Genomic DNA, 260,520 nt, shown 5'->3' with positions numbered 1-260,520 from the left:
GAAGCCTCCCCTGGTAGGCCCGGTCAACCCTGGGAAAGCCTGTGTTGGCGGGGGAGCTCTGAGAGGCCTCTAGCAGTGGCCCCAAAGCCCTCAGAATCCTCCGGCAGTGGCAATGGCAGTGGGGGAGCTCCAAGAGGCCTCCGACAGTGGTGCCGAAGCCCTCGGAGTCCTCCAGCACAAGCGATGGCGGTGGCTGGGGACCCCTGAAAGGCTTCAAAAAGGTAAGGTTTGTAGTTTTTAAATTTTTATTTTAATTTTGTGGGGGGAGGGTGTTTCTTGGGCAGGTTATGGATTAATGGGTTTTCAATGCATTCCTATGAGAAATGGATTTTCGACCTATGAACTTTTCGACCTATGGTGTCATGAGTGCAGCTGAAGATCCAGAACCTGAAGGGTTAACTGTAGCTGAGGAGAATGCTGAGCGATTACAAACACAAACAGCTGAGTCACCTCCAGATTCTCCTCCCCCAGTAGACAGGCTAAGGGCCAGGCTTCGGGGAAGACTTATCATGAAAAGGTCAGAGGATAGCTTGAAGGCTGCCCGCAGAAACATCTGATCAACTAGCCCTGAGTTTTGACGGGATGAAAAGGCTTCCAGCAGTTCAAAGGCTGTTTTACTATATAAGCAGCTCTCAGATGGCTGAAAGTCTGTGGAAGCAACAAGTCACACCTCTGGCTTGCATCCACGCTCCTGACTACCTTGAACCTTGTTCTCTGGGCCCTTAGCTTTGGACTCTGACCCTGGACTACGTTGTGCATTTTGGCTTTGTACTCTGACCCTGGACTATGTTGTGTGAGTTGGCTTTGGTATTTGGATATTGGCTCTGCATTCTCTGAATTTCTGATATAGGACTGGCTTATCGGACTCTGCTGTTGTAACCCCTGGGAACGTGACATATGGACACCGTTCCAATACGGATTAATGCCATAGGTCGAGGAATGATTGCACAGTATCTGGTTTCACCTTTTCTATTATTTTCCTCTATTATTTCTTTGCATTGTTCATTTAAGAAGGCCCTCTTGTCTCTCCTTGCTATTGTTTGGAAGTCAGCATTTAATTTTCTGTAACTTTCCCTATCTCCCCTGCATTTTGTTTCCCTTCTTTTCTCTGCTATTCTCTCCTTTAAGGTAGTGATGGGTAAATGAAGGCTCCTATAAAACATGTAGCCTACAAGCTCCCCAGAGTCCTCCAATGCAAAAGGCTACCCAAAATATTGTTGAAAATATTGTGTCAAATTCCACATGCACCCTGCCCCCCAGCCCCCTGCTTCAATACTCTCCAATCCTATCCTCCAGGGACCAAGCTGATCTGGCTTTATTCTGCCACATTTTGCCTGGTGCCATAGTTTGACCATTTCTGTCTCTTTCTGATCCTGAGGGTAAAAATTTGGCCTACAGCCTTCCATATTTCCCCCCAGAGGCCTTCGGGTAGTGTGGGCAGCATATAAGTTAAATAAATAAATAAATAAATAAATAAATAAATAAATAAATAAATAAATAAATAAATAAATAAATAAATAAATAAATAAAGTGAAGGTGGAAATGGGACCACTGATTGCTTCATGGTGGTACATGTGCTATTGTAATGAAGTCAGTTCAGAGGGAAGTCAATAGTTACTGTCCTTCCTTTGAGACTTAAGAGGGAGAAAAGGACATCACCAGATTCTGAGACAATCAAGGCTCCTCTAAAGAGGACTGTGGGAAAACTTTGTGGCATGGACCCTTCCCTCCCTCCTGCCCCACCTTCTTTAGAAGCTAATCTGCTATGTTTTGGACATACAGTACAATTTATTTCAGTCAGGAGGCAGGTCGAGAGCAACAGCTCACAATGAGACTCCACCGGAAACCTTCCTGGGGGAAATTAAGTAAATATGTTGCATCTCAGGTGCATGTTATTAGGTATGTTGGGGAATATCCTGGAAGCTTCAAATAACTGTGTTCTTCTGCTTATCTCATTAAAAAAATAAACCTGGGCACCAGAGTTTTTGTGTAAGGAGAACATACAACAGAATAGCTGACCAGATTTAAAACTATAAACATTATTCAATAACACATACTCGAAATGGTATTTAAGCCTATTAATCTGTCATAAAGGCATACAGAGCCACATTCATAAACTTAAATCAGAAGGCTAGCCTTTTCTATCTCTCGGACAAAAGTAATATTCCACAGCTGCAGAGGAAATATTCCCTCCTGTATAAACCATTTTATGTCTCATTATCTGGATTTTTTAAAACTCTGATTCCTTCTTCAGATTAGAAGAGTGGTCAATATAGTAAACGGTGGGGACCATTTTTCTTGCATAAGGTGGCTTGTTTTGCTGGTTGACTTAGGTAATTCACGCTTTATCCCCAGCGTCACTCAGGTCTGTGCTTCTGACCGCTGCCTGTCGCTTCTACGCATCCTGATAATCCCAAAAGCCAGACCCAGGAGGATGGCTGTTTTCAAGCCAGTTGAAATCAGGAAGGGCACAGATACCTGGTAACTGCATCAGAGGAAGACAATACTGTATTATTCTTTTGATACTGCAAACCAAACATCTTTCTACACGTTTTCTTGAGTAGCACAGCATGCCCAAAGAGAAACCAGTATGATCAAGAACACCAGAGAAATTAACCCAGGGCTTGTTCTTGGTGTCTTCCTCCATCTTGTTGGGAAGAAACTATAAAAAAAAGAAGAAGCTGCCTGCTACCATACACAGCAAATGACTTCTGGAGGAATGCTCTCTGGTTTGCTTAGCTACACCATTGCAAGCAGAAGTGAGTAATTTGTGACAAAATAAGTTTCCATGGATCCCTGGTTTGTTGCATCTGTTTCACAAAACTATTATCTTGGGAGGAGAAGAATTCACTCATAATCAAATGCTCTGCCTGAAAGTAATATTTAAGATATTAAGCAACAGATTTAAGCAACACTGAGAAAAGCAACACCCTTGCTGATCCTTCTTTAAACAGGAATGATAGATAGTGAGGACAGCTCCTGAAAATTTAGTTGACAAAGGAGGGTTGATCCTCTGTGTGCCATAAAGGCTCATGGGGCAGAAAAAAAGCAGATTGCCCGCAGAAGGATTCAGGTACAAAGATGGCCCTTGTAAACAGAGAGGTGGAGATAAGGACAACAGGAATTGCTAGGATTTCCTAAGAATGATGACTTTCTGAGAGAGTGGGTGTAGCGGCACCGTGGCATGAATATTCAGCAGCATATTTGCATGAACCAATAGGGAGCTGTTGGGAGGCAGAGCCAGCTAGACAGAAGGGGGGCTGTAGAAAAATGTGTGTGAGAGAGATGGAGATGGAGAGCAGATAGGGAGAGAGATTTGAAGAAAAAAGGAAGATAGTTTGGGTTTTGAGGCAGAGAGAGAGAGAGTTTAGGGAGTGAATAGTCAAGAGTGCTATTTGTATTAGTTAGAAGAGGTTAAAGGAAAATACTGAATGTTTTGTGTAACTTTAAAAATGTGCTGAAGAACTATTCCTGAAACAACCTGTAACCAATAAACCTGTTCTTATTTCAAAGTTAAGTATTGAATGGACCTCAGTTTTTAATAGGAAACATAATTGGTAAAGAGATCAACTGGTGGCAGTGTGGTAAAGGATGTGTTAGGATATGTAGCGTGAGCTCTTTGTTTGGTGAAACAAGCAAGGACCACGTGGGAAAGGTTACAGAGGGAATGGCTAGTGAGACTCCCAAGACAATTGCCTGTATTTCCAAATTGACTGTGATACCACTGCTGACAGAGCACTTGACGTGAAACCGCAAGTGTTAAACCTGTTCCAGTCTTTGATGTTCATCAGGGTCCAGTGCCATAGCCCTATTTGGGAAATCCCTGGATGTCCCTCATTGCAATATGAAAGCCATACCACTTTTACCAGTGAGATGGTTCACCAAGGAATCATTCTGAAAGCAATGGGGTGGCAAGAAAGTGGGTGCTACCTTCTTGCATTTATGTTGTGTACTCAGAGGTGGTGTATCCTGGCAGCAAGAGGTGGGACGCTCCTGTGCCATGTCTGCCAGCATCTTTACCTTCTGAACTGTCTTACTGGTTTCAGTTGCAGGTAGCAGAAAGATTTGCAAAGACCTCCTCCTGTCCCCTTATCAGTCAGAAATGATCAAATGCAAAGATTTCCCCCAGATTTGGATATCTGGCTCAAGGAGAATAGGGGAGCTTGGAGTCATTTTAAGTTTTTAAATTTAATTTTTGTGGTGATTCCTTTTATTAAACCTTGTTTTGTCTTACTCTGGATGTAAACCTTCCAAAGTAGTGGTTACCACTAACTGGCATGATATAAAAGTTCAATCAATCAATCAATCAATCAATCAATCAATCAATCAATCAATCAATCAATCAATCAATCAATCAATCAATCAATCAATCAATCAATCAACATAAAAGGGTCTGCTAGAGGGAATACTCACAGTACTTCTTCAGTAGTCTCCTCTGAAGGGTGAATCCCTGACAGTTCAGTAGTTGGTAAAAAGGTTGGTAATATTTCTGTTAGATTTGAGACAATATCTAAAGAAAACATGGGAGAGCTTCAGCAACAGGTGTGGATGCAATGTCCTCCAAGACAATCTCACTTCACCCATTTCTCAGACAAACACTGAGAGGCTGAACCACAAGGTATTCTCAAGTCTCAAGATCAGAGCCCTCTGCACACAGCAAGGTCCGACCATCCTGGGGAAACTCATTGCCGTGTTTCATTCCAAAGACCAAACGACTTACAAAATTCAGAAGAGGCAGCCAACAAAAAGGGAGAATTTCAGCACTCATTCTCCAAAGGTGATGGTTTGGAGACTTACAGGTCAGAAGCTGCAGTAGACCCAACAACCCGCAAGTCAACATACAGAAAAACAGCTGTGGCCTGATTGCAGGCACAGTGTCTCTCAATACCTGCCGAGGCTTCGGAATAACCTTTAAAGAGGTGAGGAATGAGAGGCCACTCTGCAGAATGAAGGGGAAGCTATACAGAGCCTTTGCAGCTGACTCTTGCCCAAGTGGTGGCAATGTAGTGTGGAATGAAATAACTGGGTCTAACTGGACCCTTTTCCAATACGAGTGAGTCCCCTGCCCTGAGCCTGTGCGGTCCCCTAGACAGCGCAATCCCATCCAGTTTGGCACTGACCTCACTCGGGCCTCAAGCACCCATTCCTTTGGCAGCCCTTGATCCATGTGAGGCCCCAGATCATCCTCCCCCTCCCATATGCTGTAATCTTATGATCCGCAGCGCTGGGAGGTTGGATGAGCTGTAACATTACTGTTCTCTTACCGGGATTTACTGATCCAACTTCCTTCCTTACTACCCACCACAGCACAGGGACTAACACGACTAAGTCCCTTGCCTGCCCACACTATCAATAACCAAACACAGGCCATTCTGAATATCCCAAAGGTACTCCGTTATTACTGTAAAGCTCGGGCCTATCCAAATGAATATCATGGTGCCCAATAACCAGTCCTAGACCCCCACAAACTGCCTGGCAAACTTCCCTATTCACGCTTCTGCGGGCCTTATTAATAAACTGTGGTAGGCAGCTAGCTTGCCATTTCTCTCTAGGCGTTATTGTGGACCAAAGAATGCTCATTGTGGGGTGCTCCATTTTCAACAAGCGCAAATCATGAGTGATATTTATAGCTAACGACTATCTGCTACACTTAGCTAAGTCGTTACCGCCCAGATGCACAACCAACACATCAGGAGGCCAACTGCATGGGGACCATGCAGCACTGCTTATAGGAACACATCTGTGGCAACCGCCCATGTCACTCATGCTATTCATATTCATGAGCTGATTTGCATGAACCTATGAGAGGGATGGAGAGGTGAAGTCAGCAGCTCCATGAGGCTGGGTGGGAGAAGGAGGAGTCAGATAAGAGAGGGCTGGTTAAGGAAATCAATAGAGAGGGTGGTAATGAAATTGCAAGTGAAAAGAACTACATACTGAGAGGATTGTTGATGAATTGCTTATGTATACTGAATAGCTGAAAACTTCTGTTATTACTCATTCTGCTTCACTTCAATAAATAAGTTCTGTTTCTGTTCACCTGACAAGTGTTCTGACATATGTCATTTATATTCTGGATTGAAGTAATCCATTGATGGCAGCAAGAAGAAAACACGACGTGCGCCTTTGTGAGGGAATAATAAACAGGGGGCACGTGGGTAATGCGACAGCATCCCACAGCACACCCCTCTCGCCAAACCACTCCAACTGAGCTGAGGCTCCAAGGCCTACATTGTTCCCCCAAAATGATTTCTCCACATGGTGCGCTGCCCAGAAGACATAGCTATGACCGACAATCAGGATGTGCAGTCTCTGCCTCAGGATCTCAAGACCTGCAACAAAAGAAACAAGGCCAGCAACCAACCTATACCGAAGGGAGAGTGCGGACATAACGCTGGAAGCAGCCTGAATTCCATCAACCTTACCTTCTTATGTCTTCTGGGCAGTAACCAAGTGCAGCAGCTGTTGAAGCTGCTCCTATCCTAAACGAATGTGTCTCAAAGCGTAGCCCCACAACGCCAGACTGCTGAAGCGCCTTGTCAGTCAATTTCAAAAATTGGTATCTACTCAATGGTGACCTATCATGATATGCAAAGAAATATCCAGAGTACTCGCCCCTGAAACCCAAGTAAGCTACAGCAGCATGGACAGGGCATATATTATTTATAGAGCACCTGTATAGCACTATGTACTCCCTTTCCCCTTTGATCAGCTTTTGACCTGCGTATGTGAATGATGAGAGTATTATTCTCCAGCGTATGTGAATGATGAGAGTATTATTCTCCAGCGTATGTGAATGATGAGAGTATTATTCTCCAGAAGAATATCCTTTGCCCTCCCAACCCTGGAATAAAGATGCGAGACAAGGATTATGGATTAAAACACGGGCCACACTTTATGAATCCTAATCAGTGTTGCCATCCTTTGGCAAAGGGGGGACTGCTGTAGTGCGGAATCAGGTTATATCGTAGAGGTCTAAAAGGAACTCCTAAGCAACAATGGGCGAGTCCCTGGCCCCAAGTTTTCATGGTCTTAAACGACAGCAAAAATTCGGCCGACCACAATTTGACCACCCGCGGACCTCAAGCCAGCTTGACTGTTGGGCCGGTTGTGGCCCAGCACATCTTTTTCCCCAAGTGCTGTATCACACAATCAGCAGCGCTGAGGGTTCAGATGGGCTATAGCTTACCTGAATTTAAACTGGGACTCACTAGAAAACCTATTATATCTGAACTATCCACCAGTGCTACCAAATTCCCACCTTATAACATGCCAGCAGCCCATTCCAGTGTGGGATAGGCAAAAAATTCCTACATCCAAATGCCAATCAGGATACAGGTCAAAAATTCCTATCCAGCCCTAGAGGCGACCAGATAAACTCACACTAGAATATAGGGCGGGCAGGTGGGTGCCAGGAAAGGAAGAGGGTGGGGAGAGGGGGGTCATCCTTAAATAACCTAACATCCCCCCCCTCTCACCAATGACGATTACCATGTCATCTGGGGAGGGAGGCAAAGGTGAGCCATGCTGATGAAGCTTCCTGCTCAGCAGTGGCTCATTCAGTCTTTGCAATGCCATCTGTGATGTATCTGCCTTACTCCCAGCTACTTCCTCACTTATTCTAAGAGCACCATACGTAAAACGTTATCAAAGTCACAGCCTTCAGCAAGGCCACTTCATGGGTATCTGTGCATATGCCGTCCCATTGCTGGTTGAGCTTTTCCAATATTGCTGGTGTAATGAGAGTTAGACCATTACACCGCCTCTCCTTAGACCATCCTTCTAACATCTCCCTAATACGAAAATGTGTGGCAAAGTCTTGGTATCTTGGTAAGTAGCAGTTACTGGTTATAAGTCTTTGCTTGATTGGCGTAGAGCATGATGCCAGGGGCTACTTCCGATGGTGGGAGAGGTCATTGCACCTCACTAAGTAGCTACCACACACATTAAGCTGGGCAGCCCCCAGCCAGTTAGGTGCTACCTCGCCACGGTCTGTTAACCTCATGGGGTGTGTGGGGTTTAGGGTGAAAGCTGACAAGCAGATTGATAACCCTGCACCATGCAACAATCATAAGAAAACTTCTGCCCTAAAATTGGGCACCTGGAATGTTCGGACAATGACCCCTGGCTTTTCTGACAACCTGCAGGAAATAGACGATGTGCACAAGACAGCTGTCATCGACATCGAACTGAGTAGACTGCGGATGGACATTGTTGCCCTGCAAGAGACGAGATTGCCAAACACGGGATCTGTCACAGAAAATAACTTCTCATTCTTCTGGCAGGGAAAACCATTGAATGAGACCAGGGAACATGGTATTGGCTTTGCTGTCAGAAATACTCTGCTGAGATCCATTGTTCCACCTACTGTGAGGAGTGAAAGAATCCTGTCTCTGCAGCTCCATTCATCAGCAGGACGTCACCCTCATTAGTGTATATGCACCAACACTGTTGTCCACAACAGAAGTCAAAAACAAATTATATGACGATCTGGCAGCTACTATCAAAAAAATTCCCAAGAGAGAGCTACTGTTCATTCTCAGAGACTTTAACGCTAGAGTTGGTGCTGATCACAATTCTTGGCCCACTCGTCAAGACCGTTTTGGCATTGGGAAGATGGACAAAAATGGCCAATGCTTGCTGGAGTTTTGCTGTTATTATGGTCTTTGTGTCACCAACACGTTCTTTAATACGAAGCTTCAACACAGAGTTTCCTGGAGACATCCAAGATCGAAGCATTGGCATCAGCTCAATTTGATCCTCACTAGACTTTCTAGCCTTCCTAGTATTATGATCACACGCAGTTACCAGAGTGCTGATTGTGATACTGATCACTCCCTGGTGTGTAGTAGAGTAAAACTGCGAACAAAGAGATTGTATCACACGAAAAAGGAAGGAAGACCATGTATTGACATCAGCAAGTCTCGCAATCAAAGAAAAGTGGAGGAATTTGCCCAAGTGCTTGAGGAAACCCTTCCAGGTCCGGCTGATGTAAATGCACCTGAATGATGGGAACATTTCAAGAACACTTTATATAAGACTGCCTTGTTCACATTTGGCAAGAAGACCAAAAAGATGGCAGACTTGTTCGAAGCCCATTCGGAGGAGTTGATGCCAGCCATCGAGGATAAGAGGAGAGCTCTAGCAGCAAACAAAGCCTGTCCTAATTAGTACAACCTGCAGGCTTTTCGAGTTGCTTGTAGTCATGTCCAACAGACTGCCAGGTGATGTTCTAACAATTATTGGCTTCAGCTTTGCTCTCAGATACAGATAGCAGAGGACACAGGTAACATCAAGGGAATGAATGGCGGTATCAAGCAATATTGCCAGTATTGTTGAACTACAAGTATTTTAACGACGTAGATGCTGTGTTCTCTAAGTTTATATGGCAAGCTAAAAAACCAAGAATAAAATTCAAAGCACTACAGGACTTTAAAAAAAGAGAAGGAATGGGTCTACCAAACTGTTTATTATACTACAATCGCAAAAACCATCGATATACGGATTCGTCATTAAACGAATCGCTTGTTATGCGGGCCACCACTGTATATGGTATGGCAAGGTCAAAGTTCAAACTCACTTTTCTGATCACATTGTAAAGAGAACTCTATACCAGGTTTGGCAAATATTCTAGGGGCAAATATTTTAAAAATCCCGATATAGGTAGCACCTCTGAAAGCTTTCACACAACCTTCTTTGATTTCAAAAGAAATGAGATATATGTATAAAGAGCTTTTAACAAAAGATCAACAATTTAAAAATATAGGAGTTGAAGGAAACAGGTCTACCAATGGATGGGTGGTTGGTGTTGAAATTAGAATCAAGGTTTAAGAAAGATAAAATAATGGATTTTTAAAAGGGGAAGGTACAGGTGGATGATGTATGGATCTATACCAGTCATAAAATTATACAAAAAATGTATACTTTTTTGTTAGAGTATAATTTAGAAGATGAAAGGGTGAAAGCAGCGATGATTAAATGGGCACAAAATTTTGGTTATAGTATAGATATAGATGATTGGACACGAATGTGGAATGACAACTATAAATGGATTAAGCGAGTAAATTTGAGAGAAAATGACTTAAAGATGTTTTATAGATGGCATCTCACACCTGTAAAACTGGCAAAAATGGCATCAGGAGCTAACAACTGTTGGAAGTGTGTTCAGCAACTGGGGACTTTTTTCATATGTGGTGGACATGCGATAAAGTAAAAAGATATTGGAGATAGATAAAAGATATTACACAAGAAATTATACAACGGAAAATAGCCTTTAAACCAGAAATGTTTTTACTGAACATAATGCCAGAAATTGTTGGGGGGGAAATTAAATACATGCTGATACACATATTTACAGCTGCAAAGCTAATTTGGGCTCAAAAATGGAAAAATCAGGAGAACCTAAAGGTTGAGGAGCTGATTAAAAAATTACTGGATATTGTAGAAATGGATAGCCTTTCAGAAGTGTTACGTGAGAACCTGAGAGCATATGTTAAAGAAAGCTGGAAAATGTTCTACGATTGGGCCCAGAAACAAGTACTGTTATAAGCAAAGAATATAGCATTTGTTATGGATTTTAGTACTGTATTGTGACACAGTCATAGAGTCAAGATTATACTGTATTGTTGTAACCACTAGGTTATATATGTTTCTTTTTTCTTGTTTTTTCTTTCTTTCTTTTTCTTATTTTATGGGAAGAAAAATTGGGTCTTTCAACCCCATGAATGATATAATGAAATCTGGAATATAGAGATTAATGATAAATTGGCATTTGAAATTAAGTTTAGAAAAGGAGTGACAGAGATTGATAGTTGTAATGAGACATGGAATGATTTCATAAATGCATTACAGTATTGAATAAAGGAAAAGGGCAGGGATGAAGGGTTAATTAAAAGATAACTGGAATGTTGTTGTAAAAAGAAAAGTATTATATTAATGGTTGCTGGAGTGAGGAGTCCACTATTTTGTTTTGTTGCTTTGTCTTGTATATAAAATTTCCTTTTTTAAAAAAAGTAAGTACACATTTTCCTAATATCTATGTTACAACCATACAATGTAATAACATAAAAAAACACTTTTCAGTGATTCTAATTGGCTTGCTTAAAATAACCTGGTTTCTGAAAAGTGGGAAATCAGGTAACTTCTAAATAATGACTTCTAAAACGGCTTCTTAAAATTTAAGCATAAAAACAACCCACTTAGAAGTGCAAACTGTACTCTCAGCATTCTCATACCTTAGAGACATTTAGAAATTCAGCTTATAGCTGGAAGTCAGGTACATCTGAGTCAACACACACAAGATCCCTCCCCCACCCCTTAGCTTTCTTCTCATTTTGATTGTATTTGGCTTTGAGATTCTTGTAGAGTTAGGCAAACAGACTCACCTGGCAGAGCAGTAATTTTTATCTGGAACCCAAGATCATACCCGGATATTTGTATGCCACACCAGTAAATCCCAGCATCTTCCTGTGAGACATTCTCCAGTCTGACAATGAATTCCAAACGACGGTGATTGTCCTGGATCGAGGTTCTTCCCGCCTTGGCCTCAGCCTCAGTTCCATCAGTTTGAACAACAAAGGTACAAGAACCCCAGATGGGTCCTTTACACCAATATTTCTTATATGTTTGAAATCCTTCTTCATATTGACACCCTAAAGACAGCGGCCAGCCAGGAAATGCACTCACTTCCGGAGGTCCCTTTAGAGCAGATGCAAACTCTGGAAAAGAGAATGAGCCCAAACAGAGGCAGTAAGCTTAAGCTTGTGACCCCTCTTTGTATCGCAGGAAACCATCAAATGGCAGGTGGCTTCAGGAGCAGGCATGAGGAGCGGGAGTTTTCTGTGTGGTTGTTTACATGAAAACCAGCCACTGGTAAGATTATGTAGAAATGAAACAAAGCCTATGGGAACAGGAGAAGCCATATTTTCCCCTACAAATATAGGGCCAATATCCAAAACATGAGGCTGTGTCTCACACAGGAGTCTCTGGTCTCAATGAGCTTCCCGTCAGGCCAGGGGAGGCAGAGTTCGTTTGTCAGTCGTTCGTCGCTGGGGTTCCCTGATTATAAATTGTTGGAAAATTCAGCCAGCATATTGCCGTTTCAAGAGGTTCTGTTGGTTGCTCCTTTGGGTGAATATTGATCACTTAGAGGAACCAGTTGTCCCCCTCTCTATCTCAGTATGTATTTTCTGCCTTTTTTACTTTGGTTCGGGTCTGTCAGGATTTAGTGCCTGTTTAGAAATGGTCAGTTTCAGTGTTAGAAATGAGTCCCTGAGTATGTTAGTGTTTGGCCACGTTAGAGGCAGGTTAGTAACGGCAATATTTCAATGTTCTGAGAATATATCTATTCAGCCAGCTTAGGAAACCAAACAAATGAGGCCGGCAAGTGTAGACACCATAATATCAAACCAGGGAAAATATTTTCATTTTGTATTCTGACAGATATTTTGTAAGTACAATCGAAACATTTTTATTCTTACTAACCAAGGGTCTCTGACCGTTTATATCAAGACCGTATGCCAGTTAAACTCAAGTCAGTCAAATCTGACTAAAATCAGACTGGCAGCTAACTATACCATAAGGGGTGCTGTGTTTGAGGGAGACTTGTAAACTAAAAGGCCAATCTGCTTGGTGGGCCTCTGTCTGGACTGTTGCTTAGCTGTGTTAAGTTTATTTTTGTCTTTCCACTGTAAACTAGCATTTCCACATACTCTGCCCACTGCCTGACAGCCCCACTTATTCTTCAGAAAAGCAGTGAGTCATGTAGAGCTCTGGCTGTGTTATGTGGTGTGGGTAACAATATAGGTAGTGGATCGGTAAGAACAAGGTACTGGAGGAGAGAAGGACTTACTTTACACCCTTCCAGAAGCAGAGAAGAAGCTTTCCCACTGTCAATGTCACACCCTGATTCATCTGTTTGTCTAGTCCACTTTTGCATAATGAAAGGGAGGGCAATATTTTTTAGATCTAGGTAGGATTGCTAGTTCCAGTGTGTGAGAGATCAAACCAAAGTGTCTGGGTGGCTGTCCCTTTGCTGAAGTCATTTAACAATCTTCACGTATAGGAACCTCCCTTGCCACTTCCCATTGGAGAGCAAAGGAGAGGAAGCTTTGCATTTTAAAAAAAATGTTGGGACCACAAAGCATGGTGATCACCTGTGTCAGTTTGCAGCATTTAAAAAGAAATACAAAATTTCCCTTCTCTTCCTTTCCAAAGGTGTGCAGCTTTGTCTAATCTGTTTAACAGTCTTGAAAAAATGGCAAGATTTCCCTTGCTCTAGATCAGTGGTTCTTAACCTTTGTTACTCGGATGTTTTTGAACTGCAACTCCCCAAAACCCCAGCCAGCACAGCTGGTGGTGAAGGCTTCTGAGAGTTGCAGTCCAAAACTCCTGAGTAACCCAAGGTTAAGAACCAGTGCTCTAGATTATGAAGCAGCTTAGGCAAAGCACCAAGGAACACACCAGCCCAGACCCTACTGCAGGGCAAATGCCCATCAGATCACATGCTTATTAGCAGGTACAGAATGTGCTCCCTACTGGCATCCAGCGTTAAATAAGAAGCATGCATTATTTTTCCAACAATCAGGCTGCCTGTTTTTTTAGGAAAAAGATCAAATGAAACAGAGAGAAAAATAAAGAATTAAAATGATATTTAAGCCAAGCATTATTGTAAGCTCCAAAATTCTATTGCCTATAAAATGGACCATTCAGATAATAATTGCTTATGCCTGCTTATGAGGGGGAATAAACCCTTACAAACAAGAATATTAACATGAAATCCTTCGTTCGTTCGTTTAGTCGTTCAGTCGTGTCCGACTCTTCGTGACCCCATGTACCAGAGCACACCAGGCCCTCCTGTCTTCCACTGCCTCCCGGAGTTGTGTCAAATTCATATTGGCTGCTTCGATGACATTGTCCAACCATCTCATCCTCTGTTGTCCTCTTCTCCTCTTGCTATCACACTTTCCTAACATCAAGGTCTTTTCCAAGGAGTCTTCCCTTCTCATGAGATGGCCAAAGTATTGGCGCCTCAGCTTCAGGATCTGTCCTTCCAGTGAGCACTCAGGGTTGATTTCCTTTAGAATGGATAGGTTTGTTCTCCTTGCAGTCCAGGGGACTCTCAAGAGTCTCCTCCAGCACCACAATTCAAAGGCATCAATTCTTCAGCAGTCAGCTTTCCTTATGGTCCAGCTCTCACTTCCATACGTCACTACAGGAAAAACCATAGCTTTGACTATGCGGACTTTTGTTGGCAAGGTGATGTCTCTGCTTTTTAAGATGCTGTCAAAGTTTGTCATCACTTTCCTCCCAAGAAACAGGCGTCTTTTAATTTCATGGCTGCTGTCTCCATCTGCAGTGATCATGGAACCCAAGAAAGTAACATCTGTCACTGCCTCCATATCTTCCCCTTCTGTTTCCCAGGAGGTGATGGAACCAGTGGCCATGATCTTAGTTTTTTTGATGTTGAGCTTCAGACCGTTTTTGCACACTCTTCTTTCACCCTCATTACAAGGTTCCTTAATTCCTCTTCACTTTCTGCCACCAGAGTGGTATCATCTGCATATCGGAGGTTGTTAATATTTCTTCCGACAGTCTTAATTCCAGCTTGGGATTCATCCAGTCCTGCCTTTCACATGATGTATTCTGCATATAAGTTAAATAAGCAGGGAGACAATATACAGCCTTGTCATACTCCTTTCCCAATTTTGAACCAATCAGTTGTTCCATATCCAGTTCTAACTGTTGCTTCCTGTCCCACGTATAGGTTTCTCAGGAGATAGATAAGGTGGTCAGGTACTCCCATTTCTTTAAGGACTTGCCATAGTTTGCTGTGGTCGACACAGTCAAAGGCTGTCTTTCTCTTATTTTGATTGAAGGTGTTTTGTTTTGTCTGGTCTGGCCAATCCATTTTCTGAATCTGCTTGGACCCTCTGAAACTGATGCTGGCAACATTTCATGGAGTCCTCCTTTGTATTTATTTATTTATTTATTTATTTATTTATTTATTTATTTATTTATTTATTTATTTATTTATTTATTTATTTATTTATTTTCTATCCCGCCTATCTGATTGTATTAGACCTCTCTAGGCAGCTTACAATTAAAAACAACAATGTAATTTTAAGGCATTACAGCTAAAACATAGATGAAGATAGAGAACAAATAAAAGAAAAAGATCATCAAGGGTTTTCTGTTGGGAAGGCCTGCCTATACATCAGTGTTTTTAGTTGTTTCTTAAAAATGCCCAGCGAGGGAGCCGCGCGAATCTCAGGGGGTAAGTTGTTCCAAAGGCGAGGAGCCACCGCCGAGAAGGCCCGATTTCTGGTCTTTTCCTTTCGGGCCTCTCTCGGCGTTAGGCTCCTCAGCCTCACCTCCTGGCTCGCGTGGGTGACACGGGTAGATCTTGGTGGGAGAAGGCGTTCCGCCAAGTATCGAGGTCCTAAACCGTTTAGGGCTTTATAGGTAAGCATTGTACATCAATAATGATGATTTTGCTACTACAGTTGTATTGTGTCCATCCCACAGTAAATGGGAAGCCCTGATCTGAGTGTTGGCTTGAGAGATTCAGATCCTACTGTTGGTAGAAACTGAGCTGTGAAATTCTGGAATGGCCTTGGAGCTCTCCCTCTGCCTCCCTTATATCAAAATTTCTTGAAGGGCAGTAAAGTACTGTATCAGTAGTTCTGCATTCATTGGAAGAGAGGAAGGGTATAAATGTAAATACGAATACCAACAAAGAGACACACATGCATACACACATACCTTGAATTAGCACCCATGCCAGAAGTGACAAAGTCCTCAACAGCCTCATGCTTCTGCTCGTCTATACTCTTGAGCCTCAAGAGAGCTAAAGTGCGCCTGATCTGCCCCAGGAGGTTGAGGAGATGTGGTAGATTTTACAGTTCAAAGGTTCAAAGACAAACACTCCCGAGGCATTTGTTGTGGATCTGAAAGCAGCACAGCTTGACTTCCTCTATAACTGGGCAAAAAAGGGAAAGCTTCTCTGTTGCAATTACTTGTTCTCAGATTGGTGTGGTTTGTGTATTTCCACATTTATATTAAGGACAAGAAAAAGAAATGAGGATGTGCTTTGCTGAATCAGACTGAGAGTATGATAGAATCATGAAGTTGGAAGGGGTGTATATGGCCTTCAAGTCTAACCCCTTGCTTAATGCAGGAATACAAATCAAAGGATATCTGTGAGGTGACAGACTAAATTTCTCTTCAATGCTTCCACTCACCACCTCCAGAGGTAATTGGTTCCATTGCCATACTGCTCTAAAAGGAAGTTTTTTTCTGATCTTCAACTGAAATTTGCCCTCATGTAAGTTGAGCCCATTATTGTGTGTCCTGCACTCTTGCTTGATCGAGAAGAGATCCTGCCCCTCTATATGACAGCCTTTCAAGTATTTCTAAAATGTTATCATATCACCCCTCAGTCTTCTTTTCTCACGGCTAAACATGCCCAGTTCTTTCAGTCTTTCCTCATAGGGCTTGGTATCCAGTCCCCTTCTGAACTTGTCAGCATCCTTCTTGAAGTCTGATGTTCAGAACTGGACACAATACTCAAGGTGAGGCCAAACTAGTGCCGAATAGAGGGGGATTAGTACCTTACGGGATTTAGGCTGCATTAACACCTATTAATGCAGCCTAAAATAGCATTTGCCTTTTTTTATAGCTACATCACGGTGTTGGCTCATGTTCAGTTTGTGATCTATGATTCCAAGATACTTCTCTCTTGTAGTATTGCTGAGCCAGGTACCTCCCATCTTGTAACTGTTTATTTGGTTTCATTTTCCTAGGTGCAATACTTTGCACTCATCCCTTTTTAATGTCATTCTGTTGTTTTCAGCCAAGTGCTGAAGCCTATCTAGACTACTTTGAAGTTTGTTTCTGTCTTCCAAGGTATTAGCTATCCCAATTTTGTGTCATCTGTACATTGATTAGCATTCCCTGTATACCCTAATCCAGGTCATTAATATACATGTTGAAGATCACTGGGCCCTACGCTGAGCTCTGTTACCTCCTTTGAGAAGGAGTCATTAATCATCATCCTGTATGATTCTGTACCCAACCGTGTATCTACTTGACTGTTGTTCCTTCCAACCCACACCTACTTAGCTTTCTAATTTGCTAATCAGGATATTATGGGCCACTTTGTCAAAATTTTTGCTGAAGTCAAGATATACTATGTCTACAGCATTCCTTCTGTATATCAGGGAGGTTACCTGAACAAAAAATGAGATCAAATTAGTTTGGCAGGATTTGTTCTTGACAATTCTGTGTTGGTTTCTAGTTATTATTACATTGTTTCCTAGGTGCTCTCTTAGTGACTGCTTTATAATCTGTTCCAGAATTTTGCCTGGGATTGATGTCAAGCTGACTGGTTTGTAGTTCTCAAATTCCTTCTCCCCCCCCCCCCTTTTGGCACTAACTTCAATCTTAATGACGTGCTTTGAGCAGTTAGTTCGGAAATATATTATCTCCTGCCTTCCTGATTCCTTTGATGGGCTTCAGTTTGCTTATAAAGAAAATAGATCAACTGAGGATGCGATTAATACAGTGCTTTATATGGTTTTATCCCACTTGGAAACACAAGGGAATTATGTAAGAATGCTGTTTGCGGACTTTAGCTCTGCTTTTAATACCATTATACTCCACAGATTAATAGTCAAACTTAAAGATCTAGATTTTCCAGATTCTATCTGTCTGTGGATTTTGGATTTTTTAACAAATCGTCCACAAAGGGTTAAACTGAATGACTACATCTCTACTGACAAGATACTCAGCACTGGCACTCCACAAGGTTGTGTCCTCAGTCCACTACTGTTCTCCATTTATTCATCGGATTGCACCAATAACCATCCCAGTAATAGGATTATCAAATTTGCAGACGACACTACACTAGTAGGACTTATTTCTGGGGATGATGAGTCTGCGTATCGGGATGAGGTATTACAGCTATCCCGCTGGTGCAAAAAAAAAAAAAAACAATCTTCTATTTAATATCCAAAAAACCAAGGACTTCATAGTGGATTATAGGAAAAAAAGAGCAGACATTCAGCCACTGTATATAGATGGAGTTTGTGTGGAACAGGTGGTTGAATGTAAGTTTCTTGGGACCATCATAACAAATGACCTGAGTTGGAGTGCAAACACCGCTGTGTTAATCAGGAAGGCGCAACAACGGTTGTATTTCCTAAGGACTCTTAGAAAGCAGCAATTGACTGAGAGTTTGTTAACCACCTTCTATCGGAGTTCGATTGAGAGCATATTATCCTACTGTCTCTGTGTATGGTTCACGAGCTGCACAGTGGCAGAGAAAAAGGCAATTCAAAGGGTGATTAAGACGGCCCAAAACATCATTGGCTGTTCCCTCTTTGGAAGAATTGTATAAGAACAGATGTAAGAGGAAGATATCTAACATACTGAAAGACTCCTCTCATCCGGGACATCAGCTCTTTAAACTATTACCACCAAGAAGGAGATTCAGGGTATTGAAAGCAAGGACAAGCAGATTCAAGAACAGCTTTTACCCAAGTGCAGTATTGAGTTTAAATGCGGGGTCATACGTTTTTGGTGGAATTTTAATTGCTGGGAGAAACGGGGTATATATATCTGTATGGTGAGTGTTGTGTATATTTTAACTTTTTTTGTAGTGGTGTTGTCCAGTTTTACCTTGGGGAAGAGCACCTCATTTCGTTGCACCCACTTGTGAGTGCAATGACAAATAAATTTCTTATGTCTTATGTCTTTTTGAAGATAGGGACAACATTACCCCTCTTCCAATCTTTTAATTTTTTATCTGTTATCATTTTCCATCTCCATTGAGTAGCTCAGCCACTATTTCTTTGTTTCTAGCTAAGCACATACCTGAAAAAGTTTTTTTTTTTTTTTTGGGTTTTTAGTGCTTCTAGCTAACCTCAGCTCATTCTCAGCTTTTGCCCTCTTAATGCCATCCCTGCCATTCCCTGCTAGTTGTCTGCATTCTTCCTTTGTGGCCTGGCCTTCTTTCACTTCCTATATGTGTCCTTTCTTGTTTTCAAGTCCGCTCTGGGCTTTTTATGAAGCCACATTGGCCTTTTTTGCTGCTTTCCACATTTTTTTCTTGTTGGAATTCTTTGTAGTTGTGCCTTTAGAATTTCCTTTTTTAAAGGAGTCCATCCTTCTTGAACTCCTTTTCTTGCTATTATCTCCTGCCATGGGTCCTTACTTATCCTTGTTCTGAGATTATTAAAACTGGCTTTTGAAAAAGTCCAGCATATGTGTGTGGCTACACAACGCTTTGGTTTCCTTTGAATAGGAAGGACATGGTCACTTTTGCCCAAAGTTCCCCTTTGTGTCACTCACTCCACCAGGTCATTTCTATTGATTAGAATCAAGTCAAGGATAGTTAGTCCTCTAGTTTCTTTTTCCACTTCTTGTAGCAGAAAATTATCAGCAACACAAGCCAGGAACATGTTGGAGGGGCAACATTTTGCAGAATTTGCCTCCCAACCTATATCTGGATAATTGAAATCTCCCATCACTATTACATCATGTTTCTTTGAAATCCTTGCAATTTGTTCTTTAAAGCTTCACCTGGAGTATTTCCCTGTCCCTTTCTATTCCTCTTCTGAGTACTGGTAGGATGGTGAGAAAACTATCTGGGCCCCAAAGCCCTTACGTTTCCTTCCCAAAGCTTCAAAATCTGATGTGATCTCTTCGAAGTTACTTTTAACTGTGTCGTTTGTTCCCACAATGATAAGAAGAAAAGGATATCTCTCTGTAGGTTTTATGACTGATGGCAATCCTGTTGTCACATCCCTAATCTGTGCTCCAGGGAGACAGCATACCTGGCGGGTCCATGGATCTTGCTGACATACTTCAGTCCCAATCCCATGCAGTAGGGAGCCTTCTATTGCAACTACTGTACTCCTTATCTCTTTTTTTTTAAGACTGTGGATTCAGTGCCTCTTCTTGACTAAGTTGCAGTTCCTCTTACGTATTCTTGTGAGGTCTCCTCTTTGACTTTTTCTACTTGCTGTTTGCCAGACTGCTCATCAAGAAACTGAAAGCAGTTTCGCAGTTCCACTGGTGAAGACAGACTTCTCCTTTAGCTCCTAACTGTGACTCTTTTCCATAGTGCTTCCTCCACTATGTTTGCTCTCTCTTCCAAAACTTTTGTGTGTGTGTGTGTGTGTGTGTGTGTGTGTGTGTGAGAGAGAGAGAGAGAGAGAGAGAGAGAGAGAGACTGAGGCTTAGCTGGCAGGGCTTTTCTTTTTGGACTTTTTTGGCTTCTCTGCCACAGTGGGTGGGTGGGAGATTTTCCTAATTACATTATACTGAGGGGGGATTGTTTAGGCAGGCAGGTCACATTTTAGTAAAAGAGTTACACCGCCATGATTCTAAAAATAAAATTTATACACTCTCTCTGTTAGTTTCCTTCCTCAATCTCCATTGCTTTATTTGTTTAATTGGTTTGTTAGGCAGGCAGTAGAAAATGAAGGGATTTTCTTCAGGAGCAATCCAAGGGGAAGAAGGCTGTGAAGCTAAGCCAGCTAGGTAGCTGCACCATCATCACGACCACCACGTGCACAACCACGTCTACGATAACCAGTGCCACTGTCCCTCCTCCGGTGGCCTTGCAGGCAGGTGTGGAACCAGAGCTTCCAGAGGTGCCAAAAGAACTTCTTTTCCTAGAGGAATCTGAGGAGTTACTGGTTTCCCAAGACCCCAGTCTGATTTGGAACCAGTAACGGTAGGGCAGGTTTCACAGCCCCCCCCCCGATCCCTAGAGTCATCTGTTTCCTCCTCCCAGACCAGCAGCACCCCTGGGACTCAGATTTCTTCCCAGGCCAGCAGTCAGGGGCAGGCAGTGGAGCCTCGTTTGGGCAAACAAGGCAAAGGGGCCATGGGGGATCATTTCAGCTATGATCCGCGGCTGGCACGCTGCAATACCTGCCTTGGGGTGGTCTGGAGGGGTCCAGACCCTAGGCATCTGTCCTCCACTGCCCTCTGCCAACATCTGGAGAGGCACCACCCAAGTCTCCTGTCCAGGGAAGGCATTTCATCTGCGCCATCTGGGAGAGGGAAAAGAGCAGCTCCAGGGGAGGCAGAAAGGAGGCAGGAAGAGGCGCCTCCTTTCAAAAGGGCAGCCACAGGAGTTTCTGGGGGCAGGAGCATGAGGCAGGCCACACTCCACCAAGTGGCACCTGTTGGATCTGCCATGACCCTCAGCCGGTGGTCGAAGGACAAGGCCCAGCAGGCGGCCACTTGTCTTGTCGCCGAGACGATCGCCCTGCTTGGACTTCCACTGTCTATCGTGGAATCCCAAGCCTTCCACCGGTTGCTGCATTTTTTTGCCCCTGGTACGACCTGCCCTCACAGAGAACTCTCGGTTCTAGAGTGCTGCCCTCGCTCTATGACTCTGTGAGGGAGGTGGTCCATGACCATTTTTCACGGCTGCAGGGGCGCAAGGTGCACTTCACAGCAGACCTGTGGAGCAGAGGTCAGCATGGCTACCTCTCACAGCCCACTGGTGGCAGCCAAAGGACTTGAGTAGTGGCAGGGCATGGCGACAGGGTCACAGGGGGAGGCCCTTGCCCTGCCCCCAGGCTACAGGTCCGTTCTGCTGCAGGCGTGGCATATGGAAGCTCAGGCGATGGGGAGGAACATTGCTGATGAGTTCCTGTCCATGCTGCAGGAGTGGGCACTGGAGGGGGAGGTGACCTGTGGTCACATGGTCACAGATGCTGGGTGGAACATGTTGACTGCATTGAACGTTGGAGGTTTTGAGAGCATCATATGCATGGTGCACAAATTACAACTTGTGGTGCGCGATGCCCTCGGCCTGGGCAGCCACATCAAGCCCAAGTGGGATGTAGGCACCCAGGAGACATGGGCACTCCTGGAACAATGCTGCTGCTGCTGACTGCAAAATATTGGAAAACAAATCATATATTTCAAATAAGTGAACGGTTTAATAAATTTTGACATTTAGTAATCAATGATAAGTGGATGTGCAACATTAAAATAAAAAAGAGATTGTTAAAGGAGGATAATTTTATTCTTACCTGGCAAGATTTTTTTGGATGTTGTGTTACTGAAAGGAGAAGGCCAATTACCCAAACAAAAGATCATGACATTTTTGGAAGGGACATCGGCATGATAAACACTGGATTGTGAAGGGAACGTGTCTAGAAGATTGTAACAGAGACATGTAATGTGTCTGTATTGGTCCCAGTGGTGGCTGGACTTACTATAGTTATGTTTGTTCAGTAATTATGTAATTCATGTGTATTTTTCTTTTTTTTCCTCTTTATTGTTTTGGTATGTACTTTATTTTACTGTATAGTATTAATAAAATTAAAAAATAAAAAAGAAATTGTCATCATAGTTCATGCTAATAACAGAAATGATTGTGTTGCGAAAGTCCATAGTACGCTTCCCCAGTGGGATCACACCACATCCCTCCCCAATTCCTTCTTTCCTCCATTTTATAGAGACACATAACATTTAGTTTTCAGCAGTTTGAACTTTTTGAACTGGCATAGCACTAGTCTAAAAAGTCTTAAGAACATACAGCTGTTAAAAGCACAAGGAGAAAAAATGAGATAGGAAAGTAAGTGTGGTTAGAGGACTAATTGTCCCAATGAAAGATCTGGTCCAGAAATGGCCGAGGAAAGCAACCAAGCAAGGCAGCTCTGCCACAGCCATAACCTGCCACAAAACTAAGCTGAAGAGGCCAATGAAGAAAGGAAAACAATGTCTGGAAGAAAAACAGACATTCAGAGGGAGATTGCAAAGCTGTAATAGCATGCTGCATCCCACTTAAGACATCAGGGTCAACATCACCATTCCAAGGATATGCCTACAGTGGCGCTTTTTTAGATCAACATAGATTATCACATATACCAGATAAAGGAAAAGAACCATGCAAGGGGAGTTGCTACAGAATGAATACATACCCCTCTAACTTTTCAAAAAGAAATGAATGACACCAGAAAAAGTGTGGGATTCTGTGCAATTAGCTGAAAGTCCAGTGGTTGTAGAAAAATGCATTGATTTCAGCCTTGCAAACTCTGGATTGAACAATGAGGTATAATGCCATCTGGACTCACCCTGAGTCTAAACTACATTTCACAGGCTTTGCCATAATTTTTGGGCTAGTTTTGTATTTTTGCTCTTCCTCCATTCTCTGCTTTCTGTTCTATTTAGACTGATGCAGAGTTCCAGAGAGCTCAAAAGCTCGCACAACCTTTGTGACATTTGGGTCTGTCTTAATACAGGCATTGCCAAACTGCTGCTGCTTCTATCAGTATTGTTCTTCTTCCTCCTCTTTTTCTTCTTTTTCTTCAACCAGGATTCAAGGAAAGAGGAACTTGTGGTTGTTGTGGGTTTTTCGGGCTTCTTGGCCGTGTTCTGAAGTGGTTTTTCCTAACGTTTCGCCAGTCTCTGGGCCGGCATCTTCAGAGGACAGCAAACTGTGCTCTGGTGTAGTTTGGCTAGGGTGTGGAGTATTTATGGCTGTGAGATGAGATGATTAGTGTGTATTGTTGTGGGTGTATTGTTTTCTGTGGATGGGTGATTAGTGTGTTTTGTTGTGGGTGTATTGTTGTGATAAGGAGATTGTCTGTCACTGTGGTTGATGGTGGTGATCCCCTTGACCTTGTGGTTGGGTAGAGTTCATGACCTTTTGCATGCTGTATTTTTGAGAGCTGGGAGCCAAGTTTTGTTGAGTTTCAAACTTTCCTCTTTTTTGTTGAAGTTTTTCTGGTGCTTGTGGATTTCAATGGCTTCCCTGTGCAGTCTGACGTAATGATTGCTGATGTTGTCCAGTATTTCAGTATTTTGAAATAGAATTTCCTGTCGTTTGTTCTAGGGCATGTTCAGCTACTGCAGATTTTTCTGGTTGTTTTAGTCTGCAGTGTCTCTCATGTTCTTTGATTCTAGTGTGGATGCTTCGTTTTGTGGTTCCAATGTATACCTGGCCACAACTGCAAGGTATCCGGTATACTCCTGCAGTGGTGAGGGGGTCCCTTCTGTACTCTGCTGACCGTAACATTTGTTGTATTTTTGTGGTGGGCTTGAATACTGTTTTTAGGTTGTGTTTTTCCAGAGGTTTCCCCATGCGGTCTGTGACACCTTTGATGTATGGCAGAAATACTTTTTTTGTGGGTGGTTGTTTTTCTTCTTCAGTTCCGTGTTGTTTTCTTGGTTTGATGGCTGTTGTGATTTCATTTTTGGAGTAGCCATTTGCCTGTAGGGCCCAATTCATGTGGTCGAGTTCAGTGTTGAGAAACTGAGCTTCACAGTTCCGATTTGCACGGTCTACCAGTGTTTTGATTGTGCCTCTCTTTTGCCGTCGGTGGTGGTTGGAGTTTTTGTGTAGGTACCTGTCTGTGTGGGTGGGTTTTCTGTAGACCTTGTGTCCCAGTCGGAGGTCAGTTTTGCGTAGGGCCATGACATCTAGGAACGGGAGTTGGCCCTCTGTTTCTTTTTCCATGGTGAATTGTATATTTGGGTGGATGCTGTTGAGATGGTTGAGAAATTCTTCCAATTTTTCTTCACTGTGACTCCAGATTGCAAAGGTGTCATCCACATATCGGAACCAGACTGTGGATGTGAGGGGTGCCGAAGCCAGGGCAAGTTTTTCCTTGTCTTCCTTCTTAGATCTTACACCTTCTTGATTTAGATTCATTTTCCAGAGAGAAAAGGTGATTGTTCAAGCTGTCTTAATGGTATCTCTGAAGTTACTCATCAGAAGACTGTTGAGTCCTTATATACATCCAGCTGATAGCAAAGACCAGAAGCAGCAGCAGGGGTGTTTTCAAGCCAATCAGTATCAGGAAGGACACATAAATCAGATATCTGTATAAATATTTTTTTAAAAAATACAGTAAGAGATGACAATGCTGTTTCTCACAATTTTCTAATAAGGAAGATTTGTTGATCTTTACAACACTCTCAAATTAAAACCATCTGTGAATTGCAACTCACTCCAATACTTGGCCCGCAGAGGAATAGCAATCGGTCTGGGACCTTTATTTCTCACACATGGATTAATGATCTAAAAGGACTGATTATCATTCACCATTAGATGGTATTCTCGCAAATGGACAAACAGGTGATCTGTTACTAACTGCTAATTGGCCCCACCTTCATTTCTAGCATCCTCATTATGGCCAGATCCTTAATGTGATCTTTATATGAATAGCTCTGGACCATTGCCTCCTGCCTCCAGAAGATGGATCTATTCCCATCACTCAACATTCCAGAAGATGTTTGCTACCACTTGTTACATGGAGACTGGAAATTGGACATCTAAGATACTTCCCTCCTAGCAGGTGAATTCATACATTATTTCTTTCGGATGACAATTGAAGTTACTAATAGGTGCACTGAATTCTGAAGTCTCAAACTAAGAGGGACTACATGGCCATTTGTCCCACTGTTTGGTTCACTGCTGGGATGGTCTGGTTCTCCTTTTTTTCCTGGTGATCAGATGATGTAAGTGCCAGTGTGAACTCCCAAAGTTTTCATGTTGGCAACAGAAATATGATGCCATGAATCTAAACTTCAAGTTATGACCTGATTCTATAGCAGTGATGGGGAACCTGTAGTCTGTGGATTGAATTTGGCTCAACGGTGTCACACATCTGGTCCACAGAAATTCCCCTCCCAGGCACTTCCATTCTCCAAGCATGATAGAAAAACAGTCTTTCTCTAGAGGTTGAAGATTAAAACCCATTCTTATCTTTGATTATGGATTGGAGTTTATGGATTCCGATGCTGAAGAGAGGATTCCTTTCTGTCGTGCTGGGAGAAGAACCCTTTATACTGTCTCTGATCGCCAGTGATCAGAGGTAACAGCAGGGAGTTCTTTCTCATTGCTACAGAAAGACTGTTTCACAGTTAGTGCTGGGAGAATATAATGCAGCAAACATAAGAAAATCCTCTATCAAGAGATGGAAGCAAAGAGTGCATTACTGAAATCCAGCATTCGACACTACATTAGCATGCTTGGATCAAACTGCATCATTAGATTACTATTACGTTTAACGTTGGGGAAAAATTAAGGGACACATGGATGCTTGTAATATTTGTACCTTCTTGCCAGTATTGGTCAGTAAAGTCTGTTTGGTGTTGGTTTTCTTAACTTTTCCAACTTCCAGCTGCCTTATTTACTGGCCACTGGCTGCGGATCCCCCAATATGATACTTTGGGGGGGGGAGAAGGGAGGGAGGAAGCCCAGCCCGAGTAATACTTCTGCAGATTATGTGGTGCCCCTGGCTGGGTTTGGCAGCACCCCGGGACACCCTGGTGCACAGTTTGGGAACCACTGATGTAGCTGGTCCCTCTTATAAAAACTGAACTTTCCTCACACTGACTGCTTCAAACAGAACTATTAACCTTTGCCCAATTCTGGTTCACTGAAATCAGAAAGAGGTGTTTATCTTTTCTTAATGAAATTATGATGATCAGTGTAGTTTTCGAGATAGACCAACAGCTTAGAATGGGATGAGTAGTTTGTATGGAAGAAGCACCAATATGAAAAGAGCCATGAAGCCACTCACTTCTGCTGCCATCTACTGGGCTGACTTTATATGAGACTAGAGATGGGGATGAATATACATGCCCCACTTGACGATGACCCCGCTTGACGATGAAATAGCTTAACGATGAGTTTTTGCGATCGCTAATGATGCTTTCAATGGGTTTTTTTTGCTTCACGATGATTTGGACCTTGCTTCGTGAACCGATTGTTCACTAGATGACGATTAAAAACAGCTGATCGGCAGTTCACAAAATGGCTCCCTGCTGTTTTCTGGACCTATTTTCACTACACAGGCATCGCAAAATGGCCGCCCTATGGAGGATTTTCACTGGACGAGCAGGTATTTCCCCCATTGGAATGCATTGACCGATTTTCAATGCATTCCAATGGGTTTTTTGTCCGCTTGATGACGATTCCGCTGCTCAGCGATTTTGCTTGAACGCATTATCGTCGTCAAGCGGGGCTTTTTCCATGAAAATAGCTGATTTGTTAAATATTTATCCCTTCATATCTGTGGGTTCCAGAGACCCCCACGAATATGAACGGATGAATATTTTTATATATGAATATTTAACAAATCAGCTATTTTCATGGAAAAAGCAGATCCGTTTTTATATTCGTCCCAGCAGAGGTGGGGTTGGAGGGGGCTTTTAAAAAAATAACATCCCACTTCATTATTCGTCGCTTCATGGGGGCAACTTTGTGCTTCGCGAGTCTTCAACTTTTAATGACTCACAGAGCGGGACCACTCACCAAAATGGTGAGTCGTCACCATCTCTATATGAGGCCACAACCCATTTGCAGAAGCTGGAGCAGGATAAATAGCAGAGCTGCCCCAAACAGGATAAAGTGCCATGCTCTCATTATTCTTCCCTTTTGTAGACTGCGCAAGAAACTTCCTCTGCTCAATGGCTGTAGTCTTGAATAAGGTCAAGATCCGTAAAGGATTCTACTAGCCCAACTAGACCTTGGAAGAAAGTGGGACCGAGGATGGGAACCATGTCTATTTTATACCTCTTGTTGATATGGAAACAATGTTGATATAGCTCATTTTCCTGAACAAACTCTACTGTTTCCTTATATCTATGAAACGTGTAGTGGGAGGGACAATGTAGCTAGTTGGACATCTCAGTGGCTGTGGGAGGTTTTCCTGGGTGGAAGCTGGAGTGACAAGTTAAGTTAAAAGGAGACTCACCCATGGACCAGAATCAGCTCTGTTTTTGCTGTATATTACGGATTTATGTTGTCCCAACCCTGGTGATTTCAGTATCTGGGAAGCCCCCCAGCACTGGTCAGTTGGAAAAGGAAGCCCCTGAGCAGTTTTTAAAAGTGTACAGTACATTGACAGGATTTTTAAACTGTACCAAGGCACGTGTCATGTGCAGAGACCAAAGTCACTGTGAATATACTTTGAGGTTTTTTGTAACATATATGAGAGCCTTAGTGACCAATTAGATGGTTGGGCTCAAACTTCTGCCTGGAGCAGGGGGAGCTGTAGTCTCCATCCATCTGTAGGATCTCAGGTTAAGGGAGTTTGTTGCAGTAGACCAAACATAGAGATAAATCAAAAGGCAGAGAGTGGCCCAAAACAGAGGACATTGTAAATGATGCTAAGAAGGAAGTTACACACCTGATAGAGCTTGAATCCCAGTTGGAAGAGACATCATGATCAGGGGCATTTGGTCCTCCAGTAGACACTGACACAGGAAGAAAAAACAAAGTTGTGAACTTAGAGTAATCCACAGTAAGGCTTGGAGTAACATAAAACTGATTTCAGCCTAGAACCACAGGCAGATTTTTCCTGCACCTCCCATTTATGGTGAAGTCGGCAAGGATTCCCTCAGAATTCAGTTTTTCCAGTGAAGTCTGTCCTCCACCCTTAGGCATCAATGGCCAGTTCTCCCCCCAAAAGATCATGCAGGATGGAGCAGTTGGCATATCTCTAAAGCAATCCAAAGGAGGCCATGGGAGCAGAGAATCCATGGAGAGAGAAACACCACCATATGGCATGTGATCCCTGGAGAAAAGATTGCACCTCACCACTCTATAAGGGGTCCAAATTGCAATCTTTCCCCCCCATATTGTGATATTTTAGCAAAGAATTCCCCAGCTGGGAAAGTTGTAGAGTAAATGTGCTGTGCTTTGAAGAGCTCCAGGTCACCCTTATCAAAGGGAGGGAGGGAGGGACAAACTTGTATAAGATCTAGGTAGCTAATTTCATTATTTTCTGTGGGTCTTACTCTTAACTGCCTAAGGATGCGGTCACACTGGCAAAATGTTTCTGAGTTACTCCAAATGCTGACCTTTTTTTGGTTCAGATGACGCACAACTGTTACCGATTCTTTTGTGTCCCCCCCCACCCCCGGTGCTATATCTGCATCAAATCCAACCCACTGGAAGACTACTACTATATTTGTTCCATATTTCATCGCACAGTACAACCAACATCCCATTGAGTGTGTACTATTAAATTGATTAATTTCCTTTACATCTGGCATGCAGTCGCACCTCCCCCACCTGCTGTTGTTCAACTTCCTTGATTTTTTTTTTAAAAATTCAAACGGGGATGTTGGCATGTTGGTAGGCTTCTGTTATATATGGCATGAAGTACTTGAGGAGGATTCTCTTAACCTGACACCCACAGCATGTTTCTGCCAGGTGGTGCTAAGAAGACAGTGCACTTTCGATGTATTCTAACAGCATGGGTGATTTACTGACACACTGATGTAATCCCCCTTTTTTTAAAGGGACACACAGTCCCTTTAAACACAGAGAAAAGTAAGGGGATATGCCCCACTTGAGGGACGTACCACATCTAATTTACCCTTTAAAAGGTGGAACAGTTAAAAATGTATGAACCACTATCACAGGATATATGCCACATGACCACAATGGACAACTATACAGGAAGCAGAAGATGCCACAAAAAAAGGGGAACATTTCTCTAGTGTGACTGTGGCCTAAGTCTCTGAATGAGTTTTGTTTTGATTTTTTCTCTCTGGAACTGCTTCACATCATTTTGATTCTTTTTAGAAACTTTAAAGCTACTTTTTGAAATACCTTCAAAAAAATTTTTACAGCTGTATAATCAATCAGAAAGATCAAGGGATTGATGGTGTTACATACAGCACTAATGTTACCTGTCTGTCATGGGTTTGGAGGGAAAGTTCCATCCTATGGGGAGTGGAAGGCGGGACATCAGGAGGAGGGGCTGTACTGTATATATATGTGGAGCTTGTGTGAAGAGAAGTAGAAGCTGGGAGGAGAGCTGAGAGAAGAAGCTTGAGTGGGAGTCTGTGTGTCAGACAGGGTACTACTGTGTGTCAGTCAGTACCAACCTGATAGGTTCAGGTGTCTGTATGGTTAGCCAGAACTGATAGGTTCAGGGTCTGTGCTTCAAGTTAAGTGTTCTGTGTGAACCAAACTGTGTGTATGTATGATTGAGACTAAGCCACGTTACTGTATCTTATTCACTTGATCATTTTGTTTTCCCTGTGTGTTGTTTAAATAAACCTTATTCTTTTATTTGTTGAAAATCCATTCCTGGTCTGTGTGACGCCTTACAGGGAATGGTTGGTGGCAGCTTAGTGAAACTGTGGCATATCCCAGTAGGTCTGGGTTTGTCACATTGATTGGTGTCCAGCGTGTGGGATACGACTGGTCCAGTTGTCCAGTGGTCCAGCAAAGCCTTGGCAAGTGTGCCCAGAGCAAGGGGGGTCTAGTCAGGGACAATCTGAGGGCGCGTAGGTAATCTTCTAGGCGTACCTCACGGGGAGGTGCGCTAGTGGAAGAACGTGCCAACTGGGGAGACTAGATTAGGGAGCTCTGAGGCAACCTGTTTTGGCGGGAAAAAAGCTGAGGCAAAACTGTGTAAAGTAGCAGTGATCTAGCTTGTCTGCTGAGAGGCCTAGCAGAGGGGGGTGGACTCTGGCTGGCAACAGTTGCAAGTTAGTGCTGAAGAACAGCAGCAATCTACAGAAGGCTGGTTCTGAGGCAAAGGAAAAAAGTGGTCGCTTTATTCTGAGGCTTGACTTTTGAGAGCAGCCTGTTCTGGGGGGGGGATTATGCCCTTGACTCGAAGCCAAATGGCAGAAATGGGTGAAGTGAAAGACCCCCAGGTAGACCAAGGTTCTGAGGATGAATTTGGCTCAGTGCAGGGTGACAGCACGGGAGAACAGAACCCAGAACTCAGAAAATTGCTCATAGCCCAACAGCATGAACTGAGGATGAGGCAATTTGAAGTGGAGGAAAGATTAGAGAGAGAAAAAATGCAGGAAAGGGAAAGGCAAAGACAATTTGAAATAGAGAAAATGGAGAAAGAAGAAAGATTAGAGAGAGAGAGAATGGAAATGGCGAGGGAGAGAGAGAAAATTGCTCTGGAAAAAGAAAGGATGGCGTTTGAGTTGAGAAAATTGGAACTGATGAATCAGAACAATAATAACAATAGGGATTCTGAGGGAGGCCAATTGTCTAAAACTGACCTGAAGAAATTCCCTGTGTACCACAAGGGAGATTGCCCTGAGGTGTTCTTTTCCCTAGTGGAAAGAGCGTTTGTGGACTTCTCAGTAAGGGAAACTGAGAAGATGACCATTATGCGATCTTTAATCAGTGGCAGCCTGGCAGAAGTCTATGCAGAGATGCCAGAGGAGCTGCTAAAAGACTTCTCTGAGTTTAAAAAACTGGTGTTTGCCAGACATGGGATAAATGGGGAACAGCTGAGGCAGAGATTCAGGTCCCTCACAAAGAAACCAGAGCAGACTTTTACCCAAGTGGGGGCCCAATTGGTGAGGCTGCTAGAGAAATGGCTATCTCAGGAGGGAACAGAGACCTTCCAGCAGCTCAAAGACTTGATAGCGCTGGAACAGTTCTATTCAGTCCTGCATGGGGAACTGAAGTTCCAGGTGAGGGAAAGGAAGCCGAAATCTGTGGCCGAAGCGGCAGAGATCACAGATTTTATTTCCCAAATAAGAAAGCCCTTAGGTGCTGAGGGGAAATTGATAGGTAAACCCAAAGAAACCTACAGCAAGTACTCTCAGGGACCAGGAAGAAACCAGCAAGGGGGAAGGGCCCATGGTGAAGGGAAGCCCTCAGACATGAAACCAAGACCTCAGATTTTGGAGGGAAAACCAAAACAAGATGAGAAAGACTCAAAATACACCAGAAAATGTTATTTCTGTCAAGGAAAGGGCCATCTAATCTCAGAGTGTGAGAAATTAAAGCAGCTAAAAGGAATTGTGCCTCATGATTTGAGTGGAACCAAGCCAAAAGCTGTGTTCTGTGTCCAGAAAGAGCAAAGCTCCTTGTCACTGAGGGAGCCTGTTGCCATGGCTACTCAATCTGGAACAGTTACATCTGCTGATCAGGCTGAGGAAAATGGTCCTCTTGTGGAGGTCAGGCGCTGCTTACTTGTGAGAACAGATTCTCAGTTGTTTGAAACAGCAGGGGTGGACGTAGGAATACTTGACCATCAGTATAGGGGGCTGAGGGATACTTGTTCCCAGGTGACCCTGTGCCATCCAGATATTATTCCTAGGGAGTATGTAATCCCAAATGAGAGCATAAAGGTGGCAGGGATTGAGGGGCAGGTGATCTCACTGCCAGTAGCGGAGGTACCTGTGAACTTTCAAGGCTGGAGGGGAGTTTGGCGGCTAGCGATTTCATCGACTCTGCCAGCAGCCGTGCTCGTGGGAAATGACCTGGCTGAACATGTGAAACGGGTGCTAGTGATTACACGTTCACAAGCCACCACGGGGACAGTTCAGGGGGGTACTGATGAGCCCGAGACGGAAGCAGAGGGGAGTGCCGAAGCTGTGGTGGAAACCTTAACCACAGACAGCAGATTTAGCCAAGAGCAAAAGGCAGACGCCACTCTCCAAAAGTGTTTTGAACAGGTGACAGACGCCCAGCTAACACCTGAAACCCCAGTGAGATTTCGAGAGAAAAAGGGAATTTTATATAGAGAGACCCTGAGGAATATCTCAAAAGGGGGAGATGGGATCAGAAGTCAGCTAGTGGTACCTGAAAAGTATCGCCCCATGATCTTACAAAGGGGGCACTCTGACATGTTTGCTGCGCACTTGGGGGTGAACAAGACACAGCAGAGAATCACACAGAATTTTTACTGGCCTGACATAGGGAAGCAGATCAGGGAGTTCTGTAAAAAATGTGATGTGTGTCAGCGGCAGGGGAATAATCGTGACAGGACCAAAGCAAAGTTGTGCCCTTTGCCTGTGATTGACACTCCGTTCAAATGCATAGGGGTGGATATTGTGGGACCTTTGCCCAAGGCCACAAAGAGGGGGAACAGGTTCATTCTCACCATTGTGGACCATGCCACGAGGTACCCTGAAGCCATACCCTTGACTAACATTGAAACTAACACAGTGGCAGATGCCTTGGTGGGGTATATGTCCAGGATGGGATTTGCCTCAGAAATAATCACAGATTTGGGCGCATCGTTCACATCGAAGCTCATGAAACGCTTATGGCAAATCTGTGGAATTAAGCACAAGGAAACCACTGCCTATCACCCTGAAAGTAATGGGTTAACTGAGAAGTTCAATGGGACTCTAATGCGCATGATTAGGGCTTACTTGGCAGAGAATCCAAACAATTGGGACCAGAAGCTGCAATCCCTTTTGTTTGCTTATCGATCAGTGCCACAAGCCAGTACCGGGTTCAGTCCGTTTGAACTTTTATTTGGGAGAAGGGTGAAAGGGCCCCTTGATTTGATCAAACAAAATTGGGAGCAGATCACCCAGGATGACCCACAAGACGTTGTGACATACATAGACACCTTGATGAATGACCTAAAGAGAAACCTAGAGCTAGCAGCAGAAAACCTGCAAGCTCAGAAGGTCAGACAGAAAACATGGTATGACCACAAAGCCAGAGAGAGGCACTTTGACCCAGGGGAGGAAGTGCTTTGGCTTAGGCCCTGCAGAGAGAACAAACTGCAGCTCAAATGGGCAGGACCATATAGGGTCATTTCCAAGATGTCAGATCTGAACTACCTTATAGAGCAGGAGGAAAACCAAGCAAGGAGGGTGGTACATGTGAATGCCCTAAAACCCTACTATAGAGGGGAACAGAGGGTTTTATTCGCAATAAAAGCAGCTGAGAGTGAGGAAGCTGAATTACCCTTCTGGGAGGGTAGAGGGGAAGTAAAATACAACCCAGAGGAGGTAAAGATCAGTCCTGCACTCACCCAAGACCAGCAGCAAGAGCTAAAAATGCTGCTCATCAAATATAAAAAGGTGTTTTCCAATAAGCCAGGGATAGTGAAGGGAGTGATGCATCGGATCCACACAGGGGATGCACCCCCGCAAGCAGTATCCCCATACCGAGTGACGGGACCCTATAGGGACAAGGTGCGGAAGGAGCTGGACGAGATGCTTAGGGAGAACATAATCGTCCCCTCTTCTAGTCCTTGGTCCTCTCCGATAGTCCTAGTGGACAAGCCTGATGGGAGCATTAGGTTTTGTGTCGATTACAGGAAATTAAACCGCGTAACCACTCCTGATGCCTACCCAATGCCCAGGCTAGACAACCTGATTGAAACCATAGGGGGTTGTCGGTTCATTTCCTCATTGGACCTGGTAAAGGGATATTGGCAATTAAGAATTGATCCCAGGGATCAAGAAAAGACCGCCTTTTGCAGCCCTTTTGGTCTCTATGAGTTTAGAGTCCTGAGCTTTGGTCTCAGAAATGCACCAGCCACATTCCAAAGGCTGATGGACCAGACCTTAGCAGGGCTCAGTGACTTTACTGTGGCCTACATTGACGACATAGGGATCTTCAGCAATACCTGGGAAGATCACCTGAAACACCTGGAGTTAGTGCTGCAGAGGTTAAGTGCAGCAGGGCTAACAGTAAAGGCGAGCAAGTGTCAGCTGGGTAGCCCAGAAATAAAATATTTGGGTCACATGGTAGGGGGAGGAGTGATCAAACCCCTAGAGGCCAAGATAGAAGCAGTTCGTGATTGGCCTAGACCCAACACCAAGAAAAAGGTCAAATCATTTCTTGGGTTGGTGGGCTACTACAGAAAGTTCATCCCGAGGTTTAGCGAGATTGCGGCTCCGCTGACCGATCTGACGCGGAAGAAGACTGATGACCGCATCCCGTGGACCAGCGACTGTGAGGAGGCGTTCCAGAGGTTGAAGGAGGCCCTCATCAACTATCCAGTGCTGCGTGCTCCAGACTTCGACCGGGAGTTCATCATCTACACCGATGCGTCTAACAGCGGGGTAGGAGCGGTTCTTTGCCAGGAGGATGAGAATGGTGACCAGCATCCAGTGTCCTACCTGAGTAGGAAACTCCAGAAAGGTGAGAGACATCTGGCAACAGTGGAGAAGGAGTGCCTGGCCATAGTCTACGCGATCCAGAAGGCCAAGCCTTACATCTGGGGAAGACATTTTATTCTGTGCACTGACCATTCACCACTGCAATGGTTAAAGACAATGAAAACCCACAATAGCAAACTTATGAGGTGGGCTTTAAATCTGCAAGACTATGACTTTGAAGTGAAGGTGGTCAGAGGGTCAGTGAACTGTGTTGCTGACGCCTTGTCAAGAAGACCTGAAGAATGAAGACGGCGAAAGAAACATGGACTATGTATATATTTTGATGACTAAAGGTTAAATGTACCTGTTTTTTGAACTTGGTTTGTATGAATAAAGGTAAATTGATGTATTGTAAATGGTAAATGTTTAACTTAGAGTGTAAGTATAAGTAAGTATGGTATTGTATGTATAACTGTTTTTGTATGTTTTGGATCCAGGTTGTTTTTTGGAGAAAAGCACGTTAGCTTTCCCCCTACAAAACAACTTATAAAGAGGGGAGGTGTTACATACAGCACTGATGTTACCTGTCTGTCATGGGTTTGGAGGGAAAGTTCCATCCTATGGGGAGTGGAAGGCGGGACATCAGGAGGAGGGGCTGTACTGTATATATATGTGGAGCTTGTGTGAAGAGAAGTAGAAGCTGGGAGGAGAGCTGAGAGAAGAAGCTTGAGTGGGAGTCTGTGTGTCAGACAGGGTACTACTGTGTGTCAGTCAGTACCAACCTGATAGGTTCAGGTGTCTGTATGGTTAGCCAGAACTGATAGGTTCAGGGTCTGTGCTTCAAGTTAAGTGTTCTGTGTGAACCAAACTGTGTGTATGTATGATTGAGACTAAGCCACGTTACTGTATCTTATTCACTTGATCATTTTGTTTTCCCTGTGTGTTGTTTAAATAAACCTTATTCTTTTATTTGTTGAAAATCCATTCCTGGTCTGTGTGACGCCTTACAGGGAATGGTTGGTGGCAGCTTAGTGAAACTGTGGCATATCCCAGTAGGTCTGGGTTTGTCACAGATGGTACTAAGGAAAGCACATTGCACTCATACGTTTTGGGGACCTAGTGGATTTTTATTTTTTTGACATTCTTACCTTGCAGGGTTGGTTTGCATTCACAAGCAACAGCCTGAAAGTTTTGTCTCTCCCTGGAGCACTAAAGGAGCAAGCAAGCTCGGCTGTTTTGGGAGAGGGGGCACACAGGAAGTTTTTCCCAGTCCACCTGGACTGTCTTGGCAAGTACCTACACCAGGACTAACAAGGGTAGTGTGACTTAGTGGTTAGTGGATCCTCTCTTTGGTGGCCTGTATCTTGACAGGCCACAAGGGGCTGTACGGCATCCCTGTACTCAAAGAGAGAGATCACTTGATGAGGGCAGTGCTTTATCAGAATCCATGCCATGCATTGTTATTATGGCCTGTAGGGCAGTTTCAATGAACAAAATAGCCCTTAAATTTAGAGACACACTTCCTTAAAAAAAATCTGTTTAGCTCTTTATTTTATTTATTTAAAATATTTCTATCCCACCTTTCTCCGCAAAAGGACCCAAGGCACCTTACATCATTAAAACAGTATTTAAAAGCTAAAAACAGTGAGTATGTTCAATTTATATATATATTCATATATATTCACATATATTCATATATATATATTGAACAAGTATTATATTGAAATGATACCTAAGATCAGTAGCAAAACACATCTAGAACAACAGAGCACAACAAGCTAGTGGAAGAACATCTGATAGTATCTTGACCCCATCAGGAAGATAAACACCACATCCCTCTTGGAGGATATGCACCATTTGGAAGCCCCTTTGAGCACCTTCTTACACACAAAGCAGACATACATTAATGAGCTAAAACAGGAAGACTGGGAGGCAAAGTGATTGATGTAGGCACTTGGGACTTTGCTGGTAGGCCACCTTCTTAGATTTATGCTCCGACAAACAGATGTTCCCCACAGCATCCACCACTCTCAACCCCTAATGTTTTGATTGTTCTACACCGCAACCATTAGGCCAAGGGAGGAATTTGCCCCCTCTTTTTCTCCCCAGCACAGATCTGGGCTGTTAGTCTCATGTTAGCTGAAGAACAATCAACACATGTGTCTTTTGACCTACCTTTCACAGTAATTGGAGTCAACAGATCCGGACCTCCATTCACACGCACCCCACAGCGGTATGTGCCGGCATCGCTGACGGTCAGGCGATCCATGGTCACAGTGAACTGGTATAAGGTATGATTGTCTCTAATGGAAACTCTGTCTACTTTCACTGGGTATTCTAACCCTAATGTCCTCACAAGGAAGAGGCAGTCGCCTTTGCTAGTTATTCTGCACCAATATTTTGCATTTGCTTCATATTTTTGATCATATCTGCACTGCACATGTGCTGATGTTCCCGGAGCAGCATGCACTACACCAGGGCCAGTCAGATCAGAAAAACATCCTGTAAAAAGAAAAAAGAAAGGAAAGAAGCCGAGATACAATCTTTCTACTAATTTCTGCACACAGGAATGTAATTTTCTCTTGCTATGTTTTGTTATTTTTGCATTCTGAAACATGGAACGGAATCAGGTGGTATCTTCTTTGTGTCTTGAAGAATACTATCAGAAGAAGCCTGGTGGCCATCCCCTTCATCTGTTGTTTGTGTGAATGATACCTTAATTTGGAGGGTGACTGGGAGCACAGTGTGACACTATGTCAGGCATGCAACTTCTTAGACTTTTTTATACAAGAGAATAAATGTATTTTTATGGATTTCATCACAAGGTAGTTTTGACATGGTGTGTGTTGTGTGCTGAAATGCTGAGTTTAAGTCTGAGAGAACTCACATCTCACTTCAGCTGCAAATTCATTAGATGGCCTTAGGGCCAATGGGGTAGTGTGGAGGGGACACAACACCCAATCTTTAAAAAGGGAAGGAGGGGGGGACCCAAGAATCCTCAGGCTGGTTAGCCTAATGTCTGTTCCAGGGAAGATGGTGGAAAGCCTCATCCAAGGTAAAATCTTACAACACATAGAAGAACAAGCCTTGCTGAGGGGAAATCAGCAAGGCTTCTGTTAGGGTAGGTCTTTCATCACAAACCTTTTAGAATGCTTTGAAAAGGTCAACAGACATGTGGATGAGGGTGAACCAGTGGATATTGTCTATCTGGATTTTCAGAAGGTGTTTGACATGGTCCCTTACCAAATGCTACTGAGAAAACTCCACAGTCAGGGGATAAGAGGGCAGGTCCCCTTATGGACTGAGAATTGGTTGAGAACCAGGAAAACAGAGAGTGGGTGTCAGTGGGCAATTTTCACAATGAAGAGAAGTGAAAAGTGGTGTGCCCCAGGGATCTGTCCTGGGACCAGTTCTTTTCAACCTGTTCATAAATGACCTGGAGACAGGGATAAACAGTGAGGTGCCCAAGTCTGCAGACAACACATAACTTTTCTGGGTGGTGAAGACCAGAAGGGATTGTGAAGAGCTCCAGAAGGATCTCTCCGAACTGGGAGAATGGGTGGTAAAATGGCAAATGTGTTTCAATGTAAGAAAATGTAAAGTAATGCACATTGGGGCAAAAAATCATTACTTTAGTTATCAGCTGATGGGTTCTGAGCTGTCCGTGATGGATCAGGAAAGAGATCTTATTGTGCTGGTGGACAGCTTGATGAAAGTGTCAACTCAGTGTGTGGCGGCAATTAAGAAGGCCAATTCCATTCTGGGTATCATTAAAAGGGGGATCGAAAACAAAACAGCCAACATTCTAATGCCTTTGTAAAAAACGCTGGTAAGGCCACACCTGGAGTATTGCATACAGTTCTGGGCGCCACACCTCAGAAAAGACATAGTGGAACTGGAAAAGGTGCAGAAGAGAGTGAATCAAATGATGATTGGACTGGGGCACCTCCCTTATGAGCAAAGGCTACAGCGTTTGGGGATCATCAGTCTTAAGAAAAGACGTCCGAGGGGGGACATGATTGAGACGTATACAGTAAAATTATGCAGGGGATGGATAGAGTGGATAGAGGGAAGCTCTTTTCCCTCTCACGCAATACCAGAACCAAGAGACATCCACTAAGATTAAGTGTTCGGAGAGTGAGAACAGATAAAAGAAAATCTTTCTTGACCCAGCATGTTGTTAGTCTGTGGAACTCCTTACCACAGGAGGTGGTGATGGCATCTGGCCTAGATGCATTTAAAAAGGGATTGGACAGATTCCAGGACTACATGTCCATTGCAGGTTACAAGCTATGATGGGGGATGTATCATCTCCAGGCTTCAAAGGAAGGGACCTCCAAATGTCAGATGCAGGGGAGGGGGATCAGGAGAGAGGTCTCTAGTTGTCTCGTGTGCTCCCAGAGGCCTCTGGTGGTGCCACTGTGAGATACAGTTTTAATGCTCACTTATAAGGCCCTAAACGGTTTAGGACCTCGATATTTGGCGGAACGCCTGCTCCCACCAAGATCTACCCGGATCACCCGTGCGAGCCAGGAGGTGAGGCTGAGGAGCCTGACGCCGAGAGAGGCCCGGAAGGAAAAGACACGAAACCGGGCCTTCTCGGCGGTGGCTCCTCGCCTCTGGAATAATCTCCCTCCTGAGATCCGCGCAGCCCCCACTTTGGGCACCTTTAAAAGTCAACTCAAAACATGGCTATATATTCAGGCCTTCCCTCCAGCTAACACTTGATTTTCTCTTGTTCTCCTTTATTTATTTTAGTTCTATTTTTGTATTATGTATGTTATAATTATGATTTACGTAACTCTTTGTATTATTTTACTGCTTGTATTCACTGGAAGCCGCCTAGAGTGGCCTTTTAGGTCAGACGGACGAGGTATAAATCAATAAATAAAATAAATAATAAAATAATAATAATACAGGAAGGTGGACTAGATGGGCCCTTGGCCTGATCCAGACGGGATTTTCTTATGTTCTTATGTTCTTAACATTTTTTGTGTTCGCCTGCCTGCCACCCTGCCCCGCCTGTCTCTCTCATCCCTCCTTCACCCCATCCACTCCAAGAGCCCCCTTGTCCTCCTCTTCCCTCCCCTCCAGGGCAGGCTCGGGGGGCCCTCACCAAGCCAGCTCCTGTGTCAGCTCCATTCCCCTTTTCTGGAGCACAGTGCAGGGCCCCTGGCCTGCAATCAGCTGCGGGCTCAGCAACAGCCTCAGCAACTCCAGGCGGACCCCTTTAGACTCTTGCCACCACAGATAAGAGCCAGAGGAATGAGCCTGCCTGGCAAGCTTGTTTAGATCCCCTCATCTACTCAGGGCAGACAGGCTGCTTTTAGTGCCCTATTTGGGGTGGATTGTAAGTCACACAGTCCCTCCGGGCCAATGGGGTCCACATCTCATAAGCACTCCTGTTAAACAAACAACATTAAATTGAGAGAGATTTCAATGTAGATTTCAATACTGTTATTGAAAAATATGCACAAATTAAGACCCCGTAATTTGAAATATATTTGAGTATACTAACATTAAATGCCTTTTACTTTAAATTCAGTGTTTAAAATACAATACATGTGGCTGGGGGGGGCAGGGGTTTCAATACTGGACTGGTGGAAGGTACTCAGGGAGTGCTAACAGGTCCATGGGTTAGGGCGCGTGATACTTGCCTAGCCCCTCGTGCTGGCAATCCATGCTACGCTACTGCTTAGGCAAGCCTCTACTATTCAGCAGCCTGTGGCACTCAGCCCCTTATGTGCAATAGGCTGAGAACAACAACCAGGGCCCGCTTTACAGGATTGTTGTAAGAGAGACTTATATAATGGTCAGAATCCTGTCAGTATCCTTGTCAGGTTTGTGTAACATACAGCGGCTAACTGCTAATAATTCAGGACATGGCAAGGTATCTTAGTCACATGCTTGGAGATGTGCTCAGTTGCGAATCTGAGATACACCCTGACACCTTGTCAGTTAGTTACGATTAGCCATAGCAAGTTATGCAAACCTTACACAAATACTAGTAGGTTTCTGGCCAGTGCGAAGCAATTTGAATGTGTGAAGGAGGCTATGAAGTATTATCTTCCAGAATCTTAAACACTGTGATTGGGTTCAAAATGGTCAGCTATCATGGTTTAATCAAGACAGTTCAAGCTTGTATCATTCTATCCTTACCCTGTCCCACGCCTTTCCAGATAGTGCTGTCATTAAAGTCTATGAGTTCTAAGTAGAGCATGATCACATAATATTTCATATTCTTTATGAAATCCTTTGGGACTATTGATAAGGTTTTCAAATCTTGTGAAGAGAACCCTATGTATCAGTTAATCTTAAACTTATCTGAGTTAAATTACTTAATTTCATGAATAGTTTTTATTAACATTCCACTGCTGTAGATATTCTGAACAAGCCCTGAAAGACAGAGAATCAACCTCAAATTTTAGCAGTAAATGCCTGAGCAGCTTGTTGGGCAATGGCCAGCATTCTATTGAATATGCACAGGAGGAGCTGCAGAAGATGTTGGTTATATATTGGTCCCACAGTGAATTTCCTTTCCCAATTGTGCATCCATCATGTTCCTGACACATGCCAGGCACCTCGTCAATTAGCTGTAATAAGCCATGCCAAGGTCAGTGATTTCTGTTGCACACACACCACACAAATATCCAATAGTTTTTTAGCCATTGTTTTGGACATCTTCTATAATCAAACCATGGCCAAAGTTAACGTTTACCAGTAAATGATGAAACTAAAATTAATTTGCTCAGAGGCACCTGGTTGGTCTTGAAATTTACTAGAAAAGTAGTGAATAGCATGCTATCATTTTTCTTTACATTTTCTTTAAATTGTTAGACTTTCTGTTAACATCAGCATTTCCCAAGATCTCAACATTTATTCTGTGTGGAGTATAATGTTTTCTCATTTGTGCCAAACTAAACCTATTTAGCAACTCAAATTCACAGACGAGCAAACTTTTCCATCAGGTTCTTTTAAAATGTCAAAACAAGCAAGTGTCTCACCTGGAAGGAGGAGTAGCAAGGCAACCAAGGAGAGCAGTTGCATGGTCTGGACAGCTGCTTCCTTTCCACCCCTTTGCCTCTAAAAGGACGGGGAGACTTTAGGGAGAGTTTACAACCATGAGCTGCAGCATCTGCAAATCTTGCCCTGGTGGTAACGAGCAAACAATCTGTTCTGCTTCTTGTTTCTTGATGTTGCACCATCACTTCCTCTTGCTTCCTTTCCCATCTTTCACACATTTAGAATCAACAAATCGTAAACAGTGAGAGAACTGAATACAATTTATGATGGTGGTCTTGTGAGATCCAAAGCTAATCTGAACATCGGGAGGTGGGACACACATGCAAAGTGCAACCTCAGCTGGATGATTTTGCTTGTCCCCTTGGACAGTGACTTCCAACTTTGGGTCCCCAGATACTGTTAGATTTCAGCCTCCAGGCAATCCAAGAGTGCAAGGCCACTGGCAGGAATTATTGGGAACTGGGCTTCAGTAAAGGAAGACCAAATATGAGATTCACTGATTCCTTAAAGGAAGACACAGGCTTGAATCTGCAAGAGCTGAGCAGGGCTGTTGAGGACAGGACATTTTGGAGATCGCTCAATTCAAAGGGTCACCATAAATTGGAGGCAACTTGATGGCACATAACAACAACAAGAGCAAAGACGGGCAACTTCCCTGTTCAGACACAAAGGTATGGAAGAGACACAGACACAGAACACTTTTCTTCAGGTACAAAGGGGCAGGGAAGCAAAGGTATTGTGGTACTTTTAACATTACAGAACTTACTTAAGTGTGAGCTTTCCTGGATAAAATCTACTCCTTCAGAAGGAGCACAAATCTGGAACAAACTTGTGTACAATATATGAAGAAGTGGATTACATCCATGAAATTTGCTGCTGAAATAAATTTTTTTAGTCTTTAATGTTGTACTTTTCAAAGTACCACAATACTTATTCGGGAATATTATTCCTATGTTGTAGGAATATTTCCAGGCTGGCACATAATCTCAGCTGAATTCATGGATCTTCTTGACTCTTCAATGTTATCTTCAGAAGATAATACTATTCTTCCACCAGATAGCTCTGTGTACTTCTGGATGGCTGTAGAATGTAAACATGACCAAACAAGAAAATAAAGTATCATTTTTTATTTTATTTTGGTGGGTATAAAACATTACTGTGTGAAGCAAATATAAGCAACCTCCACCCTGTGGGCCTGAGGAGGCCTGTGTGGTTTCCCCATCTCACCTCCAAGTTTCCTCTCCAGAGGTCAGAGACCACAGGCTGTCTGAAAGTCTGGAACTGAACTGGACTGAACTGGGGTTTGCAACCTGAAAAGCAGTTGCATGGAACAGAGTTGTGCTTTGTAGCCTGGAAGTTGTTGTATGGGAGAGTGTAAAGGACCTGCACAATTATGAAAATGTTCCAATCTTATTTACCAGAATATATAGCATTGAGAGCTTTTAAAGGCTTAAAAGAGAACTATTAAGAGTGTGGTGTTTTTACTCCCTGCTATATTCATATGTATTATATGTATTAACTGAGTTTTGCTGAGCCTGTACATTCAATTTCAAGGCATGGTGAGCTACAAAACTCAAGACTCCTTCATCAAGCATATTGCCTCCTCTAGACTGATATCAGGGAGTCTGCTGACTACTAGTTGTGACTTTGCATCATATCCTACACTGCCAGGGGCGTTGCTTTACTCCATTTACTCACCCCACCAACCCACGACAAGTTCCTCTTTTTGTGCATTTTCACATCAAGAAATAGCATTCTAGACAAATTGAATTTTTGATGTAGCAATAGCTTAGTCAGACTATATCGACTTTTCTTCATCAGTTTCTATTCCTAAACTTAATGTGCATGTCTTCTTCCCTGCTTCCTGTTTTTTTGCAGGGGTAGAGTGGGAATCGGATTGCATAGGGCTCCTGGTTTTCCACACACAACATACCTCTTCTGGTCAGCATGAGTAAGGGAGAACTGATCTGGAGCAGAAGGTAACCAAAAGCCAACAACAGAATATGGCAAGATGAAGCAGAGCTGGATAAAGTTACTTTTCAGGATCCCAATCCCCAGAATTGCTTAGCCAGTAGCTACGTAGACTAGCTGGGGAATACTGGCAATCCAAAAAACACAAATTTTCTCATCTATGAAATGAAGCAATGCAAAGATATCAAGAGAGGGTGTCATGGACAGCAGAAGAAGGTGGAGGACAAGCAGAGAGGTTAACCACAATCAGGCAGGACCTCGGAGAGCTCCAGGGAGACTGGAAGTTGACTGCTCCGGATAAATGCGTCCTCCCCCCTTTTTCCCCCTTGCCTACCCCTCTTGCCTGGAACCTCAACAGGACCTGTTGCCAAGCCCAGCTTTTAATAGGGAAAGAAGCAACCAAATCAGTACTCCATATCCACTCTGGAAAAATTGAAAGTGGTGGTGGTGGTGGGGAGAACGTAGGACCCTTCAGGGATTACTGCACTCTTAACTCACTCCCATGATTCCACTTCACTTCCACTCCCCCCAAAGGCAAGAAAGCTATATTTGAATGGGCTGCCTTATTCCTGCAGCCCCCGCTTGCTGTGATCCAACAAGAGGTATCTTCTTATGGAGCAGAGATGGTTCCCTGTCTGTGTCTTGCACACCCACTCCCTGGGGGGGAAGCTATCATGCAGTTTGATTGTACAGTGCGCACGTGTTATGCTTTGCATGGCGTAACAATGTCATCTGTTAGGTAATGTTGGATTATTGTAACACCACCTTATCCCAATTCTATTAAATAGCCACATTGTCTGTGTGTGCCCCTTTTCACGTTTAGCATACCTCTCAATGTATTTGGAAAGTAAACTGAGGTCCTCTAACATCACCAAAACAATGATATTTTGTACTTGATTTTTACACACATTTACATCAGGAAATGCCTGGGTTTCAGATGTCATAGGTTATAAAAACACATTGATCACATACATTAGTGAACACTGTAAAAACATGGTTTTGACAGTACTATAACAATTCTCTGAAAGAACATTCAGATTAATTAAGTTTTAATATCTGTTGCCTATTCCTCCAGATAGACTAATCTCAATGCATCTGTAAGGATCAATATTTATAAAGATGACCCATGCATTATATTTTTAAAAAAAGCTCAACCTACACACTGGGATGAGAACTGCTAGGCTGAGAGTGGAGAAGTCACACTTTTGCTCAAAAATAATTCCCTACACTTCTCTTAAAAGAGAAGTATGCCACAAGTCCAGCCATAAATTTTGTTTCTGGTGGATCATTTACTTTTCTCTTGTGTGGGATATTAATAATCATCTGTTTCTCTAAGGTGAGCAAGAGCTGCTTTCCCCTGGGGGTGAAATGGAGGTCTTGAGAAGGTGGAGGATAAATGCCACAGACCCATGGAAGAGTGAAGATTTTACAATTGACCACAGATGATATAAGCTCTTGAGAAACGCTCAGACAAACCAGATTTCTAGCATATCAGAGCCAGTACAATTAAGCTATCTTGTAGTTTGATTTGGACTGATTTAAAATGGGCTTTGGGCACACTAGTTTGCCTCAGACAGAGAAAGATACAGCCTTTGGCACTTTGGCAGCCCTCCTTGGGCCTCTTCTTGTTTCCTTTTGGCTGAATAAATAAGCTCTTGAAAGCAAGGCACTAACAGATGGCTGAAAGCAAAGCATCTGTGTGTGAGCCCAAGGAGGAGGCAATAAAAAGAATATTGCCTTTGCATCTTTTTCTTGAACAGGAGACTTTTCATTTGCCTCAGTGTGTTGAGGCTGTGACTAGATGGTCCCAAACAGTCTAGATTATGCTAAACAAGGTCACTGTGAGTGCAATAAGTGATTTGGAGCACTCCTTGCAGTCATGTGCAAGAATCAGCCACACCGTATCTCAACCACTTTGTTTAGCAAGATCTAAACCACTCTGATCTCCTTTAAAAGAAAAACAGAAAAAACCCAAGAAAACAAACAAACAAAAAAAAACCACCATCCTGTGTCCTCCCCCATGCTTTGCTTAAGCCACTGAACAATCTTGAACATTGGGAAGCTTATGTCACGCCTGTCAGTGAAGAGGAAGGGAGAGGAAATTTCAAAAAGAAATGGAACACTTCCTCTCTCTTTCCCTCCACAAGAAAGTGGAAAGGAAGCTTTTCATTTCTCAGGATCTCAAGGCTTAAGGAAAGGAGTAACTTAAGTCATCTGCTTTGGTTCAATCCCAGCAATCATATATGCTGGAACCGAACCAGAACAGAGTGATCATATTTGCACCTAAACAACCCAGTAGCCCCTGACAGGTGCAAGTAGCCATTTACCAGTGTGGGCTGGCTCACGATGGCATGTACTTTGTGTGGTTGCCAAGAAAAGGAACAAATGAGCCTGTCTCCAGCACTGGCCAAATTGCAAGACAATTGTCCATCTGATTGCGCCCTGATTTAGGTGGCAAACATAGATGCCAACTGAAAAGGTATTAGAAACCACACATCCTGAATATGATTGGTTTCTTTTCTACCTCTGTGTCTGAAAATCCTTGAGAATCACACAATATCATCTAAAGAATCAGCTGGAAATAAGTATCAATATTGCTGTTCTTGCACATAGCTCAATGCCACCTAAAGGATGTCTGTTTCAACCACCCAAATGGGGGTTTTAGTCCCTTTTTTGGAGAAGATTTGGTTGTGAGAGGGGAGAACACTTGCCTCAGCATCACATTAATCACTGAAATGGCTGCTCATCTGGTGGAAATAAAAGGCATCAAACTATTTGGGTCAGTGATCAGAAGAGCCTTGCTTTAAGGCAATGCAATTAGACTTCATGCAGAAATTTGGAAGGATGTTGAGGAAACCTCTCTGAACACTTGCCCGCATAGATGTGCATTCTTTGTGACAATGCTGGATAGGAGCTCTCAAGTGCAATGAGAGGTGGGAGACGATGAATAGATGAGCACAACAGGGAGCGGTCATGAGGTTGTGGAGGAGAATCTGCATTTTAACAATCTTCATTCATGCAAATATGCCTCATGCTTGCTTAGAAACACTGATGTGGACCAAATACAAAATCACACAGAAACAAAGGCAGGAAATATTGTTAAGGATCTTCTTTTCTTTTCTTTAAAAACTTGTCTGCTATTATTAGATGTGACCAGGCCAAAGTGGACTGCAAGTAAGCCTCAGTGCTCTTAATGAGTTCAGCATGTACTATAATCTCTGCGGTTGGAATTAATTTGATTTAGAAGTGCTTCATTCTGGTTCAGTAATCCCCTGTAATATTGCTCAATCAATGTATTTATGTGCGGGAGCTTTCTATTTTTGAATGTTAAAGGTCATAAAGTTATGTTACTGTATCTTATTTATTCAGTATTTGTATCCCATCTTTTCTGCCATTGGCTCAAAGCAGTGTAGGTGACGTTTCTCCTTACCACTTTATCCCTTTACAACAATCCTGCAAGGTAGACCAAGCTAAAAAGGAATGACTGGTCTGAAGTCACATTTTGAGTTTTATGGCTGAGTCTGCGTAAGAGCAGGACTTTCCTGAGTGTTTTTTGCCCACTGCCTTACCATGCTCACACATTTTCATGGAGATGATGGGTGGGATCTATACAGCTAACCATCGCTATTTCCTTCAGTCCTGTCAGACGTCCTCTGCTGTTTGTTTTGAGGATTCATAATCTCATGATATGCAGAGGCCAACCTTTCCCTCATCTGAAGCCCTCCATGTAGGCTGGGCTAATTCTAATGGCCGTTGGGTATAGGGATGATACAGGAACCTCCGTGGAGCACATTTGGAGGACACCAGTTTAGGGATGTTTGGGTCAGCAATATGGGCCCTATCTCATAGGCATGGCTTTTAGGAGACCCTGTGAATGAGCCCCAGCACCTTTCCCTCCCTCTCTTTCCCTCCCTCTCTTTCCTCCTCTTTTAAACCAAGCCCAGCCTTGACTCCAACTGGTTGCTTGGGAGCACAATTGGCCCCAAAGTCATCCACCCATCGGTCCACCTGAAAGGAATGAGATGGATTTCCTTTCAGTTCTATGCCTGCCATGTAGACTTGCCGGGTTCCTTTCTATCTTTTCCCCATCCAGGGATGGCCTTGCCATTAGTCAGAGTGAAGCAGCCACCTTAGGCAGCAAAACTGAAGAGTCATAAAAGGGCAGAAAATTTTATAATTATTATCTTGCTGTTGAGATGTTATGGTCAGAGGAGGGGGTGAACATTTGAGTGATTTTTGGCCTCATGGGCCAGAATAACATGTCTGGTTTGTGTGTGTGAGAGAAATACTATATACCATCACCTGCACTAATTTTTGGTTGCATCTCAGGCAACAAAATGTGAAGCCCAGCCCTATCTCCATTCATTTTGCTTTCGTTGGCCATAAGCTTGAAAAGCCAGGTTCTCTTCCAATCTGAAAATATGTAAGACTTTTTATTTTAACTTGATCTGGAAAGAGTGGTCATTATACTTCAAAATTTATTAATCCAAATCTTAAGGTTCTTAGGCAAGTCCCTTTGAAGAGGCAAATAATGGGAGCATATTTCATGGGACCAGTTCCTGTGTTAATAAAAAGAACAGGGAGCCCTTATAGATTCATGAATTTCTCCCCCGCAAAACCTAGCAGAATAACAGCACATATTGCTGTTAGGGGAATGCATTCATCCTTCGCACTCACCATTCCCGTATTTAATTATTATTCTCCAGGCTGGCCAAAGCTGCCAACGCAGTTCCTTTCTTTCAAGTTCTTCAGAAGTACTTAAGACTTGAAATACATGCTTGATGTATTATGCCAAAGCACAATAATTGCTTTCCTAAAAAGGCCATACAGGAATCGGAAAAGGCAGCTGGAAAAAGAGAACCAGCTCTCCCCACCTCTCCAAGCTTCCAGCTGATTGAATACATCCTTCAACTGGCTCACAGAAATGGTCCCCCAGCAATCTATGGATGTACTTGTAGCATTCAGCCCTGCCCTCACCTGTCCGTCACAGGTGGGCAGTGGAACATCAGCCAATGAGGGGACGGAAGGTGGTGCAGAAGGGGGAGGAGCTGGAATATATAAAGGGGTGTATGATGAGGAAGATGGGAGATGAGAGAGAGATTTTGTGAGAGTGAGTGATGAGTGTGTCTATGGGCCTGTGAGCCAAATAGTCAGTGAGGGAAGAGTCTGTGTGTGTCAGTGAGTGAGAGACCTTGATTAACATCCTGTGATTTACTTACTTTATTTTGTTAAACCAATAAACAAGTTTTTGTTTTGACACAACACTTGTCTTTTTAAAAAAATATTGAATAAAATTTGGTGGCAGCAACTGAAGAAGAAGAGTGAGCACTCCTGGAGGCCTGAGTTAGTAGAGGCTTCAGCGTGCCCGCTACAGTACTGTACTGTAAACCTGATCACTGGAAGATCAGGACTGTGAAGGCAAGGCACGGATAATACAGCCAGTATTTAAGTGGGTGATGCTATGGGTTGACATGGTTCCTATAATGTTTCAATCTGATGGGGTACATGAGTCTAACCAATGTCCTCCCCTTTTTTTATATACTGTATGTTTTTTTTGATTACAAGTCTTTAAACTGGCTTACAACAAGGTTATCATGTACAATGATGAAATTGATAATAATATATCATCATCAATCATCATAGAAACAAGGAAAATGATAACATATTTCTTCCAGCCTCAATTGTCAAAGGAGAGCTGAGGGAAATGTCACCTCAGAAAGAGATCTTGAGGTCAGCTCGCACTGTTTCTTCTTCCTACAAGGTTAGCAAATCTTCCAGTGCTACATGTCTGAGAGGTCTGATATGGCAAAAGAGGCAGATTGGGGCGAGCTGGTAATTAGAACAAAGACACCGCCCCTTCCTTTCAAGGGCGCACGGCTTGCTGATATAGAATCAGCTGCCAGATTCTGCCGATCTGCAGGCTAGTAGCCATGGTGGCTGGCGGATTCAGAGGGAAATGTAGTCTAGAAATTAATTGCTCCCCAGCTCTGCTGAAAAATGTGACTCCTCTATATGGACCAGGCTGTGACTCAACTGGGTTCATGGATGTTGAGCATTTATGGCATCTGGCCAACTCACTTGTGAAACTGGCTTAGGGCTGGTTTGCATAAGCAAATAAGACATAACCATTCATTTCTCATCATTTGGCCCTTATATATGTAAATGGTCTCCACCGGAAAAGCATTCTGCTTATGATGATTTGGAATCAAATGCCTAGGTCCAGTTCCTAGTCCCAGCTAGAGTAGACCCATGGATACAGTGGGACATATCTTACCATTCAGCTACTTATCAATTACCTACTTCAGCTGGTACTCAAAACTGGGTTTAGACCAAAGAATCAGATTTTTTTTAAAAAAATCACCTACTGAAGCCTTCACAACATGATGCCTTCCCAGTATTTTTGTCTACAGCTCCCTACCACGTCACCTCTGATCAAGGATGGTGGGGGTTTTAGTTTAGCCCCTTTGGAGGACGCTGGGGTAGGCAAGGACAAGTTTATTAAACCTCCTTTTGATTTGCAAGCCATTGATACAGCAGGGGCTTGAAACCCCCCCAATGGAGTGGTTCCAAGGCAGTTTCTGGAAGTCTTATCTATGAATTTGATCTATACTGGTTCATTTTTTCCAGCAAATAATTCCTGGATGCTTTAGCCATCATGCAATAAATCTTCCTTCCCCAGAAGGATTCAGTCAACATACCTGTGAAGCAGGCTAGGGCTAGTTCAGTGGTTCATGGCAGCTCTGTCTTCGTGATAGACCAGTCTAATTGTGGAAGGTCTTGGGAGCTGGTGGTGGCAGCAATATATTGATCAGCACAGGATGAGCTGCTGGTACAAGTTGGTGAGAGAAGAGAGAATCTTCATAGTAGAACTTGCCCCAAACAGTTTGCTGTCCAATTTGAAGGACAATATGGTGTCTCTGCCATGTCATACCTAAAGGCTGGCTGACTGGCACATGGATCTTTCTTTAATAATAATGATAGAACAGCATCCTCCACAATATCTTAAGGCAGCAAGCTAGGTCAGGTGATAGGTCACACAACTCTGAAACATCCAGCTGCTTCACACCATCTCTTATCTTGTTTTGCTCAATATCAGGGCCTGTCCTGCTTTAAAGAACAGCACAAGTTAAAATTACAAATCACCTTTACTGGCAAAAGGTATTCTAGGTTTGTTCATTCCTGAATTTAAACAAGTGGGTAGATGCGAGTTGATGAAGCTTAGTCACTAAGGGAAGGATATTCCTGGCTCAGATCTCAACTTTGCTATGAACTCCTTGGCCACTTGTATTATCTCTTAGCCTTAGCTCCTCATCTGCTATGGCAGGATCTTGTCACTGATGTGCACTGCAGGATTGTTGTAAGGATTGCTGAGATGATGAATGTCTTGAACATGCCAACAAGAGCAATGTAAAAGTTAAGCATTAATCAGACAGACTTGTTGAAGAAATGCATGGAGGAATAGGTGATCCAGAGACATGAGCTTTGGTGAAGCAAATGCTCCCTAAATAAAGGTAACTCTGATTACATGCAGGCTTAATCACCAGTATTTTACTAAGGTAGAAGACAAGCTCCCATGATTACTTTAATCCCTGCACAGATTGCCTCTTGCCATTTTTACAGAGGTTGACAATCATTTGGAATAATTTAATGGCAACCATTTCAGCTGACCAGTGGCATCATGATATTCATCACTATGTCCAAGGTAGTAATCCTTCCTAATCCAATTAAGATTATTAAACAGTTCCATTCATCAGCTTCTCCACTGGCTCCAGGCACCCAGGCCGTCTGTAACTAAAACAGAAATGTGGTATTCATTATCACAGGGCAATGCTGATATTCCTGGCATTGTTTCAAAGACACTGTGAGTTCCTGCTCATTATATTTCCACAAACATCTGCCAGCAAGAGAAGTGGCATCATTGATACTTACTGTGAGTGTCTGGTATGTCAACCTAATGACCATCAGGGAGGAGGAAGCTGACCTCTTGAAGGAGTTCCCCCAAAAGCTTCTAAAAAAATCTTCTAAACCCTCTGGAGGGTTTAATTTAAGGATGTAGGGGGACTCGCTCATGCTGGCCCATCCTGAGCATGCAACAGAACTTCCTTGGTTGTAAGCAACCTTATGATTCAGTGTATTTTGGAACTGTGGCAAGGAGGAATGGAAGGGCTGTCCTGCAAGATCCTGCAGCATTCCTTTTATTTTCTTGTCATTGGAGTCCCCACACCAGCCTCCTGTTGACATAAAGAAACTTCTCTGCTTCCAAGTGCTTGCAGGCTGTACTTTCCCATTTCGTGAGATTTCTTCTAAACCAGACATGGATGCAGGTGCCAAATGAGATTACAGTACCTCAGAGAAGCATCCAGCGCTGAGGTGTTTCTATCCCACTGCACGTCTCATCCTCAGATTATTATCATCCCTCCAAGGAAAATCGTGACCTGGTTTTAGCAATCGTATAATAAGAATGAAGAAGTGAGATGTCCTCTTGCCTTCTCTTCCTCTCAGGGTGTTTTCAGTGTGATAGATATTCTGTAGCTGTGAAAAATTTCCTGCTCTCTTAAGTGCTAGGACTGAAGTTTGGGGAAGGCAGATGTTGGCTGAGACCTTGTTGCTTAGCGTGGTAAGTCATGACTAGAGTAGGCCCATTTGAATCAATGGAACTTACAGAAGAATTGACTCACCAAATGTCAATTCACTCAATGGGCCTACTCTAGCTGTGCTTTGCTACACTAAGCAACAGGATTTAAGCCTTTGTGTGGCTCTGACAGAGCTGGGGAACATTTTCATCTTCCCGATGTTTTTGGTGTACAACTTCCACTGACCCTCCCCACAACCAGCATGACTAATAGTAAGTTGTTGCCCAAACCATTCTGAGGGCCAAAGGTTCTCCAGCCCTCGGCTGTGACATGCCAGCGATATCAGGTCGCCACATTATGTGAGCAAAGGAAATAGAACCATTAGTATGGGGTGGAAGGAAAGCTTTCTGGAAGATGGGAGTTAAAACATTAGATGTTCCTCACAATGGAGATGTTCCTTAGCCAGAGATGCTCTTATCTTTTCTGCCCTGAGAGGTGAATCAGTTAACTCCATGAGAATCATCCCCTCCCTGCTTCAAAAGGCTGGTTCCTCACATTCCTGCTTTCTTTCTGTGTAAACAGTACTTACTAACTAACGATGGAAGGTGTGATCTGATGTGTCAAAAAGTCTGAGAGCTGCTGCCTGCAGTATTATGTTTGGTGATGGTCCATTTAAATATGCAAATACTTACCTGATGCTAGATACACCAAGCTTTTGAATTCCAAGTTGTTTTTTTGTTGTTGTTGTTGTTTCAACTTATACACCACCCCATAATACTAAACCACTCTCTGGGCCAGTTTATAATATAATTATGCAAACAACACTTTGCTCCTGCAGTGAGCTGGGCACTCCTTTTACTGACCTTGGAAAGATGGAAGGCTGAGTCACCATGGCCAGCTCCCCACCTCTGCTGATTAGCTATCCTTGGCTGCTGCCACAGCTGTGTCCTTACTCACAAGTAAGCTGGGTAGACTTTGATTTGCATGGATCTGTAGCACAAGGAAGAGCATAATTGATCGTTGATTAGGCTGCTAGGGGCCGTTCGCTATGGAGACGGGATATGATTGAGCCAAATGGCACCTTTCTCCTTCCCTGCCCCTCAACAGACCCTTTGTGGCTTGATCCAGCCTGTACTCAAAACAGCCAGTCTGGACAGGCCCTTGCTTGATGGTTTTGCTGGTGTGGCTGCTGCTGAAGGCACAGGAGTAGATCAGGTTACTTTCTTCAGCACTCTCACTCCTTTGGCAGCTTTAACAAATCACCCTGAGTAGTATTTCACTCAGTTGGGTGCTCTAGAAGCTTTTTTAAAAAAAGTAAATAAAAAAAGGTGTGATATTCCTTTCGTAAGCCAACCAAAGTCAAGTGTTGGTGTTGTTATCTGATAAGGTATATGAGGAGTGTCTTTGGCGACTGGCAGATGGTTCACAAATTCCATTCTCTTTCTGTGACCAAGACGCCAGACACAGATTAAATGGTGTGCCTAAGACAAAAGGGAGAAAAGCCACACATAAGTTAAGGATGCAACATATTTCTTTATATCGAGCCACACTTCCTGTCAGGCTGGGGGACAACAGCTGCGGCCTGCTTGCTTTAGCCTATATCACCTAGGAATAGACTGTTTTAGAGTGAATGGGCATAGAGACTCCCATCTGTTCTACAAATTAATCTGTACTCTTCTAAGATTCTGTATTTATATGACCGTGGTTTAGCTAATAATATTTAGCATCACTACTTTGTCATATGGCTCCCTCCAGTGGCCATTTAGGAAACAGTAGGTGGTTAGGTTATTACGATTTTTAAAAAATCCAAATAGACAAAGTCCTATAATTCTGTCTAGCTTGCTGGATAGCTCAGTGCTTACTGGATTGTGGAGCCAGCGATTGGGAATTTGATTCCCCACAGAAGAGCCAGCCTGTGTGGCCTTGGGTGAGCCGCACAATTTCAGGGCGCCCCCAGAAGAAGGGAATGGTCAACCACCTCTAAGTATTCTCTACCTGGAAAAGCCTGCAAAGGGTCACCATAAGTCAGAATCAACTTGACGGCCCACCGTACATACATATGTATTAGTCTGTCTGCCTTTAGCACATGGGCGAGGGGGAAGAGGGCAGAGGGGATTTCTCCCTTCATATCGGCTCCCCTTATCTCTTCCAGTCCACTTTGCCAAGTTCAGCTTTGCCTATGGACAGGAGAAAATAACAAAAAAAAAGGGGGGGGGAGCACAAAACACATGAACAAAATAAAGCTTCTGGCAAGATTCTGACCACAGAAAGGAATTGAAAAAAATGCCACAACTCTAAATTCTGCTGCGCTGGGATGGAAATAAATAAAACTTGGCTTGTGGGAGGAACATCTTACCATAGTTCCCCTCCTTCTTTTTCACTGATTGTATGAAGCCTTTTGTTGTCTGGATAGACAATATGAAATATGGGGGGGGGCAATCAAGTACATATGCAAAGCAAATGGCCCCGTCTTGGGAGACCCTTTCCAAGGTGGATCTTTCTTGGAACTCTGTGGAAAATAGCAATGGCGATCTCCACCCTGAGCCCAACTCGCTAGAAAGGTTCCTTTCACCTCAGTTTATCTGATACATCCCTTGTAAAAACCCCATTCTGAGAGTGCTGGTCGGTGAAAACAGAATCTATATTTAGTATAAAATGCAGCTGCCTCCTCTTCTTAGAACAGATGCTGGGGCTGTGCACTGAATTTGAACAAATCCCAAAATTCTGAACCAAATCAGTCTGACTTGTATGAGGTTCCAATCAAATGGAATGGCTCCTAAGTGGAGCGAGTTGAGTTTACAAATCAGATTGGATCCAGGCACAGACTGGATGGCAGCACAAATAGCTTCAACCTAGCTTTTTCTTTTTAAGCACACTTTAGAGTTGGGTGTTATACAAAGCCCTGAAGTTAGCTGTCTGAAATCTGGCAGATTTACTTACATCTTTAGAGCTGATCAAGTCACACTATTTCAGGTGCATCAGTAAGCAGATCAATATTTGAATGTATGTGTTTACATTTCTATCAGTCACACAAAATGGACAGAGAGCTGACCAACTGCAAACCTAAACTGCATTGCTTTTTTATTCGGAGAAAAATCATAGAGTCAGGAAAGAGAGTTCTGGTTATTGATTCCGGCTGTCTAGCATTTAATTAGCTAACTGGATTACTCAATAAACAGCAGGGCTCCTTTGGCTGGAGACAAGGAGTGACAGTAGGTGGTGAAGAATCTACAGAGGCACCCAGGAAGTGTGCTTTAAAGCCCTCTTTAACAGTAGTTACAGATCTTTTCTCCCTGAACTTCCAGTTTTCTAAAGGTAGTAAGATCAGTGCTGTTATTCAGTCAGAACCTCATGAAGCTGAATTCCACAGGGCTCCATTAATTTCAAGGCAGTTCTACAGATGTAATCCATTGCAAACAGACCACTTATTTTATGGTCAGCTCCTGATTGCTTATTGTTCTGTCTTTTCCAATGATCATGATCATTATTGGCAAGTTTTATTTTGCTATTCCACTTCCATCAGTTGCTAATCTTGCTGGGCCTTGTTCACTCTTGGGAGCCAGATTTTCTATATCCCTTTGAGCCAGAAGACATGTTCCTGTTCAGCATTTCTTTATTTACAGTGGGGTCTCTACTTAAGAACTTAATCCGTATTGGAAGGTGGTTCTCAAGTGGAAAAGTTCTTATGTAGAATCTGCATTTCCCATAGGAATGCATTGAAAACCATTTAATCCGTATCTGCTCTTTTCCGTCCATAGAAACTAATGGGAAGCTGGTATTCCGCCTTCTACCACTAGAGGGGGATATTTTTTCTTTTTTTTCCCCTTAGGTCAGGGAACAGTGTTAAAAGCACTTCTGACGAAGCTAATTTTGAAGCAATGGACTGAAAACCAATTAATCTGTTCTGGCTGTTTTTTTGTTATGTAGAGGTGCGTTCATACATTGAAGCATTAGTTCCCATAGGAACTAATGGAAAGCTGGTTAATACGCACTCTACCACTAGGGGGAGAACTTTTTTTTAACCTAAGATGACCTAAGGTTAAAAAAAGAGCAGGAAAGTTTTTTTTCTTGTTCTTATCTTGGATTTTTGTTCTCAAGTAGAAGCAAAATTTAGCAAATGGAGCTGTTCTTAAGTGGAATTGTTCTTAAGTAGGGACGTTCTTAAGTAGAGACCCCACTGTATTTGAAAAATATGACCCAGAGTAGAGGTGCCTTACTAAGTAGAATATTTCATGCTAAGATTTGTCTTGATGCTTTCAGATATAATTCATTCGTGCAGGTTTCGGTTTAGATTAGGTGCCTATACTCTTCATTTTTCCAGTGCATTTGAGGAGCTCTTCCCCCAACCAGACATCCTTCAGACATGTTGCACTACAACTTCCATCATTCCATCTAGGATTGGTGACTATGGATGATGGAGGAAGTAGTCAAATGTATCCGGAGGAAGATGCAACACAACCCTTCAAAAGTTCGGATTCTGCACTTGGGTTTCCAACAGTATCCCAGCTATAAACATGTAAGGAGACTGGGGGAATCTTGGAGCCCTCCCGATGGTGACTTCCATCAGTCCTTGTCAACATGGACCCTGCTTTAGGGGGCAGAAGCCTCACCAAGTGGGTTTCTCCCGTCCCTTTGCAGCACAACTACATGCAGGTCGACTTGGGAGTGAGTCCTACTTTTTGTTTTAATTGGGAGACAGTGAAGCCACAGCACCTGGCATTGCAATGTCAATGAAAACTGCATTCAGTTTTCACAATTGTGAGAATCAAGTGCATTCTTGCTTTTCCTTTAACAGATTTTTTTTGAGGGGGAGGGGTGTCTGTGACTATTCTGCAGTTCTGTTTTAAAACGCAACAATATGCCTCCTCCTGGGTGGTTTTGGTAACTCCACAAAAGAGGAGGCAGGCTAAAATTGGTAGATACCCTCTTCAAGGAGCTGTCTCTAATTCTATTACTTCAACGTACAGCTGGCTCAGCGCTAGGTTTACCTGGGCATCGATTGGGGGGGGGGGGAATAAACATAGGATTTAGTTCTTTTGGCTTTGGACAAGCTGCAATGCTCCCCGAGCACCACCAGGGGGAGAGAGGATTAAACTACGCCTGCATATTTTCTACCTAGAAAACCGTTATGTACACTTCTTCTGGGAGTGTGGCCATAGGCCAGAATGGACTTGGTGCCAAGTAATTGTTATATTTAGTACTCTTTGATTACTTTTTTTAAAAATAGTGAGAACAGGGAATTCAAATGGGAGCAAAAGATTCTCTGCAAAGTGGCTTTAAAGACAATATCACCCATTCCACAATCCAGATTGGTCAATTGATTGATTTGCTAGCTTAGCATGCCATTGGGTGCAAAAGATGCAGCTGGAAGAGGAAAAAAACACCTCTGCAGTTGAAAACTCACAAACCCCGATGCTTTACTGTTGGAACCACCCTGTTCCTTCTGATTCCAACTGCACATTTTTCCCCAGTTGTACATTTTCTACCCAACTGCCGGGTAGCCGCCGCCACCCCTTGGCAACAATCTGTCACACTGACTGAACTGCTCAACATGAAGTTCCTGAGGCCTCAGGGCTCTTTCATGGCATTTATTTACAGCTGGTAAATATAAAGCAAAATAAACAGTTGCAGAGTGGAACACGCGGCCAAGTTCCCTGGAGTAAAGATTAGGTGGAGAATCTACTCTGTTTCAGATATTACAGAGGCGCTTGATCTCCACATGTGACTAAGCAAATGTCAGGCTAAGGCTCCGTTTGGCAGGGAGAATAGACAGGCAGCGTACATGTCTATGAATATGTTGAGATAGGACAACAGCCTACTTGACTTTCGGACTGCAAACTGGACATGCTGTGGAGTCAGAAAGCTAGTGTCTCCGGGAGAAAGGTTCTGCCCCAGCTCTTTGTGTGCTGTGCTTGTTTTCCATTTATTAAGTGTTTTTAATAGAGACTAATATCCAAACATGGCTTACTCTGCTACCTCATTCTGCTACATGTGCATCCCAAGCCAGAGTGTGATGTCTATCTGCTTGTGTATCTCTACGAGTCATACTGTATAATAATGCTCCAAGCCCTTAACCCATCCTCTGCTTAGTTCATGTTTGTATACACTGCTTTTGTGCATCATCACTTTCATGTGAATTGCTTATCTCTTCCTCTCTCTCTCTCTCTCTCCCTCTCTCCCTCCCTCCCTGTTGTTCTGTGCCATCAAATTGAACCTACTTATAGCGGACCTGATGGGGCTTTCAAGGTACATGAAATATTTATGGAGTGTGTTTACCAATTCCACACACTTCAGTGAGATTCCATGGCTAACCAGGGATGTGAACCCAGGCCTCCTGAATCCTGCTCTGTCACTCAATGCACAACACAGAATCTCTCTCTTTCTCCCCAGTCTACCTCAAAATTTAATAGCATGAACCATCTATGGACCTAACTGAAGCCCACTGGCAAATTAAAAAAGCTTCTCAATTGAAAGGTTTGCTGATCTAACACATGTGCTTCAGGTGGGTAAGCTATGATATAATCATAACATGGGTGGCAAATAAATCAGAACAGAGAGCATCAGTGTTGTGGTGGGGGTGATGCAGAACAAGTACACAGGAGACTTCTGTTGAAATACCACTCATCTGTAGAAACTCATATGGGGTGGCAGCAGTAATGACAAGCTGCACACAGAAGACTTCTGTGCGGACCAGAATTTCTGAGAGTTGTCCAAGAACATCAGAGGACCCACGTTTGGCAACCACTGCTTTAAATATTGCATACATCTGGAAAACCCTTTTAGGGTTAACATAACTCAAAAGCAGCTTGATGGTACAGAAAAATAACAGAACTCAGAATAGATTTAGGGAAATAGCTGTGTCATTCCCAATAATAAACCCATTTATTTTTTCAGCATTGTTTTTATGTCACACAGGCTGAAATCCTATTGCCTAGCGTACTATGTTGTACTAGAGTTGGTCCACTGAATTACTGGGGATTTAAGGAGTCAAGTCCTCTTTAAGTTCCACTGATTCAAATGGCCCTAGTCTACTTGTGATTTACTATGCTAAGCAGCAGGATTTCAGCCGTAGTTTAGCTATGCACAGACATACAAAACACACCAGAGCAAATCACAAACAAGAAGGGGGAGGGGGAGAGGAAAGCTGATGGTATTATCAATAATAATAAAAAGAAGGAGGAGGATCAAAACATGTACTCTAAATTAATTTTCTTTTTCTGAACCTATTGAAGTATGTTTCAATCTTAGTCTAAAACTCCAAATCCCAAAACTGCTCAGTTTTATTATTAATATTATTTAATACACTGACTGGTGAGGTATCACTGTATTAAAGCACATTAATAAAATTCTCTTGCATTCCAGTTTCCTCCATGCACATAATTGTTTATGCGGATAAGCAATCAAAAATATTAATTCTCTCACCTGAACTTGCATAACCCAAAAAGTCCCCATTGTCTCATTGTGTACATTATCAGCAACCTTGCATTCAAATCTAATACATGGAGATGTGGAAGGAGGAAGCCTCTTTCACCAAACTAACTTCCTTGTTTGCATCACTAATCAGTTAGATGGGTTTAATCTTCCCACAGCTAGGAAAAAAAACCCTTTTTCTTCCTCCCTCTTCCTTCACATGTTTTATTGGCCTTTGTTTCATTAGGCCATGGTCACACCAGCAAAGTGTTCCCCTGTTTTCTCATGCCTTTTACTTCCTGAACAGTTGCACATTGCTGCCATGTGACATATATCCCAGGGTGTGTGTTCTGACATGTTTTTGAATTACCATAACATTTCCCTAAATTTGATGCAATATGACCGGTTACACTTTGATACTGGAATAATTTCCTCTGGGTTGTTTATGTCTCTTTCATTGCATTGATGTTTCAGCAACATTTCCTTAATGGGTACGAGTTTCTCTGCTGCAAGAGGCACAAACGCAGCAGAGAAACTTGTAATCACGCTTTGTTCTCATTGCAGCTCTACCACAAGGTCCCCGAGAGGAAAACTGAAAGGGTTCAGTGGAAGGAGCACCGGCTGGTGGAAGGATCTGCAAGTGAAGTGTAGAGGCTGATGACATAAGTTTTCCAGTGCATTGACGCTCCTCTGGCTAATTTTTTAAAAAAAAAATTAAAGAAACATACAGGCAAACAACATCACTGGTGGAGGCAACACACAGCAGCTTGCCAGAAATCATCTTGGTATAGCCATGCACACAGAATGCCACTGTAAAACTGTTCTGCAATAAATCCCACAACAAAAAAAGCAGAAGCCTCCTGGTGGGTGGGATTTCAGGCAGAGATAGCATGGAGGCACACCAAACGATTTAGTAATGACTGGGTGTTGTCTGACCACCAAATGTGTGTGTGTGTGTGTTTAGTCGTTTAGTCGTGTCCGACTCTTCGTGACCCCATGGACCAGAGCACGCCAGGCCCTCCTATCTTCCACTGCCTCCCGGAGTTATGTCAAATTCATGTTGGTTGCTTCGCAGACACTGTTCAGCCATCTCATCCTCAGTCGTCCCCTGCTCTCTCTTGCCGTCACACCTTCCTAACATCAAGGTTTTTTCCAAGGACTCTTTTCTTCTCATGAGATGGCCAAAGTACTGGAGCCTCAGCTTCAGGATCTGTCCTTCCAGTGAGCACTCAGGGTTGATTTCCTTTAGAATTGATAGGTTTGTTCTCCTTGCAGTCCAGGGGATTCTCAAGAGCCTCCTCCAGCACCACAATTCAAAGGCATCAATTCTTCGGCGATCTGCTTTCTTTATGGTCCAGCTCTCACTTCCATACATCACAACAGGAAAAACCATAGCTTTGACTATTCGGACTTTTGTTGGCAAGGTGATGTCTCTGCTTTTTTAAGATGCTGTCAACATTTGTCATCGCTTTCCTCCCAAGAAGCAGGCGCCTTTTAATTTTCTGGCTGCTGTCTCCATCTGCAGTGATCATGGAGCCCAGGAAAATAAAATCTGACACTGCCTCGATATCTTCCCCTTCTATTTGCCAGGAGGTGATGGGACCAGTGGCCATGATCTTAGTTTTTTTTATGTTGAGTTTCAGACCATTTTTTGCACTCTCCGCTTTCACTCTCATTATGAGGTTCTTTAATTCCTCCTCACTTTCTGTCATCAGAGTGGTATCATCTGCATATCTGAGGTTGTTGATATTTCTTCCGGCAATCTTAATTCCGGCTTGGGTTTCTTCCAGTCCAGCCTTCCGCATGATGTATTCTGCATATAAGTTAAATAAGCTGGGGGACAATATACAGCCTTGTCGTACTCCTTTCCCAATTTTGAACCAATCAGTTGTTCCATGACCAGTTCTAACTGTTGCTTCCTGTCCCACATATAGGTTTCTCAGGAGACAGATAAGGTGGTCAGGCACTCCCATTTCTTTAAGAACTTGCCACAGTTTGCTGTGGTCCACACAGTCAAAGGCTTTTGCATAGTCAATGAAGCACAAGTAGATATTTTTCTGGGACTCTGGCTTTCTCCATAATCCAGCGCAAGTTAGCAATTTGGTCTCTAGTTCCTCTGCTTCTTCGGAATCCAGCTTGTAATTCTGGGAGTTCTCGGTCCACATACTGCTGAAGCCTACCTTGGAGGATTTTGAGCATAACCTTGCTAGCGTGTGAAATGAGTGCAATTGTACGGCAGTTGGGGCATTCTTTGGCACTGCCTTTCTTTGGGATTGGGATGTAGACTGATCTTTTCCAATCCTCTGGCCACTGTTGAGTTTTCCAAACTTGCTGGCATATTGAATGTAGCACCTTAACAGCATCATCTTTCAAGATTTTAAATAGTTCAACTGGAATGCCATCACCTCCACTGGCCTTGTTGTTAGCCATGCTTTCTAAGGCCCACTTGACTTCACTCTCCAGGATGTCTGGCTCAAGGTCAGCAACTGCATTGTCTGGGTTGTCTGGGATATCCAAATCTTTCTGATATAATTCCTCTGTGTATTCTTGCCACCTCTTCTTGACGTCTTCTGCTTATTTGGTGGTGAGACAACACCCAGCCATTACTATATATATAGTAATGAGTTCTTCATACTGTATATATATATGAAATCAATGAGGAAGAACTGGGAAACATTTTGCTGGTATGACTACGGCTTTAGTCAAACTTTTTCCAAGATGTCCCCAGGGAAGGAAACAGATTAAGCCTTCCATTTCTTGCTACTTTTAACCTATTTTTCTTCTCATAACTTCTGATCCTCTATGAGCCCACTAAATAGTGAGTAAATACATTTTTCCTTTTTATACCTAAAGATGGTCTCCAGCATATTGTTTCTATAAAGTAACAGCTTTGGGAGATGGTGGAACTGTAAAGGGAGACTTCTAGCTAATTCTGACCTTAATGAACTGGGTTTCTGTTATGTATTTTTAAGGGAATTTAAACAGGTCCCCACAAACTCTGGACACAAAATGCTCTTCTGAAGCCCGTTGCTTTCTTTGTATCACACAAAACTATGTCCATACGGAGGGCCAAACATTATGCTACAGATAGCTCATTATTAGAAGGAAGAATTCCTTAAATGTTGAGAACATCAGGTTCACTTAGCAGAAATCTCTAACATATCTGTCAGTTTTCAAATGAGCCTATTTCATTTTGTGATTATTATTATTTTTTAGAATGTTAACAGAATTCCATTTGAAGTCTTATTTGAAATGCTAACAGATTTAATCTGTTTAATTATAAGCTGGTTCTAACATATAGTTTGACCCAGTAGCATTAGATGGCTAGGCCCTAGCTGCCCATTGTACAAGATTCCAAGTTGCTAATTCTGGTTTCAAATGGATGGTTATTACCTTTCAGACACATTCATTGTCTCCATCCTCCTTTCCTTATAGAAGGAGTCTTTTATGACAGACTCTAATGTAGCAGTTAAATCATAAGAAATTATTCCCTCTGTGCTACCATCCCTTAACTATTTTGCATTACGTTTACTGCTGAGAGACCATTCAGATGGATTAAGCAGTTATGCCATCATGGGGAGCAAGACATAATTAACTTAGACAGGAAGGGTTGGTGAATTAGCCATTCAGAGGGGTTACGCATGCTTCTTGGAAATAGGAGAGCGTGGAGATGGGTTCTTATAAAAGGGTCCTTCATAAATAAAACATAAACTAAGTCTCTAATTTACAACAGCATGCTTTAAAGCAGAAATCATCAACCCCCGGTCCACAGCCCAGTGCTGGTCCCTGGCCTGAGCCAGACCGGAGTGCGAAGACCTCGCGCCCTGCCACATGCACTCCCTCCCACAGCTGCTTTGCACAAGTGCACATATGCCAGCGCCGGTGTGAGCGCTCCCCCACCCCTTCCCCCATGCACCAGAGTGCCTGTGCGAAGGGGTGGGGAGAGGTCCCGAAAAGGTTGGGGACTGCTGCTTTAAAGTACAGTCATGTTGTTGTCTACTCAGTAAGCCCTATGAAATTCAATCTTAGTCCCAGGTAAGAAGACATAGAATTGTAACTGGTATTTTAAGGCGTGGTATGATTCATATTTTCAATGAGCAGTGCTAAGTTTGAGATTTGCAGGCAAAGTACATGCTAAGACTGCACTGTGAGCCACGTTTGTCAGTGAGGCATCAAAGGTGGTTCTCATATGGACTACATACTTGTATAGTATGTGGGAGAGGGAGAGGACGTGTGCACATGTACATTTCCACCACTTGTCATGCAAATGGGAGCACATGTCCCCCCAAAAAACTGGTTGGAGTTTTGTGCACCTGACTGTCATGTCACGATATAGGGGCTGAGAAATTTAATGATCATCATCATCATCATCTATGAACTGCAGACCTGGAAGGGACCCTATGGATCATCAAGTCCAGACCTGGTCAAGGAGGCACAGTGGGGAACTTAACTCCCAATCTCTGACTCCACATTTAGATAACTAAGCTACTGATCTATCCAGCAGTCCCTACTTATTGTATGAGAGAAAGGTAGAACATGGAAAAACAATCTTCTCATAATAAAACAGTTCTATTTGTGATGCAACATTGCTCAGTTACATTATGTTACTCTCAGGAGGCATACTCCTATAGGAAGAATAGTTTTTCCTTGTACACAGACCTAATCTGCCCATGAGATCCAAGAACAGAAATAAAATTCCAGATTAAGTAATAGTTTTCCAAAATCATTAAATGTCACAAATGTGGGAAGCTCTACAGTTATATATAGATAACATATGGATCATTCTGATTTTGCAGGGCAGTGAATCTTTACAGGGCCTTTCCAAGATGCTGGCCCTATTTGGGCAATAGCCTTTAGCAGCTTGGAGAGCTACTATAAAATCCAGGCTAAAACCTGGAGTGCATTCACTGCCCTCATGAAATCAGAGCCACCTGCCTTCTTGCTGTATAGCTGTACATATATGCTTTAACTAATTGAGCTGGAAAATTTAGCTCTATTCGGTCACATATCTTCCTGTTATAATAGTTGTGGTGAAAACCAGACCTCAGCTGTGTGGGTTATAAATGTCATCAACCAGAGTGAGTGAAGTCATGTGAATTCTGATGTCTTGGCTCCTTTTTGCATGACAAGATAAAATTGGTGTGTCTGACATAATGAAAAAAATGAGTGACTGAAGAGCTAATTTTCCAGAGCCTTGGTTTCCCTCTCGTGGATCATTACAGTTTCACGCTGAGTCTTGCTCATGAAAACGAAAGAGGCACTGAAGAGAGTTGAAGGTTTCTCTTCTCAAGATAACTGACTTTAAAGGGAGGCAACAGAAAACCACATCCATGCTTTGTACAGTCTTCTGATCAGACAAAACAGGATACATTATGTCTAAATGTATCTATAGAAGCAGCTGAAATAGTTCTACCCTGTTTCCCCGAAAATAAGACAGGGTCTTATATTAATTTTTGCTCCAAAAATGCACTAAGGCTTATTTTCAGGGGATGTTTTATTTTTTTCATGTACAACCATCTACATTTATTCAAATACAGTCATGTCACCTTCTTCTGGTTGCTGCACAAGGGTGGAGGGCGGGGTTTCACATATTGAGTTTATATCTTTAGGAGCAGGATAAATTTGTCCCAGTTGCCTTTCAAGACACAGTAGCAAGATTATGCATTAAAAAAACAAACAAAAAAATCTCATCATTCTACCCCCAACATGCCCACTGATTAAGTGTTCCAGAGCTGGAAAACTGACATAGTAAGTTACCATACGGATGACCCCCCTGGAGGCACTGCACCCTGGCATCGTTCACTAAAAATATCCTTTTGGTGCACAGTACGAGTATGAAGGTCAAACAAGGCTAAGCAACATGAGGAAAAGGAATGCTTCTGCCGGGACCTAATCATGCAAAGCCGTGTGTGTGTGTGTGTGTGTGTGTGTGTGTGTGTGTGTGTGTGTGTTTGTGTGTGTGTGTGTGTGTGTGTGTCCGTGTGCGTCCATGTTCTGAGTTTGTTGTTACAGTCTGTCAAGTAACTTCTGATTTATGGTGACACTATGAATTGATGAACTTTAAAAGTTCCTGATATTTAATTGTCCTTCTCAGGTCTTACAAATGGAAAAGCATGGCTTCTTTTATAGAGCAGGGGTCCTCAACCCACAGGAAGAATCTGGCCACCGGAAAAGATGAGTGGTAAGCAGGAAGTTTAGAGGATACTGTGAGCTGGAAGCGGTGGGGAGAGCAGTGCTTCCCTTTGCTAACTGGTCCTCAGCGCCGGCAGCTTCTGACCAATTAAGAGAGCTGCCAAGGTAATCCAGTTCCTCCACCCTCTGGGTCATCCCTGCCTGCTGGTGCAACCTGAACAGAAGAGATGGGGGAGACCCGGTTCCTGGAGGGGGAGGTGGTGGGCGGGAGTTGCCCCAGCTGGGAGAGAGGGAAGCCCACATCCCCATGGCTGGAGAAGGCGAAGGGGCACCCAGGGAGCTCACCTGGTCCAGTCCAGTCCTCAGATGCTCTTGCCTGGGCCAAAGGGAGGCAACAGCAGTGGCCAGCTGCAGAGTTTGTGCCTGTGGGAGAGTTAATAGCTGGGTGGGCGGCTGAGCAGGCAGGCTGCTGGTCCACCCCCTGGCGAAGCTCCCCAAGGGCTGACTCACTGCCTTCTGCCCAGCTGAGGTGCCCACTCCTTGCAGAGGAGAAGACGAACCACTCATGGCAGCCCACAGGCCCTTGGGAGAATGGTCTTCAACTAAACTGGTCCCTTGTGTCAAAAAGGTTTGGGACCACTATTTTAGAGGCAATCTCTCTCATGCTTAGTCTTCCCTCTCCTCCTGCATTCAACATTCCGTAGCATTAATATCTTTAATTTTGAATTTGAGAATTACATGATATGATCCTAGATGCTTTAGAGCAGCACTGATAAACATTGTGCACATCATCTTTAGCTCAGGAGACCTTATGGAATCTCAGCAGAAAGTGACATGTCAAAGCGAAGGCTGCTCTTGACACCTGTGTATACACTTCCAGCCTTTGCTAGGTTTTATCCCGTTATTCCAGTTTTCAGCAGATTGTTGCTTTGCTTCTGTCTTCCTGAGCTCCCAGGGCAAGTCAATACTATTGGCTCCTTCTTTCACGACAGCTCATCCATTCTTATCATCCTAGTCAGCTCTGTGAGCAGAAGAGGGTCCCGTTTTCTTCAATCTTTCAAGTAATGTAACAAAATCAACAGTGGTTTACTTTCCAAAATCCCATGTTTGTTCTGTCAAGACCTTTTCCCTTAGAAAAACATCTTCTACCTTTAGTAGACTTGATGAAATCAGTGAGATTTAAATTTATTGTGGCTAACGATTCCCGTTCATTTCTCTTTTTAAAATTGTTAATAACAAACATAAAACCTTACCTGTTCGTTTCTATGGGCCACTAAGGTTGGACTTAGCCCACTCTACAGGTGGATATGCTGGGCAAGATGGGAATTAGACACATTGTTCTTTGAAGGATCGATGTTTTAGAAATCAGATCCCAACATTTCACAGTGAAAGAGATACATATAGAAAAATAAATGAGGTATATTGATACATATTGATACAGCTTCTTTAAATAAATGATGACACCATTTGCATGCACAGGTATAAAGAACAAAGTGCATAGTCCAATAACTAGAATAAAAGGCTGTCCTACATTCTGAGGTCACAGGAGTATCCTGTAACTTTTATTTTGTTTTATTGAGAGTGTAATGCTGAAAATCCTTAAGCCTTCCAATGTGTACACTTTTGGGTACTTGTAATATCTACACTCCTCTGTAGATACCCTATGTGGGTAGGCTCCAGACTAGAAAACTGAGGAAGCTCCCATTTTATTGGGAGGGAGGCAGGATTCACAGTCCTGGTTTCACAACCAACAACCCCCTCCCCATTCCCCAGTCCTGCCTCCAGGGAGTCGTGTTTCCTGCACTGGCTTCCCTGCCAGCTTAGTCTCTTCATGGCTCACAGTTTACTTCTTTGAGACTGGTTGGAGTAGGAAGCGTGGAGCCAACAAAAGTCCTACTTCATGCCCCCGTAGCCTCTTTCAAGGAGGGCTTACACTGCCTTTGCCCAAGTGCTAGATTGGCTAACTGGCACAGCAGTTGTCGCCTCCAGCCCCTCTTCTGTTTGGGCATTGGAGCTGCGGTGGGCGGGGGTGGAGGAGGAGGATTTGCCTGTTAGAGGTTGGGGTCCTTGTCTGGGATCTCCTGTTCTAAGGGATGGCATGTGGTCTTGCTGTTTCCCTAGCTCTCTCAGGACTCTCATCCAGGAATCCTTTCCCAGGGCACACTTGAAAAGCTCCTCTGTGGTTCAGGTGGGCACAAGACCATCCTCTATGTTTACCCGGTAATCTTCCTCTCCTGATCTCTCCCTCTCAGCCTCTTCTGACTCCTTTATCTCCCCTGCCTGACCTCCTCTACCCCCATCCTTATAACTGCACTAGGCTGCTCATCTGGCCTAGCCCCCCACACACACACACCTTGTCTCAGGTGTGGGTCCTTAACTCCCAGCAGTGGCTTCTCTCAACAGATGAGGTCTGGCATTCTCTGGGTCTGGCAGGCCTTCTGGGGAGTGCCAGGATTGCCACTCAAGGCATTAGCTGAAGTGACCTTCCTCCACGCATCATCCGGGGGAGGCTAACAAGCTTGTTGCAAATGGGTCTGTTGTTGTGGCTTCATATTGCCTGAGACCTGATCATACGCAACTAAAATGTGCAGGATTAGTCTAAAGTCTGTGGCAGGAGGAAAAAAAATCAGAGAATCATGCACCACCTTAAAGACTGCTTTGTTAGTCTTCAAAGAGATGCATGAGATTATTTGCTATTTTCAGTGCAATAAAGACATAATTACTGGAAATCTCTAACTAGTATTCATTCAATCCCCTGAATATTTTTTTGGGAGGGGGGACTGGGGGGCAGTTAGTAGGAGGGGCAGGTCTGTGCGAAACGGAAGAAGAAGGCTGTGTTTCCCATATCAACAAAAGGCTGGGGAAAGACTCCTGTCTAAAATACTGGAGAGCAGGATTAGTTGGGGATGTCACTGAAGCCCCATTCTGTTGCTTACTGAGAAATTGTTACAGGATTAATGGTTGTGCTGTGTGCTTGCTTTCAGTTGCTTGCTTGCAATATGATCTGCTTGCAGATTATTAAGTTAATATTATAAAGGCTGCATAATTCTCTAGGGTTCTATTTAACTAAAAGAAAATAAATCCTGCAAGGAAGCCTTCACTTGAGCTTCTTCTCAAAACAACACCCCATCCCCAGGTGGTCATAGGGGGAGATGACTCTGTTATCTCTTTTGTTATACATTGATGGGAGCACTCTCCCCCCCCCCCCCCCGTTTAGCAATGTAATCCAGGAGTAATCCGGTGATAACCAAAATCAGGATAAATGTACTCAGGGTATTACAGTGTCCATCAGCAACCTAAACACAACAGGTCTGTGATGTTCAGGGATCCTCTCTGATTGTGTCAAACATGCAACCATTCTGCCTCTTTTATAGAAACAGAAGGATCCATTCTGTGTAAAGAAACAGGCTGCACATTTTCGAGCCAACATTTCAGTTGTGGAAAATAAAGGAGTTCATCATGTCCTCAATTGCCAGGAGGGAATTCACCACCTGCAGGAGGGTGTTGGTCTCCCTATCCAGTCACAAGGAGTGAGAAAGAGTTGAGAGGAAGTGACATCCTTGCAGACACAGACATTGGTGCTGCCCTTGCCATGCTTCTGTTGGCGTTCCCATAGCAAAAGTGTCGGAAAGTGGGCCTACTAGCAGCAGATCCCTAAAGGCTTTGGATAACCCTGGAATGGCATACATGCTTTTCCTCTGGCTGCCCTTCCGTGTCCTCTGCCCTGAGGGTACAAACCAGGCAGCTCTTGGGACTTAGTAACATGTCACAGATCCTTCCCCTCTCCTTGGATAGCTATGCCCATCTGCTTGTCAGATGCTGGACTGCTCTGTTCATCTATCTGTTTACTTGCTAGAGTTAAACAACAAGTCCCTCTGGTATGTTCCAGGTATGAGCAAAATGCAGCCCTCCAGATGTTGGTGAACTGCAGTTCCCTTTGCCATCAGCTATGCTGGCTAGAGCTAATAAGAGTTGCAACCCAACAACATCTAGAGGGCTACAAGTTGCCTAACCCTATTCAGGGTGTCCATTCTCTTAATATCCTCAGTGGTTACTCCGTTAGATTTCATGCCACACATCTCTTTCTATCAAACAACCTCTTTTGAATCTGGCATCTTCCACATGTATCTGAACCACAGCCCTCTCCCCCATAAGCACCATCTCTCACACCCAGTGGTCTCTGAAGTTGGGGACTGTAGCCTGAAACATCAGGCAAAAGGGGGGGGAGCTGCTGTCTGGAGTGCCAAAGGGGGCATTCCAGCCTTAGAACTCAGAATGCTTGTTGAAAACCTCCCATCTCTCTGTGTCCTTTCTAGGAGTTTAGGCAGATCATTCAAGTAAGACAGTAATTTCATTTTCTTTGAAAGACAAGCTGCAAAACAAAATCAAAACAGAGCAAACGCTCCAGGAACCCTCTCAAAATGAATAATGATGGCTTGGGGCTTTTCTCCTGTGCACGGAAATAGGCGATATATCTTCCTTTCCAACCTCGCCTGACCCTGCCAGCATGACATAAGGAAATCAGCTCCCCTGAGCAATTGGCCTTCCCCTAGGGAAGGAGGGGGCGATGTTTCATGATTTTATTAGATTAGCGTCCTGTGAGAAGGAGGTGCTAGAGTTGGACATTCTTACCCGCATCCTTACTGCCTTTCTTTCCTCCGAAATCCGCAGCGATAAATTGGAAAGTCGTTAGCCCTGCCGGAAAAGAAACCAGGGGCAGTGTGATGTAAGAGGAACGGAAGAGTGTTTCTGCAAGTTTGGAAAATTAAAGGGGACCACGCCGTAAAGGCGCCCCATTGCTCGCAAGGCGTCCCTTGCTTGGCTTGAAACGCGGTCAGAGGGGCGGGGCGATCGGGCTGCCCTCTCAGGTGCGGCGAGCGCTGTCCGTGGTGCTGATCTCAGGCGCCGCGTTTATCCGGGCGGGAGAGCGGACGGAGGAGGTGCTGAAGAGTTCTCTGCTTGCTTCGGTTGAGGGCGAATGAGGTTCCGAGCGCGGACCATTGGAATTGTCCTTGGTGCTGAAAACCTGCCAAAGCCTTGCAGGTTTGATCTGGCTCTGTAGCAGAGGCTGGTCGTCCGCCGCCTTCCCCTTTCCAGCCCCAGAGATCCGAACGTCGGTCGGGAACAAGGAAGTGCAGCTGCCACCAGCAGCCCTCCTCCTCTAGCCCCAGCGGAGAGGCGTTTCCTTCCTACCTTGGTCTTCTTCAGGAGAGGAGGAAAAATGTAGCCCGAAGTGCTGCGCTCCTGCTTGCTGCATTGAGGGCTGGCCCGGACCGCAGCTTGGAAGCCTTGACGCAAACCGGGAGCAAGGAGATATGGAGACGTACTGGGGGTACCAGAGCGGAGCGGGCAGCCCTTATGTCTCCTCGAGGATGGGGGCTAATGGCCCTGGCACCCAAGACAGCACTGATTACAACGAGGATCTTCTGCACAAGGTAGGGACATGACGTGCGTGTATGTATGTAAGAGAGCGAGCGAGCAAGAGAGAGAATGCGGGTAGGAGGGACAGAGAGCGCGCGGAGATGAACTAAGAGTGTACATTAGAAAAAAACAGGTACGGAAACCACATAATCAAATGGGGAGAGTTGGAGACTTAAATTATTATTTTTTAAAAAGTGCCCCAATTTGTGTACTGTATTTAAGTCTGTACCTCCAGGCAACACTTCATACATCTGACAGTGTGCTATAGTTTACAAAAGCTTGGGCTATAACAATTGTGTTTAAAGGAACACACTTTTTTTTCCAGTGTCCTATCAACCCTTTGCAGTTCGTACATGATGCTTTTTGAGTTGAATGCAGGAAGCAAAGAACTTTTAGATCTCCTGAACATAACATTTTGTTTAAAGGAAGGAAAGACAAGATCAGAGTTGCAAGTAAAAACTGTGCTTTATTGCGAATTGGAATTGTTTGTTTATTTATTTATTCTTATATCCTGCCTCTCTTCCAATAAAGGAACAGAAGGCAGTGTACAACAATTTAAAATTACATGTATCAAATCACAATAAATTAAGACATTGTCATTAAAATAAGGTTACACCAAAACAATGCTAAAACATCACTGGTTTAAAAATGAAAACAGATTTTTAAAAACCTGCTTTTTAAAAAAAAATAGTGCTCATAAAAGTATGTTGCAACCACTTCTTTAAAAAAATTAAACCCTGCAAGGGCATTTAGGTATACAAGATACAGTACATATCTTTTAACTTGAATGAAAGAAGAAACCAGATAAAATAAGAGCTAGCTGGGGAAATGGAAGGTATGGAAGTTTAATCATCATTATGAGAGACTCTGCTCCTAAACTTGAAGCTTTAACTGAGCCGAGTGAGCTCCTCTCTCAGAACATGTAAATACCTGCAATATCTGGGAAGTCCAAAAGATGGCGAGAATGAGTCCTGAGCGTGATGGGACACTAATGCCAGGCTGTGTCTTATTTATAGAATCCCACAAAGAACAGCACGGCACAGAAATTTCAGTTTGCCAGCAAATTATGGGGAATGGATCTGTTTGTGTCTCCTGTATTGTTCATGCAGTACAGCTGTTGAACAACAACTGCTAGACCCTTGTTTATTTCTAAGCACTAATGAGGATAATTTGGAGAGAGGATAACAGGCAGACACTCCATTACATTTTGATTAATGTTTTGTATTTTAAAATTTGGCTCTAGAAATTAAGGTGCTGGGCTATTTCTGTGTGAAAACAGAATTATATGTGCCTATGTTGGCTCCTTTTCCCCTTTCCTGAGGTGTTCTGTGCCTGTTCTGTGCAGCTTCCTCCTTGGTTGAAAACTTAATTAAGAAGGACAAAATGGACAGGGCAAAATCTTCCCTTTGGGGAGTTTATCAAGAGAATAAGCTGTCATAGGGAAAGGACGAGGTTCACAAAAGCAATAGTATATGGCTTATTTGGTCTGGACTTCTCTAGAAACAGAAGTCTTAGAATTAAATTGCTTTACCTCCCTTGCCCAGTTATCTTCCCTTCACCTGGTACATTAGCAATACAAGACTTGATATAAATGGGTTATTGAGTCTGTAGCTTGTTAGAAGCTTGTCAGAACAATTACAGAAGATTCAAACTTCTGAGGCTTCATTCATTCCACCCCCCACCCCACCCCACCCCAGGCTTTTACTAAGTGGGAGCATTAAGTGTCTAGCTGTCAACTGATAACAATTTTCGCATATTTCTTAGAGGCAATGTGGATGTGACATTAGAGATACATGATCCAATTTCTTGTCTGCTTTGTTTTAATGGAAAAAGCAAATGCCAGAGGTATGGATAATTATTTAGATTGGGGTAGTGAACAGGAGCTGAGTTTTTAACTCTTTACTCTTGCAGTGATTTACCAGTTTGCTTTATCCAGGTGTGCTACTGCTGTATGCTCTGATGGTTGGTGGGTAACAAGTATCCTTGTAATACCTGTACACCCCCCCATGATGCACTCTTAGTTCTAGGGTTTCCATCCAGATCAGGAAAATGGCATGAGGGGGAAGGAATGAAAAGTCTTGTTGTAGCCCAAACACAGACTACATTCTCCTCCCAATGTGTGAGTTATTGGGGGAGGAAAGAACTATGTATACTCAAACCTGTGAGCAAGGTATGGTTCTACAAATGTCCCATGTGATTTGTCCCACACCGAGATGATGCATTTGCATGTAGAGTAACTCACAGTGGCTGAAATCCTGTTGCTTACTTTGGTAAAGTGCAGCTAGGCCCATTTGAATCAATAGAACCTATGAAAGACTTGACTCACCAAATCCCCACTGATTTAGTGGGCCTACTCTAGTGCGATTTATTGTGCTAAGCAAGAGGATTTCTGCCACTGAATTGCAAGTAGAGGTCTGCCAGAAACTCCACTCTTCAAATAAAGAAATAAAGACTATGGCAGAATGCCCACATCACTCCTGTTCATCATATGGAGCTCATGTGCAGGAGCCCATGATAGGACAGGAGAGACGGAGTTAGGGTGACAGTAAGACAGTTAGAGAGAAAGGGAGAGAGTGAGGAGACTGAATTTAGAGAGTTGAGATAGAGATTGGAAAGTTGGAGGGTTAAAGAGAATAGCAAAGAGTTAGAAGGAATAGTGAATAGATATATAGTCAAAGAGTATTGTTGAAGTGGATATTGTGAATAAGTATATGCAAGCAAACGTGTTATCAAACCCAGGTTCTTTAATGAGAGATCTTAAACAGTAATAAAAGGACATCTATGATTTGCATCTGTGATTTACCAACTAAAAGTTCAATAAACCTGCTGTATTGGCAGCATGCGTCTGAGATACATATATTTGGTATAGTGTGGACTAGATCCACTGGTGGCAGCATAAAAAGAGGAAACGCATCCAGAGGGTGGACCTGAGGGTTTGGGAAGAATAACAAGAGACACTGAGTGGACCACACACACACACACACACACACACACACACACACACACACACACACACACACACACACACACACACACACACACACACACACACACACACACACACACACACAGCCAAAGAGCCCGAAAAACCCACAACAACCTAGGCAAGAATTCTTCTCTATGATGTCATGTTCTGTGTGGAGGATGTTACTGTTATTATTGGTGCTAGTAATTAGTTCTAGCATTAGGATTATTATAGTTACAATTAGGATCATTAAGTTATGTAAGTCTCTGCTTCTGCTCTACAGTTGTACTCCAGAGGAGGCTAAGACTGGCTTCTGTTTTCGTTATCTTTTTTGCTTTAGGAAATGGATAAATCCCACAGTTTGCAGATACAGCAAGAAGATGAGAGCTATTTGAATTATTTTTAGCAAACTATTTCTATTATCTGTATATTTCTGAGAGTACAGTATAGCCCATGAAATGTTGTTTTATGATCATCAAATCAACATGGAATAGAATCAACAAGTGGAAGCCAAGAGGGTGATCTAACTTAGAGGTAACTATAGGACAGGTTGAGAACACCCCCCTTAAGCCCAGAATCCCACAATTTCCCAAGTAGATTTTTTTTCTTGGGATGGAGATGTTGTTATTTAGTCATTTAGTCATGTCTGACTCTTCATGACCCCATGGACCAGAGCATGCCAGGCCCTCCTGTCTTCCACTGCCTCCCGGAGTTGGGTCGAATTCATGTTGGTCGCTTCGATGACACTGTCCAACCATCTCATCCTCTGTCATCCCCTTCTCCTGTTGCCTTCACACTTTCCCAACATCAGGGTCTTTTCCAGGGAGTCTTCTCTTCTCATGAGATGGCCAAAGTATTGGAGCCTCAGCTTCAGGATCTGTCCTTCCAATGAGCACTCAGGTTTGATTTACTTTAGAATTGATAGTTTTGTTCTCCTTGCAGTCCAGGGGACTCTCAAGAGCTTCCTCCAGCACCACAATTCAAGAGCATCAATTCTTCGGTGGACAGCTTGCTTTATGGTTCAGCTCTCGCTTCCATACATCACTACTGGAAAAACCATAGCTTTGACTATGCTGACTTTTGTCGGCAAGGGGATGTCTCTGCTTTTTAAGATGCTGTCGAGGTTTGTCATCACTTTCCTTCCAGGAAGCAGGCGTGTTTTAATTTCGTGGCTGCTGTCACCATCTGCAATGATTATGGAGCCCAAGAAAGTAAAATCTGTCACTGCCTACTTATCTTCCCCTTCTATTTGCCAGGAGGTGATGGGACCAGTAGCCATGATCTTAGCTTTTTTGATGTTGAGCTTCAGACCATTTTTTGCACTCTCCTCTTTCGCACTCATTAAGAGGTTCTTTAATTCCTCCTCACTTTCTGCCATCAGAGTGGTATCATCTGCACATCTGAGGTTGTTGATATTTCTTCTGGCAGTCTTAATTCCAGTTTGGGATTCCTCCAGCATGGCCTTTCGCATGATGTTTTTATTCTGGATATAACTTAAATAAGCAGGGGGACAATATACAGCCTTGTCATACTGCTTTTCCAATTCTCAGGAAATAGATAAGGTGGTCAGGCACTTCCATTTCTTTAAGGACTTGCCATAGTTTGTTGTGGTCCACACAGTCAAAGGCTTTTGAATAGTCAATGAAGCAGAAGTAGATGTTTTTCTGAAACGCTCTGGCTTTCTCCATAATCCAGTACATGTTAGCAATTTGGTCTCTAGTTCCTCTGCCCCTTTGAAATCCAGCCTGTACTTCTGGGAGTTCTCAGTCCACATACTGTTGAAGCCTACCTTGGAAGATTTTGAGCATAACCTTGCTAGCGTGTGAAATGAGTGCAATTGTAAGGTAGTTGGAGCATTCTTTGGCACTGCCCTTCTTTGGGATTGGTATGTAGACTGATCTTTTCCAGTCCTCTGGCCACTGTTGAGTTTTCCAAACTTGCTGGCATATTGAGTGTAGCACCTTAACAGCCTCATCTTTTAAGATTTTAAGTAGTTCCACTGGAATACCATCACCTCCACTGGCCTTGTTGTCTGCCATGCTTTCTAAGGCCCACTTGACTTCACTCTCCAGGATGTCTGGCTCAAGGTCAGCAACCACACTACCTGTGTTGTCCGGGATATCCAAATCTTTCTGGTATAATTCTTCTCCAGCTCCAGGTGGATCGTGTTTAGTCAGAACTCTCCACTATGACCTGTCCGTCTTGAGTGTCCCTGCATGGCACAGCCTATAGCTTCTCTGAGTTACTCAGCCCCTTTGCCATGACAAGGCAGCAATCCATGAGGGGGTGGAATGGAGATACTGTTCCCATATCTGCCTGTACTGGAGGAGAAGGAAGAAAACATTTCAGAACAAAAATGGACAATAAAAAAAGAATGCCATGGACTGCAGGCAAAGGAAATGAGACAACCTCCTTAATCCTTGGTAGATGTCCTAATCCTGTTTCTTAAATGGATTCTGGATATGATTTCAATTGCTTTCATCTAAATCCAAATGGTATTCCCAGTTAGATTAGATCCACTGAGTCAATGGGACATATGTAGCTGTTGACCTACCATTTGACAATAAATTTAAATGGGTGTATTCTACTTGGGACTGTGTGTTATCTGTGCCATCAGGCTGGAACTGATTTCTAGGGAGCCTAGTTGGGTTTTCAAGGTTAGATATTTAAGGTTTTACCTTCCTCCAGTGAGTTTCTATGGCCAAGCAGGAATACTGTACAAACCCAAGTCTCCTGAGTCCAAATCTGTCATTCTCTCCACTACACCGCAGTGGGCACCACATGCGATTAGCAGTTGGACTTATTCTTTAGGAATACATTCACAGTGTTTGAGCAGCCGCGCATCATCCTGTTGCTAGCTCCAGTTGAGAAAGGTAAGCATGGATTCAAACAGTGGGAGGAGAATTCTGAGATTGGGAGAGCTTTTTAAACTTAACACCCATCCTCACCCCAGAGGGGTCTCTTTGAACAGTTTTTTTACACTTAAAACGGACAAGATGCTCCGTTTTAGTTGCTGTTGAATATGCCTTTGGCAGAGTGCTGATTAGACATGGGGGCTTCACATTAATCTATGAACATGAAGCCCATCAGCATAGTTGGCTAGCCCAATTATCATTCACCCCTGGAACTCGTTGGACCACTTACCGCATGGTATGAGATGCATGTGGCCAGCATCATCACCTGCACCCCTGTCATGGCAGTAGCCTGGCTGCTGCAGCCCCACCCCCTTCTCGCCTGGCCACTCCAGCAAAGGGAGGGAGGATGAGCCTCCCTGCTCAGAATGGGGCATTGGGGATGACACTGGCCACATGGAGCTCGTGCCACACAGTAAGTGGTCTGGCAGGTTCTAAGGATGGGTGGTAATCGGGCCGGCCACCTGTGCTGGCGGGCTTTGTCTTCGTTGACAAATACGAAGCCCCCATGTCTAGTGCTGGTGGTTAAACGTAGCTTCTGCTCTTGGCCATCTGTTGTGTGCTGCAAGTCATGTTGCTGTTGGCAGTGGCAAAACGCAGAATGATGGGCAGGCATGTGATATCCACATGATGCAGATGCAAAAAAATAGAAGTAGTGCAGAAAAATAGTGGCTGCTGAACACCAGGGGGGAAATGAAATGGGGAAACACAATGCAGGCACATCCACTACAGTCAACTATTCGACTACACTAGCGCTAATCACTTTCTACAAATGCAGATGCATCTGTTTTTCACTCCAGTGAATCCTGTAGTTTTTAGCCATTTAGTCACCACTTTACTGTACTTCTTATGAAGACTCCTCTCAGTCTGAAAGTGATTTAAAAAAAAACAGGTGGGGGCCCAAAGGCAGAAGACCAACAGGCAAGGTACCAACCTAGTCTCCCTTGGAGGAGAGTTCTGCAAGCTGAGACTGGCTTTCAAGAAAGTCTTATTTTATGTTCTTTCCAACTGCACTTCAGAGGCTGGCAGGATTGAAAGAAGGCTTTGCCAAAAAAGATCTCAAACCCTGGGCCGGTTTGGATGGGAGAATATAGTCTAATTCCTCTGGATGGCAGCTTCCTTAGTCATGGCAATGCCAAAATCAGAAACTGAGCAGGAAGCTCCTGGATGTAGACTGTTGCTACGATAGCTGGGTTTGTGCCTTCACAGTTAATGTCATGCCTGGGGACAAGCTCTGATACAAGGATAACTTCAGTCCACTTGTGGGATGCCTGCTTGTGGCTGACACCTCTGAGACCTTTCAGTCTGACATTGCCTTAGTCCTGGAGTTTGTGTGACACACTGTAGTGCCTGTAGTGCCTTGTTACCACTGAGAGCAGTGCTATGGTTTGACTACAGCCAGGATGTTTCCAGCAATGATGCAAAACTGGCAGACATCTTCAGGGAAAGTGCCAAAATGGCACCTGAGCTCCCAGGCCTCTGGAAGTAGAGTGTAGCTGTTGTGTATCTTGTGCCAAAGAAGCCCTGGCATAGTAACAGCTTCTGTGTGCTCTGGGAATTGACCAAGTGGAAGCTGCTATCATCTTAGGTTCTGCTACATTTTTTTTTGGCATGCATCTTGTTTGATTCCAATTTCCTGCTAGAGTTTCTGTCACTTTCCTTGCCTGGCTGGTTGCAATCTATCTTCCCTCAGATTCAAGTAAGACCTACAGTGAGTTTGGGTGCCTTAAGTGGAGATGTTTATATGGAGAATCTGAGTCACTGCTATTCTAAGTCAAGAGGGAACACAAAACTGGTCTTTGACAGCTATCAGTATTACTGTATTCAGTGGCTGAAATCCCATTACTCAGCATAGTTGTGCTAGAGTAAGCCCATTAAATCAGAGAGGATTTGGTGAGTCAACTCCTCTGTTAAGTGCCCGTGATTTAAATGGGCCTACTCTGGTGTCAACCTAGTTTAATGAAGTCAGTGGCAATTACAGTAGGCCCATCTAAATCAATGGAACTTTTGGAGGAGATGATTCACCAAATCCCCACTGATTCAGTGGGTCTATCCTAGTGTTATTCACTATGCTAAGCAACAGGCCTTTAGCCAGAGCTTGAAAAAGTCATTTTGAACTACATTTCCATAATCCCCAGCCAACATCACCATTAGCCATGCTGATTCTGGGACTGCTGAAGTTGTAATCCCAAATATATGGCTTCCTAACTCTATTTTTAAAATGTATACTTTACATTTTAATTATAGTCTCTCAGACCCACTTGCACGTTGCTTTTGTTCAAGGCCAAATTAAAAGTAAAACAACATGTGGGGAAAAACTGACTTTATATCTGCACTATTCCATACACTTTTGCCTTGAGATTGAAATGAGGTGATGGCACCTGATCTAGGTAACATTGCCAGATGGCCTTTGCATTTCCCACCTAGTGACAATCTTTAGTATGTGGAAGCTCAGTGCACAGGAACTAAATATGAAACCAACCAAGAGGAATGCCACACGGTTTTAGCCAGTCTGGGATCATGTTTTAAGTGATGATTAGTCTTGAGATGAAGACTTTTTTTTGTGAACAACTGATATTAAAGTTCCTCCTGCTATCAGTGCAAAAGAGTAGGAGTCAAACAGAGAACGTGCAGAAGTTTATTTTGTAATAGCTTATGCACACAAAGACTCTTAAGTGTGTAGAGCCTATGTTTGCATTAGCCTAGGCATGCAGAGCCTGTGTGTGGATTAGGAGTTACAAAATAAACTTTCAGGCAAATTAAAACAGCTGATAAAGTTAGTCTATCCCGGAACTCAACAATTCATAGGGTCACCATAAAGTGGCAGCAGCTTGATGGCACATAATGACAGCAACAGTAATATAATTTCTGAAGTCCTCAGGTAGAATGTAAAGTTCAGGTTCTTGTCATTTTACCATGGAAAATTAGGAAGAAATATACCGAGGGTGGTGCTGGCCTGACTATTAAGAAAAAGATATATGTGTTGGATTTGCCAAAGGACCTTCAGTGGCTTTAGGTACTGTGCATCTTGATTTAAGAGGACTGCCGAGGCACACTATTTCTTGCTCTGCCTCAGTGGCATAGAAATATGTTGGGAAAAATAATAATCTTGCACATAACTGAACAATGGATTTCAGTGAGGGGTGGGTGCTTTCACAAACTAGGGTAACTGTATTGTGCCACTAGACAATTAGCAAAGTTATTTTCCCCACTTCTGGCTTTCCCCTTTCTCTTCATGCTTGTTTGCTTCTGTTGTTGTTCCCTCTCTTCCTCTTGACCTCCAAGCAAGGCAGACATTTAATTCTCTGCTCCTGACCCCTGACCATGCAGCTGCATGGTGGACTAAGTCTCCTATATGGCTGAGACTGCAATTTCTTTTTTTAAACCTCTCTTTTATACTTCTGACTATAACTGAAGATTGAAACTGTAAGTAAATATACTTTTTCTACTTAAGGTTGTTTTTTAGAGTGATTTTAATACAAAGTGCTAGTTACTGTGAAAGGGGTGGATGCTGAGAACATGGTCTACTTCTCTCTCTCTCTCTCTCTCTCTCTCTCTCTCAAACACACACGCACAGAGAGTGTTTTTCTGCTGCCATTGCTTTTGTTTTTACCTTATAATTTATTAGCTAAAAAGAGGAGAGAATTGCCACATTCCTACAACCCAATGATTTGATCAGATTGTCACAGAGGGATTGGGGATGTAGGTGATGAAACTGAAATGTACAAAATGAGAAATTCCATAGAGTATGTTTATGTGCGTGGGATCAATTCAATAGAATGCCAGACTGAAGCCAGTCCAGGCCTGAGAAACTTTGAAGCAGATGTTGGCTTTTGAAAGGTAGGACAATTTCATGTTCAATAGATGATGGTGGGACATAAAAGACAGGAGTGGCTTTTAGTTGATATAAAATTACTGTAAGACTGACTGAACCATCTGCGCTAGTGCTAAAAATAAAATTATAAATAATATAGAGAAGTTCAATCAGAGGTTATTGTTAGCCTTGCATAACAATTTCTCTTTATGAGAGCTGGCTTCTTAGGTTGTGCATAAGGTGGGTAAAATTCTTCAACTCTCTGTTCTTGTTTTGGGAGGTAGGGAATACCCAGAGATCTACTTTATTCATCCTGCAGGGTGACTGTGACACAACTCTGCATGGCATTTTTGCGTGTGCAGTGACCTGGATTTTGCTGTCTTAGGTAGCTGGGATGCCAAGCTAGGCATTCATTGTAGGAAAAACTGAGGAAAGGCACTGGGAAAAGCTAGAAAGATAGTGAAAGCTATGATACATAGACCCCACTCCGTAAGCCACCAGAAGGCAACATTTACCCAATTTCATTTCCTTTGCATTTATTTACAAATGTACATGTTGAGCATTAGGTGAAGGCATGCAGCAGAACATACCCACTGCTCCAACATCAGTTCTACAGAGACATCAGACCTTGGAAAAGTTACTTTTGTTACTGCAACACTTAGTAGCCTCCTGCCAACACCACCAGTGGCTGGGGAGACTCTTGGACATGTAATATACTAAGTTCTCCAAATCCAGGTGCTTTCAGTCTGCAGACCTCAAAGCTCAGCTCAGTCCTCTTTCTGTCTCTCTCTCAGCCTCTCTGCCCCCTAAATTGTCCAGCTCTTCTGCCTCTCTTTTTCTTTCACACTCATGCACACAGAGTTGTGCAGCTAGTTGATACTATATTGATTTCAATTTACACACTTCTTAAGTTTCAAGGCCACAGTCTTCCCCCAAAAGCAAACAATATAAATTAATACAAACATTATATTGTACAAACATGGTATTCTTCCTCTGATAGCTGCAGGAGAAATGTAGGGAACAGCAACAGCCACCCTTTGTGGCCTTCATAGATCTCACAAAGGCCTTTGATTTGGTTAGCAGGGACGGCCTTTTTAAAATCTTTCCCAAGATTGGATGTCCACCTCGACTCCTTAATATCATTAAATCATGAGGAAATGAAGGACACTGTAGTTTTCGATGGCTCAACATCAGATCCCTTTGATATCCGAAGTGGAGTGAAACAGGGCTGTGTCCTCACGCCGACCCTGTTTGGGATCTTTTTTGCTGTCGTGCTGAAGCACATATTTGAAACTGCAACAGAAGTCATCTATCTCCAGACTAGATCAGATGGAAAGCTCTTTAATTTCTCTAGATTGAGAGCGAAGACCGAAGTCTAGCTGAAATGCATGCGGGAATTCCTCTTCACCGATGGTGCAGCTGTTGTTGCCCACTCTGCTGAAGACCTCGAACAACTCATGAATCACTGCCAAGACTTTGGATTAACAATCATCCTAAATGTGTCCAGTGCACCGTGCTTAGGTCCAGCATTAATGGATGAGTTTCAATTGTTGAGACCTGATGATGTGGACAGGGTGCTTGGATCTGTCCGTTCTACCACCACTCCGTTCGACCCTTGCCCATCCTGGCTAATTGGAAGATCAGCCAGGGGGGTTCGCACCTGGGTCCAGGAGGCCGTGAACGCCTCCCTGAGAGAGGGAGTGGTCCCTACCGCTTTGAAAGAGGTGGTAATTCGACCACTCCTTAAAAAGCCTAACCTGGACCCAAGGCTGGTGGTTAACTACCGACCAGTGGCGAACCTCCCTTATTTGGGCAAGGTGTTGGAGCAGGTTCTGGCCGGGCAACTCCAGGCGCTGCTGGATGAAACGGATTTTCTGGATCCATTTCAATCGGGTTTCAGGCCGGGTTTTGGTACAGAGACTGCCTTGGTCGCCCTGTACGATGACTTTTGCCGGGAGAAAGACAGGGGGAGTGTGACCCTGTTGATACTCCTGGACCTCCCAGCGGCTTTCGACACCATCGACCATGGTGTCCTTCTGGATAGGCTGGCTGGGTTGGGAGTTGGGGGCACTGTTTTACGGTGGTTCCGCTCCTTCCTAGCTGACCGTGTCCAGAGGGTGGTGCTGGGGGACAGTTGCTCTGCCCCATGGCAGTTATGTCATGGCATTCCTCAGGGCTCAATACTGTCCCCCATGCTGTTTAACATCTACATGAAACCGCTGGGAGAGGTCATCAGGAGGTTTGGGCTGAGGAGTCAGCAATATGCTGACGACACTCAGCTCTACCTCTCGTTTTCCACCAATCCAGGTGAGGCGGTTTCTGTGCTGAACTCGTGTCTGGACCTGATAATGGACTGGATGAGGGTTAATAAATTGAAACTCAATCCAGACAAGACGGAAGTGCTGTTAGTGGGTGCTTCACCGGACAGGCTGGAGGGCCATTTCCCCACCCTGAATGGGGTTACACTCCACCTAAGGGACAGGGTCCGCAGCTTGGGGGTGCTCCTGGACCCCAGTCTAACACTGGAAGCCCAGGTGGACTTGGTGGCCAGGGGCGCCCTCCTTCAGCTGCGGAAATTATACCAGCTACGGCCCTACCTGGACGAGCGGAGTCTCATGACAGTCACACATGCACTGGTAACATTCCGCATGGATTACTGCAATGCGCTTTACGTGGGGCTGCCTTTGAAGACGGTCCGGCAACTGTAACTGGTCCAGAATTTATTTATTTATTTATTTATTTTATTTATATCCCGCCTATCTAATCAACCAAGATTACTCTAGGCGGCTTACAACAATAAACAACAACAATACGGTTAAAATAAATCATACAAAGGAAAAGTTACGACAAGATGAGAGAAAACTAAGGAAGAAAAAGGAAGGGTGATCAGGAATTAATAAACGGGAAAGCCTGCCGGTACATCAAAGTTTTTAGTTGTTTTTTAAAAGTACCCAGTGAGGGAGCCGCGCGAATGTCAGGGGGAAGGTTATTCCAGAGGCGAGGAGCCACTGCCGAGAAGGCCCGATTTCTTGTTTTTTCTTTCCGGGCCTCCCTCGGCGTTAGGCTCCTCAGCCTCACCTCCTGACTCGCGCGAGTGACACGGGTAGAAGTTGGTGGAAATAGGCGTTCCGCCAAGTATCGAGGCCCCAAGCCGTTTAGGGTTTTATAAGTAAGCGTCAACACTTTGAAGTCGATGCGGAAACGGATGGGCAGCCAATGCAATGCGGCCAGGGTGGGCGAAATATGTTGGTACCTTTTCACACCACTGAGTAGTCTGGCCGCCGCATTCTGCACCACCTGTAATTTCCGCAGCAGCCTCAAAGGCAGCCCCACGTAGAGCGCATTACAGTGGTCTAATCTTGAGATTACGAGCGCATGCACCAACGTAGTGAGCGCCCCCACCTCGAGATAGGGCCGCAGCTGGGCTATCCGCCTAAGATGGTAAAAGGCGGTTCGGACAACCGACGCCACCTGGGATTCCATGGTGAGCGCCGGGTCCAGATGGATCCCCAAGCTGCGGACCCCATCCTTGGCGGGGAGGGTCGCCCCCCCAAAAGTGAGGAAGTTTCCCAAACACCCGACTGTGGGAGCGCCCACCCTCAGTACCTCCGTCTTGTCCGGGTTCAGCCTCAACCCGTTCTCCTGCATCCATTGCAGTACGGTCCCCAGGCAGCGCTGAAGGGACAGAACGGCATCTCCTGTGGTAGGTGGAAAGGAGATGTACAGCTGAGTATCATCAGCATACTGATGACACCGAGCTCCACATCCCCTGATGACCCCACCCAGCGGCCTCATATAGATGTTAAATAGCATTGGGGAGATAATCGACCCCTGTGGAACCCCACAATTGAGACTCCACGGGGCCGAGACATTCTCCCCAAGCTGTACTCTCTGGGGGCGGTCCCCCAAGAAGGAACGGAGCCAGGCCAATGCCAGGCCACCAATTCCCAACTCGGAGAGCCTCCCCAGGAGGATACCGTGGTCAATGGTATCAAAGGCCGCTGAGATATCGAGGAGGACCAGCAGGGACACGTTGCCCCTGTCGGCCTCCCTCAAAAGGTCATCGCACAGGGCGACCAATGCCGTTTCTGTACCATGGCGCGGCCTGAAGCCCGACTGAAATGGATCCAGGGCATCTGTTTCATCCAGGTGCGCCTGAAGCTGGTCGGCCACCACCCTCTCAACCACCTCAATCGAGCTGCATGGCTGGTGAGTGGTGCAGCCGCCAGGGAACATATCAAGCCGATTCTGTATAAGTTACATTGGCTACCAGTTGCTGCCCGGGCCCAATTCAAAGTGCTTGTTTTGACATATAAAGCCCTAAACGGCTTGGGCCCTGGATACCTGAAGGACCACCTCCTTCCATATGAACCTACCCGGCAGTTAAGATCTAGCCAGGGGGCCCTTTTGAAAGAGCCGTCCCTTAAGGAGGTAAGAGGGATGGTTTGTAGACAAAGGGCCTTTTCGGCAGCTGCCCCCAGACTATGGAATGCCCTCCCGACTGAGATTCGTCTGGCACCGACGCTGATGACATTTCGGCGCCAGGTCAAAACCTTCCTGTTCCAGAAGGCTTTTAATTGAAATAATATTAGCTGTGGGTCTGATGGCAATTTTAATTGTATTTTAATTGTATTTTAATTATTTAATCTTTTGTGTGTTTAGTCGTTTAGTCGTGTCCGACTCTTCGTGACCCCATGGACCAGAGCACGCCAGGCCCTCCTGTCTTCTACTGCCTCTCCTTCATGGATTGCTGCCTTGTCGTGGCGAAGGGGCTTGAGTAACTCAGAGAAGCTATGGGCTATGCCGTGCAGGGACACCCAAGACGGACAGGACATAGTGGAGAGTTCCGACTAAACGCAATCCACCTGGAGTAGGAAATGGCAAGCCACTCCAGTATCTTTGCCAAGAACGCCCCATGATCAGAAACAAAAGGATTTAATCTTTTACTGTGTTGAATTTTAATTATTGTAAGCCGCCCAGAGACCTCTGGGTAGTGTGGGTGGCATATAAATTGAATGAATGAATGAATGAATGAATGAATGAATGAATGAATGAATGAATGAATGAATGAATAAATAAATAAATAAATAAATAAATAAATAAATAAATAAATAAATAAATAAATAAACAAACACAAGTCATGGGCCAGAACGTGCACTCACCTCCCTCTATTACCATCTCCACGGAAGAATTGCAGGTTGTTCATGATTTTGTGTACCTTGGCTCAATGATCTCTGACACTCTGTCCCTAGATGTTGAGCTGGATAAACGCATTGGCAAAGCAGCTACCATGTTCTCCAGACTCACAAAGAGAGTATGGCTTAATAAGAAGCTGACGGCATATACCAAGATCCAGGTCTATAGAGCCTGTGCCCTGAGTACACTCCTGTACTGCAGTGAGTCCTGGACCCTCTGTGCACGGCAGGAGAGGAAGCTGAACATGTTCCATATATTATGTCTCCAACGCATTTTTGGTATCACCTGGCAGGACAAAGTTCCAAACAGAGCAGTCCTAGAATGAGCTGGAATTTTTAGCATGTATACCTTACTGCAACAGCAACGTCTATCTTGGCTTGGGCATGTTGTGAGAATGGCTGATGGTCGGATTCCAAAAGATCTCCTGTATGGAGAATTAGTGCAGGGAAAGTGCCCCAGAAGGAGAGCACAGTTGTGATACAAGGATATCTGCAAGCAGGATCTGAAGGCCTTAGGAATGGACCTCAACAGATGAGAAACCTTGACATCTGAGCATTCAGCCTGGAGGCAGGCGGTGCATCATGGCCTCTCCCAATTCGAAGAGACCCTTGTCCAGCAGGCTGAGGCAGAGGCAGTCCCGGAAGCAGCAAAATCAGGGAGCTGGACAGGGGACAGATTGTATTTGTCTTCAGCATAGAAGGGATTGTCACTCTCGAATTGGCCTCCTCAGCCACACTAGACGCTGTTCCAAGTCCTCCATACAGAGCATGTTCCCATAATCTCTCGAGACAGAAGGATGCCTAATCTAAATCTATGCAACCATATTCAGTATTTTTAAAATTGTATAAAGTAACTGCAGGCTGAAGAGACAGTTCTGACTTTTGGCAACCCTCACTCGGATTTCCCTGGTACAGAGTGCTCATAAGTGGTTTCCAATCCCTTCTTTGGGTGGCGCTCTAGCAATGAGCGCCTTTCCCAAGGCTACAGCTCTCCTCCCAGGATACAAACTCAACCCATGAATCGACAGGCAGGTGTTCCAACTCAGTGAGCTCTACAGCTAGGAAACAATTGTATACCGTATAATCAAACATCATTTCAAGACTTGTAGACTCAGGATGAACCGGTGTGTGTCCACATGTGTACTTCTTTAAATGGTAGTGTACATTCATTTCAAGGCATGGTGAGACAACCTGCTGCATGGATTATTCATCCTAATGAGATCTTGAAATTCTTCCTGGAATGGCTGTACTGTATAAAGCATGTGAATACAGTGGGGACTTGACTTAAGAACGACTTGAGTTAAGAACATTTTGACTTAAGAACCGCTCTCATAGGAAAATATTGACTTGACTTAAGTACTTAGATTTGAGTTAAGAACTGAAAAAAACCCACGTGGGAGGCAGGGAAAGTGCAAAATTTGAACTTTCGGTTAACTGTTGGCCAGTGAAAAGGGTGCCTGTCTGCTTCCTCACTCCTCCCAGCGTTTAGAGAGTGGATTGGGAGACAGTCTTCAGACTGCCTGGTACTGTCCTGCCTGGACTGTATTTTCCCTGCCTTCCCTGAACCTTTCTTGACCTAAGAAAAAAAGAAACAAAATATCCCCCTCTAGTGGTCGAAGGCAAAATAGCAGCTTCCCATTAGTTTCTATGGACGGAAAAGAGCAGATATGGATCAAATGGTTTTCAATGCATTCCTATGGGAAATGCAGATTTGACTTGAGAACTTTTTGACTTGAGAACCGCCTTCCAATACAGATTAAGTTCTCAAGTCAAGACCCCACTGTATGTAGAACATTTGTGCAAGGCATTTGGGTTGATGTCTTATCGTCTTTTTTCAGTTCACTGTTTTGGGATATAGCCGCCTAGAGTGGTCAAAATGACTAGATAGGCAGGGTATAAATAAATAAATAAATAAATAAATAAATAAATAAATAAATAAATAAATGAATGAATGAATGAATAAATAAATAAATAAATAAATAAATATACTTCTATTATGTATAACCTATAGATTAATAGCTAATGTTAGCTAAATATTTGGAGGATAGAAAAAAAAGGCAAAAGGAAGCCACTTGTTAGGGCTAATATAGATCTCCAAAGGAAGAGGCTGAGTGAACTCCATTGTGAAGAAGCCCTAATACAGTGCTAGAAAGGGTTAGCAGAATTAATAATGTATTGCAGCTCAGTGCCAGAAGCACTGAATTTGTGTGCATGAGGCTTCTTCACATGGGAGAGGGGAGGAGTGGGATCACCTTCCATGAGCCAGGTCCCAAGTCTAGCTACAGAGGACATCAGAACCAGTCCTGCTTTGAAGTAAACAACCCTCAGATAGGAGAGCCGGGTTTCCTTGCCTGGCTGAGAGCAGAGGAATTCTGTGCATGTGCACTTATCTCCATTCTTCTAAGAGTCAATGCTATTGATTAATATTTATTGATGAATAAATATTGATTGATTAATATTTAGTTAACAGAATATTGATTAATATTTATTGATTAACAATACTGATTAGTATTTAGGTAACAGAAATTAAAAGTTGTTTTAATAACAATGCAGTTGGCTCATTTAAGGGAACTATGGATATTTAGTGTGATATAGTGGATTTTAAAAATTGACTAAGAGACCTGGGTTCAAATCCCTGCTCTGCCATGGAAGCTCACTGGGGGTGTGGAAATGGTAAAACCACTCCTTAAATTTCTCACCTTAGAAGCCCTGTTAGATTCACTTTAAGTCAATTTTGATTTGATGACATATAACAGAACTTTGGTGCTAGAGGAGACTCTTGAGAGTTCCCTGGACTGCTAAGAGAATAAACCTATATATTTTGAAGGAAATCAACCCTGAGTGCTCACTGGAAGGACAGATCCTGAAGCTGAGGCTCCAATACTTTGGCCATCTCATGAGAAGAGAAGACTCCCTAGAAAAGACCCTGATATTGGGAAAGTGTGAAGGCAAGAGGAGAAGGGGACGACAGAGGATGAGTGCTGTCCTCTGAAGATGCCGGCCATAGAAACTGGCGAAACGTTAGAAAGAACAACCTTCAGAACACGGCCAAAGAGCCTGAAAAACCCACAACAACCAGAGGATGAGATAGTTGAACAGTGTCATCGAATCTACCAACATGAAATTGACCAAACTCCGGGAGGCAGTAGAAGACAGGAGGGCCTGGCGTGCTCTCATCCATGGGGTCATGAAGAGTCGGGCATGACTTAACGACTAAACAACAACAACAGAAGACTACAGGTAAATGATGGGCAGCTAGTACTTCTGAATGTCCATAAACGCTATGAATTATTTACCACCTCTTAGGGATATGGTAGCTGGAAATCAGCAGGCTGATTTAAGGCTGCAAATTCACTTCCACTCAAAATGCCTTCAGGTTGTGGAAACAATCAGGTGAACAGCAATTCCTTTCTGCAGCTTGATCCCTTTCTCAGCAGAAACTGCCTGTCTGACATGCCAACAATGTATACGGTTAGTTTCTGACAGATAGAATGAGGCAACCATTGCTAGCCACTTCCTCATCTAGATCCCCTTTTCTTTTTTGGAGGCTTTAGCACCAAGGACTTCTCCCCTGTCAAGATTTTGACCACGTCAGAGAGGTCCACTCAGCCACACTACTCAGACTTTCCTGGTATGACTAATTTCCAAGAGGGTCAGATGTACTGCTGGCTTGGGAAATCTTCCTGTCTGGTTCTCTGGGAACGTGACTGCCTCTTCAGTGCTCCAGGGAGCTACCAAAAATCACAAGGCTATATTCAGCAATATTACAAGTGAGAAGAATCTTGGAATTGTTGTAGATCACAAGCTGAATATGAGCCAACAGTGTGATGTGGCTACAAAAAAAGCAAATGCTATTTTAGACTGCTTAATAGAAGCATAGTTTCCAAATCCCATGAGGTGCTAGTCCCCCTCTATTTGGCACTGGTTAGGCCTCACACCTTGAGTACTGTGTCCAGTTCTGGACACCACACTTGAAGTAGGATGCTGACAAATTGGAACAAGTTCAGAAGAGGGCAACAAGGATGATCAGGGGGCTGGAAACCAAGCCTTATGAGGAAAGGCTGAAAGAATTGGGCGTGTTTATCCTTGAGAAAAGAAGAGTGAGGAGAGATATTATAATACTTTTAAAATACTTGAAAGGCTGGCATACAGAAGAGGGGCAGGATCTGTTCTCAATCATCTTAGAGTGCAGGAAACGTAACAATGGGCTCAAATTATGGGAAGCCAGATTTCTACTGAATATCGGGGAAAACCTCCTAACTGTTAGAGCAGTACGACATTTACCCCGGGAACCATTTACCCCGGGAGTTGGTGAGTGCTCCAACACTCAAGGCATTCAAGAGAAATTTAGACAAACACCTGGCAGATATCCTTTGACTTGCATTCCTGCACCAAGGAAGTTGGACTTGATTGCCTTATAGGCCCCTTCTAATGCCATTACAGTATTCTATGATGGCTGCTTGCTTAACCCCACACACCAACCTTGTAAGTTAGAAACACCAAAATCCCCACAAGATACGGAGCCAAGGCTCTTCCTTTAGTACCAACAACCCCTTTCTTCTCAGAACGACCAGGTAGTTTTAAAAATCATTATTACAGATGCTGCAAAAAGATATAAAGCTTCAAAAGTAAATTCAACCCTTCGGACAGAATCAAAAAGATGTGAAGCTAATCCATAGCAAAGAATTTTAAGACTGAAGAGACAAAGCAAGGCTAGGATAGTTCCCACAAAACAAAGACTACCTCACTTGTACCAGTAAAACTGAAACATAGTTCCAGGGCATATGCAGAAGGCAGCAGAATAACTGACTAGCATAGCATTGTCCTAAAAGAGACTAGCCTGAACTGTTCCATTTTCTAAGCTTCGTTCATACTCATCATCCTCCCTTCTTGATCTTTCAATGCCGTTCCACTGACCAAATCCCAAGTCACACTGAATCTTCAAGAAGGGAGCAATTTTTCTGCAAAGTAACTTTGTTCATCCACTCTTTTCCCACCCAACTGCTCCTAATTACAAGGAGCACGTCCAGATGAAACAAGTTTCTTGCAATTAGGAAGAGTTGGCTCAACCTTGGTTCATATGAATAACAAAGAGCTGTGAACCCTCTTCTTAATTTAACAGCAGGAGCTCCCCCTCCCTCCTGTTTTTTTTCTAGCCCAAAACATCAGACATAAATTTTAACATGGCAACTAGAATTGACTATCCCTCTTTTTGCCACTTTCTTCATATCTTCCCACTGCATTTCCCTCACTGTCTAACATAACTATTGCTTTATTTTGCTATGATCTGGTTATGTTTCTTTTTATGCACCATTTTCTGAAGACCTCTTTAGTGACAGGAAAATCATCAACATCCCCAAGGGGAAAGTTTAGCCCACACCAATACTGCTTAATATCCTCTCAAGGTAGGTTCTCCAGTATGCATCTGGCTGAAGGTCCCTGGTTCAGGTATTCTGGGAGCTGTCATCGAGAAGGAAAAAAAAAGAAGGAAAAAGGCAACTTTTCCAAGCTCTATTAATCCTCAACTAGACATCCTAGAGAGTCAAGGCCTAGGGAAGTGAGACACAGTGAAACTTCTTGTTTGGTCAGAACACCCACGATTACATTGCCCGTGGAAGAATCCGCACAACTAGTCTTGGTCTATTTCATTCCATGATAATTATGCTACTATTAAAATAGCACTACAGTGTGCCTTTTCCTCTTTTCATTACAAGTCACTTGTTGATGAGCACTTTGTGATCTACGCAGCTCTTGGCTGGTCTTTGGGTTTCTTTCACACTCACCTGTAGGTGTGATGAGCACAACCTCACTCATCCCTATTCTCTCCTGGCCTGCTCATCCTTCTTCCCCCCCCCCCAGCCCAACACAGCATGGAAACATGGATCTTTTTGCTGCTGTAATTCATTTCCTTCCTCTTCTTAGTGGACGCGTGTTCTTCTTACACGTGTGAAATGCAACTTGAGACCACCACTGCTTCTTAGAGCCCTGTATGAATGTTCTACCATATAATTCTTACATCCTTGAAATACCACAGCAAAACATACTACAGTATTAGTCTTTAAGGTGCCACAACATCTTTTATTGCTTGTGTTTTGTTTTGTGTTTCGTGTTGATATATCTTCTCATCTAGGATCGCATGTATTTTCATACCACCTACTGTACGCCCTTGGCCATAATTCTGGCAATTGAGGGGAAATTCCTAGCAGAACCAACACCTCAAAGTGCATGCATTCCATGGGGGGCTATTCCTGTTTAAACTAGAGCTGGTGGGTGTTGGTCATCTTCCATGTTCTATGGTCTCTCCAAAGAAGGACACCCCCTCCCATCTCACGTCTTTCAGTCTCCCCATGTCTTGGGGAGGGGGAGACTGGCAAAGCAATAAAGCAAATTCTAAGCACCCACCCCATCCCCTCCCCCTCATGTGACAGCAGTGTCATTCTGCTCTTAAAAGAATGCTAGACAGGTTACACAGGGACCTACAGTGTTGGGAGTTACCTTGTTCTGTCCTTATGTGATCAGGAAAGGAACTCACAGGTCAACCCCTAACAAAGAAGGAAATTTATTCTCAAAGGCTTTCACGGCCGGGATCCGATGGTTGTTGTAGTTTTTTTGGGCTGTTTGGCCATGTTCCTAAGGTTCTTAAGCTGTGGGATCAGCTTTTTATCCTATTCATAATCACCCAATCTCCTGAATAGGACAAAAAGCTGATCCCACAGCTATAAATACTCAACTATCCCACGAACGGCACCAGAGTATAGACAGAGTTCTGACTCCTGTCCTCTGAAGATGCCAGCCACAGAGACTGGCGAAACGTTAGGAAGAAAAACCTTATGAACATGGCCAAAAAGCCCGAAAAACCTACAACAACCAAAGAACAAAATCTTCAGTCTTGTTCCCTTTTTAAAGTGGCCAATCACACAGTGGCCTACAAGGTCCATAATAAGACAGTGCTCGCCTTCAGGGGTATACTTTAAAACAGAGAGAAAAGCAAACAGGAGGAAGAATAAAATCAGCCTAGGAACTGGTTCTTAAATACCAGGTTCTTACAACAACTAGTTGGAGTGGAAAATAATGGAAGGCACAGGGTGGAAAAGCCACACTTCCCAGCATCTCAGCAGAGCTAATGGAGGGGCTCTGATTCTCATGGGATGGCTGTAGCTGGGAGGGAGCTGATGGAGAGGAAGAGCCTGGCAGAGAGGATGGAATGTGGACCCCCCTCCCCTGGTGGAAATGACTGGGCAGAGATGGTCCTGGCCCTTTAAGAAGAGCAGCCTTTGGCCGCTTCCAGTTTTAAATGTATCACATGTTTTAATGAAGACTCTTGAGGGCCTTGCAGAAGATGCAAAGCCCCATTCAAAGGCTAAGAAGAACCCTAAGAAAATCACAAATGTTCCCAATTACATTCAAGGACAAGCAACAGATATTTTTAGCCAGAGTCATGTGGGGCAAGACTGCCTGGATCACAACTCAGAAATGTTGCTTGGGGGGGGGGGTTACAGTTCTAAGGTAGCTAAGCTGGGGGATTCTGGGAGATGTAGTCCAACAATGCAACACTTCTAATGTGGACACTCTCACGCTGACAGCAGAACAGCTCAATCCCCCAGACACTGGATAGCACTCAACAACAGAAAGATGCTCTTATCAAAAATGTCTCCAGGCCCAGCTCTTCCTGTCCTTTTTTTGTTTCAAAATGTAGCTCTCAGCTTCATCTCACTATCAGAAGCCACTTGCCTCCATGGATTTAAAAGGCTGCATAGCAAGAGAACTTCCCTCAGCTGTGGCTCTGATAAGACAAGGGCTGCAGCTACAAAGGACAGCGTATGGCTTATATAGGCAGTTTTTGGTACTTCAGGGACTCTTAACACAAAAGCAGTGGGTTCAAAGGAATGCCTGCAACCAGTTATCCAGTCACATGGTCACTGCGTGATAGGAATTAATAGCACACAACTGATGTTCCTGCTTTAGCCCAAACTGTGTCAGGACTGTGAAAAGCATTGTAATCAGCCAGGCTGCCACTTACAGCAGCCTCCTCTGTAGGTGGTCTTCAGAGAGGTTAGACTACATTCCCCATCATCTGCAGCCAACATATCAAATGGGTGTGCTCCCTGGGGATGATGGGCATGGCAGTGCCAACCTTCTGGATTATGCTGGTTTGGGGAGGATTGGCTTAGGAGCAGGAAGTCAGGGTTTCTTGGAGGGGTGATTTTTCATGACTCTTCCCTCTGGAGCTCCTCTTGTAGTGGTGAGGAGCGTTGCCCTGTCCTCCCCCCGCCCCAAGGCCAGTGGCCAAAGCAAGAGGAGCCATACATTGGCCCATGGGAGGAGGATGGCACAGGGAGAAAGCGTCCCATAGAGGAGGCCCCATCTTTTTCTTCTTCAGTTCACAGTTCTCGGTCACTGCTAGGATTGGACTGAACGCCTACTCCACATTGGCATAGGTAGGTTCCTCTTCCTTGGCAGAAAACTTTAAGGTAGCATAAGAAATATTTTCTGTATTGGTAAATACCTAGAAAGTCAACAGAGAGCACACAAGTTACTAGTCAACAGTGAGAAAGAGGGATGTGGAATCTCTGAATTGCATCTGTATTTTCTTCCTGTCCTTCTTTGTCTTGGGTTGTGAGATGTTGTTTTTTTGTTTTGTTTACAAAGCAAAGCAGTTTGCAAACGAAGCTCCTGCTATGACAATCCTACATAAGCACTTAAAGAACTCCATCTTCTAGAAACAGGTTATCTATAATGTATAATTTGGCCTTTAGCATAATCTATATCTCACCTCTATATATCACATGCAGGAAGAAGATACCTCCAGCCCCACAAGGGAGTGATCTAGGCAATTGCACAGCAAGAAAGCCATGCTTATTCGGACCAATCCTAATTGTTCCAAATAAACAGTAGGTTCCAACCCTAGACCAATCTGGGATAGGACAGGGTGGAATACTCTAACAAGGATGTTGTACACTTAACATCTTTTAGAGTGACCCCAACTGTTCTGCAGGGGGCTACAGAATGGGGATGAACTCCCACGTAGCTGGCCTCTGAGCCAGCAACAATTTAAAAGAAATGAAAAACTTTGTCTCCCTTCCCTGCTGCAAGCAAGCAGCAAGGAAAATTTCCAGTCCTCAAGATTGTTAAGGCAAAGCATGAGGAAGGAGACAGGAGGGTTCCCCCCCCCTTTCCTTTTAAATGGAAAAGAGAGTGGATCACATTAAACAGGGTTGTTTGAGATGCAGCGTGGCTGATCATTGCATATGGATGCAAGGACTGCCCCAAATATCATACACCAAAGCGATATGGTTTAGCATGATCTAGATTTCCAGACCAGGACAATTGGATTGTCTAGTAACACCCTGAGTCAGTAGCAGCCTCTACCTCCAAGGATAATTCACAAAGTTACACAAACTATGTCTGATCGTACATATCTATTTGCTCCTCAGGTACGTAGCCCTGGAATGTAATGAGATTTTTCTATTATTGGGGAACTGAGCTGAAATGTATGGTCAGTATCCTATTGCAGGTCCCAACTAGAGTAGACTTAGTGGAATTTATGCAAGTGTTGACCTGCTTGTCAGCCATTGATTCAGTGGGTCTGTTCTCTAGCTGAGACTAACAATACTGCCCAATATTCCCCAGGCTTCTTTGTGAGGAATGCTTCTCTTTCAGAGGCTTCTTTTCCTTTGCAATGGGCTGAATAAACATACTGTTTTTATATCTTGTGTTTGATATGCTTAGCAGCTCAAGGCAAGAATTAGAAATAATGAAAAGAAAGGTTAAATTCTATGAATGGAGAGAACCTGTGGCAGAGAGTCGACGGATGTTGGTGCCATTCTCACAGATGCATATTCTGTTTCTGTTGTGTTGCCTGGGATTGGGTTCAAGGGGAGAGGAGCTTCCTCACGACGGTGTCCATCTGTTGGTTGCACAGATGCACTAGGAGCCTGAAATTAAGCCAAAAAGCATTAACAATTACATTCATACCAAGCAGCAATATAAACACAACAAATGCTATGAACACTGGGGGTGCATATAGCCTGAGTATGAGACAGACATGCTGTATACTCAATATAAACATGTTTATAAATACAACACAGGGATGTTGTGTTTTTAAAAATCTTTATAATGTGCTTTTAAATTGTTTTAAGTGGATTTTAATCAGTGATTTAATATGTAATACATTTACTCATTTTAATCTTATCATTTATTGTGTTTTGACTGCCTTGCTACTTGTCTTTTACATATTTCATAAACCACATTGTGTCCATTTATTGGAGAAAAGGAAGAGCATAAGTAAAATAGATGAATACATAATTTTTTTTAATTCAAGGCCACAGATAGAACAAGTGCAACAGTACATCAAATAAAAGTGTATAGAATCCCTTCTTTTTCATACTTTTTAAAAAGACTTGTGTGTACTGCTATAGCCAAAAATGTACTGTAGTGCCAAAATACATTTAAAGAATGAGAAGCAGCCCTAAAGTAATCTCTCTCAATCTGTTTAGTGTCGTGATTAAAGTAAACAGTGGTTCTGAAATAGGATCAAAATTTTACATAGACTAATTACTCCAATTAAGGAAACATTTCTTCCTAGCTCAGTGCCAATTCACTTCTTGTAACCAAAACAATACAGTGTCTGAAATCCTTTTTCTGGAGCTAAGCTCTGTAAGGCAATTATTTCTGCCATAATAAATTGGCAAAAGATTTTTTAAAAAATTTGAGCTGAAGTCACATGGACTTTAGCTTGAATTGAAGACTTCTGAGTCCGTGTGTGTGTCTGTGTGTTCTGAGAAGGCCAAGGACTGAGGGTGGGCGAGGGAGGGATGGTTGAGCAAGCAGGGGCGAGCAAGCGAGCAAACAAGTGTCTGGGTAAACAGGGGTGGGTGAGCGATCAGGTGGGTGGCAGGGTCATTGGGTGGATGGGGGTGAGTGAGGAGCCTGGCAGTTGACCCAGGCAGTGGATGAGCAAACAGAGAGGCTTTAGTAATGGGTGGGCCACATATGGTCCTCCCAATGGAGGACTGCAACACTTAATGTCCCTTACCATTGGCCATGCTACTTGGGGCTGAAGGGACCTGCAGGCGAGCAACATACAAAGACCCATGGGTGATTCAACACCCCCTTAAATCTTGCTGCCATAACATCCTCCTCCTTTTGTAAAATATGCTGATACTCATGCTGCTGTGAGCTAGGTCCACATGGATGGAAGAAGTGACCTTTTTGAGCCACAACTCTCAGAATCCACCCAGTCATTGTGGTCAGTGGTGAGGAGCTTCAGTGAGTCCCCAGGGTGAGAAGCCCAGGGTCCAAACTTTATGAAGAAATGTTGAAAAAGCTGGGTATGTTTAGCAGGGGGAGGAAACAGTCAAGAACTAACATAACTATGTTTGAAAAGATAAATAGCAGTCACACCAACAACAGAGCAATTTGCAGATCCTAGCAAACTGCAAGGAAGGGCATTTCTGCTTACTTTTAGGAGGAACTTCCTGATGTTATGACATGTCTTAACCATGGAGCAGACGCTTTAAAGACCAGAACTGGGAAATGCCTTGACTCAACTTGCTTTTCAAATTGGTTTGTCAAAAATCTTATTCCTTAGTAACTAACCCCTGCCTTTCAGTCAAAGTCAGTGAGGTAAGTGAGGTACTTCTTGGGGGTCAGAAGGGAAGAAAGCAGTTATTTAGTTGCTTACCGAAGACCATGGAACGTCTTTACATGCCTTGGCAGCTGAAAAGATAAGTTTTAAAATATGAATGCAACAATGGAGCCTCTTTTCCCCCCCCTGAATATGAAAAAAGAAAGAATCTGATCTGGGAAAGAGCAAATTAAATATTGAGAAATCATTAATGCCTCCAGAATTTCCCAGAGCTTGGAAATATTGGCCAGAATCCAATGGTGTAAGTGTTTCCTGCTGCTCCAGCAGGCTCCCCCCTGTATGTCCATTTTGGCACTGGTTGTGGAACTGGTGACACCATTGAAAACAACCTGGGGGCAGGGGCTACTTAAACAATCACCCTTCTGCTCCACATTTAGAGAATAAGATACTGGCTGTAATATTGGAAAGAAACAGGTCATTCCTTATTGGCTGTTCTTTTGACTAGCTTTGTTTGGCAACAAAGTGCAAAATTGCGAACTCCTGCAAAATCCCTTTCAAAAGTAATGTTTCTGCAAAGTCGGATGTATGTTACTCATTATGTAACAAATGTAACATTGACGATATTGACATTATAATACTTAAAAGTAACATTGTAAAGCCTTGTTACCACAGAAGGAACAAAGAGCGATGACACTTGCAGTGCCTTACGGCAGAACCTTCATTATGCAGGAAGGCAGGCATGAAAGCACAGAGGCAAGTAGTTTCTTGCAAAGAGCTTGGGGTAATTCTGAGAAACAGATGATGGTTTTCATCTCAGTTGCTGCCGGACTGACCCATGTGGCTAGATGCTTGCAAAGCAGCTGATAGTTTTGTTCTATCATCTTTTTCCTGTGCTTCGTTGTCTCCCGAGAATTCTACAACCTCCCCCCTTAACCAACATGACTTCAAAATTAGATTCATTCTTCAGGATGTTATGCTTCTATTTTGTGCACTTTTAGGCAGTACCAGCAGTTTTCTTTGTCACTTTTAAGATCAGATGAAGCAAAAGAAATCCCCAGCTCCATCCCACCCCACCAGACAGTAAAGGAGCTACTGCCTTCTATGTATACGGTCGAGTCACCTCTAAGAATAAGCTGCATCTACACACGTGCATATCCACGTAATACCAGTACTTCCTGGACTGCCCAATGCATTTATTTACCTGTAAAAATGTATTCTGATTATAATGCCTTCAATAACTATGAGACTCCCCTAAGTAAAAATAATTACCTCTCCACTTTTTATGCCTCGGACATGTCTGCTTGGTAGATAAGCCCATCTGACTGCTTATAGCAAAAGCAATTGAAAACACAAAGCCAACCAGCCCTGAAAAATATCAGAGGTGGTGAAGAATACAATCCCTGACCTGCCTTTACAAATGAAAAGGGAGGCAATTGTGACAGAAAGGTGCTTGCGGTCTTTGCTCCCATCCAGGAGATCAGGAGAGGAATCCTTTTATGAGGATTGTCTTGGTTATCATTTTTAGAAGGTGTGGATTCACCAAGGTCCCACAAGGAACATTGGGCTCCCCTGCATAATCCCAGTGGCCTACAGGCAAAACCATCTTTTTAGGATGTGCCTTGATATGAGCTGATTTTTTTTAAACACCAGCAGACAAAATCACTGCTTCAGGTATTGTACCTAATAGGATAATTTGTTTATAATTATTTTTTTCTACAGACTGTCCTCCCATCCCTTATTTCAGGAGGAATTGTTGGTATTTACTAAGATAAAGCTAAGACCCTCTAAGCATTTGCCTAATGTTTAAGTCTTCTTGGACTCCATGATGCTTACATCTGAGTGGACTCACGTTACTATTGCACTTTAAGGTTCTGCCCAGGTTTTTAAAAGAAACCAATTTTAGGAACTGGGGATTTCATAAGGCCACAGCACGAGTTCCGGGGATACAGTGGATAGCAGAAATGATGACAGCAGTGGGACAAGAGGTAAGAGCAACTTACAAAGGCTGAGGGAATGAACAGAAATACAGGAAATGCAGCGTGTCCAAGTGTCCACTCACCCTTTTGCTTCTTTAGCCTACACATCAGCAGGACAGCTCCTATTAAAATGACCACCAGCACCAGAAAAACAATGGGTAACAGGATCATGTATAGAAAATCATGGCTGGGGGAAAAAAAGAGGAAATATACATGAGACACCAATTGTCTGAGATAGCTGCTAATAGTCTGACATACACTTTTGGGGATGTTATGTGAATTATGGATTTGGATTGATTCCAGCTGGGAGCAGTTTGGAAGCTCACCATGCTCTTCCTGTTTGTGTGGGGGGGGCTGTGGTAAAGAGGGGTATTCATTTCATTACCTACTTTTGCAGGTGCACTGAGAGTCACTAGTCCTTTTTTACTTCCAGACTGGATGTCCCTCTCCCAACCCTGCCAAATTACTTTCTCAAATAAGGAAGAAAGTTATGGAGTCAACATGCAAATGATGTTGACCTATGGAATGTTCCACATTTGATTCGGTGGCCATTGCCTTCTGGTGCTGACTAGCACTTAGTCAAAGGAAGCAAAACTGAGAAATTAGAAACCGCAAAGGGAAATTAAGGCCTTTGTGCCTTCAGGTTCTCTGCACTGGCACTTCTGTCTGTTGGCCTCTTATCTGTGACTGATTGTTCTCTCTGTGGCTGTTCTTACCTTGGTGTTGCTGTGGTAGGGAAATCTGTGACTGTAAGAACATTTGTAGTAATTACAGCTGTTGTCATTGCTGGCGTTGGCGCTGAAACAGAAACCCCAAATAAAAGGCTTGTGAGGACTTCAAAGTCTTTCTTCCCTATTTTTGATTTTCACAACAACACAAGTGTAAAGGTCTAATGAGTCTTTCTTTCACATCAAATTTGTTTGAAAGGTCAGGACATGTTCTTAGCTTGCAATGATGGTAAAATAGTGCTCACACAAATAATTGCCCAATACAATCTAATGTCAGGATTTCTGTAATTACTGTAAAGATGGCAAAGTGGTAGGCTCTGCCTTGTGTCACTACTGAGGCTGATGCATGTTTCAGTAATTTTTGTACGGGAATCCCAGGTTTAATGGTCTTCTGTATATGGACATATGACAGATAATAACCCACCTAAGGGCTTACTCACTGTATTCTGAGTGTTGCACAGCAGTCTGAAAAACTGTTGCAGATTTTTGAATGTTTAATTAAAACCCTCTAGCGGCACAGCATAAATGCAGAAATTTATACAGCAGACTAGCTTCAAGTTCCCTAGAGTAGACCCCCTCTTTCTTTTTAAGTGGCACTTGACAGTCTCAGTAGTTCACTCTGAGACATTAGTGGGAGAAAGAAAAAAAAGTTTCATTGCTTACCATTAAACAGATCAAATAGCAAATTGACAAACATGACTGCTTTCAACAACAGACTTCAGCAAACTCAAGAGAGGGAAAGAAACACTGAGCAGAGGGGCAGGACTCTCTTTGAATTCAGGGTCAGGAGGGAACAATTGATTAGTGCTGGAAAGGTCTCTCCCACACGAACTTACTAAAGGCAATGTGCAAGGTTGCAAAAACTCCAACTAAAACAACTTGAAAAGAATAAAACAAATAACAATCCCTATAAGCTTTTCTTTTCATTTTTTTTAAAATAGAGAAGTAACATATGGTATACCAGGCCTAATATGTGGCTAGTTTTCCATTTCTTAAGTTCACTTTCATTTCCATGTACCTATTTCATACAAAACATACAATGCAAATACAAAAGGCCATTTGGTAGGACTCACCGGGGGAAATTATAATCAGGCAACAGCAGATAATATAAGAAATATTTCTATGTATTTCTACTCAAGAAATCAAAATATGTTTCTTAAGAAATTTACAATTTCCTCTGACTTAGCCAATAACAATTTTAATCATTTGAATCTCAGTCTTTAATTAATTAAACACATTTTTGAATATAACATTAGCTGATTATTTTTACATAAAGTTTTTTTGTATATGTAGACATGTTTCTGGTAGACCCATTACACTCTTATTAGGGGAATATATTGATTTTTAAAAACTGAGATGTGTTTCTATGTCTAAGTACACAACACTGTTCATTGTCATATACTGTAAACCTTGTCCATGTAATATTTTTAATACCTGGGACCTCTTGGAACTGAGTGCATCTTTCAAACAATAGGATGAATCAGCTGAAATAATCTAAAAAATTAAAATTACCCAGACAGAGAGAGAGAGAGAGAGAGAGAGAGAGACAGAGAGAGACTCACTATAATAGGCTGTGGATACAAAGGATGGCCAAATGGCCATTTCCATCATGCAAATACATTTCCCAGGATATTTGGCTAGCCACTGTTTGAGATAACAGGGGACGAGAACCCTGTGACAAAGATCACAAAAAGTGTACCCCTGTTTGTGTTGGGAAGGAGGGTGAAAGCTAGCTCTCTCTTCCCTCATGCCATTATACCAGCCTTCAGCCACAAGATGTCCAGCCTGCACAGGGGCCCACCTAGCTACACTTTTTTAATATACTGCATATCTTTGGAAAATGGAGAATAATAACTGTGGCGGACTGGGCATGGAATAAGTGGGTGGGGGTTGATGGCAGTGAGGGCAATCGTCTCCTGCATGGGGGGGTCAGGGGGGGTGGACTTTTATTCTAAGCCCCTGGCCATGCTGCCTGAGCTGCAGTTCAGAAAAGGAGCTCTTCTGAGCTCTGACTTAAACATGGAATTTTGCAGTAGTAGTAGGAGGAGAGGGCAGGATTCAGACCTCCTTGCCTTCCTTTTGTCATCCTGCTAGCTTTACCGGCTGGCTCCTCTTTCTTTTCTCTTGCTGGAATAAATCCATTACGAAGGGAAGATGGAATAGTTGTTCAAGGTTTCGGGACGGATAGCACTAAGAGCCATCCATTTGGAAGCCCTTTTGTTTCTAATGCCAGAGTCTCTTATGAAATGTGTCTGTGAGAAAAGAAAAAGAAAAACACAGTTTCCCCTCTGGGGCAGTTGCTGTTTTGCTGTTCACTGTTTGCATAATGTAAGGCAGGGGGATCAACAACCACACACTTCTCCTTCCCTTTCGTTTATTTCCTTCTGCTCTGCCCAAACCACACAGTACTTTCAATATGTCACTGGGGAGGGTTGGGGAACCGACACAATTTTGCTTCAATAACATTTGTTGCAGCACTGAAGTTTTTTGATCTGCTTGCTTGCTGAGAGTGCAACTGCACTGCCTAGTGTGGACCCAGGCTAGATGGTGCCATATAAAAGTGCAATCAATCAATCAATCAATCAATCAATCAATCAATCAATCAATCAATCAATCAATCAATCAATCAATCAATCAATCAATCAATCAATCAGCCAGGATTTGCTCAACTTATGAAACAGGTGAAATCAAAGTATATTTTACTCTCTGCATGACATACAAGGCTGATTCAACTCTTTCCAGCCTTTTCGCTGCCGAAATGGCTTTATTTTTCTCTGCCTCTAGAGGGCTTCAACTTTTCATATAGGGAGGAATTGATTGTATTTTTTCCCACTCCAGATGTTCCTTGTGAAGATGGGGGCATATCTATAGATGGTGCTTTCACTTATGTAAGCAGATGGTGTGGAAAAATAGGAAAAATAGGAAAAATATAGGAAGTATAGGAAAAATAGTCAGAGCTTTGAAATGCACATTCATGCACACACACATACAACATGTTGGGATTCCACTCCCATTCCAACCACTTTGTACCTTTCTTTGACAGAAGTTCAGATGGAAAGATCAAGGCACTCAGCCTGCAAATAGGGAGAAGGAAGGGAGAATCCCAATGGGGGGGGGTGTACGCGCACACGGTCATTTCAAAGCTCCAACCGCTTTCTCTTGTGGCACAGTTTCTAACATTCTTTGAAATATGTGTCTGCTTACATGAGCACCGAGACACATCATGTTGGAATTTCCACCCTCCCTCCATAATTCACACATTAGAACAGGTCAATAATAGGATCATCACTACCCCCTGTCACTTTCATGGCTTTCTCACCCAAAACCATAAAAGAGGGGACCAAAAAGAAGGAACAAAGGGGGGCTGTCGGCTGGAAAGCTACTCTCATCACAACAATTATGAGCAGTAAACTCTTGAATCAATACGGAGCCCATTTGAGCACTGATCATGATTTCAGGAGTAATATAGGCTACGAATCAAATTGCAGAAAAGCTGAAATGTTCCAATTCAGCTCTCCAGCATAGTCATAGCCTAGTATGTCCATCATATTTTGGTTTCTGCATTAAAATATATAGAAAACATACTGAGAAGCACTGTACCAAAACTGTTTCTGGGAGGGGGAGAGGCTCGCCACCACAACTGGGCTGTGCATTGAGTGCATCCATTGTAGATCATAGGATCATAGCTGTACTCTACCCAGAGAACCCAGGTAGCTTGGGCTGGTTTATTGGGTGGTGTCAATTTTGGGGTGGGGGGGAGAGCACAAATAGAAATCAACATCTGAACAAAGCTTTAGTCTTCAGAGATAAGCCAAACCTTTTTTTTCATTTAAGCCAGAAACATATGTTAGAGACAGTCCATGTCTGAAAGAGGGAAATTCTGGATACAGTGGAACCTCTACTTAAGAACTTAATCCGTTTTGGAATGGTGTTCTTAAGTTGAAACGTTCTTAAGTTGAAGCAAAATTTCCCATAGGAATGGACTGAAAACCAATTAATCCGTTCTGGCTGTTTTTTTGTTATGTAGAGGTGTGTTCGTACATTGAAGCATTGGTTCCCATAGGAACTAATGCAAAGCTGGTTAATACGTACTCTACCACTAGGGGGAGATTTATTTTTTTTTAACCTAAGATGACCTAAGGTTAAAAAAAGAGCAGGAAAGGTTTTTTTTCCTGTTCTTATCTTGGATTTCTGTTCTCAAGTAGAAGCAAAATTTAGCAAATGGAGCTGTTCTTAAGTTAGATTGTTCTTAAGTAGAGACGTTCTTAAGTGGAGACCCCACTGTACAAGGCTGTTGACATGTATTCAGAATTTAATCAAGGATTCTTTTGAAATCTGATCTCACATACCTGAAAGGATTGCTTCAGTCATCTCTGTGCACCACTGGGATACAACTACATTTCTAATGCCTTCTCGTGGCCACAGATAGCTTTTCAGGATACTAGTTTTTGCTTTTGTTTTAATTTCTTTTGACTTTTGTGTCTGCGTGTTGTTTTATTTATTTGTTTGTTTATCATTTGTGCATTCCACTGATTGTGATGCTGAGATAAACATAAAATGAATGAGGAAATAAGGAACAGTTTTTAAATGAAACCCTTAGACTTCACACAATAAATGAGCAGTATATGTTGATGCGAAAATAAGCACACAGTGCGGGCTTTATACACAAAAGCAGAGGCGTGCTGTTCCTGCCATCATTTTACAGAGCAAAGGGAATAACTTCAAAACAGCCAGGATTCCCTAGACTTCTCTGTCTTGCCCATTGTGCTTATTTTGGGGGAAATCATGTTTTCCTCCTTCAGCCTAGTAAATCCATAGGGATGTTGGCAAGTCTTTGGGTTCAAGGTCTGAGTCTGAGCCTTGGTATGAACTCCCCAGTCCGAGTCCTGATTAAAAGCAAGCTCCTTTCCCCCAAAAAAAGGGAGAGAGTGGGAGGGTTCCAAGTCACAAATCAAGTCCTGATCTTTTGCACACAGGATTGTAGCGGCACCATGGGCACTTTGTACACATGCCATTTGGGCTGTGGTTTATATTGAGTTTTGGCAATGCTCACGCACATGGCATTTAGGAATAAAGAAATGAGGAAACTAAATGTAATCACATCAGTACTGGTGAACACTGAGGTTTCTGAAAGCCTCATTAAGGTAGATCCAAACCTTTACACGCTTTGCATAAACATGAAGGTTAGAAATAGGGTTTAAATTTTAAATTAAAAGGTTGGAAGTATTCTGGAGAATCTACTGTTTGCAGTGCTTTTATAGATCTATGGAAGTTCATAGATATCTCACTTTTTATTCGATTGAATGTTGTTGTCATGTTAGATTCCATTTCTGCAACTCTTCCTCTTCTTTCAAGGCCAAAATTAGGAAAAGGCATTACAAATTGCCTCAGTACCTTTTCAAGCAGGAAGTGTGTACAAGATGGGTGGCTGCTGTTACTATTTGCTCTGAACATAGAATCATAGAATAATGAAGTTGAAAGGGGCCCACAAGGCCATTGAGTCCAACCCCTTGCTCAGTGCAGGAATACAGATCAAAGGATATCTGCCAGGTGGTTGTCTAAGTTTCTCTTGAATGCCTCCAGTGCTGGAGCATTCACCACCTCTTGAAGTAATTGGTTCCATTGTTTTGCTGCCCTAACAGGAAGTTTTCTTGATATTCAACCCAAATTTGGCATCCTGTAACTTTAGACCATGGTTGCATGCCCCGAACTCTGGGATGATCGAGAAGAGACCCTGCCCCTCCTCTGTATGACAGCCTTTCAAATATTTGAAAAGTGTTATCATATCTCTCCAATTTGTCAGCATCCTTCCTGAAGTGTGGTGTCCAGAACTGGACACAGTACTCAAGATGAGCCCCAGCCAGTGCTGAATAGAGAGGAACTAGTACCTCACGAGATTTGGAAACTATAGTACTGTTAATGCAGCCTAAAATAGCATTTGCCTTTTTTGTAGCCACATCACACTGTTGGCTCATATTCAGTTTGCGATCTATGACAATTCCAAGATTCTTTTCACTTGTAGTATCGCTGAGTCAGGTATCGCACAGCTTGTAACTATGTGTTTCATTTCTTTTTTCCTAGGTGCACTACTTTGCACGTATCGCTGTTGAATTTCATTCTATTGTTTTCTTTTTTTTTTTTAATTTTATTTTCAAAACTATTGGGTAATGGGAAAGGAATACAAAAGGCAAAGGGCAGTGGGGGGGATGGAAAAAGGGTTTTGAGAATAAGAAAACATCAAATGCATAATCATTCAATCTTACATATCAAGTATATAAACATCTATTCATGTTCCAATGAAGGTTCATCTTTCTTCTTCTTTTTCTTCCTCTTCTTTTGACTATTTTGTCTATGTATTAACCTCTTTAGCTTTCAACTTATACGTGTAATACAGCTTAAATCTATGTTATTCCCACAGCATCAGAACACCAAGGCCAATTGTGAAATATATCCCCTCTTTCACCCTCCTTTTTTCTTGAGAATACACTCACCAGACCCAAAATAATATAAATTCTGCTCTCCCCTCCCCTTTCCTCCCTGTGCTTGTTTTTTTTTCTTCCATATTTTAAAAGGGGAAACAATATCATTCAAAGTTTGCTTTTCAACCTCAATTTCCTTATCTGCTATCGCTACATCTCTTACTGGGTGGTCCTCCATCCCTTGTATATTATCTGATATCTTCATCAATACAGCCGGTTCTGAGATCTCTTTTTGGTGTAATTTAACCTCTGCTACCTTCCCTCCCCTAGAGCCTCCAATCACGTCTTCCATCTGGTCAATATAATAATTTACCTGCATGAATTTTTGCAACAGTGACATCTGAAAAGAGGTTTTCCAGTCTAGCCACCAATCTGTAATTTTCTCAGGGGGAGGTTCCATTTTCTGTTTCCACTATTTTCACTTAAAATTCCCTCTCCCCTTTACCCCAATACACATTCAATATTTCTAATATTTCACCTTGCAACTATACCATATTAGCAATAAGATAGCAGGTACATTCAAGTAAGAGATGGAATCTAAAACATAAATCTCTCAAGTGTCTTTGTAGTCCAGTCCTTTTACATGTCGCTAATATCTTCAGACCGGTTGCTTCTTCTTTTCCCTTCTTTTCTCTTCTCCAAGTTTGTTTCAACCTTCACCCGGCAAGACTCTATTATTAGAATGTCATTTGTCAAGATCCCAGTTCAGTTCAAACCACATAGCCCCGAGTTCACAGCTCACAGTCCGTTTCTTCCTTTTACTTCCAGAGACTTCCTTCTCCTCCCCCGAACAGGGAGGTCCAGCAATCAAAGTCCCGGCAAATATATTATCTACGGAAAGCAGAGTCCCACACAGTCTAAAAATATATATCCAAAGAGGAAAAGGGGGTCCAAAGTGAACAGCTTGCAACAGAATTTATTTTTTCAAAGCCTGTCAGTTGATTCTTCAAGAGTTATTTTTCCTCCTTTAATGGAGACACGAGCTATTTCTGCCTGGCTGTTCCTTTAGAAATAACTCGACCTTCAGCTTCGGTAAAGCTGGTATGCTAGGAATGCCGCTCCTTATCTCATTTGGTCATAAATTTGCACACAATCACTTGTTCTTCATTTAATGAGGTTTTTCATAGAACAAGGGCTTCCACTTACTTTGATGTATACTTTCGCCGTGCTTCTGTTTTCTTATTCTCGGCAAACGGAGCTGTCTTTGGCTAGTTGCCAAAAATGGCGCCCGTCTTCGTCTGTGCTAATGTGAATTTCCAGAAGAAAGACAAATCGAGTTGCTGCCCAATCTTCTAACTTCTGTGGCTCACCAGCTGCTGCAGAAGGGTCTCTCCTGACTCTTCCTCGGTTCCCCCGTTTCTGGAAGGGTCCCAGACCGAAGTGGTTCTAGCTTTCCTCGGGAGCTATTCCCGAGAGCTGCTAGCTTCACCAAGACGAAGCTCCTCCTCCCCGAATTTCATTCTATTGTTTTCAACCCAGTTGCTCAAGCCTATCCAGATCATTTTGAATGTTGTTTCTGTCTTTCAGGTTATTAGCCATTCCATCCAATTTTGTGTCATCCACAAATTTGATTAGCATTCCCTGAACCCCCTGATACAGGTCATTAATAAAAATATTGAAGAGCACTGGGCCCAGGACTGAGCCTTAGGGTACCCCACTTGTTACTTCCTCCCAGTTTGAGAAGGACCCATTAACTATCACCCTCTGAGTACAATTCTGTAGCCAATTGTGTATCCACCTGACACTTGACCTCCACCCCACACCTAGTTAGCTTGCTAATCAGGATATCATGGGCCATTTTGTCAAAAGTTTCGCTGAAGTCAAGATATACTACATCTACAGCATTCCCTCTGTCTATGGGGGAGGTTACCTGATTTAAAAAAATAGATCAGAATAGTCTGGCAGGATTTGTTCTTGACAAGTCCCTCTTGGCTTCCAGTTATTACTGCATTGTTTTCTAGGTGCTTTCATAGTGATCACTTCATAATCTGTTCCAAAATTTTCCCTGGGATTGATTGGTCTGTAGTTCCCAGGTTCCTCCCTTTAGTCCTTTTTGAAAATAGGGACAATATAAGCCCTCCTCCAATCATCTGGCACCTTACCCATTTCCCATAATTTTAAGAAAACAACGGACAAGTGGTTCTGACAGTTCTTCAGCCAGTTCCTTCAATATTCTTAGATGCAGTTCATCTGGCCCTGGAGATCTGAACTCATTCAAGGTAGAAAGGTATTCCTTGACTATTTTTTATCGATCTCCAGTTTCATTCCTGTCCCCTCCACTTGCACTTCTGGATTACAGCTTCCAAAATTTCCCAGTCAGTTTAACCACTGGGCATGTTCACAGTGAAACTCAGAGGTCTGTGGTCCAAAAATGGAATTTTTCCAAGCTCTGTGCCTGCCATATTTGCGACATGGGTCACTTCTGTGGTTCATGTGGATGATGAACAAGACATCCACCATGTGGGATACAAATCATAGATTGGCTCAGGGTCAGCCTTACCATGAAACAATTGTTTTGGCAGATGATACCAGAGGGGAAGACATTTCCCTGTCTGCAAGGATGACTTCTGCATGACTCCCCATGACTCCACTACTTCCCCCTGACTAGGAAAAGGTTTCACTTTGACCATTTATATGAATGTGGAAATAAATAAATGGGTGTGTCCTTTGTCATGTGTTCACCAGAAGCCATTTTGCACACTGGGTTCGGGGACTTGTTATTTTGCAGACAGGAAGGATGTTCCCTTCGGCTCCAACAGTATGACTGCCAACAGAGAGACAATTCTGGAAGCACATATTTTCCCAATGTTTATATTACGCCTACATCACATGATAGCATAAAATTACATTTTTCATTTATTCTAATTTGCTTGCTTAAAGGATACAATAATCTGGATTCTGAAAAGCCAGAAATCAGGATACTTCCAATAACTGGTTTTTTTAAAATTAAATTTTGGTATAAAAACCACATACTTAGAAGTACATGTTCTCACCATTCTCACATCTTAGAGCACCTTAGAAATTCAGCTTGTAGGTGGACATCAGGTCCTTCTGAGTAAATGCACACTGGATCCCTCCTTCCCTCTCTCACTCCCCCCCCCCAAATACTTTCCTTTAATTTTGCTTTGAAATTCCCACAGGTTTGGAAGCAGACTCACCTGGTAGAGCAGTAATTTGTATCTGGAACCCAGGATCATACCCCACTTGTTTTATGCCACACCAGTAAATCCCAGCATTTTCCTGTGAGACGTTCTCCAGTCTGATTGTGAATTCCAAACGACTGTGATTGTCCTGGATCAAGGTTCTGCCCACCTTGGCCTCAGCCTCAGTTCCATCAGTTTCAACAACAGTGGTGCAAGAACTCCAGATGGATCCTTTACACCAATATTTCTTATGTGTTCGAAATCCTTCTTCATATTGACACCCAAAAGACAGCGGCCAGCCAAGAAATGCACTCACTTCTGGAGGTCCCTTTAGAGCAGATGCAAACTCTGGAAAAGAGAATGAGCCCAAACAGAGACAGTAAGCTTAAGCTTGTGGCCCCTCTTTCTATCGCAGGAAACCATCGAATGGCAGGTGGCTTCAGGAGCAGGGATGCAGAGCAGGAGGTTTCTGTGTGGTTGTTTACATGAAAACCAGCCACCGGTAAGATTATGTAGAGATGAAACAAAGCCTATGGGAACAGAAGAAGCCATCTTTTCCCCTACAAGTATAGGGCCAGCATCCAAAACTTGGGCCTGCCTCTCAGATTTTGACTACACCATCAAATATGTTGGAATTTGTTTCTCTTACAAAATGGGTGAACTTGAAATGGCCTTTGCTACCTGCATTATGCAAAGGCTGCATCGAATCTATCCAGGGCATTTTCCTCAGAAAGCAGTTGTCACGTTCCTGACTGTCCCTTGATTGTTTCACCAAACACAAGCTACATGTTGTTCAGCTTCCACCAGTTGATTACATCATCATTATGTATTATTAATAACAGCGGTCCAGGCAATGTGTCATTTAAAATAGAACCAAATAGTTGTTTAATAAGACAGATGATGAAGGTACAATCAAACATCCCACTTCATCCACCCTCAACCGCCAAGCCTCTCTCTTTCCACTCCAAACTCCCCATTCTAAAACCTCCCTTCTCGACTCCCTAAAACACTAATCTGCTCACCCCCCTCCTGCAGAAAATCTTATATCTGGTGACTCCTCCTCTCCAGCACTCTCATTGGTCCATGCAGATTGTTGTTGTTGTTTAGTCCTTAAGACATGTCCGACTCTTTGTGACCCCATGGACCAGAGCATGCCGGCCCGCCTGTCTTCCACTGGCTCCAGGAGTTGAGTCAAATTCATGTTAGTAGCTTTGATGACACTGTCCGATCATCTCGTCCTCTGTCATTCCCCTTCTCCTCTTGTCCTCACACTTTCCCAACATCAGGGTGTTTCCCAGGGAGTCTTCTCTTCTCATGAGATGGCCAAAGTATCGGAGCCTCAGCTTCAGGATCTGTCCTTCCAGTGAGCACTCAGGGTTGAGTTCCTTCAAAATAGACAGGTTTGTTCTCTTTGCAGTCCAGGGGACTATCAAAAGTCTCCTCCAGCACCACAATTTAAAAGCATAAATTCTTTGGTGGTCAGCCTTCTTTATGGTCCAGCTCTCACTTCCATACGTCACTACTGGAAAAACCACAGCTTTGACTATGCAGACCTTTGTCAGCAAGGTGATGTCTCTGCTTTTTAAGATGCTGTCTAGGTTTGTCATCGCTTTCCTCCCAAGAAGCAGGTGTCTTTTAATTTCATGGCTGCTGGTCACCATCTGCAGTGATCATAGACCCCAAGAAAGTAAAATCTGTCACTGCCTCCATATCATCCCCTTCTATTTGCCAGGAGGTGATGCGACTAGTGGCCATGATCTTAGTTTTTTTGATGTTAAGCTTCAGACCATTTTTTGCACTCTCCTCTTTCACCCTCATTAAGACATTCTTTAATTCCTCCTCACTTTCTGCCATCAGAGTGGTATCATCTGCATATCAGAAGTTGTTGATATTTCTTCTGGCAATCTTAATTCCAGTTTGGGATGCCTCCAGTCTGGCCTTTTGCATGATGTTTATATTCTGCATATAAGTTAAATAAGCAGGGGGACAATATACAGCCTTGTCGTACTCCTTTCCCAATTTTGAACCAATCAGTTGTTCTATATCCAGTTCTAACTGTTGCTTCCTGTCCCACGTATAGATTTCTCAGGAAACAGATAAGGTGGTCAGGCACTCCCATTTCTTTAAGGACTTGCCATAGTTAGCTGTGGTCCACACAGTCAAAAGCTTTTCCATAGTCAATGAAGCAGAAGTAAATGTCTTTCTGGAACTCTCTGGCTTTCTCCATAATCCAGTGCCTGTTAGCAATTTGGTCTCTAGTTCCTCTGCCCCTTCAGAATCCAGCTTGCACTTCTGGGAGTTCTCGGTCCACATACTGCTGAAGCATGCCTTGGAGGATTTTGAGCATCACCTTGCTAGCGTGTGAAAGGAGTGCAATTGTACAGTGTGAGTGCAATTGTACAGTATGAGTGCAATTGTACAGTATGAGTGCAATTGTACAGTATCCATGCAAATAGCATATGAATATTCATGACTTGAGTGGACGCCACAGCTGTTTTTTTCTCTCCTGGCCTTGAGACAACTTCTTTTTTGTTCCCTGAAAGATCTGAAAGGGTTTTTCTTCTGTGAGGATCTTTGCATGTGTGTTTATATTGGAGGTGTCCAAGAGGGACAGGATTGTAATCATAGGGGACTTCAATAATCCTCACATCAATTGGGTCAATGTGTGCTCAAGTCAAGAAAGAGAGCCTGAGTTTCTTGACATGCTAACTTACTATGCCTTGGAGCAACTTGTCATGGAGCCCTCCAGAGGACAGGTGACTCTCGATTTAATATTGTGTGGTACTCAGGACCTGGTTAGGGATGTGAGTGTCACTAAGCCACTAGGGAATAGAGACCATGCTGCTATCTCTTTTGCCATGCATGCTGGGGGTAGAGAGTCAAGCAAATCTGACACAAAAACCTTTGATTTCTGAAGGGTGGACTTTCCTCAGATGAAGAAACTAGTTAGAAGGAAGTTGAAAGGGAAGGTAAAAAGAATCCAATCTCTCCAGAGTGCATGGTGCCTGTTTAAAACAACAGTAGTAGAGGCCCAGCAGAAGTGTATACCGCAAAGAAAGAAGCTCTCATCAAAGTCCAAGAGGGGGCCAGCATGGTTAACGAGCGGAATTAGAGAGGCTTCGAAGGGCAAGGAAGGGTCCTTCCATAAATGGAGATCCTTCCCAAATGAGGAAAATAAAAAGGAACACGAACTCTGGCAAAAGAAATGTAAGAAGGTGATACGAAAGCCAGAGAAAGACTTTGAGGGACATGTGGCCAGCAATATAAAGGGGAATAATAAAAGCTTCTTTAAATATGTTAGAAGCTGGAGACCTTCCAGAGAAGTGGTTGGACCTCTGGATGATGAGGGAGGTAAAGGGGAGGTAAAGGGGGACTTGGAGATTGCAGAGAAATTCAATGAGTTCTTTGCATCTGTCTTCATGACAAAAGACCTTGGGCAGATTCTGCTTTCTGAACATCCCCTCCTGACTAATTAATTAAATCAGATACAGGTTAAAAGAGAGGATGTTTTAAACCTAATTGATAAATTGAAGATCAATAACTCACCAGGTTGAGATGGCATCTACCCAGGGGTTATTAAGGAACTGAGGAATGAAGTTGCTGATATATACAACTTATCCCTTAAAACAGCCACAGTGCCAGAGAACTGGAGGATAGCACATGTCACATCAATCTTTAAAAAAAGGGAAGGAGGAGGACCCAGGAAACTACAGGTCGGTTAGCCTAACATCTGTTCTGGGGAAGATGGTGGAGAGCCTCATTCAAGATAAAACCTTAAAACACATAGAAGAACAAGCCTTGCTGAGGGGAAATTGGCATGGCTTCTGTAAGGATAAGTCTTGCCTCACAAACCTTTTAGAATTCTTCGAAAAGGTCAACAAGCATGTGGATGAGGGCGAACCAGTGGATATTGCATATCTGGATTTTCAGAAGGCGTTTGACATGATCCCTCACCAAACACAACTGAGAAAACTCCACAGGGCAGGTCCTCTTATGGAGTGAGAATTGGTTGAGAACCAGGAAACAGAGAGTAGGTGTCAATGGGCAGTTTTCACAATGGAGAGAGGTGAAAAGTGGTGTGCCCCAGAGATCTGTTGTGGGACCGGTGCTTTTCAACCTGTTCATATATGACCTGGAGATAGGAATAAGCAGTGAGGTGGCCAGGTTTGCAGATGACACAAAACTTTTCCGGGTGGTGAAGACCAGAAGGGATTGTGAAGAGCTCCAGAAGGATCTCTCCAAACTGGGAGAATGGGCAGCAAAATGGCAAATGTGTTTCAATACTGTATAAGAAAATGTAAAGTAATGCACCATGGGGGCAAAAAATCAAAACTTTATTTATTAGCTGATTGGTTCTGAGCTGTCCGTGATGGATCAGGAAAAAGATCTTGGTGTGCTGGTGGACAGCTGAATGAAAATATCAACCCACTGTGCGGTGGTAGCGAAGAAGACCAATTCCATGCTAGGTATCATTAAAAAGGGGATTGCAAATAAAAAAAAGGCCAACATTATAATCCCATTGTACAAAATGCTGGTAAGGCCGCACCTGGAGTATTGCTTACAGTTCTGGTTGCCGCATCTCAAAAAAGACATTGTGGAACTGGAAAAGGTGCAGAAGAGAGTGACTCGGATGATGACTAAGTTGGGGCATCTTCCTTATGAGGAAAGGCTACAACATTTGGGGCTCTTTAGTCTAGAGAAAAGGCACCTGAGGGGGGACATGATTGAGGCGTATAAAATTCTGCAAGGGATGGATAAAGTGGATAGAATGAAGCTTTTTCCCCTCTTACGCAATACCAGAACCAGGGGACATCCACTCAGATTGAGTGTTGGGAGAGTGAGAAGAGACAAAAGAAAATGTTTCTTTACCCAGCATGTTGTTAGTCTGTGGAACTCCTTGCCACAGGATGTGGTGATGGCATCTGGCCTAGATGCCTTTAAAAGGTGATTGGACAGATTCCTGGAGGAAAAGTCAATCACAGGTTACAAGCCATGATGGGGGATATATACATAATATCCAGGCTTAAAAGGAAGGGACCTCAAAATGCCAGATCCAGGGGAGGCGTATCCGGAGACAGGTATCTAGTTGTCTTGTGTGCTGCCAGAGGCATTTGGTGGGGCCAGTGTGAGATACAGGAAGCTGGACTAGATGGGCCCTTGGCCTGATCCAGCAGGGCTCTTCTTATGTTCTTATGATCTTATTAAGCAAACAGGTGAAGATTGGCAGGAGGAAGAGGGAAAAGGAGAGAAAGAGATGTATAATACTACATTGGAAATAATGTTTTCAGAGCCTTCTCTCTTTTATCAGAGAAAATGTGCATCCTGAAAAAAGAAATCCAAGGTGAGAGATGTAGGAGGGAATCACAGTCGTGTATCTCTGCATGTCAAAGCCTTGACTGTTTTCTGTCAGACGGAGAGAATGGGGGCAATCCTACAGTATGTTATGTGTGTGCAAGCTCATGCATTTCATTACGATTGTGAGGGGGGTTCCCTTTTGTAGTTTTGATTGCCATAAAAGGATTGGTAGGATAGAAGGGGGCCCCTGAAATTTATTTATGTTATTTATTTATTTAAAATATTTTTACCATGCCTTTCTCCTTAAAGGGAGCCAAGGTATGGACTTGTATCATGAGCAGTGCAAATGGGGAACTTCCAAAACATTCTGCAGCCCCTGTGAGACCACTGACTACAATTAAGGGCTCAATCACACATGATAAAAGAACCCCAGTTCTTTCCATTCTTTTGTTATATTGATTCACACTTTTTAGTGGTCATATGGTATATATATCAGAAGAAGTATTTACCTTTTGAAAAACATGACCTGGCATCAGCACCCTTCGCATCCACAGTCTGATTCTGATATGTGAATGACACCTTTGCAATTTGGAACCATGGTGAAGAAAAACTGGAAGAATTTCTAAACCATCTCAGCAGCATCCATCCAGATATACAATTCACCATGGAAAAAGAAATTGAGGGCCAACTCCCTTTCTTAGATGTCATGGTCATACGCAAAACTGACCTCCTATTCAGACACAAAGTCTACAGAAAACCCACCCATACAGAACGGTACCTGCAGAAAAACTCCAACCACTACCCACAGCAAAAAAGAGGCATAATCAAAACACTGGTAGACCGTGCAAATCGGAACTGTGAAGCTCAATTTCTCAGCAGCGAACTCAACCATCTGAATTGGGCCCTACAGGCAAATGGCTCCTCCAAGAATGAAATCACAAGAGCCATCAAACCAAGAAAACAACACCAAACTTAAGAAGAAAAACAGCCAGCCACAAATAAAGTATTTCTGCCATACATCAAAGGGGTCACGGACCGCATGGGGAAACTTTTGAAAAAACACAACCTACAAACAGTATTCAGGCCCACCACAAAAATACAACAAATGATACGTTCAGCAAAAGGGACCCCCTCACCACTGTAGGAGTATACCGGATACCTTGCAGTTGTGTACAGGTATATATTGGAACCACAAAATGCAGCGTCCACACCAGAATCAAAGAACATGAGAAACACTGCAGACTAAAACAACTGGAAAAATCAGCAGTAGCTGAACATGCCCTAAAACAAGCTGGACATAAAATTCTATTTCAAAACACAGATGTATAGTGGTGCCCCACATAGCGACGTTAATCCGTTCTAAAAAAAAAACATCGCTATCCGGAATCATCGCTATCCGAAACGAAAAACCCCATAGGAACGCATTAAACCCCGTTTAATGCATTCCTATGGGGGGAAAACTCACCGCTTTGTGGAAATCCTCCATCTGGCCTACATTTTCACCACCCGGTAAGCGAGGAAACTGCGCGAAAATGGGTGGCCATTTTGTTTACCTGGTGGCCATTTTGGAACCACCGATCAGCTGTTTTTAAAACATCGCAGTACGAAGATCAGTAAGCGAAACGCTTACCGATCATCGCAATGCGATTTTTGGCCATCTAAATCATCGCAATGCAATCACTTTTGCGATCACAAAATCTGCATCGCTATGCGGATTCATCGTTAAACGGGGCGCTCGCTATGCGGGGCACCACTGTACTGGACAACACCAGCCTGCAAAAGGTCAACAAACTCTACCCAGCCACAAGGACTGGCGATCACTGTACACAAAAGACCAGCTAATGACACCCATCAATCACAGTAACAGATCATCTCTTCCCCCTTATCACAACAATACACCCACAACAAAAAACACACTGATCACCATAATCACCCAATCTCCTGAATAGGAGAAAAAGCTAATCCCACAGCTATAAATACTCAAGTATCCCACAAACTGCACCAGAGCACAGACAGAGTTCTGACTCCTATCCTCTGAAGATGCCAGCCACAGAGACTGGCAAAACGTTAGAAAGAAAAACTTTCAGAACACGGCCAAACAGTCCGAAAAACCTACAACAACCAAGTGTTTACCTTGTTTTGAACTGCATTACTACATTTCTTTTCCTATTTGAACCATTTTTGCAGGCTACACTGCTCTTCAATTTTTTGTCAATTCTTTACTGTTTCTTGGAGCCCCCAGGGGGGCCCTTGTCCTTTAAAAAAAAAAAATTACAAAATTGATATATCAATAGAGCGATACAAGTCTTCTCTCCTCCCTTTTTTTCCTTCTCTCCTTTACTCACTCAACCTCTTTTCCTTATTTCCCTGCATATCTCTCCCTCTCAGTTCTTGGCTTTCATTTTTCATACCCTTTTAAACAATATCAGGAAGAGGTAGTGGGTTTTAGAAGACTTGCAAAGCACTGTGAAGAGCAGCTAAAAAAATTAAGAGAGGCAATATTAATGCAACACTCCTTTCTTTACAGTTCATAGAAGGAAATGTTCCTTTCTCTTCTCATGCCCTCTTTCACCCACAAGGGAGGGAGGGAAGGCTGTCTCCTTCTAAGCAATGTATTCATGTTATTTTTGTGACAGTGGTGGTGGTGGCTGCTACTGAAAATCAATCTAAAAGAAAACAAGTCACTAAATGTCCTGAAATGTGGCTATAGAAGTGGACTGTGTTGTGAGTAGTCAAGGGAGTGTAGCCCTTCACAAAGAGTGATTCTAAGTCTCCAGTTAATAACAAATGTCCACATCCAATTTCTGGCTATTACCTCCTTGTTGGGTACAGTTTTGCTTAAAGCAAAGTTAGGTTTGTGAGATCTACTGGTTTTTTAAGAATTTGAATCCTGCCATTCTTGTAGCCTGATGCAAGAGATATACAGACTTAGAATTTTAAAAATCTGAGTGCTGGATGTTGTTAATACGCTAGAACTGAACAGAGCTCATAGTCTTCCTTCCACCCCTTTCCAGTCCATGGCTACCTGAAGGCTTGCACACTGGGCTTGGTGAATTGCTATCTTGCATGCTGGAGGGATGTTCCCTTCAGCTCCAACCATCTGACTGCCAACAGAGAGACACTCACTTAGATAATCACCTGGCAAATATGCTTTGATTGTATTCCTGTATTGAGCAGGGGGTTGGACTTGATGGCCTTGTAGGAAGCACAGATTTTCCTAATGTTTATATTACACCCATATCACATGATAGTATAAAATTACATTTTTCATTTATTCTAATCTGCTTGCTTAAAGGATACAATAACCTGGGTTCTAAAAAGCCGGAAATCAGGATACTTCCAATAACTGTTGTTTTTTAAAGTTCACTATACAAACCACCTACTTAGAAGTACATGTTCTCACCATTCTCACAGAGCACCTTAGAAATTCAGCTTGTAGGTGGATGTCAGGCCCTTCTGAATAAATGCACACTGGATCCCTCCTTCCCTCTCTCACCCCCCCCCCCCAAATGCTTTCCTTTAATTTTGCTTTGAAATTCCTGCAGTTTTGGAAGCAGACTCACCTGGCAGAGCAGTAATTTGTATCTGGAACCCAGGATCATACCCCACTTGTTTTATGCCACACCAGTAAATCCCAGCATCTTCCTGTGAGACATCCTCCAGTCTGACTGTGAATTCCAAACGACGGTGATTGTCCTGGATCGAGGTTCTGCCCGCCTTGGCCTCAGCCTCAGTTCCATCAGTTTCAACAACAACAGCACAATAATTCCGTCTGGGTCCTTTACACCAATATTTCTTATGTGTTCGAAATCCTTCTTCATATTGACACCCTAAAGACAGCGGCCAGCCGAGAAATGCACTCAGTTCCGGAGGTCCCTTTAGAGCAGATGCAAACCCTGGAAAAGAGAATAAGCCCAAACAGAGGCAGTAAGCTTAAGCTTGTGGCCCCTCTTTGTATCACAGGAAACCATCGAATGGCAGGTGGTTCAGGAGCAGGGATGCAGTGGGTGAGGTTTCTGTGTGGTTGTTTACATGAAAACCAGCCAGTGGTAAGATTATGTAGAGATGAAGCTGAGCCTATGGGAACAGGAGAAGCCATCTTTTCCCCTACCAGTATAGGGCCAGCATCCAAAACATGGGCCTGCCTCTCAGACTTCACCTACACCATCCAATAGAAGGAAATGTCCCTTTCTCTGCTCACACCCTCTTTCACCCACAAGGGAGGGAGGGGAGGCTGTCTTATTCTGAGTAGTTTATTCATGTTGTTTTTGTGATGGTGGTGGCGATTTATTGATATCCCTTTTAAAAAATTAAATAGGGTACAAGCACAGTGACCATGAAGGGGCCACAGTGCCCTAAAGTCCAACCCCTTCACAAAGGGAATACATTGAGAGCAACATTCCCACACATTGAAATGATAATGAATGAAGCCATACATGATCGCTACATTTTAAAACAGCCTTCCTGGTGAGAAACAAACCGAATGCTGGGACAAATCAATTGGTGTTACCCATGTATCATGTGAATAGAAAATTTTAAATGATCCAAGTAATGGCAAAAATGGTATAATTCGGGTTCTTTTGACAAGTGTGATTGAACACAAGTGGGAAGTTATTACCATATGTGGTGGTTATGTGGAACAGCGAAAAAATACTGGAAAAGAGTACATGCTATGTTACAACAAATAATGCTCTGTAATGTGCCATTAACTCCAGAATTGTTTCTATTGAGTATGATACCTGATAACATAGATAAGTCAAAGCAACATATAGTTATGTACATTGTTACGGCAGCTAGAATTCTATATGCAAAAAATTGGAAAAGTCCAATGATACCAAAACAAGAAGACCTTATTGAAAAAATATGGGAAATAGCAGAAATGGACATTTTATCAGAAGTCATGAAGGACTACCCCCCACAAAAGGCAACAGAAAGATGGGACCGATTCAACAAATGGACCAAATTAACAGGCAATGTGTAAATAGCATATATTGAAACGAGAACTTAATCTAAAAGGCAGAAAAGAGAAAACAGAACAATTTAAAACTATGATGTGGCAATAAGTTCAGAATGGCTGTTAGCATGTTATGGTCTCTCCTCTTCCCCATAAATTCCTAAGTCCCCTTTTCCTTTTTGTCACCCCTTATGTTAAAAAATAAAAATAAAAATAAAAAAAATAAAACAGACAAGTGTGACTGAGAAATGTAATACAGGCTTTGAATTTAATTGAATCCACACTGTATGGTTCTGATTTGGCTCTCCCATATCGCCATCCCCTTGCACTGAAGTCTTTGGTCTAAGTGAGATTATGGTCAGGCCAAGGGAGGTACAGTTCATCTGTTATTCATCACTGGGGTCCCTGATTACAAACTAATGGACAGCTCCAACCACTCTTAAAAGGAGGACTGAGTCATGCAGAGTGCTGGCCATGTCTTTAGGCAGTGGGCAGGTGAGAGCAGGGTAGTGAAGGAGAGGATGGCCTGCTTTGTATCCTTTTGGATGCAGTGGAAAAAGCTTTCCCCTTGTCGTGTTACAGGATGATTCATCTGTGGCTCTCTAGACCATTTTTACAGATGGAAAGTGAGGGGCCAAAAGCCCCAGCAAAAACACCAAAGATGAACCCCACCGAGAAAGGAAGCTAGGGCGACACTCCCTTGACTACTCATGATGACACAGTCCACCTCTACAGCCACATTTCAGGACATCCGGTGGCTCGTTTTCTTTCAGATGGCTTTAAGGAGGCGCTATAGCTGGAAAGGACTGGAAAGGGAAAGGAAGCACACCTCTGGAGGGAAAAGGTCAGGCGTTAACAGTAAAAAGAGATGCAGCGCTGGGCGGGGGGGGAAAACCCTATCAGCAGTTTTTAAAGGGTTAATCTGAAAGTATTGGGGGGGGAGTTTTATTCCTGCCCTTCCTGTTGCTGCCTTCATGTAAAGAAGGACATTCTGAAGAAAAGACCATTCCCTTGGTCTGGAGCCTCTCCATGGGATCTGGACCCCTGATTTTTCAGATGTGATAAATGGATTCTTGTCTGTTTTCAGGTGGAGACAATGATAGTCTGTGGGCAAATGGGAAGGGACTAGAAATCTCTTCCTAATCTCAATTTCAAATTCACCTTATTAATTGATCATGTGAATAAAGCTAAATAAGAAACATATTCTCAGCAAAATAAAGGCAAAGAGGGGGAAAGATGTTGGTTCCCCCCTCCTCCATTTGACACAGAATGTGTGAGTTCTGTGCCATCAAATCAGAACCAACTTGCAGCACTCCTAATAAGGCTTTCTAGGTTAAGTGAGGTATTTCAGGAGAGATTTTACCAATTCCACCCTCCCCCGTGAGTTTCCATGGCTGAGCAGAGATTCAAACCCAGGTTTCCTGAGTCCTAATCCAACAAAGAATGAAATCTCTGCTGCATCAACATGGCAGAGAAGCAACCACCCAGCCATCAAAATCTTCACAAAGAGTGATTCAAAGACCCCAGCTAATAACAAATGTCCACACCCAGTCTTATGGTAATTTATGGCTATTACCTCCTTGTTGCATTCAGTTTTTCTTAAAGTAAAGTTAGGTTTGTGAGATCTACTGGTTTTTTAAGAATTTGAATTCTGCCATTCTTGTAGCCTGATTCAAAAGATATGCACACTTAGAATTTTAAAAATCCAAGTTCAGGAAGTTGTTTGTACACTAGAACTCAAGAGAGCTCATAGCCTGCCTTCCACCCCTTTCTGGTCCATAGCTAGAGAGGGTATAACCATTTTTGTTGCTGCTATTGTTAATCAAGAGGGAGTCACTCAGCATCTTTCACCAAGCCAGCCCAAATCACCCAGTCATCTACCCGTTCATCCAGATCCAGTTTTGGCCCTCCCGCTTGCTGCTCTGCCTTAATACCGAAGATGGTAAATTTCTGCAAAAATTAAAAGACAGAAGTAACGAACATGTGCAGGCTATACATTTTGGAATTGTGGCCTTGCAAACTGATGTACATGTAAAATTAGTTCCTGGTGCCTTGTTATAACACATCATTGTAGTCCCTAACAATGATGTTTATACTTCAAAGACAAACAATCCTTGCCTCTAATTGCTAGGAATTCTCTCTTTTTTGGAGGGCCCACAGATACCCCAATAATTCCGGCTGGCCATGTTCCCTCAGAGTAGACAGACAAACATGAACCTCTCACCTGTAAGAAGGAGAAGCGCCCCCAGAGTTAACAATCTTTGCAGCATTCCAGCCATCCCCTGAGACTTGCATTATCCTGTTTCTTCAGCACCTGTTATTTTCAACACCACCAGAGAAATCCACTTCCCTTTCAACTGCAATGTGCTTCCATCATTTGCACACCACACAGTTTATGGTAATTAAACTGAACGACTTCTGCTTTCCCTGTCCAGTTAGAAGTACTATGACAGGCTGAGCTTCTCCTTCAGAACATCAGGGGAATGAAAGCAGAAGTGTCATCATTTTTGAAATTCTGTAGTCTCCTCACAGCTTCCCCCCTCCCCCAAGCTTAGTGGCATGAGATGAAAGGCAGAAAATATTGTGACAATAGTATGAAAGAGCCAGAAAGAACTGTGAAAGTTGTACTTCCTGGGAGGAAACTAAGCACTGGATATGTGCAATATCACACACCCTGGCCTGAGGAAACAGAAGCACAGATGGAGGATAAAACTTTCTTAAATAAAAATAAAACATTCTTTTGTTTCATTGTAAGCTGTAAGCTGCAAAAAATCTGAGAATACTATTGTACAAGACCTAGAAACAGCAAAGAACTACTACACAAGAAGTAATAATACTTATTTAGTATTATTTAGTGCGCTTTTTTTTCATTTAAAAACTTACATGTGCCTGTATGTGTGAGCTGCCCCACCAAGTGCAGGACTGAACAATTCTTCGTTCATTCCCATATCAATAGACTTGAGACAGTCTTGCAGGTCAATGACAGGATTTATAAAACTCTAGGTACCGTACTGCAGCCACCAGACACATGGAACATATGGGATTTCATAGAATCATAGAATCTAAAGTTGGAAGAGGCCTATAAGATCATCAAGTCCAACCCCTTGCTCAATGCAGGAAATACAAATCAAAGGATATCTGCCAGGTGGTTGCCTATATTTCTCTTGAACACCTTCAGCATTGGAGCACTCGCTACCTCTCAAGGTAACTGGTTCCACTGTTGCACTGCTCTAGTTAGGAGGTTCTTCTTGATATTCAACCAAAATCTGGCTTCCTTTAACTTGAGCCCATTGTTATGTATCCTGCACTCTAGGATAATTGTGAACAGATTGTGAACCTCCTCTGTATGACAGCCTTTAAATTATTTGTAAGGTGTTATCACATCACTTCTCTGTCTTCTTTTCTCAAGGCTAAACAGGCCCAATTCTTTCAGTCTTTCCTCATAAGGCTTGGTTTCCAGCCCCCTGATCATCCTTGTTGCCCTCCTCTGAACCTCTTCCAATTTGTCAGCATCCTTCTTGAATTGTGGTGTCCAGAAATGGGCACAATACTCAGGGTGAGGCCTAACTAGTGCCATATAGAGGGGAACTCATAGAACCTTGTGGGATTTGGAAGATATACTTCTGTTAATGCAGCCTAAAGTAGCATTTGACTTTTTTGTTGCCACATTACGCTGTTGACTCATATTCAGCTTGTGATCTATGACAATTCCAAGATTCTTCTCACTTGTTTTACTGCTGAGCCAGGTGTCCCCTATCTTGTAACTGTGCATTTGGTTTCTTTGCCCTTCTCCCTGCTGAATTTCCTTCTGTTGTTTTCAGCCCAGTGCTCCAGCCTATCCAGATCATTTTGAATTTGGTTTCTCTCTTCCAGGTTATTAGCTATTCCACCCAATTTTGTGTCATCCATTCAGAGCTTAGTTCAACTCAGGAAGGTCCACAAAGACAATTTCACTTTCTTTGGATATTGCAAGGGCAAGTAAGAAAGGTAGAGGAACGTCTTCTTGATTGATACTGAAAGTCCCCAGAAAAAGAACTGGGAAACCAAAGGAACATGAAACTAGAATCAAGAAAGGGACTTAGTAGAATAGATGCTGACTAAAGTGAGGAGTCAGCATAAGTAACTAGAGAATCGCAATACTTGTGGGGTGGCTTTATTATTATTTTAAAGTGTAATGCAATAAAGATAACTGGCAACATTGAACAGTGGTATTTCAGTCACTGGAAGAAGCTTACTAAGAAGCAGAAGGCAGGGGATCACAACAGATCTCCAAGTGAGGCGAGGCAGAGAAAAGTCCTGTATTACAACTAATCAGGCAGGCCCCGATCTAGGAGATACAGTGATGAGCCAGCCCCTGACAAAACAGGGCAAAGCCTGGCACAAAGGAAGTGTAGCATAACAAGCTGCTCAATAGTCATCCCAAGTAAGAAAATCCTGAGATGGAACAGGAGACTTTATTGGAAAACAAGAGAGGTTGGCATGAAGCAGAACTTGGTTGTTGCTTTTCACCAGGAACCCTTGTGATGAGCTTCGTAGTGTCCTTTTCTTCAAGGTGTGCCTACATAGTGGAGGGAATGTGAATTAACTCACATTCTTTCACTGTGAAGTTGCACTGAGACATTCAGTTCTCTACAATACAGTGTAAGTGGCCACACAAGCAGAGGAGAAAAACAGCCTTCTATTTGCAGTTGCATTTGAAGCACCTGTGGGTGGCATAGTTCGAAGGAACTCCTTTAAGAAGGCTTTCTTTCCTCTCAGTCCATTTCCTCATCTTATCTTACTGGGGAGAGAGTTCCCAAAGGTGTTAAAAAATAAATCCAATTCTTAAAAAAATTTAATATGCTTCTGTAGCCACAATTTAAAACATAAGGAAATTGCAATAATATTGTGCCCACATTGCCAGTAGGAAAAAGGATGCTAAGCTTCACATAGCAAAAGGTAGCCTGAATGCTGACAAAACCAATGGCAGCAGTGAAGATGGTCTAAAATGATGCTCTCTTTTGCTCACTACCATTCACCGAGTGACACCATACAAGGAAAAATCCCAGAAGCTGATTCCATCTTTCATCAGTTAACCACTTCTCACCCAAACACAGAGCAATTGTCAGGGCTGTTTTTCAACAACAACAAAAAGGTGCATGGTAGTGAGCAGAAAAGGCCAGCCAGTGGACCATCTTGACTCTTATTAAGCCTAATGGGCAGCAAGACCACTTTTCCCATGAATCCTTGTGACTTCATGGAGCCTTGACACTCCCAGTTGCCACCAGGGCAGTTTCCTTTTTCTCCGAGGCCAATACTGGAAACCCAAGTGTAGGTAATGAAAGGCGCTCTGTAAATCTCAATTTTTGGCTTCATGTCCCAGAGTTCTGCCTGGAGCTACTCTGGATGAAATCTGGATACTGGAGTCCCCAAAATTTATGGAAGTCCCTTTCCTATTAGTAAATTACACTGGTTAGGAAAGAAAAAAAAGATGACATTAGGCTGTGATTCCTAGCAAGAAGTAATGATAGCTTTTCACTTTGACCTGCAGCTATGCAAAATGGCTGGCTGGGTGGTGGTAAGGATCTGGTGATCTCCGTCTGAGCACCACTCCTGGCACTTCTGTGGTTGGTAGGTCCAGGGGAGGTCTTGTGATTTATTGGACATTTCAGTTTCCACTCTTCTTCTCTGGCACCAACTGTGCCTTTCTTCTTCAGTGTAATGCTGTGATTACACTGGCACTGATTCAAAGCCTCTCTTCCATTTCAATTTGCAGTTAGTGATCACACAGGGGGTGCAGATTGATTTGGAGCCTGTGTCCACACATGGGTATGGTGATATCCACGTTTCTGCCCGCAGCCTGCCTTCCTTCCTTTCTGTCTTCCTTCTGTTCTCGCCTCTGACAATCCTTTTATGGTTTACTGTCTGGTTGCTTGGACTTTAAAGGGTTGCATAGCATTAATGAAAAGGCAGCGGTTTTCCAAAGTTCTTTATGGCATGCACAGAGACACACATGCTGCAGAAACATATGTAGCTCTCCGTATTTCACAGGGGTTATTTCTATTTCATAGCAAACCTGTGCTGAGGTGATCTAACTAGTATATAAACAGTGTATCAGTGCACTTACTGAGCACTATACTCAAAAAGGTTAAAAATTCAGCGTCACTTAGGATAGTGTTCCCCAACCTTTTCCGGTCTGCAGACCGGTTGGGGAATGCGGGGCACCCCCTATGCTCACGCGCATGGGGGAACAAGTGGGCGTGTTCTCTTGCACAGGCGGGCAGGCCCTGCATGAGTGCTGTGCTGCCATTTGCACATGTGCACAGGCCCACACGTGTGAGTGCCGCCATTTGTGCATGTGCATGCACATGCACAAATGCCAATGTGTGCTCGTGCGGGCAAGCCAGAGTGTGCACGCAGGCACAAACTGGAGGCGCAGTGGTGAGTGTGCACAGGCTGGCGGGGGGAGGTCTCTCTTGGTGGCCCAGTTTGGCCCAGGTCAGGGACCAGGACCGGGACCGGGCCAGGGACCAGGGGTTGGGGATCGCTGGCTTAAGAGACAGATTGTACGGGAGGGTGCTCCTGGAGTCCCCAAACATCACACCCCAACTGTCTTATGTCATGACAACACCACTCATAGACATGCTCTCGCCTGCCCTTTTAGAGAAGGAAACAACTGATCAAATCAGGAAAAGTAAATTCGAATCATTCCAGCTTCAAAAAAGTATAAGCCCCCCAGCAATGGAGAAAAGAATTCCACATAAGGAGCAAAAAGGGTCAGACTGATTTGAATCAGCCTTTGTATCTTATGATCAGTTAAAAAACAAAAATGAATTCAGCTTTTTTATATAAATGCAGCAAATCCTGCAGTACTTGACCTTGTAGGGCCATCAGACAGCTGTTTATTACAGTACTTTGGATTTCCCTTCCTCACCTAAAACTGCAATGCTTTTTTAAAAAATAACTAACCCTATGAATGTCAAAGTAAAAATGGAGGGTCTGGTGAGGAGGTTATACCATCCTATGGATGACTTTGTGGCAAGTTGCCCTGTGGGTATTCCCAAATCACAAAAATATCCCTGATTGGGTCAATTTTCACACATCTGTCTGAAGACAGTGCAAATTCCCTAGAACCTATGAAGGATGATGGCTGGTGCCACTTGTGGTTAATGGGGTGGAGGGCAAAGTAACCTATAGTGGATAAAGTCAGGGACAAAAATAGTTGTTCACAGAGATACACACAGAGATACACACAGAGAGAACATTCTCTCACATACACACACATGCAGGCAAGGATTCACATATACACACAGAGAGAGTCTCTCTTCTTCTGGTAAGAAAACAGACAGCAGGAGGATGGCTGGAGGTAGCCTGAGCTTGAAGCAGGGCAGTGGGTCACTATTCCTGCCTAACAACATGCTGGCTACTTAGTCCAGCTCACAGACTGTTAGCTTGAGTTGTTCCCCCTAAACCACTTGCTGACCAGATGGATGAACACCTACCTGCGAATATTTAAATGAATGAATGAATGGAGGATTCAAGAGCAAGCACCCCTCCCCTCAAGGACAGGTGCACAGAGCTACCTGCATGAGCATTCTGACATATGGGAAGCCCCTGTTCACATCTGAATGACCAATCAAAAAACAAAGCAAGTTAATTTGCAAAATAAGGCAGTGAGAAAGCTTGTGCTGGGGGAATTAGATGTCTTTTACCTCTTAAGGGATTTCTGCATTTAACAACAAGCTAAACATAGGATATACCTGGCCAACAGCTGCCAAAATCCTATTGAATAGCTCAGTGGTTTCGGTATTTGGCTGCAGGGCCAGGAGGCTGGGAGTTTGATTTCCCCCACTGTGCCTCCTGTGAGTAGAGCCAGCCTTGTGTGGCAAGTTGCACAGTCCCAGGGCACCCCCAGAAGAAGGGAATGATAAACCACTTCTCAGTATTCTCCGCCTGGAAAACCTTAAAAGGGTTGCCATAAGTCAGAACTGACTTGATGGCACATGATGATGATGATGGTTATTATTTATTATTATTATTATTATTATTATTATTATTATTATTATTATTATTATTATTATTATTATTATTATTATTATTATTATTATTATTATTATTATTATTATTATTATTATTATTATTATTATTATTATTATTATTATCATTATCATTATCATTATTATTATTATCATTATTATTATTATCATTATTATCATTATTATATACGTATGTGCAGGAGGAACTGCAGAAGTTGGTGCAGTTCCTTGCAGCTCATTGACAAAATGTCAGATGTGCGCCAGAACCAGATGCGTGAGCAGGCAGGGGAACAACATGGAACCAACGCCTTGCCAAATATTCATAGCAACTTCTGTGATTGCTTTTTTTGCAAATAAATATCCAGCATTCTGGCCAATGCTCCGAAACAGAAGATTTTAAAATCAGAGATACTAGGGATTGAACTTTCAACTTTCCATGTGTAAAACAGAGGGACCCATGTGCACCTTGTATTAGAAAACTAATAGAATCCTCAGACAGGAGCTCTCCTTTTCAGACGCTCTCCATGTATAGAAGAGCAATGGCAACAAAACCAGAGGGGTATGGGACTGCGTGCTCCTCTCTGCTGTGGTAAGTAAATGTAAGCTAGGAACACCTGAAGAGAAAGGGCTTTAGGCAGTGAAGTCCGAGCATAGCTGGTATCTTGGAAAATATGTAAACCATCTGATGTGCATTTTTGATAAACATCTGGGACATTTGACATTTTGACATTTCTCCACCATTCCTCACACCCAGAACTTGAAAAAGCTGCTCTCTTGTTTTTCAGCATAACTTCCCAAATTGATGGACCCTATGACTGGGTATTCTGGAATTTGGAGTTTAAAAAAATAATTTTTCAAAGCTCAGCCTAGTCCATATCCAACCATTTAAAGGCATGCTTTCATTTACTATCTCTCTTTGCACACTGGGATTGAAAGACGGAACACTTGGCACTTTAATTCAGGTAGATTTTAATCCAATTGGGTCATTGTTCTCTGAGACTAATCTTGTCTTTCTGTCTGATTTCTGCAGACTATCTTGGTTGGAGACAGTGGAGTTGGGAAGACGTCGCTGCTGGTTCAGTTTGACCAGGGCAAATTCATACCAGGCTCTTTTTCTGCAACTGTGGGCATCGGATTTACCGTAAGGGCTGCTTGGCTCCTGTAGCTGCATTTGGGAACAGACATGAGCAATAACCCCAGCAGAGGGTAACAGTGAATAAAAGCAAGCTGAGGATTCTAGGAAACCTGGCCTAAATATGGTGTAATATAATTACTGCTGTCTTTCCTGTTTCTCTGCACTATCGTTCCCCAATAGGGCACTCTTCAGAATTTTTTGATTTTGGACTACAGCTCCCATTGGCAATTCAGTCACTGTAGAAGCTGTAGTCCAAAGTATCTGGGAAGATCAGGTTGGGGAAGTCTATTTTATACCAACTGGTTTGCTCGGTGCGGTAGCTTAAATTAAGAAAAAGACAGAAACTGCTCCATAGGTCAGATATAGAGCTGCCCTTATTTCCATGCACCACCCATATCCCTCTCCTGAGCTTTATGCTGTTCCTGCTGTTTTCCTTCCCCGTTTTCATTTTCTTCCTTTTACATTTGGTGCCACTGCTTCCACTAATGACTCAAAATGGTCCTATTTATTTTCTGATGTATCAAGTCTCAAAGTGGTGAATGACCTCCAGGAAGAGCTCATAATATGATCCAAAATATTATTGTTCTGTTCTTTCCCTTCTTAATGTTAGACCCCATCTCTGATGAGAAAGAACAAGAAAAAAACTGAACACCCAGACTGAAATAGCAATGATGCAAGTAGGAGAGCACCATTCATGTACGACAAATTATCAATCATTTAGTTTGCTGCTTTATTTTCTAGCAGGGAATGCATGAAGATGCCCCAAGCACCAAACTATCTCTGGCCACCACTAAGTGCAGAGAAAGCACTTAGTAGGGTTTTACTGCTCTCACCTGGCTAGTACAAGTTGCTAAATGGAGTTTGTCCATATATTTATGGACAAAATTGCACGTTCCCTGGCCTATGTCCTCTTTTGGGGCTGGGGCAGTCCTCCATTTGAAGGGCTATCCAGACACATTTTGATTTTAAGATGAAGAACCAGGAGGAAGAGCAAGATCATGGACTTGCATGTCGACAACCCACTCAGCTGGCACACCAGGTACCTGGTCATTACAGACACACACACACACACACAATCAAAACAAGATGCAGAATAATGCTGTTAAAATTATATAAATCAGTTTTTTCAATTATACATAAAATTGGAATGTGCAGTTTTATGAAAATCCGGGCCCTTTTTTTAATCCTCTTTCGGTTCTGCAGATTGCCCTTTTTGGTGATGTTTTAAGTAGCCACCCTATAACTCACTCAGGACTGAGGGTGAAGTTCTTAGGTAAAAACCTTCATCCTGAAAGGGGCTTTTCAGAAGAAGGAGCAAAACTTCTATGAACTTCCTCCCCCTTTTTTTCCCCTTTTCTTCGTAATATTACCACCTGTTGATAGTCCTGGCAGTGGCATCAACCCCATTTCCTCGTGTTGCTGGGGCGCCACCCTTTTCTCTGTACAGGTCTTTCCACCAAACAAAACGCCAAAGTGAGGGCAAATTGCTGCCACTTGGGTGTAGTGACAGCCATTTGCACTAGTGAAATTTCACTGGCTAGGTTGCACCGTGTCGCCCTTCTGATTGGCTAGAGTCTGTGGTCTGTCACGTGACAGCCGCCCACTCCTGCTGGCTTCCTAGGTAAACTGCTTTGGCTTTTGGGGAGGCCTTCTCGATTGCTGCTCACACCACTGTTCCTCCTGCCTTGTGATCCTAGCTTGCCTGCCTTGCCTTGCCCTGCCTGTGCCTTTTGCTTCCTGCCTTCCTGCCTGTCCTGCCTGGATGAATTCCACTCTCGCCCTGGGCACCATCTGCCACTTCTGGGTTAGGCTGGCCCCAGCACTGAGGCACCCTGCACTGCACAGCCCACACCCAACCAGGTTTGTAGCTTTTCCCTTCCTGAGCCTGACTGACCCCCCACACACACACACACCTGGGATGCTTTCAGAAGCCTTGCTTCCTCAACCCAGCGCTTTGCAAAGGATGGCTTTAAGCCAGGGGTATAGGGATGAATTCAGCAATATGTTAAGGCCTGGCTACCAACATCCTAAACTGTGGGATTATTTCCTATAATGGCACCCATTCTCTTTGTTGTTTGTTTGTTCTTTAATGCATTTCTTAGTTACTTTCTATCCCACCTCGGTTCCTGTTAGCTCAAAGCAGGGTAAATGGCTTCCCTCAGCCCAAGCTGATCAACAGCCCTGTGAGGTAGGGCTAGGCGGAGAAAGTGTGACTTGCCCAAACAGTCCTAGTGAGTTTCATGGCTTGATGAGGACTTGAACTGGCATCTCCCAAAACTCAGGGCACATTCTAGCCAATAACACTACACTTGCTACATTCTTGCTGTGAAGAGGCATTTGCAAAGCATATAAACAAAACTTCTGAGAAAGGGAAATGTTCTGGTCCTGTCACTCTCTGGTTCTGTCCTGTCAGAGCAACAAAAATGTCAAGGGCAGAATTACAGGAAGCACACTCTCTTTTTACATTTCCAGTAGAGACTCTTAAATACCTGTATCACACTCATTGATGAGTGTTGTGCCTGTATCTTGGTTTGCAAGTGATTTCCTGTATTGGAATCATCCTAAACCCAGACACAATTTCTTCTGTTTACTACATTTCCTCATAAGCTCAATGGTCACAGGAATCACTCCAGAAGTCAGACAGTTTGGCCTTTAAATTGTCTCTCTTGGAGGCAGAATGTGTGAAGAATTGAGTATGGCTTAATTAAAAATAAAAATAACTTCCTCTTCCTAATTACACAGTGGATAAAAAGTTCAGGCAGGAACCTACAGAGCAGATTGACTTATCCCTTAAATGCAACCCCCTGTTTGTTACTTTACCTCAACTGGCACTTGATGTCTCAATTCATTCACTCAGAGACTCTGGTAATGAGCAAGAATACAATGATTCTGCATATGTGCAATTCTTCACAGATAAAAACAAACATTGTATTAAAATGTTAACTTGCTGAATAACTGAGCTTAACTGGCTAACTAGCTTCATTACTGGCTAACTGACTAGTTACATAGCTCAGTGGTCCCCAATCTTGGGCCTCCAGATGTTCTTTGACTTCAACTCCCAGAAACCCTGGCCAGCAGAGGTGGTGGTGAAGGCTTCTGGGAGTTGAAGTCCAAGAACATCTGGAGGCCCAAGGTTGGGGACCACTGACATAGCTGACAGAGCACATCATTCTATCTACTTCCGACAGACTTCACTGGTGACACTGTCAGAACCTTGACTGGGAAAAGGTGGGAAAAAGAATCTGAGGTAGAGAGGCAACTATTGGCTGTTACTGAGTTGACTGACAGCAACCCCAGTCCAGAAAAGTCTCTCCTAGCCAAAACCTCTCAAAGGCATCGTATGCAGGTTGCAACACAGTCTCAGGATTTTATCAGATGCTTCTCTTCTTGGTGAAAATGAGGGGCAAAAATATCCTTTATCTGATTCCAGCTGAAAGACTCTTCCAGTCATAGAATATCTTGTCATTAGAATGTTTGCTGGGGGTGGATGGTTTTGCCAAAACATTTCTCCTCTGTGACATAACATTCATTTGAAAAGATTATGATGGAATGCAAATAACTGGTGGTACTGATTAATTTAATCTATTTGTTTTAAATTTATGAGGAGTCTTTCATGCAGAAGTGCTGAGATACACGATAGGTTACAAACAAGTCAGACCGGCATCAAAATGTCAGAGTATAATTTCCCTCTTTGTTCTTATTCCCTTATATTTTTCCAGTCCTCTGTAAGACATCCTGTGACCATGTACAGTATCACATTCCTTTCTCACTGGCGTGTTCAGGGGTTGCTACTACACTTCTTCCCCTTAAAGTTTTTTTTTGTCTTTCTGTAAATCTTGTGTTTCCCAGAGCTTGCAATTGTCTCCTTATTGTGTACAGATGGGCGATGTTTTGGTATAGAAGGATCCACACTCTGAGAGAGAGGGCGCAGCTACACTAGCTGCAGAGACAGAGCTAGTGTGCGATGTTTGGAAATAGATAGTACATCAACAATAGTTTATATACAGTCCAAAACAAAACAAAACAATCCCACTTCCCTTGCCCTCTGCCAAGCAGGAGAAGTGATTAATTTGCCAATATCCAGAAGTGGCTTGTATATTAAGCCACTTCAGGATATTGGCAAATTGGAAAAGGAAGGTATTCGCGAAAGCTTTCACGGCCGGGATCTAATGGTTGTTGTGGGTTTTTCAGGCTCTTTGGCCGTGTTCTGAAGGTTGTTCTTCCTAACGTTTCGCCAGTCTCTGTGGCCGGCATCTTCAGAGGACAGCACTGTTCTCTGAAGATGCCAGCCAGTGCTGTCCTCTGAAGGTGCCCATGGTCACAGAGACTGGCGAAACGTTAGGAAGAACAACCTTCAGAACACTGCCAAAGAGCCTGAAAAACCCACAACAACCATGAAAAAGGAAGGCTTGCCTTGGATCAGTTCCACCAATCAAATGCCCTGGAACTGATCCAAACCAGAGTGATCCTACTTACATCAGAAAAGTTGAAATCTTCTGACAGGGGCCAGAACAGTGCAGGTAGGAATGCTCTGGGAGCAGGCTGTGGTGCCCTAGCAAAGGCATTGCCTGATCAACACCTTCGAAGTCCACTAGCCTGTCCCTGCAGTGCTCCAGATGGCAGGCTAAACAGTTGATGTAGTCAGCCTCTCAGTTGGCTGAGTTGGGTTAAAAGTGATTAGTTAAAAACCAGTTTAAGAATAAAGTGCAAGCCTGCCCCCTTATGGCAACTTTAGGCCAAATATGTTGTCTTTCTGGGATAGAAGAATTGGTAGATCTAACTAAAAAATATATTCCACACATTTGAAGGTGTGAAGGAAAGAAAGATCGAAATAGATTTGTGTTCGTTCTTTGTTACAAACAGGGCCTTGGAGAAGACTGCTGATGAGGAGATCTTAAAGCTCATTTCAAGTGCCAGTCTGGATGTGACATTTCCCCTCCTACTGCATTTTAGATACATGTGGTTCAGAATTGTAGGGTGCAGGGCAATGAGGTTTTCTGGGTCAGCTGCATACAGTGAAAATTGTATGTGTATGTCTGTGAAAATCACATACCTGTTTGTCTGACTGCCTGTGTAGAAAGGTCTGACACTCTGCAAGAATGAGCTGCATATGAACTTGGTATAGCAATGGTGTGGAATTTAGTTACATTTTGAGGAACCCATGCTTTGCAAAATCAAAGAAGTGAGTCAGTGACCAATAGAATGAAACAACGAGTGCTTTTACTAATGAAAGCGGAACAATTTCCTGTATGGTGGAGCACATGATACAGATCAGTACCTGCTGTTTAACACATTTCCAGTTCTTCTTTTTTTAAAATGTTGTTCATCATGCAAATTCTGATCTGGCATAACAGAGAAACCCAAAGAAACGTAAACAAGCACGTGGCTGAACTGTGCTGTGGATTTGTTGCCCATCTGTTTTAGGATTTTACTTTTGCAAGTTAGTAATTCAGTTGAGAAAGTTCAAGCAAAATAGTTCTTGTCCATTAGGTGAGAAAAAACCCTAGAAAATGGCTATGTGGTCCCCAAATCAATACAAATGCAAGAGTAGGTGATACTTTATTAGACTATTTTTTAAAAAATCAGGTAAACAGCCAGCTTTTGATGATAATTCATTTTCCTCAGGCTGCATACCAGCCTTTTGGTGGATTTTGTGGATAGTTCAGAAAAATTATATATTAGAGTTCCAAAGTTTCATGGCAATTGTTTGTGCCAAGTCTGCTTCTTAAGATGAGTTCAGAGGCAGTCTGCAAATGACTTACGGTGTGTGTGTGTGGGGGGGTTCAAACTGCTGGATCCTGGGGACGGGCAGTTCTTTGGAACTTACCTCCCAACTCTTAAAACAAAGAACCATCAAATAATTTGCATTTTCCTTGCCCCTACTCAGTTAAGTGAGTTGGCCTCTTGGTTGTCCCTATTCATACAAGGAGAAAAGGGGAATTTCCCAAAGCCTACCCTCTATGAACTTAATATCTGTGAAATGTTTCACAGGGCTGGGAAGCAGATTGCTATCTCAGCCTAAATAAACAGTTCTCTAAAGGTGTGTGGGTGGGATATTGTCTGGGCTCTCTTCTGAGACATTTCCAAGGAATGTCTCTTTGCATACATGCCTGTTGCCAACTCCTCACTGATCATCTGTCTGGAACAAATAATCTTTCTTGAACAGTAAGAAAAGTGATGTCATGGGATAAAAAGACTCATGGGGAAAATCCAGCCTTTTAAATAAATAAAGAACCAAATCCATTCCAGAGTTATTTAATGAATGTGTTTCTATAAAGCAGATATTTTAAAGATAAATGCTGTTACCTTATCAAAATGTTCAGAGTTGGCAGGTTTTTAGCAGAGACAGGAGCCTTTTTGAAGGAAATATTCCAATACTCCAAACTATGGAGGAGTATGGGAACTCTGATGAAAAATCAAATCTTCACATTTGTAAGATATACAGTATATCAATATGACCACTCTAGGCAGCTATAATTTTCTGGTTGTGACACTGGTCTACACTCTTCGGTTTCTTGGCCTCTGTACAACACCTATATCTATTGAACTGCATATACATTGAACTGTATATATATAGAGGCTGGATATAAATAGAATAAATAAATTAAATAAATACTGTAAATACAATTTGCAGCTATGTCCTCTGCCATGAATTCCAGCAAAATCTTTAAGCAAGCTTCTCAGTCACAGCCTCAAGCTTGCTTGCTTTCAGTCTAGAGAAAACAATAGTGGCTTGGTGCACAATTTATTGAGGTGATGTGTATGGGGATCCAGGAATACACTATATCAATCTGAAGTGCTATCCTATTTTGGTAGAAAATTTTATTTCTTAGGGTTGTAGGTGAGGGGGGGAGTCAGCTGGGGTGTTGCCCTAGGGCACCGAAATCTAGAGATGAATCTGCTGGTGAGCGTTAGGAAAATAAGTGACAAAACCTCTTGGCCCTCTGCGCTCTCCTTTTTCTGAAAGCATACATTTTTTTCCTTTTTGGCAAGGGCACTGTTACATACAGCACTGATGGTACCTGTCTGTCATGGGTTTGGAGGGAAAGTTCCATCCTATGGGGAGTGGAAGGCGGGACATCAGGGGGAGGAGCTGTACTGTATATATATTTGGAGCTGATGTGAAGAGTGAGGAGTTGGAGTCTGTGTGTCAGACTGGGTACAACTGTGTGGCAGTTAGTACCTACCTGATAGGTTCAGGTTTCTATCTGGGTAGCCAGAACTGATAGGTTCAGGGTCTGTGCTTTACTTTAAAGTGTTCTGTGTGAACCAAACTGTTGTATGTATGATTGAGACTAAGCCACGTTACAGTATCTTATTTACCTGATCTTTTTATTTACCCTGTTTGTTATTTAAATAAACCTTGTTCTTTTGTTTAGTAAAATCCATTCCTGGTCTGTGTGACTTCTTATAGGGAATGGTTGGTGGCAGCTTAGTTAAAGTGTGGCATACTCCAGTAGGTCTGGGGTTGTCACATTGATTGGTGTCCAGCGTGTGGGATACGACTGGTCCAGTTGTCCAGTGGTCCAGCAAAGCCTTGGCAAGTGTGCCCAGAGCAAGGGGGGTCTAGTCAGGGACAATCTGAGGGCGCGTAGGTAATCTTCTAGGCTTACCTCACGGGGAGGTACGCTAGTGGAAGAACGTGCACACTCAGATTGGGGACTAGATTAGGGAGCTCTGAGGCAACCCGTTTTGGCGGGAAAGGGCTGAGGCAAAGCTGTGTGAAGTAACAGTGATCTAGCCTGTCTGCTGAGAGGCCTAGCAGAGGGGGTGAATTCTGCCTGGCAACAGTTGCAAGTTAGTGCTGAAGGAACAGCAGCAATCTATAGAAGGCTGTTTCTGAGGCAAAAGGAAAAAAGTCATCGTTTTATTTTGAGGCTTGACTTTTGAAGGCAGCCTGTTCTGGGGGGATTATGCCCTTGACTCAAAGCCAAATGGCAGAAATGGGTGAAGGGAGAGATCCACAGGTAGACCAAGGTTCTGAGGAAGAATTTGGCTCAGTGCAGGATGAGAGCACGGGAGAACAGAACCCAGAACTCAGAAGAATGCGCCTAGCCCAACAGCATGAGCTGCGGGTGAGGGAAATGGAGGAAAGGGAAAGAGAGAAACAACGGCAATTTGAATTAGAGAGAGAGAGAATGGAAAAAGAAGAAAGATTAGAGAGAGAGAAAATTGCTCTGGAAAAAGAAAGGATGGCGTTTGAGTTAAGAAAATTGGAAATGATGAACCAGAACAATAATAACAATAGGGATTCTGAGGTGGGCCAATTGTCTAAAACTGATCTGAAGAAATTCCCTGTGTACAACAAGGGAGATTGCCCTGAGGTGTTCTTTTCCCTCGTGGAAAGAGCGTTTGTGGACTTCTCAGTAAGGGAAACTGAGAAGATGACCATTATGCGGTCTTTAATCAGTGGCAGCCTGGCAGAAGTCTATGCAGAGATGCCAGTGGAACTGCTGAAAGACTTCGCTGAGTTTAAAAAACTGGTGTTTGCCTGACATGGGATAAATGCGGAACAGCTGAGGCAAAGATTCAGGTCACTCACAAAGAAACCAGAGCAGACTTTTACCCAAGTGGGGGCCCAACTGGTGAGGTTGCTAGAGAAATGGCTGTCTCAGGAGGGGACAGAGACCTTCCAGCAGCTCAAAGACCTGATAGCGCTGGAACAGTTTTATTCAGTCCTGCATGGGGAACTGAAGTTCCAGGTGAGGGAGAGGAAACCTAAATCTGTGTCAGAAGCGGCGGAGATCGCAGATTTTATTTCCCAAATAAGGAAGCCCTTAGGTGCTGAGGGGAAAACTGTGGGTAAGCCCAAAGAAACCTACAGCAGGTACTCTCAGGGACCAGGGAAAAACCAGCAAGGGGGAGGGGCCCATGTTGAAGGGAAGCCCTCAGACATGAAACCACCAAGACCTCAGATTTTGGAGGGAAAACCAAAAACAGATGAGAAAGACTCCAAGTACAGCAGAAAATGTTATTTCTGTCAAGGAAAGGGCCATCTAATCTCAGAGTGTGAGAAATTAAAGCAGCTAAAGGGAAATTTGCCTCATGATTTGAGTGGAACCAAGCCAAAAGCTGTGTTCTGTGTCCAGAAAGAGCAAAGCTCTTTGCCATTGAGGGAGCCTGTTACCATGGCTACTCAATCTGGAACAGTTACATCTGCTGATCAGGCTGGGGAAAATGGTCCTCTTGTGGAGGTCAAGTGCTGCTTACTAGTGAGGACAGATTCGCAATTGTTTGAGACCGCAGGGGTGGACGTAGGAATACTTGACCATCAGTATAGGGGGCTAAGGGATACTTGTTCCCAGGTGACCCTGTGCCATCCAGACATTATTCCTAGGAAGTATATAATCCCAAATGAGAGCTTGAAGGTGGCAGGGATTGAGGGGCAGGTGATCTCACTGCCAGTAGCTGAGGTACCTGTGAGCTTTCAAGGCTGGAGGGGAGTTTGGCGGCTAGCGATTTCATCGACTCTGCCAGCAGCCGTGCTCGTGGGAAATGACCTGGCTGAACATGTGAAACGGGTGCTAGTGATTACACGTTCACAAGCTACCACGGGGACAGTTCAAGGGGGTACTGGAGAGCCCGAGGCTGAAGCAGATGAGGGTAGTTCCGAAGCTGTGGTAGAAACCTTAACCACAGACAGCAAATTTGGCCAAGAGCAAAAGGCAGACGCCACTCTCCGAAAGTGTTTTGAACAGGTGACAGACACCCAGCTAACACCTGAAACCACAGCGAGATTTCGTGAGAAAAAGGGAATTTTATATAGAGAGACCCTGATGAATATCTCAAAAGGGGGAGATAGGATCAGAAGTCAGCTAGTGGTACCTGAAAAGTATCGCCCCATGATCTTACAAAGGGGGCACTCTGACATGTTTGCTGCACACTTAGGGGTGAACAAAACACAGCAGAGAATCACACAGAATTTTTACTGGCCTGAAATAGGGAAGCAGATCAAGGAGTTCTGTAAACAATGTGATGTGTGTCAGAGGCAGGGGAATAACCGTGACAGGACCAAAGCGAAGTTGTGCCCTTTGCCTGTGATTGACACCCCGTTCAAATGTATAGGAGTGGATATTGTGGGACCTTTGCCCAAGGCCACAAAGAGGGGGAACCGGTTCATTCTCACCATTGTGGACCATGCCACGAGGTACCCCGAAGCCATTCCCTTGACTAACATCGAAACTAACACAGTGGCAGATGCCTTGGTGGGGTATATGTCCAGGATGTGATTTGCCTCAGAAATAATCACAGATTTGGGCACATCGTTTACATCAAAGCTCATGAAACGGTTATGGCAAATCTGTGGAATTAAACACAAGGAAACCACTGCCTATCACCCCGAAAGTAATGGGTTAACGGAGAAGTTCAATGGGACTCTGATGCGCATGATTAGGGCTTACTTGGCAGAGAATCCAAACAATTGGGACCAGAAGCTGCAATCCCTTTTGTTTGCTTATCGATCAGTGCCCCAAGCCAGTACCGGGTTCAGTCCGTTTGAACTTTTGTTTGGGAGAAGGGTGAAAGGTCCACTTGATTTAATCAAACAAAATTGGGAGCAGATCACCCAGGATGACCCACAAGATGTTGTGACGTACATAGACTCTTTAATGAATGACCTGAAGAGAAACCTAGAGCTAGCAGCAGAAAACCTGCAAGCTCAGAAGGTCAGACAGAAAACCTGGTATGACCAGAAAGCCAGGGAGAGGCACTTTAACCCAGGGGAGGAAGTGCTTTGGCCTAGGCCCTGCAAAGAGAACAAACTGCAGCTGGGTAGCCCAGAAATAAAATACTTGGGTCACATAGTAGGGGGAGGAGTGATCAAACCCCTAGAGGCCAAGATAGAAGCCGTTCGTGATTGGCCCAGACCCAACACCAAGAAAAAAGTCAAATCATTTCTTGGGTTGGTGGGCTACTACAGAAAGTTCATCCCGAGGTTTAGCGAGATGGCGACTCCGCTGACCGATCTGACGCGGAAGAAGACTGATGACCGCATCCCGTGGACCAGCGACTGTGAGGAGGCATTCCAGAGGTTGAAGGAGGCGCTCATCCATTATCCAGTGCTGCGTGCTCCCGACTTCGACCGGGAGTTCATCATCTACACCGATGCGTCTAACAGCGGGGTAGGAGCAGTTCTTTGCCAGGAGGATGAAAATGGTGACCAGCATCCAGTGTCCTACCTGAGTAGGAAACTCCAGAAAGGTGAGAGACATTTGGCAACCGTGGAAAAGGAGTGCCTGGCCATAGTATACGCGATCCAGAAGGCCAAACCTTACATCTGGGGAAGACATTTTGTTCTGTGCACTGACCACTCACCACTGCAGTGGTTAAAGACAATGAAAACCCACAATAGTAAACTTATGAGGTGGGCTTTAAACCTGCAAGATTATGACTTTGAAGTGAAGGTGGTCAGAGGGTCAATGAACTGTGTTGCTGACGCCTTGTCAAGAAGACCCGACGAGTGAAGACGGCGAAAGAAACCATGGACTATGTATATTTTGGTGACCAAAAGTTAAATGTACTTGTTTATTAAACATGCTTGGTTTGTATTAATAAAGGTAACTTAATGTATTGTAAATGTTAATGTTTAAATGCCTAATTGATATGTTTAACCTAGAGGGTAAGTATGGGATTGTGTATGATAATGTTTAACTGTTATATGTTTTGATCCTGGTTGTTTTTTGGAGAAAAGCACTTTAGCTTTTCCCCTGCAAAACAACTTATAAAGAGGGGAGGTGTTACATACAGCACTGATGGTACCTGTCTGTCATGGGTTTGGAGGGAAAGTTCCATCCTATGGGGAGTGGAAGGCGGGACATCAGGGGGAGGAGCTGTACTGTATATATATTTGGAGCTGATGTGAAGAGTGAGGAGTTGGAGTCTGTGTGTCAGACTGGGTACAACTGTGTGTCAGTTAGTACCTACCTGATAGGTTCAGGTTTCTATCTGGGTAGCCAGAACTGATAGGTTCAGGGTCTGTGCTTTACTTTAAAGTGTTCTGTGTGAACCAAACTGTTGTATGTATGATTGAGACTAAGCCACGTTACAGTATCTTATTTACCTGATCTTTTTATTTACCCTGTTTGTTATTTAAATAAACCTTGTTCTTTTGTTTAGTAAAATCCATTCCTGGTCTGTGTGACTTCTTATAGGGAATGGTTGGTGGCAGCTTAGTTAAAGTGTGGCATACTCCAGTAGGTCTGGGGTTGTCACAGGCACCACATTCTCCTCCTCCTTCTTGAAGTGGGGCTGCGCCCATGGCTTCGGGTAGAGTGGGTGGGAGATGTTGCCACTTGCCCCAGGTGCTAAAATTTCTAGTTACAGCTCTGTATTTTCTCCAGTCTTGTCTCTGGTGGTGATGATTTAGTGCTATTGATGTGCATAATGCTTGAGAAAGTGTATATAGGGGCATGCTTTCTCATTTACAATTAAGAAAGATTTTTCTTCTAATAGTATAAGTCAAATACAAAATGCTACATGGCAGCCACATTCTTGGGGAGCCTCGGGTTTCTTATCCTTGCTCAAACACAATGACTCTGTCAAGGGAAATTCCAGTATCACTGCAACCACTACAAAGAAGTTTTCTGCCCCACCTTAAAGACTGACAAGGTTATTGTGTCTGGGCTTGGGCCATAAGGCCTTGAAACATAATGCAAGAGGTCTGTGACATTTTGATGAAAAGCTCAAATATACGCAAAATAAGCAAGGTGATCATTCACAGCCCTGTAAATGGCCACACTCTGCTTATTCTGTCTTTGAGCTTTGCATACAAATCCTGCAGGTTGCTAGTAGAGAAAATAGGAATAATAATTACATGCCACCGTGACACTGCAGTTTCCTAGGTACAGAGTATGTAGAAATAGTTTACTGTTCCTTTATTTTGGTGGTGCTCTGTGTAGCTTACCCAAGGCTACACAGACTGCATTTTCTCTTGGGAGGCACAGTAGGAAGGCAGATGACCCCTGGCCCCTTAGCCAAGTATTCTGTCTCACTTGATGCTGTCTAGGTTCTGCTGCAAAATGGAGAATATCATCCAGTCTTTATCACTGAGGAGTGGGAGAATAAAGTGTATGATCTTACAGTTGTGTCCCCACTAATTACATGGGAGAAAGAGGAGGATAAATAGCTTAATTTTTGATAAGATGGAATTTTGTAGAATTTGACAGAAGAGAGCACAGCTAGGACACATTTATTTCATTTATTGTATATGTAAATGTGATGTTTTAAGCTGCATTTCTTATGTTTATACAAGGGGGAAATGAAGAAGGGTCTGCCTCCTCCTTTGGGACCCTCAGCCTTCCATCCAGACCCATTCCCAACCTGGCGGTAACTGTTCCTCTCTCCTCCTTATACCTGCTGTCCCCACCTCTATCTCCACCCTCTTCTTCCGCTCTATTCCCGCCGTTTCCCCCCTCAGTTCCTTCAACAGTTAACTTTTGTATTTCTCCTTTTATTTCCCATGTATCTGTCCCTCGCTGCTCTGTTCTCTTGGGAGATGAGGTGGGTAGGGTCTGTATCTCTTTCTCGGCTGTAAGGTGGAGTGACGGCACTCCGGCGAGAGGACTACCACTCTCGCCTCCTGTCTCACACCCCACATACATAAACCAGAAGCTCTTCAAAGACATACAGCACTGCATTATGTTTTCTTGTTTTCTTTGTATGCATAATTTTCCAAGAAGGAGGCACCCCTGGGGCTTCAACCTGCCTTTAATTGATGGCGAGAAATTGTTATACCCTTTCTCGCCTGCTGACATAGGAAGAATTTTATCAGTGTTAAGAGGCCCTTGAGACAAAACACAGCACCGGTTTAAGTGCAAATTTTGGGGGGAAAACAATGAAAAAAAATGATCCAGGAAAAGATTTACAGGCATGGTAAAACTATTTTGATTCTTCTCTACCTTATGGAATCCTTCATAAGTACACTTGTAAAACTTTAAATCCCTTTAGAAATTTTAAATGCACCAAATCCACCAAAGGATAATCTACTGTACCTTCAGTTTTCTTGATCTTATGCATTTACATTTCTTGAATATTTTCCACAGCATTGTTACAGAGACTGGAAATACAGGTTCCTCTTGCAGGTGGCATGGAAAGTCAGGACAAAACAGAGCTCTTTGGAGACCTGGGAACGTGCCTTAGAATTTTTTTTTTAAGAAACTTTAACAAAGCATAGCTGTATGTGAAGTTTGCCTGTATCTGTTTGCATGCACCATTACTTATCAGATCAAGAACATGACATTTCTACATACTTAGGAAATAAATCATAATGATGACTACACTTATTGTACTTTATTGCTCCCAGATGAATGTAGTTCTGTAGCTTTATTTCTAATAGAGCTTATGGCAATTGACATATCGCTAGGTTTCACCCAGCCTTGTATTTTCAGGAATGGAAAGCAGCCACTAATTCTGCATCCCAAAATTAAGGATTAGGGGCAAACTGACAACTGCAAACCAAACAATCATTCAATCTGTAAACTCAGTCTTGAGACTGAGGCTGCGACTACACAGACAAACACCACGATATTTGCTCCACTAATGAAACAGATTAATTTGAATTATTTTTTAAAGATCATGCAACACAGTGGCCAATTTAAATCAGTCTCACTCTTTTTGTTCCAAACATGTTTTTTTTCCTTTGTCACTGGGGCGTCTACTTTTTTCAAGCAAGAATGATTCAAAATGACTTTTTCCCATTTGATAAATTGAGACATTGTTGTAGCAATTGTTGAAGTTCAGACCCGCCGCTGTGTTCCTTCCCCCATCATCCTCCAAAATTATTGTTTTTTACAGATATGAGTTTAGTGCTAGATCATCTTTTCACCTGTATTGATATAGTTTAGCACTAGAATACCTCAGGGCAAGAATTAAAATAAAACCAAAAATAACCCAGACAAAATAAAATATAGTCCTTTGTATGTGGTATTTCCGTACACACTAAAAAGAATTCTGGAACACTGCCACTTTTTCAGGAACATTGTACACTTTAAAAACCAAGCAGCTTGACAGTGAACTCCATAAAAGATCAGCAGAGGTGGGACAAGAGGAAGGAAAGAAAGAAGGGGACTGTGGTCTGAATTGCAAATCACATTGCATCAAGTGTGAACATTGAATTTCCAAATCAATCCACAGCCCATGTTTGATCACAGACTGCAAATTCAGCTATAATACAAGCTGCATATCAAATCACAGCAAAACCAAATTGGAGAGATTCAGCTTGCCAGTGTAGTTGTAGCCTGAGTCTGAGGTACAGATCTCATAACCGCAGCATTTGGAATTACTTTCTTGGACTTTTATGCTTTTTTCTTTGCCCTCTGCATGCATCCTTTTGGGGACATTTTGGTTGGTCCTGTTAAAGTTACTGCCCGTCTGTAGATTTAGCTACTACTTCTGGACTAGCACTTTCATTTATCAGATAATCTTACTCTGAGTTCCTTTGTATCTCTCCCAATGTACATAATGAGGAAAAAGGCTTGTTCAAAGCAGGACTAATGCCAGGTGTTAGAGATATCCTGTATTTACAGCCAAAAATATAATACTGTATTGTTGCAGAGAAGTGACTGAGGCAGTCTTTTTTTGTTTACAAAAGAATCCTGTGGTTACGCCCTAAAGACCAATCACCAAATAAATCAAACTAATTTGCAGAAGAAAATCTCCTGCTCAGATGTTTCCATTAATTGAGAGTTTTCCTATTATCATAGATTGCCTTTAATGTTGCTCCATTGTGATTTTGAAGTAGAGTAGGCAATTTCAGTGGGGCCACTGGCCATTTTTCAGAGATGTTAACCTGTGGCTGTCAATCATGGAGTTGGGGCTAAGGGAGCAGGGCATGGCCGGAGAAGCTGATTTGCCTGGTCCTTTAAAAAAAATAAAATAATGTGGTGATTATGTATTGTAAAGGTTGCTACAATGAATGTTTGTTAACTAAAAAAACTGATTTAACTAAAACATTTTTAATTGAAAGTCTCCCTTGAGCTTTCTAGAAGATTCCCTCTAAAATATGCTTAACAATTATTTGAGGGCTTGATGGCCTCCAAAGGTGTTGGGGCTACCCCAAAAAAACAAAACAAAAATCACCCCAATGACCTCTAGAGAGCAAAAAGGGACTTGACAAACAAAAGGTTAAAAGAAAACTATAAAATTTGGAGGGGTGTGCGGACTGAGGCGAGGTGCTGAGGGGCATAAAAATTCCATGAGCCCCAAACTGCCCACCTCTTATTTAAATGATCATCTACTTGGCAGTGGTTATATATTGGCTGAAATCCGGTTGTTCTGTTATGCATGAAGCCTGACATTCAGTCATTCATAACCAGCAACTGACAAGTCACCACCGCAATTCTTGGGGTTGCATGCCCACCTGCTAGCTTGGTGCACACTCAAGAATCTCAGTGGGGACTCATAAGTGCCAGCTATTTACAATTGAACATTACACCTTTTGGGTACAGCAGAATCTGACAGATCACAAATTATTAACCAAATTGGACTGATTTATATGAGGTCTAGAATGAAAGAGAATGGCTAGATTCATATCTGAGTGAAGCAAAGTAAATTTACAAATCAGTTTGTGTCTATCTAGAGCATAAATTGAATTGGGAGGGGTACAAATAGCTTCAGACTTCTTCTTTAAAGCAAATTTTAAAGGTGTCTGCTACACAAATCTCTGAAAGCTGCCTGAATTTTGATAGGTGTGTTCGCCTCTTTAGGATCTGCTGTGTCTCTGAATTATGTGCACCTTGATGGGAAAACTATTCTGTTATACCCTTGTTGATTTTTCAGTGCAGTCAGTGCATTTACAAGTTGACTCAGAACTGGGGAACAAATCACTCCAGGAAATCAGAATATATCCTGAAGCCCCAGATTGGCCTGTAAATCAAATTGGGGAACTTGTGTACAGCTCTGTTAAACAGTGCACCATATTTAAAATTATATAGATAGCTCATCTCCTTTCACTGTTCCCTAGATAAAAAAAATACATCTACTTATCATTATCATTAATATCAATCAGTATAATCTCTGCTGGTCATTTTACTCAAGGGATTCAGTATTTTAACAGAAATGACCAACTGTACTGAGAATATCTAATTCTAGAGGTATATTTTGAGTGAGACAGGAGAAAATTTGTAAATACGAACATAAATACCAATAGTAGGGTTTCATGTTAGACAAAAAAGCCTACAGTACATGTTATTTGCTGAAATCCTACTGATCCATTGGCTCTACATCAGGTGAGAGTAACAACTATATTTAGGCCAAAATTGATGGCATTCTGCTAGCCAGTTACTCATTCTCCATTAGTACAGATGAAGGGAGGGGGTTGATAAAATCACAAACAATGGCAATAATAGTTTTTGGGGTTTTTTTAAAATGATAAACACACAAGATCTCAAGAGAGCTGTGAACATTTTTTATTAACTTTAGGCATTATCTTGAATTATGATTCTTTTGGTTCTGTACCTATTTTCATGTTTATTTTATTACATTACAACCATTTTAGCACTTTCTTTTCTTCCGAGGAATGCAAAGTGTGTTAGAAATACAATCAAGAGTTCTAATTAAGAGAGCAGATACTATGGAACAATTTCAAGAATAAGGACGTTTGTGCCTGATCATCTGGGTGGGAGTCAGGGAAGGAAAGCAGAAACTAGTTTTGATTGTACGTCAAATATTAATTTCAATCAACTGTAGAGTCTGCGCTATTACCAAGGAAAAAATGCCCTACTATTAGCCGGAAGAGTTATACTGATTTTTATAATAACCATGAACAGATTTTTTACAAAGAAAAGAACTGGCAGAATGTAGATTAGATAAGGAGGCTGTTTAGGTATGGTTATCCTTTACTGCTGTGAAAATAAATTGAAACAATGACATGCCGTTCCAAAAACAATCAACCCACATATATGCACATAGTTCTATTTACTTGATGGATCTTCTCAGATTAAAGAAGACTTGCATGAAACATGCAAATTTCTTTGGCCTCAAAATTAACTTTTTCTTGGATATTGTTTTGGTTTCATTCTGCATGTAATGGGAGGGTTTTTTTTTAAAAAAAAAGAATACTGCTGTTTTAACTTGTACCATGTGCATATGTTACGCTACAAATTTCAGCCAATACTGTATATAGGTTGCAAGAACAAACGGTAGGAAAAGGTATGTCTCTGAGAGCAGTTTGGAAAGGGAAGACTTGTATATAAAAGTTCTGGTTAGATTCACATAAAATAATCAGATCTAGTGGGGTCATGATAGCCCAGTGCATTCCTTCTCCTTGTCATACTCATGACAGTGATATTTTCATGCACTTCACACCTCTGCTAGGTGTCAAATTGATTAAAAGAACAGCTGCTAATGTGAGAATCTGTGTACAGTATAAGAATTCCACTACTGTCACGGGTACTGTTGGGGAGTGGGGTAGATGGGAAATACCAGCAATGTCCTAGATGGCAGAACAGTATGTTGCACCCTATGTCCTGGTCCTCAAGCTAGCTTGCTACTTACTGGTGTAGCAAAGGTTGAGGTCCCATCAGCAATGTCACTGTAAGATTCAGCAACAAGAGGCTGAACATCATTTTTTAAGAAATTTCCTTCTGGTACAACATGTATAGGTCTAGATTTTACTACAAACCTCTGTCCAGTTTTTAAAGTAGCTTGTCTCTTTGGCAGTAGATGGTTGCTGTAGAAGAACTGGAAAGGAAGCCTCCAGCTGCATGGGATATACCTCTGACTGGGAGACAGGGGTATAGGTTTGCCAAAATCCCAGGTTGCACTCTAGCCATGGCTGGTCCTATTGTCAAGCAGTGTGAGGCAACAGAAAGTAATGGGAGGGTCTTGGACAGGAGATGTACACAGCATGCAACCTACTTTTGCGTCTTGTTAGTTAACTTTTTGAATGGCTCAGTAGTTTCTATATTGGTTGAAAGCTCAATTCCCCACTGTGTCTCCTAGGGGAAGAGCCAGCCCGTGTGGCCTTGGGCGAGCTGCACAGTCCCAAGAGGCCCCCAGAAGAAGGGAATAGTAAACAAAGACTTGGAGTTTGAAGCAGATGAACGTGGAACTGTGTCCATGTTTAGGGAACATCATTAAGTGCAATCAAGTCCTGACTTTGCTGACCACTAGGAAGTGCCAGGGTCAAGCTTTCTCTTATAGGGCTCAATTGTAACATTGTAAATTACTTTCTTACTCAAAAGTTGGTCCCACTGATAAATGATGGACTATATCAGGTTTCTTGATATAGACAGAATATTAGATTTAGAACATCTTTGTAGTTTCAGAAGAGATAGCCATGTTAGTCTGTGCTAGCATATCAGGCAAAAACAAAATAAAAATAAAAAATAAAGAAGACGAAAACACTGTGGCACCTTAAAGACTAACTGCTATATTTTAATGTGAGTTTTCGTGGCCAAGTCCACTTCCTCAGATATAAGAGTGGCACTACATGGCAAATATTTTCAACATGGCCCCAAATCAGAGATTGTATTTTGTCACAAGTTGTTGACCTGGCAATTACCTTTAAAACCCCTCTTGATATTCAGTTCTCCACAAGGAGCTCTGTGACTAAATGATTGGTGGCCAAATTAATCCCAGGGGATCAATAAGGAACAGGAACAATATGGTAATGGGCATCACCAGTGAACCACTGGATAGCTCAGCAGTATCTGGCTGCACAGCCAAAAGTTGAGAATTCACTTCCCCACAGCATCTGTTGCAGCCAACTGCCTAGCATGTGTAAGGAGATGTGGATTGAGGCAATACACAATTACTATTGACTCCACTGACTCAAAGTTCCTCTTCCCGATTAGGACAAAGAAAGAAAGAAAGAAAGAAAGAAAGAAAGAAAGAAAGAAAGAAAGAAAGAAAGAAAGAAAGAAAGAAAGAAAGAAAGAAAGAAAGAAATTGACCAAGGCAGTTTCAATGTTTGCTTTTAGCCCTCGACAAGGGCGGGGGAGGGGAGAGGAGTTTTAGCGGGGGAACAGAGAGAAAAGGACGATTCATAGGTTCCCAAAGTGGTCTATATGGACCTCCAGGGTTCGATTTCGACTTGCAGGGGGTCCACCTCAGAGAGAGAAAAAATTGGAGGTGCAAGTTTAGACTTGCATCAAAGCGTTGCAGGGGACAGGGGGTCTACGGAAAACAAGTCGTCAAGTGGTCCACGAGGCAATAAAGTTTGGGAACCTATGCCTGGAGTGTCTTAAGTTGGACGTTACGTGTTCAGCGTATCGTGTGTGCTTCGATCCCTCCGCGTTCTCTCTCTTTCCTGTGTTTACATTGCAAAAGGCAGGACGTTCTTGACGGTCTCATCTGCAGAAGGGGACGCCTTGGCCTAAGGATCCCAGTGGTGGAGGCGGACCATCGACGCCGAGGCTTCCTTGCCTTGGCCGTTGGCTGCTTTTCTCCCTTCTTCCCAAAGAGCCCGATCTTGTGGGTGCCTATTTCTCTCTCTCTCTTTTTCCCGCCTGGGGATTCTCCGCCCGAAAGGGGCGCCTTGGAGAAAGGCTGCGCGCCGGGGAACGGCCGGTGGGCTGCCTTCTCCTCCTCCTCCTCCTCCGGCCACCCTCGAGGCCCGTCGGGGAGGAGCCACCGCTTCCCGGGCTTCTTCCCGAGCGCAAAGCAACGGCCGCCGCCGAAGCCACCCCCGGCGCTCGCTCGGGAAGGGGAGGTCCTGCGGGCGGGAGGGAGGAGTGGCGGAGGCAGCGGCAGCGTGGCCGGACTCCTCCAGCCTCTTCTCCCAGGCAGTTCCTGCTCCCGGCCCGGGAGGCACCATGGCCAGCAACGGGGGACGTGGAGGAGGAGGAGGAGGAGGAGGCGCCCCCTCTCTGGCGCGGAACGGGACCCCTTCGCCTCGGCGGGTGAAAAGGGGCTCGTCTGTCAGCAGCAGCTGCGGCGACTACGACCTCTCCGGCAAGGTGTGAGCCTCCTCTTTCCCCCCCCTCCCACCGGTGGGCACTAGGGGGCGCGAGTGGGTGGGGCAGGCGGAGGGGCAGCTGCGGGGGTGGGGTTGTGCCTCCCTGTCCACGGGAGGAAACCACGAAGGGTGAGGAGGGGACCCGACTCCCCTTGTGCTGCCCTAGAGGCAGAGTTTTCCCCCAGAACGGGTTACCCCTCGCCCACCGCCCCTTCCTGTTATTCGGAGGCTGGATTTTCGAGCTCCCCTGTGCGGAATTTGATTATGATCCCTAATTTCTGGGTGCCGGAGAGTGGCAAGGCGAAGTCTGGGGAACTCTCAAAGGAAAGATGCTGGTGGGGCTCAAGCCTGCCTAGAAAAACCTTCCTCCCCAATTGGTGGAAGTCATTTATGTTGTTTTGGTGAGGAAAGAAGAGCACTCTGCACAAGCTCAGAGGCATTCTCCTTCAGGTATTCCAGGGCTGAGGTCTTGGCACTGCCATCACCCTCTGCCCCCTCACCTGTTTTACCTTGAACAGGTGCACACCTCAGAAATTCAACAGGTGCTTGCTCCGCAGCCCAGAGGTGCAAAAGCAGAGGCCAACTCTCCAGCTGAATTTCTCTCTGTTGCTCAGTTGTTATAGTTGTACCCAAAATGTTAGCAAAACATGCACTTGTCACTGAGAAACAAGTGTCCCCCCCCAACCTTGGTGAAATCTTCTTTTCAAGTCCTGCTGGGCTCAAATGCAAACACAACGCCCTGCTTCTGAAGGCACTCTGGCAGACTCTTAGTTTGGGATGGAATAAAACCACAGTTTCCCACCTTCTTGAGCAAGATTGCAGGCTCTAAAGGGATCCCACAGAAACTGTTACAGTAGTTATACACCATTCTTTCTTAGGATGGTGGTGACAGCTGCTGCTGATACTATTCAAACCACCTTTGGCAGAATCAGTTGAAAGTAGCCTTTGTGGGAAGATGATCATGAGTGAGGTGGGGGAAGGGTGAGATGAAGCAGGAGAATTGATTTCCTCCAATTCACATTTGAGTCTTGTGCGCTGGTCTCCCACAAGAATCCCACTCTGAAGTGATGGGGACAAGGGAGTGCCGTCAAGTCAGTTGTAACTTATGGTGACCCTTTCCAGGGTTTCCTAAGTAGAGGGTACTCAGAAGAGGTTTGCTGTCCCCTTCTTTTGGGGCCAACCTGGGACTGTGCCACTTGCCCAAGGCCACACAGACTAGTTCTCCCAACCTTTGACAAGGGAGAGCAGGGAGCAATAATCCCTGCCTGTGGGAGAGCAGTGCAGCTGCTGTGCATATTGTAGCCATTACAACAGGAAGAGAACCAAAAAGACATCTCCAGTAACTATCTCCAGTAACAGACTTTATCCCTGCTCTTTAATTTGGGTTGAGGATTTTTTACCCAAGGAGGAGTTGACAGGTACTGATGCAAACTTTGGGGAAAGTACTATTTTTGAAATACAACGTGGAAACTCCTCCAGTGGTAGAATTCTGGTAATAAGGGATTCTGGGAATTGTGGTCCAAAAAGTAACTTTTCAAAGAACGGTAGTCCTCTGCTGGATCGAAGTTAGCCAGGTGCCTTATTATGCTTAATGTAAAACATTGTCTCTGGGAAGCCAGATAGGGGTCTTCTGCTCCAGGATTTGTATGAGCTTCTTGCAGGTCTGTAGATGGGGAAGCTGAGCCATTTTGCACATGGGAGCCATTCATAGGATCTGTTCCTGCAACCAACACAGCTGGGTTTTCTGTCCAGCTCATGACCAGTGTACCAGATTCATGAGAAATGTTCGTTCTTTTGACTAAAGTTCGCAGTGTATCCCAGCCCGAATGGACTCTGGCCATGCTAGCTGGGGTACTGTGAGAGTTGTAGTTCAAACTGCACCACCATTTCCCATCTCTAATGCATTGTGCATATTGTTTGCCATGAGTGGGAAGCTGCCATCTCTTGCTTGCGGCTGTAAATCCCTTTGGAGTTGAGTTAGCCATGGCATGCCAAATTGCCCATTACATGGAGAACGACAAGGGTGGCTTCAGCCAACAAAACGGTCTTCTTAATGGGTTCACCTTATCTTTGACTTTCCGCTTTCAGAAGAAGATCCAGCACTGAACCAGCAAAGGAGTTTTTAGTGCAGTTTTTGGGACACAAAGTTAGGTGTCGTAGTCCAAAATGGCACAGGTAGAAAACTCAATAGCAACACTGGTGCTTGCTCAGAACCTGCTTCTTGTCTTCCTTTGTGGTTTGTTGATGGTGTTCATCACAAAACTGGTTCTTGGAATTCCTCTGCCAGGCTGGTCTAGGATGCATTTTGTGGATGTATGAAAACACTCAGACAGGCATGAGCAACACATACCTTAACTTCTGTCAGGGGATGGGAGAGCAAAAACATGGAAGTGCAAAGGATTAAGCATCACTCACCTTCTCTGCTCAAAATATGTTGTTGATTATGATGATGATGATTAAGCAAATTATAACTGTAGATCTGGCAGGATCATCATGTCCAGCCCCTGTCAAGCAGGCACAGTAGGGAATCAAACTCAAACTCTGGCTCTTCAGCCAAGCTGCATGAAGCAGATACATGACTATGAAGTTAATGTTTGGAGTCATTGCTTCTCCCTGAAGTGACCAGGGACCAATATCTGCTGTAACACCTCTCATTTTCTTCTCTGGGGAAAAGCAAGAGGCTGTACTTCAGCAGAGAGTTGCAGCAAAGGCAAGCCTGGTGTTCACCTTTTGAAACTGGGTTGCCCTGGTTTTCATTGGTAAGGATCAGATGTGGGAGAAAAGTCCTTTTAGCCATTTGCCTTCCTTTGGCTTTTCTACTGGCTGGTTGGTAGCCAGAAGCAAAGCTTAGAGCTACAGTGGGGTCTTGACTTAAGAACGGCTCGAGTTAAGAACATTTTGACTTAAGAACCGCTCTCATAGGAAAATATTGACTTCATTTAAGTACTTAGATTTGAGTTAAGAACTGAAAAAAATCCACGTGGGAGGCAGGGAAAGTGCAAAAAGTGAACTTTCAGTTAACTGTTGGCCAGTGAAAAGGGTGCCTGTCTGCTTCCTCACTCCTCCCAGCGTTTAGAGAGTGGATTGGGAGACAGTCTTCGGACTGCCTGGTACTGTACTGCCTGGACTGTATTTTCCCTGCCTTCCCTGAACCTTTCTTGACCTGAGAAAAAAAGAAACAAAAATATCCCCCTCTAGTGGTCGAAGGCGGAATAGCAGCTTCCCATTAGTTTCTATGGACGGAAAAGAGCAGATACGGATCAAATGGTTTTCAATGCATTCCTATGGGAAATGCAGATTTGACCTGAGAACTTTTTGACTTGAGAACCGCCTTCCAATACGGATTAAGTTCTCAAGTCAAGCCCCCACTGTATTTAGTCATCTAAACAGCATCCCTCCTTTCATTTCAGGGTTTTTTTTGGGGGGGGGTGAGATGCTTTTTAGTCCCTTCCACATCCAGCCAGCCATCCTTTTCCTAATTGTTATTTTGCTACCCCCTTGCTTGCCTTGCCCCCTTGTGCCCAGTATTTTTCCTCCTGTCCACAAGGGAGAAAGCAAAGTGATGAGCAAAGGCTCCTGCTCCTTTCCCTGGTGTCTGCCACTGCTCATATTCATGGAGAGAGGCGGGTGGTAACCAGTTAGCAAAACCAAAGAGAAGCAGTAGTAGATCCAGGGGAATCTGAGAGGGGGCAGCAGCCGGCAGCAGATGCCTGACCGTGCCAGTCCCAGCACCGACCCTTCATTCAGTCACTGCTGACTCGTTACAGAGAGAGCAAGCCAGGCCCTCCTACCACCCCTTGCCTGTACTGTATCTTCTGTGGCTTGCCTTTTTCTGACAGGGTAGCCTGCCCAGTATGGAAACATGATAGGGAGATCCTGAACTGGCAGGTAGTTCAGACTCTTCCACATTCTTAAAATTACACCGGTCAGAGTGTAAGTGTGATGTGGTGAAAAAGTGTGCTTCTGCCACTAGACGTTTGGGAAGCTGTGGCTAAAATTCTATTTGTTTCTTATGTCAGCATAAGTGAAGAGATGAATTGCCCTTAGTTAATGAGTCACTGCTTGTGTTCTGTGGTGAGAGCCAGTTGCATGACTCGGTGCACAATGAAGAATACAAGTAGAAACTCATTAATTAGCAGCAGCTTGCTACTGCGATTTATTTGTTTTTGCTTACGCCGATATAAATAGCCAGTAGAATAGTAGGCACTGAAGAGGCACTTCAGAAGACTGAAGTAAAATAATCTTCTGAGAAAAGACACCATTACCCCCAGATGAGTCCCCTTGTTCTTTCTTCCTTTCATCTAGATCTGTGTTTGTTTGAGTTGGTTTTATTTGCTTTTAGGGTTTGTGTGTGTGTGTGTGTGTGTGTGTGTGTGTGTGTGTGTGTGTGTGTGAGAGAGAGAGAGAGAGAGAGAGAGAGAGAGAGAGAGAGAGAGAGAGAGAGAGAAGACTTGACAGTTAAGAGCCCAGTGTTTGTTTTTCCTGTAAGGGTGGCTGATATATCTGATAGGTTTGCCGGTCAGTGACAAACAGGAGATAACTCTTATCTCAGAGCAAAGCTTTATAGGTGGATGAGTACTTGCCAGTCAACTTCTCTCATGATGATACATTCCAGAAGGGTCTCACTCTTTGTCTCTGACAACAGAAACTACAAGGAATTTGATGGAGAAACAGGCTTCTTCTCATACAAACTTCATGGATTTGACCAAGGAACACTGGGTTCTAAGCCCTTATGGTTTGTGCCACAATATTATGATGTGTCTTTAAAATGCTGCAAGAAGACTGGTGTGTTTTTTTTTTCTTACAGTAACACAGATAATACTATAGGCATTCCCTTTTCTGGTGTAATAACTGGTCCAACAAACCCAGGACTTCTGGACTAAGCTAAAGTCTGTTTGCTTAGGAGGAGTGGATGCTGGGTTGCCTGTTTGCTCTGCTATCTTGCTGCCTGGGTGAGGCACCTACGAAGGAAAGAGAGAATCCCAAATCAGACAAAGTTTGCTCATAGCACGTCCCCACCTGAGTCGCATGGTATAATGGGACTTCTCCTAAGCTTTTCTTTGAAAGAGACTTAAGCCCCTGTGAAGCCTGTGTGCAATTCTGGTTGCTGACAAAAGGCAGAGAAACAAGGTGCTTCCCCCCCCCCGCCCCGCCCCCATTTTTACAAACAGACTTGAGATCCTAATCACAGATTGGCCATATATCAGTGACAGAGCTGGCTCCAGTGAATAGAAAAAAAACATGCAGGTTTGGGGCTGTGCCAGCCGGTGGAAACTACCTGAGGGATTACTAAATGCTTGGATCTTGCAAAGGTTGTGTTAGTTAATGGTGTGAAGGAGAGGAACACTCATCTGAGTAGGGAGCTGCTCATTGCTGACCGATCTCAGGTGGTCTGATGACTTCTTCAGCCCAAAGTTTTGGTGCAGATTTAACTTCTGATCTGAGATGCATGTTTCTGTGGAAGGAAGTCTCACCGAGTCTGAGAGGTTTTCTCTCAATTAAGGGCACAGATGGCACTGGAGACTTGTTGGCAGTTTAAAAAAAAACATGCTGTTTGTTCAGAGGCAAAGCTGAATATGTGGCAGTTCAGCTTGATTGGTTTGTTATACCAGGTTTTTTTTCTGCTGTCTAAAAGCATGCCAATCCACTACCTGAGCTTTAGAGCTTTAGTTCTAAAGCTCAGGTAGTGTCGTGTAGAATGTGGATACATGATTTGGTCAAAGCGGAAGCTAAACAGATGGAGTGACATTTTAATAGACTGTAACAGGGATAAGGTATTAATCCCAGCAAGAAGTAGAAGGTGATCTTTAAGATTGCTTCAGAGAGAAGCTGATGGGAAGAGGAAAAGGCTATTTAAGGGTCATGAAAGTAAGGGCAACCAGTCAGAGGAAAGTGTTTGTACCCTTCTGTTCATTTTGGGAGAGAAGGCAGGGGTAAACTTACAATAAAAGCCCAGAATATTCTAAAGAATCTGTTTTGGATCGTTTATATGCAGAAAATCACATACTGCTTGAATTACACAAGACTTGACTGTTGTGGAAGACAGGAAGACGTAGTAAAGCCTCTTTTTACCACTGACTTTAAAATATGTTTCGTGGCTTCCTTCCTTTTCCTTTCTTGACTGATTTACACAGAATGGAAGTATCAGTGCAGGAGAAAAACTGTTGCTCATGCCAGTTGGTCCACCAGTTGTTTTGGACATCATCTTCCTGAATGTTGGCTATGCTGTCCAAAACTTTTGGGTGCCCCAAGATTAAGACCGTTCAGCCCGTGCTGCTTTTGTTGCCTTCCTGCCCTACTGTGGCCTTCCTGCAAATATCTGGTTGGCCAGCATGGGCAGCAGGATACCAGATTAGCTGGTCCATCTAAGTGTTCTAGCAATGCTCTTGGTTTATGGGTTCCATTCAATAAGCAGAACAGAAGGGAAATTCTCTGCAGAGGTTTGTAGCTGTGGCATGGAGTAGAGGATATATATTGATTTTTCTGACCTTCTTGGTCAGAAAATGTAAAGCGGAGCAGAATATGCAAAGATTGTCCTAGATTATCCTTTGTTAGCATCATGCGCAGCACTACAGATAGAAATAAAAAGGTTTCAAGGATTGCTTGCATTCTTTGATATGTCTGGAAAGTTTAAGGGGAGATTGAAGACCAGCTATTTTCTATGTTTGTGAAACTCTCAAGTATTGGAGTTCAGGTATTTCCAGATCGGAGCTTGGAAAATTTACCTTTTTGGACTACAACTCCCAGAATCCCCCAGCCAGCATGAAAAAGAAAAGACATTTTTAAAGTTCTATTTTGTCTCCAACAGGAGAGACGCTTCTGGATATCTTGTTCTGGCAGCAGGTTGAACTCAGAGACTCTTGGGGTTCCTTCCAACTCTACAGTGTACTGTATGTCTCTGTGTAACAGGATATTCAAAAATAATCTAAAAAGAAAAGAGAAGTGACCTGTTATGTGAACACCCATCCAAAAACTCAGTAGGAGTACGGAGAGAGAAGTGGACCAGGCTTAGCAGTAACTAAGGGCAGTCCATAGTACGCTCACTGGAACGGGAAGGAGTGCTGCCATGACCAGACCCTGGATTGTCAGTTCTTCTTCTGGCCCAACCGCTCCAGTCCAGCCACACTGAAAGTTATGTGCTCCTGCCACCTTGCACTATTAATGGGCTTTTGCACCCCATGTTGTAGGTGATGCTGCTTGGCGATTCAGGCGTGGGGAAAACCTGCTTCCTCATCCAGTTCAAAGACGGGGCCTTCCTCTCGGGAACCTTCATAGCCACTGTCGGCATAGACTTCCGGGTGAGACTGCTACAGCTGCCAAAACCTAAAGGAAGATGCGGGGGGGGGCGCAGTTGTCAGGCATCCAGCTGTGTTTCCACTGAGATGAGGACAAGGCAGGCCAGATGTGATATGACCATTGCATGTGTATCCATGCTTGATTTGTGTCTTTTAAATAGCAAGCAGGATCAGAATCTCATAACACAGAAAGGTTTCATTGGACCTTTTCTACCTTTGCTGCGGTCCCGACAAAAATCTCTTATGTATACTCAAGCCTGCTGAAGCCACAGGGCAGATTGAGGCACTCACCCCAGGTGGTGGTGATGTGCAGGGAATGGCTGTGGAGCCATGCCACCGCTCAGCCTCCACTGCCTGAACTGGTTGTCATTGTCCTTAGCTTCCTCTTCCCTACCTGGAATGGGAAGAGAAGCATCACCTTCTGCTGCCCTGTGCACCAGTCACCACGAGGTGGAGGCAGTGGCATCAGTGGTGCATTTTTCTCCCCATCACTACTCATTTGAATACCCTAGTAGTGGACCCTTAGCCAGCCATGTGAATAATGCCTTGGTCCTTCAGGCAGGGCCAAGGCATTATTCACGTAATGGTCAGCCGAGGAGTGCCTGGGATATGTAGGTAGGCAGTGGTGGGAAGAAAAGTGCCGTCACCCTCTTCTCCTCATGGTATGTGATGCGGCCTTTCTGTTCCTCCCTAGGGTGATGGGAGGGCTTGGGCTGGCCCTTTGTGCACCCAAAACTGTTAGTCATTGGAGGGAGGCTTCTTTGGTGGCAGCAGAAGTGGCTCTCCTGAGCTAAAGGCAATTTGGGGATAAGGTGGCACTGTGGGGTGAAGAGGCAAGATCTCCCTCCCCATCCTGATCCTATGTGGCTGTTGAAGAATAAAAATCAGGCATGCCAAGTTTCTACATTTGCTTAACGCCATTTTGTATCGGGCTGTTTTATTTGTTTTGTTTTTATCCCTAGTTCCTTAAAACCTTTCTTTGGACAGATTGAAAGCACAGAATTTTGTATTTGAATCCGCTGATCTTTTAAACAGTAGACTATTGTTTCCTATTTCTGCATATTGATAATTGATCCTATGTAGCTTAGCATAGTAACCTTTCTATTCTTTCTGGAGGATTCCTGTGCAATTGGACACATTTGCCTCAAAATATGGGGGGGCACAAATTTTGTCTATCTAGTCATTATGTTTAAACCCATGTTGAGGTGCTGAGTTACCTGGCTTTTCTCCATCAGGCACCGAAACATCTTAGTGTACCTTTATGTAGAATTCTGAACACTTGTATATCTTAGGAAGACTAAAAAGTAATAAGGGTTTTCTTAAACCTTGTATTATGAGCTGTTTTGTGAAGTTGGAGACCTTGGCAGTTAAGTGAGTGGCCGCTTCATGCTAAACCTAGCCAGGTTTTTCTGAATTTTTCTCCCTCAAGCTTTCCTCTTGCCTGACTCCAAACATTCCCACCCCCTACCTTATGAGAATCAAATAACAGGTTATCTTGCAATGTAGCATTGAAAAACCTCTTGTGATCAGGGTTTCACCAGCGCATTGTGGTTCACGTTGACTGCACTGGGATCTACAAAGGACACTGGTTTTGCTGCCACTGACATAGCACTGGAAAAAAAAATCTCTGTCATTTGACTGAACCCTTGGTTACCTAGACAAATTCTGCAATCTGTAACCCAAGGCATGTGGAAGCAATTTTTCAGCAACTGCCTGCATGGCCTTTTCCAACCCTGTGCCCAATAAATGTGTCAGACTACAACTCCCATCATTCCTAGTTGGCTTGCCCAGCATATTCCTGTCTGGGGTTGACAGGAATTGAAGTCTGTTACTGCTGGACAGTACTAGGCATGGGAAGTCCAAATTTAATGTGCAGTATTGCCAAGATATTGCATGAACAGGACCAGAAATCTCCATCTGAATTATAGAATAAATTCAGGAGATGCTGTTTCTCTTGCTGCTACTGTGATGGGAAAAGCTGACCTTTAGCATGACCTTTCTCCATTTCCTAAGCCCTACAGCCTTACCTGTTAGACAAATTGTGAAGCTGGTGAGCCTTTCAGGAGCACATTTCCCTCTGAGCATTAGAAAAGTTGCAGCGTTCAAAGGAATATTTTAGCAAGCAGCTGCATGGGATGTCTCAGGGGAGACCTTCAGTTACTATCCTCCAGAGATTTCCTATTTTTATGAGTTCAGCACTTTGAGAACACTGATTCTGTAAGTGATGATGTGTGTATTGAATTGAACTGTTGCCACAAAGAATCTTCAGTATGTTGACATCTCTTATTCTCAGCTCCAGGGAACCGCTTTCATCACTTTGTGGTATGACCATGACATTTGTTGGGCGAACAATCTATCCAGTTTGTAGAATGAAGGGTTGTTGAAACAAAGTCTGAGGAATGTGGAACTGGAAGCCTTTATATCATTGGGATTTAATACTGGGGGAAAAAATAAGGGCGATACTTTGGCAAAATGTCTCCACACCTTAAACAATACTCATATTTGACTCTGCTTAAATGGTAGAGAAGTTTTAACTGACTGACATTATGGAAAACACATCAGTAGCCTAAATTGCTCTCCTTGTCTCTGGAGAACATTTAGTGACTAGAATCCTATTGATTGGCCATGTTGATATAAGTGAAGTGGCATAAATGGCACCCACTAATTAATGAGCTGCCACTTGTGTCCTTTCTCGCACACCAACTCACATGGCTGATACATAATGAGAAAGAAAGTAGGAACCTTTAAACCATTTGCTGCTGCAGTTAATACCATTCCACTAATGCTGGTGTAACTAACCAGTATGATTCTATCTCGAGAACAAAAAATATGAGTTGATGTCACTTCATGTACTTCTCCTAGAAAACATTACTAAAAATGTTTGGATGTACCCAGCTTGCTGGGGGGGGGGCAATGGGTAGCCTGCATATTTAACTTGTAAACCACCCAGAGAGTGCTTGAAGTGCTATGGGGCGGTATATAAGCAGCACGCTTTGCTTTTGCTTTATTCATTTATTTATTTGATTTTATACAACCCATTTAGAAAAATTGGGTGGTGTACAACAAAAAAATAAACAGCCTTTATGAATCAAATACAGAAACACTAAAAATATCCTTTCAAATAACAGAATGCAAATTGGGGCAGCTGCACAGCTTCCCTAACATAATGTTACCCCCCAACTCTTTCACCACCACTGTATTGCAGTAACTGCTGATTATAATAAAGAAGGAAGGTGGCCTTCTCCCACCTAGTTCTGCCAGAGTCACTCATTCCAACCAGGCCAGGCAGCTGAGCACGCCTAATGCCGTGGGAGGTCTGGAAGGAAAGAACAAGGAACCAGGCCTTCCCAGCAATGGCCCCTCGCCTCTGGAACAACTTGCCTATGGAGATCCGCCTGGCTCCCTCTCTAGGTGTTTTCAGAAACAAACTTAAAACCTGACTATTTGGGCAGCCTTTCCCTCCTGCCATATCTTAATTTCATATACTTTTGCCATCTTCGATTTATAACATATGCTTATTGGTTTTATTGTTTTTAAATTTGCAAACCGCCCGGAGTAAACTTTTGGTCTAGATGGGTGGGATAGAAATCTAATAAATAAATAAATAAATAAATAAATAAATAAATAAATAAATAAATAAATAAATAAATAAATAAATAAATAAATAAATAAATAAATAAATAAATAAAGGATGCTATAGCACAATATTGCAAATACGAGGATGATCAATGCTGCTTTGGGGGTAAAACTACCTGTCGCTAATATTTCCCTTTGTAACCCTGGTGCTATTAGACGGGGACATTTGCAGGGGGAGAACTGGTGGATGGTAGACAGATGTTTAACCTTCCTCTTTGTATCTGTTCTCACTGCCCACTCTCCATTATTTTCTCTATTGTTTGTTCCAAATACATAAGCAACCACAGCTGGATGAGAGAAGAAGAGGCTGCAAAGGAGAGTAATAGCATGCAGGGGGAGTGTTAAGTATCCCTGCCAATTCTTTGTGGTTCCTGCCCTTGTATTGCAATTGCCAGAGAAACCTGATTTAGGAAACATGCATTTGTGAGTTAGTCAGTAGGATTGACTTCAAGCAGGCACTTGACTTTTCCCATCCTGCCCACTCACTAGAACAGGGGACCCAGTTAGCCCCCTGCGGCCTTCCATCCCCAGCCTGGGCCAAGTTCCAGTGACAGAGCCAGCACTGTCTTTAGGCTTGGGCTGGGGCCTAGGTCTCCACGGTGATTCCAACCAACTAATGCCCTTTAAGGAGGGCTGCTAGTGCTAGGCTAATGCCGGTCTCTGCATCCCCAAGGTTTGTCCTGCCTCTGGAGGGCCTGCCACTGTGTATGTATGTGTGCCTATGCGTGTGCATGCACGCGCGCGCACACATGGTATACAAATATGGTAGCTGAGTGTGTCAATACTAAAGAAAAAGAAAACAGCCCTCCTGAATCAAGAGCTGACCATTCTCTCACAGACACTTTACAGATGAGCATAAATTTATTTATTTATTTATTTGATTTATACCCAGCCTATCTGGCCTAAAAGACCATTCCAATACATTAATCTAATTCCTGCACATTATTTCCACCAGGCAGCAATGCTCAGCTTGCCACTCTGGCTCAAGAGATGTCTTCTCCAGCCAGTCACCTGATTGGAAGACATTGTGGGGTAGTGACTGCTGTGACAGGATGGCGACCACCAGACCCAAGTTTCTATTCAGCCATGAAGCTCATTAGGTGACTTTGCGCTAGTCACAGCTTCTCAGCCCAGTGTACCCCACAGGATTGTTCTAAAGGTGACACAGGAAAGAAACTCTGATGCCACCTGTAACTCCTCCAACAAATGGCAGAGTAAAAATGTGAACCATTGTAACTGGGATATACAAGGGCCTGTCAACAGTTATGGTAGAAAACTATATTTTGCATCTAGAGTTTCTTGGCCTTTTCCTATTTCTCTGTTGTTTGTCTGCTTGAGATCAATTAATATGGATAATGTCTATGAATAATATATCTGATAAATAAAAACTCATTAGCAGGAAATGTAAAGGGAGTTTTAGAATTCAATGCGGAAGAGGAAACAAAGCAGAAGGATTCATAGTGGGGCAGGTCTGAAGGACAGGGGTACGAATTTAAGAACTGTTGTACTCTAGTCTTGATTACTTTGTTGAGTATGATTTCTAAGGTCAACCTACGTGATACAGGAAGCACTTATTTAGAAGCAGTGCTCCCAAATGATGAAACATACCTGCTTCTTCTCACTTTGCATTTTAACCATGCTTTACTTTGTGACTGGTTATTAATAGGGAAACCAATCCTAACCCTAAATCAGATTTCAGAGGCAAGTGTCTCTAGGGAGATTGGATTGTGGGGAGTAAAAAAACCCTGGCAATTTGTTGGGAAGGCACATTCCTCTCAAAATCTAAGTTGACCCAAAGTGTGTGGTAGAAATTGGACTTTCGATTAATCTTAGTTTCTCTTTCCCTAGTGGGGCTAGCTTGTTTTGCTTCTATTTTGTTTTCAATCCACATCTCCCCCTTCTCGGAATATATTAATCCTCTGAGTGTTAGGGTCAAATGCTGTGGGTTAGTAGATAGCATGACGCCACTGACAGCTTTATCTGATGGCAATCAGCAGTCTTGTTTTGGAATTGATCTCTCCCCCTCACCTTCCGGCAATGTGCCAGTTCCCCTGAGATTCTTTACTTCATCGTGAGCCAGAAATTTCATTTGATGTGGTCAGGTGGCGTTAAATTAAGACAACCCACAACATGAAGCAGAAGAATTTGTAGATTTTATTGATTCCTGCCATTTCCTGTATGAGGATCACTGAGAGTTATGGAAAACGTGGTACTTCATCAGGCAAACTGGTTTCTTGTCCTCTGCTCCTTTGAGGCCTGTGTATATAAGCCTAAAATGGTGTAGCGGCATTGCCTTTTACATTCAAACTCTCCCCCCCCCCCAAGAGCTGCACATCCTTTTGAGTGGGCTAGGAAGCAGCAAGAGATGCTTTTGACACACATCCTGTGAGCTGTTTCCAGAGCTCCTGGCAAAACACTGAGAAAGATAGACTCTCTCTTTCTCCCGCCCCCCCCCCCCAAGAGAGTTTTTGCCCAGCAGGACTGAATTGCTGTTGATACACTTTAAACTTTGTCTTGTAAGAGTGTAATAGCTGGCTTTCCCTTGAGTAATTTAAAGGGAAAGCCAGAGCTTTCATTTCAATCCCTGCTATTAGCCGACTCAATAGTGTGGTTTTATTTTATCTTTTTTTTTTCAGAACAAAGTAGTGACAGTAGATGGTGTCAAAGTGAAACTGCAGGTAAGTCTGATGAACTTCCTCCGAAGTCGCTTGCGTTGTGAACAGATACAGCTTTTCTTCCTGGGTTTTTTTAAAATATCCCTTTACCTTCATCTGCCACAGGAAGAGTGAGTTCTATCTATAGCTGTGCTTTAGCTGTTACAGATGTATCAGTATAAGGTGGGTTAGAAATATTTTCACCAATTGTAGTATAATGGTTAGAGTGATAGCTCAAGACTTAGAAGACCCAGATTCGAATTTCTGCTTGGCTGTGGAAACTCACTGGGGCTGTGGCACTTGTAGAATGGTTACTTAACTCATATACCTTGAAAACCCTATGAGGATCATCATAAATTGGGTGTGAAGTGACATACAGAAATATTTTAATAACTACACATCTATGGCCAGAATCCTGTTTGTTGAGGCAGACATAAGGTTATGCCAGAGTAGATGTGCTGGGTGTTTCACCCTGTCAACAAGGGACTGCACAAATCATTTGGGCATTTGGTCATGAGGTTCCTGTTTCAACCAATCACACAAAGTGCTGTCAGAATTACTTTGGAAATAGCACTTCCCCCTTGGTGCAGTTACAACTGTCAGGGGCATAACTCAAGGTTACACCCGCATTGCAACTGAACAAGACTTCAGTCAATGTGTTATGCACATATTAACATAAGAATATAAGAAGAGCCTGGCTGGATCAGGCCAAGGGCCCATCTAGTTCAGCTTCCTATATCTCACAGTGGCCCCACCAGATGCCCCTGGGAGCACACGGCACAACTAGAGACCTGTCTCCTAATAGCACTCCGCCACATATTACAGGCACAGGGGTTAAAAACTGGATGATTTCACAAAGAAAAATTTTCCTATCTGTTCCCTCCTCTTTTTTGCCCCCATACTAAGGAAAATTCTGTATGAAGGGGGATAATTCCATGTTTGTTGATGGGACAACAGTATTATTAGGATTGAGAGAAAGGCGACATATAAATGAAACAAACAAATAAAAAGCATGCAATCTGGAGGGGCATCCTAGGCTCCTCTTTCAAAGACTTAAGATATTTCAATGGCTGGTTTCCCCCAGGAGACCGAATAGGGCAAAATAGCCTATATTTGGTCTTCCTATGATCTGTAGGACTGATCAGAAGCTGTGGTTTTCCCTAAAGGGATGTGCCATACTGGATGAGCTCAACTACAGAAAGTGCATGTAACTTTATCTTTGGTGCAGTCTCTGAGCACCAGTGCATGTGATTTTTTGGGTCAAGGTCTTGCTTCATTACTGTGCATTGTTATGATAGCAAGGAATTGGAATGTCTGGCCATGCTGTCTATTTATGATATCACAGGTATAGTCAGTCAGACAAGATTTCCTAGGAAGCCATGTATGGCACCAAGCAGTTCAACACAAAAGACTTGTTAATTGGACCCTGGAGATAGCCTTCAGGGTAGCAGTTTTTACTTGTTACAGCTTTGTGAATTCTGAACGGTTACTCCACATTTTGTCCTTACTGTTTTTCAAGCATCCAATAATTCCTGACATTATCTTTACCGAAATACCTTATGTAGGATTTATTTTCACCTGACTTGACATGTTTATAGGCTGGAATTCTCAGGGATTCGTAAGAAGGAGAGAAATCCCCAATATTAAATTCATTAATAATAAAAACACCAAGAAATGTGTAATACAAAACTAGAGAGTCAAAATAGTTGAACACTGTTGCTGTTGTGTTCATCAAACTGCTTCTGACTTTTGGTAATAGCCTCCAAAAGGTCCTGTCTGTAACAGCCCTCCTCAGGTCTTGCAAGGTCAATGCCATGGCTTAGTCAATCCATCTCTGGTTAGGAAGAAGTAAGAAAGATTAAAGAAAAAAAAATTTAAAGGCACCAGAATGACACCAAAAAAGGTGCTAGATGACACTCTCTGTGGAGGAACCACTAGTCATAGCCTTTAGACCTGACAGATGTGTTCACAAAAAAAAAAAGAGTTGCCTATGGGTTTTTCTTTTGTGCAGAGGTGTTTTGCCCACACTGGCATTGGCTTCACGTCTATGTTCTGATAACGGAGTCGAATAAAAAAGACTTTTCTCTTGCCTTGTTGCAGATCTGGGACACTGCTGGCCAGGAGCGCTTCCGGAGTGTGACTCATGCTTACTACCGTGATGCACAGGGTTGGTTTTCCATAAGGGTGTCTTGTTCCATCCCAAGTTAGATCAGAGTTGGGATTCTCTGTGAAGCAGCCGTTTACTAGGAGAATCTGATAAAAATGTGAATACCCCATAGATCTGAGGTAGAGCTACTGTTTGGCACACAGGAAGGTCTCAGGTTCCCAGGCAGGAAAGCTGGAGTCACCCACCTGACAGAGATTTTAGACTGCTGCTGTTGACCAGCATATGTAAGGCATGGGCAAATGGATGAGTGGTTTGACTTAGTATAAGGTAGCTCCATATATTCATAGTAGCTTGTTACTGCCGGAAGGGAATGAAATCCGTATGTTTTTGTCTTCCAGCACTCCTCCTCCTCTATGATATCACCAGCCGTATGTCCTTTGACAATATTCGGGTAGGTGTTGAATGTCTGCAAACTGAAGACCTAATGTAGCACTGAAGCATAATGATCACCCAGCCTTTGCTTATTCCTACTAGGATGGAGTCTCCTCCATTCATCAGGGGAGCAAACTGGGAACTTAAGGGTACCATATAGTTGGTGGTGGTGGAATTTAAATAAGAAAGCACCTGGACTGCATTTGTAGTGAACAGCAATTTGGGATGGAGAAATCACCGGGAGCTTTTCATGGTAGACTTTCAGACATTATTGGATATTGATGGAAGCAAATATTTACAGTGAGCTTGAGTGCCACTAATTCTGCCAGATAGATCAATAAGTGTGGCATTGTCAGCATGTATGGCACTCTGCAAAGTCTAAGAGGACAAACCCATGCCCCAAGGAACAGTCACTTTATAGGTGAGCATTGGGAGGGAAGGAGAAAGGAGGCAGGTGTCAATGGAGAGAGAACATTCATTTATTTTAGGCAAATCCACTTGTAGTGTAGAATGGGGATGAAGTGGTTGTCAGCAGATCTGTTTATAGCATGAAACAATTCAGTGTAGCCCTGGCTTTCAACTCAGGGCTACCTTGCTTTATGTTGTTGTTTAGTTGTTGTGTCCGACTCTTCGTGATCCCATGGACCAGAGCACATCAGGCCCTCCTGTCTTCCACTGCCTCAGGGAGTTGTGTCAAATTCATGTTGGTCGCTTCGGTGACACTGTCCAACCATCTCATCCTCTATCGTCCCCTTCTCCTCCTGCCTTCACTCTTTCCCAACATCAGGGTCTTTTCCAGGGAATCTTCTCTTCTCATGAGATGGCCAAAGTATTGGAGCCTCAGCTTCAAGGTCTGTCCTTCCAGTGAGCACTCAGGGTTGATTTCCTTCAGAATGGATAGGTTTGTTCTCCTTGCAGTCCAGGGAACTCTCAAGGTTCTCCTCCAGCACCACAGTTCAAAAGCATCAATTCTTTGGCGGTCAGCTTTCTTCATGGTCCAGCTCTCACTTCCATACATCGCTACTGGAAAAACCATAGCTTTGACTATGCGGATCTTTGTCAGCAAGGTGATGTCTCTGCTTTTTAAGATGCTGTCCAGGTTTGTCATTTTCCTCCCAAGAAGCAGGAGACTCTGGGACTAGTGGCCATGATCTTAGTTTTTTTGATGTTGATTCAAACCATTTTTGCACTCTCCTCTTTCACCCTTATTAAGAGGTTCTTTAATTTCTCCTCACTTTCTGCCATCTGAGTGGTATCATCTGCATATCTGAGGTGGTTGATATCTCTTCTGGCAATCTTAATTTTGGCTTGGGATTCCTCCAGTCCACCCTTTTGCATGATGTATTCTGCATATAAGTTAAATAAGCAGGGAGACAATATACAGCCTTGTCGTACTCCTTTACCAATTTTAAACCAATCAGTTGCTCCATATCCAATTCTAACTGTTGTTTCCTGTCCCACATATGGATTTCTTAGAAGATAGATAAGGTGGTCAGGCATTCCCATTTTTTAAAGAACTTGCCATAGTTTGCTGTGGTCCACAAAGTCAAAGGCTTTTGCGTAGTCAATGAAGCAGAAGTAGATATTTTTCTGGAACTCCCTTGCTTTCTCCATAATCCAATGCATGTTAGCAATTTGGTCTCGAGTTCCTCTGCCCCTTCGGAGTTCTCGGTCCACATACTGCTGAAGCCTGCCTTGGAGGATTTTGAGCATAACCTTGCTAGCGTGTGAAATGAGTGCAACTGTATGGTAGTTGGAGCATTCTTTGGCACTGTCTTTCTTTGGGATTGGGATGTAGACTGATCTTTTCCAGTCCTCTGGCCACCGCTGAGTTTTCCAAACTTGCTGGCATATTGAGTGCAGCACCTTAACAGCGTCATCTTTTAAGACTTTAAATAAAACATCTGGAATGCCATCACTTCCACTAGCCTTGTTGTTAGACAAGGTTTCTAAGGCCCACTTGACTTCACTCTCCAGGATGTCTTGCTCAAGGCTAGCAACCACACTATCTGGGTTGTCCGGGACAAGCAGATCTTTTTGGTATAATCCCTATGCGTATTCTTGCCACCTCTTCTTGATGTCTTCTGCCTCTATTAGGTCCCTACCATTTTTGTCCATGTTTGCACAAAATGTTCCTTTAATATCTCCTATTTTCTTGAACAGAACTCTGGTTTTTCCGTTTCTATTATTTTCCTCTATTTCTTTGCACTGTTCATTTAAGAAGGCCCTTTTGTCTCTCCTTGCTATTCTTTGGAAGTCTGCATTCCATTTTCTGTAACTTTCCCTACCTGCCTTGCATTTTGTTTCCCTTCTCTTCTCTGCTATTTGTAAGGCCTCATTGGGCAGCCACTTTGCTTTCTTGCCTTTCTTTTTCTTTGGGATGGTTTTTATTGCTGCCTCCTGTACAATGTTACGAGCCTCCATCCATAGTTCTTGAGGCACTCTGTCCAGTAAATCTAGTTCCTTAAATCTGTGTTTTTTCTACTTTCTTCAGTTTAAGCTTGAGTTTTGCTATAAGCTGATGATCAGAGCCACAATCAGCTCCAGGTTTTGTTTTTGCTGACTTTATAGAGCATCTTTGGCTGGAGAGAACATAATCAATCTGATTTCGGTATTGCCCATCTGGTGACGTCCATGTGTAGAGTTGCCTGTTATGTTGGTGGGAAAGAGTGTTTGTTATGACCAGCTTGTTCTCTTGACAAAACTCTATTAGCCTTTGCCCTGCCTTGTTTTGAACTCCAAGGCCAAACTTACCTGTTGTTCCTTTTATCTCTCGACTTTAGCATTCCAATTCCCTATAATGACAAGAACACCTTTCTTTGATATCAGTTCTAGAAGGTGTTGTAAGTCTTCATATAATTGGTCAATTTCAGCCTCTTCAGCATCAGTAGTTGGTGCATAAACTTGGATTATTGTGATGTTGAAAGGTCTGCCTTGGATTCGTATTGAAATAATTCTATCATTTTTGAGATTGTATCCCAGTACAGCTTTTCCCACTCTTTTGTTGACTATGAGGGCTATTCCATTTCTTCTACGGGATTCTTGCCCACAATAGTAGATATGATAATCGTCTGAATTGAATTCGCCCATTCCTATCCATTTTCGTTTGCTGACGCCCAGGATGTCAACGTTTATTCTTGCCATCTCCTGTTTGACCACATCCAGTTTACCAAGGTTCATAGATCTTACATTCCAGGTTCCTATGCAGTATTTTCCTTTGCAGCATCGGACTTTCCTTTCACTTCCAGGCGCGTCCGCAGCTGAGCATCCTTTCGGCTTTGGCCCAACCACTTCATTAGCTCTGGAGCTACTTGTACTTGTCCTCCGCTCTTCTTCAGTAGCATGTTGGACGCCTTCCGACCTGAGGGTTCCATCTTCCAGTGTCATATCTTTTAGCCTTTTGTTTATGTTCATGGGGTATTCTGTGCAAAGATAGTGAAGGGCAGTGGCTTGCCACTTCCTGCTCCAGGTGGATCACGTTTAGTCAGAACTCTCCGCTATGACTTGTCTGTCTTGGGTGGCCCTGCACGGCATAGCCCATAGGTTCTCTGAATTACTCGAGTCCCTTTGCCATGACAAGACAGCAATCCATGAAGGGGATCTTGCTTTATACAAGCTGTTTAAGTGAAGCTGTCCACCTTACTCAGATAACGCCTCTACAGGGTGGTGTTCCACACAGGGGACCTGTAATGCTTTCAAACTGATGATCAAATGGGTGGTTCATGTTACTGTGTCTCCTTACCAGGAGAAGCAACCCCAAGTGATGGGTGGCCCCTCAGCCCAATCTGTCTTTAGGAGCCCACATGCCTCCATATGTAGATTTTTACTTCTCCCAGATTTCATTATTACATAATGCTAGCCATCATAGTTGGACATCACACTAAATTGTTCCTTTTCTTGCTTTCCCCAACCTCTTGCAGGCCTGGCTCACAGAGATCCATGAATATGCCCAAAGGGATGTGGTCATTATGCTGCTAGGCAATAAGGTGTGTACTATTTCCTGTTGATGATGCTGATCCGTGTTGTTTTGTTGTGACCGCTGCTCAGTTCCTTGACTTTGATCTATTTTCTCACTGAGATCTTCAATTATTGTTGGGTGTACCCCAGTTCTCTGCTGTAATCAGCAAGCAAGAGAAATTTCTTTATGCTGCTTCTGCTTTCGATAACTCTGTCCATGGATGAGTACTTCCAAGAGGCTTCTTGTGGGCTGCAACAACATTATGTGCTATGGGGGCTTGCTCCCCACTCGCCTAGCCTGGTGCGCTTTCCAATTGTCTCAGTGTCTTAGAAATGCTAGACTGTCTCCTCCGTCTGATCAGGTATTAACAAAAAACGTTCCTAAAGTATCTTAAAGATGTAGCCATTGTGGCAAAAGCTTTCATGGACTAAATCAGATACACAAAGTGACATCAAAATGAAGCACAGGACAAGGTGGGGGGAAGAGAGAGAGAGAGAAGTAAACAGTAGGGCCAAAAGGTCTTCCAATGCAAAGCCCAAATGTATATAAGATAAGCTATATATACACAAGACAGCCCAGGTGTTTGGAGTAAGGATTAAGATGGTACCAGGAGTTGTTTTTATATGGAATGGGGAACAGATTTATTAACCCTTCAACTGCTGTTAAAGGGAGCAGAGTTAGAAAATTTTCAAGAATGTAACTGGATGGTTGGGTTTTTTCTTTCTAGATTTTAAAATGTTGTCTTATGACTTTGTTTTGCTCAGTTTTCAGATTTCTTCAGGGTATTTTTTTGCTCAGCTTCCAATTCTGCTTTGATTCTAGTAAGGAAGCTTTAGGTTTGAACTAGGGGTCTATGGAAGTCCTCCAATCCACTCTGTACCTGAGTAGACAATGTACAGTTGAGGGCTGAAGCATTCCTGTACTCCCTGGGAAACCTTTTTACCCACTCCATCTCCTGGTCTGTAACATTATCAATGCATTTCCGGAAATGCATAGGAAGAGCTAATAAATCCCCTAAATAGGGGGAAACATGAACAGCAGTGATTTGTAAAGCTGCTTGTTTGAACTCAAAGCCCACACAGCAATCACCCTTCCAGAAAGCTTCTTTTCTGAAGCCAGCAATTCAGTCTGTGTTATTTTTTATTTTCCCTTTCCTCGGTTCAAATCCTTGGATTATCTTTTTAACTCTACAAATGTTGAATGGGTTATTATGGAGGATCTGTTGCTCCACCCCTCAGGATAGACAGTGGCTTCTTGCTCCACCCTGTAGTTGCCCCAAAATCATAGAAATGCCCTTGATTCAGTCTAATTTAGCACATTTGTCCAAAGGCAGTGCCCATGTTTAATTTTGTATATATTTATAAAAGCGTATGTAAGATACATGTATGTAACGAAGATATGTGAACAAGCATTTGCCACCTTGCTTATTTATTTATTTATTTATTTATTTATTTATTTATTTATTTATTTATTTATTTATTTATTTATTTATTTATTTATTTATTGAATTTATATCCCGCCTATCTAGTCAGTTACGACCACTCTAGGCGGTGGTGCTTCCTTCACTTATGTGTGTGTCATCAGTCCATTCCACTTTCAGAAACACGGGCAGTGTACTTCTCCATGTCAGCCTATTTTAACCAAGTTTCCCATTGTGATATACTGCAGTAAGGACTGCAGAATCTGTCACAATTTAAATATTATAGAACAACTCATACATTAAAAGAAATGCTAGTTCTAAAAATAGTATAACCCAGCATAAACAAAAAAAAAAGGGTTATTGATGATGATTCCTCCAGTTGGGTTGAAGTAGTTCATCCTCTCTGCTCATCTGTATCTCTGTGTTTTTCCTCATCACAAGCCCAGATCTCACAGAGGTTTGTTCTTGCCATGCTCTCACACAAAATGCTCCTGGAAGGCATCAAGTCTCGTGGTCTATAGCGTTGGTGAACAAGGTTCCCGCTAAGTTGGGCACACAACTCCTCTTCCCTCCATGCAGCTCTCATCCTTCTCCACACAGCAGTCATGTTAGGTTCTGGTCGTGATTGAACCCAGTGTATGGGGGGACAGAGTCACGCATGCACGCAGGGGCAAAGCCGGACGCTTGGGAGCCGGAGCCCCACCCAGCAGGGCTGAAAATTAGAGGGTACGTTGCTAGTAAAGAAAGGAGATCTTGACATCAGGACAGACTGGAAAAAAACACTGTAGGAATAGTATCTGCCATTGTGTATACTGGCCTTAAAAAGAAAATTTCCAGAACATGATGTGAGAAGCATCCTTAAATTCATTAGATAAAACGGGTAAGATAAATTAACCAGCAGAAGATGAGAAATTAACAACATGTTACTAGAACAGCAAACCAACTGCAGGGAGTAGAGAATGCTGTCTTTATGATGTGGCTAATGCATACAGTTAGATGTTGAGCTGGAAGGGGAACAAGAAATGTTTTCATGACAAAACAGAATAGTTTCTTTACTTCCTGGAACTGAGAGACATGTGGTCAGAATGTTTTTTTTGTCTTTTTTACGAATGAGGCATTGTGGGATATTGTTGTTGTTTGTGTGTGCAGCAGCAGCAACAAAAGAATAAAGAGAGGATGCATTAGCTGACCAACAGCTTCCAGCAGAGGGCATTGATGGCCTGAGATTTTATTCACTCAGTCTATTTTGCTTTTGACCACTATGCCATGCTAACTACAAATTTCATCCTTCCTGCTACCATGACCATCTTGCTTCAGGGTTGAGGGAAGTGCCTGCTAACGTGAAGTGGCTACCCTGAGGTAATTTTGAGGTGACTGCAGGAAATTGATATTTTGAAGAAGAGCTAAAATGGGATCTGTTGGGATGCCAGGCCCTTTCTGCCTAGTACTGTTACAGTTGTTTGATTGTCAAGGGACTCTTCTTGATCTTAGCCAATGCAAATAACCTCAAGATGAAAGTATTGTGCTGTGTGACCATGCTCTGCCTCAGCTTATCATCTTTATTTTCCCTCTTTTGTCTGCAGGCTGATGTAAGCAGTGAAAGAGCAGTAAGAACGGAAGATGGGGAGTCACTAGCCAGGGTAAGTGGATAAACACAGGTACCAGGAAGTGCCTCATAATGTAGAGCGGGCAGGATGCTGAACCACCTTTTTTTCACTGAGCAGTTCAGCCAAACAACACCTTAATTCCATAACTCCTTAATATTTGGTTGCGAGGAGGGGGTGGTTTGGCTTTGAGGTGCCAGGAAAAGGACATGGAAAGGAGTCAATAGCTACAGCCAATCTGTGTGCTGTGTTTTCTCCTCAGGAATATGGAGTGCCTTTCATGGAGACCAGCGCAAAGACCGGTATGAACGTGGAACTGGCGTTTTTGGCCATTGCAAAGTGAGTCATGGGCTGCCTCCGCTCCAAGGAATAATGGCAGCATTTGTAACCGTCAGAGATGTTCGGCCATCTTGTTTTCATATCAAGCTTTTCCCCATAACATGTCGGTGTAGCATTAATGCCTTTTGCTACCATAGAACATCCAAGTGGGGTGGCTAGTAGACCATCATTGACTTCCCTAAATGAAGTGTTAATAATTATGTAGCTATCATATTCTTCTACCCCTTGGGTTCTACCCCTTAAATTAAAAGGCTTTCGTTGCTTTAGTTTTTCTGAGTTGGAACATTTTCCAACAGGTGTAAGTATTTTACTCATTTATTTATTATTATTTCCATACTGCACTATTAGTGTGAACACTCTCTGAGTGATTCCTAACATACAATTAAAAATAAAAATACAGTAAAAACCAGTTACTAGCTAAACCAATAAACCTACCTTTAAACAAAGTTATACAAATTAAAATACATTTTAAACTGCAATAGTTCAATACTAGTAGAAAGCAGCTTTATATAATTCTGCCTTGATTAGCTTCTTAAAAACTGAGAACGATGGCACTTAGCAAATCTCTGAAACTCATTCCAGAGGAAAAGTGCCGTGACCGAGAAAGCTCAATTCCTGGTGCTAGCTCTTTTGGCCTCTTCAGATGCAATTTTTAACGTGAAGGGCTACGATGCGTAGGTGGGATGGGTGGCTGCTTTGTGGAAGAAATGTTCCAACAAGCATCAAGATCCTAAACCATCCTAATAGGAATCCAGCCAGTATTGTGAATAGTCACATTATAGATTGATATAATGGCATTAGGACATGGTCTATTTTGTTTCAATCCTTTTGCTAAAAAAATCTCTTAATGCTAAAAAGGAGACTACTTCTTCTATCCTGCTGCTGCCATACTTGCAGTGAGGTCTCTTCTTCTCCCACCACTTTTGCTTCTTTCTCGGCTTGTCGTAGGCAGTTCTGACCCTTAACTCCCATCTCCCCTTCTGTTGAGGAGCCAGATTATTTGGAGGCCTCTCTTTTTTGAACTCTTCACACTCTTCGCTGTGTGAGAGAACATTCAAGGGGGTGTGTCACTGACTTCCAAGGTCTCAGCCATGATGGTGGGACTCGCTGTCAGCACCCTTGGGGGTGGGCGAGGGATATGAAGATGTTGTGTTCCTGTCATGCTTGCTTTGTCGTTCCATCGTATGGCTAAACTGAAACCTGTTTCCCACAAACCAAACTATATTTTTTCCACAGTAAGGGAAGGGGTCTTTCAGCAGAGACGCCATCTTAGCGGTGGTTTTGCCTGTGTTCTTTCAGAGAACTCAAACAACGAGCTGTCAATCAATCAGAGGAGCCCAGATTCCAGATCCACGACTATATTGAGTCGCAGAAGAAGCGCACCAGCTGCTGTGCCTTCCTTTGAGGGAGACGGATGTAAAGGCGGCCAGGGAGACCTTGTGCCAAGAAAAGAGGTCACGGCGCAGACTGGCACTTTGAAAATGCAGGGGAAGGCACTGGTTATTTGGGGGGGGGGGTTGATCCTCTCCAAAGACAATATTTTTTAGAGAATGCTGTTTGTAGACGATAAGAAGTATGTTGTGCCTGGTTTTTGGGGGGAAAGGTGTGGGGGGGCATATATGAATATGTGTGTGTGCTTGCGGACGTGCGCAAGGTATTATTACAAAGGCCAAGTGCGCCCACACGATTGGCTGAAATATGCTTCAAGCAGAGATGTATACCAAGGCTCAGCTTTTCCAGAGTTAGAAGGAAAGGGATGGGCCTCACCAAATCTAATCAAATTCCATTTGGCTATCATGCCACTGTCTTTCACCACCTACTTAGATGGGGCCTGTCTGGAGCGGTGATAAAACCACCTCTGCAGGACCAGTGGGACTGGGTGATGGCAGAGATGCAAGATCTACAAAGAAAAAAAAACATCTCCTTCTGGCAGGCCCTTTAGGAGCGTTCTGTTTGAGGTCTCTCTCAGCAGGCTGAAGAGTTAATGTCACAGCCAGAGCATGACTGGCAGGGGGAAAGGCCACCACCCTTTTCCTTGCCCTAAAAGGTGATGTTTTATGTGAAAAATTAAATTAGCAGGGATATTTAGTAATGAAGAAAGGAGACAGATTTCCTTTTGACCTCTGGCCCCTTCCTGCTTCCCACACCCAAGGATCCTGCAGCCAGGGCTCCTTCCTTCTCCTCCCTTCCTCCTCCTGCCCCAAGGAAAGGACCAGGAGAAGCAAGTATTTATTCACAGTGCCTGTTACGTCAGGAGAATGCTCTGGATGCACTGAGATCATTGTGTATTTTCCTGAGCAAAAACAAAAATGTATTTAAAAGTTGGCTCTTCTTTTCTTTTACATCAAATTAACAACTTTGGTCTAGGGAGGGAATTTTACCCATGTCGAAACATCATAGGCTCGGGGTGGTGTGGGGAACTTGTCACATCTCTCCGGAAAACACTAGCACCCTCCATTCCAGCCTTCCCTATCTTGATGCCATCCAGACGTGTTGGATTGCAGGGCCCATAATCCACAGCAAAAGGCAGAATTGCTTGGTGTTGATGCGAGCTGTAGTCCAACATATGTGGAGGGCATCAGGTTGAAAAGATTCTGTCTATGCAGATAAGTAGTTGGTGATGCGATCTTTATTGATCTTGTAAAGGAGTAAAATTGTTTGCCCCTTGTAACTCCTTCAATCTCTTATATATTTTGGTAGGGTTTCAGGGAGTGAAGCAGGCTCCCTTTTCCCAGTTCCTATTATTGAAGTAGCATAGTTAAATAAATCCTGGAGCATTTATGTTTGGAGTGAGGCAATGTCTCGTTTGTAGACATCCAGATCATTCGATTTGGACTCGTGCTTAAGGATATCATTGTTCGTCCCCTACTGGAGGGATCACAGGCAATTCCTTTGGCCACCCCTGCCTATAATGTCTTGGCCATGAGGGACCCCTGAGCCGAAGGCATTAGTTACACCACTGGCCAAGGTGTGGGTATGGTTTTCAGGGGCCAGAGGGGTGGTGATTTAAGACAGAGGTCCCCAACCCCTGGTTCATGACCCGACAGCAGTCCACAGCCTATCCAGGACCAGGCTGCGGACACGGATCTCCTAACCCCAGTGAGTTGCCCCCCCCACGAGTGCCATTGCACACATGCACGTGAGCACATTCCGCCCCCTGTGAGCGCGCTTGTGCACATGCATGCGAGCGCCTCCCAAATGGTCCGCAGTTGGGAAAAGGTTGGGGACCGCTGATTTAAGAGAGAATTGCTACCGCTGCTCTCCTGCTTCACCTCTGCCTGGTGACTGGTCACATGGCAGCACAGTTGAGGCAGCATTATCTCTTCCCCTGGCAAATGCTCAGTTTGGATGGGTGCTTCCTAGTATTACAGTATTTTCCCCCTCCAGGCAACCATCCCTTCAAAGCACAATCAGACTTGCACAGGAAGCCTGTGTTTGTCTCCCAACGACTGTCCAAAAAAACTAAATTAACAAAAAGCAGGCTCATTTGCAAAATGTGAAGAAGTTCACTCTAGGTCAACCATGTTTGTTATCATTTCAGGGAGCCCCCATTCCAGTGATGTGCTAACTGTATCATCTAGTTTGTGCCTCAGCTTTTATTTAAGGGCTGTGGCTGGTAAGGAAGGCAGTGTCCCGCCTCAGAGGGGCGTGGCACCTGTCAAAAATGAGTTTGATGAAGGCTACCCCTTTCTGATGGCCTCTGCACAGAAATTCTCTTGAATAAGGCAGATGATGACTACGCCAAGGAAAAAGCACAATGAAGCCACTGAAAAGAGGAGGGCATTATCATCCTTTGCCCTAAGGGAATTCTCACCCGTTCCTTGTTTTTCTTTTTGTCTCAAGCCAGTGATCCACTTCTTTGTGTACAAGACAGGATGAGTATCTTTTAGTGCTATGCATATGCTGATGAGTAGTTCCTTAATCAGGATATACTAGAACTGCACAACTTGTGAGCTACTGTGTTCCCCCAAAAATAAGACACGGTCTTATATGCATTTTTTGTTCCAAAAAACGCATTAGAGCTTATTTTCAGGGGATTTTTTTAAATGTGCAACAATCTACATTTATTCAAATGCAGCCATGTCATCTTCTGGTTGCTGCACAAGGGTGGAGGGCAGGGTTTCACTTAACTTGGGCTTATTCTTGGGATAGGGCTTATATTGCGAGCATCCTGAAAAATCATACTAGGGCTTATTTTCAGGGGATCTTATTTTTGGGGAAACAGGGTACCAGATGCAACCCCTCTGTTATGGCTTGCCAGATCCTTGATAGGGCTAGCAGTACAGGCAGGGTGTTTATCAAGCTCTGAAGAGGCTGTATTTTGCTCGCTCTGTCACAGGTTGTACAAGCCTGATGCATATGCATTGTACAAGCCTGATGCATCGGTCACAGGTTGTACAAGCCTGATGTTTTCCTTTCAGCACATACAATGGCATCCACACTCTCTTGGGGGGGGGGGGGAATGTCAGTAGTGTTCCTTAGCTTGGTGCAGCTTATTTTTTTTAAAATAAATTAAATTTAAATTCAGCCTTTTCTAGGGAGGTGGAGATAATTTTAGCTGGGATGGGCAACTTTCAGAGGTTTAAGGGGTTGCAGATACCTATCTCTGGACATTGGAAGACCACTCCCCTTTCTGTTACACAGATCTCAGTCCCCAACATATTTTCTTACAAAATGCTGTTTTAAAATGAAAAGTCCCCTTGCATTGTTTGGTGGTCAAATAGAAGGTTAAATTGCACTTCACACCTCCTAGAAGACACAATCAGCTTTTTGGGCCTTTTTTTTTTTGCCTGAAGTGGGTGGATCCTTGGGCATTGGAGAGTGCCGGGGGGGGGGCTCTCCCATTTTAGATCCTACACTTACTAGCTTTATGGTGCCACTATAGTTAGACCAAGAGTAAGCAACTTAGTGGGCTAGAGGCCAGTTTTCTGCACTGGGTACCGTCTGGAGGCGGGGGGTTGCATTTTAAGTTCACCACTTGTGGAGAGTCCCAGGAGCTGCAAATCATCCTTTTTCGTCAGAAATTTCTGGGGTAGAACAGGGCTGGGAGCTGCAAAAACATACTTGACAGGCCACATGAGCCCCAAGGCCACATGGTTCTCACCCTTACTTCAGACATCAGTGTGGTGTATAATGCTTGAGTTGTGAAGCCTCGAATGAACACTTCCTCTGCCTGTGTTAACCCATGCTTTACAATTGCTTCCACATTCCTGATACATTAGAGCAAAAAACAAACAAACAAAAAAAAACAGAATATTTTCCCAACACTTCCTTTAAAAGGGGAAGAAAGTGCTCTGCATTAAGGGTTTTGCATTTTAAATCAAACAATCATCAGTTTGCTCCTTCCACAGGACATGTTTACATGGGAGTAAGAACCATAAAATGTACACCTGTAATCATACACAGCCTCAGGCTGTTTATGTGTTTTTAAACATAAAAGATGTGATGTGCAGTGTCTGTATCAGCATCCTACTTCCTAGGCTACATGCTCAGGCATGGCCCATTTGGTGCTGTCTCATCATCAGTTGCTCCCTGGGTCACCCTTTGGTAAGTGGGAGGGGTGAACTGAGCTGGCCATGATGCCCTGGATTTCAGTCATGTGGTCCATCCCCAGTTGCTTCACCTTATGGGGAGCAATTTAGTTTAGTGGACATTTATTCAGGAACAAAGGAATCTCACTGCTTCCATGCATGTGATAACTCTTATTATAAAGGATGATATTACAGATGTAGGTTTTATTTGTTTGTTTGTTTGTTTGTTTGACTTCTATACCACACATCTGACTGCAAAGCCATTCTGGAAAGTTTGCAACCCAATAAAACAATAACATTTTAAAAAATATCAAACATAAGGGTTATACAAAAATCAAAATTACAACATATGTTCATGAATAACCAAAACAATAGTGACATCATTACACTATATTGAGCCACATTCCTCTAATAATTGTTTTTTTTAAAAAAAAAAACTGGCCTGCGTCTAATGCGTGGGAGAGGCCTTTCCTTTTACAAGAGTCCTCAAAATAGAATCTTGTCTTGGTGTGTGCACATTCAAGGATCTCAGGAGCCACTTCGATTTCTACTAAAACTTGATACCCGTCAACTGGGGCAAGTGCAAAACAATGGTTCTAAGGAAGAAGGTGTTATCTGAGCACACCTTCACTCCAGAGACTTGTGATCCATACCAGAACCAAGAGCGTAATTTCTTCCATACAAATTTGATTCCTGGATTTCCCTCCAGTGTTCTTTGTCAGCAGGTTTTGTTGTGAGCTAGGGAAAACCCTTTTAGTTATTGCTGTTTTCTGAAAACGGGTAATCGGAAACCCATAGTGATCTAGTGCAGATCAACAGAACAACTGAGTAAAAGTTGATACCAATCTACCTTCTGCCTGCACAAAACCTTTCTCTCCTTTGCCATCTGTTGATTGAGAGGTAACTGCTTGGGCGGATGATCCATAGTAAAATGTTTGGCTGCCAGCTTGAAGCAAAGAGGAATCATAAAAGCTTCCTGCTTTGTTTTTGTTTGGTGTCATTGCTGTTCTGTAGCCAAAGCTAATGCAAATCTTTCTTCCTGCTGTTGCCAAATTTCAGTGATCAGCCTTCCAAAGAACTGAAATGGAAAGGAAGAACCTCTAACAGAGTATGTTATTGTATAATATTGTGCAATGTGCTCAGTGCCATTCCTGACCCAGGAAAACAGATATGTATTATATGGGTCCTGGGATTTTTATTTTTTTATTTTTTACAAAAGAACCACAACTATGTTACAGATAACAGTATACAGATTCTAATGTAAAATCTAATACCTTATGAAAATTCTTCAGGATAATGGTTCTTATTTTAAGGAGCTCTTGTGGCTGCTGGGGAGAAAAGGACTTTAAGCTATGTCACAATTTCTAATAAAGACTTAAAGGAGCAAGAAAGGCTGTGGTTCCAAAACACTCCAGTCCCAAAAAAATGATCCCCAACATAGCAATGTGAAATCCATGGCAGCCTTGGAACCGCCATAAATAATTCCTTTACTATTGCTTTCAAAGGCAGGGAGAAGGAAATGCCTGTTTAAATGCCATTCCTCCTTTTGGTTATAATTGCTCTATCAGGGCTTGGGTAATTTGCAGAAGCTCCTGGAGATCTCAGAAAAGGAGGTGCTGAAGATGCTCCTTGGCGGTTGAGTCCTGGGCCAAACACGGTGACAGGTGATCAGCCTTTGCATAGAACTGCATCCCATGAATCTGATCATATTTTAACCAAGGCCTTTATATAACTTGTGTCCAACTAATTACACTGTTCTGGTTTAATGAGGGGCAAAGCAAAGAGGAAGGTAGTACAACTTTCACACCAGTGAATTACATCAGGATGTCAGGCCTTCATCAGCAATCTAAACTCTGCCTTCCCACACTGTTGTCTAACAATAATACATCAGAAAAACTATCTCGTTTTGCTTCTGCTGATTAATTCCTTGCCCGTAGAGTTCCAGGATGTCACAGCCAGCTCTGGAGTTCAAAACATCATTTGCTCTCAGACCAGCTCTTCCAAGTCAGTTTGTGAGATCCACTCCACTGCAGTAACGTTTGCCTGCAGGGTATTTCCTGTTCTTGAGCACTCCGTTTGACATACAGTGACACTTTTTGTCTTGGCTGCTATTTATAGACTTCTGGTTGCAAAGTTACAGAATTAAACCTCAGTATGTTAGAGAGAAGTGTGCATGTCTGATTCTTCAAAGATTAGCAGCATGTTTACTTAGCAGCATTCATTGGTATTCAATGGGATTTTACTTTAAATATATATATATAGATGACATCTGCAATAAAGTTTTGCAGGGCATGGCTACTTCCTATTCAAGTGCTGTAGTTCAGGGTTCTAAGCAGCCAACTCTGTCCTCCTCCAGGGTATGCCATGCCTCCCCCTGCCCATTTTCTGTTATTTTTTCCAAATGGATGGTCTGTGAGTATTAAGTATGTTCCTTTCTCAATAAGCTGTGGTGGGAGGAATTGCCCTCTTGGTTAAAAAGAAGTATTTCCATAAACCTTGGGATACAATATTTATCTGTCTATTTATTAGAGTTGTACCCCACCCTGCTAGTGGCAAGCCATTACTCTGGGCAGGTAGAGAAATACCTCTGTTTTGTTTCTTACTGCTGGCATTTCAATTGCTTTCCTTTTGGTATTAATTCCCAGGGTCTTCTGTTAGAGGGAGTGATTGGGTTGCTGTCTTAGGCACACAGAAATAAGCCCCACTTCATTCAGCAAAACTTACTTCCAAGTAACGCTGTCTAGGATTGGGTTGCATCTCTCCTCTTTTCTGCTTGGAAACTACGTCCCAGCAAGCATGTGCACAATTGTGGTGGTAATCGAGAGGCTGCCCCTCACAGGAATTTGCATTGCCACACTCCGTGGGTGTGGGAGAATTCAGATGTGCAGTGCGTACTGTAGGTAATGAGCACCCAGAATTTGACTACATGTTTCATAGTCCAAAGGTGAAGGGGAAAGTAAACTTGATCTGTTAAATTAAAACCCTCCTCCTACGCATCTCATACTGCAGACTCCAGCATTCTCCAAATACCTTTATCATCCCACTAACAGAATTGCTGCTGCTGCTGCTGCTGCCGGGCCAACACTTGAGATGGTGGTGGAGAGAGGTTAGGTGCAGCCCTTGGAAAATAGATTTCTATTCAGCAGCTGCAACAATATTCGTTCTTAACCTTATTTGCTATTAAACAACAAGGTAGAAGGATATAAAGAGAAAGATCTGAGATTATGCTGAAGCTGCCAACATTGTAAAAAAAAAAAAAAACTTTTTTTCCCCATCTGGAGCCTGTTTAGTTTCAGGTTGCTTTCCAGTGTAGATTGGGGTGGGGTATTTGCCATCCTTTGGTGAATGTTACTGTACTTCTTGTTGCGCCCTGCAGTGTTTTCATTTTCTATTCAGAAAGGCAATACCCCTAATTAAAAAGCCATCTTACATTTAAGGAGGGGTGCATAAAGTGTGGGCTTCTAGATGCTGATGGACTACAAATCCCAGCATTGCTGACTATTGGCTTCGCTGGCTGGGACTAATGTGAATTGCAGTCCAACAACAACTGGAGGATTGTGTTTAATCAGTCCCTACATTAAGACAGGCTATAGGTTATTTCACACATTGTGTTTTTGCAATTAAAAACATGCACCTTCATTCTGTGTGAGTGTCATTTGCTAGCATGGTGTTGATGAAAATGGACAACAAGGCATGGTTCATAAGCGTGTTTGCCAAGAGTCTAGTCACATGTCTGACTCGAAACCCTGTAGATTACAGAGGCTGTCTGTGACTGTTATCTGTTTATGCTCAGAGTTTATTGAATTTGCCCTGAAACAAAGAATTACAAGGAGTGGCATTGTCCACACACAGGTTTCCAAAGAGACATATCTTTTTCATGCCTGTTTAGTGGTGTAGTGGATAGAGTAAGGGACTAGGACTCTGCAGACCAGGGTTCAATTCCACACTTAACCATGGACACTCAATAGGGGAGTGGAAGTGGTAAACCCACTTCTTAAATATCTCACTTATCTTGAAAGCTCTATTAGGGTCGCTATATGTTGGTTCCAGCTGGATGGCACCTTACTGTTTGTAGCATGCATAGTCATGTGTCACCTCAAAGTAAAGATACATTTCAAGCATCACACCCCCCCCACACACACACACACACAGAGCACAGGCATTCTCATCCATTGCCCTCCTGGTATCCTGTGGCATGGGAACCTCCTCAGTCCATACATGTGGGCTGAAGTCTTGTTGCTTAACTTAGCCAGTCGCAACTAGAGTATGTCCATTGAATCAGTTGCAGAGGAGTTGATTCACCAAATCCCTACTGATTCAATAGGCCTACTCTAGTTGTGGGAGGATGGGATTCTGAGTATTGGGATCCACTGTGCTCAGCCTTGAGCTATTGTATGTTTAGACGCATAAGGACTTTCCCCCAGGCTAGCTATTTAGTCCAATTTCACTCTAGCCATGGTTTTATCTTCCAGACTCCCTCTGGGGTTTCCCTCCTCCTTGACAGGCACAGAGCTTCTCCTAGTCTCCTATAGGTCATTTCTGCCTGTGATTTTAACCATGCCTTGTCCTCTTCCCTTGGGCTTGGGCCTTTAGCATTAGTATAAAATCTTCATGCTTTTCCAAGCTTCTTCCGAAAATGTCTACTCATTGGCTTCAGACAGTCCAGCCAGATGCCTCCAGCCAACTACGTTCTGAGCGGCTAAAATTCCATCACTTCCCTGTTTTATAAACCAAGAACCAACATGTGATTGTGGAATGTCCACTTTACTCCTCATCAGAGCTTACTAGATTAGATCCCGGCACTTATCATATAAGGTAGAAACCAGCCTCATATAATTGGTTTTATTGCAAGTCTGGCAGTTTAACAACTGTTTGTCAATCTGGCAGCCTGGCCTTTAAACCCTGTCCCAGCAGAACATACACTTCTCATATGTTTTAGAGTTCCTTGTCATAGACAACATCCGATAACATTTATTTTTTTCACTATACTTTTGACACTTTTTTCACGTCCCGATTCCTGCCCAAACCTTAACAAATCTTTTGAACTGGAATCTGGTGCTGAATGTGTTTCAGCTGCCTGTCAGCTCACTTATATCCATATTTGATTAAAGGGGAGTAAAAAAAAAATGGAACACTGGATTTTCGGTTGTTGTCCACATCCTTTGTCTTTGGAGCCCTCGTTTGTCCCGGACACAATATGAATGGAGTGACTGGTGGCGGCATCTAATCATCATCATCATCATCACCTCAGAACTGGTCCAGTCCCTGTCAAGGAGATACTGTGGGGGGAGGGGAATCGAACTCCCAACCTCTGGCTCCTCACTGAACAATCCGACAATAATCATCAGGGCTGTCAAGTCAATTCTAACCTTTGATTTCATAAGGAAATCAAAGAGGCACCTGCTGGCCCAAGATGTTCTGCTCCCTGAAGCAGAGCAGCAAACAACACCTCTCTCTTCAGGTACACAGGGCCCAAAGCAAGCCGCGCTATCCAGGCTCCTGAGGTAGAAAATCCAAGTAGTACCCCTTTCATCTCCTTGGCAGTAAAACACAATAGGAGTTAATTAACAGCTAATGACGTATTGCCCTTTCATGATACACCAAGTTTGGTTCCTGGGACAGCTGTTTCACAGTAAGATCAGCAAATCCCATTCTACCCTGTACTATCTCCGAACAGATGGAGTGGCTTTCTTCACAAATTTCAAAGCCAATTTTGCCTTTACCCCTGAAAACACAAAAGAAGAAGCTTCACTTTCTTTGCTCTAACACCCCGCTCCCAAATTCAATGAAACATTATATACCCTAAGTTTCTTCCCCTTAAACAGGCTTTCTAGGGCTCAGCCCTTGCACTCTCTGAAGATCTGCCATCTACCACCACCATTTCACTGGCTATAGTATAATGGCAGAGAAGCCCCTGCAGGTGATCTCACTATTAGCTTCTTCCCTGTTCGGGAATGTAATGGTGCCATAACTGTGCCGTGTGTGTGATAACTAGATTTTTCAAGTCTTCCCACCACAAACTTGCCTGTTTGAAGAAGAACTGCCCTCTCATTCAAAAACACGGCAGTGAAGGTCTTCCATAAGCATGGAGCCCTTGTAAACCCATCTACCACAGAGTATGTAAATATAACAGTACTGTATCTCCTTTGGACAAATCATATGCAGGATCCCCACCCCAACCGCTAGGTCCTCTGCGCTGGAGGAGGCAAGAACAGCTTAAGTGCTGAAAAGAACATTTTGCAGCATTTGTTTTTATTTATTTATTTATTTATTTATTTATTTATTTATTCATTCATTCATTCATTCATTCATTCATTCATTCATTCATTCATTCATTCATTCATTCATTCATTCATTCATTCATTCATTCATTGCATTGACTTACTGAGCTCCTGTACCACCCGTCTGGCTACCAAGGCCACTCTGGACAGAGGGAATAAGTGGTCTGTTAAGGCCTGTCCATGAAGGTACAGTTATAAGAATACTTTTGGTAGCCCTTTGAAAAAGTCTTGAAATTCAATAGAATTACTGGCCACAGGGCATGCATTCTTCTAAACAACTGCCTGGCTTCTCACCCTCTGTGTTCCCTCTCCCTGACATTTGCCTTTTACTTGCTTGTTCAGTTTATGTGATATGGAACAGCTACTGTCCTTTCTTTCTTTTACAGCCTGGAAAGCATTAATAGCCTATTAAACATCCATTTAGGCCTAAAACAAGTACAGTATGCAAAGTAAACAAAGTCTTCTCAAGAAAATGTGCTGCCTCTAAGCAAGATTTCTGCGAATGGCCTCCCACTTCCTCTTCCTCGACTAGGAAATTCAGACCCGCAGAGAGCCCTTGTACTTCTAGGCGAATGGACTGGATCTGCTTTGCAACCTAAGCTATGGGGATGTTGTCACAGGGATAAAGGGATGCGATGCAAAAGGGCAAACAGCTCCTGTCTACGGAGCATCTATGCAAAACTGGAGATTTTAAAGTAGGGATCAGATGCCATGAATTAAATGCTCTGACACTGAAGCCGTATCAGACGGGGATTGTGGAAATTCCAAACAGTTTGGGCAGAGGGTCTCATCCTTAATGGGGGGGCGGAGGTGGCTTCGTACCTGCTTATGAGCCTGCTGTGAAGCAGGTGCCGACTTCCCACCCTGACAGGCCAAAGCGCACAAGCAAGATCACCGCTGATTCATCCCCGCTCAAGAGTTTCATTGAACTCCGGCTTCCGTCCAGCGGTTAAGCCACCTCTAATTAAAGATCAACTGGGTCACGATTGCCACAGTTATTAAATACTGGGGTGTGCACTTAGTGAGCCGATACTGCCCCGCCTATGCCTTAATTAATACATACACTCCCATCTTTCGCGGCACACGAATAATATCTCCGAAAAAAAGTCTCTGGAGAAAAATCCACGTGCTACGACGAGCCGTTTGCAACGTCGCCCCTTCATTTTCCTTCAGCCGGGCGCGTTCCCTGGACGGAAGTGTGACAAAAAAAGTATCATTTCACCGCCCCCCCCTCCCGTCCCGCTCCGTAACATTCCTCTCCTCTGTGGGAGAGAAAGACAAAACTTTCTTCGAACCCCCAAAGCGACCAATGAAAAAAGAGCGACGCCTTCCCCCTTTTTTATTTGCATAGTCCAACCTTCCTTCCGCGTTTCTGATTCGGTCTTTAACGTTGAGGGGCGTGCTCTACGGGGCCCAGCCTCTCCTTCTCCGGAACCTCATTGGCCCGACGAGACCCTGCGGGACTAGCGCCCGCCCCCTTGATAAACTGTCAATGACAGGTCCGGGGAACGCTCAGACCTCGGGTCAAGCCGCGATTGGCGGAGCTTTGGGATCTCTGTGGCGGGTCCGCCCCGGGAACACCTGCTGTTGCCTCCGAGCCGGGCGGCCGGAACTCTCCGCGCCCCTCCCACGAGATCGCTTCCCAGGGGGGGACTTCGCCTCTTCTTGCCTGCCTGCCTGCTTGCCTGCGCAAAAGCTCCTTGAGGCTCCGGGGACGCCCGTCGAGAGGAAGATGGACCAGGGGGTCGGGAGCGCGCAGCGGCTGTTGCCCCGGCTGTGCTGCCCGGAGAAGGGGCCGAACGGCTACGGCTTCCACCTGCACGGGGAGAAAGGCAAAGTGGGCCAGTTCATCCGGTTGGTGGAGCCCGATTCGCCGGCCGAGAAGTCCGGGCTGCGGGCCGGCGACCGCTTGGTGGAAGTCAACGGCGAGAACGTGGAGAAGGAGAGTCACCAGCAAGTGGTGAACCGCATCCGGAGCTCGCCGGGCTCGGTGCGCTTGCTGGTGGTGGACGCCGAGACCGACGAGCGGCTCCAGAAACGGGGCCTCCAGTGCCGCGAAGAATTCACTCGGGGGCTCCCCGAAGAAGAGGAGGCGGAGGCGGAGGCGGAGGAGAAAGAGAAGAAGAGCGACGGCCCGGAGCCGCGGGAGGTCCCCCTCCAGCCGGCGGAGCGGGAAGCGGAGCAGAAGAAAGCCGGCGGCGAGGAGGAGGAGGAGGCAGCGGCGAATCACGCTGCCCAGCGGGTAAATATCTAGGTCACTTCTGGGAAAGCGGGGCGGAGAGCCACCCCCTTTGCTGGGAGGTGAGAAAGGACCGGCGGGGCGGGGAACCGAACCCATGGTAGGGAAGGGATCCCTTAAAAGCCTTTCCTCTCTTCTCCCCCCCCCCCGGGGGCTCGGCGGGCGCCTGGATCCCCCTCGGAGCCATTTCCAACGGCAGCAGGCGCGGCTTCCCCGCCAAACTCGCGGCGGCCCCCTTCTTGGTCTCCTCGGAGCTCTTGGGCTTTCTCGCACCCGCGGCGGGGGGTGGGGGTGGGGGGGCTTCTCCTTCCTTGCCGCCTCCCTTCCAGGCCGAGCGGCGGGAGTGGAAGGCAAGGCACCCCGAGTGGCTTTGGGCCGGCGAGGAGGGCTGGGTTTTTCCGGAAGCACCGCAGCAGAGAGGGCGCGCGGGGGGGGGGGGAGAGAAACTTGCTCAAAAGTCTGCTGCTGCTGCCGGACGCCAAGCCGCGGAGCTGGCAGGGCGGAGAGATCTCGGCAGCAGCCGGAACACCTGCCGAACTCCTTAAGGGCTTTAAACGTGTGAAAGGCAGAGCTTTATTGCGATCGACAGATCGGGGTGATTCTTAGCACGCGAGGTTCCGGACGGGCGAGGAATCTTTGCTGGGAAGCAGCGTCGCCCTCCTGCCTTCTCCCCCAGCCGGTGTCGTGGAGCTTTTCTCTGGGGTGATTCACTGGCTTGTCTGCTTTGGGCGCTAATGAACAGCCCACGCCGCCACCTCTCTCTCCCTCTCCCTCTCCCTCTCTCCCTCTCTCTCCTTCCCATTGTGAAATGTGACCTCCTTCTTGGAAGCTGGGTCGCCTCCGCGACGTGGGAGCTGAATGCGAGCCCCGCTGGCACCCCCCAGGGCTTCGGGAGGGCCACCTTGTCTCGGCTGGCAAAGGGGCACACGCAGCCGTGCCTCGATCGATCGATCGATAAGATCGGCGCCCTGTCGAGCCGGTGTCCTGTGGGATGGGGTCCTGGTGTTGCTCCGAATGTGATGGGACCAGCTCGGAGTGTGCCTTTAGGGACAGAAGTGGGTTGCCCTCTTCCGTCTTTCTCCTCCTCCTGGTTCCAGCATTAGATCACTGAAGCAGAAAGAACTTGGCAGGAATTTGTTTGGATCCCGTGTACTTTCTAGCAGGCACCTACCTGAATGGGAGGCATTAATTTGTGACTCCTCTGCTTTGCTTGTTTTGCTCAGCTGCCCCGCCCTCAGAGCCCCAAATTCACTTTTGAAATTAATTTAAATTTTTTGTGAGCCGCTTTGGATCTCATCATCGTAAGAAAGGCAGCACAGAAATAAAATAAATAAACAAACAACATTTGGGAGGGTTTTTTGCCCTGTAATTACTCCATTTTTGGTTGCTTGCTGCTTAATCTTAGACATATCTACTCGGAGGTAAATCCTGTTGCATGAAAAGTGCTTACTCCTAGGCAAGTGAGGGCCAGGTTGCAGCCTTAATCTCATATGCTGCTTCTCTTTTCTCAATATTGCAAAGGAAAAAAAAATCTCTTACACTTTTAAAAGAGTGTAAAGATGATTGAATTATGCAAATGCAGTAGCATAGCACATCTTGTTGCACTTGTTCTAAGCTGTCAAGTAGGATGGGATAACAAGACAACCAAATAAACAAAATCAAGTAATGGCTGCTAACTAATCTGTGGAAGTCTGGCATTTGAAATCTGATAGACAGTAAAGAAAGCTTATAGGGAAAGAACTGATTCATTTGAAATTTGACACTAAAGGAGAGCTTTGCAGAAACCTTGGGCTTCCAGAAAAATGAACAAATAGGTCCTAGATCATATCAAGCCTGAACTATCTGGAGCCAAACTGAGCCCATCCTACTTTGGCCCCATCATGAGAAGGCAAGATTCTCTCGAAAAGGCAACAGTGTGGGGAAAGCCTGAAGGCAGCAGGAAGAGAGGAAGACCAAATCTGAGATGGACTGACTCCCTAAAGGAAGCCACAGGTGTGAATCTGCAAGAACTGAGCAGGGCTGTTGAAGACAGGATATTCCGGATAGCACTCATTCATTGGGTTGCCATAAGTCAGAAGCAACTTGACGGTACATAACAACAAGCAAGTTTTTGGTAGTGTTTATGAAGTAAGTGCCACCTTCAAGTCTGGTTAGTATAGGAAGATATAAAAAGGAGAAAAAGAGAGCATCTGTGTCCCTGGCAAGTTGCTTCTTGTCATTTCCTAGAAGTTGGATTCTTTCTCTTTTCCTCCTGAATTACAGTCTGTTTATGCTTTAATTGGAAGATTAGCTACTGAGAACAACAAAGATGCAGTTGATTGGAGCTCCAGTCCTTTCTACAGCACTTTGTCTTCTGTTTTGTGTCCAACCAGTGGAGAGAATCCATGATCAGCTTAAAATATTATAGCAAGCCAGGTTGTGATTTGTTAAATCCTGGCTTATGTCCAGAGTTGTTCATATAAACAAACTATGGTTTGTTAGCTCAATGCAAACTGCAGTTAGAAGCCATAGGTTATGGGTTATGAAATTTCTGGCTTATGAAGTCTATGGGTTGATGCTATAGTTGAATATAGAATGGCAAATTGTCCCTGGCTTATTTCACTAGCTGCATATCCTGAAACAGGGTTAACAAAATGAGTAGGATGGGGGACAGAACAGAAGACGGGAAAATAAAATGTGGATTGTTTACCCCTTGATCAGCTCATGGCTGAAGCAACAAACTGTGTCTAAAATGGCTTAGTACAGGGATTGAGAAGATGTTGCCATGCAATGGTGCTATGGAGTGGGTCTCATCATCCTTTCTCATTGTCTGTGTGGGGCTGATGGGATTTGTAGTCCAACAGTTCCTCAGGAGCCATAAATTCTGAACTTTGTCTCAGTGTTTCATATGAGTGCTGTCAGTATGGTCCATTGTCTTCAGTAGCTTTGGATTTCCTATGTTGCTTTTGCCACGGTCCCTCTGTGTGACCTTGAGCAAGTTTATTCCTTGTCACCATTGCTTGACCTCTGAGTATAAAATTGGAATTATACTCCTAGAATTTCTGATTTATTTACAGCAAAAAACAAACAAAAACAAAAACAAACGCACACACAAAACTACTAAAAGTGAAATACTATATAGTACATGGTTATTAGGGGAAAGCTCCACTGATCACAATGGGAATTATTTTGGGGTGAGCATGCACAACAGTGCTCCATATTTATTAATTTAAAAGGTTTATGACTTGTCATTGGAGTCTCAAGACAATCTCCAATTTTAAAAAACAGCACAGTATATCACAGAACCAAAATAAAGAACAAGATGATCGTCAAAGAGATCTAGACAGTAGGATTGACCTTCTACAAATGTTGAGTGGCAGAGGCTGATAGCTGGCAACTATGAAGGCAAAGTGACCTCTTTAGGAAGGAGTAGGCACTGTCTGGGTGCTGTTACAGAAAAGGCCCTGTCTCGTGCAATTACCAGCATAGATTCTCTGAACTGGTGGTCTCTGTATGACATACAGCAGGACCTTTGAAGGTTATAAATTATTGACAGTCTCAAGAGGCGATCTAGGTATTCCGCTTCCAGATCTTTTAGGGTTGGAACCAAACCTAACTTGCAGTAGATGAACATTACCGGAAGAGAGACAAAGCCAGTAATAGCTTCTCTCAAAGCTCCCAAGTTGACAAATTTATTGCTTCATGAAACTGTGGGATGGTAATAAATAATAATGACCAACTCCAGCTTATGTTGACCCTTTCCAGGGTTTTCTAGGTAGAGAGTACTCAGAAGTGGTTTGCCAGTCCTTTCTTCTGAGGTTGCTGTGCAGCTTGCCCAAGGCCACATAGGCTGTCTTTTCTACAAGGCACAGAGGTGAATCAAACTTCTAACCCTTGGCTAAATGTTCCAGGGATTGGGAATTTGATTCTGAGCTGTCTTGCTAGCTGTCCAGCTCATCAGTAATAGTGATTAGAAACGTTATATTTCCCGACCTAACCATGTTTGGGTTTTCTAATGACTACATAGCTGCTTCTAGATATGTGGCACATCTTGTATGCAGATGTATGTGGGCTTTTTTGGTGGATGGTGACTTCCTTCTCATCCTCTGTGGTTATTCCTCTGTGCATGCCTTACCATGTGTTCTGCAGGAAGTTGCACTCTGTAAGCAGGGGAACCCCAGGGTCTACTGAAGCCTTCAAGCAGCCCGTACTAAACCGGTGCAGTCCTGATCAGAAATGTGAATGAATGACCACTGGGAGCAGGAAAAGAAAGATGTGGCATAGGCAGGAGAGGGGATGTGTTGCATTCAAATGATAAGGGAAAGAAAGCTTATAAATGCCCAAGTTCTTCTTTATTTCATCTCCTGCCTTTTTATCTATACCAGCCCAAAATAAAATGGCAGGCACGAAGTATGAAGGATATTAAACAAAACTTAAAAGTAGAAGCGCTCCAATGAGGTTGCGTGATAAAATCCACAATTAGATTGCAGTTAGGTCAGCTGCAGTTCACATGTGTCTGCCAGAACTGGGCCGGAGTATTACACACTGTGTCTGTGTGTCTGAGGCCCAGCTGAAATTAACTGTATGAATGCTGATGGGAAGGAGGGTGGATTTGCCGGTCAGACTGCACACTGGAAAATGTGTTGCTCTGGAGGGAAGCCTTCACGAGGGCTCATCTTTCTGCAGTGGACTCCAGGCTAGGCTCTGCAGGTTCTGGAAGCGAGCAGGCCTCAATCGCTGGGCCTCCCTTGGAGATGCGTCCCCAAAGAGAACTTGGTCACCAGCTACTGCCCCTGAGGGAGGGAAATCATTTGCCTGGAAACACTTGAAACTACTGTGTGTGTGTGTGTGTGTGTGTGTGTGACTATGGGAGGTGGGTGTAAGTACAAACCCCATTTTAGGTAGCATTGCAGGGCAGAAACAAATTCACAAGGGCAGGAAGTGGTATCTGAATGAGGCAGGATAATTTTGTAGTGTTGTCTTTATGGGGGTGGAGTGGGGCAGGGCTTGGTTTCAGATAGTCAAATACCTTCCTGAAATGCTTTAAACCCACATCTTCCTTATGTTTCGGACTGCCATTCCCATAATCTCTACTTGTTGGCCACGCCGCATGGGGCTGATGTGGACTGTAGCCCCAAACCTTCCCCTTGCTAAATAGAGAGAAGCAGCCTTGAGATTAATCCCCAGGTGTTCCAATGACTGCCAGAAAGCAGAGGCAGGATGTAGCCCAGGGCTGGGGGCCCTCACATCCCCCCCCCCATTGGCTGTGATGCCAAGAGCTGATGGGAGCTGCAGTCTGATGACAGCTTCACGGCTAGTTGTTGCATAGTTGTTGTCTCAATGAAAGTCATTGTGATTTTGTCAAGGAATCATCACATTTGAAGGGCCTCTGTGTAGTTTGTCCAACAGCTACCCAGCCTGCTGCCAGACATCTTCAGACTCAGCTTCCAGTAGACCTCCAAGGGAGAAGTTTACACAACTTTGTGCATTTTTATTTTGCTGCTCCCATAGAGAAAATGTTTATCTCGGTGGTCAGTTTATGGCTCTGTCATCTAAACCCACTGCTGTTTATTCTTGAACAGTTGCCCTCTCTTTTTCATTTAGACATTCATCCCTTTGTTTGAAAAGGTGGAGCAATCTACTGCTTCCCACAAGCTCAGAGGAAACAGGAGAGAAGAAACGATGTTTTTATGCCATCTAGGGATTCGATCTCCAAATAGCCTCTCGTCAATGAATTTGTCCAGTTTTTTTAAAAAGCATGCTAATTCGCATCACTGTAGGACACTCCATTTTCTTTCTTCAGTGCCAATTTCTGTGTGCTTGATTGGGTGGCTTCTAGAGGACAGAGCTACCCTGTGACCTTGGCACAGTGTGGCGTGTTTCTAAACCTGCAGTTGCAATGGTGATGAAAATGCCAGGAGAAGGGGTGGCATCTGAAGGTGATATGAGCATGCGTCTGTCTGTGTATGTCCAAGGGCTTGCTGATCGTTTCCTCTGAAAGCTCACCCTCCCCAGGCCAGTTTGTTTCAGCTGAGCCCAGCTGGAGGGGAACTGCCCTGGACACTATTGCTGAGGATAATGGGTGGCTGAAGGAAGTGGATTTCTTCTCTTACTGTTGTTGTTGGGTTGTTGTTTTTTTAAATAACCCTGCATTCTCCTACCACCACCACTCCTGTTGTGAAACAAACATGAGGCTGAGAAACTCATGTTAGCATTGTAAATAGGTCATTATGCCTAGTCTTTCATTGACTTTGTGTTTCATCCAGTACTATGCAAACAGATGTGCAGTGGAATATTCCCTTTCTTTAACCACCACTCCCCCGCAAGAGCTACTCTGAAGGGTCCCCAAAACTCTTTGGAACAGATTTGGAATGGCTGCAAAGTATGGCATTTGCTCTTCTGGTGGAGACTGGTTTCCAGGCAGATCAATGAAGCATTCAAGTGAAGTTATAACTGGATGCAAACTTTGGCAGAGTCCTTGTTTTGTCATTTTTGTCAAACTTACTGGCATAGTTTCAAAAAAATGAAGCTTCTCAAATAGTGGAATCTTATGGAACTGAGAAACTGGGCATGAAGTTAGATAGAAGGTGATCTATAATCAGCTGAGCACCGCAGACTGCTAAACATGCATCCACACATTTCTGAGGTGCTTGAAATGGCCCATTCAAGTACAACTCCCAAGAAATACTCAAAGAGCATCACAAAGATGTTACATTTGTACCAGCCCTGCATCTGATAATGCTTGTACAACTACCATGGTAGTTATATGTAAACAGATTATTTTTGTTCTTCTGTGTTATGGCTATATCCCACAGAAGGTAAGCCCACAATTGAGTCGTACTTTTACAAGGATATAGCAGAATGTTAATAGAAATTTGTGCCAGGGTTTGTTTTGTTTTGTTTTGTTTTTTTGAGTTCTGCAGAACTTTTTATCAAGCTGGATCAGGGTGGACTATTTTTGGTCCTCTAGATTGTTTCTTTTCTTTTTTGCAGGGGAGGGGGGACTGAGTAAGCTAGAGAGATACAATCTACCAGCATTTAAGGGGCCTAAATGTTGTCTGTCCCCCAAGCTGGATGGCACATATGAGAGTGCATGGGGAAGAAACAGGAAACTCTCAAACATCAGACCAAAGGTAGTGACCATGAGGTCTGCCCTTTAGACTTGGTTTTAAGGGGGAGATTGGAAGTCTTTGCAGTTTACTCCTGGTAACAGCTGAAACCTAAAATTCTGGGACAAAGAAGCAGTGGTTGGTAACATTTTTTTGGATGCATTAGTGGTTTTTGAGGAAAACATACAAAAATAGGTTTTTACCTACCCTGTTTCCCCAAAAATAAAACCTAACTTGAAACTAAGCCCTAGTATGATTTTTCAGGATACTCGTAATATAAGCCCTACCCCCCAAAATAAGCCCCAGTTAAGCAAAACCCCGCCCTCCACCCTTGTGCAGCAACCAGAAAATGACATGACTGTATTTGAATAAATGTAGATTGTTGTACATTAAAAAAAAAGAACATCCCTTGAAAATAAGCCCTAATGCGTTTTTGGAGCAAAAATTAATATAAGATCCTGTCATTTTTGGGGAAATACAGTATTGAGTGTAGTTCCAAGAAGAAATTGGCTTTTAGATAGCAATTTATCTAGAGGCCAACTCTTAAGGAGTAGCTAGAGATAATTCAATGAAGGAATCAAGTTCAGTTTAGTCAGTGGAACAACATAGCATTTAAGAGACTACAACTGATAGCTTAGCTGGGTAGATGGTTCACAAATATAGGTGTGAGCTAGGAAAGAATTGAGTACTTGTCCCCAAGTTTTCTCTGGCTGCCAGCTATAGTTTGGTTTTCCATGAATGAGCCTGTATTTGTACCCTGTTTTCCTTTTCCCATCACATGCTCTGATGTCTGCCTATGTCTCCAAATGCAGGCACTCTGTTTTAAGCTGAAAGCACATAGCTCTATAATGGCACAGTAAGCAGAGGTGGTGAAGTTCACGATCCTAGGGCTTGTTTATCTACTACCAAGTTGGTTTTGTTTCAGATTGTTGTTAGCCGTCCTAGAACTAGTTCTTGGTGAAAGCTGGTATAGAACTTGTTTTAACTAATGAACATTGCACTGATTGGAATCTCTCCCCCCCCCCCACACACACTATATATTGAAACCTTTAAATGAACTTGACACAGCTGTCAGAATTGGGTGCAGTTCAGCTGCCCTCCCTCTCTCTCTCTCTCTCTCTCTCTCTCTCTCTCTGTGTGTGTGTGTGTGTGTGTGTGTGTGAGTGAGTGAGTGAGTGAGTGAGAGAGAGAGAGAGAGAGAGAGAGAGAGAGAGAGAGAGAGAGAGAGAGAGAGAGAGAGAGAAGCCACTGGCATTCACACTCGTAGGCCTGCCTGCCTGCTGCTATGGTGTATGTTCTCCTGCCCCAGGAGAGAACATTCTTCACGGGATGCTCTGATTGTGCCTCTTCTGTTCAACTGTATCAAATGCAAACCTATGCGTTGGTTCGGCAAGAATTTCAAACACATGGTCACATTTCAATTAGTCAGAAATAATTAATCTGTTGCAGAGAGGGAGATAAGGAGAGATGAGATGAGGTTCACACCCTTAGGGTCCCATTAATCTGTATCCCTAAGTTCAGATACCTGGGTTTCATGATCTTAAGAATATAGCTAGCTCTCAGGGATGCATGCCTCACTCATTATAGAGGTAGACATTGGTGCTAATTCTGGACAGACTCCACCGTACCTCCACAGAGGCTTATAGAGCTGAACATCTAGATTGGGTTGGTAATTACTGTGTCCTGCCAGATGCTTGGATGATTTGTCAGGTCCTTCTCAATAGGATTTAGCTACTTGCGCAAGGTGACCCTTTGGGATGTTTTCCTACAGTGGAGCAACAGAAGTATAATGAGCATATACACAAAGCATATTGTGTTTACTGCTTGTATATATTAGCCATAAACATTTGTACTTGCTAAGGACATGGGGGCAGTTGGTTTTTATCTTCCCTAGGTATCTAATGACAGAAGACAATTTATTTTAGTATTGTGAGGAAATGGAGCAGAGGAGTTATACCGTAACTTGATATGAACTTTATGCACTTTTAGCAACAAATTGTTTATGCAGTATTTCCTTTATAATAGAACTGTTTTTCTCAAGCTGGATCGCTTTCAAAAAAGAGCTGTAAAGATTGCGTGTGTGCGTGTTTTAAAGTGATGCGCTTGAGTACAGAGAGCTTTTCCTTCCCCCTTGAGAAGGTGAAATGACTACTTTTGCTGAGTCCTTGTATATGCAGCGTCCATGGGAGGTGAATGGCTGGACCTGCATCATAGACCTCGATAGGGCTAGCCCACACATTGGGCACAGAAGTGGGAGACAGAGCATATTGCAGGGCAGATCTGTGTATTCCCCATAACCTGCCCTTTTCCTTTAAAGTACAGGGCAGTTACTCATTTGTAATGTTTAAAAATTCAGTCACCAGTCTGTTTGGCTTCTTCTGTACATAGAATGGAGAAAGTTGCTTCAGGCAGCGAAACGACTTGTGTGGGCTTAGTTGCTAACCAGTTACAGGCAGAACAGGACTCTCTCAGACTTTCTGATCTAGTTTATTGCTGTATATTGGAGTAGCGCTCTTTGTTGCTCAGAAAGTTCTTATGGGCTGAGCAGTATATGAGCTTCATTTAAAAAAAAACAGCTAAATAAACATGACATCTGCTTAAGAAGCCATGTTAGATGAATGTTGGTGCTCAGGCTTATTTTTGTATAGTGAAACAGTATAATACTGATCAATATGGGGATGCAGATGGCAGTTTTCACATGAGAGAAGAACTAGATGGTAGGAAGAGCATTTTTGAGAAATGGGTTTGTTTGGTGGATCTCCTGCAGATTCTGTATAAGCAGCAGGTCCTCCAGAAAGAAGAAGAGCTTTAGAATTGAAAACCTGACTTGACACAGCTTGACTGATCAGCAACAATCCGAGTAGATTGTTCACTAGTCTGTGATTTGTTCACTAGTCTGTGACTAGTGAACAATCCCAATGGGTTGTTCACTAGTCACAGACTAGACACACAACACTGTAAACTGAGCTGCCATTTCTCACAAAATTATACTGCTGATTGTTTGATCGGTTACATTTACATACTAACCTCCTTTCAAGGAGCTCTGGTTGCAATAATCCTTCTTTCCTCCATTTTGTCCTTACAGCAACTCTGTAAGAGTAGGTTAAGCTGACCGCTAGGGATTGTCCCAGAGTCACCTTCTGAGTGTCACAACAGAGTGGGAAGTCTTCCCACTACAGTACTTGCTTGAACCTCTCCGTTTGGGAAATCACTCCGCCTCTTTGAGGGCTAGTTTCTTCTTGAAGTTGAGCTGAACTGGCCCTTGATGTCACCAAGAGCCAGGGTTTAGTCATAAGGTTTACGACAACTGCCTGGCCTGCTGCTGGCCTTTTACATTGGGCAAGGCACTATGTTCAGAGTGTGTTAGGAGGACTTGCACTCCCCTGCCCCCCCTCACCTGGGAGTAAACCCCAGTGGGGTTTGCTTTTGATGGAAGCATGCATAACTCCAAGGCTTTATAGGGACTGGCAAGAAATCCAGGTAAGTCCATGGGATGAAAATAATAAGCAAGCAAAATGGCAGGAAGGGTTGGTTGGTTGGTTGGATGAATGGATGCATGGATGGATGGATGGATAGGAGAAAAGGATAGCAACCTTCAAATATAAGCACATAGTATACCCAGAATTTGAGAATGTGACTTTTCCAGACTGGGGGAGCAGAGGAGGCCCTCTTCCTGCTGCCCAATGGAGACTTTGTGTCAGATGGGGTGTTGGCGGAAGAATGGTGCCTCAATGTGAGAGGGCACGTGTTTTCTCTTCAGAAAAATGACAGTGACGTGTGGCATTTGTTCTGGATTGATGAACTGAAGATGGAAGCGTGAGCTTATCCTTTTTGACCAGCTTCTAGACAATGTGCTGCTGACACTTTCCAGGGTCATCTCGTCTGATAATCTCTCCAGGATCACTAGAGGTGGGAGAGTTTAGGCTTGAAGTGATTCTGTGGAGTTCTGGTAAGCTGACCCACCTCTGTTGGGGGCTGCCTGGGTGTGGGCAGGAGCTGTTCTCTAGAGCAGCGATAGAAAAGCGTGGATGGACTTCATTGTCACTGCTGAGCCATCACATTTTTCTTCTTTTCTGCTTATGCCTGTATATCATCCTGTTAATCGTTTTCCTTATTGGACTTTAGCCTAGAACATTCAGGGCGCCTTCCTTTGGGCTGGGCTGACCTTCCGCCATGGAGTGGCAGGCATAGGGTGTGATGGAATTTTTCAGCATTGTCTTACCTGGTGCTTCTCTATCTAGTGGGAGCACAAGCAGGAGGGGTGTCCCTGCATGGAGAGGTTAATGTGTGCCAGCATGGTGGGGAGGGTAGAATATTAGGTGCAAGGGACAAGGAGAAGCAGAGTGAAATCCCAGCCTAGCTTTGAAGCCCACTGTGGGATCTCGGGCCGGTTGCTATCATTTGACTTGCCTACCCAGGGTAGTTTATATCAGCCTTCCCCAACCTGGTGTCACTAAACAGATTGCCCTGCAGTTCCCATCATGCAGAGCAGAGATGGCAGGAGTTTTAGCCCTATTAAATGTTGTGGCCATACCTTATCTTCTACTTGCTAGTAGTGTGTGTATTCTGTGCCACCAAATTGGAACTGACTTACAGTGACCCTAATGGGGCTTTCAAGGTAAGTGAGATATTTAAGGACTGGTTTTACCAGTTCCACTCCCCCCGCCCAGTGAGTTTCCATGGCCGAATGGGGATTCGAACCCTAGTCTCCAGAATCTTTGTCCACCACTCTATCCACTACACCACACTGGGGACACCCCCCCCCCGAAGTATAGATCCCTTAATTGTCTTCGAAAAGATGACATTCCTCTTGGCTGACTTTTGTTTGACACTTGCTTGACTGATGTAGCTACACTGTGTTGTGGCAACACTATAAAAAAGTTCACGGAGTCATGGAATGTTAGGAAATGAATTGTGGGCTTGTCAAAGGTGAGAGAATAGAATAAATCGGTGCAGCGGGCTGCATTAACAGAAGAGAGACAATGTTAGTGCACTGCACAGAAACGGACATGCTTAGACATCTGATCCTTCTTGTTCTTAAAACTGTTTTAATTCTGATGGCAACATTTATATTTTCACAAATGTCCAACACTTGGACATACTCTGGCTGTGGGGAGGAAGGCAAGAGGTATATAGAGAGAAACAGATAAGATGATGAGAAGATGATGAAGAGGGAGTGGGTACTAGGCATGGGATTTGGTTTTGTTTGGGTTTTGTTACCACATCTACCACAATTCATCAGGAGTCCACTCAGCTAGAATTCTGGCAGAGAGAAAAGTCCTCCGGGGAGTCCCAGCACATGGCCCTGACACCCAGCGTGTCCTTCTCTGCAGCCACTGCAAAGGGAGAGATTGGGTAGGGCTGGTAGTCTCTGCCCCTTTTGCTCTGTACCTAAGGTAAAGGTAAAGGTTCCCCTTGACAATTTTTGTCTAGTCGTGTTCAACTCTAGGGGGCGGTGCTCATCCCCGTTTCCAAGCCATAGAGCCAGCGTTTTATCTGAAGACAATCTTCTGTGGTCACATGGCCAGTGCGACTTAGACACGGAACGCTGTTACCTTCCCACCTAAGTGGTCCCTATTAATCTACTTGCATTTGCATGCTTTCGAACCGCTAGGTTGGCGGGAGCTGGGACAAGCGATGGGAGCTCACTCCGTCGCGTGGATTCAATCTTACGACTGCTTGGTCTTCTGACCCTGCAGCACAGGCTTCTGCGGTTTAGCCCACAGCACCACCACGTCCCCCCCCCCCGCTCTGTACCTAGTGGCTCTCAAAAAAAAAAAAACCCCAACTAATTCCATAAACGCCCAGCTCCAAACTGCCAGAACGTTGCAAATTAGAACATGCTCCATGGCAGAGAAAAGAAAAGAAAGTTTAGAAATCTAAGTTTTGCCCAAGCTGTCAGGCATCCTAAAGCAAGTTCTGAATTTAGTAGGTTAAGGTGTGCCCTGGAGTCAGATTCCTGTAAAGGCCGTGCAGGTTCAGTTAAAATTATAGGTGGAGAGAAAAAGTGGTTTTAAAAGAATGGACCATGTTGCCAGTTCTCTAGCTGTTCAGTTAACTTATGCTTGCATATGCTGCCTGTTTTATTGCCCAAGATCCTGCTGGTGACAAGCTTTCTGGCTTCCCACAAGGGCTATTGGGGGAGATTATCTTAATGCAGGGCTATTTAGGATAGAAACCCTTATCAGGCATGTGTGGGTGTTGATGTCCTTGTCCTTTGCCACACCTTTTGTTAAGTGGTGGGTGGAGGAGTGAAGTCCTTGCCCATGGTACGTTTCCATTGTAAGTATCGCTCCTGGGAATAAATGGATGGAAGGCACCTAGAATAATACCCTGAGCAAAGGGCCCAACCATGGATGGTGCCAATGTTGTAGGGGGAGTGACGGAATGGCTGCATGAGCACAGAGTTCTCTTCCCGGACCGGTTAATATGGAAGTATTCCCATAACCACTGATGGAGAGCAGCTTGTGTTTCTCTCTCTCTCTCTAAGCAGTCCTAGGAGAGGAACCTCCCTGCTACTGCTTCTTCATGAAAGGGGTGTTAAAGGGAAGAGAAATAAATGGCCTCTTCCTTTTCCTGTTTGCTCTAGAATTCTGTGGAACAGATCAGGAATCTCTTCCATCAGGGTCAAGTGTGGGAGTTGTCAGTTTAAAAAAAAAAGGTTCTGAGCTGGTTCCCCCTATAACATTCCCCATTCTTGGTCTCACCACTGGCGGAATATCTGCCAACATCCAACTCTTTGTGGGGCTGAAGAATGATGAGAAACTCTAGAAAAATGAGTTAGTCCTTGCTTGATAGGGAGATCTGGCTGCCTTTGACTTTTAGAAATGAACAATTACTGTATGGTTTATAGCAATGCTGTGAAACATCAGCACTCCAGATGTGGTTGGAGAGGGGTGCTGAGATGCTACTGTTGTTACTTTGTCCACTTCTGGTTTGTATCTTTAAGGATTGGCTCTTAGGCAACAGAGACGTTGAAATAATTTGACTTCTCAGCAATGCCCTAGTTGGTTTTTAACCCCATCTGCAAGATCTGTTTTGGAGTGCCTTCTAATTTAAAGGGGTGCAGGTGGAGCTTGGTCCTTCTCACCTGGACCTCTCAAGAACTGGGAGGAGACAGGGAGGGAGGGAGGGAGGAACAGGTGGGATTTCTTCCTTGGAGAAGGGAGGGGAAGAGGTGGGAATGTGGCTTTAGAATGAAGACTTGCTTTCCCTTAACCTTTCATGGCTCTACAGATACAGTAAGAGTGGGGTAGATGAGGTCATCTCAGCCTGTGCATGCAAAGATACTGCCAGCGACATAAAGTGATTTCTTATCAGGACCTGGTGTTTGGTTAGTTGAAGGTCAGGGCCACTGAGCCCGGTCATCCCACAGCTGGTTCCCTCCATCAGTATCTCTGCCTAATGATAGTGCTGTCCCCGCAGACATGTGTTAGTCACTTATGACTGACTCTAGTAACTGATGCTCCTGTATTCCAGAATTCACCTGTCTGTGAATCCCAACTCCTAAACTCACAGAACCTTCCCTTATGTTACTCCGACATGAAAGCCAAAAGGGACTGTTCTGAATGCAGTGTGTTGCAGCTACCTTAAAACTGAATGCTGCGGCCAACTGCCTATCTGGGGAGCCAGACTTTCTCCCCAGGCTTAAAGTCCATTTGGAATTAATGATGATGAGATGCCAAGTCACGTGATCACCAGCTGAGCTATTTGCATGTGTCAGAGTCCTATTTACTTTATTGGGCTAGACTTGGCCTTTGTTTGTTTAACAAGCTTGATGCCTTTTTCTGCCGGTGTGAGGGACTGATAGTTTGGTCAGCTAGGTAACTGGAGAAACTGGGGAAACAACTTTGATGGGACGTGGGTGTCATGTTTTCCTCTTCCCTTGAAAGAGGTGTTCAGCTCATTGTTTTTCATACCTCTAATAAGGAGGTGTGCTCATTTTGGGATTCTGTAATTGGAGAAATACTTAGATCTTTGGGCAGTGTGGATTTGATTTAAATTATTATTTAAAGTTATGAAATCAGATTTTTTTAACAATTAGAAACAAATATGATTTTTGGCCAATCCGCTTGATCTCCTGCGGTTGGTATTCAAGGGCCGCCGCCATTGAAGCGGCCCCAATCCTGAAGGAGTGTGTGCCAAATTGCTGGCCCTAGTCCCCTTCCTTTTGTAATGCAACCTCGGCTAGCTTCCCAAACAATTTGATTTTTTTTTTAAATCACTGATTTTTTTAAACTCACCCAGTCTTTGGGGATGAAAGAATTGACACTAGATATAGTGCACAATATCTTTGAGCCGAAAAGGATCTCTTAACTTAGAGGAATTGCAGAAATATTTGCTAAATGAACTACTGAAATATAATCTTTAGGTCCTTAATCAAAAGTAGAAGGATGTTTGTGGAATCCCTGTTATTCATCTATTTCTGACTCAGATGGTTTTGAACATCGTATTAATTGCCTAGACTAGCTTTCTCCAATCTGGAGCCCTTCAGATGTGTTCAAAGGAAAACAACCCAGGCCATTAGTAGCCCACACTAGACTTCTGTTTCACACATCATGGACTGAAAGTAAAAATCCACCGTGTAATTCTGTTGTTTGGGAGCTTACAACCTACGGTACCACAGTTTTTAATGTGACATTGCGTGCTTAGAATTCATGGGTTTTGAGAGATTCCATTAGCACCATAATGAATAAGCATGGAGTTTTAAAATAAATCTTGGGAATACCTGACAAACTCCTTGTGTATCTTTTAAAATCATGCATCTCCGGAACAAGTACACACATTAACTGGCTGCACTGAGAGCTTTACAACCAATGAAAGTCTTTAATATTGCCCAGGCACAGAAAATAAAGGCCCACATGCCTTTGACACCATGGAAAGATGCATGTCGACAGTTTTGACTACAATCTTGAGATCTACCAACATAAGCTTGATGTAGAACTGAGCTTAGAAAATGAAGCTTTCTAAGCCTAGGAATTTGCCTTGAATATAACATTAGAATTATCTTTTTTTCTAGCTTAGTATAATTGGAAGGGGGGCACTAAGCAGGGTATCATTTTGTTGCTGTGGTTGTTCAACAATTGGGAGTCAGAAAATGCTGCCAGTTTCTGCAAATCATCCAGAGATCTCCCGGTGGGCGGATCCAGTCCTACCTCCTGCCTGCTCAAGTCTTACACTGTACTGTTGTATTTGCCAAGGGGACGGTTATGAAATTAATGGATTCCTAATTGGGTCTCTCTACGCACAAGTGTGCTAAACAAGATAGTTTGGCTGAGGATGAAGGCTGCAATCTCCTTCCACTTTAGTCGACCGTAGAGTGGCCAAAATTTATAAGAGACAAAGCTGGTGCATACGGGGCAAAATATTCATTCTCCTTGAAAGGGGAAGTAAATGTCAACTGTGTTTGTTTGATGTGAACAGTGGCAATAAATATAACAAACATGACCTATTGGATCATATAATAACTTGGTTACACCTCAAATTATGTTTCCCTAGTGGATTTTTTTTTTTGCTTGTTTTGTCTTGTTTGATTTACATGGAACAGGGGAGCTCTGAGAAGAATCCAGTTCAGAGTGGGTGGACCAGACTGCTCCACCTGCAGAAATCCCATACGATCTCAGGCCTTTCCACAGCACAAGTGGAAGCATGATTTAAAACAGTAGGAACTTCTGATTGTTCCTACTGTGGAGTCCTCCACAGACTCCAGAAGAGTGCAGTGGTTTGCACAGTGTTCGTTGCCTGAGCAGTAGAAGCAAAGGAGGATGTTTATCTTTCATGCCTTTTGGGCATTGGAAGGAGACTTTGGAAAAGAGATGAGTAAAATGCAGCCTGCATGCAGTCCTCCCAAAACTTGTTTTTGAGAGAGCTCTCCCATCCCCAATCTGGAGTTTCTGTCAAAAAATATTTTTCTGGTTTCAGGGGCATGTCGGTGCAGAGGTGTTTTTTTTTTTCAGATGGTAAGGACTTACAGCCCTTAAAAAGCATCTGAACAAAAAAGTGAAAATCCTTTGTAACTTGACACCATTTAATTGTTGTAGCAACATTTTCTTCCTACTTCCAAAAAGTTGCTTTTAAATGACCTTGAAAGACATTTTAACAGGAAGTTTTCTTGTCTCATGTCATTTACTTATCAAGCCTAATTTTCAAAAGCTAGACAACTCCTTAAAAAGGACCCAAGGTGGCTTACAACAATTAAAAGACAGTATTTAAGATTAATAACAATGAACATACAATACTAAAAGGATCAATGAATGCAATACCAAAAAACATAAGCCACACCACAACACATTCTAAGGTCGAAGAGTCCATTTTAAAAGACCCTCTCAGCAGCCAATCACTCAGAGAAAGCTTGCTTGAAGAGGAAGGTCTTCAACTGCTTGTGGAAGGACAGCAAGGAGAGGGCCCAGCCTGGCCTCCAGTGGGAGGGAGTTCCAGAGTCTGAGGGCAGCAACAAAGAAGGCCGACTCTCCTGTATCCCCACCAAGCGCACCTGTGAAGCTTGTGGGATTGAGATAAGGGTTCTTCAGGTGATCTCAACACTTTAGCAGGCTCATATAGGGAGATGTGGTCCTCCAGATAGCTCAGGCTCAAGCTGTTTAGGGCTTTATAAGTTACAACCATCACTTTGAATTCTGCCCAGAAATGGATTGGCAGCCAGTGGAGCTGCTGTAATGGGGGCTGTGTGATCTCTGTGGCCAGCATCAGTTGGCAATCTGCCTGCTGTGTTTTGGAACTGCTGAAGTTTCCTGACACTTTCCATAGGCAGCCCCATGCAAAGTCCATTACAGTAATCCAGACAGGATGTAACTAAGGCATGCGTCACCGTGGCCAAATCAGGCCTCTCCAGGAATAGGCGCAGTTGGTTCTATAGTTTTAACTGTGTAAATGCAATCCAGGTCACCGCAATGAGCAAAGACAGAGAGATCCACTTCAAATACTGTGACGAATAGCAGGGACAAATTACCCTGAAAGAGTAATTTCCAAAGAAATAGCTATGTTAGTCTGTCTCAGCATATTGGCGAAAGGAAAAGGGGGGGAGGAGCAGTATACTGTAACACCTTTCAAGACAGAACAGTTTTATTTCAGTTAAAGCTTTTTGTGGATCAAAATACCCTTTCTCAGACACAGGGATGCATATGCATGTCCTGGATGTTTATGGATATCCCCATGACCAGGAGACGATATGGATAATACATAGACAAAGTGACGTTTCTTTGCCTTTTTGTAAAATCACCAGGTAATCGAGATATGTATTGGTATACAAGACATGTGTTTGCATCCCTGTATCTGAGGATTTTAATCCATAGAAGCTCTCACTGAAAAAGAAGCATGCCCATTTTTTAAATGCTACAATATTTTTTCTTTTACTAGCACTAAAAAGGCTAACTTTTGAAATCTTGGTTGTAATTCAGTTTTTATTCTTCAGTTTGGTGTTGTTTTCTTGGTTTGATGGCTCTTTTGATTTCATTCTTGGAATAGCCATTCGCCTGTAGGGCCCAATTCAGATGGTTGAGGTCGGTGCTGAGAAATTGAGCTTTACAGTTCTGATTTGCACTGTCTGCCAATGTTTTGATTATGCCTCTTTTTTGTCATGGGTGGTGGTTGGAGTTTTTGTGTAGGTACCAGTCTGTGTGGGTAGGTTTTCTGTAGACCTCGTGTCCCAATAGGAGGTCAGTTTTGTGTATGACCATGACATCTAAGAATGGGAGTTGGCCCTCTGTTTCTTTTTCCATGGTGAATTGTATATTTGGGTGGATGCTGTTGAGATGGTTTAGAAATTCTTCCAGTTTTTCTTCACCATGGTTCCAAATTGCGGAAGTGTCATCCACGTATCAGAACCAGACTATGGGTGTGAAGGGTGCCGAAGCCAGGGTGTGTTTTTCAAAATGTTCCGTGTAGACGTTTGCTATAACCAGGCTGAGGGGGTTCCCCATGACCACTCCATTTGTCTGTTCATAGAACTCGTTATCCCACTGAAAGTAGCTGGTTGTTAGGCAGTGTTGGAAAAGGGGCTCGATGTCTTCTGGAAAGATCTGCTGGAGGAGTGTCAGAGTGCCCTTTATCGGTACCTTGGTGAACGTCTGATCTCCTGTAGGAGGGAGTTCCAAAATCTGGAAGCAGAAACGAAGAAGGCCCTCTCCTGTGTCCCCATGAAGCGCACCTGTCGGGGTGGCGGGAGTGAGAGGAAGGCCTTCCCTGATGATCTTAACACCTGAGCCGATGAGTCTTTGAGTCACTTGGACCCAGGCCATTTAGGTCTTTATAGGTTAAAACCTGCACTTTGAATTGTGCCCAGAAATGGATTGGCAGCTAGTGGAGCTGCTGTAACCGGGAAGGGGGGTTGTTATGTGATCCCTGTGACCAGCCCCAGTTAGCAGTCTGACCGCTGCATTTTCGACCTGCTGAAGTTTCCTGATACTTCCCATCGGTAGCCCCAAATGTGTCCTGGTGGCAGGAATAGCAATATAAAGGTGCAGTTCATCCCTTGAGCAACAAAGTGTTCTCTCTTTTGTTTTCTCAATGAAGAGATTTCATTTATTTATTTTGCATTACAGTGGTGCCCCACATAGCGACATTAATCTGTTCCAGGATTAACGTCACTATCCGGAAACATCGCTATACGGAAAGGAAAACCCCATAAGAATGCATTAAACTCTGTTTAATGCATTCCTATGGGGGGAAAACTCACCAGTAAGCGAAGATTCCCCATCCGGCCGCCATTTTCGCCCCCTCGGTAAGCGAGGGCAGGGCGCGAAAACGCTGTGGGTGGCCATTTTCTGCACCCGGTGGCTATTTTGGAACCGCCAATCAGCTGTTTCCCTAACATCGCAATGCAAAGATCGGTAAGCGAAACGCTTACCGATCATCACAATGCGATGTTTTCCCTATCCAAAACATCGCAAAAAACACGTCGCTATGCTGATTCGTCGTTAAACGGTGCACTCATTAAGCGAGGCACCACTTGTACAGTGTTTTAGCAGAATTTCTGAGGTCTCCACAAGGGAACATCTGTTGCATTATTATCTGCTGTGTCATTTGTATGGGGGGCAGCATTAGTAGGATGCTGCAGCTTAATTTGACAGCAGTTCTACCAGGCCTTTCTTATGCAGATATGTGAGGGCTCAGTGGGGGGGGGGAGAGAGATCTTCACCTCTGCACAAACATAGTGGGGGGGCTGGCTTTTGCTAACTTACTGTGGCTATCAGCGTGGTTTCCAGGGCTGTTCACAGTTGCTTGCTCAGAGTTCCTTCAACATCTCTTTGTCAAACCACATCTTCCTTTCTGAGTGCTCAAATAGCAGATCCTGCTGCTTCCTGCCCCAAAGCTTCCGTACCTGTCTGTGTAGCCCAGCAGGTCTACTGACCTTGTCACCTCGGTCAACTTCCTGAGTCCCTTAATCTTTTCCTCCTCGTATTTAAATTAGGTCTGTAGTTAAATCTGGTCTGTAGTTGCTGAATTTCCATTGTGGGTGGAATATAGCCGGAGGTGGGTGGAGATGAGAAATGTGTTTACTACCGACTTCCGCCCTGGCCTTTGGATCCCCAGGGTCAGAGCGGGGGGGGGGGGAGGAGGGAGGAAGCTGAGATCCTCTTGACTTGGTGCTGCTTAAAGCTTCCTGGCGTCTTCCACCTGGAATGGCTGAGCACAGGCAGGGCTGTGAGAAGAGCTTGCAAGCAGATGGGGTTGGAGGGACAAGCATCTTGAACTGAGCAATCAACGCCGAGCAGCACAAGAGTCTGCCTCAGAGGTTTCTCACAAAACACAGCGTGCCGGCTGGGCTCTATCTTTTGGACCCTGTCCAGTGACTGGAGCTTATTAGGCACTAGTTTTTGAAATCATGGACTTCAAAGCCGCCTGTGTTCTCTGTTAAAACATGCAGAGTGATGAGAACGAGCTAGAAGATATGAGTGCCTCTGCATACAGCTACATAACTAGCATGATTTATACTTGCATGTTTGATTACGTTCAGAGTATCACCCTGGTTTTTGCCCAGTATAGAGTAGAGAGACACATCTCTTTATAGCACAGAGGCATCCATTCATAAATTGGGGTTTTGTGGACCTGCAACCTGACCCTCCAAGTGTTTGGAAATGCTCAAGAGTCATAGTAGGAGCCAGTCAGAAGCCTATCCTCCAGTTCTCTATTGTACCGTGTGTAACAGATCCTCTGTGATACGCAGTGAAAGTGATACGGCCACCAGAGAAATGCTGTTTGGAGGCCACTTACATGATAAGGGAGCCCCAGGGTCAGTGGCAGAGCTGTGTTAACAGAGGGTTATCGCTGATCAGCAGCATCACCGCTGGCTGTGTTTATGGAGAGAGTGCACTTTCCTGAGCCTAAGGGTGCTTGCTTGGCTGTTGCATTTTATTTTTGGAGAAAGGGGTAATGGCAGCACTAATGGGGGACATGGGGCTTTTAAAATATTTTAAGTTTTTTAACAACGTAAAAATACACATTCAAATAATGTGTTATTTAAAGTCTATATATCTCATAACACGTGTTTTTTTCTGAGACATTCTGCCACAGTGGAACAATTCTTTGCCCCCAAATAAGTCATGGCTCCCAGAGGGTGATCTGTGTACCTGTGTTTTTGCATTAGTGTAAAGCAAGGTGATGGATATTTGCTGCCCTTTCTCCTTCTAGCAGGAATGGCATGTGATGTTCTTCCACATCAGTCTGCAATGTAAATTGAAGCAGGTTAACTCTTACATTGTGAGTCCTTGATTAGAATGTGTGTATGCTTTTACATTGTCCAATTCTGGATATTACATTTCGGTAAGTCCTTGGCCTTCTTTACATCGGTTGCATTCAGCAAATGCCTTAACTATGCTCACAGGTTCAGATAATTGAAATTATGTGCATTTATTGTCAAATATAGACTGATACTTAAGTATTTCCTGTTCTAGGCAGGTGTGATAGGGGCAGGCCTAAACACACAATCTGTGGTGTTAAGAGTTCTGAAACAGGAAAACACATACACACATACATCAAAAGGTATGTTTGTTTTATATATATAAATAATGGTTTACACAACTGAAAAAATGTCTACAAGATGGCAAAAAAAAAAATCATAATAAAAAAGAAGAAATGTGAGAGAATTAGGAATTAACTGAAGGGAGGGGAAGGCCTGCCTAAACATCCATGTTTTCAGTTGATTTCTAAAAGTGCCCAGCGAGGGAGCCGCGCGAATCTCCGGAGGTAAGTTGTTCCAGAGGCGAGGAGCCACTGCCGAGAAGGCCCGGTTTCTTGCTTTTTCTTTCCGGGCCTCCCTCGACGTCTGGCTCCTCAGCCTCACCTCCTGACTCGCGTGAGTGAAACGGGTAGAACTGGGTGGGAGTAAGCGTTCCGCCAAGTATTGAGGCCCTAAACCGTTTAGGGCTTTAAACATAGGCGTCAAAACTTTCAAGTCAACACAGAACCGAATGGGCAGCCAATGCAACACGGCCAGAATAGGAGAAATGTGGTGGTGTTTTCTCACTCCACTAAGGAGTCTGGCCGCCGCATTCTGCACCACCTGGAGTTTCCGCATCAGCTTCAAAGGTAGCCCCATGTAGAGCGCATTACATTTCTGATTTTTGTCTGAAGTTGAGATAGCTATACAATACAGTGTTTCCCAATGCAAGTCTCCAGCTGATCTTAGGCTTCTGCTTCCACATGCACCAGCCAACACTGCCAATGGTAAAAGACTCCGGAACTATAGTCCCACAGTATCCAGAGACACACAATTAGAAATTAATGCAAGTTGAAAGAAATCAGGTGTCGTAGTTAGGATAAAGGGACTATTTTCCTCCATGCGGATGTAGCAAATTTGATATTGTAATGAGGTAAGAGGCAACAGTAGGCAAGGCTCTTCTTTGGAAACGTGTTTCAAAGCTCCTAAAGGGCAGCTTTTGTCTCTTGAGATTCCTGGGCAGGTTTGGAAGAGGTAGGGTTACAGAAAGTGCTGGCATCTTGACAGCAGAAGCATCTGGTTTGGGACGGGAGTGGAATTATTGCTGGTACTGAGTACTTCCTCATCCTCCAAAGTAATGTCAGAAAGCAAAGGCACTGGGGTAAATTCAGAGCATTTAGAATTGGCCCAGAAAGTTGCATGTTAAACTGGGAGAACTGGACCCTTGTGTTGAGGAGTCTTAATTTATTTAAGAATATGTCTTACATGCATGTTTCACCTTTATGTAAGTGTGATGTAATAGATGGAGTAGTGGACTAGGATTCAGGAGACCTGAGTTCAAATCCCTGCACAGCTGTGGAAACTCTCAGGGTGGTGATGGCATTGTCACTGGTGAAACTGCTTATTAAATATCTCACATTCCTTGAAAACCCTACTAGAGTTATTCTGATGGGACCTGATGGCCCGTAATGCACACGGTTCATTGCAGTGAAGATTCAACACTTGCAGATGTTAAACTTCTTAAACGACAGCTCCCAACCCTACCAGCATGGTCACGGGTGGCTGGAGGATTCTTGGTAGCCCCAAGTGTGACATGATACCAGCTCTGGTGGAGCCAGTTCAGTTTTCTGCAGCCCAGAGGCTCTGGAAGCACCGTGAAAAGGGACGTGTTCCGGACAGGGAAGGACAGCCATTGTGACAGTCTGCTGTGATTGGGGTTGTTCAGATTTCCTCTGTTCCTTCCCTAAGCACCTTTTGTGAATTATGTACAAGAATCCTAGGTAAGCCATACTGTGTTCTTAGAAGACATCAAAGTGGGTGCTGGGGGAGCTGCTCTAGAGAGAAATGTGTTGCAAAGCCACCATCCCTGAAAAACTCTTCTCTCCATTAATCCACAGCTCAAAGGGGAAAGTATGGCTTGGAAGTTTCACAGAGGGGGAAGATTTTCCACTGCAAAGGGTACTTTCTGTCTAGGGTTTCTGTGCTCTTTAAAGGGTGAAGTTTTTGCAACACGCGGTGACCCATTTCCTCAAGATCTCTGTATGAAGCTTCGCCTGGCCAACATTAAAAGAGTGGGGGAAGAGAACAGAAGAGGAAGTGAACCTGTAGCAACAGAAGGTCAATAAGGAGCAGAGAAGCCACTCGGAGACATGTTACAAAACTTTCTAGCTAACTAAGGAGGAGAATTGCAGTGCCCAGTCAGTAACAACCAAAGGGGGTTAAATGCAGATTAGCAATGCTTTTTCTTGGTTGTCAATGATTCTTCTGCTGGGACAAAGCGACAGGAGCTCACTCCGTCGCATGGATTCGATCTTACGACTGCTCGTCTTATGACCCTGCAGCAGAGAGGCTTCTGCGGTTTAGCCCGCAGCGCCACCACGTCCCTTTCCTAGACCTTACAATACCTTAATTACAACGCCTAATTACAGTGAGTGGTCTCAACATTTATACTATCAGTCCTGCTGTCTTGCTCTATATTATATTATTTTAATTATTATTATTTAAATTGTTGGTTTATTTTTATTTTATATTATTATGTTCATTGTTTGGAATTGTGTATGTTTTACTTGTTTAATATGTAAATCACCCAGAGTGGCCTAGTAGCCAGATGGGCGGTATAGAAGCTGAATGAATTAATGAATGTATTCTGAGTTACAAAGATCCCTTCCAGGATTTTCTGAGTATAAACTTCCTCAGAAGTGGTTTGCCATTCCCTTCTTCTGGGGGTGCCCTGGGGAGTGTGCCACTTGCCCCCAAGGCCACACAGGCTGGCTCTTCTCCCAGGAGGCACAGTGGGGGGGATTCAACTTCTAGCCTCTGGCTCTGCAGCTGGGTACCCAACTCACTGAGCCATCCAGCCTGTATTATATACCCAGTCACCCATGAGATACAGACCTGCACACTGGTGTAAGGCAGTGAGGGAATTCTAATGGGGTTTTTTTTTGGTGCAGTATTTCACAGTCACGAGTCTTAAGGGGAAGATTGTGCTTACCACACAGTTCTGCATCGCTGAGAGTTGGCCAGCCCACAGCTGGAACTTGTGCTACTTTAGCAAGTAATCACAGGGCAAGATTGTCTTGCTTTTAATGTTGTAATTTTTAAAAAAACCTGTGTGAAATGGTCCCACGTATTTGGAGGAACATCAAGGTTGGGGAAAGCTGTGATAGAGTGGCTTCTCGCCTTCTTAATATGTTTATGTATTAAACAAGTAAAACATAGACAATTCCAAACAAGGCAATTCTTGCTGGGTTTATATAGATAATCTAGACATTGTGGCTGTACCCTCTGGGGTCTTATTTCTGGAAGTCCATAACACCTGGTAATTCATTACCCCTGAAGGAGCCGAATAGATGACTAAACACTTGGGTGCATCAAACACTTAAGAGTGGTAGCATATTGTCGTGCATAAGCAGGGGGAGTACAGAAAAATCCCAGCTCGTGATAGAGTTGCTCTGTGACCTTAGTCAACAGCTCACTCGGGTCTGCCCCCTGCCTTAGTCCTACCCCGCCCCTTGTGTAAAAATGAGTTGCTCTGTGGCCTATGTAGCTGAGCTTGCACTGGCACAATTGTGAAATATGCTCCTGAGCAAAGAAGCCTAGTGTTGGAGCATGTGAAAAGGAACCCGGGTTTCAATGCCTGGCATCTTTTATCTAGGCAATCTTGAGCTCACTGGGGTTTGGTCTGATTTGGGATGAAACAGCTTCCTGTGGCGTTTTGCAGTGTTCATGTGGGGGCAGCTGCCCAAGCCTTTTGCTAAAACAGTGCTGAAAAACACAAGCTCTCTGCTATCGGGATACCCAGTTTCTCATTTCCTTTCCTTTTTTTTTTTAATTCCCGAAATCAGTAGAGGTGGTTTAGAAGCACAGCCCAAGAAAGGGTGTGTGTGAAATGCTTGTTTAATGTAAACTTGGCACTGGGTAGCACATTCCATGATACTGTGGGGGAGGAGAGAGAGTTGGGTGATTTCCTCCCCTGCTTTTTCCTCCCCGACTCCCAATACTTAATTAGTTCCTTTCATAAGACCTGATATGCCAACTCCCTGCCATGCAGGACTATTGTGAGGGCTGACCGAATCAGAGATCCTGCCTCTCAGTGGATTGAGTGTCTTAGATTATCTTGCAGAGAGCCCCTCTTTTATGTTTCCGAAGCTAGTTGTTGTTGTTATTTTGAATCCTAGACTAGCTGGAAGGGACCCCAAAGGACCTGACTAGTCTGACCTCATGCCAGTGCGTATATTTCGTTTCGTTTCGTTTAGTCGTGTCCGACTCTTCGTAACCCCATGGACCAGAGCACGCCAGGCCCTCCTATATATCTACGCCAGTGAGTATATATCTACAGCTAAAGCGTCTGTGATAGATGAATATCCAACTTCTGTTTAAAAACCTCTGTTAAGGGAATGTCCACCACCTTCCAATCTATTCTTGGAGGCCTGGGTGAGGCTTCTCTTTCCTGAGGCCCCCCAAGAGCCCTTGTTAGTCTGTGTTTCCCAACCTTAGGTCCCCAGATGTTCTTAGAAAACCTGGACGGCACAGCTAGCCGTGAAAGCTTCTGGAAGCTGTAGTTGAAGAACTTTTGAGGACCCAAGGTTGGGAACCACTGGTCTGAGTAGATAGTGCTGGGGCGGATAGAATAAATATTTGGCCCTCAGATGAAGAAAGTTGCCATGCTTCCGAGAACAAACATGGCTGTTTCAATAGAAGCCAAAGCCTGGAAAAATATCCCCATTTGCTTTTCATTTATGTGCCTCTTTCATCTTTTATATATCCTCCTTTCTTTGTCTTTCTTCCACTCACTTTTAGATGGGCTTTTAGGGGCGGTGTACTTTTTTTTCCTGTTTTCTTTCTTTCTCTCCTTCTTTCTTTTCGAATTGCTACATGCCTGAACTAGTCAGAAATTTGAGAGGAAGTCCCTCTAAGGAACTACCTGCTAATTTTATATATTAAAAAGCTCTGTTTATCCTCTTTATGGTTATGCCAAAAACTGCTGCCAGTTACATAATAGAAAAATGTTCACAAAGAAGGAATTTATTTCAGTACCTATTATCCTGAATGTGAATTTTCTATTTTGTTCCTCTGACATCTCATCATTGAACCTTCAATAATACAGGCAAACCGGATGCTTTTCCTGTTGTCTAGGTTTCTCTTAATGATGGGTGGTTGAGCCTGGGGAGGGAAAAGCCAGTTGGAGCTTTAGCTGAAACTTCCCAAGACAGGAAGTAGGGAGGCTAGAACTCGGAAGTCGTGAGTTACAAGAAGTACAGTGGGGTCTTGACTTGAGAACTTAATCCGTATTGGAAGGCGGTTCTCAAGTCAAAAAGTATGTAAGTCAAGTCTCCATTGACCTACAGTGCATTGAAAACCGATTAATCCCGTAACAGGCCGTTTTTGTTCCATTTTGGTTTTTTCTGGTCTGTAAGTCAAATCTCAGTCTGCAAGTCAAACCTAAATTTTGCGGCCAGAGAAGTCTGTAACTCAAAAAGTCTGTAAGTCAAGCCGTCTGTAAGTCAAGGGTCCACTGTACAGCTATGTACCTGTGATCTCTTTGGAGTTACAAGGATGAAACAAAGTTATATTTTAAAAGTAACATAGTAAAGATATCAGAGTTATTTTCTTGGTTTCATGAATAACGCTCTGTAGTTATTTTCAGGGCTACTTTTGAATGGTATTTTCAGGCATAGTTTTGACATAGTTTTTTCCAAGCTGTATGCAATTCTCTCAACAATCCCAAGTTTTATTTTTTTAAAATTAGCAGGCAGCCCAAGTAATGCAATGAGTTACTTGTTTGGCATTGTACCAAGTGATGTTCACATACTGTCAAGAGCAAAAGGAAATGATTGCATTCAAAATGCAAATTTTCAAGCTGGGATCAAGGAAGAGCCTTAGCTCAGCTACCCATTACCTCCCTTAAATGATCTAAACATAACAGACACTAATATTTATTAAATGACTGACTTTTCTGCTGTACTTACCAAAAGGCATGTCTTTTGCCCTTTGGCCTGTTGGGAAGAGCAAAGTGGGGAGAGGGGACACAGGCAGGAATGAGGTGGGAAGGGGAGCCCTCTGTAATGACAGCTGTGGCTAAGGAAGAAGTGTTTTGGAAGAAGCCACGTCCTCCTGTATTATGACTGGACAGGCAGTCAAACTGCTGCTGGCCAGCGGTGAGGGAATGCCCTGTTGCAGACTCAGCAGCGCTGTTCAATCTCAGAAGTGCATCCTTGAAGAAGAGAAGATGGACTCCGGAGCTGAGCCACAAGAGTCCAAAGGGGGAAGAGTCAAGGTAGAGGACCTGCTTTGAAGAAAGAGGAGCGTGGTGAGAAAAGGGCCTTTCTCTGTGAGGAGCTTCAGAGGGGAAACTGAGAGAGGAAGGACTTTGGTTGCCAGAGAACTGGAATTCCTGCATTCCCTTCCTCAGAGCTACAGTTAGTCTGCCTTAGGTGTCCATCAGAGGCAGAGGGATGCTGGGGCGCCAAATTTGCTCCTTCTTGTCCTGCCCTGGCAGGGGCCCTGCTGTTTTGAGTTGCTCTTGCTACTGTGCACCATTTTCCAATGCTGGATATATTGCGTCCCCATCCGCCAAAGAACAAGGAAGCGGTGGTGGCAGAAGACAATCCCAGGTGCCACAGCTGTGTTATCTTCAGAGAAAATCTGTGTCTCTTTCTACATGTCCTTTCATTCCAGCCTGTGTGAGGTTCTGAAACGAGGCACTGCGGCAGAAAGGAGGATTTGGAAAATGACCTCTACTGGGCCGTGTCCAAGCCACGGTTCCTGAATGAGGACTCTGCAAATCAGACATTAAGTGTACTGTACAAAGAAGTCCCCATCTTAGAACTTGCAGAGTGAGATGGTTCTTTGTCGTAGAGCTAGCCTCTGAAGGTAGTAGGAGTGCAGCTGCTGTGGCTCCTTCCTTCATTTCATTATCTTCACTGTCATCTGATTGTCTTCTTCTTCTTCTGGGATGTGTGTGTGAGGAGACTAGCACCCTCTGCTACAGCTGGCACAGATGTACCTTTCTCCTTTTCCAGATGGGACCACCCTCCCATCCTTCTCCCTTTCTGGCGGTGGTACCTGCTTCTGGAGCAGATGTTGCCGGAACCACGTCCTCTTCTTCCCTCCCCTACCAACCCCTTCTGTGCTGATGGTTGGCAGGGGCATTTTACTTCCTGTCTTATGTGCTGGGACAGCTTTGGCCACCCCGTGCGTCTGGATGTAGTTCTTGACAATGAAAACAAGGCCAGTTGTTTAGCGATAGAAGGGTTTTGAATACTCAGACTGTTTCAAACCTTGATATAAGCAAGACTTCTTGATGTATGAGATGAAGGAGTGGACATTTTTGGGTGGCAGCCACCATTTTCCCCTCAACAATGCAATGCCCCAGATCACTCAGGGGGGAAAAATGGCAGCCACAACAAACAGCAAAAGAAGTCCCTTCCTCCAGTGGCTGGTCACAAACCATATTCTTAAGTGAGTTAATAAGTGGATGCTAATTAACAAGCACCAAAAGAACAAGGTGACATCTCACTAAACAAAAAGCCATACCAGGCTTTCAGTAAGTAAAACCAAGGATAGCCTGGAACCAAATGCTTCCATGGGAAGAAAATGCTAAAAGGTTACAATGTAGATTATTTGAATGCTTCAGGCTAGTCTCTTTCTAAAAAGTCTATCCTATCTGCTGGCATTTAAATATGCTACCAGGCTCATATGAAGTTTGGCGGCTTAAATATGGCTCTTCCCTGTGCATTAAAGTCTTCAGTTCCTTCAAGGTGATGAAGACTTATTGTGGTGCAAGTTTGTATTGGTGTTCACGTTTGAAGAAAATAAAAAGGCAGCCTGTTGACATTTTGATTCAACCCGTGTTTGCTTTCTAGTAAAACCAGTTCCCAGGAATCAGTCCAGAGACCTGGAATGTCTCTCTCAATGTCTAATATTCCCCACGATAGGCCTCTTGCTCAGAGCGCTGTGTGAAAGCCATAGATGCTGTGCCTGGGTTATGTAAAGTGAAGCCCAAACCCCTTTTTTCTGCTAGTCATTTTTCACCTGAGAGGAAACCATGGGAAGTGGCAGAGTCTTGGAGCACAGCTTGTTGTATAGGGTGGGTGTTGGTTTGCATGAAGAGTGTTGCTAATATAGGTGTTTCCTCTGCCCCGAAAGAATGTTTTTAGAAATCTTGGAAATTTAACGTGGGGAACTGCAGAGGCAAGACACTGAGCAAATAAAACATCTGACCCATTGGAATAGCAGTTTTAGACAGGGTGGATAAAATCAATGATTTTTCAAATAAAATTGATTTGAATCACACCTTAAATGTTAAAAAAATATCAATTTTTAAAATTTAAATAATCAAATCCAATATTTTAAATTGAAATCAAATCTATCCTGATTTTATATATTTTATTCTGTGATGTACTGTGAAATAAGAACACTAGTCTAGAAAGGTGAAAGCCTGGGGGGTGGGAATGATGCTGGGGCAGGTACATACTTTTTCTCCCAAAGGACTATTCCTCTTTCCCTGCTCAGGAAAATTGGAGAAACTGGGCAATTTGGGATGATTTAAAACATTTTATTTTTTTAAATTCCGAATAAAAACATTGAGAAGTTCATGTATTGCTGCCTGGACTGTGTTCTTCTGACATGTTTTCCGAATTTGGCATAACTCGACTGTTCCTGGTGGTTTAACCAAGTTCCTAATCCCAACTCTGATAGAGGCAGGCCATGTTAGCTGGCCACTCTTCCCTCCCCTAGCCAAAAATAAACTGAGTTTCAAAATGGTAGAAAAAAGGAGAGTGGGTGGGGGCATGGGGAAGAAAGTAACTTCCAGTTGGGTGTTGGAAAGGAATGTTCAAATGTTGCAGAATTCTAAATATCTTCAAGTGTTTGGCCTGGGAATGCAATCCGGGCTGCTGCCAAGCCTATGCATGCAATAACGTGGTGACACTAGTAATGGGCAGAACACAGCCTCGGGTTCCTCTTGTTTCTTGCCTCGTTCAGATTTCTCCATGTTTCCACAGCAAGTGAAAAATCTGGTCTGTTTTTGAAAATACTGAAACTGAGATAAGGTGACATGAAAGGAGGAGCATGTCTCAATACTAGCAAGCTTTCAGTTTCTAGAAGTCCATGAAGATAACAGTGAAGAATTAGAAGATGCAAAACCGCTGCTAGAGAGAGCTCAGTAAAGGAGATCAATTAGACAAAGTTTAATGTAGCAAAAATAGTACTAATTGGTGAAAGTCCAATAATAAGTCACAGTAAGCACAGACCCATTGAATCAGTGAAACATGCAAAGAAATAGACTCAGCAAATCCCACTGATTCAGTTCGCCTACTTTATTTGTGACTTATTGCTGGATTTCAGCCATTCGGTTGAAGACAGGATCTGTGTCTCCAAACCCTTTTCTGAGAATAACTGCTTCTGTGTCTCCTTAGCCCTGTACAAGGTCTATATTCAGAATACACAGTAACTTCCGTGTACTCCTATAATCTTGAGTCTTTGTGTCCAAATTTAACCTTTTGCCTTTTCATAAATTCATAGCCTAAATCCAATGTAAATTAAAGTTTTTGTAAACAGTTTTCTTATTCTAATCGATCGACAATTTGTTTATGCTTTTTCTGATTCTTCTGGTTTTCATTCACTTTGGATTTTATTTGGAAGTTCAGCAGCTTCGGTTTTCAAACAAAAAATTATCAGTAAATGTAGTTTGCAAAAGGATCACTATTGTTTGAAGAAACCACACCTAAACTGAATAGGCTAAACATTGTGAGCTGTAAGCAAAATTATACATAATGCAGTTTTTGCTTCTAACATGACAAGCTGAGCCTAGATCTCTAAAGAGCATTTTAAAAAGGTTTGCATCTTCACTCCACTTTTTCTGAGAAGCCCACTAAGAAAGAGTGACATACCCTATTGGAGTCAACATTTTTAGAAAATTCATTTTATGTCAGCATATATAAAGATCAAGCCAGCACATTTTCTCTCTACTCCATGTCTCTTTTGTTCAAATGTGCATTTAATGATTTTACACTTCTGCTTTATTAATCCTGCACCAGAGTCCCCTGCTCATCTATATTGCAATTCTTTTATTCTAAGCGGTTTCCTAAGACATCTGCTTCTGTTTGAGCCATAGTTAGCAGGAGAGGTCAAGTAGAATTTTTCAAATCAGAGGAGAAAGAGTCAAGAGTGAAGAGTGAATTGCCTTACTATACTTAGCTTTCCCCAAACTGTACAGTGCTTTGTAATTAGAGTTCTCCTAATAAAAGAACATATAGGGTGTTTTATGTAGGACGTCTGTTTGGAAAACTTGGCGGGCAGGCAAGGAAACAAGTGAACATTGCATCGTAATTATAACTCATCCTGTCTCCTTGCATAGAACAAGCTGTTCTGATAAGTGACCCAGAGCACAACTAGTAGGTCTAACTGGAAGCTTCAGTGGGCATCATAGCACAGGTGTGCAACCTGGAGCTGTTGGCTTAATTCTGGGGAGGTGTTGGCTTTACTGCACAAGCGCTCTGCAAGCATTAAATTCAGATCTCTGGAAAACACACACTCTTTTTCTTTCTGTCCACTGGCAGCCCACTGAGCAAGGAGGAATTATAAGATGAAAATGTGGCCCCACCTATTTTAGTTATTCTACCACGATGTCGTCTTCTGCATCTTTGCTGGAAGATTGGTGCCACACAGGATTGCAAAAATGTAGCCTAGCTACCAGAGTGAGCAGAGCAGGAGAAAGGTGGGTTGCAAGGCCACTTGGAAGGCTGGAAATCCAGGTGGCAGGGCCGCTGAGCTCATGGGCAGTGAAGAATCCATCATCTTTAACTGAGCACCTGACAGAGCACTGACCTCGTTCTTTAAGTAACATAGGAGGCACTAACATGTGTTCTAGGAACTGGGGCCCTTGAACCACACCATCCTGATGAGCAGGATGATTTGGGATGGATGTGGGCACAGTTGTGTGTGTCTGTGTGAGATGCTTCAACAATTGCTTCCTTCTGTATGTTGTGTCATTGGCTTGGCTTCAGTTCCCTCTGAGTGCCCAGTTCCCTTCCCATGAAAACCAGGATGCCTGCTGGGTGTGCCAACTCCTTCTCTTCCACTACCAGTGAAGACTACTGTGTGGTGATGGCTATTGATGACCTGTTAAGCTCTTTGAAAAGGAAGAAAAAAGTTGGATGATACTGTACTATGAACTACACTGTACTACAATCCTTACAGCCATTTTTACAGACCTTGAATTCTGCTGAATTTAGTTGGCAGATAGGGGGCGGTCTTTCAGACATGAATTTCTGGTCCCTCCCCTTCAAAGGTCATTTGTGGTTTTCTGCTGAATCAGTCCATCAGTCATAGGGAGGTCCAACCAATTTGTTTATTCATGTATTATTTGTTACATTGGCCACAATCCAGTAGTGTGTTGCACCTAGAATAGGCCCATTGAATCAATACAGAGGTGGTAAGTCAACTTATCTGTAAGTTCCATTGATTCAATGGGTCTACTCTAACTGTAATTTATTACTGGACTTCAGCCATAAATATCACAGCTTATAAATATCTGCAGGGAGCTCAAGATACTATCCTTCCCACTTAATCCTCACAACAGCCCTGCCAAGTAGATCACCCAGCAAGCTTCATGGACCCAGATCTGCTAAACCATTGAGCATGCTGCCAATGAATGATGGGTTCTGTGGTGGGAACAGGCCTGTGAAGCTACTGAAGTTGCCTACCCCTGCATGGGAGAGGCAGAAATGCAGTTAGAAGAAGCCTTAAAGCAGCTACTGTGCAAAGAGGAGAAAAATCCACAAGCAGAATAACAAAAGAGTGCAACTATAGATATATAAATTGAAATATTATTGCAAACAGTCATAGTTCAGATTGTCACTGTCCCTCTTCTTCTGCATTGTTGTGAACTATTGTGAATTATTTTCTCTAGTCTTATGTTGGTGATCACTGGAGGAGCACAGACATATACTCACCCCTGTCTTCTAGTGTGCACAAGTCTATTTCAACTGTCCCTGGAACATCTGAGATTTTAGCAGACAATGGCCCACATACATTCAAGCTTGCCTTTGCATTCACAAGAGTTAGAAACCTGCCTTAAGAAAAGCAAGCTGGGGGCCAATACTGCATTTTGCAGTTACTTTACTACTTGTGCAGAAGTATGACATGTGCTGAGTGTGAGCAAATCACAAAGAGAAAGTTCTGATGGGGGGAAAAATAACACTGAACTTGACATACTTTGACCCCCCTTGATCTCATTCTTTAATTGGGGAAAGAATTTCATTTGTGAAATTTGTGGATTTTACAACCATGCCATGTTGGCGATTAGGATGGGTCTGCTGATGGTCCTGTATTTCAGGGGGAGATGCTGCAATTATGGCATGTTTGATTTCCAAAGAAATCCTTTGTACTCTGTCCTTGGTTCGGCCTCATAATTACCTGCACAAGATAGAAGGTGCAACGCTCTTATGGGTGTGCCAGCTCCCCTTCCCTCTATCCCGAAAGTAAACAGGATGGTAACGGGTAGAGACAAATGATCTGTTTTGTGGACACTTATGTTTTGGTGAGGTCAAGCCTGAGAAACTTGCACTACACTTTCTGGAGCTACTTGTGCAGAGGGTAACATAGGCTAAGTGAAAGTAAACCACAGAGGGGAAGTTCGAGTGATGAGAGCAAACTAGAAACATTGAACTCTGGCACTTCAGAGACTGTAGGGACTTTCTTTTAGTAAGTCTCAACATGTGCCAGGAATAAGTGTAACATAAAGTACAGTAGTAGGATATTGCCCAGTTCCACGGTGGCGGATTGCTATTTCTTTCTTCAGATCACTGTTTTAATATCCGATAGGTTGCTAAGGATGAAGCATTCAGAAGTACTTTTTATTGCCAGTGTTTTTTGTGAACATGCCCCAGGACACAGAGGAATGCCTGGGTGATTCTCTGCAGGCCCAGACCAGTAACAGAGCCAAGGAGAGTTATTTTGGCTACATTCCTAGAATCATCCAGTCAAGATGGTTAGTTGTTCATTGAAGGATGGGTGAAATGCCAGATGATTGGAGGAGAGCTAATGTCGTCCCATCTGCAAAAAAGGAGGAACCAGGGAATTGCAGATCAGCCTCCCATCAATCCTGGGGAAAATTGTGAAGCAGATTTTAAAACGGTGACTGTACAAGCACCTTGAAAACCATGCAATAATAACTAGAAGCCAACTTAAATTTGTCAAGAACAAATCCAGCCAGACTAATTTTAATTTCATTTTTTAATATCAGATAACCTCCCTAGTAGATGGTGGAAACGGTGTAGATATATCTTGACTTCAGCAAAGCCTTTGACAAAGTACCCTATGAATAGCAAGCTGAGTATGTATGGGCTGGATAGAACCACTGTCAGGCAGATACACGGTTGGTTACAGAATCATACTCGGAGAGTGCTTATAAATTATTGCCTCCTTCTCAGATTGGGAAGAGGTAACAAGCGGGGTGCCAGAAGGCTCCATCCTAGTCTTGGTGCTCTTCAACATTTTTATTAATGACTTGGATGAAGGGGTGCAGGGAATGCTTACTGAAATCGCATGTGACAAATACCCTGGAAGACAAAAACAAATTTTAAAAACATCATGATAGGCTCAGTCATTAGACTGAAAACAACAGAATAAAAATTAACAAGGAGAAGTGCAAAGTTTTGCATCTAGGAGAAAAAAACAAACAGTTACAAGGTGGGGAGATACTTGGCTCAGTAATACTATGAGCGAGAAGGATATTAGATTGTTATAGATCACTAACTGAATATAAAAGAGTGCAATGTGACTGCAAAAAAGGCATATGTTATTTTTAGGTTGCATCAACAGAAGTATAGTCTCCAAATCCTGTGAAATACTATTTCCCCTCTACAGTGGACCCTCTACTTACAGAATTAATCTGTATTGGAACAGTGGCTGCAGGTCGAGGCTCCATTGACCTACAATGCATTGAAAACCGATTAATCCGTAACTGGCCGTTTTTGTTCCTTTTTTTTCCGGACTGTAGGTCGATTCTCCGACTGCAAATCAAACCTAAATTTTGCGGCCAGAGAAGTCTGTAATTCGAAAAGTCTGTTAGTGGAGCCATCTGTAAGTCAAGGGTCCACTGTATTCGGTTAGGACTCATCTGGAACACTGTATTCAGTTCTGGACCCTGCACTTAAGAAGGATGCTGACAAATTAGAACAAGTTCAAAGGAGGGCAACAAGAATGATCAGGGGACTAAGAACCAAGACATATGAGGAAGGACTGAAGGAACTGAGCATGTTTAGCCTTGAGAAAATATGGCCGAGGGGAGATATAATAGCAGTTTTCAAATACTGTACTTGAAAGGTAATCATACAGAGAAGGGGCAGGATCTGTTCTCATTCTTCCCAGAGTGTAGGACACGTAGTAATGGGCTCAAGATATAAGAAGCCATGTTTCAGTTGACTATCAGGAAAAACTTTCTAACTCTTAGAACAGTACAGTAATGGAACCAATTATCTCAGGAGTTGGTGAATGCACCAGCACTTGATGTATTCAAGAGAAAATTAGATACCTGTCAAATATACTTGATTTGGATTCCTTTGTTGGGATCAGTGTTCTTATAAGCTTGTTCCATCTCCATTATTCTATTATTCAAGATCTGACAAAAAATATGGAGTCACTAATAGCGCGTCTTCCCTTAAGGAGCAGCATTTGTATCTGTAAACAGACAGCAGCATCCTATACAGCTTGGCAAGGAATTAATGGACACATCTAAATTACTTGTGAATCGGCTGTAATCCAACATTCCAACATGCTTTTCTTTTTCTCTGCCTTAGAAAGAGCTGCGACCTCGTCTCTGCCAAATGAAGAAGGGCCCTAATGGGTACGGGTTCAACCTTCATAGTGACAAAACCAAGCCAGGCCAGTATGTCCGGGCCGTGGATCCGGACTCTCCAGCTGAAGCTGCCGGTCTGCAGCCCCAAGATCGTATTATTGAGGTATGCATTGTAAGGGTGCACTGAGGGTCTGAGCCCATGGGAGTGCATAAATTGGAGGCCGGATCATTCCAGCCAATCTGAAATTATGACACGTAGCAAAGGGATTGCAGAGGCTGAAATACTTTGGAATGACTCCTCTGCCTTCACTTTCTGTGATGTGTTCCTCTATGGCCAGACTCCAGTGTATGAAGCCATGGTTTGCTGTTAAAACAGTGAGTCATTATGAACTCCTCCCTGGACTCCTTCCTTCTCTTTCTGCTCTTCTCCCTCCACCTCATTTTCTAAACCTCTTTTTGGATCTAATGAGAACAGACCAGGGCATTAAACAAAAGTGTGCTCCTGGTTTGTGAATAACCTACAATTTCCTATTGAGAGTGGGGGGGGGGAGGGATAAAAGCAAAAGGCCATCAAAGTAGGCCATCTTGAGCTGCTTGGAGTCAAGGCAAAATATAAGTGTAATTAAGAACAAAGTCTAAAAATTTGCTTAGTCCTCATCTTTTGCTGAATGTAGGCGTTATATCAGGCATTGAGGAGAGCGGACATTTCTTCCTTGTTATATTTTTCATTCAGGCACAGACATATTTCTGACTTGTTGCCTGTCAGACATGCACAAAAAGCCATGTTAATCTCCCAGTGGTCAGCTACAAAACAAAAGTGAGGCAGTTTGTAGGTTGAGGGAAGTTTCTATTAGAACAAACAGTCTTCCAGCTCTTAAAGGAGCTCTGATTCTAATGATGTATTCATTGTATCATCTAGGTTGGGCTTAAATGTACCAGGTGAAATTCCCTGTAGCACCAAATAACATCCAGCGCCCAAGTCACATTTTAAGAAGTGCAATATTATCCACTTTGATATCAGTGATTTAGTCCTAAATCAGACTAGATATCATTTGTAAGAAGGACAGGAAGAATTCCTAACCATGGAGGCACCCTGATACAGTACTTGACTGGCGTCTCCTTTATAATCTTTTCCATTGGTAGGTGTGAAGACCTTTTTCTTCTCCCCAGCATTTGCAAAATTGTGTTTGGTTCTTTTGAGATCTTAGCTCTCTTACCTGGCCTACTGTTTTTGTTTTGGCTTCATATGCTGTACTGTTTTGGTTCTTTGCTTCTGGTTTCATCTCAGTTTTATGTGTTGTTTTTACCCATTGTTTTATTGTTTATGTGTTATATGTGTGCTGTCTTCGTGCATTGTTTCACTGTTTGAATGTTTTGTTTTGTTTTTAAAATGTACTGTACATTGTACAGAGAAATTTTGGGTGCCAAGCGGTCTAGACGTGCAGTAAGTATTAGTGATGAAGAGCTACCGATGAAAAACTTTTCAGCCAGATTGTGGGAATCAGATGCAAGCAGAATTCCATTATTGGGTCATTTCACTAAAAGGCTTGTGAACTGCTGAACTAGGGGGAAGACAAATGTATTAGTTGCCCTGGCACCAATTACAGCCAGATCTTTCATGCTGGAGCCGTTCAGGGATTAGCAGGCAAGCCAGCAAAACCTCATTAAAATCAGATTTTCCTGAAGCGATTAGCACAGGATTGCACCAGCCAAGCTGCCAGGTGTATGTGTGGCTGAGGAGGCACACAAGCTAGATTACAGGCCTGCAACAGGCACGTGACATTGTGTACAAACTGAGGGTGACACTATCTGGCACACACAGGCCTATGTGTAGTGTAAAAAGGCCCAAAGCCATATTTGTCATGTTGGGTTGAACTATGCTCATCTCACACCGTAACACACAGCTCTGCCCAGGGGTGAAACCAGCATCTACTGTAGTAGCTTTACATCTTGCACTAGAAAATGGAAGCTGATGTTGTGGCTAATTAGAGGTGCAAGCATTGTCCCATCCTGCCAACTTTTGCGTTTCTGTTCCGCTTGGAACCCATAAACCCTAAAGTTGTGTAGGGGGCAAGTCGGCAGCCATTCCCTCCTTTGCTTAACCTCGTGAACGGTGTGAGCTTAGTTCCTCCACAGAGGCACCCAACTGTATATATGCCTCGGCTGGGCAACTTCTGTTACTGTCCCCAGCAGGGCAGAGGGAGGAACATGAATGGGTTTCTGCACTAGTTAGGAGGAAGCCATCTTGGAGTTAAAGAAGGAAGGACGGATGGCAACAGCCACAGCTCTAATCAGTGAACTGGAGCTTATCAACTGCTGGATAGCTCACTAGTTTAGGTATCTGGCAGCAGAGCCAGAGGGTGGAAGTTCGATTCCCCACAGTGCCTCCTTGACAGTGGCTGGGCTCAGTGATCCATAGGGTCCCTTCCAGCACTGCAGTTCCAAGAGATCATCATTATCATTACTGTCTGTCTTAGCAAGCACTCTTTCTAACCCTTCTCCACCCTAATAGAGATACATGAGGGACTGTATGAGTTTATGGATTCACTTGGCCAACAGAATCAGCTGAATCTGCCTTAGCTTATAGGACAGAGCTGCCTTTAATCCTCTCCTTGGCCAGCAGCTTTTTAGAAATGTGGGGGTAACATTTCCCAGATCTTCTACCTCAGTTCTTTTAAAAGGAGATTCCATTTCTGACACACTATGCACACAGGGCATGTGCTTTACTACTAGAGTCATTTAAAAACTCAGTAGCTGTGTGGATCTCCTAACCACTTCTTCTGGCTGGACTAGGCATTGTTTACAGCCTACAGATCAGTGGCATGGAGAGTAAATCTGGCACCTTACTAGACAACTATGTTGCTATGGCATTAAACTGTGGAATGCAGTTCTGCCTGCAGTTCTGAAAATTGATAGTAGCCCAGTCTCTAATGAATGTCAAACAAAATAGGACTCTTTTAAAAAAACCTCTCAAGTTGCAGGTAGTGCAAGGGGCCTCAGAATCTAGCACTTTGGTTAGAGATGTGAAACACAGGTTCTGAGGATGTTACTGGACTAGAAGCCCCATCTTCCCCAGCCATCAGCTACACAGGCAAGAGTGAATGGAAGTTCTAATCCAGTGGCATTTCAGGACCGTGCATTCCCCACCCTGACTAAAACATTGAGTTCAAACTTCACACCTAGTAAGCCCGTTCTGTACCTTTCTTCGTAAAGTAAGTCAAATAGTGCCACATGCTTTGGATTTGTATATGCTGCTCATATGAAAAGTGCAATTGCATTGTGTGTTGTGTCCTGCCAAGTCACATCTGACTTATAGTAACCCTAATAGAGTTTTCAAGCTAAGTGAGTTATTTAAGGAGTGGCTTTACCACCGTCACACATATTCCACAAGCTGAGGAGGAATTCTGAGTCCCATTTCATTACTCTTTCTGCTATACCACATTGAGATTAGTAGAGGAACAAAGAGGAGCAATCCAGAGTTCCAGCCTATGTAAAAAGTCAGTACAGTGGTGCCTCGCTTAACTATTGCCTCATTAAACGCCGAAACCACGATATGACTGTTTTGCGATTGCTTTTATGATCGCAAAACGATGTTTTAATAGGCAAAATCCGCTTTGCGACAATCAGTTCCCTGCTTTGGGAACCGATTCTTCGCATTACGACGTTTTTAAAACCGCTGATGAGCGGCTTCAAAATGGCCGCCCGCTGTGTAAAATGGCTCCCCACTGTGTTTTTGGATGGATTCCTCGCTTTACAGGCACCAAAAATGGCTGCCCCTATGGAGGATCTTCTCTGGACGGTGAGTTTTTCAGCCCATTGGAACGCATTGAATGGGTTTTCAATGCGTTTCAATGGGATTTTTTATTTCGCTTAACGAGGATTTCGCTTTACAGCGATTTTACTGGAATAGATTATCTTTGTTAAGCGAGGCACCACTGTAATCACGTGTGTGTGTGTGTGTGTGTGTGTGTGTGTGTGTGTGTGTGTGTGTGTGTGTGTGTAAGGGATGTCTGTGGCCCTTCAGTTGTTGGTGAACTCCAAACCCCATCAGCCCAGCCAGCAGAGCCACTGGTCAGGAATTATGGTGGGAGTAGTCATAGTGGAGCAATATCTGGAGCAAGCCCAGGTCTCTCCCTGAGCATTAGCCTCTGCGTCATGGCAGGTCCACTTTGTTTCTGCTACTGTAGTCCGACCACATTCCTTCCCAAATTAACCTGCTGCATCATGCCAGGTACTGTGCCACAAAGACTAGTCACTAGGATGTGGTTTTGTTAACTTCATGCTCCCAGTGTGTGTTTTGCTTCCAAGAAACACAGAAACCTCAACCCTAGTGGCTCTGAATGATAAAATAATCTCCATCAGGCTCTTGTGGCCACATTTCCTTCATTCTTGAAACTTGATGGTGTAAAATCGATTCAACGCCAAACAGCTCAACTGTCCCTGTACCCAAAGAGCTGTTGCTCAGTAAGACAGCCTCAGGTCTTCAGAAGTCTAAGCCTTTCTTTTGATATCTTTTCAATCCATAGCTTTGCCGGTGGCCGTGCTTGCTGGAATATACAGGGAACTGGAGTACAGAAAATTAGTTTTCCAAGTTCTGCTTTAGACATGGAGACAGCTTAAATATTTGAGCTGTCTTCTGCACCCAGAAGTTGTACTATGGATGGAGATAGTCTTCTTGGAGAACTGTCGCACATGTGGACACTTGTGTCCTGCCTTTCCTCCATTGATCCTAAGACACTTTACATGGCTCCCCGTTCCCCTAATCTTTACTTCTCATAACAACCCTGTGAGGTAGATCAGCCTGAGAAAGTGAATGGTCCACGCACTTTGTGAGTTCCATGGCTCATTGTGGGTCTTGGACCTCGACCTCCCAAGTCCCCAGCTCAACATTCTGACCACTGCATCACACTGGCTAAACTCAGCTGTAGTCCTCAAAACATGTTCCCGGGTTCAGAATTCTTTAATGAATATGTACGTATGACTTTTAAGTGCTAGATCTTGAGGTTCTAGTAAAAAAAACACCCAAAACAAGGTAGATTTTGTAAGACTAAGGTTCTGCCCACCCTGGTCTAGATCCATCCCTTCTCCACATTCACCCAGAAAAATAGAAATGGGAAATGTCGCAAAACTCTAAGAGTATAGGAATGCTATCAGAAGCCCTGTTTGGTCATTGTTCAGTTGGGCTCTGCAAGTTCGCTTTTGAGGTCAGTGCTCTGGTGTCAGGAACTTGGACGAGCAGAAAGAAATTGAGTGTAGATGGACTTATGAGGTGGACTCATAAAGTGACTGCAGTACAGTAGGACCACAATAATTGCAGAGGATCAGTTCCAAGTCCTCCTCCCCCCCCCATGTGAAAAATGCAGAAGTATCAAATGCTAAACATTGCCACATCCTTTGGCTCCCTCTAACTCTGGGTTTTTAAAAAATTTATTATTCTCAGGTAGCAGAGAAGTAAATCAGTGGATACTGATTCTGCAGATAGGAGGGTCCTACTTGTAGTACTAAACAGCCCATGATACTGGCAGAAAAGATTGAGCCATGGTACCAGTTACAATTACTAATTGACAAAGAGATGACATGATATTTGCAATAGGGCAAGGAACTCTTACAAACTGGGAGCGGCATCTTTTTCCTGATGACTACGTATTTTGTGCTTCTTCCTAGAATGAGGGTGTGAACCTCTCTGTGCATGAAGAAAATAACTCAGGCTGGTTGGTGCTTGGGGGAGCATATCCTTGAAATGCTAGATCTCCCCCTTCGCACATCACTCATCTTTCCAAGCAGAGCAGCACACTGGGCACAACAGGAGTCCCAATGCCATATGTGATCTTTGAGCAGTGACCGGAGGTGGCAGAAGGATGCTGGAATCTGGGAGAATCTTCTTGCACCAATGGCTGAGGCTTTACAGAAGGGGGAGAGACTTCTGCCAGAGATCCATAGGACCTATGCTCTCTGAACGAGGTCTGGGGACTCAGCGTCTCCCTGCCCTGTTGTACAGTGCTGCATACATAGCATTGTAGTAGCTGGGCCATGTCTGATTGTTGTGGACCTGGTATCAGGACTGTTTTCTAAAGGAGCACGTTCTCCTGCCACTTGCCCAAATATATGCTGTATGTATCTATACTTCTTTGCTCAGTCTCAATTCATGCTGCTCTCCTAACAGGTGAATGGCATATGCATGGAAGGCAAGCAGCACGCGGACGTGGTTTCGGCCATAAGATCTGGTGGAGATGAGACCAAGCTGTTGGTGGTGGATGACTTAACGGATGAATTTTTCAAGAAGTGCAAAGTCATCCCTTCTGAAGCTCATCTCAAAGGTGAGACATCTGTTTGTGGTCTGGCACTTGATGACTATATTGTGCAAAAGGGGTTTGCAAGCATACAGGCAGAGGCGCTTGTAAACATGAGTGCCTTGGTTTCAAAGCATCCCAGCAAAACTGAGGTGAGCAGCATCCTGTCCATCTCGGTCCTGCAAGATATGTCATCTCCCCTTCCACCTTCTTCAGCCCTAAGGACCTAATGCTTCCCTTTGGGGCACAGAGAGGAGGGCTGGCAGCAACAGGCACTTCGCACACATCATTGAGGTGTCACTTCCTGCCAGTGATGGGGCCGGGGCTACCACTTCCAGAGTCCCTGGTGGGAAGCGGGCTCTGTGCAGAGTGAACCTGGTTTCAAATGCCTTTTGAGCTTCCTGGGAATGCTCAGGTCAAATGCCAGTGAAAAGCGTGAGCCCATGTGAGCATTTTACCAGTGTGTTCTCAAAAGGTTTGATTTCCATTGAGGACAATTAGTGCAATCGCCATGCATTCCTAATGGGTAGAAGTTGTGTCATTTTCCTTTTTAAAGGGAGATTCTTGGTTGAGCCCTGCAAGATCCCAGCAGGTGTTCTGGATTAACTTTGTCAAACAACAAAGAGCTTCTCATTCTGCATATATAGACATTAATATGAAATTGAATGGCCTTTCTTTAGAAAGCCAATCTTGGAGTGAGGGAGGATCCATGGGACTGGTCCCTGAATCTGGGCAGGTTCACATGGGAAGGGATGGGCCATTGGCGTGTGCTCAGAGGGAAGGAAAATGTGAGACCCCAGATATATTTAACTGGAGATGTTGGTGATGGAATCTGGGTCTCAGGTATGGCAGGTGTTCTGTTTCCTACCCACCCCGTTAGATGCTAATGCAAGTTTAGGCAACTGAATATCTTCTAGATGTTGTGGAATGCAGTTCCTGGAAGTCCCCCACTAGCGTGACCAATGGTAAAGGAATGTGGGGGCTGCAGGCCAAAATTTCTAGAGGATACTATGTTGCCAATCCCTGCTATTTCTGAATGCTCAGAAATAAAAATGCAAATCTCATCATTTGGTTTCTATTGCCAAGGCTAGGCATGGGATTTTGGGATTTTTCTTTTCCACCACAGCTACCAGAATTCACCTGGAATTCCTCCATCTAGAAATCTGGTAGCTTTAGGCAAAGGTTCCCAGAGGAATTACAGAATACATACCTGTTCTTGACCAGGGCTGGCCCTGCAATGAAGGCCATTAAAGCAGAGAAAAGGACATGAATGGAGCTTTCTGAGCTTCATGGGAACTGTGAAGCATTAAGGGGCTAGCAGGTTTTTTTTTGAGAGGCACCCTCTATAGTGAACAGAGACTACCATCCCCTAATGCCTTGCAGTGCTTAGGAACATAGAAAGCTCCACCAACATCCTTCCCTATGCTCAATGGCTTTGCTGCAGAGAGAGCCTTGTGTATCATGAAACTCTTCTATGCACTTGGAAAGTTTGGTTAAAGCTACCAGAATTCTAGGTGGAGGGTTTCCTGTGAAATCTGCTAGCTGTGGTGAAAACAAAACAAAAAATCCAAAATTGCAGTGCCTGTTTAAGATTCTAGATTTGGTTGCTCTGTGGGATAAATCTGGGTGATCAAAGACCCAGTGTCCAGATTACTGAAAGTATACAATTGTTCGTTTGGGCCATTCTTACGCTCAGATTTCCCTGCTTGATGTTTTGCTGGATCCAAACCCTCTGGAACAAGCGTGGGGAACATTTCATCCTCCAGATGTTGTGTAGTTCTCTCCTCAGTTGTAGTGCTCAGCTGTCTAAAGGAGCTGAAGTTCCCAAGAGTCAGGAGAAGTCCAGAAACTTTTGCTCTGCTATTTATTCCCAGTTGGGTATCAGTTATGCAAGGTCTTTTGAACTTCCGGCACCTGCTGTGGCATGCCTGTGGTGGCGAGTGGGTGGAGAACAATGAAGGAAGTGCTGTCGGAGTGATTAGTGTATCCGGAGTCTCATGAGCCACACAATAAGGAAGTAGAAGGGAATCTCTTAATTAATCCTGTTAACCTCCATGTTTTCCCCAAAATAGCCTATTGTTGTTGCTATAGTTAGTCCTTCAGCAGGTACACTTGGCCTGCAAATGGCTCCTTGGAGGCTATAACTATGGGAAAAGTATGCTCAGGTTGCCAAGCGAGCAGAGAGGGTCAAAGAGCCAGTGTTCCCTTTTCAGGAACCTGCCAAAACAAAACAAAAAAACAAAGCACCTACAGAAACTCAGTCTCATACAGCTTTGAAATGGGGCCCTTGCTTCTAGCCCCATAATCAATAGAGCAGAAGCAGTCCCCATGATTGCAAAATGTGGTTTGCAATGGTTGATGGTGCCAGGCAAAATTGCTCAAGTTGAGGCACACATTTATGGGGAGGGGAGCTGGGGTTACAGCACATGGCATGGGCTCCCTATTGCTCTTGTCTGAGACTAACTGCGTATTAAATCCTGTGAAATTAAAGACTAGGATCCAAGTTTGCTACCCCACCCCACCTCCCTATCCCTTATTTGTGTGTGTGCATTGTGCTTGTGATCGTCAACCTGAGGGGAGAACTGCACACACCACTGAAGAGCAGGGATAAAAATACTTATAATTAGAATAAGTGGATGAATTATATGTTCTATGGTTTATGTACATTACAAGATGCCTTTTTAGTTTGTGCCAAATTGGGTTGCATTGGTATTGAATCTGCTGCCTAATAACTTATCTCTCTGCATCCATGGGTGTGATGCCAATTTGCATTCATGCTTGCTGCCCTAATTCTGGACAGCAAGTTTTGGGGGCCACTCTGGAGACACAGCTGAGAGATCAGGATTAGAGATGGGGGTATTCGTATATGAATACCCCCCCCCCCCGCACAGGTGGGTGTAACAAGGGTCCACTCACCCATCCACCAGCGGCTCCACTCTCCCTTCAGTTGCTCTGGAGCTCCTGATCGACTATCCACTCCTGGCAGGAGGAGGGAAGATGAGTCTCCCAGCCCGGCTGATGAGTGGATAGCCAACCGGCAGCTCCGGAGCGATTGGAAGGAAGAGCGGAGCCAGTGCAGCGGATGGGTGAGTGGATGGTCCAGCCCCAGGGGGCCAGACCCTCATCATGTCCACCTGTGCTGGGGTATTCATATATGAATACGAATACCCCCCCCCCCATCTCTAGTCAGGATCTCTTCCATGGCTTCAGCTCTTTGTTTCTCTCTTTGGGTGAATGACTTGATCTCTTGATGTTCCACCACAACCTCACCTGCAGGATGCCTTGTGCTTCCTTCCACTACTGAGAGCTCTCTCTGTCTTAACCAGTCCTTCCTTGAAACCCTTTCCAGTTTCATACCAGCACACAGATGCTATGTGGCCAGCTGTGTCAAGGACCAGCACTGCTACTGAGGGGCCAGTGGGTACACTGTTGTTGCTATGTTTTGACACTGGCACTGTGGCTTCTGCCAGGCTTTGCACTGCAATGCAAAGTGTCTTGTGCTATAGCAGCGTTGTTGCCCTAATGGGGCATTTTTCCTGCACTGCAAACTCCATATTTAAAGTGGAGGGTTTTCTTTGTGATCAAAGGAGGAGGAAAAGGTTAAGTCCCCTCCTCACACATCTGCAGTGATTCAGGCAATTATTAACTCCTATCCTGTGTTTTTGTATCTATATCTTAAATGCTAAGACCTTCTCTGGTCTATTATAGGACTGCTGGATAGCCCAGTGGTTTATGATCCAGCTACGGAACCAAAGGTTGGCAGTTTGTTTCCCTGCTGTGCTTCCTTGACAGCGGCTGGACTCAGTATCCATAGGGTCCCTTCTAGCTCTGCAATTTGATGATGATGATGAGTTTAGCAGTCATAATCAGAAAGAGGGTCCACATAGGTTGTAGGAGATCTGAACGAGCAGAGAAACATAAAGGCTTGCCTAATACGGAATGGGGACATGTTTTCTCTTTCCCTTCATGTTGCAACACATATAGGTTGTATGAGTACCTCAGCTGCCCTTTCCTTGATCTCCTTTTCCTCTTTTGTGCCATTGGCAACTGTACCTCAGAATTATCTAAATAATAGATGCTACAACACAACTTGAACAGAGAGGTAGCAGGCTCTTTTGAGGATAAGTAATATAATATGTAAAATGGGATGGGTCAAAGGATGGGGGAAACGGCCTGATCCTGGTCTGCTGGTGCTGAGCTTTAATTTCCTGGTGGAGGTCATTCCTTTTGTATTGCAGTTGAGTTTCTATAAAGATACCTACGATTGCATTATGATGTAGAAACTTTAGAACAGATATTCATAGAGCTACGTATTATATATTGGCTGAAATTTAACATTGGATGAGGTTTGCTTAAACCAATTAAAATCAATGGATGCATTTATGTATATACTTATATGTGGGGGTTGAGGGAGAGAAAGAAAACAAATGGCATTATGGCAACTGAAGATAAAATATTGCTAGAGCAACAGCAAAACTAGGTATAGGATATGCAAACAGAACTAGCACGATTCATGCCAAATTGTTGTCCAAAAAAAAATAATAATAGCATTCCATGTGGACTCAAGTAAAGCAGAATGTTTAGGAATGGAACTTCTAGTTGTGGTATAAGTAGTTAATTGGAAGGATAATGAAAAATTTGGCTACAAAGATCCTAGGACTCCTGGCATGTATCAACTGGTTTGGGTTGGTATGTATGGGAAGGGGCTGAGTCATTCTTACTGGAGCCCCCCTTTAAAAAAAAAATGCATTGCATTTCTTTCCAGCTTTTCTATTAGAAATAGTGACTCTGTGAAGGGGCAGCTGCTGGAATATGCCAAGGGAGGTCACTGCTGCATGAGAGAACTAGTATTCCTGCTATAAACCAAACCTCCAGACTTGTGTGACTCGCTACAGAAGCCCCTAAATAGAATTATCTTTGTAGAGTAGAAGGATAAAACTAGATCACCTGCAACAAGCTTTGTTGCTTTGTGACTGCCTTAGGAGTTAACGCTGCTCCGATTTATAACTGGTGGTTGGTAGTGGCTCCCAACCTCTTGCCTTGGGCGACAGGCTAACCAGGCTCCTGCTCGCTCCGTGCCAAAGATGAAACCCAGAACACGGGACTCTCCAGTCTTCTTCAACTTTGGCTAAGCTACAGCCACCTTCCTGCCTGGCACTGCCGTTTGCGGTAGCTCTTACTGGAGCCAAGCAAAGTGATCGTTGGCACTCCTGAAAATGGAGTGAATGGTGTGATGTTTCCTGTCGATGCCCCTCCCTCTTTTCTGATGTGTGAGGGCAGCTCCCCTCTCTGTCCTTGTGATGTTTCATAGAGCTAAGGAAGGTGTCTGGGTGCCCCCTGAGATCTGGTCCAGTGGAAAGTCTTGGGCTTGGAATTGGGGAGGTCCGACCTAAAATCTCCATTTTGCTGTGAATCTCACTGGATAAATTTCTGGGCCGACCTCTCCCTCCTTCCCCCCCTTCCTCCCAGCCCTACCTCACACAGTTGTTGTGTATGTAGATAATGTGTGAGGGGGTGAGGTCACATTTGAAAGGAAGGGTAGGTTTTTTAAAAAAATGTTGGTCATAACTATGTGGGCAGGATTAACTGTATGGATCTTTCTGTCCTGTCACTACCTCATGACAAGAGGCAGCCAAGCAACCCCGTGGCGGGTTACTGCCTGCATGATCCTGGTGTTCACATCCACCCATTCAAGGAACCGATGAGGATATTGCCATAGGGAAATCGCTGCTGGCAGGGCATAGAGGTGGCTCTTATCGGGGTGACTGGCTTGGCAGACCCAGGAGGTTACGGCAGCTCTTCTTGTTTCAGGCGGCAGGCAATTAGAAGAGGGATATGCTAATTAGCAAAAAGGCTGTCCAAATCCAGTTGAAAGAAACAGATTTCACTAACTGCATGTTTTTTGTTCTGGTTTCCCTCCTCAGGTCTGTTGCCAGAGCCAGTTGCCAATGGTGATGTGGAGAAGGTAACGCTCCTGCCAAGGGCCTGCTTCATCTGTGGGCCTCCTCTGTTGTGTTAGGGCCACTTTTAACATTGCAGCTTTGTTTTCCTTTCTCTTCTCCCCACCAACCCAATCCCTGCAGGGAAAAAGCATACCCTGTGCATACAGATTTCTGGGTGGCTATTATGTCCTGTCTTTATGGGGGGGGGGTAGGAAGTTGTAATTGGCTTCCTGGGGCATCTACACAAGAAAGCTCATGAGTGTTTTGTATGGCAAGATCCTCTTCATACCCTTTTAATGTCCCTTGTTCTTTCCTTGTTCAGAAACCCTAAAGAAGAGAGACATGCTAAGAGCAGCCCTGCTGGAGTGTAGCGTCTCCCTCCTAACCCCCGGCCAGAAGGAGACGGAGCATCTTGTTGTCTTCCTTGTTCTTGTTTTTTGTGCTGCGGAGCAAAGCCAGCCTCTCAGCAGCCGAGGAGGGGAGAGGGAAAGCTCTCATGGCCTGCCACTCATTTCAAGGCCTGCCTCTTGTCACAGAACAGAATGGCCCATTCTTCACCCTGTGGGTGGAATCTCACAACCCAGGCTGCTGATCCAAAAGGCCATGTTACTTCCAGTCTGCTTTGAAAAAACAAAACCTAATGAAACGCAGAGCGGAAAGGAAGCCTCATTAGTACCTCAAAAGAAGGGCAAGAGGGAGCATGAATTTTAATATATATTAAGGGACAGTGCACGGCTGTTCTCAGAGGAACTTTAAACCAAGCAGATCCAGATAGGTCCATGCCAGCTCTTTTTTTTCCATTTAAGTTAAACAATAATCTGAAAACCAGTTTAGTATTAATCTGGGAACATCTTCACAATGTGTATGTGTTGTACCATGAAGTGATAAATTTGACTTCCATGGAATATGAAACAGCAATCATTTTTCAGAACCATTCATTGTTCACATATTCCCTACCCCACCCCCAATGAACAGAGATAGAATCAAAAACTGTAAAAGATTCTGAGACGGAAATGAGTTAGGCTTCCAGTCTCATGCTTACCATTTCTTTCCTGTATGGATCAACCCATACTGTAGCATGCCTTGTGCCTCTGTCTCTTGTGGTGTAAAACGGTGGTGTTAGTACAGTTCTATCAGATTTCATTAGTTTGTGCCTCAGTTTTCGGTTAACCGCAGCTTTCTAGGTCATCCAAACCTGGGTCAATTGTGATTAATGTAAACTATGGTTGGTAGAAACAGGTGGCTATCAGACCACATCTAATGAAACTGGGCCTTTTTCATTTTACTGTTGTTCAGATAAACCAAAATGCTCAGTTCAAATGATTTGCTGAACTGTGGTTAATCAAAAAATGGAAAGAGAAATTGAAAGTGGGGAAGAATATGAGCCTGAGGGAGACTTGGTTCATTTTTGCAACCCTAAACAAAGGCTGAAATCCAATCACATAAAGTTACACCATGCAAGGCTGATGATGTCATCAGCTACAGATGTTTCGGGGGGGAGGATTAAAACTTTCTATTCCACCCCTCCAACCCCAACCCCCAGATTCCAAGGCTCCCTTGGGGCTCCTTTCATCCCATGGAAGCTTTTGAGGGCTGCATGATAAAGAAAGTCTTTAATGCCCAGTCCTGGTGACAGCATTTTTCAGACATTAAAGACTCCCCATCCTAAGCCCTCCCCCCAAAGTCTTCTGGAGGGTAAAAGGACATGCTAAAGGAACCTCAGAACCAGGGGGAGATGGGAGACTTTTAATTCCACTCACCAACCCCATGGCTGCAGCTGATGATGTCATTGAGCAGCATAAAGTTGCACAACAAGAAGTTAGCTAATATTTTGCAATGGCTTTCGGAAATGATAGTTGAAGTAGCAGTTCTCCCAGTTGATTGAAGACAACTTGCACAGACCTGGGCATAGGAAGCTTAAAGGTGAGACCATCTGTCTCAACTTCCTTATGTCACCTCCCAGTCCTTTTCATTAGGTTCTGAGCTCCTAGCTCTTCATAAGAGTATTTTTTTCAAAAAAATTGATAACACTTCAGAGTTGCTTCAGACAAAAATGATTTTCTAAACAGCTATTGTAATGTTTTGAGGTTTGTTTGTTTTGTTTTGTTTGTCATTTATCTTTGGCTGGTCATCAGCTGTTCTCTGCATGTCAGACATGACCTCTTCCTGTATCATTGTCCCTGGGTAACTCTAGGCTGATTAGAGAGTTATCTATCAACTGTTGAGTGATGGCCAGACATTAATCGCTCAGGAGATGTAGGTTTCAGATGTGCTGACACTTTATCTCATGTTTTCAGCTGCATTCCAAAGAAACCTGCAGATTGTCTTTTTAAAAAGTATTTAAAGAAAGCCCTGGAAAGTCTTATTGGTAGTGTCCAAGTAGCTATTTCTCCATGGACCTCCAAATAACTGCTTTTGTGCAAGAAATGCACTTTTTTGTTTTCCATTTGATAAATGTGAGTCTCAAAGCACTTCTAAAGATGGTGCTGTTATTTCAACAGTCTCAGAAAAGGAGGAGGGAATGAATTATAAAGAAATTATGTTCTGCCCCTGATTTGAGTTTGCAGCTGAGAAGGAAAATTAGTGATGTGTTCCCTGTGCACAGGGATCAACCATAATGTGTGTGTGTGGGGGGGGGGGGAACAGCAGGAGCTGTTCACTTGTGGACTCAGATAGCTGGCTCTATTCTAGCCATGGTCTTAAAGCACAGAGGAGCTCATGGCTGTAAAGCTAAAGATGATTGGAGGGTCCTGCGCTGATCTCTCTGAGATACTCTACCCCCTCTTGTGTGTGCTAGAGAGGGATGGAGCACCACTGTTATTTAATCCTTCTCAGGGATGAAAAAGGCCTGAACATTCTGCTTATCGTGTTCCCTGAGGCCAGTCAGCAGATTACATGATACAAGTGCTTTTCCTATGCTGCTCTTGCCTTCTGCCCTTTAGAGGAAGAGGCAAACTGGAGCCAATGTTCCCTATATCTGGCCAATGTACAATGAGAAAATGATGCTCCGGTCTTCCTTCCTCTTGTTTCTTTTATATGAAGTCCTCCCAAGTGGCTTTTATTGGGTGCTCCTTCTAGGCGGTGATACCCTGGACAATCCTGCTGTCCGTGTTGGCATTCTGGCTTCTCCCCTAAAAACCGGTCTGTTTCCACCTGAGAACCTGGAAAACACATTCAGTGTTTGTGTTAGTAATGGAGGGAGGGGAGATCCAGTTGTGAGCATGGTTCAGCTTGTCTCATCATCATCTTGCCAATTTAAGACACATTGCAAGCTGATCCGCACAGAACCCTACACTATCTTCCCTGGACCTTCTTGCTCCATGGAAGGTACAAGGGGGGGGGAACCCACCTCAACTTTCACAGGATTGTGAAAATTGTGACAGTTATAAGTAGATGGGATGCTTAAAATGCAATGAGGTAAAATTATCTTCTCTCCCCCACCCCCATTTCCATTTTCCCAGCACATTGAATAAAAGCCAGATGCGGAGTGCTTTCAAAATCTGTTTTGAATGACATTGTTAGCAGGCTGTGCAGTTGTAATCATCTCCTGCTGGCAGGCTTCCCATAGGCAGCTCTTTGGCCACAGTATGACTCTTGCCCTTCATGTGCCATTGGACAGATCCAACAAGGTTCTTCTTAAGTTCTTAACCTTGCTATGTGATGGTAATGCTCTGATTTCCAGGGGCATCTCCCTTTGTTGTGAAAAAAAATCAAACCATATTGACAAAATGCAAATACAAAGGGAAGGAGCCAAGAGATTTGTTGTGATCACTTTGTATTCTCGTCAATTTATGGCAATGGTTTCCAAACTCTGAACTGCAGATGTTTATGGATGCTAATCTCCCAGAAGTCTTGAACACTAGCTGTGCTCGCTAGACTTTCTGTAGGTTCCTAGGAATGGTGGTGGGTTCCAGGAGGCAACTGGCACAGTTGTGGTCAGTAGAAGACACAACATCTGGAGCCCTAAGTTTGGAAATGATTGGTTTATGGATCATGGATCTCATCAGCTAAAAGTAGAGCTGGGCACATTCCTGAATTCCATTTGCTTTTTCTAATCCATTCTTCTTGGGAATGACAGGATGTCCCCCTGTAACATCATTCCCATTGACTGAAGGCTGACCCATGAATATCCAGTTGTGTCACTGGCTCTGTCTGACATTCATCTCTGCTCATTGTTGCTTGATGTGCCTTCTGCAGACCAGTTACTACTGGAACCCAACACCATTCTTAAAACATTTTTAAAGCAGTTGTTCAGTGCAGCTGCTTGTCTTTCTTGAATGTTAAACTGGTAGTTCAGAAATGTAAAAATCATAAAGCTCTCACTCATCTTGATGTTCAGCCGGACTGACTATTCTAGGGTCATTCCTAGCTGAGAGATGATGAAGCTGAGATCTGAGAGACTGATACAATTGAGAATTTGAAGTGTATGAAATATCTAATTCATCTGCTGGACTCTTCTGTGTTTCTGAGAGTGCCTGGCAAGCTGACCTAACAAGAAGAGGTCAGTGTGTAAGCTGAGAGTTCACACCTTCAACTCATCACCTGTTATTGATCATTTCAAAGAAAGGATTGAGCAAGGATGAATTCTTCTCTTGATTATTTTCATCAAAGAGCATATCAAAACCACCCATCTAGGGCTCTAATGCAGACATTCTCAATGGGGTGGGATATGACCCCCTGGGGGAATTTAGTACATTTGAAGGGGACACAAACTGGGCACAGTTCTTCACATAACTAAAAGGTTTATTATGTGACTTATACAATCCTGATTTTGCCTATATTGTGTTAATGGCCATGCCCAAAAAATGGTTGTGAATGGATGGTCTAATTCTCCATCTATAATCCTTGAAGTCAGCCTGCTTCTTTCCTCACATAGTTATACAGATTTTACAGTGTGAATGGCAGCAGGTCAGGAAGCTGCCTTTTATCCTGAGGGAACATTAAAGGACCTTAAGATATTGCTGTCTAAAATCCCATTTCCTTGTATAAGGCAACCCTTTCTTGTAGCCACTTGGAACTTTTACTCTTTTGTTCTTTTGAATTTTTTTTTCTTTGCTTCTTTTTAATTAATTACAAAAATCCTTTCAAGCAGCTGTCTGGATTTTTGACTGAGAGGTTTAACGGTACTAAACCCAGATTGTCCCCCCCCCCCCCCGTATTTGCATGTGGGAGTGGTGGCAGCTACCTTGCATGGTTGATGCACTAGTTCTGAGTGCCTAACCTTGGGAATTTATTTATATTTTGTATTAAATCCCCTGGAGCACCTCTGAGTCTGGGAGACTGGGGTGTTGGGAGGAATACAGTTCCTGTCAAACTTTCATAGTCTTCACCATGTCTGACTCTTCCTGGGCTCTCTCTCTCCTCAGGATGAGCGAGAGCAGGTTGGCTAAATGGTTACAAAGAGGAAAGCTTGAGTGGGGAACTGTGAGAAGGACCAGCTTCTATACGGCCAAAGCTGCATTCCCTCACTCTTGCCGAATGGGTAGGAGGAAGAACATTTCTTTTATCGTTAAAATATGTGAACTGTCTAGAATGGCAGGGAAATATGTCCCCAAATTTTGTGTTTTGCTTCAGTGTATTTCCATTTTATATGATATCCCTGCCTGTTATTTATATAGCACTTTTTCCCTCTTGTTTCGTATTTCTCTTTCCTAGGAGAATAATAGAGACGACCAGCCAGAACCTGTTCCTGAAAGTCCTTCTACCCCAGTGCATATGTTTGTTTCTCCAACTCCAAATGAGTCTCACAATGAGGTATGTAGGCAGCTGAGAGTGGGCACAATGGGAATGGCAAGTAGCAGCGTCGGAGGGGGATATGTGCACAAAACAGAGGTGGTCAAAGGGCAGTCCTCCAGATATTTTTGGACTACAGCTCCCATCTTTTTGCACTCGAGACTTCGGGAAGGTAATCCTGATGGGAGTTGCAGTCTGGTAGCCTTCGAAGATACCAATGCTCCTTGCAGTCAGACTCTGTCAAGGCCAACCAACATAGGTACAGTTTTCAGTGATGTAAAACTAGACTCCAGCTTCTTTAGCAGAAGGAGCAACAGCCACTCACAACAATGCAATCCAGTCAAAACCGCTGTTTCTTTTGCTGGCCTGTGGGAAAGGCTAATGGCCATTCCCACACTACTGTTGTTCATACTTTGTAAAAAGGAGGTGCATGAGCTTAATGCTGTCATGTATTTAATGTGAAGGGGGGGGGGAAATACAGAAATTTAGAACCCTTTCGCTGAGTGTGCCTCCCAGTCTTCATCTCCTTGCCTATCTGCAACCCAGTTTTTGCTGGCAGCGTGTGAAAATGCAAGCATTCCAGGAAGAAGGAATCATGCAACTTCTGGTAGATGTAACTTATTAACACAGGTCATGTGTTCTAAGTATAGCATTTCAGCTTGGTTGAGTTCTGTGGTGCTTTTGACTGTTCAAGCCTGGTTACGAATCTTTTAACCAGCAACAAATCTTGGTTCACCTTCTGTAGAACCTCACCATGGTCTTTCTTTATAAAAGAAACCCTTAGTGAGACTCAAAATAGGAAAGTCCACCCCAATACCTGCATGGGACTTTCCTAGATTACATGCCAGTGACTTTGGCAACTGCATAAATGTGCTTTGTGTGTACATTTGTATTGTCTCCCTTTTTAAAAATTCTTTTGTTTCTGGAGGGAAAGCTCCGTGCGTGGTCAGGTGCTTTATATCAAGGGAATAGAAGGAGAAGGGTACAAAGGGTGGTGGCTAGGATGGTCTTGAAAATATGTTTATGTAAACTCCGGCAAGACTTTCTGGCTTCCCTTGGTGTTAGAATGTGCACACAAGGCCTGCTGAACAGTACAATTCCCTTCTGGGGTATGTGTATATAGAGCCAGAAAGGTAGTAAGAACGTGTTAGGCATGGTAGGGAAGGGAAGGTGTATGTTGCTGAAGCTTAAAGCAAGAAACAATAGTCTGTCATTGAGTCTTGGGTGAGGACATAAGCTGGGTTTAGGTAGGAAAAGCAGAGTTTCACTTTGGCCATGTCCTCTATTCTGTCTTTGTCCTCTTGTCATCCATACAGCTCAACTCTCAAGAGAAGGAAGAAACACGCAGCTCCACCTCCGATTCAGTTCTTGACTTGGACATCCCACTGGCTGTGGCCAAGGAACGTGCCCACCAGAAGCGCACCAGCAAAAGGGCGCCACAGATGGACTGGAGCAAGAAAAATGAACTCTTTAGCAACCTCTGAAGTGCCCCCTCCCCCCAAGCTGGGAGGAGGTGGAAGGGCAATGTCAGAAAATCCGGCCAGGTTATCTTCCTTGGCTTTCACTTAAGTCTCCATTTTCCCGGGAGGTGGGGTGGGTTATTTTTATTCTCTCCCTCCTACCCCCCCCCATGTACACCCTTTCCCCTCTCTCAACCTGGAGGACCAGGGTACAAGATCTTGTGTTGCCCTGTGTCACCCGGAGGAAGACCCTGTGGCATGTCAACGACTCCTGTGCAATTCTGGAGAAGCGATTGTATTTTTTTAAAAAGAGTGACGAGACATTTTTCTACACCATTTCTAAAGCATTGAATAGGCTTCCTGTGAGTTGTGTTGAGGGGACTGATGGATCTGCAAGTCTGAAACAATTTTGGGCCCATGACAGAGGGCTGCTGCTACTGCCCAGGTGATTTCTCAGAGGAGAAGCACGCTTATTTCTCTCTCTGTGTGTGTCTCTCTCTCTGTCTCTTTCTCTCTCTTCCCCCCCCCCCCCAATGTAACATGATTTCTAGTGAAAGTGTATGATCAGAGCAAGGTTCTGAGATGGCACAGTTGGCACCTTAAAGAGGGCACGGTGGGGTGCTTAGCACTGAAAGGTCATTGGCTCCTAGGGTACCAGAACCTTGACACCTAAAATAGTTAATTAATCTTGGGTGACTCATGCGAGAGGAAAAAAAATCCTATTTAGATACTGTTCTAGAGCAAGTCTTTTAAAGAGTGTAGCTTTAGATTTGAATTGTGTTCTCAGCCATCCTGATTTGACTGTCAATAAACATTTGTCTGTTAGTTAATGTCCATTTAAAAAAAATCATTTCCTGCTAACTGGAGACATCCATCCCTGGCAGTCCATCCTTTCCCCCATCCCCACCCACCCAAGCTGGCAAATGATCATAGAGTGTTTATGGGTCCAGAACCAGAATAGATATCTTGTTTTGCCTGCCTTGGAGGCTTTGGGAGGAGTGGGAAGAGCAGCTTCGGGAAACTGTTTTGGCTCTAAGCCTGCCTGGATTGTTCCTGTTTGGGGCCAGAAGTCAGGTTCAAAGTTTAACAGAGGGACAGAAAGAGTCTCAAGAAGATTATGTGTGTTCAGTTTGTTCCTGGAGGTGAATGGAGCCGAAGAGTGATTTTGGTAATGATGCTTAATTAACTGTTTATCTGTAAACTTGTGTCACTATCAGAAATGTTTTCTAATTATAGATCTCTCTCCTATGTCTGTATATGTCATGGAAATCATTCCATCGCCACCCAGTCCCTGATTAATGTTTGTCATGTCAATTGCAAGAGAAGAAAAACTGTTTCCTTAAGGGAAAAAAAACTGTCTTGTTCTGTGTGGTGATTTCATATTTTAAAATCTGTGTAAAGTCTAGAGCTTGTGGGAAAGTTCAACTCAGTGTATGACCCAGGCAGTCCCCACTTCCTGGACTGACAACCTAGCTGAGCCCACCATAAGAGTTGCTAAATTCATTGCTAGAAAATGTCCAATGTGAACAGAAGGCCTTACTGTGTCGTTCCATCTTTCACCCCCACCCCGACAGTGCAGAGGCACCACCTGGGACAGCTACAGACTCTTGTGCAGGTGGTTCTCCTTGCATGAAAGCAATACAGAGGCAATGAGAGAATGAGGATGAATCTTCTAGCTGAACCCCATCATCATTGCTGGTCTAGGAGTGGAAAGTGATTATCTGAAGGAAACCACTCTGTCTGTTTAGGGTCTCCTCGTTTTTTTGGAAAATTGGAAAACCAGAGTTTTTAAAATCATGAGGACTATCTTCCACATGGATATGGCGCTTTGCTCTGAAGACAGACATTTCCCCCCTTCCTTCCTAGAATGGGGAAGGAGGGGACAGTAAGGTGCATATTCCTCATTCTAATGCTCTTTTTTCCTATGCAGAATTGAATATATCATCATCTTAGAACTGCAGTGCTGGAAGGGACCCTATGAATTATTAAATCCAGCCCCTGTCAAGGAGGCCCAGTGGGGAATCGAACTCCCAGCCTCTAAACCACTGAGCTATCTGTGTTGATGGGGGGAGTTTAGGATGAGAATGCACATGATGCGTTATGGTGGGCGGGAGATAATTGCCATTCTCTCAATCGGGTGCATCAGAACTTGCTTTGCGCTGTGCCTTATGGCCTTATTAGGCAAAGTTAACCATCCTCACTGAAACCTGAGGGTCGAACTGGTGGGGACTTGCGTAGCTAGTCCACTCCACTGATTCAGTGGGCCTACTCTAGTTGCAGCTTACCACTGGATTTCAGTCATTGTTACAGCAGTGGAAAAAGATCACTTCTGCATTGCGAGGGGAAGAGCTGAAAATGTAATCTCTCTCCGTAAAGCTTAAGGGTCTAGTGTGCTTTTTCCATTACAGTTGAACCGAAACAGCCATTCAAAATGAAGCAGGAAGAGCCCGGCTGATGCAAAACCCACTTTAAGAGGGAGTAGAATGCCTGTGGCTGTTGAGATGTTGAACTACAATTCCCAACATACCTGACCTGGCTGGGATGATGGGAGTTGGAGTTCATCTGGAGGGCCACAGATTCCCTGAAGCACCTCAGCAAAGAAACAATGGCAGGGAAAAAAAACATTCACAAAATGGGTAGAATGGCATATAGGTATTACTGCTTGTTCCTGATTCCTGCTGATGGTTCCCCACGTCCCTGTTTTAATGCCAATTCCAGTGTACTGAGAAGAGGTGCCTTGATGGATCCGGGGGCTAATTCCAACGTTTGGGGTATGCAATGGCCAGAAATGGTTTTCTTGGAAGTCCTGTTTCTATCCTGAGAGCACATTTTATTTTAAGGTAGAAATTGGGGAGGAGGGGACCTCTGTACTGCCAAAATTCAGCAGCATGGGCATCGGTCTGGCAAATTGCTGGAGGGTAGCATAAAAACGTCAGTGGAAATACCACAGCCCCTTATACATATGTGGCTGCTGCTTCACTTATTTGATCTATCTTGGCACACGAAAGAGATAGTCTGCCTGTTATAAAACTGCTTGTGTAACAATTTCTCACAAAGATGGCAGAAGCATATCTTCTATTATTTTCCTATCGCAGCAGGGGAGAGCAAAAAGATGTACCAGATGAGAAAATGGCTTCCGAGCACTACATGTCATGTTTTACAGTCCCTGGTCCAGAAAGGGTGGTCTGTAACACTGTTTCTAAATACATTTCAAACAAATGATTATTTCGTGGAAATGTGTTTATACTACTTTTTGGTCAAAAAGTCTCTGGGGCTACTTAAGGCATAATAAAACAGCAGTAATTAGTGAGTTAAGAAGTGCAGGCTCAACTACCTGGAAAATACCGTTCTGTCTTCTGGTGGGTGGGAATGGTCAGGAGCCAAATGATACTGGCGCTCTGCGCCAATTAGTGATCTGTCATCTGAGATGGCTACTTCATACTACCTAATGGTAGGCCTGGCCTTGTTAAGAGAGTGACTGAAGTAGACACAGACATGATCTGCTTGGTGCTGAGCAAAAGCCTATGTCCCCTTTTAGAGCAGGAGGAAATTGTGCCAGATGTTCATTTCAAAGGAGACAGCGAATCTCATTGAAAAGTGGCATGATTTACGGGGCAAAACAAAGGCCCCAGAAGAATCTTTTTCTGTTACTTTTTTTAAAAGTCATGTTGAACAGCTTCTTGGAAGATCGATTACACAAACACGAGTCCTTGCTCACCGTTCAGTGAAGAGTTGAAAATAGCCCCTCCTTTGTAGATGAAGGATTGAATATGGTAAGAGCTGGACTGTCGGCCTCTTGGTTTTGTAGACTGGATGCCTATGGGAATGAATTGGCCTAGCCATTGGGAAATGCTAATCGCAGGCTGATTAGTTGTCTCAGAACCAGCAGGGAACAGGAGAGGTCTCCTCCAGCCCCTCCATGGGCTGGCTAATAATGTCTTTGGATTAGTCCAGGGCTGTAATCCCATGGGTCGGGAAGGGGAGGGGTTGGTGAATAGGAGACTGCACTGCAGCATGCACCAGCTCAGCATGTATCGGCTCCATAATCTCTCCCTAGTCAGACAGCCTCTCCTCCCTGGTGAACAGTTCCCAGAAGCTCTGCTTATTAATTTTGTCTCTATTTTTTTTTCTTTCAACAATAGAATTCCAGGTAGGTCATCCACACGAGCTTCCGAGAGGCCTCTGCCACCCGCGCTTTTTTTCTCTTTTTCTTTTACCAAACCTCACAACCACTTTCAGCCGCGTGGCTGTATCATCTGCCCTCGTACTATGCCCTAGAACCTAATGATCATTTTAGTACTTATTAACCTAATTAGAAGACTGCAATCCCTTGCTTGCTCCCCTTCAGCACAAAAGCAGCCCACAGTGAGAGGCAGACTCCGAAGACAGATGCCAAGCCTGCAGTCAAAGGAAGAGGCATCGGCTCCAGGCTGGTGTGTGTGTGTGTGTGTGAAGGGGGTGTGTGCTTTCTGGTGTCACGGATAAATAAGAAACGCTGCAAGCAAGGAGATCCACCCGCAGCATTGCTTGTACAGTTGGGGAGTTATTGTGCGATTTCAAATTATAGTTTTCTTTGGAATGCAGATACCTCTTGGCCAGGAGGGAAGAGTCAAGTCGTGGTGCAGAAGGTCTGTCTTTCCCACCGACAGCAACCCATATTCCCCCCCCCACTCTTTCCACCCTCACCAGCTTCACTGTTATTTGCACTAGAAGGGAAATTCTCAGCACCAGGTTCTCAGGAACAGCAACAGGTTTTATGGCGCTTTCAGGGTTTGAGTTTTTCAGAACACCAGGAAGAGAGCTGGTCCATAAAAGCTTGCACCACAATAAATCTGTTAGTCTTTATGGTGCAGGGGTTAAACTGCAGTATTACAGTGAAGACTCTGCTCACCACCTGAGTTCCAGCCTGTGCTCAAGTAGCTGGCTCTAGGTCAATTCAACCTTCCATCTTTCTAAGGTCAGTATATCGAGTACACAGCTCCGGGGGGGGAGTATAACCTGCATAATTAAATTGTAAACCACATAGAGAGTGCTCTATGGGGCGGTATATAAACAGTATGCTTTGCTTTCGTCTTTAAAGGCTCTTAGTTGTCTTTCCAACATTACTGTCCTTCTGAAAATATTCTCAGCAACCCAGGATGGACCTGGACAGCTCAGAAAATGTTTGGCGATAGTGGTCGGTGCTCAATATCCAGTAATTTACATACAATATGCCAAACAGAAATATATATTGCATTACAATATCCTTTGGCTGGGTCAAGCAGATCCTAAGGAATACATGATTTTGGGTATGCAATTTAATGAAAATCACAGTGATTCTTCAAAGATCTAGCTACAGATGCCCAGAGTATCTCACCCTTGGGAAGTGGAGTATAAAACACAAAGTGAATCCAATAAAGGCTATAAGCTTATACTTTAAACTTTTTTGGTTTATTGCTTAATTTGGTTTATTGCTTAAAACCATAGGTCATCACAATATATCAAGGACAGCATCAAACATATGTAGCACTGTCATATCACAATTTCACTTATTTAAAAAAGGTATGACTTCCCTTCTTCTTTAGGGTCTTTAATGCTTGGCACGAATCTTATTTTGCTACAGTGGACCCTTGACTTATAGATGGCTTGACTTACAGACTTTTTGAGTTACAGACTTCCCTGGCCGCAAAATTTAGGTTTGACTTGCAGACTGAGATTTGACTTACAGACCAGAAAAAAACCAAAATGGAACAAAAACGGCCTGTTACGGGATTAATCGGTTTTCAATGCACTGTAGGTCAATGGAGACTTGACTTACAGACTTTTTGACTTGAGAACCGCCTTCCAATACGGATTAAGTTCTCAAGTCAAGACCCCACTGTACTTGATGGGTAGTACTTACATTCCTGCCCACAAGTAGTATACACAGTTGAGCCAAGGGTCACACAAAGTTCTAAGTATGCCTGCAAGGGATTTGCTCCTGGGGTGATCATATAAAGGACATCTTAACAAATAATGAGAAACATCTTCAACTTATCCTAAACCACATATACAAAGTCTTTGATCAAAAGGGACATTTTCATCTCTTCCTGCTAATATGGTTGTTGGCATACACTGAAAGTGCAGAGCTGTGAACACTTTTCTTAGGGAGGCCGAGGTTAAATTAACAAAATAGTCCTCCAAACAGAATGATGTTTTATACAAGGGGAAGCAACAGGAATAGGGCATTTCTGAGATGGCACGGAGGTCCTGCCTCTTAAAGACAGATTTTTCTTTAACCAGATGCTTAGCTCTATTTGAAACAAATAAGCTTATAAATACATGCATATAAATAAGGCCTACTGAACACAATTCTACTTCTGAGTCAGTAAACACACCTAGTTTTGCACTGTAAGTAGCAACATTCACAGATAATACATGCAACAAGTTTGTTGCTTCCACAACTGGTCACATAATTGGGTATACAGCCTGCAAAGAGCATATTGTTGTTTCCTATCTATCAGTGTACAAGGGCAGTAGGCTAGTTCGAGGTTTTAAGGAGAAAGGTGGGGGTAAAAATATTTTAAGTAAGTACATAAATAAATTGATCTGGCTTGGGCCGAACAATTTGTATTCTTCCTGCATATAAAGTATTCCATCAAATATTATAAGAAGCTACTTATAGGAGTTACATTTGTTAGGGGGTTGCTGGGAGAATTCCAGAGATATTACTGAGTAGGAAGTTGTACCTTTTACAACTAATGGCCAATATCCTATACTCACTGGGATTTATCTAAGCATGGACTTATCATTCAGCAATTGATTCAGTGAGAGTATTCTTAATTGGAAGTAATAATAGGATACTGGCCTATATGGCTACAACTCACCTGTTTAATTTACAGATGTGGGCATCATTACAAGCTCATTTCCATGCCATGCAAAGCTTAGCTGCTGACTTCTGCCTAGATCAAGCTTATAGCAAAGGCAGGTACAAGCAAAACTAGTGTTATTCTAGTATCTTCCTGCTGGCACATCAGTATGGTCCCAGGGCTACCATATGAAGGTGCAGTAAGCAGCAGTCTTGTTGAAGCTGTGCAGGTCTCCATCTGCTCAGTCACTAGGAGACTTATCTGCTACTTTCATACCCACGGAAGAAGGAGTAGTCACCTTGTATACCAAGAGAGGACAAACTAGACTCTCCAGCTACATATGTTGGACTTCCCATGATCCCTCAGCTGGGCTGATGGGAGCACATTTGTAGAGCTCCAGTTGCCAACCCCTGCTATATGCTTATAGGACCAACGTCAGGCTGAGCAAGAAACTCAGAATGTGCAGAACCAGCAAATCTTTTAAGTGGAAAAAGGAGGCAACTCCATCCCCTGCCACTCTGAAACCAATAAGTACTGAGCAATCTCAGTAGCCACAGAATGTTGACTAACTCTTGGGGTTGGTGAAAAAGTGCTCTCAAGTACAACATCATAGTTCCAGGCACCGATGGATGAATGGAACGCTTAACAGGAGCACTCCGCCAGCTGTGTTTTACATCCCGCTTGTATATTAAGTTAATAAAGGAGTGTGGCTATAGATTAGTAGCAGAAAGCAGGAGCTCAGCATGAATTTATTGCTGTAATACACCTTTGGTTTTCCGATGTATCACTATATGACTGCTGCTGAAAATAGATTCTTTCAGTTTTCTCTCCCTTCATTTCTTTCAAGAATGTTTGATTTTAATAACTTTGTATTCTGCTTTTCTCCATCAATATGAGCCCAAAATGGCTCGTGGAAGTAAAACCAAGGTGGGGGAGGGGAATAAATCCACAAACAATAATTGTACAATCACAGAAGCACGCACACAGCGTACATAAACTATTGACAGCTTTTCTTTAGTTCCAGTGTTAGAGGCTACTGTGATAGGATAAAGATGACCCATTATATAGAGAAAAACACGAACTTCTAAGAAATAGCTTTCTTAAATCTAGCCAAATGCCTAGAGAAAGTAGATCTAGTTTTGTTACTGAAGGTATAGGGACGTGGTGCATTTCTCTATCAAGGCATTGCACAACCAAGAAACTCTTTGGCTGACAACCTTTATTCCCCCATCATTCACAATCATTTTCCAGTTGCTTGCATTTGATACTTGGGAACCTGAAATTGAGATTAATGCCCTTTGGTCATTTAGAAAAATGGACAAATGAACTGAGATTACCCTCCAGGTCTAAACCAGTATTTGGACAAGTGGTGATGCTGATGAACATTGAAAAGGTCATTTTTATTGTTATGATGAATGCTGGAGTTAGGGGACAGGAGCAGCTATAGCTCATTATACAGTACTATAACACATGCTTTGCATACATAGGCCAGGATCCTGTTGCTTATGTAGTAAATTGCACTAGTATAGCCCCACTGAATCAATGGGGATTTAGTGAGTCAATTTATCCACACCTTCCAGTGATTCAAATGAGCCTATTCTAACTCCAGTTTACTGTACTAAAGGAAGTAGTTGTTCAGGTAGGTCCATCTAAATCAATGGAACTTCTGGAGAAGTTGACTCACCAAATCCCCACTGATTCAGTGGGCCTATTCTGGTACAATTTACTATGCTAAGCTACAGGATTTTGGCCATAGGATTCAACAATTCCAGGAAGAGTAGAAAAAGTGAGCTATTGCCAGTCATTGCAGGAATCAGTGAGCCTGTCTCACTGTTGATCAGTTTTATCTGTTTCCTAGGATGCAGGGAGAGCAGGAACCTTACATGCAGGTCTCCACGGGAGAAGCCATGGAAAACCCACACTGTGAATCCTTGGGCTACAGCTCACTTTATCTGAAGGGTTAGAGTGTGTGTTATCTTACGTTTTTTTTTTAAAGGGTGGCTAAATACTGGAGCCAGGAGGCTGCAAAGTGCAAATCAACACTGCAGGCCTGTCACATTTCTGTTTTTGAAATGCTGGGTTCAGCATTGTTTACAATTGGTTGGAAGCTCTTTTTTAAAAAATCAGGATCGCTGAAGGCATGTCCAAGACCACATAATTAAGCAAAGAAAAAGTTAATAAAGCTGGGTGTGGTGATGCATGGCCCTCCAGATGTTTTTGCACCTGCACTCATCATCCCTCACCATTACCTATACTATGTAATCCAACAGCATATGGAGGGTCACACGTTGTCCAGCCATAAACTGTACTATAATATCATATAATATGCTGATGACACCCAGCTCTATATTTCCTTTTCACTAACTGCAGGTGATGCCGTCCTGTCCCTCCAGCACTGCCTGGGGGCAGTACAGCAGTGGATGCAGGAGAACGGGCTGAGGCTGAACCCGGACAAGACAGAAATTCTGAGGGTGGGTGGCCCTGTGGATGGTGGCTTGGGAAACTCCCTCATGTTTGGGGGGGTGGCCCTGGCCGCGAAGAGTGGGGTCCGCAGCCTGGGGGTACACCTGGACCCGATGCTCACCATGGAAACGCAGGTGGCATCGGTAGTCCCCACCGCCTTTTTCCACCTTTGGCGGATTGCCCGGCTGCGGCCTTACCTAGACACAGGGGCACTCACTACCTTAGTACTTGCGCTCGTAATTTCTAGATTAGACTACTGTAACGCCCTCTACGTGGGGCTTCCTTTGAAGCTGATGTGGAAACTTCAAGTGGTGCAGAATGCGGCGGCCAGACTCCTTACTGGAGTGAGAAAATACCAACATATCTCTCCTACTCTGGCCATGCTGCACTGGCTGCCCATCCGTTTCCGCATTGACTTCAAAGTGTTAATGCTTACATATAAAGCCCTAAACGGTTTAGGACCTCGATACTTGGCGGAACGCTTACTCCCAACTAGTTCTACCCGTGTCACCCGCGCGAGCCAGGAGGTGAGGCTGAGGAGCCTGACGCTGAGGGAGGCCCGGAAAGAAAGAACTAGAAACCGGGCTTTCTCGGCTGTGGCTCCTCGTCTCTGGAATAACCTACCTCCGGAGATTCGCACTGCACCCTCGCTAGGTACTTTTAAGAACCAACTAAAAACATGGATGTAGAGGCAGGCCTTCCCTTCCAGTTAATTCCTGTCCTCTTTCCTTTCCCCCCCCCTCTTTATTTGATTTATTTTTATTTTTCCCATCTTATAGAATCATTTAATTAATTAATTGTTATAATTTTTTTTAGAACTTGTTGTCCATATGTTGTAAGCCGCCTAGAGTGGTCGAAATGACTAGATAGGCGGGGTATAAATACAATAAATAAATAAAAAAATAAAATAAAATATAATACATATAGGATTTTTGAGTTTGTTATCTATCACTGTGGTTTTGTGTGTTGACTTTAATTCCCTGACTTTAAACCTTTACCTTCTAGGCTTTGGGTTTTGTAGACTGGAAATGGCTACAATGCACATTTAAAAGAGGCAGAACAGGAGAAAGATTCTCTTGATTTCTGCTTATATACATGCCTGCCTGTGAAATATTTGCATGCCTATCCCTCCACATACATCCTCCCAGGCCATTAAAATTATGGATATTTTCCTCATGGCAATAAAGCAATTGCCAGGACAATTGCCTTTCAATGAGACCTGATGTGTAGGGGGCAATGTTGACTGAAGATACAGGCCCCGCCATGTTGAACATTTCTAACAGAAACCATATTCGGAACTAGAGAAGGTGGTATCCGGGGGAGGTGCTGCGCGGAGAGGAGGCTGAAAAGCCAGAATGTGGGTTAGTAGGAAAGGGTCTTTTGTGGAACCAGATGTCCCTCCATGTGTGCAAAGGATCTGAACTCACAACATGTCAAAGTTAGGGTAACAATAAAAAGGGGTTTGCAACTCCCTACTTGGCAGCTTGTTCCTGGCAGGGAGTGACTCCTTGTTCCTTGTTGATATGCTTGGGCAGACTAACAGGGCTACCACTTTGAATACTTTACTAGTGTTTACAAAAGGCGAGTAGGGACATATGTCATGTTCTATGGCTGCCACCTTGTGGTACATCCTCAGCATAAGAGGACATTGCATAGTAGGCAGAGGAAACATCCACACGCACCAGGGGGCCTGTGTAGCTTCCATGGGCCACAGGATTAAATCCTTTCCTCAAAGAAAAGACAGGGAAGTTTACATTTTGGCAACATGAATTGGAAGATTTTGGAAAATGTAATTCTAAGTTCTGCATCGAGAGCTCTGTCATTTGTGTGAAGAGATGAAAGGAGGAAGGACTGGCCATTCCAAACTGGCTCGTTGCAAGAGCTTGATCCGTAAGTTGCCAAATTGTCAATTGTAGGATCGCAGGATAATATTAAGAGACAGGTTTTTAAAGAGGTTTCATCTTCTGAATCAAAAGATGGAATTAATAAGTATGCCCGATTCAGCTCAGGACAACAACAGCGGATGAGACTCTACTCGCCATTGACACTTGTGTAAGGGAAATTGTGCAAGTCTTGGTGGCAAATTGCTGCTAATTAACAAGGTGATAGCTATGTTCCTGGGCTCACACCAAGGATGGTCTCTGGAGCATATCCAGTACTATGTTCATCACTTGCAATGTGCTGAAGGTTTGCATGATGCCTCTTATGCAAATATAAATTGCAAAATGGGATCCGGGCTATCAGCAGATCATTCTTGATTTTTTAGCTGGCTTGCTCTGATGTTGACTTGCTCCTTATGGACACTGGTTTTTCTTGTTCCTCTGCTTCTACTTCAGCTTCATGGCAATGTACAGTTCTGCATTTTTAATGAGATAAAAAAATAAACCAATATTACAGGACATGGATTTATTAACTGTTTAGACTACATTTGCTGAACAGGTGCTAAATGAGAACTCCTATCAACCAATAGTTGGAAGATTTCTACTATGTTATGTGTTCGAGTCTTATTTGCAACCTCACTTGCTCCCTGTAGTTTGTATGACTGGTATGGACTTTTCTGGGCTAAGGTGATTGTACTGTATATCTATCCAGCACTAACCAGCCATTCCTTCCAGCCACAGAGAGCCCTGACTGTGTGTCGAGTGTCCTTTCTTTTGTCAGGCGGTGGCAGTTTTTTGTTTGCTGTTGGTCTGCTCAACTGGTTGCTAAGTATGTGTGCAGTGAAAAAAGCAGCATATGTAAGTGTAATTTCAAGCAATTGTAAGTAAGGAAATTTGTTTATTTCTTCTCTTACAAATGTTTCAGAGTGACTTGTTGAGACCTGAAGTGCCATTTAATGAGAAATATTAAATGGGACACAAGGAGAGTAATTCTTGACAAATGTGTGCATCTTTCACAAATATGGGAAGACAGTCTCGGTCACCCCTCTGCAGCATCAATGTGTTTTCCGCTCTAATTACGGCTGTTTCTAATGTCTGTTTCCGGCTTGTGTACAAAATGGGTTTTCAAGGCAGGCGTTAAAGCTTTTTATTTTCCCAAGTGATAATGCCACAAAATAAATAATGAAGAGTTCCCTGGGCTTCATGAGCCATGGGATAGCAAGGGCAACAGCTGCAGAGACATGTGGAACAATGAAAGAAAGGCCTTTAAAGAAGAAACTGGTGGGGGGGGGGGAGAGGGAATGACTAGTAAAATCTTTCCAGATGGGAAGTGCATCAGGAAAGAATAGGCATGCTTGAGAAGCTGGTGCAAAGCTACCTGCCAGGATTTGCTTCAACTACAGAAGCCGAGTTTGCAGAGTTTAAGAACTCATAGAAAGTCAACAGAGAGAAAGAGGACATGTCTTACCTACCCACTTTGGCTAATTATTTCTTCCTTTTGTTCAAAGTGGGTGGAAATGTGGGAGGAAGCTTGATAATCACTTTGTCTTTCTCCACTTATGAACTGAAGAATGAGAACCATCTGGGGGACGACAGTCTCTCTTAATGGGTGGTGTGTATTTAGGAGGGGTGGTTGATGAGATCCACTTTAATTAACCAATGTAAAATCATCCTGGTGGCAGCAATTTTCATTTTAATTAAAGACTTATCTCTCCTGTCCTGCAACCTCCCAATGGCTTCCCAGCAATGAAAAGGATCCCACTTGGGAACTTTCGGGGAAAAATTTGAAATGTTTCATTTTCCAAAAAAAAAAAAAAAAAAAAAAAAAAAAAAAAAAAATCACTGTGGCTGATGATATCAGGAGGAATGGTTTCTAGACACATCCTATTACCATAAATTATGCCTTTCAGACAATATGTTTGAAACACTATATGATTGTTAAGTATTATTATATATCAGTTTATAGTTGCGTTTCACTGCTTTATTTCTGGGGAGGGGGGGAGAAGAGACTGATGCTCACATGTGTCTGGAAACCATTCCCACTGAATGCACAGAATATTGGAGCCCAACCCTAAATCAAGCTCTGCAGATTCCTTCTGGGGGTTGGGTGGCATGAAGAAATCTATATGTCCCTGAATCTTAGAAATAGTAATAACAGTAAACAGCAAGAACAAAAACTCACACAGATTTTCTTGGACATAAATTCCAATGGGAGTCAAATGCTCTGTTTTAAGTGTGTTTAAAGAACAGCCAGTGTTTAGGTATAGTCTATTGCTGGGATTAGAGCTGGTCCATGGATGAAGCACAACTTCCAGTAAATCCCCTCAGGTAACTATATAGACTATAATTACTTAATTGTGTCACGGATCCGTTCCTTTTTCTAGAACTTTTCCCGTGAACATTAATCCTGATACATAGGTTACAAGCATGGTGGGAGGGGCAGATGTTTTGCTTCTTACTAGATGCAAAGAAATGCATTCCCCTAATCTCTGATAAGCACAGTTCTGTCTATTCCCTACACAGGCAAAAATGTGGTTGGCAACTAGGTGGGTATGATGCATTGCAACTGGAATTTCCTTGCACAGGCTGCAGAGCGGTGATATGCCACTGTTGTAAAGAGATCTCAGATGCTCAAAAGTAGTGCCTCTCACCAATTATGTGGCACTGTTTGAACATCCATCATGTTTTGACTACATTCAGAAACCCTTATTGCAGCCCCAGAGTGGAACAGATTACCATATCATAAATAGATTAAAGGGGCTTGCTTGAGATTGCTTCCAGGGTATATGGATTTGAGCTGGGGCCAGAGAGGTCAGTGGTTCAGGTATACAACTGGGAGTTCAATTCCCCACTGTACCTTCTGTGAAAAGAGCCATCCTGTGTGGCCTTGGGCAAGCTGCACAGTCCAAGGATGCTCCACAAAGAAGGGAATGGTCAGCCACTTTCCATTACCGGAAAAACCCTAAAAAGGGTCACCATAAGTTAGAATTGATTATGCAATTATTATTATGCAATTATTATTATTTGAAGTGAGATTTGAGCCAGGGAATTCACAGCTCACACATTTAGCGACTGGAGGGAGGGGGGGAGAGTGAAGCAATGTATGCTAAAAAAATTCTCATCAGCACTCTGGCTTCCAAACTTATGCCAGGGCTAAGACCCGCATCAAAGTCTAGAGATTGTGATCTTCCTAGCAGCCACTCTTAAAAAGCCCTGTTGGATCACATCGGAGATCTACATAGTCCAAAATTATCAGTGCAAAGTGGCCAGCTAGAGGCCCATGGAAAGTGGGCCATCAGCTCAACCGCCTGGCCCCATGCATGTTCTCCAGCAGCTGGCTTTGAGAGGCAAAGTGCATGTTGTTGGATGCTGCTTATGGGACCCTGTCAATGACTGAATTGCTTTGTTTTTATGGCAATGATGTCTCTCATAATCACTTGCGCCTGCTGGGTACACCCCCCCCCCACCAACACTCAAGAGATATAACTAGTATATCTCAGCACACAATTTATCCAGAAACTGAGGAGCACAGAGACAAAGAGAGGGGGAGAGGGAGAGAGTTAAAAGCTAACACACATTCTGAGCTATTTTCAGTAATGACTTATTGAACTGGTATTGAGTGTAGCTCCAGAGAACAGTCCGTCCCCTGGCCTCTGTTGTTTGGAGAGACAGGCTTTCCATACTTTGAGAGAAGCCCGACTTCTTTGCTTGGCTTTCCTTCCTCTCCTCTCCACAAGGATGTCAGTTTACATCATTGGCTATGTGGCTGCTCTTTAAACTGAATTATCGCTTGGGCACAAGAAAGGCAATCTCTCATGAGCGATGCAGAATATGTTCGACCAGCATCAAATGACCGGTCTCTTATCAATGAACCATTGGGAAGTAATGTACTAACAGGCTAGATGGAAAAGGAAATCCCTAGTTTGTTGACAGTTTTCAAAACTCACATCTTCACATCCAGCTCAGAGCTGTCCACCCCCCAAAAACTCATGCAGTACTTAAAATGTGCCTCTTAGAGATAAAGAAATTCCCTAAACATGTGATAGTTTGGTACAGCATCACTGGCTAAGTGAGTTTATTTCTTTTAAAGCTCTGTCCTTGGCTTTCTTCTAATATTTCATTGTTATTTATTATGAATGTGTGTTCTAAACTTTCGTGCACTTTTAGGAGGATCAAATTAGGCAATATCTTCAGTATGTTTTTAGAAAATGTGCTCCCCGTGTGATGAAAGATGTTTGCCATGGCACGTCGTTTTTCTCATCTATCTGTCTTGGTTTTAACATGCTTTGTTTCGTGATCACTGAAAGGCAAATGCACCTGAATTCATACGTCTGATGGTTGAGGCACATCACTTTGAGGAAATCCAGCCACAGGTCCAAAAACAGACTGATTGTAGGAAATATACACTCTCTTTAGCATCTAGTTTGTCTGAAATTTTGCCTATAGATGGCTCCCAAGAGCTGCTGTGAAAAGTCCTCTGAAGATGCTGGCCACAGAGACTGGTGAAATGTCAGGAAGAACAAGCTTCAGGACATGGCCAAAGAGTCCGAAAAACCCGCAACAACCATCATGTTGGAATATTTGCCACAGAGAGAGAGAGAGAGAGAGAGAGAGAGAGAGAGAGAGAGAGAGAGAGAGAGAGAGAGAGAGAGAGAGAGAGTTTGGTTTAATTTACATCACACATTTCTTCCAAAACATGTCTCTTAGCAGTAATAGTCAAAGGAATTATGAAATTATCCCATATTCTCTTTTTTTAACAGATCTTTTTTTCAGTAAGAAAAAAGAAAGAAAGATGTGGTTGAAAAACATCAAAGGACTACCTATGGATGGCAAAATGTCTGTACTCCTGTAGTCTCTCTCCTCCAGTAAAATTCTGTGCTTGAAGTAGAATTGTTGTCCAATAAAACCCTCATCTGGAAGAACTTCCTTCCCCCATCTCTGTTTGTCTTTCTGTCGGTGTTCTGTCTGCAAAATTGAGAATAGCGTACAACATGACACGGCATCAGACTGACAAGAGGAAAGCCAGCTGACTTGCCAGTGTGACAAAAGCTCCTTCAGCAGGAGCTCTTTGGTGCAGAGAGGCATTAGCAGTATGTACATATCCAAGGGAGGCTTCCAGCAGCCAGAGGAGAGGCATTCCTCTCCCCTGGCCCCTCCCGCTCACCCCCCAAAAGTCAGGGGAGAGGAGCATGTTGTAGAACAG

At 43.6% G+C, this 260,520-nt stretch overlaps 4 protein-coding genes across 10 annotated transcripts; 2 read left to right on the top strand and 2 right to left on the bottom strand.

Moving 5' to 3' along the window:
* Positions 1-22,281: 22,281 nt before the first annotated feature.
* Positions 22,282-70,698, bottom strand: LOC110091241 (CMRF35-like molecule 7). The gene is made up of 5 exons (XM_072990602.2): positions 70,563-70,698; positions 41,826-51,606; positions 36,997-37,323; positions 28,170-28,236; positions 22,282-24,852 (listed from the first exon to the last, which is right to left on the bottom strand). Exons 2-5 carry the CDS (start codon positions 41,866-41,868, stop codon positions 24,735-24,737), a joined length of 555 nt encoding a protein of 184 aa, XP_072846703.2. The 5' UTR covers positions 41,869-51,606; positions 70,563-70,698; the 3' UTR covers positions 22,282-24,734.
* A 478-nt stretch (positions 70,699-71,176) lies between these two features.
* RAB37 (RAB37, member RAS oncogene family) lies at positions 71,177-183,057 on the top strand. 5 transcript variants are annotated; one of them, XR_012083821.2, is made up of 10 exons: positions 150,084-150,443; positions 157,630-157,740; positions 164,010-164,051; positions 166,128-166,194; positions 166,533-166,585; positions 170,487-170,552; positions 173,528-173,584; positions 173,811-173,887; positions 175,187-178,226; positions 178,280-183,057. XR_012083821.2 is itself a non-coding variant. In XM_072990586.2 (9 exons), exons 1-9 carry the CDS (start codon positions 71,246-71,248, stop codon positions 175,290-175,292), a joined length of 699 nt encoding a protein of 232 aa, XP_072846687.2. In that variant the 5' UTR covers position 71,245; the 3' UTR covers positions 175,293-183,057. The 5 variants fall into 5 exon arrangements, 4 of the variants coding, with proteins under 4 accessions (XP_072846690.2, XP_072846687.2, XP_072846688.1 ...); XM_072990586.2 differs by lacking the exons at positions 150,084-150,443; positions 157,630-157,740 and adding exons at positions 71,245-71,365; positions 129,445-129,555 and having other exon boundaries at positions 175,187-183,057; XM_020806267.3 differs by having other exon boundaries at positions 175,187-183,057.
* CD300LF (CD300 molecule like family member f) lies at positions 92,295-126,426 on the bottom strand. Of its 3 annotated transcripts, XM_072990583.2 has the most exons (7): positions 122,624-126,419; positions 119,009-119,341; positions 100,517-100,598; positions 99,884-99,987; positions 97,921-97,955; positions 96,029-96,172; positions 92,295-94,743 (listed from the first exon to the last, which is right to left on the bottom strand). In XM_072990583.2, the coding sequence occupies exons 1-7, from the start codon at positions 122,676-122,678 to the stop codon at positions 94,657-94,659; spliced, it is 840 nt and encodes a 279-aa protein (XP_072846684.2). In that variant the 5' UTR covers positions 122,679-126,419; the 3' UTR covers positions 92,295-94,656. The 3 variants fall into 3 exon arrangements, with proteins under 3 accessions (XP_072846684.2, XP_072846685.2, XP_078242194.1); XM_072990584.2 differs by lacking the exon at positions 119,009-119,341 and having other exon boundaries at positions 122,624-126,407; XM_078386068.1 differs by lacking the exons at positions 92,295-94,743; positions 96,029-96,172; positions 97,921-97,955; positions 99,884-99,987; positions 100,517-100,598 and adding an exon at positions 107,072-110,498 and having other exon boundaries at positions 122,624-126,426.
* A 4,108-nt stretch (positions 183,058-187,165) lies between the features above and the next one.
* On the top strand, positions 187,166-245,478 carry NHERF1 (NHERF family PDZ scaffold protein 1). The gene is made up of 6 exons (XM_020806274.3): positions 187,166-187,941; positions 224,724-224,885; positions 230,886-231,039; positions 236,937-236,977; positions 242,610-242,708; positions 244,004-245,478. Exons 1-6 carry the CDS (start codon positions 187,192-187,194, stop codon positions 244,169-244,171), a joined length of 1,374 nt encoding a protein of 457 aa, XP_020661933.3. The 5' UTR covers positions 187,166-187,191; the 3' UTR covers positions 244,172-245,478.
* Positions 245,479-260,520: the final 15,042 nt, after the last annotated feature.

Source organism: Pogona vitticeps, chromosome 2, assembly GCF_051106095.1.
Source record: "Pogona vitticeps strain Pit_001003342236 chromosome 2, PviZW2.1, whole genome shotgun sequence".
Taxonomy (NCBI): domain Eukaryota; kingdom Metazoa; phylum Chordata; class Lepidosauria; order Squamata; family Agamidae; genus Pogona; species Pogona vitticeps.
Note: the sequence above shows the minus strand (reverse complement) of the source record. Positions and strands in the feature narration are given on the sequence as shown.

What these genes read in the sequence shown, in the direction of transcription:
- LOC110091241 (XM_072990602.2), bottom strand. Translation starts at nt 41,868, where the DNA reads ATGCAACTGCTCTCCTTGGTTGCCTTGCTACTCCTCCTTCCAG. An exon ending in CTTGCTACTCCTCCTTCCAG is followed by an intron (nt 37,324 to 41,825) that starts GTGAGACACTTG and finishes TTCTTTTTACAG; the next exon opens with GATGTTTTTCTGATCTGACT. An exon ending in TGGGATTCAAGCTCTATCAG is followed by an intron (nt 24,853 to 28,169) that starts GTGTGTAACTTC and finishes ATATTTATACAG; the next exon opens with ATATCTGATTTATGTGTCCT.
- CD300LF (XM_072990583.2), bottom strand. Translation starts at nt 122,678, where the DNA reads ATGGCTGGAATGCTGCAAAGATTGTTAACTCTGGGGGCGCTTCTCCTT. An exon ending in GGCGCTTCTCCTTCTTACAG is followed by an intron (nt 119,342 to 122,623) that starts GTGAGAGGTTCA and finishes TCTCTTTTCCAG; the next exon opens with GGTTTGCATCTGCTCTAAAG. An exon ending in TAGGCTAAAGAAGCAAAAGG is followed by an intron (nt 97,956 to 99,883) that starts GTGAGTGGACAC and finishes TTATCTTTTCAG; the next exon opens with CTGCCAAGGCATGTAAAGAC.
- RAB37 (XM_020806267.3), top strand. Translation starts at nt 150,300, where the DNA reads ATGGCCAGCAACGGGGGACGTGGAGGAGGAGGAGGAGGAGGAGGCGCC. An exon ending in TTACTACCGTGATGCACAGG is followed by an intron (nt 166,195 to 166,532) that starts GTTGGTTTTCCA and finishes TTTGTCTTCCAG; the next exon opens with CACTCCTCCTCCTCTATGAT. An exon ending in TGTCCTTTGACAATATTCGG is followed by an intron (nt 166,586 to 170,486) that starts GTAGGTGTTGAA and finishes AACCTCTTGCAG; the next exon opens with GCCTGGCTCACAGAGATCCA.
- NHERF1 (XM_020806274.3), top strand. Translation starts at nt 187,192, where the DNA reads ATGACAGGTCCGGGGAACGCTCAGACCTCGGGTCAAGCCGCGATTGGC. An exon ending in CCCAAGATCGTATTATTGAG is followed by an intron (nt 224,886 to 230,885) that starts GTATGCATTGTA and finishes CTCTCCTAACAG; the next exon opens with GTGAATGGCATATGCATGGA. An exon ending in CCAATGGTGATGTGGAGAAG is followed by an intron (nt 236,978 to 242,609) that starts GTAACGCTCCTG and finishes TCTCTTTCCTAG; the next exon opens with GAGAATAATAGAGACGACCA.